Source organism: Tamandua tetradactyla, chromosome 19 (genome assembly GCF_023851605.1).
Source record: "Tamandua tetradactyla isolate mTamTet1 chromosome 19, mTamTet1.pri, whole genome shotgun sequence".
NCBI classification, from domain to species: domain Eukaryota; kingdom Metazoa; phylum Chordata; class Mammalia; order Pilosa; family Myrmecophagidae; genus Tamandua; species Tamandua tetradactyla.
The window spans coordinates 47,137,359-47,425,716 of record NC_135345.1 but is presented as its reverse complement, the minus strand read 5'-3'; the positions used below and the strand labels follow the sequence as shown (position 1 = coordinate 47,425,716).

At 35.6% G+C, this 288,358-nt stretch overlaps 2 protein-coding genes, 2 long non-coding RNA genes, 1 other non-coding gene and 1 pseudogene across 12 annotated transcripts; 3 read left to right on the top strand and 3 right to left on the bottom strand.

Moving 5' to 3' along the window:
* Positions 1 to 73,530: 73,530 nt before the first annotated feature.
* Positions 73,531 to 202,656, bottom strand: LOC143663197 (uncharacterized). 4 transcript variants are annotated; one of them, XR_013165860.1, is made up of 6 exons: positions 202,510 to 202,656; positions 195,254 to 195,348; positions 164,703 to 164,802; positions 144,224 to 144,319; positions 83,185 to 83,239; positions 73,531 to 73,935 (listed from the first exon to the last, which is right to left on the bottom strand). It is a non-coding gene; the product is annotated as an uncharacterized LOC143663197 (long non-coding RNA). The 4 variants fall into 4 exon arrangements; XR_013165858.1 differs by lacking the exons at positions 195,254 to 195,348; positions 202,510 to 202,656 and adding an exon at positions 184,778 to 184,838; XR_013165859.1 differs by lacking the exons at positions 195,254 to 195,348; positions 202,510 to 202,656 and adding an exon at positions 184,778 to 184,838 and having other exon boundaries at positions 144,224 to 144,316.
* On the top strand, positions 86,033 to 90,233 carry LOC143663733 (zinc finger protein 33B-like; annotated as a pseudogene).
* On the top strand, positions 94,564 to 94,669 carry LOC143663797 (U6 spliceosomal RNA). The gene has a single exon (XR_013166179.1). It is a non-coding gene; the product is annotated as a U6 spliceosomal RNA (small nuclear RNA).
* Positions 202,447 to 230,935, top strand: GNPDA2 (glucosamine-6-phosphate deaminase 2). Of its 3 annotated transcripts, XM_077136772.1 has the most exons (8): positions 202,489 to 202,593; positions 205,672 to 205,830; positions 209,594 to 209,695; positions 210,821 to 211,003; positions 216,348 to 216,532; positions 218,479 to 218,653; positions 223,119 to 225,052; positions 227,799 to 230,935. In XM_077136772.1, exons 2-7 carry the CDS (start codon positions 205,707 to 205,709, stop codon positions 223,136 to 223,138), a joined length of 789 nt encoding a protein of 262 aa, XP_076992887.1. In that variant the 5' UTR covers positions 202,489 to 202,593; positions 205,672 to 205,706; the 3' UTR covers positions 223,139 to 225,052; positions 227,799 to 230,935. The 3 variants fall into 3 exon arrangements, with proteins under 3 accessions (XP_076992888.1, XP_076992887.1, XP_076992886.1); XM_077136773.1 differs by lacking the exon at positions 223,119 to 225,052 and having other exon boundaries at positions 202,447 to 202,593; XM_077136771.1 differs by lacking the exons at positions 202,489 to 202,593; positions 223,119 to 225,052 and adding an exon at positions 202,705 to 202,947.
* Positions 226,403 to 252,612, bottom strand: GUF1 (GTP binding elongation factor GUF1). Of its 3 annotated transcripts, none has more exons than XM_077136770.1 (17): positions 252,473 to 252,612; positions 250,095 to 250,206; positions 249,813 to 249,961; positions 249,504 to 249,584; positions 248,328 to 248,405; positions 247,061 to 247,144; positions 244,874 to 244,938; positions 244,129 to 244,332; positions 242,624 to 242,763; positions 241,340 to 241,463; positions 240,855 to 240,987; positions 239,960 to 240,103; positions 238,437 to 238,570; positions 235,456 to 235,557; positions 233,515 to 233,634; positions 231,873 to 231,909; positions 226,403 to 231,078 (listed from the first exon to the last, which is right to left on the bottom strand). In XM_077136770.1, the coding sequence occupies exons 2-17, from the start codon at positions 250,192 to 250,194 to the stop codon at positions 230,941 to 230,943; spliced, it is 1,833 nt and encodes a 610-aa protein (XP_076992885.1). In that variant the 5' UTR covers positions 250,195 to 250,206; positions 252,473 to 252,612; the 3' UTR covers positions 226,403 to 230,940. The 3 variants fall into 3 exon arrangements, 2 of the variants coding, with proteins under 2 accessions (XP_076992885.1, XP_076992884.1); XM_077136769.1 differs by lacking the exon at positions 252,473 to 252,612 and adding an exon at positions 251,814 to 252,173; XR_013165857.1 differs by lacking the exons at positions 226,403 to 231,078; positions 231,873 to 231,909; positions 233,515 to 233,634; positions 252,473 to 252,612 and adding exons at positions 235,743 to 235,831; positions 251,814 to 252,173 and having other exon boundaries at positions 235,476 to 235,557.
* A 1,911-nt stretch (positions 252,613 to 254,523) lies between these two features.
* Positions 254,524 to 260,918, bottom strand: LOC143663589 (uncharacterized). Its single transcript, XR_013166057.1, has 4 exons — positions 260,736 to 260,918; positions 258,387 to 258,459; positions 257,419 to 257,580; positions 254,524 to 254,602 (listed from the first exon to the last, which is right to left on the bottom strand). It is a non-coding gene; the product is annotated as an uncharacterized LOC143663589 (long non-coding RNA).
* Between the last annotated feature and the right edge of the window lie 27,440 nt (positions 260,919 to 288,358).

Below are 288,358 nucleotides of genomic sequence, written 5' to 3'. Positions count from 1 at the left end.
CAATGCATTTTAAACTTCCATTAAGAAATGCCACAATTTTTTGCCGGGGGGAGGCGGGGCCCAAACCAAATCAATGGGGTCGCAATCATAATCCTCTCAACATACTCACAAACAACTGGATACATAATACGATTAATTTCATGCTGCACACTATCTGCTACTGCTTGAGTTTCACATATTAAAAATGTTTTGCAAACTAGTGAAGTAAAAAAAATTAAAAATCTTTTAAGATGAATTTCCATTTCTGTTAGAAGTATGCTTCCATTTACTAGAGATTGCTATTATTTCTTACATGCAATTGAAGATCCTAGAAAGTCCTTATGTATTGTCTGTATACCAGGTTAGAATTCCCTTAGAAGCAGAAACAATCCACGTTGCCAATTTCATCTGGAAGAACTGAGGTTTTCTATCCATCAGGGAAAAAGAGGAAATCCTTTCTTTTTTTAAAGGAAAATTGAAGCCAGCTAGTCCTACCATGTCTCATTTCCCTGTGACATTGAATCAGCACCTAAATATGAGTCTCTCTAGGCTTGTGTCTGGTTCCATCAAAGTTTCTGTGCTATATTGCTCGGTGCTTTCCTACCTTTGATACAATCTCCCATTGCTCCCTTCTCTCCCCTTCAAAAACTTTTCTTCTGTTTTCTTTAATTCTTGGCCCACAATAACAAACAAATTTGTATTTTTAACCTATTGACAAATATTCTTTCTACCTCCTTGTCTAACTCATATTGAAGATCTCCTTGATACCACCTCTTCACACTCAGCACCATTCCCATCTGCTAAGTAACTCCCTCCTTCTCCAACAAAAGGAGGTTGGGAAAATTATTTCCCAGAATCATTTGGGAAGGTTATGATTTAGAGTCCACCAATGAGAGTCACTTGTATGAGATTTGGAAGGTAGAAGTATAGCCGTGGGTTGGCCTTCAACTGACTGGATATGCAATCTAGCCATTGGAAATGTGTTTCATCTGAGGAAACTCCTATTTGAGTCTTCAGGCAGCTGAGATCATTATCAGTGGTTGCCTGGATTTTTTCTGAAGTGATTTCATGAATGAACAGAGCCACTCCCCTGTTTTTTGTAAAAATCTAATTCTCAGTATTAAATCTCTTCCTTGGAATACCTAGAGTAGCTTCCATTTTCCTGATAGAATGCTGGCAGATAAAACACCATTTCCCCAATAAAACTTGATCAGGTACTGGTTTCTCATTCTCTCAAATTCTCCTTTCCTTTGGCTCCAGAAGAGGCTAAATTCAAGATAATCATTTGCTTTATGTTGCTACTTTGAGACCACTGCTCCACTGTCCACCATTCTTTCTACATTTACATAACTTCCTGTCATTCCTTTTTACTCAACAAAGACATTGGCTCCTGGTTTACTGCTTACCACTTGGCTCCTGGCATACTGCTTACTGTTTATGGTTAACACCATCTGCAGTAAACAGAATGACCAGGTCAAAAAGCTATTATTTTAGTTTGCTAAAGTCACTGAAATGCCATATACCATAAATAGCTTAGCTTTTAACAATGGGATTTATTAGCTTACACGCTTTCTTTCTGAAGTCGTGAAAATGTCTAAATCAAGGCATCATCAACAGGATACCTGAATTCTGAAGAAAGGCTGCTGGCCATCCTCAGCTTCTCTGTCACATGGCAAGACACATGACAGGTCTGCTGGTGTCTTCCTTTTCTCCTCAGCCTCACTGCTTTCAGCTACTGGCTTCTCTGTTTGTGGCTTTCTTTATCCATTTCTGTGTCCTTGACTTGCTCAGCTTCTTTGCCTTTCTCTCTGTTTCTCATCCTCTTATTAAGGATCCAGTAAGAGGATTAAGACCCACCTGGGGCATGCCTCAACTGAATAACTTAATCAAAAGTTTCCAACCACGATAGGTACACACCCACAGGAGTGGATTGCATTAAGAACATGATATTTTCTCAGGTCCATATAACCTCCAAACCATCACAACTATCTCACTTTTAAGGCTTCCATTTTCTGGTCTTCCAGAATTCCAATTACTTCATCCACATTCCATTCCTACTAGTCACTCCAAGTCATCATAGTGGATTTTATTGCCAAACAACACTTCTGCCTCTGAAACCCTAAATAAAAATATCTCACTCTGAATAAAACATCCTATTCTTCTAGATTATGCTTGTAGGACTAGCTTATTTCCATCAAAACTTGGCTTTAAAGTTACCTAAGAACTCATGATTCCTACTTAAGAACTCATGATTCCTACTGCTTCTCCCAAATGATGAACAGAGATAATGAAAAATCATAGTCATGCAGATTTAAGCTACTAAAATTTCAAGCTTCAGCATTAACAGAGACTACATTTTCCTCACCACTGAGGGCTGCTGCCAGTGGTCGATGGGGTGGTCTTGAAATCTTCTCCCATGATGATTTCCTAAGCCCTGGCTTCTGAATTCCACAGCTGCTCCAGCATTATCTCTAGGTGCATCCTAAGAAATAATTACATAGAAATCTGATGATTCCCAAGGTTATAGTTAAATTCCATATAAGTTTTCTGAAATATTTTCAGTCAATTCCCACAGATAAGTAGCTTAAGGATTGTTTTGAATATCTTCCAACATAAATTTCCTTTCCTCATAATATGAAAGTGAGGCTAAACTGGCTCTAAAATCCCTTATATTTCTAACCTCCTCTGTTTATTTTAATCAATTATCATTTATCGTGCACCAAGATTATGATGTGTTTATAAGTATTTTATGGTAATTATCTTAAGTCAGTGACAGTTTTTATTGTACAGTCAACAGCAGAAAAATGTGAACCAATGATATATGTCAGACTTGTTATTAGATAAAAGGAAAATGCTTACTCTCCTCTTCATTAGACTCAAAGAGTGTAATTTCTTCTATTGCATGAATTTTAAAGTTATAGGGTAAATATGATGCATCCGTTATCTAGATTCTCCTCAAAAACAACTTATCAAATATGCAAGTTTCTTCTATATAAAATCTCAAGATATCTCTTCCTGGCCCATGAGTTTATCATTTTCTAGAATCACTACAAATTATTTCCATATAACAAAAAAACTCCATCCTCCTATCTCTGTATCTTTCATTTCTTTCTCATAAAATCCCACTACTATTTTCCTTTGCAACTTACAACAGAGAGAAATGGAAATCCTTAGCTATTCTATTCATTATTCCGGGGATTTTGCTGCCGCTGTTGTTGAGGTTTTTTGCTTGTTTGTTTGTTTCCTTTATCAGTATCTTTTTAGGCTATGAGATCTTTTTAACTCTGCATTTGTTGCTTTTTATTCTTTTCCTGACATTTTTTGTAGTAGTCTTGACAGGTGAAAGCAATTGCTAGCTGGTAGTCATCAATTAATATGAAACTCACACCTAATCAATTTAAATAAAACAAGACACGAACCATCGATTGAGAAAATGACTGAAGAAGAGAGGCCACCTTTGCTAAGATCTTTATTTGGTTCCCAACAGAGAGTAGTACTACCTCTCCCACTTAGTCCCATTTCCCCAGAGGGGGCATTTAGAAATGTATGGATTCATAGTTAGTTGCCAGTATAACTGGGCCAGGGAGTTATTAATATTATTTAGTCTTTGGAGAACAAGGATGCTAAATATCCTAAAATAATAAAGACAGTCCTGCAAAATTTCTTAATTATTCCACTCAAAATGTCAATGTGAGAGATGATGTCATACATACCTAGCAGTGGCTAGAGCAATTGGGGAATGTGAGTGGAAGAATAATTGCAAAATTGAATATCTTTACTATTTATCTGTGATTAGATCTTTCTGGCATAATTTTATTATTTGTTTGAAGCGTGCTGAAGATTTACTTCAAACTCCTTTGGGCTATATTAAAATGTATTTATAAAGATTTACTTAGAAAGAATTCTAAGAATTCTTCCACTTAATGGGAAAATCATAAAACTGTTGCTGTTTCTTGAATGGTAGGACTTTTCACCATTAGTTGACTGTGAAATCTATATAAGATTAGCCACAATTATGTTTCAGTGGTACCACTTAATATATATGAACTACTAAGAAACTCTGCCATTAACGATTGTCAAACCAAACTCTAAATGCTGACAAATCAATTAGTTTTTCATGGGCCTTTCATTATTTAAAGGGAGTCAGGCACCTATGGGTGGCAAAGATACCTGAAAGAAGACATCTGATCTGACCAAATGAATGCACATGTCAAAGAGTGTTTGAACCTGGAACAGATGCCTGGAGACTGCAGTAATGAAAAGACAGCAGTTTCCATGACAACCACATCAATGATATTTGCATAAGCATCCACATTTAAAAGATAATGTTAATTCTGCTTAGGACAAGTTCATCAGTGCCATTAACCATATTTTTGTCTCTCTTTATCTAATTGTTTCGTGGCTTGCAGTACTCATGGGAGTGTTGCTAATCAATTATTTTGCATTAAGATGAAGATAAATTAGAATTTGAGAAGGATTAAAATGAGACAAATAGGTTTACAAACCTGTCACTTAGATCCCCCAAATACAGCCATTCAGGATCAAACTTCAGAATTGAGTATAGAGAGAGATATGTCACCCTAGGGTGCTGTCTCTGACCCTTGGCCAGCCAAGGGAGAGTAAATCGTGAAGACTCTTTACAGTTTTCTCCAGGTATTATTAATTTTGATAACATATAACACAGCAACCTCCTTAACAGTTAAGACTAAAATTTGCATTTAATTTAAAGTATAAATCGGGATGAGGTTTCTCTATTCACTTCGGGGGCAAACTGTTACATGTAGAAAAGGATATAAACATTAGTATCAATCCTTTCATCTGATATTCGACATGTGTTTCCTCCGCATCCTTGTCAGAAGGTGGCATTGGAACAAGGGGCAAAAAATCAGCCTCCAAGCTCTATTAATTTATATCTCACCTAACACGCTTCAGCTGTCCTGATTATTTCTTCAATATGTACTTTGATTCCACAGTTTAGAATAAATGGATCTGGTCCACCTGGTTTTATAACCTGTCTAAGCTATTTCTTTCAGCAATTTGTAAAAATGAAGATGTCAAATTTCTCTAAGCTCTTGTGTGACTTTTCACAAAGTTAACCATATGATTTGTTGAGCTCCTTACTAGAGGGGGAAAAAAAGACAAGGGCAAAGTGGCATAATACACCATCAGCAATCTCTGTGTGTTCAAGCAAGCTTCTCAGTAAGTGATCATTTATTTTTTGTTCACATGCTATGCTAACTGGAATTATACTGGAGTATTATATCAAAAAAATAGAGGCACTTGTCCTCATAAAGCTTACAGACTGAAAAGAAGATCTTACTCAGAACTCTTAACTATTGCAATGGTAATCACTATAGAAATAAAAATACATCATTTATCTTTCTTACTGCTATTGAAAGATTTAGCACAAAAATGCCTATAAAACTCTCCAAAAGGCAAATACATTGCTTTTATGGGTCAGGAGTCTATAATAGTATGGCTAAAGCACAAGCCTAGAGAAGAAAATCCAGAATCCTCTGGGTTTAAAGAATCTCAGCAATTTCTGTCAGGAAGCCCTCATGAGGCTGCTTCTCAGACCACTGACAATGCCATTTTCTCTTTTTGGTTCCTCTAAAGATCATACTTGTTTCTAAAAGTTGTATTCCTACTTGGGTTATGAAATACAAGATGATAAAAAAATTGTAAAATAATAAACATCAAAAAATTCATGCAGAGAACTGTTACCAATTTTTTACAGTCGTGATTCCAAGTAAACTGCTTCCGATGGTCACCATCTTGGCCATGATGATGACAGAAAACCTTGCCTGATTTCTGTACTCTACTTTTCTTCTTGGATTAGCTGAAGGAGAGTGATTGCCACTCCCCCTCTCCTATCCCCATCTTTCTGACCTTGTCCTGAATTTAACACAAAAACTGATGACATAATCAAAGCAAAGTACTAGGAATTCCCCTTTGCCTTGATTGAGCAATGTGCTTTGCAAGGATTTCAAGATAGAACTTCACACATTCCTCTGTGCCTGTAACCTATATAACTATGTGGGTTTATTACATTTCACAAATTTATGATCAAATTCAAACAGGTTCAGTGTATTACAATAAGATGTAGCCTACTGGAAATAATATCATTACTGTCACACAAAATATGCTTGCTCCATAATATTTTGCATGTTTCATAAATTACCAGATATTGAACATCCAGGGACTGATATTCAGGTCGTAAATCCACCATTTCAACTTGAGAACTGAATAATAATCACATCCCTAGATTTTATATATGAGCCAAGGAAACTTAAGTAAAAGACTGTTAAGAGAGGAGTACTTTCTTTAACCTGTTAGAACCCCCCAATTTCTACAAGACTAAAATGAGGTCTCAAGGACGGAACTGATTGATAAAGTTCTAACTTTATCCTTTATCTCATTTCCACCTCAGAAAAGAGAAAAGCAAACTCATAGTATAAAGAGTTACTGGAGTTTGGTCGTTCAATGTCTTCGAGGCTCAGTGATCATATTTGAGGATTAACAATTTTAAAAATAATAAATGAGAGTCATTACATCTCTCTGCATTAGTTACTGAATATCTCTCTACTTCCATTTTCATCTGGAAAATACTTACTTATGTCTCAAAGGAGGTATGAAAACCACTGTTGGTAAAGCACCTAGGTTTCCAAGGATAAGGGAGAGGGTGTAAGGGCAATGTATCATCATCATCATTATCATTACCTTGAGAAACTGTTCATTAATGACTGCATTTCAGTAAAGGCCCATGAAAGGTTTAATTGATATGAGACAGAAACTGGTCAACCTTAACCATATTCACTGCCAAGTTTAGTTCTGGAGAAAAAAAACTCCTCTCTAATTAGATCATCTCAAATGCCATCACAGAAAGGAATACAATGGTTTAAACTTTTTTAACAATTTGGCATTCATTCACTTAACAAACATTTATTGAGTGACATGTATGTGCAAGACATTTCTAGGGTCTGAGCATATATATTAAAGAAAAAAATATTCGTAGAGAGAGAGAGTGTGTGTGTGTGAGTGTGTATGAGCAGGCACGTGTACGTTTTTCAATCTTTAAACCAGTTTTCAAGATCCTCCCTGATTAAACTCTATATTCCAAATTTATTTTTATCTTTTCCCTAGGTGTTTTTCTCATTTTCCACAAGTACTCTGTTATTCTCCGACATTTTGTTCTCCTTACCTGAGCTATTGTTTCTTTACTTGTGATCCAAAATTTTTAAGCTCCTTATCAAGTACTCTATCTTTAAAGCCTCCTTATGTAATGCATCACCAACCATTTGTCTTGCTTTCTTTTCTGGGAAGTATGCCCTAAATATATATTTTTCTAATCAATGAATTGTAGCCTGGATATAAAACTGCTTTATGTTTGCATGCTATTTCCCCCTGAAAATACAGGTTTTTTACTAATTGTCCATAGCACCTAGCCCAGTACTGTACACATAGTATACTCATAAATAATATTTGAATTAAATGAAACATGTAAAGTATGTTACTAATATTTCTCTTATTTACTATGTTATGAACTAAGGCTCATATAATATGATGAATGCTTAGAAATTATTCCCAAATATGTGCAACCCTTTTATTACTTAGCCAACCAAGACCAAGGTTTGAAAGAGTGTCAGATTTATTATAATGTATTACACTTGCTGGCTCTGCTTCTCTACTTCTCATCTGCTTTTGCAGGATTTCCAGTTTCTAGCAAAAGATTCTCTGCCAAAACCTTCATAGTCATCCTAGGAAGTGCTTCTTCAATATTCATGGCATGCCATTTAGCAATAATAGGACGACTAAGAATTATTTCTTCTTTTACTATGTCCCTCTTTAGTACTGTCAGTTGCTGAGGCCACAGTTGTCTCCAAAGTTTCAGGAAGATACCTCATCTCTTCTGAAGTTGAGATTTTTTCCCCCAAGTACTGTTAGTGTTATTTCTGCTGGTAGCACTGTAGCAGTAATACTTTGGAGCACTGGTGATAACAAATGAGTGCTCAACTCTATCCAATGTAAGTTTGTGTGTTAAATTAAAAAAAGGAAACACTGCATGTTTTCTTTCTTACTGTTGTTGTTGCCCCAAAGACATACTGATTTGAGTACCTAAATCTTAAGAATTCTTTCTCAAAAGATTGCCATCACTTTTTCTTTCTCATGGTTGATATCTCCAATCTTTCTTGTACCTTCTCCACTACTCTACTTTAGCCCCAAATTACATAAATGAGGCTCTCATGTCTGAACAAGGAATATGTCTGTGAAATAAACACCGTAAGGTGAACACACTCAACACTGACCTCTAAAAATAGGTTAAGTCAAATGTATCTCTCTAATTCTTATAAGATAAAATTGTCTTCTCAAGAGTTTTCTATCCAAATAGTTTTCTTCCATTATCCTCATTGTATCCTCTGACAGGCACATATCTTAGGCTTAGTCTGAATGAGACACAGACCTTCATTCAATGACTTTTCTGTCTACTATACTTCTTGGTAGGGTAGATGGATTGAAAAGTATAGACCAAATTGTATCTCTGCTTGGGTAATTATACCACACTCATTTTCAAATATTTGAAAGTTAGAGAAAAGAAAGTCAACTTTGTGTAACATTCAACAAATGGAAACTATAAAAAGACTGATTTAAACTATGCTATAATGCTATAATTAGTATTATGAAAGTTAAAAATAATGGTAGGTTTTGGGTGAACATAGATTACATTAAAGAAAGGAATTTTTAATTGCTACTACTGTCAATTAAACTATTTCATCTCCAAATTCCACCTATAAAATTTCTGAAAACATCATTTTCAAGGAACAGCAGAAAAGTGAGAATCTGATATCACCAAATACCCTCTGTCTATACAATACACAGTTTTAAAAACTGAGTTCAAACACACACATTAGTCTTGGAATCTAAATATACAACTCTATTCCCTCTATCCCTTTCACATTCCCATATTTCTCGAATCCAAATCTTGAGATCTTACTGCACTCTTAGCAGTTGCCTAGAAGAAAGAAGTAAAGGTAAAGGATAAAGAAGAGCAAGATTACTGGGTTCAATCTCAGCAGTGCCAACTTCTTGGACAAGTCGCTTCACTTCTCTGTGCCTCACTTTTCTCATCTGTGGAATGGGAATAATAAGTACGTCCACCCCAAGGCATAGCTGTGAGTAACGAATCAGTTAACTCGTATAGAGATGCTTCATACAATGCATAATAGATACTAACCAATAAATATACATTATCACAATGATGATAATTATCATGCTCGCCATTGTCAATTCTTACCATTGCATACTAGTCACAGTCTCATTGGCATGCTTAGAGGAAGGGAGAGAAAAAGAGAGACTTATTCTGAGTTTCCTAACCTGCCCAGCCACGTCTAGTAGAAGTGGACAATCAGAAGATGGATTTAGCCACATCGGCACAGGGTCCTACCAATGTGGCACAGTCAATCGTTTAAAGAAAATAATAAAAGCTATAAAGTGGATGAACGTCTGAACGTGAAGAAGGCCCAAGGAACATCCCTCCTCTACAGAGCAGTGCTGTCAAACAATGATATGTTATCTCACAAATATAGAATCAGAAATGGGTGGCCAACTTAGGAATGCTGAAGGAGAGCTGCTGCTGAATGAGCCTGAATTTAATGACCTGAGTGGGACAAATGGGAAATGCAAGGGGGCACATAATCAGTGAAGAGCCAGGACTAAATATTAAAGAAGGGAGGACAGTGACAGAACTGTGCTTAGAAACTAAAGACTCACCCTGAGTGTGAGGTATTCCTTTATAGGTGAGTAAGGGGCCTTGGGTACATTTTGGGAGGATGTACCTCTTGTCTCCTCTGAGTGTTTATAGATGTATCTATACATGTTTATGTCTCTGTTTTATAAGGGATGAGAATGTAGAGAGAGTATTCTGATATATCTAATAATCAATTCGTAGCACAAACACTGACCAAAAACATGCTGGTCAAGATACAATTTTTTTATCAATGAAATTTCAGACCTTCAAAAGGCCCCAATATTTCATGATTATTGTTACAGTTCATTACTAAGCAGATAGGACAATATTCCAAGCATTAAGTTGATCATATCTGAAATTGATTTTAGCCCAGGAAAAAAAGATTCGTTTTCATTAATCAAGAAGCACAAGTTCAGTTATGCCTCTTTTATAGAAATGCCTCTCTGAGACAGGAACAGCTGCCTGGCAGATTGCTGTAGAATTAAACCGCTCCATTCGTGTCACCTCTGGAATGATAAACAATGATGTCAAAAGAGGGAAACTGAAGTGTGCTAGTCCTACCCTGCTAATGAGTGTTCCCAGTGAAACAAAGCCAGATGAATCATCCTAGCTCTTTTAGAAGAACTCTCAAGGGAACTGTGGCTCAGGAAGGGTGCCAGCAGGCTCCTGATGGAACGCCCACCCATCTTTTGTGTCCTTTCCAGAAGGCAAAACAAGGTGTGAATGTAATAACAGAACCTATCACCCAAAGAGCAGGCTGCTCTGAAATGGGGTACACGTCATAAAGATGGGCTTTTATTTTCTTCCTCTTGGGCTAGTATTATTTTCTCATTTTAATTCCTTCCTGAAAAAGTGTTAGCTTATGTGCTGTGAGTGTGCGCGTCTGTGTGTATTCCCAGGGCAATCAGAACCTATTCACTTTAGTGAGTCATATTTTGAAAAGAAACAGTTTTTCCATTTTCTTTTTAACAGGAGGGTGCCTGTTTCCTCTGGTTTCCGACCTTGTGTCAAGTGAAATTTGACTTTTTACTACTCTCAGGTAGAAGTACTGGTTGTTGGATAGTGGTGATACAGCAGTAGTCCATAATTAAAATAAAGTATTTTTCTTAATACTGATACATTTTTAAAATACAATGTCTAAAAATGTTGGAAATGAGGCATAAGAAGAAGTATTCAGTACTGTTTACCCCAGGATATAAAAGTTAATCTCTTTTTTTCTTTAAAGCCACTATAGTATCATCAAGATTTTTCTATCAAATGAAGAATAGAAACAAACTGTTTACATTATAAGATTAATTTTCCCTGGTGAATAATGTCAAAAATATTCCATTATTAACCTCTAGGGTGAAAAGATCCTGGCATCCTCTTTTTGATCTAGTGAAGCTGTCCTCTCCTCCTCAAAGATTTATATGACATTTAAAAAAAATTAATTAAAGCATGTTTCTTTAAACCACTTTTTGAAAAATCTGAAAATAATTTCTCTAGGGAAAGAGACAATTTGGGAGAAAGGTTGCCTCTGTGTTTAAAAAAAAAAATAGGCTAAGTTGTGTCCCCCCCCACACACACACACACACTCAATTCTGCCACTTCTTCTTTCAACATTCACATACATTTTTCCCTCAATTCCTTTACTTGGACCATGATCTTTTCCCTCTTAGCTAATAATTGGTGCTATGTGATATATTACATTGGCTAATATGAATAACTGAGTTAGTCAGCTAGATGCTATTTATTTGAAGACTTTAACTCCCATAAATTCTGTATGGTTTATAAATATTTTAAAGATCATAATTTCAGGCTAAAAGTATCATATTTAGAAGTTATATGCATTTGATCATTCTCCCTTCATAACTTTTAGGCAGTTGCTGTGGCAATGTAATTATATATATTGCATATAGACACTAAAAGATTTTTCCTAGTATTTTTTAAATAGGTAAAGGAAGGTTAATGGTGATAAACCTCCTCACAGTTATGTTTTACTAATCCACCCAAGTTGTAGATATGGTTTTAGATACTTAGTTATAATGCCAGTCATGTGTAGCATGGTTCAGGGTACGTGATAAGGGCTAGTGGTAAACATCAGATGATTGAGAGCTACCAAAGTTCAAGTGCAGATTTACATAAATCAATTAACAAATTTGGACTGGGCAGTTCCTACATGGCTTCAAAAAAGACACTGTCTTTGCCCATAAGCAATGCTTAGTCTAAGCAGGGAGATCTATGCAAATACAGAAAAAAAAAAAAAAAAAAAGAAAGATCATACACAATTCCACTGTGTTATATGTTAGAGAAAAAAAGAAATTATTTATAATGTCAGTTTGGATTTTTATCATCAATAGCCTAATTTAATTACATGCATCACTCTAAATAATTACCAAATATTTTTTAACTACTCATGGGTTTATGTGATATTCCAGTTAAGCCATGAAATGTACCATTATTAAATGGTAGCAGCAGTTATTGAAAAATATATTTCTATCTGCTTCTCTTTCTCTTTCTTCTTCCTCAAGGGAACATAACATTGACTCTGATTAAGGAGTGTTCTTAGATTCAATTTCATGAAAAATTACTACTTATTGGTTGGTGGTGACAGTGTTCACAACTTCTCCAAAGTCAGGTAGAAAAATGCAAGATGAAATTAGCTGAAAGTGCAACAAATGAAATTTTGAATGGCTAAAGTCAGAGCTGATGTCCACAAAAATTGTTGACTGTTCCAACAGGTTACGAAACTAGCTGGGAGGAGTGTTGATAGAAGTAACACTTGGTGATTATGATAATCCAGATCTATTCTACTACATTACCTATTGTACTAACTTTGGAAATTTTGTCACCTCCAAGATTTATTCAATATGTTTTTCAATCACGTGACTCCTTTGTCTAGAATAAATTTAAGTTTAAAAGGATTTCAGACTTCCAGCAGACCACAATGGTGGCATAAGATGTTCCAGTGTTCCATCCTCCCACAAAATACTTGAATAATTAGTAAAAGCTTGCAGAGTCATCTTACTGAACACACCAAATGACAATTAAGAGATTGCAGTACCTGAAAAGGTGCCAAGTAAAGATAACACAACTTAGAAAACAGTGGGAGAAGCTCATGGCACTCTCTATGGCCCTTCCCACTCCCCCCACCTCCACCCCAGAGGTGTGGGTCCTACTCTTGCTTAATGGGTCCATGGCCCAATTTCAGAAGAAGCAGAGTGACCTCTAGGCATACTAGGGTGTCTGTGTGTCGGAGCCAATCTGTGAAGTTGCAGCCTGAAAATTTTGTCTTGCCCTCCAAAAACTTGCACTGCAGACAGAAGCTGTTTGCAGAAAACCAAAACAGTATAAGAACCAATAAAATCTAAGTGGCCTGGGTCAAAGGATTACAGGCTTTAAGAAATACAGTAGAGGACCTATGGTGGGGTGGGGGTTCTATTTCATAGGGAAATACACAAACCAGGCACAGGACTCAGGAAGAAATGGAAGATCTCAATTGACCAATAGCAAGTAAACCAATAACAAGATTGAACTGGTAATCAAAAACCTCCTAATAAGGAAAGCTCAGGACCAGATGGCTTCATTGCTGAATTTTACTAAACTTTCAAGAATTAAAACCATCCTGCTCAAACACCTCTGTATCAGGGTTCTCCAGGGAAACAGAACCAACCAGAGATACGTATGATGTAAATATTGTGAGATTTATTATAGTAATTGGCTCATGCAATGGTGGGGATGGGCAAATCCAAATTAACTGTGTAGGCTGCAAGCTGGGAATGCTGATGAAGGTTTTCATAAGTTTTCCTGGAGAAGCTGGCTGGCTAAAGTAGAGATGGGAATTCTTCCTTCTGGATGCTGAAATCATCACTTTTCCTTTTAAGGCCTTCAACTGAATAGATGAGACTTCTCTCATTGTTGAAGGAAAACTCCTTAGTTGACTTTGGATGTAATCATAAATGAACTTACTGATGATTTAATTCAATAAATTTCCTCATATTAACAATCATGCCAGTGCTTCTTGACCAAACAACTGGACAAATAACCTGGCCTTGTTGATACATGAACATAATCATCACAACTTCAAAAAAATTGAAGAGGAGGCAATGCTTCCAGGCCAGAATGCCCTGAAGTCAAAGTCACAGGAAGATACTACAAAAAGAGAAAATTCAGACCTATATTGCCTTTTAATTTAGATGCAAAAAATTCTCAACAAAATAATAGCTAACTGCCTCTCACAGCACACCAAAAAAATTATACACCATGATCAAGTAGGATTTATCTCAGGTATGCAAGGGTGGTTCAATATAAGAAAGTCAATTAATGTAATACACCAAAGAAACAAGAATACAGGTTACCAGTACCAGGGTGGGAGTAGACAAAGGGGAATCGTGTTTAATTGGTACAGGATTTCTGTTCAAAGTGATGGAAAAGATTTGAAAGTGGATGGTGGTGACAGTAGCACAACACTGTGGATGTAATTAGTACCACTGAACTGTATTTTTGAAGGCAGTCAAAAAAGGGAAAGTGTAGCTTGTATTTATGCTTCCAGAATAAACATTTTTAAATACCGTAGAATGGTACAACATAAACAGTGAATGTGAATGTAAACTATGGCCTAAACTTATTAGCACAATTATAATCATACTGTTTCATCAGCTGTAAGAAATGTACCACACTCAGGCAATGTGTTAATAATTGGGAAATCTGTGCATTGCAGGGGGTGTGGATACGGGATGTTTGTGCTTCTGCATGCCTTTTCTGTAAACCTACACCTTCTGTGATTAAAAAATACAGGAAAAAAAACCCCACATAAGCAGCAAAGAATTTGGTAAATGATTACCTTGGATGAAAACTAGTAACATTAGCCATAAATAGAAAGTAGTAAAAATAAACAAATACAGTGAAAGTATAGCAATTTAATACATTCTGGTTAGGTATTCATGTCAAATCAAAATTCTGGCTGAATGAAAGGTGCACTTTCAATTTGTTTCATAACTGATGAGTAAAACTGATAGAGAGATGTTGAAGAAGATACATTAGCATCAGAGTGAAACTCTCCCTGATTCAGGCAGAAAGATTCAAAGAAGTGCAAAAAAATCAGGTTCCTTAATATTGATTCCATGTTACTTAGGGTTCCATTCCTGTACCACCTTAAACCTGTAACATTCTACCAGTGGTGCAAGACCAACATTTTGGGATGCCTAATAACCCGATATTTGCCCTAATTTATTTGTGATAATGACAAAAGTAGGTAACTTACTTGATGACCTCTGTGTAGCTTCTAGCTCTTTGCATTAAACATCAAAATGAGGAAAGACCATTGAGTAGAGTATCCTAGTTATGGATTCATCTCTGCTACTTACTAATTTGATGGCTCTACCTAAGGTACTTGCCATCTCAGGGCACCAGTTACTTCCCCTGCAGAATGGTGGAAGTACAAGTTGCTAATCATGCCTACCTAACATGATTTCTATGAAAAGAAAATAAGTAAATATCTGTGTAAAATTCCAAAATTAAAAACAATTAGGCAAAAGCAAAACCATAAAAGACCTCTTGATTTTCTCCCCAACTCATTCTGTTACTGTGTTTCACAGTTTGTTTTTGGTACAGCGCTCATCACGACGTCCATTTGTTTGCTTATTTATTTACTTATATTTGCTTGTCTCCTATAAAATACATAGATTTCAGTAGGGAAGGGATATTGTCTGATTCAGCAGGGCAAATAGTAGGTGATTAATAAATAATTATAAAATTGAAGAATAGCATTTCATTCTGGATTTTTTTCCTTTTAATATTTATTAATATTGTTAACAATTCAAATTCATTATATTATTGAAACAAATCAAAAGAAATACACTTAAAGTATTATTTGATTGTAAAGACCACCCCCAGGTCGGAGGGTTCACTAAAAGGACTCTCAAGACTCAGCATATAGTCCCACTCATGGCTATAATTTATTACAGCAAAAGAATGCAAAGCAAAATCAACTAAAGGAAAGGTGCATGGGGCAGTCTCTGGTGGAACCAGGTGCAAGCTTTCAAGACTCCTCTCTGCTAGAGTCACACTTAATCCCGCAACAAGTTGTGTTAACATATGAGAAATATTGTTAACCTGGAAGCTCATTAGGGACCTCATGCTCCTGAATTTTTATTGGGTCATTTAAGTTGCCTCTGCCTGGTGAAAAATGTACCCAAATCTCATATTCCAAGAGTGAAAGCAGGCATGCGGCATAAACCTTATTGTTTGCACTAATTATTTAGGCCCAGCAAGCCACTCTTACCAGCTAGTAGTGATGGGAAATTCATTTTTCCATACACCAGTCAAAGCCCAACCTTGTAAGCAGGTCTTTTGAAGGAAAAATTATCAGGACTCCTACGTTAACTCTTTTCTACACAATGATAGTCCATACTACAGTAAATTTCAAACTTACATATTTAGGACTGCCACATTTTTTTAGCAATATGTCTTTCATGGATTAAATTTTTATAAAGTCTAACCAACTAAAAGTTGATATAAATTATAAAGTATTTCTAACGAGATAATTCTTCCATTTAATTTATGTAAGTTAAGGACTCTCACTGATAATTGCATTAGCAGCTTTTGTATTGACTTTATACCATAAAATTTAACAAGTGTTTATATTGGCCCTACTTCTTAATTATGAACCATTCAGTAATGAATGGGCAGCCCGCAGAAGCTCTCCTGAAACTCTCTTTGCTGCTTCTAAGCACTTGCCATTAAGCATGATGAGGTCATTTCTTCTTCAGAAAGATGATACTACAGATTCCCTGCGATATTAAGAATTCTTCAACAGAGGAAAGCCATTGTACCATTTCTCAGGGAAATTTAGGAAACAAAACTGCCCTAGTAATTACCTTAAAAAAATCATAAAATAATTTACCTTCTAAGTGACAAATACTTTCCAAAGTCTAGTCTGCAACAAATAGACAGGAGGTTCTCAGATACCCGAAATTCCTCCTTTTGATTTAAGATTAAGGTTTAGTCAAATATTTATCTGTCTCAAACAAAGCAGGCCAATTTTAACCTATTTATTGGAGGTACATATTAAACCCAGTAATACCAAGGGTTTATATCTAAAAATCTGTTCTATTCTCCAGAGAATGTAAGACTTTTTCAATAGAAATTTTCATAAATGTATCCAGATATCTGAATTATAGATCTTTATCTGAAGGAAAATTCAGATTACATGCCATTTTCCTTTCTTTTTTGTGGGGGAAGGGGGATGCTATTGACTTAGATGAGAAAATTGGTGCAAAATGTTAAATTTATGCAATATTTTACAACAGAATGGTGCAAGGATTTAAACTGCTATTTGCGTCAAATAGATGATCTCATTTTGGCTTCATCTAAAGAACCCATGTGCCATCACTTTTTAACTAAATGTGTCACAGGAGAAATCCCTCAGCATTGCTAAGGCAGAGGAGAAAAGTAAAAGAAAAAGAGCAGCTGGAAGAAATGGAGCAGAAAGTGAAGCAGGATCTTTGGAAAATTCAGTTCACAAAAAGGTTTCATGGTATGTAATTTATTCACGACTCCTGCTGGACTGAGTTAGCAGCAGCTGTCTACCCTTTTGGTTACGGTAGACATCTCCCCTAAAATGTCTCTGCTCATGCTCCCAGCAAGGAGGCGTTATTGCTCAACTACAGAGTTATTCCTTCAAAACAGTATTCTTTGCATCAAGAGGCCATGAAACAGACAGATGTGTCTGAGATAAGAAGAGCTCAGGGACTGCTTTTATACAGCTGAAATTCACTGGGCCCTCATCTGGCCTATGTCCAGTTATTTCATGATTGTTTATTTAGAATATATGTGAGAGGGAAAGTCAGAGCAATTATTTGATTATGTAAGGACAGAAAAAAATCTCCACTATATACAATATGAGAGGCTGAGCTTCCACTTACATATCGTGAGTTTCATATATTGTCTTCAAGGTTTAAAATAGTATATACTTAATGCTATTGAGTGACTTTGGGAACATTATGCTTTTATTTACTATAGAAATAGTTGATCTGCAAAATATTTGATAAGTGTTTCCAGGGATGTAATTTTTAATTTCTTGCAGCAACCCCATGAAGAAGCATTTTTATTCATAATTTTTACCTGAGAACATAAAATAGGAGGTACATGCTTTGTTGGTGGGTAGTGAGAGTGAATTGAAGTCTAGGTTCTTTCTTTTACATTACAGTTGTCATTCCTCTCTGACTTTTGCAAAATAGAGATTGGAGAAGTGGATGGACCAAGTAACTGAAAAGTCAGTCACTATCTTACCTGAGGTTATGTCAATTTTATCCCCACTACAGAGAAGCTAAGAGCCAGCAGCCTCACTCCTAGAAGATCAATGGGAAACCTAGCCCTAAGGTGGTAGGACGCTGTGGGAACACGAAGTGCACAGTTAAAGTGAACAAATATCACTGAGCTCACAGGATGCCTAGAGAGACCATACCTTAAAACACTCAATGAGCAATTTGAGTAAAAATAGTAGGTCAGCCAAAATGGAGATTATCCTTAGAATTAGTAATTGAACGTAATTAGCAGGGATAAATCACTCAGAACTAAAACAAATGCACATCACTATTACAAGGTACTAATAATAGGGTGATATCTAGGAAAAAAATACAATTAATGCAATCTAAGGACTACAGTTAACAGTGACATTGCCATGTTCTTTCATCCATTGTAACAAAGATACTATACCAAATAATAGGAGGGTGTAAGGGTTATGTGATTTATTTGTTTGTTTTAGGAGAAATGAGAATGTTCTTATGTTCATTGTAGTGGTGAATGCATAACTATGTGATTATGCCAAGAGCCATTGATTGTAGACTTTGGATGGATTGTATGGTGTTTGAATAAGAGCAATGTTTTTTTTTAAGAAAAATAAAATAAATCATTCAGGGCAGAGAAAATTTAAGTGTGTATGGGGCATTTAAGAGGACTAAGACCAAGAAATATTAAAGAGAGGCAAATGAACTATCTACCACATCGTGCAAGATGAGCTGATAGTTAGGGACATATCTATCAGTCATTGTAGTGACATCTATTTCATTGAAGATCCAAAAATTAAAAAAAAAAATTAAAAAGAAAAGCAGACCCACAGGGACAAGTCAAGAATAGATCTGCAGAGATCCATTAGATCAGAATTAGATTAGAAAGAAGGTCCTGAGAGTTTCACCAAATTAAAAAAATATTTGTTTAGAAGCTCTGTTTTACACTGTTTATTTGTTCGGTATTTAACCCGATTCATAAATTTTCTCTCTCTGGACTTGTTACGATTGTGACAGTGACTATATCACGTTTGCAACTTTAGGGGCTTCTCTTATTTTGGTGTCAAGAGATGCCCAATTAATGAAATTGTTCGAGTTGATACCTCTATATTAAAGGAAGCTAACTGCTGTGGCAAATTAAATCCAGAATACATACAACTCAATCTAAAAGTTTAATTAACAATCAGGAACGCATTAGTGATCTGAAGAGGTGCTTCTCATCAAGAATCAGTTCCTGTCTCCTCGGTGATCAGGAATCCAGCCTCCTTCCATTCGGAGGTCACCACCCTCTAGAGTCTGACAGTGTAGAATTTTACCTGAATCCTCTGATCCTAAAACTTCTCCTTAGCTTGACTAAAGTGTAGACAGGCTTCTCCTTATCTCTAGACCCCTCACTTCCTTCTATTTGGCATCTAAAAAATCCAGATAGAGCATGTTCCACGAGACCTCAACAATAAATTCAGAGGAAAACAACATGTAATAGGGATAACCCAATGCTTGTCTTTCCCCTCCAGTCCCTCTTCCATTAGCTCATCTCAGTCCTTAAAAACTCTCCTACTCTCTACCTCAGCAGAGTTGATACCCCTTTCTCTTCCCTGTTGTGTAAGCCTCCTGGTCTCTCTTCATCACAATAGCCTTCTGATCCCTCTCTCTCTTCTGTTGCGTATAACTGTACTGTGCAATTTTTCTTTGCTAGGTCCCGTCATCATTTGCGTTTAGCCAGTGAAGGAGACAGAGAGTGCAGAGAAGACACATTAGTTCCTGAAAAAGCCTGAGTAGGAAATGTACACATGTCTTCCACACATGTATCTTTAGCTAGAAGCCAGTCACATGGCCACACCTAACAGTAAGGGAGATTGGGAAATGACTAGCTGTGTCCCCACAGAGATTCTTGCAAATATGTACCAAGTTTTGTCCATCCCTTTTTTCAATTAAATATGTAAATGGCTAGTGAGCTCTAAATGTAGCAATAGCCGTAACCAAAATTAGGAACACCCAAATAGGATTGAAATGCATGTAGTAGGAACCCACCAATGCAAATGAGATAAGAAGCATATTAATGCCCAAAATCAGCTATAGTTTTGTGTTTTTTTTTCCTTTTTTCTTTAACATGCCCTTATTCCCTTACATGCTGTCTGTGGATAGAGACATTCATTGACAAACTGTAATGTTATGTGATGCCTCCCGCTAATTTGATATGAGGAATAAAGGCATCATGGTCTGGATGTTGGGGAAGAAATATATGTTTAGAAACAGCTAAAACTATCTGTGATGTTTTCAAGCACAATTAGGCTGACACTTAGGTTATAATTTGTCACGAAGAAAAAGAAGAAAATAAAGTTTATATGAGAACCTCTTGAGGACACACACCTCCAAATGTCAGACAAGACGATGGGCTGGAAGCAGAAAGGCTGCATTTGTAGGCTGGTTTCTCTTGTCTTTTATGATAATTCTGTGCTCACTGAGGTTGTTATGGTGTTTGGAGGGAGAAAATGAGAGGTGATTATTTAAAGTGGATAGGATTTTAATCAATGTAAAATCACTCCTTTGAAGTAAGCTTGAGACATTGCCTTGTTTATTCCCATGACAACAGCAGGCATCTGGAGGTCAATATTATTTTCTAAAATTCTGCAAGCCTGTTGATCTCATTCTTTTCAAGGGCTTCAAAACTCAAACATGCAGCAGTGCCAATAACACAGAAAATTTCCAAAATCCGGGGGAAAATCCATGAGATTTAAGCAGAGAAAGAAAAGGCAGGGTTTAGAAAATAGAGACCTGGTGCAGATGCCAGCTTCCCATTGCACATGAATAGTCCACTCGTGCACTGGTTTTTCAATCATTGGACCAATTGTCTCTGCCCTGTGCGTATGGGTGGTCTGGAAGGCCAGACCAACTAATAGCCACAACAAACAACCCAAGTACAGATTTTGAGTCCTCAATTTTCACACACAAAGAGGTATAAAAGAGATGGCGTCAGCAGCAATATCAAGTCTTTTATTCTTTTACTCATTTCCTCTTCTGACATCAAGAGAATTACCATTATCAATAATATTCAGGATATTAGAAATTTTAATCTCATTTTACTATTCCCCATTCCATGCTCAAAGTTACAGAAAATATTCTTTAAAAGTAAAATAAATTTTATGTCCATTGCAGGGCAGAAGGTAAGAGAACAGTGGGGGAAGAGGCAGGGAGAAATGGAGGATATTGTAGGATTCCTGGAACTGAGCAGAAACACCTTGACCTTTCTTCTTTCAGTCACTCGGGTTAAACTCAAGACTTAGATTCAACAATTTGAGGCTTTTTTCACAGATTTATTTTAATTTAATTTTTTTTTTTTTTTTTTTTGGTATGCTGGCTGGTGGGGGCCACATTTCATTCTTTTTCCATGTGACCATCCCATTATTGCGGCACCATTTTTTGAATTTTTTTTTCTTTTTTGGGTTGATTTGATTTTTATTAAAATTAAAATCGGTTTTTAGAGAATTTGGACTTTGCCTGAGTTCCCTGAAGAAGTATTATATCTAAGAGAAGACAAAGTTCTTCAAGTTAATGTTAAAGGAAAACTCAATATATTAATACATTGAATTTTCCCGTGCGTGTGTGTGTGTGTGTGTGTGTGTAGGAATGGAAGCAAAAGAAGCCTTAGTAAAGTGGCTCAGAGAAATTGTCATTTGTTTCTTGTTAAAAGTGGGTAAATACCTCATGTAGAACCAGATCCTAGGTCTTTCCATTCTAAAATCCTCAAGGGAATAAAAAAGGCAAAGAACCAATTAACAAAACTAAATTTGCCATAGAGCTGCATCGTGGGTTTTATTTTTTTTCTTATTTTATAAGACATTGAGATATTCTGTTTCTTACAAAATATTTATATCATTTTTCTTCAATTTTTACTTTACTTTTCTGGAAAATCTATTCACATGGAAAACATGTGAAAGACAGAGCTCAAGATTCTTGCATTACAGCATTGTAAAGTTTTTTCATAAAATGTGCACTTCAAACCAATTTGAACTTCCACATTCTTTAATAATCAGTCGAAGAAAGAATTTTAGCTTAATGTTTTAAATTTTCAATTTACTTACTTCATGTTTTGGGACATAACTGCATATAGAGCAGTTATGTAAGTTTGACAGTTATCATTGACTGCTGAATAATGAACAATATCTTCAGCTCTTTTGTTCATGTTACATTAAATAAATATTCCATTTTTTCTTTCTATACCATTTTCTCATAATATTAATTATGGATCAAAGCAATAAAAATATCACTTGCTTTTCAATTTATTGATGTGATCTAAAAGCCTTAGGCTATTTGAATTGAAAGTATGAATGAGTCAAATGCAAGTGAGGAGAATTTCAGTATTAAATAAAATCCAAATTCAAGATTGTAAAATATCATGCCTTATATATTTATCATAAGCAGATATTGAAAAGGAGATGGAGAGAATTACAAAATGTAAATGTATTCAAAAATAGATTATGAATTTCAAGACAATTTCTACTTGAAACAAAGTGCTTTGAATAAAATTTTGTCAGAGAATCAAGTCTGCCTCCCCACAGATATTTTTGTAATGTAGTAAAAGCAGTAGTGTTCCATATTCTTAAATTACCTGATCTTAGAATAAAGAATCTGTTGTTCCCTGCCCCATTTATTATAGTTATCTGTACATCTCAATATTGGCAATAGCAGAAAAGTTTCTCTAATATGGTATGGTAACAGTGTCTTAATAAAGAGCTTGTTTAGTAGTGACATTTTCCTTCTTGACTTTCAACTCACTGAAGCATGAACCTCCTTTTGACTGTATAATTGAGTTTTGTATGAAAAACTAAGTTTCTGAGTTGGCACTAGAGTACAAATTTAATTAAGGATACAACTCCTATAATGATCAGAATGTCTGTGCCATGGCCAAACAGTTCTCACTGCTTACATTTTTAAGAACTTTATTTTATAATCTATATACGGTTCATTTACTTCTTCATATTGGACAGCTATTTGCAATTTTAAAATCTATTAAAGCAATATGGTGAGTATATATAGTCCATGTAAAATTAATTATAACAAGTAACCAGAAATTTAAAAGGCCTATTTTAACAAATTGCTCATAATAAAAACTCAAGACAGGGAAATTTAGTTAAAATAACCTAACCTAGGGAAGCTGTATCTATCTAAAAATCAATTTTCCATGAAATGATTACTAGGAAGCCATAAAAATTTTATATAGAAAACTCCTTCTTCCTTTATTTATCTTTAGGATGGAAGAGAGAGACAGGTACAAATGTTGGCACATGAACAGAGATGTGAACATATATTTAATAAATGGGGAATATTCTAATACCCCAAAAAAGTCAAGTTCAGGTGAAAATAGGAAAAATTAAAATGTAATGCATGATTTTTGGTTTTTTAAAAAAGTGTCCAAAGAGGGATAGCGGAAAAATAAGCAAAAAAATTCTGAAGAGAGAAACTAGCCAGGAACAGGGTGAGAGAAGACAAGAAGATGGGGAGGTAGATTTTATTTTCAACCTCAGAGGCCTCTACGTTATTTTTACAATGACTGTAAGTTTCTACAATGACTGTAAGTTCCTTTTGCAAATTTAAAGAGCTATATTTTTATGAAATAGATGAGAGCAGACAGCTTCAGCAGTGATACACTCCAGAAAAGCAGTTGGTAAATGGACAATTGGCATTTAGGAACACATAAACATGGACACATATAGGAAGACATAATGCAACAAACGGAGTGTAAAATCCCCGGCCATACCAAGCCACCATCAACTGGATTCTCATTGTTAGGAAAATTGTCTTCATAGCAACTCTTATCAAAGGGGCCCAAATAAAAAGAGCTTTGATCTACTTACCTATGCAGAACTGTACCAAGCATAGAGATATCATAGAAATGAATTCAACAAACAACAACCTGAACTACCAGAATTTATTTGAAGTACCAAAATCTACTTCAAAAAATGTTGACCCTGTATAATTTTTTCCTCCCAATGGAATGCAAGCTTTGTGAAGGTAGAGATCTTTGTTTTGTTTACCGTTTTATCTCTAGCTCATAAAAGAATGCCTGATAGTAAGTAGATGCTCAATTAAAATTAATCAAACAAATGAAGTAATAAATAGGACGCATACCTGAAGTACACTTACCTGATCAGGACGAAATACTGCCCTCGAGGTGCCATGTCCTCTTGCTCTGATTCCAGGCCAACCAGAGAACCTTCCAATTAATGAGCTACTTTCCCAGGACAGGTATATTTGGTCACTGGAAGGTTTATCCTCTGTTACAGATTATTTCATTTCCACTTCATTTAATTACTCTATAATACAGCAAATGTCCTTCTGATCCTGTAGGGGGTGGGCCCTTCTGGGTGTCAATATTTGACCACTCATTGCACATCAACAAAGTCAAGATTTATAATCCAGTACCTTTTTAGGAAGGAAAAGCAATGATAAATGGAGAATTTAAAGAGTTAATATAACATGTCTCATATTTAACTATTCATTTTGATAATTATCTATTTCTTGTCTAGATTTGTAGAGGCAAAGCCAGAGCCCTAGACTACAGAAACAATCCCAAGTTACTGCTACCCTGTGAAGCTTCTTTGGGGTGCCAGCTGGCTTCACTGTGACATCTCTTCCTAAATTTCTTAACTTTGTCAAATTATATATTACTTATCTTATTCTACACATTTAAGTTGCTTTTGAAATGTTAGTTTGCTGCTGGTTGCTCTTGACAAAATAAATAAAATATGGGCATGTTGATTAACATTTGTGCATTTCTATTTCTGCATTTGTAAAATATGGCAAAAGAAGTGTTTGTGAAGCTCTAAAAAATAAGTAGGGGTACTTCAAAAATATCATAGGAATCTGTCATTTAATACTGTTGTTATAACACATTTATTGGAGCAAATTTTCATAAATTCTATTCTATTGCCACATTCATTCATCCATTTATTCAATAGAAGTTTACTGAGTACCTGCTACATTTCAATATCTTAGAAGTAAATTTACAAAGAAAATTAATATTCTATGTCCTTGTATGGTCCATTCTAGTTTGTACATATGAGAGAGAGGGAAGACAATGAACAAATAAAAATTTATATAATATATATCAGTTTTATATTGCTGCTGTAACAAATTACCACAAATTTAGTGGCATAATAAAACCACAAATGTATTATCTTACATTTCTGTAGGTTAGAAGTCCAACATGGATCTCACCAGATTAAGATCAAGGTGTTAGCAGAGGCACTTTCTTCTCTGGAGACTCTAGGGGAGAATCTGTTTCCTTGTCTTTTCCAGCTTTTAAAAGCCTCCACATTCCTTGACTCCTACTCTCCTTCCTCCATCTTCAAATCCAGTGACATTATGTCTCCTGACCATTCTTTCATGGTCAAATCTTCCTCTGGAAAGGTTATCCACTTTTAAGGACCTTTCTCCTTAATTTGGACACAACCCAATAAACCAGGATAATCTCCCTACTCAAAGACTTTAAATTAATCACATGTGCAAAGTTCCTTTTGACATATAAGGCAAAGTATTCACAGGTTCTGAGGATTAGGATGTGGACATCTTTGGGCATCCATATCAGCATGATCAAGGCTAAAAAGCAAGGTCAAAGCAGTCAGATGGCAATGAGGTACATATTCCATTTTCTTATCTCTTATTAGGAATACTTGAAAAGCCAGACTAGCACTCTATTTTCTGCTTATTGTTTTCAATTCAATAAGCAGAAAACACCATATAATATCTGTCAAATCATCTAAAGGGCAGATTGATTGTAACCAGAGATACAGCTTCACCACCCACCTTCAGTTAAAACCTGTGCCTTTTATTGCTTTGTGCTATTGTGTCCCTGTGGTGACCATGCCACCATGGAACTTGAACACATTTGCTTTTGTTCTCTTCAAGACATTTCCATCTTTGCAGCAAAAAGCAATCTCCTGCACACATGTGGAGCAATTTGCTGGGGGAAAGCCACCTTCCAGAAGTCCTACCACGATTGCTGACTGTCTCTTTGGATTTTCTATTAATCGCATCAACAAACCCCTTCCAAATCTGCACAAAGGGTGGACAAACCCCTTGAATAGGCATTGCTAAACATCACCATGTTTCTCTCTATTAGCTCTTTAATTGCTCTCTTAACGGGAATATCTTCATCTGTCCTTCAGTTTTCCTAATAATCCTTCACCCATTAGCAGAAGCACCCTACTCTACAACATCTCTTTATTATATTAAATCTTCTCTATTATATTAAGCATTTTGAATAGTAAGAGCCATGTTAGTATTTCACATATGACAGGCCACCAATAGGGAATTAGGAGGTATTACTAATATAATTACCCAGGTGGTTAAGTTTAATTCTTTACATACCTAATTTTTAATTAACAATTTTTAATTTAAAAACTAAAATATATTACATATTTTCTTTAAGCCAAAGATATTGAAAATAATTACCATTTCCTTGAATTTAGTATATCATTGCAGCCATTAATTGCCACATTATAGAGCAGTAAGTGGCTGAATCTTTTCCATACTGTTGGCATATCAGCTGACATATTCCCTATTCACCTGACTCTGATTATCTCCCACTTCTAATCTATTATCATCTAAACAATCATGTAAAAGACGTGATTCAAATTGTTTGAAAACTCCATGACCAAAAAATATATATTGGCCTTAAGATATCATATCAATACAATGTGTGAACTTGAGTCTACACAGCTCTCTACTGTGAATAGTGGAGTCTTACTATTTCATACTACCTCAATTGTTTAAATTGTAGCTCCTATGTATCTCCTCTTGCAACATTTACTTGAACTGGTTATTTTCTTATTCCTTTTAGAACTATACAATAAATAAACTCCCTTATATTGCTCCTTTCCTAAAGAACCAGAGGCATACAAAAATATACACTGCCCAGAAGAAAATGAAGCTCTTTATACTTAGAAAAGGTATTATGGGTCACAGGGTTGGAGAGATTAAGGGATTTGGGGAAGAACTGAAGAGAACAGACTTAAGGATGGTAAGGATAGCCCAGTATGGAAAAGCTAAAATGAATTTAAATGGTCCTAAATTACAAATGTTTGGAATAATTTCCCTAATCTGTTCCATAATTTCAGAATAAATTTCTGTTTGTTTAACAAAAATTTCAGACAAAGAAAATGGCAAATGACATTTGAAATTTCCTTCCAGCACTTGCAATATTTATTACTTTATATGCCAAACTGACAACATGATTTATCAAGCACTGAGTGAGCCTTAAGCTGTGGAAGTTGTTACAGCCCTCCAACACTTGGTACTCTCTTGCACCCCTGCCTAACCCATATAGCTTTTTACAAGCATCCTCCCTAGCTCCTTTAGCTTAACAATCAGCACAATTTGTACTCATCCTTTGATGTTTGCATAAGCTTCATTTTCTCTAAGAAGCCCCACTAATCTATCATCCTGCTCCTGTTAAACTAATGTGGTTTCTTAGTAAACTTGTCTGCCTTCCATTCTAGATTGTAAACTCTTGGAAGTTAGGCTCAATGCTGTCTACTCACTGTGTAGACACCAACTGGCACATATTAAATTATATCTATATAATAAATTAAATGTTTGGTAAATTATATATGTAGTAAACTTATATATAAATTTTGCTTATCATCATACACATATACGTGATAAATGTTTATTTTCCTACGCAAAATAGGATTTGCCCATAAGATGTATTATGGACCTTTTAGCAAGGAACAAGGAAACCCATTGAAAACTGTCGTGCCTGTTGTAAAGAGGAAACCATTTTGACAATATGTTTCTAAGATTTTTATTTCTATCATGATCTTTTCCTGTGTCAAGAAAAACGTGTGCAAGACTTTGAAATAGGTTTTAAAAATCTATGTTGGCATACATCTTCACCTTTGTTTATTTTTATGAAACTACATTATTAAATTACCCTTTTAAAATAAAAAATTAAACAGCGTTTTATCATAAAAATGTATGTCTAGCCTCCTATTATTTGTAAAAGAAGGTGATTATATCACTATTATGAGGCACATATTGAGAGAGAATGACGGGAGGATGCTTGTTCTGTCAGCTTCATATATTTTTTTTGTATCAGCATCATGTGACACTTATTGTCCTTGAGCTATTTAGAACTCTGTAAGTTGTAGAAAATTGATCTTAATGAAAATTATTCTTATCTGTGGAAATTCAAATATATTTTGTTCAGTGGACTGAAATGTATTCTTTCCCTACATATACGGAACAGTTTTGCATCAATTAGCAAATTCACCCAACATTCCTGATCACCTACACGTGTGTTCTTTAAATGTTCCTTTGAACTTATGAATTTCCTCTTTAATTAGTGAATTTGACATATATTTAGTTTACATTTGTATGAGAATAATTGTTTTTATTTTAAAAATTATTCTTTCATACCTGTAAAAAAATATGTTTTTAACGATTTGAGAAAATCTGTATTCCATTTCAACTAAATGATGGGCCAAAAATATAAATATGTTAAACACCTTTTTCTAAGTGTCACATGATGCTGATACAAAAAAAATATATGAAGCTGACAGAACAAGCATCCTCCCGTCATTCTCTCTCAATATGTGCCTAATAATAGTGATATAATCACCTTCTTTTACAAATAATAGGAGGCTAGACATACATTTTTATGATAAAACGCTGTTTAATTTTTTATTTTAAAAGGGTAATTTAATAATGTAGTTTCATAAAAATAAACAAAGGTGAAGATGTATGCCAACATAAATTTACAACTTTCTTCTGTTTAATTAATATTATTGCATGATTTAATTTGAAATGTGTTTTGCTCATCATCATAAGATGCTTAATTTATGCAAAATTTCATTCAAAAGACTGCCTCCAGAGAAGCAACCATTTATTCTGGGCCATGTATACACACTCTGAATAAAGTATTTAGTTGACAGAGAATTTTATTGCAAGCATCATCCACAAGTAAATTGGGCTCACAATGATCCAGATCTAAATAAATTGGTTAGATTAAATTAATAGGAAAAGAAAATTGGTTTACTTCCCACCATTGATTGATCTCCAATTGCTAAATTGATCTTAAATTTTCCAATTAAATCTACAAATTGATTTCCCTTACATTGCTTGAATACACTTTCCTCCTGATTTCAACTGCTAACATCCTTATTTAGATCCTCTTGCTTCCTAGCTCAGATCACAGAGATAAACTCCTATTCATTCTCCTTAGCTACCTTCTCATCATTCTTTGCAATACGACCAGAGTGCTGACTTTGATTAACTTCACATTCTCTTATAATACCTGAATTGATTGCCTTTAGATTGCATAAATCTGGCAATATTAATACCTTATTTAAAATGTTCGAGTGACTTCCCCTGTTTCTTTCCTCAAGTTCCCTCGCTCCTTATGCTCTGTTTACATGGTTATACTTGCAACTTCCCAAAGCCTTCTTCAGTTCTGTACAACTCTGCCTGTAATCTTCTGAAACACCGCATATCCCTTCCTGTTCCGGGTTACTCCCACTCATCTTCAAATTTTAGTTCAAGTCACTTCTTTGTGAAGCCTTCGATGACCACCTTATATAGATTCATGCCTGTATGCCTCTAAGGCACTCCGTCCATCCATATGTGATCCCTCAGTATCACATAAACCTGTTGAGGAAACTGGGTCTGCTTTATTTGTCATATTCTCATCTATTTACCTGGATATTATTGGAAAATAACTAAAAAAATCTTTATGGATGCAACTTTTAAAAATGTGAAGCTTGTGAACTTCCTATATTTCATGCAGTCAAATTGAAGTCTCCAGCTGTGGATAATGCCACACAAAGCATCAGTAGAACACTGAATAACTCATTTCAGGTTGTACTTATTATTTTTTTTTAATGAATACAATAGCAAAACTAGAAAACAGGAGAAATTGATGGTTTTGTTTGAAGAAAAAAATTACTGAAGTTACTAAAATTGCATTATATCCCAGGAAGAATTTAATCTCACCAAATTTACTTAGAATTTACCATCAGATATTCAGGATAAAAAAAGATCATTAGGGTACCTGCCAATACGTTTCCTTCAATATATTAGGTTGAACCACATGGAATTGCCATTTTGTAAGTCAAAAATTATTGCAGGTTGGAAATTTCATAGGGTTCAAGCTGCAGTAAACAGAACTGAAAATATCAAAGGCAGACGTCTCAAATCTTTGCATAGAATAAGAAGTATACTAAGAGTAAAGAGGAGAAAAAACAATCTTAATTTGGAGTGGGAGTTTGGAAAAGCCACAAATAGTCAGTAGGACTTAGGCTAGATCATGCAGCATCAGTATAATTTCAACACACAAAAATGGTGACGAAAGCCATTTCTATTAGGGAGTACATTAAGAATTTGTTTTAATGGAAATTAGCAACTCTTGCCAAGGCTTTTGTAAAGGAAACACATGGAAATGTACTCAAATTAGCTGGATAAAGGAGTATTTATTGTATACTATATACCAAATACAAAGACAAGACAGCACATCTAATCCATAGGAACTGGAATTGGAAATCAGAATAAAGGCTTTCTTCAATCAATATCTCAAATATTAATTCTTACAATATAACCAGGCTTTCTGGATTCAAATCCTAGCTTAATACTTCATATCTGTGTGGCCTCAGGTAAGTCACTTACCCTCTTTCTACTTCAACGTCTCATCTTAAAAATAAGGTTATTTTGTAAAGTTTAAATGATGCCAATATATGCAAAGTGACTGGATGGTGGGTGGCAGGTACATAATACATGCTACATAATGGTTTACTAATAATTACTAATTATTTTGGAGGCTACTCCATTTTGCATTTTTTTCTCCATTAACTAAATTCTACCAATTCATCATGCTTGTAACTCAACATGGAAACCTCTTGGTTCTTCTCTACAGCACAGAACTGGATTCTCTCTGGCAAGATAATGTATTGTTTGGCATTGGGTTATATGTATGTGTCAGGTCCCATTGGCCATGGATAGGAAATAAATGATAACCTAAGATATGAATAACAGTAAGAACAGTGAATGGGCCAGAAAATGAATATTGCTTAATAAAACCATGCATATTTTAATCTAATAAAAATGCTGAGAATGAATGTGGCTTAATGACTTAGCCAGTATAGTTTACAAAGTCTATAGAAAGGTATAGGCATCCATGCACTTCCCAAACAAAGTAACCAACAGAAAAACAAACAAACAAAAGTTCAACAAATGGTGCTACAATAATGGAATACTCACATGGAAAAAGAATGAAACGTGGCCCCCACCATACAGCACACACACACACACACACAATGGCATAGGCAGATGAAAATCTGAAAACTATGATTATCTTTCTAGGGAGTTTAGTTAGACTTCATTGCATAGGTAATAGGGAGCACCAAATATTTTAAGCAAGGCAGTGTGTTTTAAGAAGGTAACTTTGAAACACTATGGGGATAGAAATAAATAGTTCTGAAAGAGAAGGATATGGAAGTCAGGAAGACAAAATATGAATCTAGGGTGTACTTTAACCAACACAGTCCAAGTAGAGAAATTAGCAATCATGGAGAAAACACAGTTCAGTCACTTTATTTCTGTGTGAACCACAGATTGCCTATTACCAAGTCTCAAAAACTTCCTCATTTCTAAAAGGGATAAGAAAATACTTTATATACATATATGCACTATGAAGACATTGAAACCTAGATCTATTATGATGGCATGTTTAGATTTTCAGGAAAAAAAAACACAAAACAAGCAAGCAACAATAAAGCATGTGATTAAGCTTAGAAGTCTGAGAAGCCATGGTTGACAAAAAGAATTCTATCTGATTCAGTTGCAATGATTTCCAAATAAAATAGTTTATGAATCTTCACAGAGTTCAGCCTTTGGTAAACCCAAAATATGCCCTGTTATATATAGGATTTCTTCTGCTTCTGGGAACCCTAAACACTTCAAGTATGAATGGCTTTAAAATCACTTTAAGACCTTCCTGACCAAAAGGTCAGGAAGAGAGAAATGAGACAAAAGTTTCAGTGGCTGAGAGATTTCAAACAGAGTCAAGAAGTTTATCCTGGAGGCTATTTCTAATGCATTGTATATATATTCCTTTTCAGTTCATGGTGTTTTGGAGTGACTGGGGTACCTGAAATTGTTGAGCTGTGTCCCAGTAGCTTTGATTCTTGAAGTTGACTGTATAGGGATATAACTTCTACAATGTGACTGCGTGATTGTAAAACCTTGTGTCTGATGCTCCTTTTATCCAGGGTATGAACAGATAAGTAAAAAAAATATGAACAAAAATAAATAAATAATAGGGGGGATAAAAAGTAAAATAAATTGGGTAGATGGAAATACTAGTGCTCAGTGAGAGGGAGGGGAAAAGGGTATGGGGCATACGAGTTTTTTTCTTTTTTCTTTTTATTTCTTTTTCTGGAGTATGCAAATGTTCTAACAAATGATCATGGTGATGAATACACAACTATGTGATGATATTCAAGCATGATTGTATACCATATACAGAATGAATGTGTGTGAAGGTTTGTCAATAAATATTTTTTAAACCACTTTAAGTACCTTAAATAAATAAACATTTGATGTTCAATACTGTGCCACCTCATTAGTTTTATTATTGACTTTTTCTGCCATTACCTCATTCTTTCCATTCTTCTACATTTTCCTGAAGAGAGTATCTATGAGTACTTTCTGTTTCATAATTTCTTTACCTGCTGTCAACTTCATCTTATTAATATGTGGCTAATATGAACATCTTAAAAAAATTTCTAGTAGTATTTTTTTCTAAAAAATTGAGGAAGTTTTAACATGTGTTGGCTTAAATATTTTATAAAATATTTGATGTTAGCAGGTAGGTCATCCTCTACTGTTATTTAAATCACAGCTGCAGCTACAGAAGTCTAGCTCATTTGAGAATACTGGAAATAATTTGTTCTTTTAGAGTAAAGCCTTTCCTGAATGGTGCATTCGTACTCTCACTGCAGGGACTGTTGACTGCTAACGGAGCAGAGCTGCTGGCTTCTCTGGAGATCATTCACGGAGTCACCTCTGCCTGGAAATTATGCCTACCATCACTCTTGAGGCGACGTATAGGCAATGACTGACTGATACAAGTTACAAAAAGATGGCCTTTCTTGCCACAAGGGGAAATGACTTGGTGGGTACAGTTAGTTTATGCCTCAGAAACTTCTGTGGGTCAAGCCAAGGCTACACTTTGCCTGGGTCTACACACTCTCACTTTGTCTTTCCGATTTCCTTTTCTTGCTTTCCTTCCTGCCTTACAAGCTTTTCTTGAAGAGCATACTCCCAATAAACCTTACGCACTAAATCTCTCCCAAAGGCTCTGCTTCAAAGGAATGTCCCAAGATTCCTTTATGTATTGGTTAGGGTTCGCTACAGAAACAGAATCAATAGGAGATATCTGCAAACATAAAATTTTAAAAAGTGTATCATATAACTGTGGGAATGTGGACTCCAGGGTCTGTAGGGCAGGCCACAAGCTGGAAGCTCCAATGAAGGTCCTCAATGAGCTCTCAGGAGACGCTGGCTGGCCGAAGCTGGAAGAGCGACTGTCTCTTCTGAATCTTCCTTAAAAACCTTCCAGTGAGTAGATTAAGAGTCTCTCATGGCAGAAGACGCCCCCCTTAGCTGATTACAAATGCAATCAGCTGTGTATGTGCTAATGTGATCATGAAAGTCCATGAAATGTCCTCACAGCAGCAGGCAGACCAGTGCTTGCCTGACCAGACAACCGGGCACCACCACCTGACCAAGTTGACAAATGAACCAGACTCTGCACTTACCAGATTTATGGTACCTGTTGGATATTTCCTTATATGTAAGGATGATTTTGGTCACATTAAGGGCACTTGGGATTATATATTTCAAATTGGACCATTCTTGAAAGTCCCAAGAGGTTTTATTGAAATTCAATTCCGTAATTATTTATGGAACAACAACTGTTTGAAGTACACAGTTCTTAAAAATAAAACCTGAATAAATAATTACTACTATTATTATTCTGTTACTGGAAATAAATCTTGCCATTTTTCTGGATGGTGAGAAATTTCAAAAATTATTTCAGTGTTAACCTTATGCAGAAAGATCACACTTCAGATGAACTGAAAAGATTAGTAATAAGTTTATTTTTGTCACACGTTTATAGCATTAATCTGAGTTCAGAATGAATTTAAACCACTTACTACAGTGCTTTCATGCATCTCAGGGTCACAAGAATGGTGTAGTCTGGCTTAAATGTCACTCTTTTTATGAGTGCATTTAATTGATACAAAAATCCCATGACAATGATTCCACTCATATTACCATGTTATATATCAGGAATTTTTTTTTAAAAGAGGTATTTAGTAACTTGCAGAAGCTAACAGACCTAGAACCCAGCTGTCTCACTCCTGTGTCTACATCCTTAACAATTTCTATATACAATGCTTCAATCAGTACAAAAGAAAGTTTGGTTATGATACAAAATATATTCAAGAAATATTACTAAAGATAGCATTTCTAGAAATGTAAAAGTACAAGATAAAAAAGGGTGGCCTAAGAGCTATATTTGTGTGAAAAACTTGAAAAATGTGGCTTTGAGTCAATAGAGTAATACCTTGGTCATGGTTCTGCATTTTATCAGATGCAAAAATAAATTAATATAGGCTTTAATTATTTGTATTGAATCTTGATTAAAAGTAAGTTTAAACCAGTGACCACAAGCTTCAATTCTTTATAAAAAAACTTTACTACACCTTAAGAAGCTATTGGCACAAGTAATTTCGGAAATAAAAAGCACATTTTTAATCATTAGCATTTATTTAATTTGGTAAGCTATAAACTCATATCAATTACCACAATATTTATGTTAAATCTATTGTTTTCCTTCCACATCTATTAACACAAAGTTGAATTTTTCTATAATTCTACCAATTAAAAAGGGCAAAATCTATCTTGCACTCTAAACACTGGCACTTATATTCCTGAGACAGATACATTTTTAAAGAAACTGCATTTGTTAGAATGCTTCTTGTAGAAAATTGTGTTTGTTCTACTCAATTAGTAAATAGTCCTTGTCATAGCAAGTTGATTTTATTCACTGACTTTGTGACTATTAACCCATTGACTTTATCTTACTGATATTCTTAGTATTAATCTTATCAATTATAGGAGAACTGGTCAGATCTCCTTAAAATAAGGGAAATGCCTTGAGGTTTTCCTCTTTGTAAAAAAAAAAAAAAGATTCATTTGACAAGCTTAATAAATAAGCGGCTCTAATAGATTAACTTAAGAACCCAATGCAGAATCTTGATTTTTCCACCTCAGACAGATACTGACAACTGAGAGGGTATCCTGAAATAAGTGACCTGAATAAAGAGAGTGGCTGCAAATGATGTCCTCGGCTAAGTAGCTGAACTAAGAGGAATTATTTAGCCTAACGAAGTAAATAAAAAAAAAAAAAAAAAAAAAAAAAAAACCTCAGGATGAACACTCATTACAGTTACATGGTACTTACTGCTCTTAATGAAATCTATTTTTCATCCTTATTACAGATGCTATGCTTTTCTTGATGCAAAGATTAACATAGCCATTTTTACCATGGGTATTAACTCATTATGTATATAAACTCATTAATTCTTAAAAGAACCCTACCAGGTAATTACATTATTATATTATTATTATTATTATCCTTTTACAAAAATGGAAACTAAGATATACAACTGAGTGGGGGAATTAAATTTGAACTAAGGCAGATTGGCTCAAAGTCTAACTTTTATAATATATTGTCTCTCATAATAGAACTCTTTAAATAGTTGAAGATCTGTCATTCCAAAGGAGAAATGGATCTTAATAAGCAGATGATTTATGCCAGCTCATCACAGCTTCTGAACTAGACAGGACCCGAAGAAAGAACAGTGACCTACTGGGGCCAGCCTGCTTCTGGCTGTGCTAGCAGGATCAGTACTTTAGGGCAAGGTTTCTCAACCTTCGCACTATTGACATTTGAAACTGAATAATTCTTTCTGTGGGGTGCTTCTGTGCATGGCAAGATATTGAACAACGTCCCTGATCTCTAGCCATTAGTGGCCGGTAGCAACTCCTCAGTCATGATAGCCAAAAATGCCAGCAGATATTGCTTTCTCCTGGCGGGCAAAATCACATCTAGACAAGAACCGCTGCTTTCAGAACAAAGATCAGGAATTTTTGGCTCAATACAAGGGAAAAGTTGGTCTTCCTGGCATGGCAAATGCTTGCCCTAAAACTACTGGTGTGGCTGACCCCACCCCAAAGCTTCCTGTTAGCATGAACTATCAATGTAGTCCAGGGAACCCACCATGTATTAAAAAGACACTTCTATAACTCCAGGATTTCCAAGTGTTTAGAATTTAACTCCCAGAAGTTGAGACAAAAGCCAACTCATCTTTGGGTAGACTTCTTTCTTTACTACCTACTCTCTGTCTCCAACAAGAATAGCAAATGCATGACTCAGGTGCCACATCTTCCTGCTGAGGCAATGGCAGGCATCATTAGCTGATGACAACACTTTCTGACCTAGCTCAGATGCAGCCTCAGAATCTCTAGAGAGAACCTATCACTAATCAGAGTTGAAATATAAGATAAAATTTATTGCTCATCTCTATTACAGATGCTATGCTTCTCTTGATACAGTTTAAGACCAACCAGATAGAAGTTGCTGTTGTTGTTTTACCTATGTAGCCATACTGGCAAGTTAAGGACATTATGGGATTTAATCTTATTATAGAAGTTTTGAGTCTTGTTTTTACATGTATTTAAACCTATAAAGACATTTGGATCTGGTTTCCATTCAGCAAATTTTAATAACATTTCCAGCCTGAAGACATCCACAAACCTGATAATAATTCTTCCTGTTTTTGTATCCAATAAATTAATTAAAATGTTCAATTTAGCAGAAACTTATTGCTTGAGAAACCTTATAATTTTATAGCATTCTGCCTTTGGTTACCATTGATTCAATATTCAATCAATAAACATCTGTTGAGTTGTAATTTTTTTAAAAAGTTGCTCAAGTGATTATAACTATCCAAGTGTAGTCTCTAGCCTATTAGTCGATAGCGTGAATCCTTGTCAAAAGCTTTGCTTAAGTTGAGATATGCTGTATCTACTACATTTCCTTCTCAAAACAGTGGGGTTAATCTAATCTCGACTTTTTTATTTTAACCATTTCTATTGTACAATGCTGTGACATTAAGCACACTGACAAAGTTTTGTAGCTTTCACCACTACATAGCTCCAAAACAGTTTCATCATCCCAACCAGAAACACAGAGCCATTAAGTAATGACGACTCATTCTTCTCTTCTCTCAGATCCTAAGTAACTACTATTCTGCTTGTTGTCTCTATTCATTTGTTTTTTCTAAGTATTTCATATAAAAGATCATACAATATTTGTCCTACTTTACTTGCCTTATTTCATTTAACATGGCGTTTTCAAAGTTCATCTATGCTGCAGCATGTAGCAGCATTTATTTTTACAGCTGAATAATATTCCAATATATGTATATACTACATTTTATCTGTTCATCTGTTGATGGATAATTGGGTTGCTCCATCTTTTGTCAATTTTTAATAATGCCTCTATGGACATGGATATATATATATATATACCTGTTTGAGTCCCTTTTGGATATACCTAGAAATGGGGTTGACAGGTTATATGGTAGTTCTATGTGAACATTCTGGGGAACTGGCAGACTGTACAAGGGCTCCTATTTCTCTGCATCCTAGCCAACTCTTCATATTCACTTACCTTGTTTTTTTTTTTCTTTTTTTTAAATAGCCAATTTAGTGGGCAAGTAGTGGTATCACATTATAGTTTAGATTTGCATTTCTCTCATGGCTAATATTTGTATTCAATGAATGTTTTTTCAATGAATCAAGTTTATTATTGCTTTGTCTTCTCGGAACTCTCAAAATTGTCAGATTATGCAAAGGTGTTTAATAATCGAAAGGGGAATCATAATGTAAACACATGTTCAAAAAGACTCTGCCAATTCCCTGAAATCTAGATAAGATCTCCTTTGAACTCCATTCTAAACTCGGTAGAAGACAAAAACCGTTCCCTACTTTCTTTGAATTTCTGCGGGTCGACTTTATCAGTGCTTTCTTTGGTTTCTAGCTTTATGCTTCAACAGAATGTGCTAAGATTATTGGTACCCTGCCATCCTAATTAGGCTAACATAAACTTGAAAGTGATGATTAGGTGAGCCTCCTGTTGATATGACCCACGACATCTCTAATACCAGGAAAATTTCTTGGAACACATCACCCTACATTGTGCAAGTGAAACTCTAGGTAAGTGAACTGGGAATCCTAAATAAAAATCAAGATCCAGGCCAAAACCTGCTGCTTATCAGAATTTCTGCCTCCCTCATTACTAAAATTCTCTCTCGAGTTTGTTTTACAAACAGCCACAGAACTGTAGCCGCTGATGGAGCATGCGCAGATACAGACACATTGCGGTCTTGCCATTTAGTACCCGGAGATCCTAGGAACAACAATCACTTTCCTCACAAACCAATACTGTGGGGACCAGGAGTCCTCAGAAGCAAGTGAAATGGGATGGGTCCCTCAAAAAGAAGATAAGATGCTGCCTGCAGGCATATTTCTGCCATATATGGATAGTCCTTAAACAACCAAGCAGAATATTCCAATCTGAATCCGTATCACTGCCCCACCTCTCTTTGTTTCCATCCTATAGAATTCCCTTAGTTCTTGGATCTAGGAGGCAGACCTGAGCTTGCCTCCTGTCTCCTCGCTGGTAGACAATCAAACTCACTCTTTTCTCAAAATCTTGGTGTCATAGTGAACCCATTACTGAGTATCACAACCAGGGCTGCAAAATCTTTTAGAATTATCTCCTTACTCTCATCTCCCTGTCCCTTTGTTTTCCTCTTTCCTCTCTTTTTGTAGAAACAGAAATCAGTTCTTTCTGTTTCGTCTCTCAGATGAACTGTCTCTATTTGTTTTGGCTCTTGACATCAAGATATCTATTATCATCTATCAAGGATTTTTTACAAAATAGAAGACAGGTTAATATAAATGACTAAAGAATACCAGATGTCAGAATAAAATGCAATACAAGCCCAACAAAATATGGCAAGTGACACCATGGCTCAGTGTTGGGAGGAGAACAGGAACTGATTCCAACTGTGGCAAACTGAAAAGGACATGTCCAGTCAAAGAGAGACAGCTGTTAGATAGCAACAAAAATAGTTTGACATGTGGGCACACAGATCAGGAGATTTTAGAGAATCTGGGAAGCAGATGTTTATGTAAAACCACCTACTTGTAAAATATTGGCTTATGTTAATATATATCACGCTGGTCAAAATAAATACCTGAGGGCTGCATACGGCTGAGGGAATCTAGTGGATAACTACTCATCTAATCCAAAACATGTTTTCCCAAGTTAATTCTGGTGCCAGCTGTTAAGCAAATAAAATTTTCGCCAACACCCACATTATCTACATTTTAAATGCCAGAAAAACCAATTCCTAGTAATTTGTGCATTTCAAAGCTAACGCAAGAAGCAGCCAATATGAAAAAGGCCATAGAACTCCAAAATTTACTTCATCCAATTCAGCTTATTTTATTTGAACATAACATTAAGGTTTTCCACAAAAGGATAGATCAGTATTACCGCTGCTATCACAAGGCTGCATTAATGCTGAGGTGAAGAAATAAGGCAAACCGAGAACTTCTTGACTTTTTTGTTGTTATTTTTCTCTTTATTTATAGTTATTGCTGTATGCTTATTATAATGTTATCTGTATCCTTGCCAAAACTCCTGCGTAGAGCTCAGCTGCAGTATCATGATTTAATAACCTCATATACAAATATCTCCTTCACTATCACACAAAAATAGAAACTTTCAAATATTCAAAGAAGATTAAAATATGCTACCTTTGAAAGATACTTTTTCCATCCTTCTGTTATTCTGTGCTGTTACACATTTCCCTCAAGCACCCATGCGGTATTTAGCCATCACACTCCTTATATCAAGAAAGGAATTAGCACTTACTTTGAGGTAGTTCTCTAAATGGTAGTTTAACCTTCCTAGAAGAAAGCACTGCATGACTTTGATAAATGGACATATTATGTAACTGGAATGAGCATTCTTTAAAATTTCTGCGCAATTTATAATAGTCTCCCGCACAGATCAAGCTGAAACCAACCCCGAAAGACTCTAGATCTTTCTAATTTTTTTTTTTTATAAATCACACTGAAGATGAACTTGCGAAAGGAGCATTACTTTTTACCTGAGAATGAAAATGAAAGAAACTTCACAAATATATCTCAGTCTGCAGGAAAAAAAAAATGAACTTCCTGTCTTACAATTCCATTGAGATTTAGTATTTTTATCCTTTCTTCTACCTCAAAATAGCTTTTGCTTTTTTAAGAAGCCTGATTATTGTTGTAGCTAATAATAATTACAACCATCATAATCACAATAGTCTTAGGCAGTAAATGAAAGATAAAATTAACTACTGAACTTCTGGAAAGGGACCGCATTATTTCTAGCGAAGAATAAAGAAAGGTTTGCTATTAATAACAATGTTTAATGCTGCTATGAACAGTTTTATACCTACCTGCACAGTGCCAAGAGGGAAAGGCAAATCAAAGGGAAATCCAGCGATAAGGCAAAATTTCATTAAAGTAGCTTTTATGTTTGTTAACATTTTGCCTGGTTTTCACAGAAATTTCTGCATTTGTAATATGCTAAATTTACAACAGAAAAATAGTTTATTTTTCTCTTAGCTGAACAATGTGGAGATTAATGTAAAGGAGAAACTGGGTGGGTTACTCAGATCTGCTCAGCACTAGACCTTTAGGAATCTAATTTTCCCAGGCCCTTAGCCACTCTCCCATTGCAGGTTAAGTATCCTAGCAGAACCCTGAGGATTCAAACCACCTAATGTTTGGTTCATTACAATGGTACCTGAAAAGAGAATGCAGCCTAATCATTGTCGTGCTACAAAAGAGAGTCCTAGTGGTTTTGGAGGTTAATGTGCCAGAACAAAACCCTCAGCTATTTAGGCAGGAGTTATTAAATCCATAGTGCAATGGTCTGTCTGTGCTAGCCTGCATCCATCTGCTAAGAATCTGCATCCAATTCCATACAGGGGGTCCTGTGTCTCCCTTAGCAACAATTAGAGGGAATTGGTCAATATTTCAAACTAGTTGGGAAATTAGTTGGGAAAATCTGATGAAAAAAGAGCTTTTTCCCTCATCCAAGGATGTTCATGCGATTAAGACCCTTTCTCCCTACCAAGTTTTCAGACATTGACAAATTTCTTGGAGTTTAATCTATGACTTGATGCCAACTGTTTCACACGCCATGTGTCACTAACCTGCCTAAGTAGCCACCTGTCTGCCTGGCTGTCCCTGGATTTTCTTAGCGAGGAAAATTAACCTGTCTGCACTTCACAACAAGAGGCAGTTGTTGGCTCTGATCCCCAAGCCAACTCATCTCACTACCAGTAACAGCCTGAGCACTAGCATTCAAGGAAAGTCTGACATTGTTCTAAGATGGCGCTAAGGAGACCTAACCATTTAGAGTCTTGGCTCTCTGATCAGCCTTGGGTTGCTGACTAAGCAACAACCCAAACAACTGAGTCAGTGCTAAGCCCTTAATTGATTTTTAAATGTATACACCTTGTTCATAATCTTGTTATAAAGCAACAAGGCTTTTCTTTTAAGAAAGTATGACTATTTTAAGAAATGTTGACTTCTATTTTGAACAAAAGACAGTTTGTCCATTAGGGTTGGTGTTCTGTACCTTTTTTTTATTAATAATATCTATAAATGTTCCCACAAAATTAAATAAAAAAAGCTTGGATGCATTCCATAAATACAATTAACAAATTGCAGAAGATTTTGGAAACATGCATACACAGAATTCCTAAAGCTATCAGTATCAGGTTGGAAAGGTCTTGTCCTATGCTGCCACCAGGTGGGCAATTTAAATAAGGTAGTATACAAAAATTTAGTCACATCTCACCTCCTTCAAAATTGATAATCCTACATTCCAGTGTGCCCAAATTAGTCCAGGTTGACATCTGTTGTCACAGCATAATCAATAATAGGAATCCCTTTTACTCTCAAAAGATTCTTGATATAGATGACAATTCTTAACTTGAATAATTAGAAGCTTAGCCCCCCCAAATCACAACATTGAACCATTGTCTACTTTTCTCATCTTATCTGCCTTGCTCATTATACTCAGTCCTTCTGATCTTTATATTTCTCACTGATGCAAAGTCTTTGTTCCTTGCAGTTTACTCTACTTGGGACACTTTTCTCTCTTTCCCCAGCTTGAAACAAGGCTGCTTCTGCTGATTATTCAGGTGTCAGCTCAAATATGTACATCCCTCTCTGTACTCCAACTCTGTGTTATAATCTACCTTCAATTCAGCAAGACTAAACTCAAGTACACAGCCTTTATACTGACGGTTCCAAAGGTAAAAGAGGTGTCTTCTTTAATACTCATTCCTGCTTTAATAACATTCTTTCTCCTTCTTCCTTAATAACACCAGAGATTACAATCATGTGTTATCAGGCAACATCTCACCGTTTGCCATCATCTGCCACCCTGGTAGACTTGTCAAATTTCTTAAAATTAGAGATACTAGACAGCTGTCAAAATCATGAATGTCCTCAATTTCAATTGGTCAATTCAATGGTCAATCCTCAGTCCTCTTTTTTATTTATCCTTAGCATTTGACACAGTTAATTAACCCTTCCTTCTAAATATACATTATTTTCTAGAGTTCTAGTACTCTACAGGTTTTCTTTCTACCTAGTTAGTTACTCTGCTAAATTTCCTTTCTTCGCTGTCCTCTTCTCTTCAGCCCCTTACTGCTGCAGTGTTCAGGGCTTGCCCTTGACACCCTTTTTTTCTATTAACATTTACTCCATTGGTGAGCTTATGTGAGCTTACAACTTTAAATAATATCTATATGCCAATGAGTCCCAAAATTTGTATATATATATATATATAATAATTACAAACTTCGCACTATCTTCATTTTTCTGTCTAATAGACATCTCAAACTTGATGAATCTTAATCAAAAACCCCTATCTTCCTCCTCCTAAAACCTGTGAACCCAATGCAACTTCTGTTCCAATTGAGCCAACTCCATTTTTCCAGTTGCTCATGACTTTCAGTTAAGGTCATCGTTAACTCTTTCCTTTCTCTCATACTCTACATCCAATCCCTCAGGAAATTCTGTGAGATTAAATTTCAAAATATATCTAGAATTGTAGCACTTCTCATTGTCTCCACTGCTATCACCTTGGTCTGAACCATTTCCTCTTGCCTGGATTACTGAAATGCCCTCAAACTTGTCTCCATAGTCCCATCATTGTTCTGATGCTTATCTTCAAGACAGCAGCTGGAATAATCCTTATAAAACATAATTTAGGTCGTGCCTTTTGACCAACACCATTCAATAATTACTATTTCTCCTAGAGAAAAGTCATAGTTCTTAAAGTGGTTTATAAGACACATAGTCTTTCCTTCATACCCTCCTTCACTTCACTCCAGTCATTTTGACCTCCTTACTGTTCCTTGAATATGTTTCAACCTTCTCCACTTACCTTCCAAGTGATCTCTCCCTCACATGGAACTCATAGAGCACATTAAAATGGTGGATTTGAGAAAATTCTTGAAAAGACATGAGGGAGTTGGCCATGTAGACATGTAGACATGACCAACTCCCTCATGTCTTTTCAAGAATTTTCTCAAATCCACCATTTTAATATGCTCTCTTTGACTTCCTATTAAAAATTGCAGCCACCCCCAGCATCTTCTACTTAGCATTAATCTGCCTACGTTTTCTGTATTTCCATAGCACTTTTTAAAATCATTCCTGTTATTTGTTTCTTCATCTTGCTAGAATATATAAACCCCACAAAGGCAAATTTTCATCTAGTTTGCCACCAATATATTCCAAGTATCTAGTAGGCACGCAATAACTACTTTTGAGTGGATTAATATAAAAATACTTAAGCTAATATATAATTACCCAACCTAATAGAACCATTAATTTCATCACAATACATAGATTTCTTAAAAATCTTTCAACTTTTGAATATATAGTCAAACCTACCAATCAGATATTTTTTTAAAATTTGGTGATATGGAGATCAAATAATGAGGTCCTTGGCTGTGTTTTTGGAGTTTTTTTCTTTGAATGTCTTTAATATAAATATTTTTCATCTTAACACAGCTCCCCAAAACTCAGCTCATACTCAGTTGACATCATTGATTTTTCTTTTACTTATTGTATGCATATATTTGTTGTTAAATGCTAATTTACAGTACCAACACAGTGGGCAGAGAAGACTCTTTTCAAAAGCACTGTTTTGTATTCCCCTTCAGCAGCAGAATACTCTCTTAAAAAAGCAAATAGGGGTCAGTGTCCATCTTGTATATGACCAACCCTATAAATAGATAAAGAAGAAAAAGCCTCACCGACATTTCTTAGTTGTGGCTTCTGAGACTGTGAACTCCTTGAGCATAGTCTATATCTTATTTGTTTTGGTGTACTTTACAGTTCTTAGAACAGTGGCTGTCGTGTAACAGACTTGCATGAGGGCAATGCTATTTTATTCATCACCATATCCCCGCACCTATTAACTAGCCTTGCATACGGGAGGTGAAGGACTTTTTGAATGCAAGAAAGAATATTTTTTAGATGAAAAAATCCACAAGTTAGTGTGCTCTGAAGGACACTACAAATCCCTTTTACTCTGCCCTAAAGCTCTTCTCCCATTGGCCTCCCTCAGTTCCTAGAAATACCTTGACGCTTTATTTCCAGAAGAGTTCAGTGAGACTGTTACATGTTACCTGGGAGGAATATCTTATAAGTCATTGTTTCTTATTAACACAAAATTAGGATTAGTTTATCCAATTAGTTCACTGTGAGAATTAACAGTAGCTAAAAGCTCTCTGATAAAATAGGACACAGGGATGACTTGCTTGATGAAGAAACTGTGAAGACGGGAGTTGGAGGTGAAGTTACCGGTGGACAAAGTTGAGGGTGGGGCATTAAGGAACTTAAGAAATTCCCTCTATAAAATATTTTAAAAGAAAAAGGGCCCCCTTTATCCTCCCTAAAAACTGATATTCAGTACCCTTTGTAGAAAAAAGCATTTATCAGTTTTGTTCAGATCTGCTTTTGCTCCTTGACACTTCCGGAATCAATTTGTCTAAATTCAACTGGCATTTTTGTTTTTAATTTTTCTTTGGGATAATTTCTTCTTAAGGGTCAGAGGGCCAAAGCGGACAATTCTTCCAGCCCTGGTATTTAATACATAAAGGTATTCAAAACTCTTTTAAATATAGTGAAATAAACCATTCAAATGTATGGTTCAGTTGTTTTAGTATGTGCCCTATAATCACTTTTCTTTAATAATGCATCTTGTGTTGTTAAGAGACTTCATTGGAACAGTGTGTGTAAAGTATTTAGCACTAGATAGGCACATAGTGAGTTCTCAATAAATAGTAGTTATTCAAAGTAATATTTCTTATTTTCTATTTAATACCCTGTTCTATTGAATGTTCCATCATGCTTCTGAATGAATCTCCACGATTCTGGATGACTGCTCATGACTACACAGCTAGAATTTCGAGATGGTCACTAATGAAATGCTTTAGTATGCAGCGTACTTGATAAAACTTTGGTGATGTTAACTGGATGGGAAGGGAAAAGAAGGGATAAAAGGGAGATGGAAATTGTTTTTTTTTTTTCCTTTGTGAGATTTTTTTTTTTTCTGTATGGTTTTTGGCTTCTCTTTACTTTTTGTTTTATCACAGGACCCAGAGGAAATTAAACTCTGTTACAATAGTGATAAGGATATGAGACTCAAATAGCAAAAGTAAAGTACAGCTTGGCCCAGTAGTTTTTCTCTGTGATTCTTTTAAGAACATACTGAAGTTCAGGTTTTAGGGAGGAGCAAGAGGGACCTTTTTCCTTTGAAATATTTTATAGTGGAAGTTTACGTTCCTTAATGTCTCACAGCTTCGTTAACCCTAATGAAATATATTTTTGAAATATGCTAAGCAAAAGCATGTAATTTAATCACTTTCTGTTATTTCTGTCATCCTGAAGCAAAATAAATACTTGTACATGGAAGACTAGACTTAAGATCCAATAGAAAATTACAAAGAATCTTACTCAGGATAATTTCTTTTTTTTTATCTTTGCCAAAAGGAATTTTGGTTACATTGAATATTATCTCCTACTGTATACTGAAAAAAATCTCAAAGAGATTTATAAATGAGAATTATTTTTCATTACACTTTGATTACATCTATTTGACAAACTCTCTTGTTGATCATTTAGTTATGAAGAATTTTATTTGCTTATTTTTTAATCAAAACTTTTTACAATCAAAAGATGCAAAATTATTTGAAGCTTCAGGCTTTCTCTCCCTTTAGACTTACTATAACCAAACACTGTGCAGAGACCAACATGCAATCTCCTTTAGATAAGTTTTAGTCCCTCAAAAGTAAGAAATTGTAGTAAGATAGATAATTCAGGAAACTGAAATTACAATGAATTTAAGTGCTGATTGTTGCATAATTCTGGATTCATCATTGCATAAAATGTCTGATAAAAGCTAATGAAAATTAATGAGGTTAGCCCCTGAAGAGAGCCAAATGCTTAGCAAGTCTTTTATTTCAGGCCACCCACCATGAATTTTGGAGTGAAATTATTAGCAGAACAAAGAAGGAAATACATATTGAAGCATGGCAACTCTTTCAAATAAAGAGATTTGGTTTAATTTTTAGTTTATATGTGTCTCTTTTGTTCATATATTGAGTAAGAGGCAACTCTGCTCCTTGATTTAAGGAATTAAGAAGGAGGAGGAATTGAGAGAGCAGAGTAGAAGGTAGAGGATAGGAGTCAATGCTAATTAACACTCCTCTTCTGAATCCTCTTCCTCTCCTTTATGCCAGAATCACTGGCAAGCACACTGGCATTCCTTTAACTTTTCTCCATGGCTTGCTTGGCAGGCCAACTTCAACTTAGGGAAGCACTGTCAATTTTCAAGATAATTTTTTTTTTTAACTGTGGATGTTTTAGAGAGAGGTTTAAATGAGATGTGTGAAGAACACATTTTCTTAAAATTCTGTATTTGCGAATATGGTAAAAACATAGAAGAGGGATTTCTTTTACAGGTGTTTATTTAGCATCCAGTTGGATTTGGAGTGAGGGGACGAGAAGAGACAGAAAGCCAAATTAGCAAGTTCTTTTTTAAAAAATAGCAGCATTATTTTATTTTTTTTTAAGAAAACAAATAGTACGCTTAGAAGCACCAAAAATAGATGTTTTGTTAGCTTAATCATAGGCATATTTATATAAAGTATCCATATAATTATTGTAAAGTCTGTGTTTGCACAGTAAGTTTCATAAACCAATAAAAAATTAAGGCAAGAAGGAAAAAAATCTACAAATTCAGATAGCAAAGTTCTTAAACTCTAAGTATTAAACACCAATTTAGATAATATTTGATCAGCTGTCAAAACTGTGAATGTTCTCAAAATATCAAGTAAAAACTTCTTACAAATATCTACATTGTTATAGTAATGACCCATATTACTAGATACAAATATTTTTGCAATTAACATGGAAATCTTAACCACCTAAAATGGATATCTTAGCTTATCCATAGGCATATTTAAAATACATATCTAAGTAATCATCGTAAAGCCTGTTTGTACAATATGTTTCATAAACCAATTTAAAATTAAAGCAAGAAAGGGTAAAAAACCTATAGGTACAGATATCAAAGCAAATTAGCAAGTTCTTAAAAGAAGAAGGCAATTTATAAGAACAGATTTCCCTGCAAAAATGCCATTAAAGTGGAGGGAAAAGTGACCTGCACCCAAGAGTTTAGGTGGAGGTCGGTCTGAAGGTCCAGCTTCCTGGTATCCGTGAGCTGTGGTCGTTGCTGGACTATTGCCCAGAAGAAAAGGTGTTTGGTTTTCACAAGCCAGAGATGTCCCTGAGCATAGAGGGCTTCTGTATTTGCAGGGTTACGTCCTCCAATTCTCAATTCATTGATTTTATAATTGCTATGAAAGGACTTCCAAAGTTTTGGGGGTTGCATGAGACTTGTTCAGGAAATCTCTGCAATACTTGTGTTCTGTTTAAGAAAGGATGGAAGAAGCGGCCAGCAGGATTCAAAGAAAAAAAACAAAACCTGGAATCACATGGTAGATGCAAGGGCAGGACACAGTCCAAAGACTACACTGAAATCAAAGAAAGGGAAAACTCTGTGGAAACGGGAGAAAAAGCAACCAGATTAGTAAACTGCAGAAAGTATTTAAATGTCACAATTTTGGTGCTCACAGTTCCACCTCCCCAGCCCCATCTCCTTGTTGAGGTGACCAGTGGGTTGATGGCTCAGATACCGAGATGGCTTTCTGGTTCTAACAGAAAGCCAGTCTTTTCCTTTTCAGACCTTACATACTGGAAAAGACAGAAAATACACTGTGGGATTATGTATAAATGTTGTTCGTGGGAGGGCCTCACTGATACACACTTACTCAAGCCTTGTTGCAGCAAGAAAAATACAGCTGCTGAGAAGCCAGAGAGCAGGGGCAGAGGCTCTATTCATCTCCACCCAGGTGTGGGGACTGAGGTTTGTGTAGAAGGGAAAAAAAAGTAATAATAATTTTGGAAAGATAACAAAGCAACTAAGTGACTCTTCTATTTTTAACTCGGATAGTTACCCTTCTGCCAAAATAAAATTTCTAGAATGATTTTGAATGGGTTATTTTCTCCCCAGTTCCACAAACTCTGAAGCCTTGTCTAGCTTATTAAAATAAAAAGTGTACAAAATATCTAAGATGCTGAGTATGTCTTAGGAAAGCTGAATGCTGCTGTAAAGTGCTCTTTAAATATTTTTATAAAGCCCCTTCATGTGAATGAAAATAGGGGAATTTCAGGGACCAGAGATAGGATTGCCTGACCATACGTAGTTTTAGATTTTTCTGTATTGAGAAGCAGTTATTGGAGCATTTTTTAAGATGGCTGGCTATACTTGTTTTCTTTCACAAAAGCAAATTTGTCATAATTCAATAATATGGGCTTGCTCCTAGGGGTATTTGTTAATAATTTTGAAATATTAAGGTCTTGCCAAGGTTCTGATGGTTCAAACCTGTACAACTGAAATATTTGTATTTCAGATAATAATCTTTCTGGTGCAAATATCCTGAAAGAGGGAGTAGTTACTAAATATACAGAGAGGTAACTGTATATGCTTACATCCTGTGTCACCTCCTTCCATATTAATATTTGATCAAGATTTTAATTTGTATGAAACTTCTAAAGCAAAATCAAAGATACTCTTCGGAAAATGGCAAGACTTCAGGATAAAGAATCCCATAAGACTGGTACCAAAGCATCACCACATGGTAAGGAGCACACACTATTAAAAATGTCTGAAAAATAAAGTGTGCAGGTCTTCAAGGTGGCACAAAATGAAAGTTTAAAGCCCCTTGGGGCACGTTTCTTAGCAGGCTTGCCTAGTGTGTACACAATTGACTTTTGTTTGCATTATGTGCTTGGTGGCTTCATTGAAGACCTTCACAAGCCAGTTTTAGCTGTGGATTATTTCAGTTGACTCCCGTGAACATATAATCTGTGTAGAATGGGTATCTGACTTGCTTTAACCTATTAGGTGTTTTTTTTTTTCCCCTTTCCACTGTATTTAAAATGAAATTCTACTAAAAGAAAAGAAGTGTGTGAAAATGCTGAGAGGGTTGGTTTCCGGTTTGGCTTGTTTTAGGCAGACTTTCTGAACATTGACATATTAGGTGATAAATCCTGAACGTGGAGCTCTTCAATTCTAAAATTTCTATGAAAAGACCTCACTTGAATCCAAATCAAAGTACTCTCATTATTTCATTTCTAAAATTTCAGGAAAAAAAAATAGCAGCAGTTCAGACTTTTCATGAGGGGAGGGGCATTTTTCCTACCTTAAATAACACGACCCACTGCTTATTTTTAAAACAGGATTTTAATAAATGAATAGTATAAATAACAACAAAGACTGACCCACTTTTTGTAGGAACTATGTGGTTTTATAGTTCTTAATCTAAACCTAAGATTCTCTATTTCTTCCTTTTGGAAAAACCTACATGCTGCATGCCACCAAATGCACAGACTACACAGTCAGTTGGTTCAGCTCTCCCACAGCCTCTGAGGTTTATCACAAGAGTTCCAGCCATTACCATCTTCCTCCTGAATTATATTTGAAATTTTTTTTGAGGGTGTTCATTTTGACTGCAGTATTGGTAGCAGCATATATTATAATATGGATTACCTCTACTTCTATACTTATTTATTAGTTAGACCTCAGCAACAGTCTTCTTTTCCCCCTCGACCTTTCTTTGCCTGTAGGATGTACTATAAGTAGTCATGAAGCTTGAATTAATATATTAGAAATCTATTTATCTGTTTTGTACTTTCTGTACTGTTGGTTATTTAAAATCAAAACTTTTATAGGGTATTGAATAATTTAGTCTGATTATAAAATTAAAAAAAACAGAGGGAAAGGAGAAAACAAGAAAGACTTCTAAAGTAAAATCAACAAATGACTATTGGGGAATCTTTAATTTTTGCAATAACAGACAAGAAAGAGCACAGAATGACACCAAGAACAGGAATCAATGGTATCATCAACTAGGAGAGCGAATACCTGAGGAGGAGAAGGTTGGATGGGGTAAAGTTCCCTTCTCTTTGGGACAGACTGTATTAATGTATAGTCTGGAACCAAGATGTGGCTTTCAATAGGGAGTTAGAAACAGTGGCCTGGTGGAACTGGGGCTGTGGTCAAATCATCAGGATGTGGTGTTAGTAGTGTGGACTCCATAGGAGATAGCTCCACTCAAGCTTCAGCTCAAGAGGCTAAATTTCCAGAAGACTGGCTCTCTGAAAGTAAATGCGTGCCAACCATAAAGGCAATGACTTTCTCTAATACAACTCTACTCTCTTAGGTTGCCAGGGTGGCTAGCACAGAACCACACGCTGGTTTGCTCAACCAACAAAAATGTATTGACTCGCACTTTTAGAGATTAGAAATCTAAAATCAAAATTTCTGTGAAGTCATGCTTTCTCTAAAGTCTGTACCATTCTAGTGATGGCAATCCTCCATCGTATGGCGCTTTCTGACTCTCTTACTCTCAGTGGCGCCCCCTAGTTTATGGATTCTACTTCCATGTCCAGTTTCCTTTGTTTATGTGGATTTCAGGCACACTGGATTAAGGCCCACCCTCATTCGGTTTTATCACACCTTACCTAGTAATAACATCTTCAAAGGTCCTATGTAGAAATGGGGTCCCAGCCCAGGGCAGAGGTTTGTACTTGAAATTTTTTTGTGTGTGGGGCGGGGGAGGAAGCACAATTCGATCTGAAACAATCACCAAAGAACAAAAAACATCCTTCAAAAGGAGTATCATTATTTAATATGAAATTCCAGCTATACTTCAATCATATCTTACTATAAAATGATTCTGTTTTAGAATATCAGATTAGTTAACTTGGATATTAATTGCAAAAAAAGACTTAGTATCTTTGCATTGTTTAGTTCCATCCATCAGTACTGTGATAATGTAAAATAAGCCATTTCCTTTTAACAGTCTTCTTTAGAAGGACATTAGACTTGCAATTTCTAATTTTTAATATAATTAATATTACCTTTTCCTTTAGTAATTTCTTTTATTGCTTTTATGTTTAACAAGATTTTCAACAGTTTTAGAGCTATTACCCTATGACTTCTTTATATTTTATTTTATTTCATTTTCTATTACTACTTCTTCAATCCATCAGAAGTAGATTTTTGTAAATGGTATCAAAAAATAGGTTTAACATCCCTCCCAAGTCTTTTTTCCCATAACCTCCTACGCAAATAATTTATCATCATTTATCAATTAGTACTTCCTTTTCCAAGTTTTAGATAGTAATAAATTCAACAAATAATTATTTTCCACAACTGCAGCAGACAAAAGGTTAAAAACTTCCACCCATACAGAATTATAAGTAGTATATATATGTTATATATCAAGAACAACAGAGATAAATAAATGGAAAAATGACAAGAACAGGTAAGTCACAAAAGAATTCATACAAGCTAAAATAAATATAAGCAAAAATTCAGTCTTGCTTTAAATATAAGAAATTCAAATTTTAGCAAAAACGTGTATTTTGGGGACCATCAAAGGGGAAGATATTTCTAAAATAGGTGACTATCTACTCCTGTTGAATATTTGAAAAATCAAAATTCCATTATTAATAGGAATAGAAGTTAGAACATTAATTCTGGAGACCAATTTGGCAATACGATCAAGGATATTTGCTATTTTTCATATAGCAATTAAAATTCTAGGACTTAACTCAGGAAAAATCAGATATATACACAAATATTTATATATGTAAAGGTTTACTGAAGTATCTATAGTAGTAAAAACTGAAACAACTGAAATACTCATCAACAGGTAAATATTTAAATAAACTTTGTGGCTAAATAAACTTTGTTGAACATTATGCAGATGTTAAAAGTCAGAATTCTAAGAAATACTCATTAATAGCAGAAACACTACTCATGTAATATACCAAAAAGCTGAATACAACTGTGCATATTCCAAGTCACTCCCATTTTGTTTAAATACACTCTCAACTTCAGTACAAACTATGAACAGGTTGATTTTAGAGATATACTCCAAAATGTCAGCAATAACTATCTCTGGATGTCAGTATCGTGCTGATTTTTATTTAACATGTTATATGTTCTGTATTTTATTGGTGTCCTACAGTATCTCATTATTTTCATACTTAAAAAAGCTAATTTTAATTTTAATTTGAAATCATCCAAAACCAAAATGGCTGTGCAACTCAGAGGTCCAAGAAATACATCTGGAATTTCTGACTTAGTCTATAAAATCAGACCTCATATCAATTTTTATTTGTAAAAGGGTCAATTAATGCTTAGGTATAATAGGTATAACAGCTATTGAATATAGATTGGAGGTGCTAATTAGTGTTTTGCTGTTAGATTTAAAAACTGAATAAATATACATATACACATAAACGTTCTGAAAGACAAGGATTTAGGATATTATCACTTTATACCTGACACTGAAAATAGGAGTTCAAGAAATCCTAGTTAGTACAAATTAGCCAACTTCAATGCTTTCTTTTCTGAAAAAAGAAGTATTTCAAAACAAATAACTTTATTATGTTATTCATACATCTTATTTTATAAGAGTTGAAAATTACCATAAAAATAATTACAGAAAAGCTAAAGAACATTTTAGCTAATAATTTTTTGCTCCAGGAGCTTTTATATGCTCTCTCTTCTACACACAGTGCTGTTCTCCAATGTGCCCACAAATACAATTCCCTTCTTTTGCATAATCTGATCCCCTCTTCTGGGCTGGGTTTTTTTTTGGATAATTTGCTCCCATTAGCCTTCTCTTACCCCCTAGGCTTCTTGCCACAGGTTGCCATAACAGGCCACATTGCTTCACAGTTTTTATCTGATATTATATAATTATTTGTCTAATTTTATTTATTACTGTTCTCCCTATTGTCTATGAATTCCATAAAGCTAAGTATACTATGTTAGTTTTATTTACAACTACACCTCCAGTTCCTGGAATATAATATATATTCATTATTTGTTGAATGGATTAACAGATGAAGGAATCCATAACGGTAGTTAATGGTTCCCTCACATTTACATCTGTACGCTCTCTTCTGTCTCTCATACAGCCCTATGAGTTGTCAGTAAAATACTAGTAATTCCATTTAATACATGAGTAAAGAATTACAGAGGTTACATTCTTATACAAACCAATATGGTTAGGCTATATGAGGAAAAATGCTTATATAGTAATTTGGTGTTAGTTTCAGTATGGTTTAATAACTAAACTGTGCAGTCTCATCATTCATTCATTCAACAAGAAGTGTTCACTTCTATAAAAGATTTTTTTTTCCTATAATAAGTGTTGCTAAACATCATTACAATTTTTGCACTTTACACTTTGAATACAATCTAGAGTTTACGTCTCCTCTGCATTGGCACTGCAGTGAATAATGAAGACTTCATAACTTTTTCTCTGATGCCCTTTATTTAGAGAGGGGATTTCCTTTTTATTTCTATTCTAAAGCCTGAATCTCTGGGCCACTGGGCCTCCTTATCACTATCACAGCACAGTGGTTGAAGCTGTGGATGCATCCCCAGTGCTAAATAGAACTTGATTTGATTGTTCAAGTTCAGGCCTTGGCTAGAAATGACAGGCCCTAAAGCTCACCTCTAGCTTTTATCCTAAGTGAAAGCTGATAACCGTGTATAATAACAAAGTGCAGTGAGAGCCTGAATATGCTCAAAGACTCTTCCCCATAATCCCAAATCTCAGAAACTGACAATAAGAAAAGGTTTCTTTAACAAATTGTCAGTTCTGTCCACTTAGGAATGTTTTTTCACTTGCTTTTAAGAGGATGGACATTCTCTTGGTCTCCTCGTACTTTATCTGCCATTTTTCTTGGCAATGGACTGTAAAAAAGAAATAACTTGCTCAGTACTTTTACCATTGATCCAATTTGTACTGATAATCAGATTCAAAAACCAATTAACAGGCCAACTGGGGGGAAAAGAGGGAGTTCTGCCCTAAAGAAAGAGTCTTAAAACAGTCCCTGGCCTGGCTCTAACCTTCCTTCAAGTGAGGACAACAAGGTCTTAATTTTACAGGGTTATGTTTTGTTTTACAGGTATGTCTATTTCCATAATGAAATATACAACAATCTAGAAATATAAATAGGGTAGAATCTTGTTTAGAAAACATCAAAAAGCAAAAGAATAATATGGCCCCAAATGTAAAAAGAAACTATGCAAAATAGTTCAAAGATTTTAAGTACAAAGATTCTGAATAAGAGGGAATATTGTAGTAGCAAAAAATATGAATAAATGAACAAAGAAGGTTTTCCTATTCTTTATATTAGTAAAGGGACACTTCCCAACCTTTCTTTCCATTCTCTGTGAAAAATGTGATGTACAAGATGAATGTATATTGATTTCAGCAATGATGAAAGAGCAAAGAAAAATTACTTAATTAAAGGATATATTGAATTAAAGAGAAAAATAAAAAGTTTAAATATATCAATATGATTTTTGCTTATGAAATACATGGGATTATTTTCTATAGGATTTTTATTATGATTATCTTACTTTGGAAAAAGAAGAGTTAGCCAAAAACTGTTTCTCATCCATCAAACTGGCAAAAATGTGAAGTTTTATTTCAAATTTTAGTGAGCTTGAGAAATATGGGTATTGCCTATAGGGATGCTATTTGAAATGACCAATTTATGGGGATATGTTTGACAATGTCTAATGAAATTGAAACTTTGTCCTATAACTGACCCTTTCTACTTCTCCATATCCATGCTTGAGAAACTCTGGTAATTGAACATAAGAAACCATATCCAAAGATGCTTATCGTGGCTCTATTTGTAATAGCAAATAGTTGGAAATAATTTAAATGACCATTAATAAGGGGAATGGACTCAATATTACAGAATACTGTAGAGTAGATAAAAAGAACGAGGTATATCCTTATGTTTTAGCATAAATAAATCTTTAAGATGTATTGTTGAAGGGACGCCAATTGCAGTACAAGTATATTTCTATATGAAGAAACAAAATAATGTGATGTATTTTCTAAAGATATATATACAATACAATATAAGAAAAAAGATACCAGAACAATGTAAATAGTATATAAGTAGGGGTTCTCCAGAAAAACAGAACCAACAGGATTTACACACATACACTGTTCTAGTTTGCTAGCTGCCGGAATGCAATATGCCAGAAACGGAATGGCTTTTAAAAAGGGGAATTTAGTAAGTTTCTAATTTACAGCTCTAAGGCCAAGAAAATGTCCGAATTAAAACAAGTCTATAGAAATGTCCCATCAAAGGCATCCAGGGAAAGATACCTTGGTTCAAGGAGGCCAATGAAGTTCAGGGTTTCTCTTTCAAGTGAGAAGGCACATGGCGAATACAGTCAGGGCTCCTCCCTCAGCTGGAAGGGCACATGGTGAGCACGGCATCATCTGCTAGCTTTCTCTCCTGGCTTCCTGTTTCATGAAGCTCCCTGGGAGGCATTTTCCTCCTTCATCTCCAAAGGCCATTGGCTGGTAGACTCTCTGCTTCTTGTGGCTATGACGTTCTGCTCTCTCAGAACCTCCCTCATTCTCCAAAATGTTTCCTTTTTTATAGGACTCCAGAAACTTATCAAGACTCACCCAAATGGGTGGAGACATGTCGTCACCTAATCCAGTTTAACAACCACCCTTGATTAAATCACATCTCCAGGGAGATGATCTGATTACAGTTTCAAACATACAGTATTTGAATAGGGATTATTCTGCCTTTACAAAGTGGGATTTTGATTAAAACATGGCTTTTCTAGGGTCCATACATCCTTTCAAACCAGCACACACACACATATAAAAAGGTTGTAAAGAATTGGCTTATGCACTTGTGGAGGCTGTCAAAATCCATAAGACAAGCCACTGAGGTGAGAAATGTTGATACAAATTGATGATGCTGTCTCAAATAAAAACCTATAAGGGAAGCTATTCATAGGCTTTCAGAAGAGTTGATGTTGCAGTCTTGAGGCAGAATTGCTTATTATTCTGGAAATTTCAGTTCTTTGCTCATAAGACCTTTAACTGATTAGATGAGGCCACATTATTGAGGGTAATCTTAACATCAAATGATTGCAGATGATAATCACATCTACAAAATAAATTCATAGCAACATCCAAGCTAGTATTTCACCAAATAAATGGATACCATAATCCAACCAAGTTGATGCTTAACATCAACCATCATACATAGGAAGTTATTTCTATAGTTACTTCTGGATAAGGATAAAGGAGACTAGTTTGCAGTGGTGATAAAAGGGGCTTAGAATTATTTGTCATGTTGTAATTATTAACTAGGACAATGCAACTCATGTGTTACTTATATAATTAGAATTAATATAACAGAGTTATTCTGTATAATTTGGTTTTGAATGTATTACCTTGAGTAAATGCCTCAGAGAAAATTTTGTGTGATTCATATTTTTTTTAAATTTGTTTCCTGGAGCAATGTAAAGCAGTTGATCTGATGATAGCTTAAGCTCTGCTTCTCTGTAGATTGTGGAATATGATAGGTCTTTTTTGTTTGTTTGTTTTTCTGGAGAGGCAATTCTGGGAAATTGGACCCGTGAATATCAGCTCTATTTTTTCTGAGCAGGAACTTCAAGCAGCACAAATATATAATCTTTTTAGCTGGACCTGACAGAGATGCCACATTCTATCGACCTTCCAAAGCACAAATTGCCACTATAACCTATTAACATTGATAACTAGGAAATATTATTTTCTCTTATTTTCCATAGGAATTATAAGAGAAAAAAACATTTGCCTCAATCCAAAAATATTATATAATTCAGTGTTAATCATAATACTAACATTTATAAAGTGTTTTTACATGCCAGGCCCTGTTCAAAGTACATTACATTTACTCCACATAGCCATCCTATGAAATATGTATGATTACATACATATATATATATATATATATATATATATATATATATATATACACACACACACACACATATATAATTACAAGGTATACAAATAACATTGTTGGAGATATAATTGTATATTTGATTTATAACTAAAAATGATAGTGCTTTCTCTTTATCACTTAAATACTAAAACATTAATTTTACAGAAGAATATATATGAAAAGACATAGAAATCATGGTATACAAAATGACATGGATTCTTCATTTTTTATTTTCTATATATATACTGTATATATTAATTTTTTACATTTTCTTTTTGTTATAGAAAATAATACATTGAATTCAGGTTATTACTAGGATTAGGCTTAAAAACTCTTACTGGGACTTAGCAATTGGTCACAATCTCTTTAAGCATCGCACAAAAGAGGCCAATATCATCTGTGGGAAATTAACACTTCTGCATGCCCTTAAAGAAGCTCATTTATATACTTTGAATGGAAAGGGCTTGTAAAACTTCTGCACTGTTGATGTATTTGTTTATTATTATTTAGTAAGCATATTATTTATATACCAAGTTCTGTGTGGGTGCTGGAGATTTAATGAGCAGGATAGACATGGTATCTCTCCTATGGAACTATGGAATAGCAGGAAAACCAATATGTACTGCAACTGTATAGAAGCCAAGAGCCAAGATAACAGAAGTCAAAGTGCTTGAGATCACAAAGCAAAGACCCTGAACACAGTCTGGTGTGTGTGTGTGTGTGTGTGTGTGTGTGACTGATCTCATTCTAAAGAATAAATAGTTAGGTGAGAAAACAAGAGGGAATGTGACCAAGATAGAGATGCTACTTTAAGCAAAATGCCAGTTGATCCTCTGGAGAGAAGCCACTTTGCCCTCACATACGTGTAGCTCTTATCTTACAAAAGCTGAAGGAGCAGATGAGGAAAGTAATGTGGGTTGGCTCAGAAACGAAAACAAAAAAAGGAAAACCCAGGAATCACTATGATAAACGCCCTAAGAATCCCATATATCCAGTATATTAGAACCATTTGATAACTACATTTAACTTTTTCTTAGAATTCTAAATAAAGTAGTTATTCTCCTTGATTAAGGTGATTCTATTGAGATGTTGGGATATATGGACATTGTAGATTGAGTTATATACCTCCAAAATAAAGCATGTTCTTAATCTTGAGTCACATTCCTGTGGGTATGAAGCCATTTATAAATAGAATCCTTTGAAGATGTATTATCAATTAAGATATGGACTCATTTGTGAAAAGGATTTCCTAAAATCCTATTTAGGTGTGGTCCAGCTGAATCAGTGTGACCATAATCTATATTACTGGGTGATTTATGAAGAAGAAAACACAAGGAGAGGGCAGAAATCTAGAAAACCCAAAGAGCAGACACAAGGGGAGATAGGTCACCATGTGACTGGAGATAGAGATATAAGCCAAGGAACCGCAAGAATTGTGGCAAGCCAGTACTGGAATATGAAAGGTTTTGGGGGAAAAGTATGATCTTGTTGACACCTTGATTTGGGACTTTTGGCCTCTAAACCCATGAGCCAATACATTCTTAAGCCAACCCAGTATGTGGTATTTTTTCATAGCAGGTTGGCAAATTGAGACAATGGGTAAAAAGTATAGAGAACACCCTACCATAGATTTTGACACTGTGAGAGAAAGATGGCAGAGAAGGTATGTCTCATGATTTGTTTGGTCTCAAATATGTATACTAGTAAGATCTAACAGAATTAAATTAGTGTTTGCTGCCTCATATCCTGAACTTCTTAGCATTTTAGATTCTTGGGCTTCATACAACTATCACTTTTTAAATTCTTATTAAAATTTGATGCATGAAAGAGCCAAAAAGAGTTGAGTTAGGGAGATGCCTATGAATTCATTGGGAATAAATAAAAATATATCCAATATAATAATAACCAAATCCCAATTAGCTATAGTGGCTAGGGCAAAACAACTACCATGCAATGTCTAAATACTCTAATTTTCTGTTCCTGGTCATACATATAAATTAGGAAAAGGATGTTTCTCAATGGCATGCATGTTAATAAGTGGAGCAGATTAGGTCATAAAACGAGAAACCTGCTTGCATTTTCTAATATTTCCATTTCAGTTTTCAGAGCAAATGCAGGCACTTTTAACCTACCTCCTATATCTAGTCCTTTATTCATTTTAAATACAGATAAAGCTGAAATTTTAAATTAACATATAAATGACTTTGTGTTGATTTAGAAAAGTTAAGCTGACCTTCAGGTCCTTTAACCATCAGTGAAGACTAATGAAATAAAGAGCATTATAAAGTGTGGGGAAAGTGCCACTAAATTTTCATTGATTCGTTCAACAAGTATTCATAGGACAGAGTTCTGGGGAATATAAAATTCCCTGAACTCAATGTTCCTGTCATGTACTTAAGGATATAAAATTCTAAATAGCAAGTCAAGATAATAGACACTCAAAGTAATTATTTCAGAGATACAGCATTTAACTTTGTAGCTTTTATTGAATCAACCACATGAAAATACGAATGGGTTATATGAAAACTAAAGTATTAGGTGAATATGCTGGGTTCTTCACCCCTGTTAATTAGGGGGCAGAGGTAAGATGATTCCGGCTACAAGCCAGTTATCAACCACCAGAGATATGATGACGAAAGAAGCCTTTGAGATGACTTCATCTTTAGTCACCGTACACCCTCAAGTTCACGAGAAAATCCAAGAAAATCATCTTAGCTAAACTCATCAATCTCCAGAACACTTAGAGATAATAAACGGTTGTTTTTGTTTTATATCATTAAGCTTGATAGGTATGTAATGAAGCAAAAGACAACTGAAATAGTTACTTACCTGGTGTTCTACTTTATTAAAACTGATGAAATGCAATATGCCAGAAACGGACTGGTGTTTATAATGGGGATTTATTAATTTATAGCTTACAGTTCTGAGGCTATGAAAATGTCCACAGCTCCTCTGTCACATGCCAGGCACATGGTGATGCCTACTGGTCTCTCCCTTCTCTCTTGTTTGCATTGCTTCCAACTTCTGGCTTCAGTGGCTTCCTCTCTGTTTTCTGTTTGTCCTCCCTCAGCTTTTCTGGCTTTTTGACCTGAGCTTCTCTGGATGTGTTTTCTGTGTCTTCTCTCTGTTTTCTATTCTCTTATAAAGAACTCCAGTAAGTGGATAAAGACCCACTCTGAATTAAGAGCCTACTCACCAAAAGATCCTATTCACAATGGGTCCATACCCACAGGAATGGATTAGCTTTAAGAACAGGATCTTTTCTGGAATACATACAGTTTCAAACCATCACAGATGGTAATAGAATAGGGAATATTTGAAGGAAGATAATAGCAATTATTGGATGCTTACTATGTGCTGGATATTGATTAAATTCTTTATGTATAGTGAAACTCATATAATTCTTGCAATGGCTCAAAATAGGAAGTTACTATCATTGCCTACTTTTACAGATGAGAAAACAGAAGCAAACGGATACTAAATAGCTTGCCTCAATGCACAGAGTTTAGATTGGTAGAGTCAAGATTCGGATTCAGTATGACTCCAGAACTCGTGCTTTGTCTACAACATTACATTTATTCTAATGACTCAGGACAAACAAAAAAAGTTTGTTCCATGTGTAGATGAGCAAGGCCACAGATGCATTGATCAGGTAAGTGTACTTCTTAAAAGAAAGGAAGAGAAGCTTTACTGCACAGCTATTTAAATGTTATACTAAGCATAATTATTCTCATGTGATAACAAAAATGTATTTTGAAACATGGGGAGAGTATAAGAAGAAACAAAAGACTTTTCTATGCTACTGAGCCTTGAAAATCCTTAAAAGGAACTCTTTAGAGTCCAAGGATAATTTAATGTAAAAGAAATAAAAAGCATATTTGATTTACAGAGGCTTAGTTGATTTTAAAAATGTCATAGAATTCACAATCCCAAGGAATCTGGGATTTACTCCACAATAGGCATTCAGAGCAAGGCAAGCACACCAAAGGGGGAAAAAACATCCCCTGATGTTTTTTAAGTGAACTTGGTCCTTCACTCGTCAATATTTGCCCTATAAGGTCCCTTCTTGGCTTACCTATGTGAGGTCTCTGAATATTGTGCCATTCATCTCTTCGTCTTAGCTTTTGTGTTCCTTAAACCTATCAAATGCTTAAACTATATAGATTCTACATATCAAGTAAGGGTAAGATGAAGGCAAAATAGTCTAGGCTGAAAGGAACTGCAAATTATGACCAATTGGTACTGTCTAATAGATCAAGCCCTGCAGCATAACAAAAATAGGCCTGGACAAGTGATGGATGTTGTGCTCCTATGAGAAAGAGATATTAACTAGAGGAGCATGGACCAGAGACCTCTGCCGTGTAAGAGGGTAGTCCAAAATTGCATAATTAGTCCTACTGAAATCTCCCTAATGACACGGGCAAGACGATAGCTGAGCAAAGAAAGACAACATAGTCTTGAAAGTACGCATCCTTATGTTCGAGTATCGGAAGAAAAATCCAGGAAATAAATGTGAATAAAAGAATAGCTATCCTGATCTCCATGAACTGGCCTGGTAAGAACGGCTGGATCTGCATATTACTAGTTGACCACCAGGCACTCAGAGTTAGACACTGGTGTTCTTCTATGGTCCATAAACAATTTAACAGAACATCAACATCAGATAAAGCTTCTGATGTATCATGATAAAAAAAAAAGACCAAATCATATTTGTGCCTGAATATAAGACAAAAAACACGAGCATTGTCCAAACTTCCAAAATGACCCATATCCCCCTCTCCTGGATAATATTAGTGACTGCTGATTATTTACCAATTGCAGCTTTAGCATGACTCTAGTCTTCCCTCTTCCTAGATAAAATATATCAGATACTGAATAATAGAATGACCCATGCTTTCTCATAGCACACAGTCTAGAGAAAAGCCAAACTTCCTTAAACTCTCCCACAAATCGCCAGTAGGAGCCTGCCAAGTTCTGTAATAAGTCCTTTCCAACATTCCGACAGGATGTTGCTGAGACACCCCACAGTTTCCTATTCTGTGTAGTATTCTTCTTTACAATGAGCAATAAGCCCTACGTCTACAACTGTACATGGGGTTTTTGTAATCTTTGGCTGGAGTGTGTGGACAAATAAAAGCAAGTGAGAAAAAAGCCTACATGTTATATGAATCAAGATAATTATAGGTCTCTGGTAGGTCAAAAGAAACAATCATGACAGGTATCTAACCATATCAGTTGTCTACTGAATGGATTACTTCAACAACACAGTATACATAGAATCCTTCAAAATATATTTAAAATGATATTTCAGCATAAAACTTGCTACTTCTTTCATTGCAAAATGACAAAAAGTTCACTCACAAGAAAATAGAAAATACTATAAAAGGGAACAAATGAGTTAGTTATCATCTTGAAATAAAGGTTGACAGACTGACTGGTATTTTCAGGACAAATAGGTGAACTCTTACTATGCTCATTTGAAAGTCATATTTTCCTTAAATAATGAAATCCAGTTTAGGAACTTTGATTTTGCTGGCATCCACCTAAATAATTTCTTCTCCACTATCATTTGCCATTCTTGATTAGAACTAGATCTTGAATGTATAACTACGTCCAAATCACCTACTCAAAATGCATACTTGGTTCTAACCTGGATACTGTCCTACCAAGAGGGAAAAAGAGTTCTCAATTTCCAATATAATGTTAGAAATGTCTCTGATATTTTCTTGGTTGTCATATATTACAATAAATTTTTAAAATATCAGAGAAACAGGTGCATACACCCATGTTTTTGTGTGCATGACAAAACTAGACCTTGCCTTCTCTGCAACAATTACTGGCCTGAGGACCCAGTCACCACCGAGGCTCACAATGAGGGGCTGAGGGCATACGGCCAGTATGCAGATTTTACAAATGAACTCCTAATGAAAGAAGCAACTGCAAATCAGGACAATTTTGGTGAATATGGTTTGAAAATACAAGACAAAAGAAGAGTATTGGTGATATTCTTGTGGATTGGCCAGGGTCATAAGGACAAAATGGAAAAGCACCAGGAAAACCAAGAGAGACATTTGAAGGAAGTGACATTCACCCAAAGGAAAGCTTCTGCTCATGAGAGAATCTGGGCAAAAGATAAGCTGGTGGGAAACAGTGGTGAGAATTCCAGTCAGCTTTCATCCCAGATAATATTTCTTAAAGAAAACCAAAGAGTCCTGTTGGACTTAAGTACCCAATGTACTTAACCAAAGCACAAGCCCTCCTCAAGACATCCTTCTAAAGAGAAACTCTTGGATGTGACCAATGTGAAAAGTCCTTTGCTGCACTTCCTATCTCAAATCTTCTTATTGTTACATATATTAAGAGTTTGTTCCTTTTTGTTATTGAGTAGTAATCCATGGTAAATATGCACCATGGATTATTTGGACATTCATCTGTGGAAGCACTCCGATCGATTTAAGGTTTTGGCTACTGAAAATAAAGCTTCTTTGAACAACCATGTAACAATAACAGAAATACAAATAAATCCTTTAGTGAAGATGTTTTGTCATTATAGGAGAGGCAGAGGACCAGGGTTCATATGTAAATGTGTTTATCTAACCTTACGTGCTAATTTCATACTGGGCACTCTTCAAAATGCTTTTTAAATCATATAAACTTAATAAAAATCTTATATAACGTGTGTGGTTATATCCCTATTTTACAGGTGAGGAAGCTGAGACAAAGAGGTTGCATGCCTTGCTCAGGTCACCTAATTTGTAGGTGGCATTTGAACCCAGGCAGTCCTACTCCAGAAACCATCATCTTAGTTACAATTCAACACAGAATCAGAAGTGGCAGAAGTAATTCATTTTTAGTTATTTACAACTATTTCCCAGCTTTTATGGATTTGGTCATGAGACTATCATTTGGCCTCACTACAGCTAAATGTCATTAAATATAAAATGGATTGGATATATTTGACTATGTATACGCTCTCTTTTCAGAGCTCATATTTGAATTTTTAGCATGACTAAGGGGATAAAAGCCTAAATGGGATATTTCTGACTGCTGTAGTTGGAGAGTCTCAATAATTTCAGGCACTTGAATCTATATTTGAATACAAAGCAGCAGAGCACCAAACATTCTATATTTCATACTCATTTTAAAACAATTTAGTTTAGAATGCTTTTATCTATGACAGAAATACATTTCTTCAGAGAAACGGTTTAGTCCTTACTTTAAGGTAACAGTTCACAAATATTTTTGTCAACATCCTTGAAATAGCATCTCCAAAATTTTAGGAGCTATTAAATTTACAGCAAAAAAATAAAAGAATCATACTAAAATATTTTTTCCATTCTACCCAAAATTTGAGTTTAAAAGCCAATAAATATTGACAAGTATATTTTTCATACTTTATCATATACACATATTATCCCTTTGTGGACAGTAAGAAGACTCTAATTTAGTCTTTTTAAAGTCTTATTACATCTCAAAAACTGATAGAATTTTAGGACTTTTTAAAATTTCAAGGTTATTTCAATTGTATTATTAAAATAAAATATATACTGTGCAAATGATGCATGAACTGAAATTTCTGTACAACATAATGGTAGACATATTTATCTGTGTCAAAGAAAATGAACACTATAATCCTGGGGCAAAATACTATATTTTAACATTTAATGGACAAGCAAGATATTATTCTGAAAAAAGCACCATTTAATTATTTCACAGTCTATAATGGTACTTTGTATCATCAGTTTAGCGTTAAATCATTTTTCAGATAGAAGAAATAAATTATCATTAAAAATTAAAAGTTAAACTTGTAAATACATGTTTCCATAGGGAAGTTCATGTGAGATAATTAAAAAACTTTTCAAGCAAAATTCACCTCTTTATTCTAATCCCATGGAATCTGATAAGCAATTGATCAGGAGAAGAAAGATACATATAAAATTGTACAGAGAGAAATTGACTTGATTTTTCTTACAGTCAACAATGTAACAAACACAGTTGATTTTGAATATTATAAAGTCATTGCTAAAACACACATATCAGAGAAATGCTACACTATACAATTGCAAAACATTGTTTTTCCCAAAGAAGTTTCTTTTTTATTAAATGTTTTATTCAATTAAGTTCACTTAATCATTTTTGTATAAAATGAGGTGCTGTGGCATTATTTCCCCTGAGGGACTAAGCAGCTCTCTGGCTTTGGATTATAAGATAAACTGAAAGCAATCAAATATTATTCCAGCTCTATATGAGGTTTTTTTAATAATATTGCATTTTGCATAGATAGCATTGTCTATTTATTAAAATATATTGTATTAGGGAAATTGTAGGTTTACAGAAAAATCATGCAGAAAATCCAGAGTTCCCTTACATCACCCTCTCGCACACACAGTTTTCCCAATCATTAACAGTTTGCATTAGTGTGGTCCCTTTGTTAAATTGATAAAGCAATATTATTAAATTTACCCTACTTCATAGCTCGCATTAGGGTTCACTGCTTGTGTTGCACAGCTCTTTATTTTGTGTGTGTGAATTTTTATCCTAGTAACATATATAAAAAACCTAAAACTCCATTCCCTTTAAACTACATTCACATGTATAGTTCAGTGAAGTTGATTACATTGAAAATATTTTGCTACAGTCACCACTATCCATTACCAAACTTCCATCACTTCAAACCCTGAACCAATTAAGCATTAACTCCCCCTTATCTACCAACACCCAAACCCCCGATAAACTGTATTCTAGTTTCTGACTCTATGACATTGCTTGCTGTACCTATTTCACAGAAGTGAGATCATACATTCTTAGTCCTATTGTGTCTAGTTTATTTCACTCAACATGATGTCATCAAGGTTCATCTATGTGTTGCATATAACAGAACTTCATTTCTTTTTATGACTCAATAATATTCCTCTTATGTCTACCATTCATTTCTTGATGAACACTCGAGTTGTTTCCATATTTTGGCAATTGTGAATAATGCCACTATAAACGTTGTTGGCAAATATTTCTTCAAGTCCCCGTTTTCAATTCTTTTGAGTATACGCCTAGGCAAACATCTGCTCAAGTACCTGCTTTTAATTCTTTTGGATATATACATAGAAGTGAGATGTTCAGGTCACATGATAATTCTATACTGGACTTTCTGATGAACTGACAAACTGTTTTCCATAGTGGTTGCACCATGTTACAGTCTCACCAACAGCGAACAAGTGCTCCTACATATGTACATCTGTTTCAGTTTGTAATACTACTGGAATGCAATGTGCCAGGAATGGATTGGCTTTTACTAATAAGGGGATTCATTAGGTTACAGATTTACAGCTCTAAGGCCCTGAAAATGTCCAAATAAGGCATCCAGAAAAAGATACCTAGACTTTGAAGAAAAGCCAATGGCATCTGGAACACCTCTGTAAGCTGAGAAGGCATGTGGTTGATGTCTACTGGTCCTTGTTCTTGATTTATTGTTTTCGGCTTCTGATTCCAGTGGCTTATTCTCTAAGCATTTATGGGTCCTCACTTAGCTTCTCTGGGGCAAACTCTAGGTTTCATCTCTTAGCTTTGCATCTCCAAACATCTGTGTCTCTTGGTTTCATTTCTCTGCCCTATGTGTTAGCTCTGAGCTCTCTCTATATCTTTTGCCTTTTATTCTCTTTATCGAGACTGCAATAAAAGGATTAAGACCCACCTTCAATGGGCGGGTCAGATATTCATGGAAGCAACCCAATCAAAGGCTCCAAACAACAATATGTCTGTCCCATAAGATTGGAGTAGAGGAACGTGGCTTTTCTGGGATACATAAAAGTTTCAGACCAACAAAACATCCTATCCAGCATTTACTATTTTCTGTTAGTTTTTTTTTTTTTATTGTAACAGTCATTTTTTTTTTTTTTGTAACCATTCTGATGGGTATGATATGGTATTTCACTGTGGTTTTGTTATGCATTTCCCTGATGGCTAATGTCTTTGAACATTTTTTCATGTTCTTATTGGCCATTACTGTATTTTCTTTGGAGAATATGAATTAAAGACTTTTTTTCCAATTTTTAACTGGGTAGTGTTTTTTTTTAATTGGATCATGTTGCTAAGTTGTAAAATTTCTTTGTAACTCTGGGGGAACTTACAATATATATGGTTTTAAATATTTTCTGTCATTCTGTAGGCTGTCTTTTTATTTTTTTGATAAAGTTCCTCAAAACACAAAAGTTTTTCATTTGATGCAGTCCCATGTATCTATGTTTTCTTTGTTGCTTGTGGTTTTGGTGTAAAGTCTAAGACATCACTGTTTAACACAGGGTCTTAAGATATTTCTGTATGTTTTCTCCTAGGTTTTCAGTTTTAATTCCTATATTTAGGTCTTTTATTTTATTTGTTTTTGAGTTACTTTTTATGTGAGGATATGGTCTACCCTCAGTCTTTCGCATACAGCTATTCAGTTCTCCAGCAGTATTTGTGGAAGAAACTATTCTTTCCCCTCTGAGTGGTCTTGGTACCTTTTTTAAAGAGCATATGGCCAAAGGCCTGGGGGTTTACATCTGAACAGTTAACTCAATTCCATTGGTCTATGTGTTAGTTGGCACGCTGCCAGAATGTGATTCACCGGAACTGGAATGGCTTTTAAAAAGCAAAATTTAATAAGTTACAACTTTACAGTTCCAAGGAAGTGAGTTTCCAAATTAAGGTATCGTCAAGAGGTTACTTTCACTCAAGAAAGGCCAATGGGTCCTTTGCTCCTGGCCACCTTTGCTTTCAGGGTCTAAAACACCTCTGTCAGCTGAGAAGTTACATGGCTGGCATCTGCTGGTCTCTTGCTCCTGGGTTCCGTTTCTTTTCCTATGAGGGTTGCTCACTTTGCTTCTCTAAGGCTGACTTTCATCTTTTGGCTTCCCTTGGCTCTTTCCAGGTTCTGGCTTGCTTAGCATCTCATGGCAATGTTTCCTGGGCTCCAAGTATCTCCAAACATCTATGTCACTATTGAAGCATCTATATCTGTGTCAGCTTTGCTCTGAAATGTCTGTCACCTCTGAGGCTTCTGTCATTTCTGTCTCTATCTAAAATGTTTCCTATTTTAAAGTATTCCAGTAAACTAATCAAGACCCACCTGGAATGGGTGGAAGCACATCTCCATCTAATCAAAGGTCACAACAACAACTGTTGTGTGTACCACTCTCTATGAAGATAATCTAAGCAAAAGTTTCAACCTTTTAGGATTAGAAGAAAAGTCTGCTTCCCACAAGATTGGGTCAAGATTAAAACATGGCTTTTCTGGGGTACATAATACCTTCAAATCCACACAGTCTTTATTTCTGTACCTGAGCCAGTCCCATACTGCTTTAATTACTGCAGCTTTGTAAAAAAAAATTTTAAAGCATGAAGTGTGAATCCTCCAATTTTGTTCATTTCTTTCAAGATGGTTTTGGCTACATTGACCCCCCTAATTTTCCATTAAAGCTGATGATTTGCTTCTTTATTACTGAAAAAAATAGATGATTGGAATTTTGATTGGCGTTGTGGTGAATTTGTAAATCTCTTTGGGTAGAATTAACCTCTCAATAATATTTATTTTCTAATCCATGAACACAGACTTTCCTTTCATTTATTTAGGTCTACTTTAACTTCTTTTAGCAATGGATAGTAGTTTTCCATGTAAAAGTATTTTACATCCTTGATTAAATTTATCCTCAGATAAATTTACTACTTTGCACAAATGAATTTTTTCATAATATCTTCAGATTTTTCTTTACTAGTGTGTGGAGAGGCTACTGATTTTTGCATCTTGATCTTGTTCCCACCACTTTGCTAAATCCATTTATTAGCTCTAGGGGCTTTGTGGTAGACTTTTAGGATTCTCTTTGCTTAGGACAGTGCCAACATCCCTGCCAATAGGGAAAATTTTACTTCTTCCTTTCCTATTTAGATGACTTTTATTTCTTTTTCTTGCCTATTTTCTCTTGCTAGAATTTCCTGGACAATGTTGAAAAGCAATGGACAAGCATCCTTACCCTTATTCCTGATCTTAGAGGGAAAGCTTTCAGTCTTTCATAATTAAGTATGATGTTAGATGTAAGTTTCCATATATGTCCTTTATCATATTGAGGAAGTTTTCTTCTATTCCTAGTATTTTAAGTGTACTTAACAAGTAATTATGCTGGATTTTGTCCAATGCCTTTGGTCAATCAAGATGATCACATATTTGTTTTTTACTTCATCCTATTAATGTGGTGAATTACATTAATTGATGTTCTTGTGAGAACCGCCCTTGCGTATCTGGGATAAATCCCACTGATCATGTTGTAGAATTCTTTTAATGTTCTGTCGGATTCAGTTTACTAGTGTTTTTATGAAAATTTTGCATGTATTTTCTTAATGGATATTGGTCTTTAGTTTTCTTTTCTTGTAGTATCATTATATGGCTTTAGTATTAGGGTGATAGTGGCCTCAATGAGTTGGAAAGTGTCCCTTTTTTTATTTTGTCAAAGAGTTTGAGCATGATTGACATTAATTCTTTTTGGAATGTTTGGTGAAATTCACCAGTGATACCATTAAGGGCAGAACTTATCTTTATAGGATGTTTTGAATACTGATTCAATCTCTTTACTTGTTGTTTGTTGATATCTTTTATTTCTTCTTAAGTCAAAGTAGGTAGTTTGTGTGTTTCTAGGTTGTCAAATTTGTTGGCATACATTGTTCATAGTATACTTTAATGCTTTTTATTGCCATTGGGTTAGTGTAATGTCCACCGTTTCATTTCTTATTTTAGTCATTTTCATCCTCTCTCTCCTCTTTCATTGTCAGTCTGAGTATTTGTAAAATTTATTGATCTTTTCAAAGAATCAATTTTGGTTAAATTTAATTAATTTTAATTAATTTTCTCTATTTTTTAAAATTCTCTATTTGATTTATATCTGTTCTAATCTTTATTTCTTTTTCTTCTCACTCTAGGTTGTTTACTCATCCTTCTCTAGTTCTTCCCATATTGATGTTAGGTCTCTGATTTGAAATCTTTCTGACTTTTTAAATATAAGCATTTAGAGCTATAAATTTCACTCTCAGAACTGCCTTTGCTGTATCCCATTAATTTCAATATGTTACATTTTCATTTTCATTCCCTCAAGATATTTCCTAAATTCCATTACAATTTCCTCTTTAACCAATTGATTGTTTTACAGTACATTGTTTAATTTCCACATACTTGTGAATTTTCCTGTTCTCCCTCTGTTATTGATTCCTAGTTTCATTCCTTTGTGGTCAGAGAGGATACATTGTGTGATTTCAATGTTTCTGAATTTTTTGAGATTGATTTTGACGTAGATATGGTCTATCCTTGAGAATGAGTCATGTGCACTTGAAAAGAATGTATATGTTGTTGTTATTGGGTAAAGTATTCTATATATGTCATTAGGTCTAGTTGATTTAGACTATCACTCAGATCTTGTGTTTATTTATTGATCTTCGGTCTAGTTGTTCTAGAAGGTGATGTTTTAAAGTCTCCTGCTATTGATGCAGAACCATCAATTTCTTCCTTTAAATTTGTCAGTATTTGCTTCACATATTTTGGGGCTCTGCTGTTAGTTGCATACATATTATATTTGTTACATGTTCATGTTGAATTGACCACTTTATCAGTAGATAATGACTCTCTTTGTCCTTTGTTACAGTTTCTGGCCTAAAGTCTATTTTATGTGATATTAGATAGCTGCTCCAGCTCTTTTTTGGTTACTACTTGCATGCTATATTTTTCCCATTTTTTCACTTTCAACCTACATATGTCTTTGAATTTAAGGTACATCTCTTGTATACAACATATAGCTAGGTCATGTATTTTTATCTGCTCTGCCAATGTCTGCTTTTGATGGGAGAGATTAATCCATTTACATTTAAAGTAACTACTAATAGTGCAGGACTTTCTTCTGCCATTGTGCATTTGGTTTTTGTAAGTTTTTTTTTTTAACTTTTTGTCCCTCAATTCTTCCATTAAAGCCTACTTTCATATTAATATGGATTTTTTATAGTCCTTTCTCATTCGAGTCCTTTCTCACTTCCTTCTGTATAAATTTTTCAGATATTTTCTTTGTTTTTACAATGGAACTTAAATTTAAAATCTTAAATATATAACAATATAAGACATCAACTTAACTTTTGTAGCATACCTCACTCTCTTCCTATATCCCTCCATCTCCCACCTTTTTGTTGTACATGCTACAAATCATATATTTGTACAGTGCATGTCCAAAACCATATATTTATCTTTGCATTTAATGCATTTGGATTTTTGAACCTGTAGGAAGTAAAAACTGGAGTCACATATCAAATATATATATAATAATACTGGTATTAATAATTAATTTACTAGAGGTTTTTATTTCTTTATGCCACTTTGATCCACTGTCTAGTATCCTTTCCTTTCCATTACAAGGACTCCCTACTGCTTGTAGGGCAGGTCTATTGGTCAGTAACGTCCTCAGATTCTGTTTATCTGGGAATGTCTTAATCTTTCCCTCATTTTTGAAAGACTCTTTCATTGGATATAAAATTCTTGATTGGAAAATCTTTGATTTCAGTACTTTAAATATCTCATTCTACTGCCTTCTTGCCTGCAGGCTTCTGGTGGGAAATCAGCACTTAATCTTATTGAGGCTTCCTTATACTAAACACATTACTTTTGTCTTGTTGCTTTCCAAACTCCTCCTTATCCTTGCCATTCCACAGTCTGACAACTTGTGTTTAAACATGGATCTCTTCAAGTTTATCTTGTTTGAGGTTTGTTGGTGTTCTTGAATGTATATATTAATATTTTCTGTTAAATTTAGACATATTCTCCCAATTTTCTCAATTCCTTCTGCCCCTTTCTATCTTCTCTATCTGGGACTCCCATAATACATATATTTGTATCTTCATGGTGACCCACAAATCCCTTGGGCTGTTCACTTCTTTTTCATTCTTTTTTCTTACTGCTCCTCAGCCTGTATCGTTTCAGTTTTCTTGTTTTCATAGTCACTTACTATTTTTTTTTTCTGTCAGCCCTAATTTGCTGTTTAAAACATCTAGGGAATTTTTCCTTTCAATGAGTGTAGTCTTCAACTCTAGTAGTAGTGTTTGACTCCTTTTTAAAATTTTATTTCTTTATTTAGGTCCTCATATTGTCCATTCATCACTTTCCTAATATACTTTAGTTCTTTCACTGTGTTTTCCTTTATCTCTTTGGTCTTGAAAATCTTCGTCTGGTATGGCCAATGTTTGGTTCTTCTTTGATGGTTTTCCTTTGGCGACCATGATTTCCGATTCCTTTGCTTTATAATCTTTTGTTGCATTTTAATATTTTAACTCTTGGATTTAGTCCTGACGTATCTGTTCTTAGGTTTGTGTCCAGGCAGCAACATGACAGACAGTTCCTTGAGTGGCAGAAGCTAATAAAATCAAACAAGCCAATGCAAAAAAAACAACAACAAAAACTTATGCAGTCTGTAAATTGGCTGATGCTCTGCTTCAATTACTCTCCATCTTTTCTAGGATTATGTTTTATCCTGGGCTTGGGCACACACCTGGCTTTAGGAATTCCCCCATTTATAGGAATTCGAATGCTTCCTACCTTCTGAGTGCTCTAATATGTCTTTACGATGGTAATCCTTTGCTCCAGGCCCTTTCTCTTAAGTGTTCCTTACAGTGCTGTATCTGTCTTCAAGCTGCTTCTGATTACAAGGCAAATTCTGAGAGGGTGAGTCAGAGACAAGGGTGAACTAGGAAATAGTTCAGTCTTTCAGACCACTACCATTACAAAACATGTGGAGCAATTTATTATGTGGTGAGTTGTGGGAACACGGACTCAGGTAAAATAGAGATTTTCAGCAAATGACAACTTTATTACTTACACAGCACAAAGAGTCAGAAAAGAAGAGCAAAAAGTCTCATCACGGCCAGTCACCTAGGGTGGTCAACTGCTTGAGTCAGAGTCAATGGATGACATTCCACAAGCCCTATTTCTGTCAGAAATGAGGTACACCTGGGCTGAATGAGTTTTGAATTTTTAGACACCCCAGGGAGAGAGAACCCTACCACTGAACAAAAAGCACATATCAAACAGAGTTTATGCAGAGTTTCTGCCCTGGCAAGCAGTTAAGGCTTCTTGTTCCCAGTTTTTGGCTCAAGGTATGTTTAGGCCATTCCATATTTCAGCATCTTGCTTTTCCTCAGTTGAGATCTAACATCTTCCCTGGGCTACTTGCAGTTTCTTCAAAATGGAAACATACAAAAGACCTGCACACAAACAAGCAAGAAAGGAAAAGTGGGAGAGGGTAGGCAAGAGTTAAGAAACATCCATTGAGCATTTCCTTGACTTCCCTGACAGCTCACCCATTGGCCTATTGACTAGGTATAGCCTTCTACCTTGCATTCATTTCAAAATCAAAACTCACCTCCCATCTCAGATTTAAAGGTGGAGATGGTTTAGGCCTACAGGACTATGGTTCTCAACTATGTTGACAATAAAAGTTTGTGAATACAGCTGTTACAGCACAATCAAAGTGCTTTCATGATTCCTATACCTACCATTGTCCAAACAAGGTGATCAAGCCTGTCTGGAGCATTGAATGTATCCATGCCCATCAACACCCAACCCCCAGGAGCCAGACGAATAGGTCCCACAAGGATCTGTTGGTATATTTTGCAGTTAGTAAGCTTGCTGTTGGATTTCAGTCACCTCTTGTTCTACCTCCCATGAGGTATTAACCTACACATATTTCTCAGGTTCTCCTGAGAAATAGAACCAATAGGAGATATCTGTAATATGAGATTTATAAAAGTGTCTCATGCTACCATAGGGAGGAAAGAGTCCAAAATCTATAGGGCAGGCAGTAAGGCTGGCAACTCTGATGAAGGGTCTAGATGAACTCCACAGGAGAGGGTTATGGCTGGAGAAGGAGTGAAAATTCTCTTCTCCCTTAAAATCTCCAACTGATTGAGTCTAAACCCAACTGGATTCTCTCGTTTGTGGAAGACACACCCTTAGTTGATCACAGATGTAATCAGTCACAGATGCAATCAACTGACTGATGATTTAATAAATCAGCCTTCTAGTTTATCAACCAGCCATGAAATATCCTTGTAATAATGGTTAGGGCAGTGCGTGCCAGACCAGAAAACTGGGCACCATCACATAGCAAAGTTGACACCTGAACCCAACCATCTCAGTCCACTCCTTGTCAACTTGCAGCTATACACATCACCTTAAACCATATTAATCTCTAAGTGGAATACAATAACAAACATATATTTCACCTAACAATATTCAACTGTCCTATGTACAACCAGAAGTGTACTACATCTCTCCAGAATAGGGTGCAAGATCTTAGGTGATCTTCACTCTTAAACTTGCTAAACTATAACTTACAAATCTGATATATTATCATTTAAATACTTAAATTCTGTACCTTAAATATTATAACACTAACAATACAACTTATGTTATATGATAAGAAGAAAACAAGATATTTGCTTTATGTACTAAAACAAACATACTCATAACAAGACAAGGAGGAAATAGGCATACCATCACACAACATATAGCAGGAGGTGTTATCAATAGTAATATGCCTCCTTGTTGGGCTATGTGGAAACCAAAGGCAAGGCAATTTTCAAGCACTACTTTGACTACAAAGTCTAAGTACTTTTGCTGAGCCTGAAGGATTTGTTCTATGAACTCAGCAATATCAGCCAAGGTGGCTGTGGTAGATTAAAGACATACAGTTACCCCAGTTTGTACATAGGGGTTACTCTACTATCTTCGTGAACAGGGTGAGAGGTCCACTATGGAACACAGGCTGGGTCTTCACTCTGTTGGGGAGGGAGTAGGGGTGGAGCCAGTAAGGTGCCTCAGGCTCCTTCTACTATTTTCAAAGCTGTATTGTCTTGTTTTGGCACTCACTCAATTAGTGCAAACCTTTACATTTTTCTGGAGATTTGAGGATAAAGTTACCATGAGTTTGTTCAAAGATTCTGTGAGAGAATGGAATTCTGGAGCATCTTATGCTGCCATCATGTTGATCAGCAGCCCAATACCATTATACTTAAATGAAACTAAAACATTTCTTTAAATGACAGGGCTTGATAAATTCCTACCTTAAGCTAGGCATACTCACAAACTCACTGGCAATAAGTTTTCTATGGAGCAGTGGATTGGAAAGGGTAGCATATTTATCTTGAGTGCAAAGAATTAAAATGTATGTTAATGATGAATGCATTTATTTCCATTGACCACATTTGACCATTAGATTTTCTATCAGTTATAACAAATAACAATGATACAATACAATTGTATTGTTTGTCTAAGATATTTGTGCTCCAAATCTTTTAAATTATATGCAGTGTTTGAGAACTAGGAAACAACTTTTCAATATTCTTAGTCATCTTAACTATAGAAATCAAAATCATAATGCGTTAAACAATAGTCCCCTAGACGAATGAGAGATGGAAGACAAAACTTCATTTTAATTCTCACAATGATGGAAGCCTGAATAAGAAAATACTCCTGACTATTAAATCATTAAAACAATGTGCATAGAACTCTTCCAACAAGAAAATAACACATTACTATGCTATGCAGAATAACAGTATTTTCCCTAAAATCCCTATTTTACTACATATATGTGTAAATCTATATTATAAAAGTAATACATCATTTCTATATGTGATCTTTGTAAGGAATTACAAATTAGTGAGGATTCCTCAAAACATTTTGCTGATTTCTCATCTGATGTTCTAATGAGACCAGCAGGGCTGGAATCCTGTAAGAATACACATTCATTTCATAATGAAATGAACAGGGGTCTTTTTACATATTAAGGATATCAAAGTTTGGTTGGCATGTTGAAAATATCTTGCCACATTGTACTTCACAACATAATTCTGTTTTTGGCATTTTTGATATAAATTCATTAAATGTAAGTAGTCAAAACCTCTAGTAATTTCCTTTTATCTTCCTGCCTTTGCCCTAATTATAAAATAATATTTTTGCTCACTTTAACATTCAGTTATCTAAAATCTCTAGGTACATGAAAAGATCTCACCATCATATGAGACTTTTATTAAGTTTGAAAGAAGTCTTTGTACCTAAAATTGAATATTTATGATTATCTCTAGTATAATTAATATGAAGTCATTAGTTTTAAAAGACTTCTCCTGGACAGTTACACTGAGCAAAAATTTATATGCATATAGACAAAAAAAGTTCATGTGTTCTTTGACAATAACTCATATCTTCATATATTTAAATAACTCATATCTTTAATATATTACGTTTCCTTGATCTTTTCACATGTATGATGTTAGGTGTTTTAGTTTCCTGGCTACTAAAACAAATACCATACAATGAGTCAGTGTAAATATTGGGAATTTATTGACTCTAGGTTTCAGAATCCAGAAGGCTTTCTTTCTCCCTTAGCTGGTATCTTCTGGCTGGCCAGCAATATTTGGAATTCATCGGATTTTGTGTCACATGGAAATACACATGACAGCATCTTCTCCTTTCTCTTTAGGTTCTATTGACTTCCACCTTCGGGCTGATCTCTGTGCCTTTTCTCTGTGTCCAATCTCCTTTGCTTATAAGGACTTCAGCCATGTTGGATTGAGGCCCACCCTCATTTGGTTTGGGCACATTAACTAATAACACCTACAACGGTCCTCTTTAAAAATAGGTTCACATACACAGGACCTGAATTTGGGACCTGAATACTATTTTTTAGGGGGACATAATTCGATACCTAACAGTAAGTAATTATATTTCATTAAATATTTCTATTTACATATTTAATGTATGTTATTTTTCAAATACTTCAAATATCTGGCAAAGCAGACTTACAAATGTACAAGTAAAAATCTTTCTAAGCTCTTAAGCAGCTTTTGCAAATCCAAAGAAATCACACATATTTTCATATTTTCTAGAAATATTTCTGTGAGTCTACTTGTTTAAATATAGACTAATTTTATTATTTTTGATATGACAAATTTATAACTGCATGTAGTTGAATCTATCATTTTTCCATCATGATTTCATCTATTGATTTTAAGCTGAAATAAAAATCATCTATCATCCAGAGATATAAAAGTATTTAATAACTTTTAATGTATTTCTTCTGTTCTATTTCTTTAAACTTTGAGTGCTGGGAGTGTTAGAATCTAATTTATTGCCCATCTTAAGCAATCAAACAGTACAGGAGGACCTATATATATACATTTTGAGTTTCCTCCTGCCTTGGTGGCAATTCAAATTTATACATCTAGTTTATACTTCTATGATATGTGTTTTCCATAAGCTGTTCAACTCTTTTGTCTAACAAGGAAAATTTTCAGTTAACAGCATTGTTTTCCTCTTTTAGATTAACTCTCTTATTTTTCTCATAGGAACCAATGGAATAGAGAAAAATGATTCACGTAATGCAGTTTTTCATATAAGAAAAAACTTTCAGAAAAATACAATATATCAAACCTATTAAGCCCAAATTATTTTTATATCCTCTCCTCTATTACAATTTACAATATGTTACTGAAAACAAAATGTTTACTTTCTTTTTAAAGTATTAGGTGGGGATAAAAGTCAGTATTTCTCAACAGCCAGTTAGCCATAGACTTGGAAATCAAAATGGATGCCATTTGTACTATTGAAGTAGAGTCCTGGATCACACTTCCATGCCAGGTACTAATTCCTTAGTTATTATGGGGAAGGGGGTAGTGTAGAGGGCTCAAAGAGAGTGCAGTACTCAAAGGGAGCACCCAGGGTCTCAGTGTACAGGGACAGTGTTCAGGTATTTGGAAGCTTGGGGATCTTAGTATTTCCTAAACTGTATGAAAGTATTTCAACAGTCAGCAGCCAGTGCATCTTTACCAGTGAATTTTTGCTGAATATCAGTCTGATGCTTTGGACATGGAGTTGATTAATAAATACATGATAACTTTTTCAATAAATTCCCTTCCAAATTTTCAGTTGGGATTTATGGCCCCTTTCAATTTTAAGACCTATGCCTCAATATTTCAGACTAATTACTGGGAAGTGTGGATGGATTATGTGATGAAGACCAAAGGCCAGAAAGAACTGCTTAGGACTTCCATAGAAGTTTTACCAGTCAGTCAAAAGCAAATTCTGGTCTCCTCCCACCTCACCAAATACAAAGAGCCAAGAATATGAAGGAGGGAGCTAAATAAAGAATATAAATAAGAGTTTGGTAGACCTGAAGTTCCTGAATAGTGTTCTGTCCCAGATTTACTACAGACCCCAGAAATAATATGCAAGCCAGAGCAAGAGTGAAAGGGAGAAAACTCAAAAAGGGTGGAGTAACCTAGGATCACAGTCTTGTTTTGCCAAATACCATTTGTCAGATAAATCATTTCTACTTTTGAGTAGAACAGCAAGTAAGAGTTGAGAAAAAAGAGACTGATCCTTTTGAGAAATAAAGTAAAAGATCCCTGTACTCTGGAGGGGATTAGAAAACATCAATATGAGTAATATTTTGCATTCTTAGGTAAAATAATAGAGCTGGTGTAAAATGACATGGCATTCTCAACTCTGTATCAAGTACCTTGAGCTCATTACATTTGAATTATTACTAGTTCTCACTTATTTACCAAAAAATTTAGAGTAGCCACTGTTTCAGTGTGGGATAGTAAAAAAATTCGTATTGATGTTACCTATATGCTCAATATGGTATAATTCACACTATTTGACATTCAATCAAAAATCACCGAGAATGCAAAGAAGTAAGAAAATACTTAAGATTTAATCAATCAAAACCGACACAGAAGATTAAGATTTAATCAATCAAAACCGACACAGAAGATTAAGATTTAATCAATCAAAACCGACACAGAAATAACACAAATGATAGAACTAGTTACAATTACACTAAAACACTTACTAAAATTGCATTCTTTATGCTCAAGAAGCTAGAGGGAAGATTGCATATGTTCAGTAAAGGCCCAGAAGATATTTCAGAAACACCCAATTCAAACATCTGGAGATGAAAACAATAATGTTTGAGATTAAAAACACTGTGGACATGATTAATGACAAATTCAGATATTACAGAATATTACATGGCAATAAAAACTAATTTTTTTCCAAATTTGAAGCTAAATAAAAAACCACAGTTGTAAGAAATTCAACAAACCCAAGCATAAGGCATAAAGTAAACTATACTAAGGCACAGCATAATCAAAATGATTAAACCCAGTGATAAAGAGAAAATCCTAAAAGAGGACAGAGGAGGAACAATGCATTACATTGTAGAGGAACAAAATAAGAATAACAACATACTTCTTGTTAGAATCCTAGCAGTTGGAAAACAGGGAGGCAACATCTTTAAAGTAATGAAAGAAAATCCTATCATTTTAGAATTCTATAACCAGCAAAAATATTTTGTAAAAATGAAGGTGAAATAAAACCTTTTTCAGATCATAAAAGCTAAGAGTTTCACATTTGCACTACAGGAAATATTAAAGGAACTCCTGGATGAAAATAAAACCAAAAGAAAATTTGGATCTAAATAGTCCTGCATCTATTAAAGAAATTAAATTTGCAGTGAAAAACCTTCCCAAAAAGAAAATTCAAGGTCTACATGACCATTTACCAAACAATTAAGGAAGAAATAATGCCAACCCTATAGAGACGCTTCAGAAATTAGAAGATGTAATCTCATCCAATTAATTCTATGATACTAGCATTACTCTAATATCAAAACCAGGAAATGACACTGCAAGGAAAAAAAACTACAGCCCAATAGTTCTCATGAACATCAATGCAAAATTTCATGATAAATTTTATCAAATTAAACCAAAAACACATAAAAATATTAAATATCATGATGAAGTGGGGTTTATTCTAAGAATGCAATAACCGAAATTAATCAGTTATGTGAAATTGAATATTTGAAAATCAGTCAATGTAATTCATTGTATTAACAGAGGAAAAAAGAAAAACTCATATAATCACCGCAGTGGTTTCATTTCACCAAAAGTAACATCTGTTACTTATTTTAAACAGATGAAACAAAACCATTAGCAAATTAGCCATATAAAAAAAGATTCTCTACCTGAAAAAGGGTGTCAGTTAGAAACTGTTGTGTACCCCAGAAAAGCCAAGATCTTTAATCTTCATTCAATATCGTTGGGTGGGATCTTTTTTAATGTTTTCGTGGAGCTGTGAAGTAGTGGGCAGTAGCTTTTGATTAGATGGGTTCCAGGAGATGTGTCTCCACCCATTCAAGGTGGGGTTGCTTACTGGAACGCTTTAAGAGGGAAACAGCTCAAAACCAACAGAGCCCACACAGCCAGAGATCTTTGGAAATGCAAAAGGAAAATACCCCCAGGGAAGTCTTTTGAAATGAGAGAAAGCTCGCAGATGTCACCATGTGCCTTTCTGGCTGACAGAGGTGTTCTGGACCCATCAGCATCTCTTGAATTAAGGTATCTTTCCCTGGATCCTTAGTTTGGACCTTTCGAGGCCTTAGAATTGTAAGCTGGCAACTTAATGAATTGCACTTTTTAAAAGTCATTCCATTTCTGATATGTTGCGTTCTGGCAGCTTTTATGAATTAAAACAAAGGGCATCTCAGAAAAATCTATCCTGACATCACACCTGATGGTAAATGATGGAATGCCTTATGCTTAGGATCAGGATTCCACCCTCATCATTCTATCTCACATTGTACTGGAGGTTCTACCCAAGGAAATAATGCAGAAATCTGATGAAATTTAGATGAAAGCTACTAGAAGTAATAAGGGAGTTTAGCAAGGTTGTCAGATTCAAACTCAACGTATGAAAATAAATTGTATTTCTATAAACCAGCTATGAATATTTGGAAATTAAGAAAACAATGCCACTTACAATAATATGAAATACGTAGGGGTAAGTCTGAGAAAAGATGCTCAAGTCTATACACTAAGTACTGGTAAATAAATACTGACAAAATCCAAGAGGATCCAATAAATAGAAAAAGATATGTTCATGTAGTAATAGACTTCATTTTGTTGACTTTTTTCATTTATAAATTTATCTACAGATTCAGTTTAATCTATATAGAAATCATCATCAGGCTATTTTTTGTAGAAATAGAAATTTCTAAAATTTCTATGACAGGTGACAGGATAGACAAATTTCAGTATATCCATGCACTGAAATACTACACAGCAATAAAAACATGAACAAACTATTGATACATGCAAAAGCATGGATGAATCTCAAAATACTTATTCTGAATGAAAGAAGTTAGATGAAAGAGAATACACTATAGAAATGCATAAAAATCTAGGAAAATGCACACTAAAATAGAGTGAAATATCATTGTTGTCTGCTTGGGTGAGGGAGGTGGGCAGGGATTAGCACGTGGGAGCAATTACAAAAATCATAGGCAGACTTTTGGGGTAGTAGATATGTTCATATCTTGATTGTGGTGGTCATTTCATAGATGTATTTGCATATCAAAACATCTAATTTGTATACTTCAGAATCTTCATTTTACTATGTTTTAATTATACTGTAATAAAGCTGTACGAAAGTAAGAAAGGAATAGTGTGCAATAAATATATGTTATGAATGAATCATAGCCCCAGCAAAGACATAGTCAAGTCCTGCCCCGGGTCCTGTGGCTGTGCATTCATTTGTAATTGGGATCATCAAAGATTCCATTAAGATGAAGCAAAACTGAATTAGATTGCCTTGTGGATGAGGCTGAGAGATTGATTTATGGACTGCCAGCAAGCCAGTACCACAATGCCACAAACCTTGGACAAAGAATGGCCTACCAGTACCTTGATTTTGGGATTTCTATCCTTTGAAAATGGGAGGCAGTAAATTCCTGTTGTTTAAGCATGGTGTTATAGAAGCTTTGGCAAACTAAGACATCATATAGCAAGATAATTCATAATATGAAATCTGACTTTTCAAAAATTAGGGACATTTGCTTGAAAATACTTTTTAAATGGAATATAAATATAAATATCCAAATCCAAAAATAACCTCCATGATAAGGGTCATATCAAAGAAGGGTCATCTCATAGTCATCTTACAGATTTATTACCTAATGCCATGCCTGGCGCACAGTATTTGTTCAATAAATGTTGGTAAACTGAATAAGTTCACCATTTCATTTATAGCTGAGGAGATACTTTAGAAAGAAGCACACTTTAGATTGACTAGCTTGTGATAGTTTAAATACTTCAGAGTCCTTAGAAGAAATAAGTAACATCTCTCCTCTCTTTGTTTGTTTTTCTTGACTTTTTTTAATTGCATAGTATAACATATAGACAAAACAAAAAAATTTTAAAAAGCAATAGTTTTCAAGGCACACTTCAACAAGTGGTTACAGGACAAATCCCTCTGTTTTTGATTTAAAGAACTTTGTGTTTAAGGAATACAAAATGTATTAAATATGCAAATTATTTTCCCATTTTGCAGGAAAATGTGTAAGAATTAACTTATTGGAGTCAAGTTCTGTTAAACATTGTAATTAAATTACATACCTTCTTTTATTCTTGTGTGTGTAGAAGATAAAACTGTCAATCTTTTTCTTTCTCCCTGAAATAAAGTACATGAAAGAGGCCTAAAGTCAAAGGCCCAAGCCTTCTCATTATAACATCTATCGGTTCTGTCTCTATTCACTGGTTTAAGCTCAAATTATACCATTTCTACTGAAATAGAGTTATTTAAAGTTTTGAGCATATGTCTTGTACATTGTCTCAATTTGCCAAATAAATTAGATTAAAGACAATATAAAATGTGTGAGGCTAGAATTTTTCAAATTGCTAGAGCTGACTTTAAGACACAAGTCTTCACAGAACATTTTTATTTAGAAAGCATCAACAGCCTTGGATGTCTGTGGATCCAAAGCATTGCCTTTATTAACTTTTCAAAAGAAATGTTTTGTATACAAACAGATACTACATTTGAAGCAATTCTAATTTCTTCAGATAAAATGGGAGTTTAAACTTTCAGGAAAAACGTGTGTCTTTCTTCAATTAGGTTAATATTCTTAAGGGACGAGGTAGTGAAATATTATAACATTTTTGTAAGTGTATTTTCGTTACAAAGTAGAATTTGCTTTCCTGCCCAAGTTAAACTTACTGAGCTGTTTCCTTGTCATACCTTTAAACTGAAGCTGTGTGTCTTTGATGAACATATTGCTTACAGGTTTAAAAAGAACCATCAACTTGTTCTTTTACATATGATGAGAACAAAATGTTTCAAATCCCTTAAATCACTTCAAAAATTGGTAGAACAAATGGTACGTCAGAGCCTAGTCACAGCCTGCCACTTGTTTGAGATTTTAACCAGTCCTTACAGCTTTTTGAGAGAAAACAAGGGCTTCCAGCTGCTTTTCCTACAGCTAGAGTGTTTGCTGGGACTGAGAGAGAACAAAACCAATAGTTTCTATACCAGGTAGTAGGAAACTGTTGTAAAAGCCCCATAACTCCATATTTTTAGGGACCTGGTTTTCCATAAGTTTTTTGGGTTGTTTGTATTTTCCCTCTAGACAAGGTAGCAATGTAGTAAAAATCAAAGCAGATTAGAAGTCCGGGGTTTCCCAATGTAAGAGCTACATTTAGTCACATTTCATTGCCACTTGATTGTTCCAGGCGTATTTGGCTGTCCTTAAAACCTTTTTCCATGTTTGTAAAAAATAAAATATGTAAAGAGCCTATTTCTAAGTAAAAGAAGAGACAAGTTAGCAAGCAAACTATTTATTTTCCCTAGTCAGCATCTTAACAGTTTTTTTTTTTACCTGCAGTGTGTGACCGTCACAGCAAGCAGAGTGAAATTTGGAAATTCCAAATCAGTTCCCCCTCAGCATGGCCTGAGAGGTTCCCTACAATTTGAGCTCTACCTCCCTTTCTGCCTTTGGTTTCTTGCATCTCCCCATTCTATGCCCTTTCTTTCCCTTCCCCAAATATACCATGATCTTTCCCTCCTCAGGACTTTCTTGACAATTATAACTAAACTTGCATCTCCCTGGCTGCTCTCTTATTATCCATTGTTCTGCTCCTTATATCACTGGTCACTGTTAATATTTAGGTATTTTTTTTTTTCTTTCTTCTTTCTTCCTTTTTTGGCATGGGCAGGCACCGGGAGTTGAACCCTGGTCTCCAGCATGGCAGGCGAGAATTCTGTCGCTGAACCACCATTGCACTACCCTAATATTTAGGTATTTCTAATTTACATTTTTACTGTATATCCCTCCCAATAGACTATAATAAGCACCATCAAGGCAGAAGGGACATTTATTTGTCTTTATTCTGAAGAGTCAGTTCATGTACCAGTGACTGGCCAGAGTCGGTACTTAATAAACATTTGTTAAATGACTGAATTGATTATTTTTTTCCCTTTTTTTAAGCAGAAAATATAATGCTTCTTTTTTTTTTACTTTGTAAGCTGTATGGCGGTGTCATATTTCATTATTTTTTCCATGTGAATATCCCATTATTGCAGCACCATCCATTGAATTTTTGTTTGCTGTTTCTGCTTATTTGTTTGTTTGTTTTGGGGAAGCACATGGTCTGGGAATCGAACCCAGGTCTCCACATGGTAGGCAAGAATTCTACCACTGAACTACCCTTGCACCCCCCACGGGATACTTTCTCTAACTTACTACAATGTACTTCAAACAGAAAAATTTCACTATCAATGTTTAGCTTGTGCATCCAGCAATTTGTCAATCATTTAATTTATTTCAGAATTTGATGTGAAAGCATGAATTGCTGGCTTTAACACAGTGGATAGTTAACTCAGAACTTTTATTTAACCATTCACTGGGAACCAGAATTTCAACAAATTTAGAATAGTAGTGTTCAATAATAATAATGTATGAAAAGAGGCTGCCAGACAGTAGATGCTCAAGAAATTCTTTTTCTTTCACATGCTCTCTCTTCACCTGCAGATTAAGAATATCCATGGGTATTTAGATATTTTTCAGAACCCTAACCTCCCCTAATGTAAAACAGTGTTATTCATTCTTGGTGAGGAGAGCCCTGTTTTTGACTCAATATTTATTGAATTCCCCTCAGTGGCTTCAGGCTATCTCTGTGATTTGAAGATCTGAATTTGCTGACTTTAAAGCAGTGGATCACTAGTTTGTGGCCCTTTGTACTTGTGGTGTTGAACTGGTATTTCTCAAATTATCCACAGTGGAAGTCAATGTATATCAGGCTTTCAAACTAAGTTTAAAAACTTGCAATAATTTCTCTCGTTTGAATACTTACATGGATTGAATGGTGTATATATTCAAATCCTAATTCCTGGTCCTCTGAATGTGGCCTTATTTGGAAACACGTCTCTGAAGATGTTACTAGCCAAGATAAGGCCAAAATAGATAGGATGGGTCCTAATCTGACAGAACTGGTATATTTATAAGAGGAGATTGGACACAAACAGACAAAAAAGACATCCATGTGACAGAGGCAGAGGCTGCCACATATTTCTGATAAACCACTTCAAGAATTCTACAGACTTCAGAGGAAGCATGCCCTGTTGATGCCATGGTTTCAGACATCTGGCCTCTGGAACTGTGAGACAGTAAATTTGTGTTGTTTTAAGCCACTCAGTTTGTGGTACTTCTGCTATGGTTAACTTGAGTTAACCCTAGAAAATTTAGACAATTTAGAGTTTGTCCTAGAAAATTAGATAAGCAGTATTCTCATCTCCATTTCAAATTGAAAAAAAAATCACATAAAGTTTCCTTTTGTACAAGATTTGTGGGTTTGAACAGATGACATCTAAGTTCTTTCTGGATTCAGGAGTCTAAAAAGAAATTAGTGGACAATGAAACAGCACTGATCAGATGAAAAATAAAGGCCTCTCCATGATAGTTCGAGATAAATGTAGATCTTTCACTAATTACTACACCAGAGTACCCTAGAGATAGCCAAGTCCAGAAAACCTCATTTACAAATCAATGGAAAAATGAAGAAAAATTGTTCAGACTCCTGCTGGGAGGACACATGAATATAAAATAATGAAAAAATGATATATACATTTAGATATGGATATTTATACAGTTATAGCTACAAAAATAAATGTTTTGAGTGTTATTTCCTTTAAAGAAAAATAATCTTTAAAATATAGCCATTTTTGCTAATGATGCTATTACTGCTTAAAAGCTTTTTTGAAAACTTTCCATTGGAATTGCTTTCAGAATCAAGTTAAGAACAAAGGAAAGAAACCAGAGACATTACTTATATTTTTTACTGCAAATGTTATTGTTTAAAGTGGCCATCTAACTTATTTACCCTATGGCTTTTGGATTATTCCTGGAGTAAAATTTATCCTAAATAAAAGATTTGCTATGTGTAGTGTTATTTATTCATCCAACCAACCATCTTTCATTTAATAAATTTGTGGGAAATCTATGAAAAATATTATGCTCCAGGACTGGAAACAATTTCAAAATAGAAATTTCTTTTTGGTAATGTATACAAACTACCATAGCTTTGTACCAATTTGGAGTCACGGTATCTATACTGTTTGTTGAAACTGGGTCTCCTTGCCTCCTTTTACCTTATTCATTCTTCACATTCAATGTGTTATGATCAAATACAACCTGTATAAGAACCATCTCACCATGCCATTTCCAGTACCTTAGGCCAATCCATCATCCTGTGTTGCTTATACATTGCAGGGCCTCCTATCTATTCTCCCTATTTCCATTCTTGATTCACCCCAAAATATCTATTTTCTATATAGGGGCTAGGTTTGTTGCCACCCTCATCAATCTCTAGCCTCTACTTTTGCTATACTTTATATGACAAATCACTATCAGAAATTATATTAAATATTTGTCTGTTTGATTTTTATTTCCCTATCCAACTGAATGCTAGTGTCACAAAGGAAAGGGATGTGTTGTGCTCCCCACTCTTATCTCCATTGCAGAAATAAGCGCCTGACACACAATAGGAAGTTATCTCAGTTTGCTAGGGTTGCTGTAACAATGTACCACAAACTGGGATGCTTAAAACAACAGAATCATACTCTTCCACAATGCTTTGGGCCAGAAGTCAGAATTCTAAGTGTTGGAAGGGCCAGCTTTGCCTCTTCCTATCTTCTGGCAGTTGCCTGCAATCATTGGGGTTCATTGGTTTGCTGCAATGTAACTGCTATCTCTGCCTCCGTGTTCACATGGCCTTCTTGCTCTCCAGAGACCTACTGCTCGTGTGGTATTCTCCACTCATGTGTCTCTTCTCCCCTTCTGATAAAGACATCAGTTTAAGGGCCCATACTACTCCACAATGACCTCATTTGGATTTAACTAATTCCATTTACAATGACCCTGTTTCCGTACAGCATCACATTCACAGGTACCAGCACTTAGGACTTCAACATATCTTTTGGGGGAGATTCAATTTAACCCATCACTGAAGCCAATAAATGTTTTTTTTAATGAATGATTTTGTAGAAATATCTAAAAGAAGTGAGCCAGGACTTGACTGTTTCCATGTGACTATGTTAATTCATGTATGTGAACCCATGCCCTCTGTCACACTGAGAAATATCTGTCACAGGTCTTTAATGGTAATACAGTAGCCTGTGATTTCAGCTTCTGAAAGTAGTGGAAGTGTGAGAATATTTTGCATGGGTATTTCTGAATTGGGATCCCCCAACTGATCCTGAATTAAACATCTATTAGTGGCAATTACCATTAATTTAATTTTTTCTCAGTAATTATAATTTAAAAAAAAAACAAAATTATATAGTGAGCTCAAATTTGCTTTTTCAGACCAAGACAAAATGGTTTTTTAAGAACACAGATTTTAGGTCCTTGGTCCCCAGACAACTTTCTCAAAAGAAGAGCCAAAAAGAGATTTCATCAGTAGCAAATCTCAAAGCCATAGCTCAGGCATCAGTGTCATTCAAAGATGTTGGACTTTGAATGTGAACTTTGAGGGCCCTGTTCAGAAGGCGCTCTACAGGGAGGCGACGTTGGAAAACTACTGCCACCTCATCTCTGCGGGTTTTCATATGACTAAGCCTGCTATGATCCACAAATTGGAACAAGGAGAAGAGTTATGGAAAACAGAGACAATTTTTCCAAGTCAGAGCTACATGGCACCAATGTACGAGAATTTTGGCTGCCCACATTCTCTTCCACATTTGATGCTATCAATATTCCAAAAGGACAAGCTAGGGAAACTGAAGACATTTTAGTGAAATTCAAAGAACACCCCGACAAGCACTCTAGGTCAATTGCATTCATCAACCACAAAAAAACCAATGAAGGAGAGAAGTAATGTTTATGGGAAAAATACTCACTGCAGGCAAAAATTGTATTATTTCAAAAAGAACACTATGTGAAGACAAATCCTATGGAAAGGTTTTGAAAAAATATTTCAGACTTAGTCATTAGAAATGTAAGCCCTGTAAGAGAGAAGTTGGGTGAGAGTGATGGATGGGAGAAATCACTACTCAACACCAAACATGAGAAAAGTCATCCTGCGATGAAACTCTGTAAACAGATAGGGGTCTCAGTAGTAAACAGGCACTCAATCAACATCAGAAGGTTCAAAGTCCAGAGCAATCATTTCAGCATAATGAATATGAAAAATCCTTTCCTATAAAAAGAATTTGTTACTTAGGCGCATTGAAGCTCACAGAAGAGAAAGACCCTTAGAATACAATAAAGATGGCATAGCCTTCATCCAAAAGACAAATCTCCATGTCCATCCACAAACTTATGGAAAAGAAGTCCTATGCATAAAGCAAATATGGAAATTCTTCTACAAGAAGTCCATTTTTATTATGTGTCAGTAATCTTAAACAAAAAAGAAACCTTTTCTGTGCCCTCACTGTGGAAATGGCTTTAAAATTAAGTCACACCTCATTGAACATCCGCAAATGACATATGTTTACAATCAGTGTGATAAGGCCTTCCATCAAAAGTCAGCCCCCACGCTTCATGAGAAAACACATAGAGAGGGGAAAGCCTATATTTGTACTGATTGTGGGAAATCCTTCCACCAGAAGGCGAACCTCCCTAGACATTACAAAATACATACAGGGGAGAAAGTCTAGGAATATACTCAATGTCGGAGTGCCTTTAGAAAGAAATCATACCTCACTGATCATCAGACAACTCACAGAGGAGAGAAACCACATCATTGTAACAAATATGGGAAGACATTAATTCAGAAGACAACTCTCACTGCACATCAGAGAACACACAGACAGGAGAGAAACCTTATATTTGTAATGAATGTGGAAAATCATTCTGCCAAAAGACAACCCTCCCTCTACATCAGAGAATTTGCACAGGGGAAAAACCCTATATTTGTAATAAATGCAGGAAATCTTTCCACCAGAAGGCAACCCTCGCCATTCATCAGAGAATACACACAGGAGTGAAATCCAATGGATGTGCTCCATGTAGGTAAACCTTTAGTAGGAAATCAAACTCATTCACCATCAGAAAACTCACACAGCAGAGAAACCATATGAATGTAAAGAATATGGGAAGTTCTTCAGCTGTAAGTCACATCCCACTGTCCATCAGAAAACTCACAAAGGAGAAACCACGATAATTCAGTAAATGACCATGACATTTTTGTAAAACCTTTTTGTCATGTACATGACAAATTGTACACGTATCGTGTACAATCCTGTACATGATATGGTTTGCAAGTGTAACAATATTCATGAGTTCACAATACTATATCACATATTTACCTACTGTTTTCTGGTTTATAATACATCTTTAAACATGCAAAAATTGACAAAAGTTATTGAAAACACAAGCCCCAATTTTTATTAGATTCAGGAGAAAAACTTCCTTTGCCAAATTACTATAAAAGTTTAAAATGATATGTTTTCAACTTTATTCCATATCTGGCAAAATAATAATTAACTGTTGGGCAACAACAGATTCATGGACCACACTGAGCAGCAATGCTTGAAAAGAAAGGAAGTCTGAGCTGCATTTCTCATTGGAGTGTGGCATAAAAATTACTTGTTACTCCTCAAAGTTAACCACAGTTCTGACTTAAAACATTATAAAATAGTCATTTGCATATTATAAAGCATTATATAAATTGGACTTTGTATCTTATATTCTTTCACAAATGTCTTATCGCCATCAAAAAAAAAAAAGAAAGAACACAGATTTGATGACTATTTAATCTGAAGGATAAGCACTATAACTGGTTTGTATTCTTTCAAAATGTCAAGGTTATTAAAGATAAAAAAGAAAGAGAAAAGACTGAACAACCATCCTGTGGTAAAAGAGACTAAGGAGACATGACAACTAAATGTAATATATGATCTTGGAGAAGATGTCATTGGAGCAGTTGGTGAAACTTAATTAAGGCCTACAGATTAAATATTAATACTAAGGTACTAATTAATCCTGATTTTGATAATTACACTGCTTATGAAAAAGAATGTCCTTGTTTTTAGAAAATATAATTGGAGTATTTAGCAATAAAGGGATAGCATATATGAAATAGATATATATAAATAGTTACATATATAAATAGTTACTCTCAAATAGTTCATAAAAGAAAATGGAAGAGAGAGAGACTGACAGAGGAACAAAAGCAGTTAATTTAAAATTTGAGAAACCTGGGTTAAAGATAAGGAATACTTTGTACAATTTTGGCAACTTTTCTTTAATTCTGAAATTATTTCGAATATTAGGATTTTGAAAGAGGTAATTCTATAAGTCTCCCAAGTTAAGAATAAGCTGCTTGATTTTTCACAGCTGGTATATTAAGTTGCGACAGATAGGCAAGGCATGTGCTAGCTGTGATGGTGAATTCAGAAGAGTTCATGTTTTGGGAGTATACTTCATATTTTCTAAGTTGTTATTTTAGATTACATATTTTCCAAACCCTCTTATGTTTATGTCAATAAAAGGTGGGTCATTGATGTCATAAGTTATTTAAAGTGTTACTTATTTCCCAAGAAAATTGTTAAAACATTGAAAAGATCATTGAAATATAAAAATTATTATATTTTTTATTCCAATGGTTCTCAACTGGAGCCCATTTGCCCACCAGTAACATTCAAAAATATTTAGAGACATATTTTTTGTCACAAGCCTTCGGGTGGGTAAGGGTGCTACTGGCATCTAGTAAAAAAGAGACAGGGGTATTGCTAAACATCCTAAAATGCATAGGATGGCCCCCACTCAAAGCAGTTATCTGACTCAAAATGTCAGTAGTGTCCATGTTGAAAAGCCTTGCTTTTCCAAACCTATCAAGGATTACTGATTGATTTCTTCCAAATCTGCCGTAACATGTAAATACAAATCAAAATCTCATTTGTTGTCTCACTAGGTTTTTATAGTGTTGGAAATGCCTAGTAAATACTGACAACAACATGTTGTTATTATTGTGTATTTTTGTCAGTGCTATACATTTTGCTTAGCCTTTATCTGTACATTACAGCCACTCATTGGATCATTTACATGACCAGTTTGGATTCTTAAATTAGTCTTATATTAAGTTTTTAAGTATAATTCATCTTTTTTCTTCATGACTCAAAGCTGTAGCATGGCAGTGACCATGATGCTCATTATGCCTGATAGAAAAAAAGAGTCACAAACAAAAGATTGGAAAATCAAGATCCTAAATGAGAATTCTATTTCCCCATTCTTTCTTTCCTCCCGTTATTCTAACCCACCTTATGCCCTTGCACATCCATCTCTGCTTCTCAAAATCTCATCTATGTTCAATCCAATCTTAAATACCATCTCTTCCAAAAAGCATCTAGGATGATTCAAAACTGAATTAATCTCTCCATTATCAATGCACCAAAAGGACAAATATAAAGAATGCTGTTATGACACATGGCACAGAATAATCATTTTGGTTATTTCTCTTTTCCCCACTATAGTAACATTACAAAGGAAAAGGATCATGCTATTCATTTTTCTTTTCTGCAGAGCACCTAATGCAATGTTTCAGAAATTGTACATTTTGCAAAATCTGGCAAATAATGTCATGTAAAGCAATTATAATAACAAATATCCCCTATGTACAGTACTAAACATCTTACACATATTGACTCATCTATTCCTGGCAAATTTTTGCAGTGTAAACTTATTATCCTCCTTCAGGTTGAAAGAACTGTGGCCCAGAAAAGGTAAATTTGGCCAGTGTCATTCAGTTCTAGGGGTCAAACACTTAACCACTAAGATATGACATTTTGTATACATATTTGACAAATATTTATTAAATGATAAAATTCAGAATAATCAGAATTAAGATTTTTATATTAGATAAAATTGATAAATGTTAAATACCAGGGTAAGAGTCAGATATAAGTAATATAAAAATCATCAAAAGTCCAAGCACCTGGTTTTTTATATTTTACAGAATTGGAATGAATTTTGATTAAATTAATTTACCCTCAGTTAAAACCTCCGTAACTTTTAGCACATCTGATGAGCTGATCTGATTTAGTCTGACGGTGAGAGGAAATAGCTACATCTGGGCATGCTGAGTAACAGCAAAGAGAAAGGTCATTCTCTACTAGAGAATAGAAAGAAACATAAAAGGAAATTCAATGCAAGCATGTGTTTATGTGAAAGGTTAAAATAAATCTAGCAACTCCACTGCTTTCAGGAATCAGAGAGTTCTTGGGTGTGCTTACACATAATTACCAGTTATCATGCAAACCATGACATTCAGCAACCCTGGGACGTTTGCTAATATTTAAAGGTTGAGCAATACCTTTGGACTTGGGTAAATAGGAATGTTCCTTGCAAGCCAAAATTTCTGGGGATTGTTTTGTTTTCAGTTTTAATGCACACTCTCAAAATCATAAAGCAAATCACAACCAAAAATAAGAGATTTTTCTCTTATCTTTAGCCAAATGTGCCCATCCTAGGTATAATTGCTACCTGCTTTGTCTGACCCTTTGTTTGAGAGTCATGATATGACATTTACACTTCCTGCATAGTATCCTAAAGGGAGAAGGTACTAAATCAAAAGTTAATTTATATAATTTAGTTAGGTAATTTGAAAGATTAATGAAATAGATCTTTCACACTCTCCCAATAGAGAGAGGCAACTAAAGGAATCATTTCACATTATTTTTACCAAATACAAATTGCAGTTTTGTGAGAGAAAGTAGCAATATAAATCATTCGTTTTTTTCTAACAAAAATTTGCAACTCTGGGACCAAACTTATGTGCCTGCACTATTTTCTGTGAAGTAGAAAGATAGCAGAAGCCACACCTCCTTAACCTTGAATATTTCTAACTTAAAAATTAATTGCTGGGTGGTGTGACAGTGGCTCAGTGGCAAAATTCTCGCCTGCCGTGTGGAGACCCGGTTTCGATTCCCATTGCCTGCCCATGCAAAAAATAAAATAAAATAAAATAAATTGCCAACAACAAGATGATGGCTGTGTTGAGTAACAGTACAGACTATAGGCCCATACTTAAGATAAAAAATTAAATTCTAGTCTTTAAACTGCCACTTCTTTCTCTGAAACATTGACCAGGTCATTTAACCTGGCAAGATCTGTTCATACATAAAATGAACTGGATGGTTCATGGCAAATTTCCAGAACTTTTAAACCAAAATTCAAGTAATATCTAGAAGGCAGAGAATATACCTTTACTTCTTTTCTCTGTTATTGTAGGTGCATAAATATGTAACCAAGAATTTCCTTATTCCCTAGAAAAAACTACGTTTTACAGTGTTTTCTGTTTGTTTTTTTTTTGAGCACTCAATTACTTTGCAATCTTTTAATCCTCTTAACACTCTGAGATCTTGAGAGAGCTGCTTAACCCCTTTTATGCCTTAACTTACTTCTCTGTAAAATGGAGATGATAACTGCAGCTCCTCATAGGGTCCTTGTGGGGACTCAATGTGTTAGTGGATGAATATAAAGCTTTAAAATAGTGTTTAGCGTGCTCGCTTTGGCAGCACATATACTAAAATTGGAACCATACAGAGAAGATTAGATGGCCCCTGCGCAAGGATGACACACAAATTTGTAAAGTGTTCCATATTTTTTAAAAAAAGAAAAAAAAATTGTGTTTAGCATATGATAAGTGCTTAACCAATGTTAGCTCTCATGCATATTAGCCCCATTTTAAAAATGAGAAAACTGAGGCTGAGGGAAATTATTAAACATGCCCATGGTCACATAATTTGAAAATAATAGAAGAATTTGAGCATTTATTTTGACTCCATTGCCCACATCTAAGTCACCCTTTGAGCATCTTCGGCCAGATACAAGGAAAATTCGTTCATGTTTATGTATTTATGACCGAGCACAGAGAGAATATATATAAGGTACACATTATTCAAATATAAGATATGTTTAAAGAAAAAAAAGACTCCTAAACTTGTTACATAAAAGAAAAGCTGAGAAATCATATTGCTATAGTGAATGTTGTAGTAACAGGATTTCCCTTGTTGCCAGTTGAGAAACATGTAGAAGTGTGAAAGGGAAGAATGCCATAAATCAAAGCTGAATAATCAATCCAAATCAAGAAAAAAAAATGCCAATGAGCCCAAAACGCATTTGTCTGCAAAGCTTTAATAAATGTGATTCCATAAATACTACTCAATATAAAGTATAAATTAGGCTGTTGTCTCTCAAAAATTAGTTTAAGTGCAAGCTGGAAGAATTTGTGCTTAGGCTGATATAAAATTCAGTAAACATAGAAACTCTGAAGGGAGAGAAAATAATAATAAAAGTTTCAAAAGGTTATATGAATACTGTAATTATCAGTGCAGAATGAAAGCATTTTATCTTTCTATGTCCAAACAGGAAAATGAATACCAAAAAAATATTCTCATGGGAAAAATAAGCTCCAGAAATGTTTTGAAAAATGACAACAATTCTAATATATAAATGCTTAGACATTCAAGTTAAACTATAAATGAAATAACACTCATTTTGGCATATATGTTTAATGTACTTCTTTTAAAACATATTTCACATTTCAAATTAAACATGTCTTGCAAATAGAAACTGTGTTTTAGTCAATGTTAGAGAAAACAAAGTTTATGTAGAAAGAATTAAGGAATAATATATCATTAAGAGTTTAAATAGTACTCAGTAGTTAAAGGAAAATAGATTGAAGTTAGTTGTCCTGGGATATAAATTCCTGCTCTATTTTTTACTTAGATATATGACTTTAGGCAATCTGCTTGCTACTCTTCATAAAAAAATCAGAATGATGATAAAATTCACCTTACAGAGGTGTGAGAATTAAATGCCATAATGCATAGAAAGTACTTAGAACAGCATCTGGCATACAGTTATATGTTCAAAAATAGCTGTTCATAGTAATAATATTAATATCTAAATTAAAGATGGTAACTGTACAAATGAGCTCAGAAGAATTTAAGAGCAAGAAAAGTATAAATTTGCTGCTCTGGAGCATGGTAGGAGTCACCTAATATCTACCTCTTTGGAAACAGAACTGATAGCAGAGCTACCATGTTGGGGCAATAACCTGGCTGTGCACACGCCCTTCAGTCCCATTCCTTAGAATGGGGTTTCTCTTCTCTGCAATATCTGAAGCTCATTTTTAAATATGAAGTTCTATAATTACCTAGATGACACCAAATGGAATATACCTTGAAGACAGTTGTGTACAGAAATTTACTGCAATGATTTTTATCAATTAAGTTGAATTGCACAAAGTGTTGAATATATCTAGAGAAATAATTGTCATAAATATAAAAGGCTAGGGGGGATCTGGAATCACAGATAGCTCTATGGGGTGCAGCAAAGCACATTGAGCTCAACTGGTTTTCAAATGACTATTAAAGAATAGTCTGAGAGATACATGCAGCTTGATAATACAAAAGGATATGTTATTTTTCGCCTCCTGTCACCCTGTCTTTGTCTACAATCTTTTGTACATAGTAGGCATTCAATGAATGTATGTTAAATGAACAGCTCAGTTATAAAATCAGTATTAAGCTGTTAAGAATATAGAATTTAAAAACAATGTAAGAATTTCAGTCAAAAAAAATTTAAAGATCATTTTAACCCAGTTCACAGTTTAACAGATTAGACTCAGAAGGGTAAAGGGACTTGATCAGGTCACTCAGCTAATTATTGGCAGAGCCACAGCCAGAATCCAAGCCTCAATTCTGAATTCAACTGGGGGACATATGAAATTAGAACTAAAATGGAAATTGTAAATATATGCATTGAATTATAACATGTAAATTTGTCAGTAAGCGCACATCAACTAAATATTGTTGATAATGAAACTAATCCCATACAGAGACATGAAAAGGTTTTAAAGAACAGAGATCTTAGTTTTAGTCCTGATCCTCAGGTTCCTAAGAAGTAAAATAAAGGTTTTGAACTAAGTAATCCAATCTGATTCCAATATTAACTTATGAAGTACACCGTCTATCTTCTGCACTGAGCTAGATGCTGGGTAGACTAAGATAAATGAGATGCAGCTCATGCCATGAGAGGCAGATGTATGATAAGGAGTGAATATGTAGCGTTCTAAGCCAATCTTCATGTATTCAACTCCTGGTTCTAACATTTACTAGTTATGTGACCTTGAGCAGTTGCTTAATCTCTCTAGTCCTCAGTTCCTCCTCTGTAAACTTGAAATGATAGTAATAACATGCCTGATAGAGTTAAGGACTGTATATAAGTTTATAAACTGCCAGAATACAATATACCAGAAAAGGAATGGCTTTTAAAAAGGGAATTTAAAAAGTTGCAAGTTTGCAAGCCTATAAAAATGTCCAAACTAAAGGCATCCAGGGAAAAAGACCTTAATTCAAGGAGGGCCAATAGGTCTGGAATGCCTGCCATTAGTAGTAATGGGGCTGGCATGTGCCAGACCTTTGCTCCTGGGCTCTGTTGCTTTCAGTGTTTGTTCCTGTGGGAGTACCTCACTTTGCTTCTCTGGGGCTGGCTTTCATCTCTTGGGTTCCCTTAGCTCTCTCCAGATTTTGGCTTGCTCTCTCCAGATTTTGGCTTATCTCATGGCCACGTGAGAGTCCAAGCTGGACTCCAAGCATCTCCAAATACCTGTGTCTCTGTTCTCTGAAGCAACTGTCCTCCAAGCATCTATATCTGCTCTCTTGGTTAGCTCTGAGGCTTCTGTCATTTCTGGCTCTCTGCAAAATGTTTTCCCTTTAAAAGATTCCAGTAAACTAATCAGCACCACCTGGAATGAGTAGAATAGCATCACCATCTAATAGAAAGTTCACACCCACAAATTTGACGTGCCACATCTCCATGGAGTTAATCTAATCAAAGTTTTCTGCCCTAAATATTGAATTGGGACTAAAAGAAACAATTGCCCCCACGAGATTGAATCAGGGTTGAAACATGGTTTTTTGGGGGTACATGATACTTTCCCATGGCACAAAGACTGACTAAGTTATTAAGTATATAGTATGTGAATAATGTCTGCAACTGTTCTATAAATATTAGCCATGGATATAAGAAGCTCATAATCTAGTAAGTAAAATACAAATATATATATATATATATTCATATTTATATATTATGTGTCTATATACACTATGAAAATTTACTGTTGGATTTAGAAATGAGATATAGTCTAAAGGTCATTTTCAATCTTCTGAGAAATCCATTCTCATGGAAAGGACAGGTAAATTTCAAAGGTTGAAGAGTGTAAGGTGAGAAAATATAGGCAATGGATATGAGCTACACTTTTTAAATTAATTTATCCATTGACTCACTCATTCATTTGACAAATACAGGGACCTGCAACACACAGTGTGCACAGTACTATTATGCCAGATGTACACCTCAGGTGTCCAACCTCGGAAATAGACAGCTATATGATCTTGTCCTCCTAGGTCTTAGCCTATAAAAAATGACCCTTAGTAGAGGGGGAAACAAGGTGGATGACCTGAGACATATTGTATTAATAAAAGTAAAAAAGATAAGACTTAATCTTAAAAGGAGTTCCATCTGTAAATCACCATGAGCAAAATGGGGTGCTAGAGTGCAGTTAACGTAAAGAGCTGGAGATACTACCTCAGAAAAGTGAAGATGCTTACTGATGTGAGATATGAGTTTTCACAAAACATAGTGGAAGGAAAGAAAAGAAAGGAAGGGGATGCCAGGGAAGGGACTGACTTTAGTTTGGTAGTGTGGGATATAGGGAGTCGGGGGATGGGAGGAGAGAAAGGAGGGAGGACAGGAGTGGATAAAAAGGAAAACAATAAGGGTTTAACTGGACTTGCAGTGTCAGAACAAGTTAGGTGGGTGAAAAACTTTTTTAGCTAATCTATTCCAGTTGTTTGATTCTATGATTCTCTCAAAAGAAGAAATGCAATTGCACATCTCAGAACATTCAGCCTTTCTCTCAATGTGAGTAATTAATAAGCAATACTCTATACTTAAGTGTGACCTTAGTGACCCATTCAGATTTATTTGTTTCTGGTTTCCATAATTAAACACAGTTGCTTAACCTCAGTTGTCAAACCAAGAACCCCTGGAGATAACTAATTAGCATAACTGCTAGAAATTGTTGGGAGTTATGACAAGTCTATGCTTCTAATTTACAAGACTTATTTCATCATTTGAGCCCAAGCAAGCAAATTTATTTCCAAGAATAAATTTAGTAAGAAGACAATCTAAGTTTTAAAAAATCTCTCTTAAAAGCCATATGAAAACACAATGATAGTAAAGCTCTCTTCTTTGTAGTTTTGATACTGCATAGCTTACAGGATCTCCAAGCTGGAAAAGCTGCTCCATATTTGTCACATACCCAAGAGTCAAGTTGGTCTCATTATAACTGAGCATAATAATTTTATACTTGCCGTAACTAAGGCAATAATAGGGACCTAAGCACATCAGTCTCATGTCACAGGGCCAATACTATAAATGATACTCAATACTTACAAAGGGAACTTCTACAGGGACTGATCAATAATTCCAAGGTATGATAAGGGCTATAAATACTATCAATGAACAAATCTAAGATTTTGTTCTCCAAAGTGAAGAGAGTGGAAAGGAGAAACACACATACAATAAAGGTACAAGCACAGGTGCGTAACCAGCCAACCCATTAGATTACACAGATGAGAAAATCGGGGAAACTTTTTCATAGAAACATAAAAAATATAGCACTTTTTTTCTCAGATGATGAGCTATGAATACTTTTAGTTCCAGCTAGGACATAATAACAGTAAGTTCCATGGCAGAACATGCTTCCATTGCAACTACTAAAAATATATATAATTTGTAATGTATACATACACACCCACACATTTGTCAAGACAGACTGAAGAGTTGTGGGAAAAATTAGGGACAATGAATTGGATGTCAGAGAAAGGATAGCTTTTCTGAGGGAGCAATCCATGGACATTTTCTTCTGTGGTAGAGTTGTCAGATACAGTACAGGCAATACTAATCTATGGGAAAAACTGCCAATTTTGGGTACAAGCTGTGGATTGAGCTTGGCCCATACAGAAATACTGTACTGGGAGAAAGCAAAAGCAGAAAGGCTTTTGACACTCATCCAGGGATACTTTAACAATTAGGAAGTGCCCCAAATCCTAAACATGCAATTAGATTTTCCCATGGTACAATTCTAGGTTTCATGAGAGGCTGGGGAACACATATAAGACAGAACTTTCTCAGAGTGTTGTAGTATTTAGGAAACTCATAGCTCTGCTTCTATACCAGACTAAGTGTGGAAATACATCAGGTTGGAGACTATAGAGAAAATTTCAAAACCTCTGCAGTGTAGATTGAATCTCCTAATCTTTCAAGACAGAGGATATCATGACCCACCAGACTCTCAAGAAAATTGTTAAATAAGACATAACAGAGAAAAGAAAGAATCAGAGGTAGACAGAATCTCAACAAACCTGTAATCCAACACTGACCCAACTCAGTCCCTAACTGGAATGAGGAAAAGACAAGCTTTTCAGGAAAAAGACAACATCATTTGGAGGTACAACAGAAATTCCCTTTAAATACAAAACCCATCACATAATGAAAAATTAATAGACATGCCAAGAGGAGAAAATATAACTGATAATTAAAAGAAAAGTGAACAGTAGAAACAGACTTAGAGATTGTGGTAAATGTGCACCAAGATGATCTCCAATGATGCCTGATTCCTGGTATTATGTATATATATAATATATATATATATATATGTATACCCTCTGGTAGTCTCCTCCCACATTGACTAGGGATGATGTTGTAATCAACAGAATATTGCAGGAATAACAGTGTGTGACGTATAAAGCTGGATCATGAAAGATTTTGCAACTTCTTCCTTACTGCCTCTTGACTCATTAGCCCTGGGCTAAGCCAGCTGCCATGTCATGAGGATGCCCAAGAAGCCCCAATGGGAGGTCCAGGTCAGGCTTCATGCCGATATCTAGCAAAGGACTGAATATTCCTACCATCAGGTACATAAATGAACCATCTTTGAAGTGGAGCTTTCTATTCCAATCAAATTTTTGGATCATTGTAGGCTCAGACTATATCTTGATGGCAACTTCACAAAGGAACCCAACCTAGAACCATAAAGCTTTGCCTAGGACAGTGGCTTTCAATGGGACCAGGTAGGGGTGGGGCATTTTGACTCCAGGGAGACACTGACCATGTCTGAAGACAATTTGTCACAACTGGAAGGGTATTGTCATCTACTAGGTAGAGGACAGGGATGATGGTCAACATCCTGCAATACACAGCACCCCCTCCCCAAACAAAGAACTATCTGACCAAAATGTCACATCAAGTTTGAGAAACTTTGCCCTAGGAAAATCTACATTTATCCATTTAGAGCTATAGTTTACTCATAACGCTTTTAGTTTAGTTTAGTTTTGTTTTTTTTTTTCAGATAGTATCTTTGTAACATTTAACAGGTTTTGTTAGCAGAAATCCAACGTAGGTATATTTCTAGGTTTCTTACTTGCCAGGAAGAAGAGCAACTTAAGTTCTAAAAATCCCCACTCCAAGACTTCAAAATGGCTTTGTTTCTACATGGAATTTCACATGCATATTTAAATTGAGGTACTGAATTCTGTTTTATACTGATTTGTTGTTTTCCTAAGTTAAAATATGGCAAAACCTGTAGAGTAAATATGATTCATTCTGGGCACATTATAATTGAAAAAAATATTGAGAATATTTTATTGAAATATTATCAGTGCTTCCTACTCATGCTGAAGAGAATTGTTTCTATGTTATAAGCTAATTTATTCTTAAAAGATACTTCTAATGACTACTTCATTGCTTTAGTTTGCAAAAGCTGCTAGAATGCAATATATCAAAAATTTAAAAAGAAAAATTTTAAGTGCAAGTTTACAGCTCTATGACCATGAAAAATGGCCAAATTAAGGCATCCAGAGAAAGATACCTGAACTCCAAAGAAAAAGGCTGATTAAGTTTGGGGTTTCTCTCTCAAGTGGGAGGGCACATGGCGATGTCTGCTAGCTTTCTCTCCTCATTTCATAAGGCTTCTCCGGGCATGCTTTCCTTCTGCTCCAAAGGTCTCTGGCTGTGTGAGCTCTGTTGGCTCTAAACCTTTTCCAAAATTGTTCCCTCAAAGGACTCCAGTAAGCAACCTCACCTTGAAAGGGTGGAGACACATCTCCATGGAAACCATCTAATCAAAAGTTACCACCTACAATTGAATGGATCGCATCTCCATGCAAACAGTAAATAAGATCCCATCCAGCAATATTGAATGAGGATTAAAAGACATGACTTTTCTAGGGTACTTAGTAGCTTCAAACTGACACATTCACCTTATGTGTTTATTGATGAAATAAATATATTATCATTTTACTCTATAATTCACTCAAACCCTACAAACAGACACTAAAGGAAGAAAAGTGGATATGTCCTTTTTACTGCTGTCATTTAAAATGAGTTCATTTAAAACTACTTATTTGAGACATTAAGAAGTTTATGTTTCATAATTGCAAGCAATGTTAATTTGATACAGTTCTAATTGTACTGCATGATAATTTCACTAGGCATAACTACACAAATGACATTTGATTTGGCCTTTGTATATACAAAATATTAGAAAGATTTTTTTTTCCTGGCAGCCAATTTTATATTCATTAAGAGAGAAAAGCCTGATGGAAGTGTTGTGAACCTCTGATATGCAGTTTTAGTAAAGACACTTGGATTAAAAAATTGAAATGAAGCAAAATAAAATTTGTCATGCCTTCTAAAATGAGATATATCAATCCCTTGCTTTAATACTTTAGAGTTCCTAAGGAACAGGGGTGATAATGTGAGTAGAAATCTGGACTAAGAGATGTACATAAATAAGAAAGTTATGTAGATGCATGGAAGTTGAATCCTTTCCTCTAGTAAATTTAGCAAGCGCTGCAAGTAGTTGTAGAATCACATATTCGTAAGGGCTGTGGAAATAGTCATCTTATTTTTTCATCTTGCTAGTGGTGAAAATGAATCCTATAAAGATTACTTGACTTAAGTTCTGAAGTTGAAGCAGACCCAGGAATATAATTTATGTTTCTTTATAGTCAGTTCATCAGTAGCTTCACTTTGGGATAACATAGAAAGCTTAGTTTGGAGACAACTTTGGACAGAATTCTGACAAGTTTGGGGAGGGGACTTTTTATAACATTCAAGGTCATATGGAGATGGCAAAGGAAAAAAACAGTTGGTTCCTCGATGGCCCCAACAACTCTCCTCAGGTGACCCAGGACTAAGCTGCATCTGCTGGGAAGTTTAGTGCGACAAGGCCTCCAGTTGAAACCAACGCAGATATACAAAGAAATATCAGTTAACAGGAAGTTTTCAAGTCAACAAGATTAAAACCCAGATTAGTGAGTTAAGAGTATTTCAGTTGGGATGATCCCTGCCCTTCACTTTCAATCTCTATCAATATGAGATGTATCAAGGAATCCAGGTCTCTCTTCTAAAGCAAAACCTGTGGAGCACAGGCCCAACTTTTCCAAGGGAGCCACGTGCTCTACCAGCCTGCACCTGTAAATTTCCTTAGGACAAAATCATGTGCCAAGGGTAGCCTTTGCCTCTAGTTCAACAGAGACACAAAGAAAGGTAAAGCACAGTCAAATAATGGCATAATATCATATTATAAGATAAAAAGTATAGAATATACATGCAATTGCCTATCTAGTCACTTGTCTATCAAATGTAGCTCTAAGGCACTCCCAGGAGTAATATCTCTGTTTCAGTCCTACATCAAGGATTTAATATAGTTTGTCAATTTGGTATAATAACCACTCATAACTGGACTCACTATAGTTTAAGAGAAAAACTATAGGAACCTAAGTTGAGAATGTGGCATGTGAAAAACAAAAGAAGTAAACATAGCTCCCTGTCACAGCAAAACATTTTCAGGAAACATTTAAATATAGGTTCTTATTAAAATGCAGAATAATCGATATAATTCTTCCTGCCAATGCACTGTGGTTTAGAGACACAAGAGGATTTCAGGTGACAACAACAGGCAATTTTGGTAAGTGCACACTGGAGTAGAATTGAATTTCTATGACTCAGAATTAACTAACAGGAACAAATAACTTGAATAAAAATACAGATGAGAAAGTATGTTTATTAAAGATAATCTGAAATGATCCATGATCACTTTACTAACATTAGCATAATAAATAACTAGTCTGTCCGGGTGAACAGCATGGTTCATAAATAATTTGGGATCATCGAAAGAGATAGATGATTAACAAGTACAATGAGGTTGGTGGATCAATTAATACAAAGACCAATTACACTGATATATTTATACTTCACTTCATTCTAAATTAATTTTTTTGGTTATATTACAAGTCTAGGTGAGTTTTTAAAGTATGTTACTGGCATTGTTAAAGGTTTTAAATACATTTTTTAAACAAGAGCTTTATTGAGTTATAGCTTACATACATAAAAGTCACCCTTTAAACTGTGCAATTCAGTGTTTTTAGGAATATGCACAAAGTCGTGCAAACATCACTACTATTTATTTTAGAACATTTTAATCACCCCAACAGAAAACCCATACCCTTAGCAGTGACTCCCTCTGCACCTCGCCCAGCATTCCAGACCAGACAAACCATCTAATTGCTATCGCTATGAACTTGACTATTTAAGACATTTCATATAAATGGAATCACACACTCTGTGGTCTTTTATGACTAGTTTCTTTTACTTGGTATAATGTTTTCAAGGTTCATCCATGTTGAACCAGGTTCCAGAAATTTATTTCTTTTCATTGACATATAATATTGCATTGTATGGATGTGCCATATCTTATTTGTTCATTCATCTGTAGATGAAAATTTGGGTTGTTATAAGTTTTTTGGATAATGTGAAAATATCTCCTGTGAACATTTAAGTGAAAGTTTTTGTGTGTTTTCAACTCTCTTGGACATATACCTAGTTGAGGAATTGCTGAATTTTTTCTTCGTCAAACACTTGAATAACAGCTAAACTATTTTCCACAGTACTTGCACCATTTTACAACCCCACCAGCAATGAAAGAGGGTTTGAATTTCTCCACACATTTGCCAACTGTTGTTTTTGTCAGTCTTCTAACCATTCCAGAGGGTCTGAAGGGGAAGGCAACTGCATCATACCCCCCACAAAGGCATGCTCAAGTCTTAACCCCCACTCTTATGAGTGTGAATGTTGGTAGAAAATAAACATTAAAGGCAACTGTAATGAGACTCAGAGAAAATGGAGAGAACTATGGAGATACTTTCTGTCATCTTAAAGAATACACGTATTGTCATGAACCAAATATTGGCAGAAATATGGATGTAAATGGTACCCCGGGTGGGAACTTAGAAGGAAATGATTAAAGTGTTATTAGAGACTAGAGAACAGGCAATCCTTGTTATAAAGTAGCAGAAAACTTTGATAAATTCTGTCTGGATGTTGGCTTGAAAGTGGAACTTGTAAGTGATGAAATTGGCTATTTAGCTGAGGAGATTTCCAAACAAAGTCTGGAAGATGCAGCCTGGTTTATCCTTGCTGCTTGTTGTAAAATATGAGGAAAAAAAGAGAGATAAACTGAGTAATTACTGAAATGATTTAAGGTTTGGGGAAAATTGGGATGTAGAGATGGATTTTGTATGTGGGAAGAAAATGTATTTTGGGGTTCCAGAGAGCTGACTGTGAGAGATTGCATCATGTTTCCCACTAAGATATATTCAAGCCCCAAGTCCCAGCCCAGTGGCTCTGGACCCATTTGTAAATTGGACCTTCAAAGACCCTATTTGGATGATTCCAAAGCGAATCAGGGTGAACCTTAATCCATGGCAATGTCTTTATAAGGAGAGGACATTTTCACACAGTCAAGAGAAATCATAGAAAGAAAGAGAGAGAGAGCTCCCTGTGACAGGGTAAGAGATTCTTATAAAGCCAAGAAACCCCAAGGATTGTTAGAAAGCCAACACCAAAAAACTACAATCTCTGTAGTGCTTTGGAGCCGTATATACCCCCAGAAAAACATGTTCTTAGGTATAATCCATTCCTGCAGGTGTGAACCCATTGTAAATAAGATTTTTTGATGAGGCTACTAGAGTGAAGGTGTGGACTACCTCAATCAGGACGAGTCTTAATTCTATTACTGTAGTTCTCTATAAGCAGAGTGAAATTCAGACAAAGAAAGGGAAAGTGAGAGGGAGCAGGCAGAAACTGAAATCAAAGGAACCAGGAGGAGGAGAGGTTAGAAGAGGCTGCCATGCACCTTGCATTTGAGAAGCTATGGTTCAAGCATTGCTGGCAGCCAGTCCCGGAATGTCACAGTTTTCAGGGAGAAAGCATCCCCTTGATGAGGCCTTGGTTCAGACTTTTTCCTAACCTCAACAATGTGATCCATTAAATTCCCATTGTTTAACTCAAATCGTTTCATTGTATTTGCTTGAGCAGCCTAGGAAATTAAAACAGCCTCCAAGAGAAAGTATGGCCTGTCAATACTTTGACATTAGATTTCTAGACTCCAAATAGTAATCCAATAAATTCCTTTTGTTTAAGCCAATCAGTATCTGGCATTTATCATAGCAGGTGGAACAAGCTGAGACAAAGGGTATCTCATTGTCAAAGACATTAATCTGTATTTACCTAATAACTAATGATATTGAACATCTTTTCATGTGCTTATTGTCTAATTTAGGGAACTGTCCACTGAGATTTATTACCTATATTTTAATTGGGTTACTCGTCATTTTATTATTGAATTGTCTTTTTATACAGTCTAGATAAAAGAACCTTATCAGATGTTTGATTTGCAAATATTTTCTCCCATACTTTGGGCTTTCATTTAATTTTTTTTTTTTTTTTTTTTTTTTTTTTTAAAGGAAAGACAGAGAGAAGGAAGGAAGGATAGAAGGAAGGAAGGAAGGAAGAAAGGGAAACATCTTTAAACATTTTCTGGTTTTTTTTTATTGTATTCTGTTTCTCCGTTTTTGTTACATGGGCTGGGGCCGGGAATCGAACCGAGGTCCTCCGGCATAGCAGGCAAGCACTTTGCCCGCTGAGCCACCGCGGCCCGCCCTCATTTAATTTTTTGAATGGTGTCCTTTGAAACACAAATGTTCTTATTTTTGATGAAGTTCATTTAACCAAGTTTTACTTATGTCACTTGTGCTTTTAGTGTCATGTCTAAAAAACCATCATCTAAACCAAGTTTACCTTTCTGTTTTTTATCTTAGAGTTTTATAGCTTTAGCTCTTACATTTAGGTCTTTGATACATTTGAAACTATCTTTATATATGGCATACAGATAGGGCTCTAAATTCTTTTTGCATATGAATATCAAGTTGTCCAAGCACTGTTCGTTAAAAGACTCTTTGTTCTGATTTAATCATCTTGGCAACCTTGTCAAAAATAAGTTTTCCATATTTTGTTAATGGAAGGTAGTGATGATACCATTGCAAATGTAACTAACATCACCAGATAATATACTTGAAAGTGGTTGAAATGAGTAGTTTATAAAGGTTGTATATTTGTTACCAGAATAAAACTTTTAAGAAACTATAGAACTGTACAATACACACGACGAACTCTAATGTAAACTATGGCCTATAGTTAATAGTATAAGTATAATGACATTATTTCAGCAATTGTAACAAAGTTATCCCACTAATTCAAAGTGTTAATAATAGGCAAAACTGTGTGTATGAAGGAAGGTAAATGAGAACTCTATATTGTAGGGATTCGTATAGGAATTGAATTGAATTTTTAGATCAATTTGAGGAGTATTGCAATCTTAATATTAATTCTTTCAATCCATGAGTATAGAAGTTATTTTCTTAGTTTTTGCCTCATAGATGATAACTAACATCTTAAATTATAAAACTCTATCTCAGATTAATACCAATTGGATTTCAGTTTTGCTCCTATATAGCTCCTTTCCCTGTTCCCTCCTTTGTGCTGTTATTGTCATATATAAAAACATCTCTACACATTGTGTGAAGATGAACACAGATTTCCAATTATTGGTTTATTCAGTTGTCTTTTTAAATCAGATAGGAGAAAAAAGTGTTAAAAGAAACTTTACATGTTTTAAGTTATGCATGTATGTAGTTTCCTTTACTGGTGAATTCTATTTCTTCATGAGGATTTGTGTTACTGTCTACTGTCCTTCATTTCAACTTGAACGACTCCCTTAACTAATTATTGTAATCCAGGTATTCCGGCAGTTTATTTTCAGTTTTTCCTTATCTTGAAATATTTTTTATTGGCTTTTATTTTTGAAGACTAGTTGTTGGGTACAGAGTTATTGGTTAAGAGTCTTCCTTTAGCACTTAGAATATGGCATTACACGGCCATCTGTCTCCCTGGTTTCTGATGCGAAGTAGGCGCTCATCAACTCATAATCTTATTGAGGATCCATGTCAGTTTTCTCTTGTTCTCTTCAAGATTCTCTCTCTTCATCTTTCAATAGGTTATGATATGTCTAGAAGTGCACCTCTTTCAGCTTATCTTAGTTAATTGAGCTTTTGGATATGTAGATTAAGGCTTCATTAAATTTAGGACATTTTCAGCTATAATTTCTTCAAAAACATTTTTTATAAATTTTTCACTTCCTCCTATCCTTCTGAGACCCCCATTATATATATGCATATATATGTTGGTATGCAGATGTATGAGAATTTCTCTTCATTTTTCTTCACTTTTTATTCTTTTCTCCTCATACTGGAGAATCTCAGTTGACCTGTCTTCAAATTCACTGATTTTTTTCCTTCTACTTGCTCAAATCTGATTTTTATTCCTCTGGAGAAATTTTCACTTCCATTACTGTATTTTCCAGCTCCAGAGTTTCTATTTACTTCTTGTTAAAAGTGTCTGTCTTTATTTACATACTCTATTTGTTGATACTCTACTCTCTCACTTTTCCTTAAAGTTTTTAGACATGGTTCCTTTGTGGGTCTTTAAGCATATTTAAAATAGCTGATTTAAAACCTTCTAGTAATTCCAACATCTGGACCTTCTCAGGCATAGCTTACATTGACTGCTTTTTCCCTGTATATGGGTTGTATTTTCCTGTTTCTTTGTCTCTTGCAATTTTTTTGAAAACTGGACATTTTGGTAACATAATGTGGTAACTTTGGAAATCAGATTCTTCCTCAGGGTTTTTTGTTATTGCTATTTGTTATTAGTTTGTGTGTGTGTGTGTGTGTGTGTGTGTGTGTGTAGCTTTACATTTGCTTAGTGGCTTTTTTGGAAAAGATTCTATTCATTGTCATGTGTGATCACTATAACATCTGTTTGATTTACTTAATGACAAGCTAACAATATACAGAGAGGTCTTCTGTTAAAGTCTTAAATCAATAATCTCTTAATTCTTGCTCCGAAACTCTGTGTCTGTGTTAGAGCATGCCTTCAAACCCTTGGCAGTTTACAACTCTACCTTAACTGTCATCTCCTGTTTGTACAGAGCCTCAGTGTCAGCCACAGATGAGAGATTAGGGTTAACTCAAATCTTTTCTGTGCATGTGCTAGCCATATATAGTGTAATCTTCTAGATCTCAAGGAATATGTCAAAGCCTTATATGGACACTTAATTCCTTAGATTTCTCTCAAGAGTTTTTGGCCAACCTATTTTTATTCCAAACTCATATCACAGCTCCAGCAAGAGCAATATTAAACAATGTCACTGGACATTTTCAATAAATCCCCTAAGAATAGAGTTTCCTCACTGAGAAAACTCTGTGCCCAGTCAAACAAAAGCAAATCTTCTGAATTGGAGCTTTCCCAGGGTCAGACCAATCACATAATGACAAGTATCTGGGACTGGAGCTTCTAGAGAAGCTCCAAAACTTTTCTGTCACCTCCAGTGACTGCTAGACTTCTGGTTTCCATAGCCACTATAGTTGTAATACTGCTCGTTTTCAAGGCTATCTTGGAGCTGGAGAGAAGGAGATGAGACTATAGCAGGTTAAAGTGTTCCAAAGCTCACTGTTCTTATAGAGATTTGGTCATATTTCTTCAATAAATGTTACTAAGATTTCTGTAAGCCATTGCTTAATTTCCAGAAAGGATTATGAAAAAGTTGACTTTAGCAATTTTTGTCATCTTTCGCATTGATTTTATGGAGGTAGAGATTTTTGATGGTCCTTATTCTACCATTTTAGAAGAGCTTCTGTAATCACACTTGAAGACACTGCTTTGGAACCATTTTCTAGAGATATATTTTTCATGGGTGAATTAAAAGTCTAAGCAATTGTTGTATATACTTCAATGCAGTTGAAAATAAAAGAATACAAGAACATGAAGGCGAGTAATTTCTGCTCTTTCTTTCCATTTTTCACCTTCTTTACCCCTCAACTCTGGGAAAAAAAATTCTCTCGTACTGAAACTTATGAGGTACTTAGCTTTCACTCTAGTCATTGGTAACAAGTTCACTCTTCCTTATTCTTTTTTATTCTGTTTCCTTTAGGCCTAGTGGGTTTGGTTTATTGTGCAATTTGAACAGTAAATTCTATGAATTAGTTTTGGTCTTGGATGAAATAGACATCTTGGGATTGGGTCTAAGTAAAAACAGAACTTTGCGTGGTCCAGCTAAGGATGGGGGTTTGGGTCAGTGCTCCAGTTAATAATCAAGTGTCACTTTGCTTTCTGTTGCCTCTGTAAGGATATCTTCTTTTTCAAATAGCTTAACCCATAATGACTGAGCTCTCTCAATTCCTTCAGATGCAGGGTCTTGATACGTATATTCCCTAAAGGGAAGTTGTATCTAGTAGTTAAGGGCAGAGGTCTCAAAGACCTGGTTAAAAATTCCAACTCTATCATTGATTATATGTTAAGCTATTTAACCTCAGTTAATTCTAGTGACCTTCAATTGTTGTTAGGTGTACCTAGAAAAAAAATTTCCTGTGGTATAATAAGTTTAGGAAACCATCTATGATGATTAATTTCATGGGTCAGTTTGGCCGGGTTATGGTGTATAGTTGTTTGGTCAAGCAAGCATTAGCTTGATTATTACTGTAAGGGTATTTCATAGATGGATTTGCAGCTATAATGAGATGGTTACATATACTGCGGATTGCATCTACAATTGACAAAGGAGATTGTCTTTAGCAATGTGGAGAGTCTCTACATTTAATCAGAAAGACTGGATTTTGGTGGTCTTAAAATCCAGAACTGAGGATTTGCCTTGACAGTGTATCATGAATCCATGTGCATCACAGGTAGATGAGGGAAGAAATAGGAGAAAAAACAGAAGTCAAATGATAAATACACACAGAGAAGCTAAGAGAGAAACCCACAGAAGCCCAGAAAGAAAGCCATAGATGGAGCAGCTGGAACTCAGGAGAGAAGGATCAGCAGATGCCACCATGTGCCTTGCCATGTGACAGAGGAGTCCTGGATTTCTAGCAGTCTTTCTTCAGGAAGATGGTATCATCTCACTGATGCCTTGATTTGGACATTTTCACAGCCTCAGAACTGTAAACTTATAAGTTAAAAACTCTGCATTGTGAAAGTTAGCCCATTTCATCATCTTTAGCAAATTAAAATAGCTAACATTGAAGAAATAATAGCTAAAAAAAGCAAAGAAAAATGAAAGAAGCTAGTTGATTAAATGAAAGAAACAAGTTGATTTTTAACTTGACCTTGCTGTAGAGAATTTTACAACTACATGAATGTAGCCAATGGAAGAACTTTTATGACCATAAGTAAAGAGTAGGAAATAACTTAGTTATGAAAAATGCAATTGTTACCAAAGTAGGCAGCCAGCGCTCTGGTGTGAATATATATGCTGGTTTGATGCTGTTATGTACCCCAGAAAAGACCATGTTCTTCCATCTCTGTAGAGACAGACCTATTGTAGGTGGGACTTTTTATTTGTAAATTGTAGATGCCAACCCATTTCTAGTATATTGCATTCCAGTAGCTTTAGCAAACCAACACAGTATATAACAGGACATTTTTCTCCTATGGGTTAAAAACTGTTAACTTTGGAATATGGAAATGATAAGAAAGTAAAACAGCAAAACAGGCTTATTGCTAATACAGAGAAAGTTTTAGTAGTATGGATAGAAAATCAAACCAGTCACAACATTCCCATAAGCCTAATCCATAGCAAGGCCCTATCTCTCTTCAATTCTACAAGGCTAATAAGATACATGAGGAGCTACAGAAGAAAAACTTGAAGATAGCAGTGGTTGGTTCATGAAGTTTAAGGAAAGAAGCCATCTCCAAAACCTAAAAGGCAAGGTGAAACAGCAAGTGCTGATATAGAAGCTGCAGCAAGTTATCCAGAATATCTTGCTAAGATAATTGATGTAAGTCACTACACTAAACAACAGATTTTCAATGTAGAAAAACAGCTTTAACTTAAAAGAAGCTGCCATCTAGGGCCTTCATTTTAGAGAAGAGGAGTCAACTCATGGCTTCAAAGCTTCAAAGGACAGGCTGACTCTCTTGTCAGGGGCAGTGTAGCTGGTGACTTTAAAATGAAGCCGATACTCATTCACCATTTCAAAAATCCTAGAGTACCTTAAGAATTATGTTAAGTCTGCTCTGTTTGTGCTCTATAAATAGAACGACAAAGCCTGGATGATAGCACTCCTGTTTACAACATGCTTTAATATGCACCAGGAATAGACACTGGTGCTCTAAAAGGTACTGGGAATTGAACCCGGTTTCTGGCATGCCAGGAGAGAACCGTTTACTTAATATTTTAAGCCCACTGTTGAAACCTGCTACTTAGAAAAAAAAATTCCTTTCAAAAACATAACTGCTCACTGGCAACGTACCTCTTCTCCACTCAAGAGGTCTGGTGGAGATGAATGCTGTTTTCATGACTGCTAACACAACATCCATTCTACAGCCCATGAATCAAGATGTAATTTCAACTTCTAAGTTTTAGGATTTATGAAATGCATTTTGTAAGGCCACAGCTGCAGTAGCGAGTGATTCCTCTGATGGATTTGATCAAAGCAAAATGAAAACCTTCTGGAAAGTATTCACCATTCTACATGCCATTAAGAACATCCATGACTTACGAGAAGAGGTCAAAATATCAACACTAACAGGAGTTTAGAAGTTGATTCCAACCCTCACGGTGACTTTGAGGGGCTTAAGACTTCAGTGAAGGAAGTAACTGAAGATGTGGTGGAACTAGCAAGAAAACTGGAATTAGAAGTGGAGCCTGAAGATGCGACTGATTTTTTGCTGCAATCTCATAATAAAATCGAACAGTTGTTTCTTATGGATGAACATAGAAAATGGTTCCTTGAGATAGACTCTACTCCAGTGAAGATGTTGTGGAAACAGAGGACTTCGAGTAATACATAAACATTTGATGAAACAGGGTTTGAGAGGAGTGACTCCAACTTTAAAAGAAATTCAACTATGGGTAAAATCTTATCAAACACCACTGCATGCTACAGAGCAAATCTTTCATAAAAGGAAGACTCAATTTATGCAGCAAACTTCATTACTGTCTTATTTTAAGAAATTTCCAGTCACTCAACCTTCATCAGTCACCAGCTTGATCAGTGAGCAGCCACAAACATCAAGGCGAAACCTTTACCAGAAAAAAGATTGTAACTCACTGAAGGCTGAGATGATTGTTAACATTTTTTAGCAACAAAGTATTTTTTAATTGAGTTATGTACATCTTTTTTAGACTTGATGCTATAGCACATATAATAGACTACAATATAGTAGAAACATAACTTTTACATGCGTTAGGAAAACAAAAAATTGATGTGATTCATTTTCATTGCAGATGTCTGAAACTGAACTCACAATACCTCCAAGATATGCTTAAACAGAAACATTCTGTAGTTTTCCTGTTATATAAAGTTTAATGTTCCTATTGACAAGTGAATCTTGACATGAGAAATTAATTAATGAATTGGGAAAATGCTGGCATTTGGGTATCTTTTTTTTTTCAAAATTACAACAACTGGACCTTTTGCTTAATTGAGTATAGAAAGAATGTTTGGTCAAAATTTGGACAGGGCAGGCCATGGTGGTTCAGCAGGCAGACTTCTCGCCTGCTATGCTGCAGACCAGGGTTCGATGCCCAGTGCCTGCCCATATAAAAAAAAAAAAAAATTTGTCCAATTTTTGTCTGGTCTGTGTATTTTAAAACTCAGGTGGTTTTGTAATGTTCCTTTTAGTTGGTCTTATTCATAAAAACCAAAATTCTACCTCTATAAATGAAGAATCGGCCTGTTTTATTTAAATCTAGGGTGGTTAATATTACTTTACGTTTTGTGTACAATGTCATGCATGAAATTGCTCAAGTAATTCTGCTACAATAGTATCAGCTAAAATAACAAGCATGAAGACCTCAAGTATACTTGGATATTTAGAGATAATTCTTAAAATATATTGCTTGAGATCTTACTATGTACGAGATATAATATGGTTAACCAGTATTTTTGTCCGGGTTATTTTTGAGAAGAAATTCTGAAAGGAGAGAATTGCAGTAATATAAACCTTTCCCCAAACCCAACTGTATCAATTTTAGAAATCAGTGTTGGATTCTACTTTGTGATCATTATAATTATATTTTAGTTTATCTGAGATGACACCCTCTCTTTCTATAAGTATCTCTAAAGACACACCTGAGAAGCAATGATCTCACAGATGGTCCTGGCATTGCAATATTGATCAGAAAGCTTGGGCAAGAGCAGCACCTTTTAACACCTGCTGGTCTATGAGACCTTAAATTCTTATGGCTGTCCAGCTCAACCCCAGAGCACCTCTTCTACTTCCCAATTCTCTCCCCTTACAATACTGCTTCTACAAAAATAGTGATTCCTATGTGTAACTGGTACTCTTTAAGCATTTTAGCCAACTGACTAATCCAATGAACAAAAATAGTTGGCATTCAATATCAATAGTTATATGGTATTGGTTTAAGGCAGCTACCCATGAGGAAGCGCTTAATAGAATTTTTATTAAACCCAGCCTACAAACAAAATCATGCACAAAGAACAAGGCTGAAGTCCACTTACTAAAGCTATGAGTATGGCAATTTAATATTAAAACCTAAATATTAAGCTTTGGTCTGCTATTTATGGTTAGGAGAATCCAAGAGTATGGGACATCACTTATCCTTTAGGTGAGACTGAGTAATAAAAAAGGGTAAAGTGGTAATAACAGGTAGGAAAAGGAGATCCATAGTTCCAGGATAAACAGTCAGAGTCTGACAAAAGCTCATAACCCTAGCTGATGTGTGAATTCTTAAAATAAATGGGTAAGTCAGAAAAGATTGAGGAAAAAAAGAGAGTGAATGACTCTGAATGACATCAAATTTAACTTACTCAAAAAGATCATTAAAAAACCTACAAAAGCTACTATGTTTGAGGAAACTAGAAAAAAAATATTCCCTTTCAAATTAGAATAGGTAGCACGCCCCGCAGCGGTGCCTCCGCCCTGCCCTCCGCTCCCCTCTTTTGTCCGCCGGCCCACCGCGCGGCGCCCCTGCCCCGCAGCAGCCGACCCGCCCCACCCTCCACTACCCTCTTTTGTCCGCCGGCCCGCCGCGCGGCGCCCCCGCCCCGCAGCAGCCGACCCGCCCCGCCCTCCGCTCCCCTCTTTTGTCTGCCGGCCCGCCGCGCGGCGCCCCCGCCCCGCAGCAGCCGACCCGCCCTGCCCTCCGCTCCCCTCTTTTGTCCGCCGGCCCACCGCCACCAGCCTCGACAGCCTTGCCACCCTCACCTTTCCTCCTCCAGAACAGCTACTGGGGGAGTGGAGACAATACAGAGCAGCCCCCGGAGCCACAAGGGAGATCAAAGGGACGGCGTACCCCATCCTGGAACGGCTGACTGTCTGGGAGAACCAGCTCCGGTGAGATCACCGAGGGGCACGGGCTTTCCTGGGTGGGATGGCAAGTGGCCGGAGTCCCTCCCTTCCACCTTCCCAGGCCAGCTGGCAGAATTGGACAGGCGGTCACCTTAGGCTGCGGCAGCTGGAGCCCCCACCACACGAGGCCCCCTGGACCAACTGAGAGAGTTGGGTCGGAAATCCCCAGACTGCGGAGAACAGTGACCGGGGGGTCCCTTCCAAACACATGACTCCCCCATCCGGCTGGGAACAGTGCACTCTCCCGGGCTGCGACAGCTGGCGCCCTCCCGCCACGCTTGGCACCCCGGGCCGACTAGGTAATTCAGCCGGACGCTCTCCCGTGCTGCGGCAGCCGGCGACCCTCCCAGCGTTCGGAATCCCAGGCCGGCTGGCACTCTTCCAAGACGCTTCGGCTGCCGAACCTCCCCTACAGCAAGAATTTTCCAGAGTTAAAGGACCCACAGCAACTTTCACTGGTGGAACCCGTAGACAAACGTGTGCCACGAGCGCCACCTACTGTGCAGGATAAGAAAAACAGAACCCAGAGATTTCACAGAAAAATCTTTCAACCTGTGGGGACCAACACTCAGGGAAATCTGACTAAATGCCCAGACGCCAGCAGAAGATAACGGATCACGCTCAGAAAATTGAAAATATGGCCCAGTCAAAGGAACAAACCAATAGTTCAAATGAGATACAGGAGCTGAAACAACTAATGCTGAATATATGAACAGAAATGGAAAACCTCTTCAAAAACGAAATCGATAAATTGAGGGAGGACATGAAGAAGATATGGGCTGATCAAAAAGAAGAAATAGAAAAACTGAAAAAACAAATCATAGAGCTTATGTAAGTGAAGGATAAAGTAGAAAAGATGGAAAAAACAATGGATACCTACAATGACAGATTTAAAGAGACAGAAGATAGAATTAGTGATTTGGAGGATGGAACATCTGAATTCCAAAAAGAAACAGAAACTATCCGGAAAAGAATGGAAAAATTTGAACAGGGTATCAGGGAACTCAAGGACAATATGAACCACGCAAATATACGTGTTGTGGGTGTCCCAGAAGGAGAAGAGAAGGGAAAAGGAGGAGAAAAACTAATGGAAGAAATTATCACTGAAAATTTCCCAACTCTTGTGAAAGACCTAAAATTACAGATCCAAGAAGTGCAGCGCACCCCAAAGAGATTAGACACAAATAGGCGTTCCCCAAGACACTTACTAGCTAGAATGTCAGAGGTCAAAGAGAAAGAGAGGATCTTGAAAGCAGCGAGAGAGAAGCAATCCATCACATGCAAGGGAAACCCAAAAAGACTATGTGTAGATTTCTCAGCAGAAACCATGGAAGCTAGAAGACAGTGGGATGATATATTTAAGTTACTAAAAGAGAAAACTGCCAACCAAGACTCCTATATCCAGCAAAATTGTCATTCAAAAATGAGGGAGAAATTAAAATATTCTCAGACAAAAAGTCACTGAGAGAATTTGTGACCAAGAGACCAGCTCTGCAAGAAATACTAAAGGGAGCACTAGAGTCAGATACAAAAAGACAGAAGAGAGAGGCATGGAGAAGAGTGCAGAAAGAAGGAAAGTCAGATATGATATATATAATACAAAAGGCAAAATGGTAGAGGAAAATATTATCCAAACAGTAATAACTCTAAATGTTAATGGACTGAATTCCCCAATCAAAAGACATAGACTGGCAGAATGGATTAGAAAACAGGATCCTTCTATACGCTGTCTACAGGAAACACATCTTAGACCCAAAGATAAACATAGGTTGAAAGTGAAAGGTTAGGAAAAGATAATTCATGCAAATAACAACCAGAAAAGAACAGGAGTGGCGATACTAATATCCAACAAATTAGACTTCAAATGTAAAACAGTTAAAAGAGACAAAGAAGGACACTATATACTAAGCAAGAAGACATAACAATCATAAATATTTATGCACCGAACCAGAATGCCCCAAAATACGTGAGGAATACACTGCAAACACTGAAAAGGGAAATAGACACATATACCATAATAGTTGGAGACTTCAATTTACCACTCTCATCAATGGACAGAACATCTAGACAGAGGATCAATAAAGAAATAGAGAATCTGAATATTACTATAAATGAGCTTGACTTAACAGACATTTATAGGACATTACATCCCACAACAGCAGGATACACCTTTTTTTCAAGTTCTCATGGATCATTCTCAAAGATAGACCATATGCTGGGTCACAAAGCAAGTCTTAACAAATTTAAAAGGTTGAAATCATACACAACACTTTCTCGGATCATAAAGGAATGAAGCTGGAAATCAATAATAGGCGGAGTGCCAGAAAATTCATAAATACATGGAGGCTCAACAACACACTCTTAAACAACAAGTGGGTCAAAGGAGAAATTAGTAAATTCCTAGAGGCAAATGAAAATGAAGACACAACATATCAAAACTTATGGGACGCAGCAAAGGCAGTGCTAAGAGGAAAATTTATTGCCCTAAATGCCTTTATCAGAAAAGAAGAAAAGGCAAAAATGCAGGAATTAACTGTCCACTTGGAAGAACTGGAGAAAGAACAGCAAACTAATCCCAAAGCAAGCAAAAGGAAAGAAATAACAAAGATTAGAGCAGAAATAAATGAAATTGAAAACATGAAAACAATAGAGAAAATCAATAAGACCAGAAGTGGGTTCTATGAGAAAATCAATAAGATTGATGGGCCCTTAGCAAGGTTGACAAAAAGAAGAAGAGAGAGGATGCAAATAAATAAGATCAGAAATGGAAGAGGAGACATAACTACTGACCTCACAGAAATAAAGGAGGTAATAACAGGATACTATGAACAACTTTATGCTAATAAATACAACAATTTAGATGAAATGGACAGGTTCCTGGAAAGACATGAACAACCAACTTTAACTCAAGAAGAAATAGATGACCTCAACAAACCAATCACAAGTAAAGAGATTGAATTAGTCATTCAAAAGCTCCCTAAAAAGAAAAGTCCAGGACCAGACGGCTTCACATGTGAATTCTATCAAACATTCCAGAAAGAATTAGTACCAACTCTCCTCAAACTCTTCAACATAATCGAAGTGGAGGGAAAGCTACCTAATTCATTCTATGAAGCCAACATCACCCTCATACCAAAACCAGGCAAAGATATTACAAAAAAAGAAAACTACAGACCAATCTCTCTAATGAATACAGATGCAAAAATCCTCAATAAAATTCTAGCAAATCGTATCCAACAACACACTAAAAGAATTATACATCATGACCAAGTAGGATTCATCCCAGGTATGCAAGGATGGTTCAACATAAGAAAATCAATTAATGTAATACACCATATCAACAAATCAAAGCAGAAAAATCACATGATCATCTCAATTGATGCAGAGAAGGCATTTGACAAGATTCAACATCCTTTCCTGTTGAAAACACTTCAAAAGATAGGAATACAAGGGAACTTCCTTAAAATGATAGAGGGAATATATGAAAAACCCACAGCTAATATCATCTTCAATGGGGAAAAATTGAAAACATTCCCCCTAAGATCAGGAACAAGACAAGGATGTCCACTATCACCACTATTATTCAACATTGTGTTGGAAGTTCTAGCCAGAGCAATTAGACAAGAAAAAGAAATACAAGGCATCAAAATTGGAAAGGAAGAAGTAAAACTATCACTGTTTGCAGACGATATGATACTATATGTAGAAAACCCAGAAAAATCCACAACAAAATTACTAGAGCTAATAAATGAGTACAGCAAAATAGCAGGCTACAAGATCAACATTCAAAAATCTGTAGCTTTTCCATACACTAGTAAAGAACAAGCTGAGGCAGAAATCAAGAAACGAATCCCATTTATAATCACAACTAAAAGAATAAAATACCTAGGAATAAATTTAACTAAAGAGACAAAAAACCTATATAAAGAAAACTACAAAAAACTGCTAAAAGAAATCACAGAAGACCTAAATAGATGGAAGGGCATACCGTGTTCATGGATTGGAAGACTAAATATAATTAAGATGTCAATCCTACCTAAACTCATCTACAGATTCAATGCAATACCAATCAAAATCCCAACAACTTATTTTTCAGAAATAGAAAAACCAATAAGCAAATTTATCTGGAAGGGCAGGTTGCCCCGAATTGCTAAAAACATCTTGAGGAAAAAAAACGAAGCTGGAGGTTTAGCAATGCCGGACTTTAAGGCATATTATGAAGCCACAGTGGTCAAAACAGCATGGTATTGGCATAAAGATAGATATATCGACCAATGGAATCGAATAGAGTGCTCAGATATAGACCCTCTCGTCTATGGACATTTGATCTTTGATAAGGCAGTCAAGCCAACTCACCTGGGACAGAAGAGTCTCTTCAATAAATGGTGCCTAGAGAACTGGATATCCATAAGTAATAGAATGAAAGAAGACCCATATCTCACACCTTATACAAAAATTAACTCAAAAGGGATCAAAGATCTAAACATTAGGTCTAAAACCATAAAACAGAGGAAAATGTAGGGAGATATCTTACGAATCTTACAACTGGAGGCGGTTTTATGGACCTTAAACCTAAAGCAAGAGCACTGAAGAAAGAAATAAATAAATGGGAGCTCCTCAAAATTAAACACTTTTGTGCATCAAAGAACTTCATCAAGAAAGTAGAAAGACAGCCTACACAATGAGAGACAATATTTGGAAATGACATATCAGATAAAGGTCTAGTATCCAGAATTTATAAAGAGATTGTTCAACTCAACAACAAAAAGACAGCCAACCCAATTACAAAATGGGAAAAAGACTTGAACAGACACCTACCAGAAGAGGAAATACGGATGGCCAAGAGGCACATGAAGAGATGCTCAATGTCCCTGGCCATTAGAGAAATGCAAATCAAAACCACAATGAGATATCATCTCACACCCACCAGAATGGCCATTATCAACAAAACAGAAAATGACAAGTGCTGGAGAGGATGCGGAGAAAGAGGCACACTTATCCACTGTTGGTGGGAATGTCAAAGGGTGCAACCACTGTGGAAGGCAGTTTGGCGGTTCCTCAAAAAGCTGAATATAGAATTGCCATATGACCCAGCAATACCATTGCTAGGTATCTACTCAAAGGACTTAAGGGCAAAGACACAAACGGACATTTGCACACCAATGTTTATAGCAGCGTTATTTACAATTGCAAAGAGATGGAAACAGCCAAAATCTCCATCAACAGAAGAATGGCTAAACAACTGTGGTATATACATACGATGGAATATTATGCAGCTTTAAGACAAGATAAACTTATGAACCATGTAATAACATGGATGGACCTAGAGAATATTATGCTGAGTGAGTCCAGCCAAAAACTAAAGGACAAATACTGTATGGTCCCACTGATGTGAACGGACATTCGAGAATAAACTTGAAATATGTCATTGGTAACAGAGTCCAGCAGGAGTTAGAAACAGGGTAAGACAATGGGTAATTGAAGCTGAAGGGATACAGACTGTGCAACAGGACTAGATACAAAAACTCAAAAATGGACAGCACAATAATACCTAATTGTAAAGTAATCATGTTAAAACACTGAATGAAGCTGCATCTGAGCTATAGGGTTTTTTTTTTGTTTTTGTTTGCTTGTTTGTTTGTTTGTTTGTTGTTGTTGTTTTTTTACTATTATTACTACTTTTATTTCTTTTCTCTATATTAACATTTTATATCTTTTTCTGTTGTGTTGCTAGTTCCTCTAAACCGATGCAAATGTACTAAGAAACGATGATCACGCATCTATGTGATGATGTTAAGAATTACTGAGTGCATATGTAGAACGGTATGATTTCTAAATGTTGTGTTAATTTCTTTTCTTTTTCTTTTTTTCCTTTCCGTTAATAAAAAAGTTAAAGAAATAAAAAAAATTTAAAAAAAAATTAGAATAGGTAAACCATGAGCAGCTTCATGGAAATCACTCTAACGTGTCTTTGAACAAAAGTGTTAATGTTCACAGTGTTTGCGGATGTTTCATAAGGAGCAGCTGTGCACTTTTATTGTTTAGAAACTAAGATGATTAGGGGTGGTCTGGCCATCATATGAATAACACAATGTGAGTTTATTTAATTTTTCTTAGTGAACACAGGACAGTCATAAACTTAAATTATTTCATTGCTTAAGAGGAAAGTAAAGGCTTAAGGGGATAGAAATCCTGAGAACTGCATTTCCTAGAAAACTTTTCAATGTGGCTCCCATTTAGATTTCACCCATGAGAGACACTTGTTGGCAAAACAGAGTCCTTACCCTTCCTCTAGCTGGGCTTCAGTATTTAAGAAGTTTTGCCACAGCCTTGTGTTCTTTCATGAATCATCTGCCTTGATGCTGAATGTGGCTGTGACGGTTTTCTGAATTTTCTGAGCTAGATAAATGTAACAACTTCCTGATTCTCTGAAAACTACCAGAAATCTTGAGAGATAGTGGCAGCATTCCCCAATCTTTATTCCTCAGCCTTTCCAACAGATTTTTAAGCAGCTACTTTCCCGTATTAAAGCCTTTCTTTCTCGAAATACTTAGAGTGATTTCTGTTTTCTTTTCAAATCATGAGAGCTTAGGTTAACTTCTCATGATCACACAGCTAGAAGATCTACTCTTAATTCTACAGAACAATGTAAATACTATGCTAAATACTAAATCACCATACTACAACTGAAACGAGAAAAGGGGGGCCAAAACATGCAGGGTGATTAATTCTCACCCTCTCTCAAAACGTGGATTGACAAAGACTGAAAATGGTAAAAATCAGTAAATTCTCAACTAAAATTAGAAAACAATGACAGTTTTATAAAAAAAGAGTATGGAACATAATAACTGGCCAAAAGGATTTTGTTCTATGAGAGCCTTGCTGTAAGGAATCATTTGCTCCATCAAAACTGAAATCACTTTTCTCTATGGTTGTTCATTTCAGTTATCTATTTCCCAGGCTCTTTAGAAAGCACAAATGGGTAGTTGAGAGGTATGTATGTGATAAAGAGTGGGAAGGGCTACTTCATGGGCTATTTCTTAAGTTCTCTTTTGTAATTACCTAGATAAACTTCAGGTTCAGGAGAAAATGGTAGAGCAACTATAGAAATTCCTTTGTTTCTGTTTTTGTTTCTTTCAGTCAAGATTCAGTGATAAATATGCAGTACCTCTGTCTGGAAGAAAATATTTTATTATTAATATTTAATCCTAATAATTAATATTGCATTATTATGTACGTATAATATGTCCTATTTTACTAATTAATAAATTATCCTAATGATTATTATATTTAATAAAATTGAAATAACTGAGTAAGTCTGAACTTCATGCCTCTGGTCAGGACTTAAAAGTAGTCGTACCAATGAGAAATGAGCCTCTATTTATGACCCAATGACCTTAGAGAAGAAGAGCCATTTTATTTCTGATAGACAAATATTTTAAAAGGTGAAGGAAGGGAAAATTTTTTTGAGTGAACAAACCCCCAGCAGAGAATAAGTTACTATGATGAACATTTGGACGATGCCTTGTGGCCCAACTTCAATCCTCCTGAGTTCCCCCCACTAACGAGAATGAACTACAGCACCCCAGGATCCTGTGCAACCAAGTCCCATCGCATTCATTGCCAGCTGCAAACACCCTAAGGAAGATTGATACAGTAAGAATCTTCTCCCTTGGAGCCAAGAGTAAGAGATCCAGGGAATGTATAACTAGTACACTTAGACTTCCATTTTTGTTTAAATAAATAGGCCTCTTTACCTTTCTGGTATGTGACAGTAAGAATGCTTAATTCAGAAGTAATAAGCAGGTAGATTAGAGAGAACCAAAATAAACTGTTGGAATTAAACCATCCCAGAAGTATTGCCACAAGAGTTTGCATGTACATTTCTCCATGTGGAGTTCTCTCTCCTAGAGGTAGATTTTTTATCCAGATTTTTTTAAAAAGGTACATGAAAATAAACAAAATCCCCAATAATTCCCAATAACTATCATTTCATTGACCAGAAGGACATAATATACAACTCTTTCTGGCAAGGTGCTGAGAAAGTTGGTTACTGGGGCAAGCAAGAGCAGCTACCACTGTTGGCTATTTTCCTTATCTCACCAAAGCCCTCTTCAGGCTGAACTATTGTGGCATAGTCAGAGAGGAGTTGGGACTTGACATTTTTCTTGCAGAGATAGTTTTTGGATACTCCTTGTCGTGTGTTGATTTTGCAGTAGCAGACCCTGAAAAAGAGTGTGGCTCATGGGAGAATGATTGGAGCCTGGCAGCTGTGGAAGGTGTCGGGGTGAAGGATTGGGCAGAGAGAGCAGCTGGACGGCAGTGCAGTCCTGACAAAGCCTCGGATAACTTTGGGAAATTCTGGAGCATATATGCCCTTCAGAGTTGTTCTGTGATAAGCTGACACAGCCAGCGTCCTATAGCCCCACCACAATCAGTTATTTGATGGAGGCTGCCTCAGGAGGGCTAACCCTTGGGTGAGGCAGCCCTCTACAGCTTAAGCAAACACTAAAGGAGCTGACAGCTAGAGGCTGTCTGCTGACAACCAGAATAAATCCTGCCTTGAAGGGAGATCTGGGCAGCATATTTACAGTTCATCACAATCCCTTCCATGTATTCAGCACAGTTATTCATCAGTAGTCTTTAGCTGGAAAGACTTCTAGTTATTTTTACCTTAAACTTCAGAATCATCTTAATTTGTATGAAAATGATAGAACCTAATCTCAGAGTCTGTGAGCTATTTCAATTTTCAGTGTTATTCTGCTTTTAATTTAGATACATAAATCAAGTAAATCCCAAACGACTGAGGCTTTTAAGCATACCCATGATATTTGGAAAAAAAAGAAGTTTAGTTTTACTGTGTAGCATGTCTCAACCAACTTTTAGACTCATAAGGTTTCATTGAAGCTACTCTTGACTTTGAAACTCAGATTTGATGTATCAGGCCTGCCAAGTACAAGACACATCTCTATTTTTAAAAATGACTCTGTTTTGAATGATGTATAAAGCATGGTTTACTGAATAATGTTATCAGCCTCGGTCATTGTTGATGCTAACTCGGCATGATGCTGTGTACTGAGGGTTAGGTGGATTTAGCTTATTCACTTCAAAATGCTGGCAGAATATGAAAAGCCTGACTCACTTGGTTCTCAGTAATTGTGCCACCAAGAGAGGAATGCAAGGTCACCCACTGAAAAAAGCCGGAAGATTTGCATAGACTCCCTTTAATGGTCTTTCCACTTCATAACTGCTCAAATAGTTTCAACATAAAATGGATTTGTGTATAAGTTTAACAAGATGGCTTGATCTCCTCTCTTATTAAGCTCTTCCCCTCAATACAGTTTAATTATTGAAAGTCTTACAAAGACTATTACTATATGCACAATTTCTCATGTATTGCAACATATTGCACACTCTGACTGGAGTAGAGCCAAACAGAGTGGCTGGGCAGTGATGTACTCACTGCGAGTTGTGAGAGCAATAAAAATTTTAGTAGAATACAAAATCTTCTGACATGAAATAATAATGTTTATTAAAATACAGATATATGATTTCACATTATAAGACAGACTAAGCGGAATTTGGAGTTAGTCAAACTTGAAGCAATTTTGTTGATTCTGATGACTACAACAGAGCACAGTGAAACGATATTTGCGGCCGAACACCTAAGTGTCTAAAGGGTTCAGGAAAAACGTATTGATTTTTTGTACTAAAGAGAGCTCCCAAGAAGGTATAGCCTTCATACATTTACCAACTTGCCCTCTTCAAAAACAGAGAGAGGGAGAAAGAGAGATTGAGAGAGAGAGAGAAAGAGAGAGAGAGAGAGAGAGAGAGAGAGAGAGAGAGAGAGAGAGAGAAAATGCTTTATATTGAGTAGTCAATGTACAATGCACCATGGAAGAGCTAACTTGTTTTGAATGGACTATTTTCAGTAAATCACTAGCCTCCTAGAGAATAGAAATTCCACACAGAAGTATTTCAGATATGTCTAGAATGAAATGCATATTGTCTATTTTGACCTAACTGGACTGGACTCTGAGAAAGGAATAGTTCTGGCCTTCTAGAATGAGGTCCAGTTACACAGTACTAAAACCTTCATTACAATGAGTAAGTTATCTTCTGGGACGGGGTCATGGGTCTTCATCATAGGAATCCTAACAGTCATTTTCTTGATGTACATATATATATAAGACAACATGGCAATGTTTATAGCTTACTATTGATTCAGTCCATATTTGTAACCTTGAACAAGGTTACATGAAGAAAAATGAACATTGTACCTGGCATGGAAACAGGAGTCATAGAAACATCTCTGTCTCCATTAATTTACAGGTATCTAAGCAATGCCTCTGTATCTATGTAAATATGATTTAACCTTATTATAGTTTAAGGCAAGCTCAGAATTCTGCAATAACAAAATAGATAAACTATCACAATCAGTTAAATTTATATTTTACTATCCAATAATAAGTGTGATGGTTAAGTTCTGGTGTCAACTTGGCTAGCTGATGATGCCATGATGCCCAGTTGTCTTTTCAGGCAAGCACAGGCCTGACCATTGCTGCAAGGACATTTCATGGCTGGCTGAAAAACCAGAAGGCTGGTGTATTAAATCATCAGTCAGTTGATTGCATCTGTGGCTGATTACATCAGTGGTCAACTAAGGTGTGTTTCCCAACTAATGTTATAATCCAATCAGTTGAAGGCTTTTTAAGAAAGAAGACAGACTTTTTCATTGCTTCATCAGCTAGCAAGCCTCTCCTGTGGAGCTCATCCAGACCTTTCATGAGAGCTGCCAGCCTCACAGTCCTGCAGATTTTACGCTGTTCCATTCCCATGGTCACATGAGGCACCTTTATAAACCTCATATATACAGATATCTCCTGTTGGTTCTGTTTCTCTCAAGAACCCTCACTAATAAAATAAGGAAATGTTTAAGGGAAATCACACAAAGTATGTTGCTTCACTTTAAACATGATTGGAAAAGAAGAAAAGATAACCATAATAAAAAAGGGAAAATAGAAAAGGCTACATTATAAGATAGATATGTAGTTAAATCTTCTGTCATGGACAATTGAGACATTTCCTTCTATTCTTTAATAATTGTGGGACTCAAGATCATTCTGGGAAGCACTGAAGAGAAAAAGTTAAGAGAGAGAAAGATAATGGAAGATATATGCATATTAAATGAAATATGAAACAATGACTTTGGAGAATCACTTTTCTTGTGAACTCTATAGGACTTGTTTCAGGCTCCGTAGAGGTCATCTTGGTTTGTGTTTAAATACCATCTTCAGAAACAGTCATGATATGGAGATGAATAAAACATTGCAAAGGAAATACAGTCTTTACAAAGAAGAAATAAAAGATAAAATTTAATTAATGCATTTTTCTTATTTATCCTTCTCACAAACCCCTTTTGTTTGATTTGTTTTCCAATATTCCTATATACATAGAAATAGTGAGTTATATTGCTTTATACTACTCTTCCAATCAGTGTCTTCTGTGTAGTATTTACTACTTTGATATTATTTTATCCCTGAGCACATGATGAAGCAAATAAAATATGTCAGCACAATATTTTAAAGCTAGCACTAAAAAGATTATAAATGGAATACATCTCTTGTGGCAAGAAGGAAAAATTCTCATAATACTGTTCATATATGTGCTGCTAATATTCTGCCTTGTGTGGCTGAAAATCTTCATAAAAGAAGTTAAAATGGCTGTTCATAGTATTTTTGTAGTAAATTGTCTTCGTTGTTTAATATTTGCTCCTATGCTAAATTGAAGTCAGGTTTGACAAGTTGATGCATTTTCCAAAGTTACTGAAACATAATTAGATCCACTAGGCTGTACGTCTTCCAAAGACAGATATTCTGTCTAATCTAAACTTTATAAGGCTTTGAGTTACTCTCAAGAAGGAGAAGTAAATATTGGTCAATCATAATGATGGCGACATTAGTATCATTATTCAAAAATAGCACAACACCTTTAAATTTAGCTATTTTCTTAGGCGAATATATTTAATATATCCTGCATCGTTTGATGTGATGTTTCCTACTTTCTATTTTTTAATATCTTTACATTAAATTCAAAGAAATTAATGCCATTTACCTGCTAGTCAATCTAAGCTAACTGGAGCATAAACATGCGCAACTATAAGTATCACTAGAGATTTAGGAAATCTCCTTCTGTTGAAAAGAAATAAACAACATGAACACGTACATTAACATATCCTCAATCAAAAAGGATAATTTAGAGAACAAAATCAAACTTTCAGAAAGCTTTCAGTGTATTTACCTGAAAACTAGCTTGTTGGCAGAGTGATGAGGACTCTGCTTGGGCTCCTAACCAGTAGACAAACGCGGACATTCACCCCCACCACCCTGTCCAGAACGGCGTCCGTATAAGCAATTGCCTGTTGGGAGCTCTACTACCTGGACAATTGGTGTTCAGGGTGGGGGGGCGGCGGGGAGGCAGTGGTGAATCACCCTTTCACCATCTTCAGTGAGATGGGTTATGGGGAACATGTCTCCAAGACAATGTTTATATACATGAAATCCACATTTGTTGAGGAAGTTTGTACTCGCTTTACCACCTGCTTATGGGAAGTCACTCTGTTGAATACGACAAAAAGTGCAAACTCTCCGTTTCCATTTATGTAACCTCCTCAGCTGTAACTGAATGCCATCCTCCCCGTAACTCCACCCCCCCCCCGTAACTCCATCCACAGAAGTCATGTCACCCTGGATCATTGAGTGCCAACACATACTAACCTAACACCCTTGGTAGATAGATCATGCATACCCTAATTGCCTCAAATATTAAAATGCTTTGAATGTAGATCTGATATAATTGGAGACGATACTGTCATGGTTAGGGACATGTGTCAACTTGGCCAAGTTGTGGTAGCTGTTTATCTGATTGGGCAAGTACTGGCCTGTCTGTTGCAATGAGGACATTTCATAGGATTAGGTCGTGATCATGTCAGCTGCATCCACAGCTGATTCCATTTGTAATCAGCCAAAGGGGAGTGTCTTCTACAATTAGTGATGCTAAATCTAATCACGGGAAGCCTTTTAAGGAGGACTCAGAGGAGACAGGCCCATTCCTGCTTCGCTGGTGAGCCTCTCCTGCGGAGTTCATCCAGACCCTCCATCGGAGTCGTTGACTTCACAGCCTGCCCTGTGGATTTGGACTCTGCCTTCCTGCAGTCACGTGAGACACTTTTATAAATTTTATATTTGCAAGTGTTCCCTGTTGATTCTGTTTCTCTAAGAGAACCCTAGCTAATACAGATACGTTATCCTCATATTCAGCTCCTTCTTGGCCACATACGTTCTAGCTATCTCTGCTGAGATGCTCATAATGAGAAGCAGCTTTCTGGGGCAGAGAGTGCAGAGCCAGCCAACCAGATGTTGTAATGGGACCCTCATCATGGTAAATGTATTGATTAGTAGATGAAATGTGACTCTTGTCATGCTGTGGACCGTCACATTGTGAGTCCTGAAGATGTCAGTGCTGTTTTTTCTACAATCAAGGAAAAAAGTATAGCATACAGTTTGTAGATTGGTTCTTCATCGGCTTCCAAGTTAATATTAAAAATTAGCCTCCTACTTTAGCTGCTGGTGGAGACCCGGTGAAGGTATGCCATTGCTGAGGGCTAGTCCCACCTAGATCTTTGGTTTGCCCCAATATATTTCAAGAATGCCTAGGAATGTGGGTAGTGGGTTGAAAGAGGGAGATTGGTGGTGACTCTTAATAATATGGCTGCTTGAGAGAATGATGATGAGTTTAGTGTTTATAGATTCTGTTGAAAGAGAGAAGGCAAGGAAGAAGGAGAGGAATATTAGTTAACCTTCATCTCAGTCCTGCAGCATAACACACCCATAGAATTTCAGCTTCCACACTAGCTGATGATATAGAGAACAGTGTAGGTGTTCTTCACACTCACTATAATCATGTCTGAGTTTTCCATGTTTGCCTGTAAAAGTTTTATAGCATGTCTCTGAAATGAAATCTTTTAATAAAAAATATAGTTACAATTTCGGTACCATTCAAGTAGATATTGCAATTGTAAAATCAGAGGGGCTGTGACATTAAAAAAAAAAAAAAGAAAACTATATGTTTCAGAATTTAAAATATCATAATTGAAATTTTTTAATTCAGTACAAAGATGGACTAATAGTATGAACATAGATGAAGACAAATATTATTCTCTAAGAGCTGAGGAAATCTCTCAGGGTGAGTTAGATTCGGTAAGTTAAGGGCAGAGATTTTTCTGTTTCCTACTGTGTTCACAGAGCCTAGTATTATTTAAGGGGGGCTCAATAAATAATTGCTGAATATAGTAATGAATTAATGAATGATTATTAAGTAAAAATACAAAAAGATGGAAATTATCAAAATGAGACAGGGAGAATCAATACAGAAGGGCTATCATTTGACTAAGAAGAATTCTAGAAAGAAGACATATGGAGAAAGTGGAGGAAAACTACTTTAAAAAAAGTAAATCTTAAACTGCAGGAAAGTATACTCTTCAGAATTAAATACTCTGCTATGTGCCAAAAAGAGGAAGAAAAATTAATCCACATAGATACGTATCCTTTGACTCTCAGAACCCCAAAATGAAAAGAATATGTTTAAAAGATTCAGAAAATAAGTATAGATTGGCTACAAGGGAAAAAATAACCAGACTGGCATCAGTTTCCTTAGTTAAACTGAAGGCTGGGAGACAATGGGTCAATACCTTTGGAATTTCTGAGAGAAAGATAAATCAAATCGGGAATTCTATGCCCACAAAATGTCAATCAAATATGAGGTAAAATCACAAATGTTCTCAGGTCTTCAAAGATTCATAATGTTAACCCCCTTATAGTAACCCTAAAAAAATAAAATTACAACTCCTTACCTCACACCATATACAAAATTTATCCAAAACTGATCAATGTCCTAAGTATGAGATAAAACTACAAAACCTTTAGGAGGAGGCATATGGGTAAATCATCAAGACCTGGAATCTAGCAGTGGATTCTTAGTTGTATAAAAAGCACAAGCTACAAAAGACAAAATAAATAAATCTGACTTCATCAAAGTTTAAAACTTTTGTGGGTCAAGGTCATTATCAAGAAAGTAAAAAAACCTAAAAAGTGGGAAAAATATGCTCAAATCACATATTGATGAGGGTTTAGTGCTCATGCCCACAATATATAAGAACTGCTACAACTCAAGAAAAAGACAAACTAATTTTAAAAATGGAAAAAAGGATGAGAATAGACATCTATCCAGGAAAAACATACAAATGGTCAATAAGCACATGAAAAGATGCACAACGTAATTAGCTTTTAGGGAAATGTAATTTAAAATATAATGAGATACCACTTCATACCCACAAGGATGTTTATAATTTTGTTTTAAAAAGGAAAATATTAAGTGTTGACAAGGATTTGGAGAAATTCGAACCCTCATATAATGTTGGTGGCAATATAAAAAACTTCAGCCACTGTGGGAAACAGCTTGCTGGTTCCTCAAAAATTAAACATTGAATTACTGTATGACCCAGGAATTCTCTTCCTAGGTATTTACCCAAAGATTTGAAAAAAGGTACTCAAACAAATTTTGTTTACACATATGTACATAGCAGTGCTGTTCACAATAGCCAAGATATGGAAACAACCCAAATGTCCATCAAGGGATGAATGGATAAACAAATTATTATATATATACATATTAGCCATAAAAAGGAACAAAGTACTCATATGTGCTACAACTTGGATAAACCTCAAAAACATACTAAATGAAAAAAGCCAAACACAAAACGCCACATATTATGTGATGTCATGTATGTGAAATATCTACAGTGGGTAAATCTACAGCGACAGAAAACAGATTCTTGGTTACCAGTTGCTGGGAGTAGGCAGACAGGAGTTACTGCATAATGGTATGGGGTTTCCTTTTGCAGTATGAAAATTCTGTGGAACTACACAGAGATGGGAGTTAGTGCATTGTGAATATACTAAATACTACTGAATTGTTCCCTTTAAAGTTGTTAAATTTGTTATGTGAATTTCACCTCAACAAAAGTAAACAAAATTAAATTACTTGAGTTTGTGTTCTTTAAAAGTAATAAAAGGAAATCAGTTAATGAGAAACACTGAGATTCAATGGAATTCTGCAATGAAATCTCTGTGCAATCACTGGAAATGAAAGCAGGAAGTCAGAGGGCTCGATAAAGATTTTTCTCAAGGAGAATATTGGTTTCTATTCAACAATCTGTACAATTAAAATCTTGAAAGGTCTAATAATGTGATTAAACCTAAGGGTTTTTTCTGCCAATAATAACAAAGAAGCAGAATTAGTAATTCTTCATGGAACAAAAAGCTGCATAAGAAACCCAGAGACCACGTATTGGGCACACTAAAATATAATATAATTCTGAGCATTAAAAACTTGGAATGTTCTGTTTTATGTGACACACTTTTAATTACATAGGCAGAGTTTCAATAGATCCATCACAGGATTTTGAAACAATATTTATTTTTTGAATACTATTTTTGCATAATATTCATCACTTTTACATAATGTTATTTTATGAGGCTGATTAGTTTTAATTTTTTTAACTAATCTTTGATGAAGACAACTAGTTAACAAACAGAACATAAAACTTGACATAATCAAACATAAAACTTGACAAAATCAAACAATAGTACGTCTGACAGAATTTAGGAAATGGCAAGGAAAATTGAAGAAAAATAAAAGTGCATTGCTTACATTTACATAGCTATAAAAACATATAAATGTATATATATATAATCATCTCATGCAATATGAGGTCCATAGGTACTCCTAAAGTAGATAAATCAAGAAATACTTGTTAAAGAAATTTATTTAAAGTCTAGTATTTATATACAATAGTAAAAAAATAATACAAATAATAAAAATTGAAGACTACAAAAGAGAAAAGTTGAGCGTCAGTGTGTTGTACTAAACTCATCTTTCATAATAGAAACTCAATAGGTACTGTCTGCATTTGACAAGTCAAGAAATTGAAATAAAAAGATACAATTTAGGGTACCAGGGAAAACCACTCAAAAAATGAAAGCAGAAAATTTTACAAGTGGTTACAACTGCAAATTGTGACTGGAAGTGAAGACAGAGGTATGAAGAAACCTTCATTCTGTTTAATTTTATTTCCTTTTAAGCTATCTAAAGAATTTTTTCTTTATTTACATTCCTCTTACTACTTGTCTTTGCCAGAAGACGTGACTTCTCTTCAAGCTGTTGTCACACCCACATCACTAACCACTTCTTCTTTGTTGACCAAATTAACTGTACTAGCAATTTCTCTTGATTATCATTGTAATTATAATTATTATTATGCCCTATAGCTTATACCATTCTGCCAAATTTTTTATGCACATTCTCTCAATATGGCATTAGCCCCATTCTATAATTTTAAAAATTTCCTCAAATATGGCAATTTTTCAGAAAGTATGTTTGTCTAAAACGACGAAAGTCACAGAGGATCGGATATAGTTCCTACTCTAAGGAAGTTGGTCAATAGTGAAGTTAGAATGGCCGACATTACTCACACACATGAATATACAATTACAAATATAGATAAATGATCCAAAGGGAAAGCAACTGGGATCACACAACCTAAATAAACTAGCCTCTTTTTGGTGGAATAGGGAGAAGTCAAAAAGGCAAGGGAAAGGAGAATTCAAAATGGCAATGGAAAGGAGAAGTGCTTTAAAGAGAAAAATAGCATGAACAACAGTCCTGAGGAGATGGAACATTGCTTAGTCAATGAACTAAGGCTACTGTGGTTGGAGCAAACAGCTCACGGGGAGTAGTATTAGCAGTTGAGGTTAGAGAAGTAGGCAGGGACAGGCTATGCAGGATCCGGAGGCCATATTAAAGGCTGTGATCTTATAAGTAAGGACAATAAGAAGCCTTTAAAAGGCAGGCAGGAATGGATGGTCTGATGGTGGTTCAATGGCAGAATTTTCACTTATCAGGCCGGAGACCCTGGCTCGTATTCCCAGCGCCTACCCGTGCCAAAGAAAACAAAGACAGGTGTGATGTGATCAAAATTGCACTCTAAGTGAAAATGCTAGCTATCATGTAGAGAAATCATTATTTGGAGAGCTAGAATTTCGGTGCAAATATTCAATCTCCAAGACCAGTGCTTTTTCCACCACAACTACATTTTGAGAGATAATTTTCTATTGGGAAAGCAACTTATTCAAATAAACTTCTTTTAGCACAACTTCCAACAAAATTTGAAGAGTTAAACACCATTATCTTAAGTGTTGCCCAGAATAGGACCTTGCTAATAGAAGAAAATGAATAAATGTTTGGTGAATAAATTAATAGCTTGCTGTTATATAACTTTTAAATCACCATGCCAAAGGCAACATCTATATATCTCTCTGACCTATATTTCCCTTCCCAAGTAATATCCACTATATCTCTCAGCTTTTCTTATCCCCCAAAAAGAAAAATAGATATTTTGACTCTACAACTCTGGACAGATTTCTATACAGAGGGAAGGAGCTAGGAGAAGGAGAGGGAGGAGAAAGGGAAACGAACTCTCAATCACGTAATCTGAGAAGGGCCTACATGATTGAAAAGGATTATTTGAACTCTGTATTGGAGTGATAGGATGAAATAAAACAAAAATTATAGTTGTAAAGAAACAGTAACAGATGAGCATGGAATGAAATAATTAAGATGACAATGAGGACATGTAAAATGACCAAGAAATACAAAAATAGGTACAAGTCCCATATAAATACTCAACCATGTAAATATATACACACATATATGCATGGTCACAAGCATTCATACAAGCATGCGCATACATAAACACTCCCAGCAGTCAGAACAGAATTATTTTGCATGTCAAAAGGCAAAGCACCTGACTGGGTACAAAAGAAAGCTGAGACTCCCTACAAAGATTCTTATGTGTACCTGTTGTGTGCGAGAATGTTCCAGGTGAATATCAACACCTACAGCAAAACTCAGAATGCAAATGAGTGGCGAAAGGCAGTTTTGTTATTTTGGTTGGAATAGACTGAAATCCAATCTTCAGATGAAATTTGTTTCAGTAGCTTTTGTCTTATTTGCCCCTGATTTATCACGTTATATATGATTCATTTACATAGAATATCAGACGTAACTACCAATTAAACATTTCAGCAAAAGACTCCAATACATTAATTTGCTGAAATAATGTTTAGGAAGTACCTTGCATGAAGATTCTTTTATTTGCTCCTTAACTGATAGTGTCTTAAACACCCACACATATTTTTAGTTAACAATGTGCCAGAAACTATTATTCTTGCTTTTACCTTCCCACACATAATTGTATCCCTTCTTCGCCTAAGCTTGTTTTTCAGGTTTTAAAAAGATTGGAACGTAATGTCTATTTCTATTAGCTTTGAAGACTGAACTAATAAGATATACTTCCAATTGAGAAAGTATGTTTTAGAAGTTGAAAATCATGGTTTAAAATAATAAGATCAAGAAGACTGGTTTGTTTGAAATGGATTCACATTAAAGGAATTTTTTACAACAGAAATTTCTTGTACCTGTGAGAGTGTAGAATTCTTTTGGCATGTGACATAGTCATAAATTTGCCATAGACTGATTTTTTTCAAGATATTTAATAAAATGCTAATAGCATATAATGCTATTTAAGATTTTGAGATGTTTTCACTTTCACATATATAAAACTAAATCATGCCATAAAAATGTTAATGTTGATTAATAAAACCTCTATGAACAGGACTCCCATTGATAGTAAGCTCATATTTATAAGGGATATCATCTTTTAGTACTGAGTCTGCGGTGATAGAAGGTGGCAATGAAAGACCCAGCAGTTCTTTTCCAGTGCAGATCTCCAAAGTGCCTCTAATGGACCGCCTGTTTCCCTGAGCTTAATGATCTAATTGCCTCAGAGAAAGAAAGAATAAAAAAGGTTTCCAATTTTCTTCTTCTCCACATAACACACATTATGTCTTTTATCCTTTGGGGGAAACATATTGAAAGTAAATATATAAATTAGGACTTCATGGTTGTGAAGAAAATAAATCAATACAGATATATCGAAAGGGAGGAAACGTTCCAGAAGAAGTGATCACCCAGGCTGTGAAAAGAGCAAGAAAGTGACAGAAATACACAGACACCCATTAGATGGCACCCATTAGATGATTAAGCAGAGATGGTGTTTTGATTCTGTAGCTCTCCACATGGGAATTAAATTCCAGGGAGTCCCACCTAATTGTCCTCGGTTGGATCACCTTCCTAATTTTCTTTTTTAATTAGGGTTTACAGAACAATCATGCATAAAATTCATTTCTCTGATGGCTAATGAAGTTGAGCACTTTCCTACTTTTGTAAACCTAAGGGGAGGTGGCTGCAGGGAGTAAGTTACTGCGGAATGCAGAACTCAAATGCTGCCCAGAAGAATCTTGTTTGCCAACTCCAATGAATTGGTAGTGGCTTCCTGCAACACTGTGCAGAGAAGTATTCTCAACTGGGCTGAGATTAGTCAAGTAAGTTATGTAGAATAGAATACAACCAGCATATGAACTTTTTGAGTCTGATTTTCAGATATAATTTACTTCAAAAGAATCAGGTTCTTTTAAATAAATCATTTTCTTGCCTATTTTTATTGTCTATATTTTGGGGAGCCACATACCAACTAAGGAAAGAGAATTGAAGAAAAAGACAGATGAGGCCAAGAGGTGAATGCAGATTAAATACAGGCAAGTAGAGGTTGCCTGGTAATGGCAATAATGATGATAAGCCACTTTGTTTTCTATTTTCAACCTCGTCCTGATTTAGCCTCCAGGCAATATATCCTCTGAATTTAGATTTTGGGGACCAAATATAGTACCTTACTAGGATTAATGTGTCATACTCTGATTTTCACTGAGCCCAGTCAATCCACCATTTCCTGATTGTGTAATATTAGACAAGTTAATCTTTCTCTGACCTTAATTTCCTCATATTAAAAGCATGATTGATAATAATGCCTACCTCATAAGATTGTTATTAGAGTTTAATGAAATAGTATTCACAAAAATACTTCAAATTCAGGAAATGCAAGATGATGATGATGATAATTATTTTCATCCAACTCCTTTCTTCCCTTGCAGATTATTTCCAAAATAAAAACAGAAGTTAATCAGTCCAGGAGAAAATTTGTGCAGTTGTTTTTGAAGAAAGTATTAGCTGTTTTAGTGTACAAAAGATTATCAGTTCTCATACTAGCACGTAACCACAAAGAAGGAAAAAATAGCACAAATTGAAAATTAAAATATTTGCGTGCATTTGGCATCACTGATATCTCTTCACATCATCAGCTCCAGAACTTTGTTCAACATGATCATTTTGGTTGGAGATATTTATAAAAAAATATATATATATCTCTGATTCTAAACAAGTGATACCATCAATAATTGCATAATAAAAATTGAGTTTTAAAAAATTGTATGTATGTATATTAATATTTGGGCATTTACACATGTAAATATATTCACTGAATTAAATTCACAACTAAATATGTAAATTAACTTATAAAATAGATAACCAGAGCATCATAATCTCCTTAGCTATTACACATATAAATAAGTAGCTAAGTTATTATTTATAAATAGGTAGTTAAGTTAATAATATACAAAGCAAAGTAGCTTATAAGAATTAGTAACAGACAATACTACCACATAATTAAACATTTTCTTGATGAAATAATTATATGTATAAATTTGGGAGCTCTGATATAATGTGCGCAAAACATCTCATGTGCATTTTAGGGTTTTCAGCCTTTCCCTCGCCGTCTGTCAGTCAGTGTCTCTTACTGTTTTTTATGATCTCAGAAGTTTCCTTAACCTGCCTATGATTCTACTCCTAATTTGCTTTGAGTTGAGAAAAGAATTGGACAAATTTACAGGAATTGTGCTAAAAGTGTGAATCTAATGGCTCCTTATATGGGCCAAAGACATTTTCCTAGGGAAAATATGCATAGCTTGGGTTTTGTGACAGATATCCCTAAACCTCTGGATGATTATTTTACGTTCAGAGTAATAGTCTCACATCCTAGTCAGCAGGAAGAGGCTGGAGTGGTTAAGTTCTCAGGAGGGTAAGGGGGACCTGGAAACCAAAGATCACATAACTTAGTCCCTGAAATCCTTAAATTCCAGGGGGCAATGAAAGTGCATTTCCACCTAAGAGTCTCAATAGTTGAATGGGAAATATAAGTGATAATCCAAGGTCAGAGCCACCACAATGAGAATATAGTGGCTCCAGTTGAAGGCTCCAAACAGCATGCATCACACATAGGTCAAAGGCCAGTGGTATCATTCTCTTCTCTGCTGAGTTGTGTTTACCAGCAACAGCAAGTTCAATTATAAAAGTTGGTGGTATGCATTTGGTAACTGAAAAGAAAAGTATACATCACAATTGACGTATTTGGAACAAGCTGTCCTCTGCAACCTATTCTTTGTACTTCACTGCTTATTATTAGGAATTTACAAAGGGTCATTCCTATGGAATCTAGATATAATTTGATTTGTTTCTATAAAAATAACTAATGTTCCTTGTTTCCTGAAATTCTTCAGTTGACATTTGATGATTCACAGAACCAAAGCCCAGCAAGAGAACAAGAGACTGCTGAATTTATTCCACAGACTTTGATCAGAGAAAATCTGAAGATGCCTATTTTCAAATAAGATAACATATGCCAGAATACACAACGTTCTTGCTAAAAATTAGTCCCTTCCATAGTTACCTTAAAGCCTCCTCTTTTTAATGTGACACTCAGAAAGAGATTGCCTTGAAAATTCTAGAGTATCAGAAACTATATATTTTTTTAAAAATCCCTAAGTTCTTGTTCATTTCTTTGTCTTGTGGTTGGTAGCACTTGTTCTAACAGCTAGGGTATAATACATCATATACTTTAACACAACTAAGCTCACTTTTCCTTTCACCAGAATATAAAGTGTCACCCCTTTAAAATTTCCTCATGGGGATTATTCTTTTATTCTCTTCTGTGTTCTTCTACAAAGGCTTTTTAAAATTTTCACATTGTATATGAGTGCCCCCCCAAAAAAAACAGAGGGATACAGAAACTGACTTAAAAGACCTTCCAAAGGCCGAAGCAGGAACAATTTGAACAGCAAATTAAATAAAGTAGTATCAGATTATTGCCTTAAGTATAAAATAAGTATTTATGGGTTCAGACTGATATAAATAAATGACTGAATAAATAACTAGAAAAAAGAGACAAATATCCCACACACAGAAGAACCCAAATAATTTACTGCACCCTCAAGGGGTAGAACATAACTCCCTACTCCTTAACTGTGGGCTGCTTATAGCTATAGGGACCTCCTTCCAAACAGTAGAATGTGGAAAGGGAGAAAAAGTAATTACAATGGAGAACCCTGACAAATACTACCTCAGTTGGGTGAACAAGTTAATATCAACAGCGATAAAGTCATATTGATAATATGTACCCTTGATATGATGTGATGAGAATGGCAATTTACCTATTTGATCTTTCTACCAAAATCTGAAAACCCCACTCTAATTGCGAGAAAATCATCAGACAAGCCCCAGTTGAGAAACACTACAAAATACCTGATCAGTACACTTCTAACCTGTCAAGGTTATAGAAAACAGAGAAAGCCTGAGAAATTGTCAGAGCCAAGACAAGCCTAAAGAGATAGGAAGACTAAATGTTATGAGGCATCCTACATGGACTCCTGGAACAGAAAAGGAGAATATAAGGTAAAAACAAAGGAAATCTGGATAAAATAATATATATGAATGTATACATACAGATATATTCATTAACTAGGACAAATGTATGTTACTAACTGTCCTAATCAAGTTCATGTGTCAACTTGGCCAGGTGGTGGCGCTCGATTGTCTGGTCAGGCGAGCACTGCTATGAGGACATTTCATGGTCTTAAATCATGACCACGTTGGCAGCATCCACAGCTGATTTAAGGGAAGTGTCTTCTGCAATGAGTGATGCTTAATCTAATTACCAGAAGACTTTTTTTTTTCTCAGAAGACACAATCACTCATCTTCCTTCAGCCAGCCAGCCTCCCCTGAAAGTGAAAGTTTGTTGAAGGCCTTCACTGAAGCTGCCAGTTCGTGGCCTGCCCTACAGACCCTGGACTCTACATCCCCACGGTTACGTGAGACCCTTTTATAGATTTTATATTTACAGATATCGCCTGCTGATTCTGTTTCTCTAGAGAACCCTAGCTAATATACTAACTAATGTCGGATGTTAGTAATAGGAGAAACTGGGTGTAGGGAATATGGGAACTTTATACTTTCTGTTCTTTTTTGTCAATAAAAAGCTATTCTAAGCTATAAAGTTTATTGCTATATATCAAGAGAGGTAGAGACAAGTGATGATAGGTAGGTAGGTAGGTAGGTAGATAGATAGATAGATAGATAGATAGATAGATAGATAGATAGATAGATAGATAGATTGATAGATTGATAGATAGATTGATAGAGCTGATAGATAGCATTCCTAGGAAGCTCACACAGCTAAAAACCTAGTTAAACCTCACAAGAACCTTAAGTGGTAGGTTCTGTGATTGTGCATTTTTACAGATAAGATAGACATTGAGAATTTAAATATTCTGACCAAAGTCCTGAAGCAAATGAGCAGCCGAGCTGAAATCAAAACACAGGCGGCCCATAGCTGAAATAAAAACTCAGATGGCCCAACTCCAGAACCTCCCCTCTAAACCACTATCCTATGCTTATAAAAGAGAAAAGTTAAACCACATTATTGTTTAGAGGTGGGGTAGGAAGATGGACAATTGTCCTTCCTTCAATACATTACTTATTACTCATCTTTATAACATTTTTTTAAATATTTTTATTGATAAATCTTAACATACAAACATTCTTAACATACAAACATTCCATACATGGTGTACAATCAATGGCTCACAATATCATCACATAGTTGTGTATTTATTACCGTGATCATTTTTTTCGAACATTTGCATCACTCCAGAAAAAGAAAGAAAAAACTCATACATAGCATACCACTTACCCCTCCCTCTCATTGACCACTAGTATTTCCATCTACCTAATTTATTTTAGCCTTTGTTCTCCCTTTTATTTGTTTATTTTTTATCCATTCTTTTTTACCTATCTCTCCATATCCTAGATAAAAGGAGCATCAGACACAAGGTTTTCACAATCACACAGCCACTTTGTAAAAGCTATATCATTATACAATCATCTTCAAGAAACAAGGCTATTGCAACATAGCTTTACAGTTTCAAGTATTTCCCTTTAGCCACTCTAATATACCGTAAACAAAAAAGGGATATCAATATAATGCATAAGAATAACCTCCAGGATAACCTCTCAACTCTGTTTGAAATCTCAAAAGTTGTGAATAGTCCAGCCATATTCTCTTGTGAAATTTACTCTTTATTCCTTTCTTTCTTTTTTCTTTTTCTGGAGTGATGCAAATCACCAAAAATGTTCATGGTGATAAATATAGAGCTATGTGCTGGTATTGTGAGTCACTGATTGCATACTAAGGAAGAATTGTATGTGTGTGAAGATTTATCAATAAAAATAATTTTTAAAAACCTGTACATTGTTAAAAATGCAGCAGACATGGTTGGAAAAGTCTGTGTTTTCACTTAAATGAATTAGATGGCCCAGAGTTCTAATACATAGCCAACATATTAAATATTCTTTAAAGTACTTTATTACGAAGTCTTTCAATCTCAGATCTCAGCCTGTTCAAATCATGTACAATTTGATAAAGTAAAAGATATATAGAACAAATAAATATAAACCAAAACAAAGAGGAAAATATGCATTCATGCCAAGTTGAATGAAGGTCTTTAAACTAACAAGAAAAAGTTGTGTGTTCACATTGTTAGGAAAGCAAGAATAAGAGGAGGGGGAAAAGAAAAAGACAGTAGTCTGGCAGACACAATTTTATATCCAAAGTGGAAGAGAAAAAGAATAACTTCAATGCAGCATTGAGACCATTCCTAGAGAGGGTCAACATGAATTCATTATGTTTATTAGATTAACTTTATTTCTTTTTGACAGAGCAACTTCTTCGATCGATCAAGGAAACATTAAGAATGATATTTATTGAAAACATTGAGAAAAATATTTGACAGAGTTTTGCACTTTGTAATAACACATTGAGCGTCCGTTTTGTTTAGTGCACTCTAAATAAATATATTTTAAATAGAAAAATGCAAATGACTATTTCTTTATTTAAACATTTTATTTCATATATTTAAAAAGTTCCTAAGAATAGTTTACATAAAAATGTTATTATTTTCTCCTTCCTAAGAGACTACAACACAGTATATCCGACTTGCAAAGCATTTAATCAAAATGAAAGTGAAATACAGTTCTATACTAAAAAAAAAGTTATTACCAGAGGTGACTGGACTTCTTTAATTACAAATCACGTGTGGTTTCCAATAAAGTTTTCTTGCAGAAGGCAGGACTATAATAATCATTCTCATATGCTACACTGTCCCCATTGTGCTATTAGACAGGATGGTAATTAACATTATCACAACTATAACTGTCACGCATGAAAGCAATGCTGGGTGTGTTTCTGACCCAGCTGCAGTCAGCGTGGGGTACAAGGATTGTAACTATTGCCAAGAAATCGATCTACTTCATCAAAACTGAGTCAAATCTGAGCAGTAGTTCAGTAGTCTTATGAGAATGAACAAATAACAACTAATTGCTATCTAGAAAATTAATACAGAAGGCTCTATCCCACACTTTGTCTATGGATTATGTGCAGGTGTTCTAAATGCTGCCAAGAAATAAGCATGAGACATTTCAGGAAACAGAAAAGAGGAGAACAGCATCTTTCAGAACACATATACACACAAAGGATGAAATTATTCACCAAAACTAGTTGAAATCAGGACCATCCCTTCATCTGCAAGAATTATTTAATTATATAAGGCTTGACATATCTAAAAATTAAGAATGAATGTTATGGAATACCAAGATGATGGGCAGCAGTGCATAATGGATATGGGAGAGTCTGATTCCAGCATTCTCCAGCAGATCTGAAAATGTAAATTAAGAGGGCTGGCCAAGAAATTGACTGACTTGAATTATGACCTCTAGGCAGTAGTCTGTAGAGTGTGCAGGGCCCTAGACAAACAATTTTTGCATGATCTCTTTCCATATAAACAGTCTGATTAAAAATAATATTACAAATATCTATGGCTGTGAAAGATAAAGTAATTTACTGGTGATGAATTAAAATAATGGGTAAGGAAGAAATACTAATGTATTTGAATATTGTCCAACCAGTCCTCTATTGGTTTCCTATTACTTCTGTAACAAATTACCACAATTGGCTTAAAACAATGCAAATGTATTCTCTTCCTTTCTGTAAGCTAGAAGTCCATAGTGAATTTTCTGGGACTAAAATGAAGGTGTCAGCAGGACTTATTCCTTCTGCAAGCACCAGGAAATAACCTGTTCCTTGCCTGTTCAAGTTTAGGGGCTGCCAGCATTCCTTGGCTCCTGGCCACATCACTCTAATCTCTGCCTCCAGCATATTGTCTTCTCCTTTTGACTCTTAACTCTCCTGCTTCCCTCTTATAAGGACCTCTGGATTACATTGTGCCCTCCTGGATAAACCTCAAGATCCTTACCATTATCATATCTGCAAAGTCCCTTTACCATGAAGAAAACATATTCACAGGTTTCAGGCAGTAGGATGTGGGCATCTTTAGGGGAAGGGGCATTATTCAGCCAATCACAGTGCCCAAGAACCTTCTTCAAAGTGTCTAAGAATTATCTTTTTATTTTATTTACTATTGAATGCATCATTTGCAGTTAATTTCTTGACTCTCACTAGGGTAAAAAAAAAAAAAAAAAGAGTAGCAAGCTGTTATTCCTCACAATCCTATGACCTGTTTTTACACCAGTAACAATGACTAATTAATTTAATTATATCTTTACTCATGTTACTATATCATCCAGCAAGCCTCCTAAGAGTACTGTTTTCCAATGACTTTTTAAGGCAAAGTTGCTGTGCTTCTTTAACCATAAATGCAAATATCCCCCAGTATATGCAGTAAAACATACAATAATTAGAATGTTGGTCATGTTAAATTTACCATGCAGGAATTTTATAAACATAGAATAACAATCTTTTGACTGTGTCTTCTTTTGGACTTTTGGGTAATGATCATTGCATTCCTAGACTATGAGCTTTATCAATGTTGAGCAAATCTTTGCAACTCACATGCAGCAGGGAAGATAGTCAAGGGGCTGAAGAAGGAACTAGAAGAATGATCTCATTGGTGCAAGGGCCGTATATCCCTCATTCAGTATTGAACTGCTGAAAACAAGGAGAGGATGATGTTATCACATCAATCAGAGGCAAGAGGAGACCTCATTTCTAAGGGCCATTAGTATTGCTGTACATTAGTCTTAAAAGCTATTGGAGGAGGTGGGTAGATGATTGTTTTAGTCTCTTTTGGCTACTCAAGCAAATACCATGCAATGGGTTGGCATAAATAGTAGGGATTTAATGACTCATGGTTTTACAGCTAGAGAAAAGTTCAAATCAAGGGGTTATCAAGGTGATGCTTTCTTTCTAAGATTATATGCTGGGGCTGGCTGCCAGTTATCCTGGGTTTTGGGTCCTTTGTATATGGCAGTGCACATGGAAGCATCTCCTGACCTCTCTCTTTTCTTCCAGACAAAAATGTAAACAGAGGAGTTACTAATGTAAACAGAGGAGTTCCTAGAGTTCCTAGAAGCAAGAAGCTGATCTTCACCTTCTTGCTTCCCCTGGCTTTCCCTCTTTCTTAATTTCATTCTGCTTATAAAGAAACCCAGTAATAGGATTAGTATGCATCCTGATTAAATCGGGCCACATCTTAACCGAAGTAAACTCACCAAAAGGTCCTACTTACAAGGGGTTCATACCACAGGAATGGATTAAGTTTAAAAACATGTTTTCTCTGTGGGTCATAGCATCAAATCACTATAATGGCAGAGTAAAAAGCTCCAGAAATTAGTCCCTCTACCAGAACAACTATTAAACAAGCAGGAACTATCTGAATCAACTATATCAAAATTCTGGAGTCCAAAAGAACACTATATGGTATCCAGGTAAGACCAGGAGGAAGAGTCTTGTAAATTGTGGCAAATATCAGTAAATTGCTCTGTCTGCACCACAATTGCCATTGTCCATCCCCCATTCCTGTGGCAGGTATTATTGGAACGCAGCCAGTGGCATAGGTTGCTAGTGACTGAAAGGGACATAAAAATCCAGTTCCCCAAGATCCAGTGGAAGGGTGGAAGGTAGGGGTCGGGGTGGAGCATGGTCCAGTTTCAGATCACTGCTTTGAAGTAGCTACGTCAAAATACTGGGACTCTGGGCAGTGCGACGGTGCCTCAGTGGCAGAATTCTCACCTGCCATGACAGAGCCACAGACTCGATTCCTGTAGCCTACCCATGTCAGAAAAAAATAATAAAATACTGGGGCCCTGACTCTAAGAGTGGTCACTGTTCCAATCTACCCTGGACAAAGGCAGCAGACGAGATTTGAGAATGGTTTCCTTCCTCAGATTTGTGGAGGACAGTTGAAGGACTGTAGAGGACAACCAAAGCACTGAATTCGCTTGGCAGATGTTGAATAAAGAAAGCACAGTTTTAGGGAGACACAGGAGAAACTCCTGGTGCTCTTCCTGGACTTTCCCTCATCCTCTCCACAGAGCAGTTTGGAGCCAGCTAGCACTCCATTAGTGGGTCCCTGGCCTTATTCTGATGGAAAAAATGATGGGAAAAGCCTCTTTGGTGTGCCCACTCCCCCTGAGTTTTCTCTCCAAAGAAAAACAGCTTGAGACTAAGAAAGCAGTGTAAGAAATAACTGGGGCAGGCAATCTGGAGTAAAGGCTTATTTGCTATTAGTCCTGTAGTGCAAAACCCAAGAGATGGTGAAAGGTCTGTTTCTTGGGGAACAGAAGGGCATTCAAACTAACGTAAACAGAGAAGTTCCTAGAGCATCTAGCAAGCGCAAGCCCAGGATGAGACACAGCCCAGAAAGACAAGGAGGACCCTGTAGTTTACATTCATATTGGGATGACTTTCCTGATAGGAGGCCTGAACTCTGATGCAGAGCATCAGACATTGCAAAAACAATTTGAAAAGACAGTGAAAGCTTTTTCGCTTAGAATTGCTTGGTTTTCTTAGCTCCTGACACTAAAGAAAATCTCTGTCACATCACCAGCTGGATGTAAACTCAAGAAGCAGGCATATCAGGGAACAAATCCCAGTGTCAACATTTCAAAATATTAAAACGCATAGTGCATAACAAAATATTAGAAGACAACAAAGAAACAGGTAACTGTAAGATCCATTGTAAGAGGATAAGAATCCAGAAAGCATCACTAAAGAAGACCAGACTGTGGACATAACAGAAAAAGATTATTTTTTTTAGAAAGATCTTTAACATGCCCAAAGAGATGAAGAAAAGCACAGAGAAAGAAGTAAAGGATATCAAGAAAGGAATGAATGAAAAATATGAGAATCTCGATAAAGAGATAGAAATTTTATATAAAGAAAACAAGCAGAACTACTGGACTTAAGGACCACCAAAATTGAAATGAAAAATTCCCAGGAGGGTTTCAACAACAGATTGGAGCTGCCAGAAGAAAGAATCAGTGAACTCAGGACAAGTGAAATGAGTAAGCCTGAGGAGCAGAAAGAAAAAAGATTTTTTTTTCATCATTTCCTGTTTCTTTGTTTGTTTTGTTCTGTTTTGTTGCACACTGTACATTTTAATAATTTAAGATGTTAACTCTTGGATTTATTCCCTTAGATGTCTGTTTCTTGGTTTTATAACCAGCAGTTGATAAGACAGAGATTTTCTTGAGCTTCAGCTCTCATGTCAGAAAGGTCTGCCCAAGGTAACTGCAGCATGCAGAGTTTTCCTAATCTTTCTGGGCCTTTGTCTTGTACTTAGAGTTATTTTAGTTATTTTAGTTATTTATTTTAGAGTTGCCTTGTTTACAGGAGTTTGGTTGTCCCCACTGTTTCCCAGGAGAGAGCCCTCCCTCTCCCAGGTGTTTGAAGCCAACAGGCTTTTGTCCCAGACTGTCTTTCTTTATAATTTTTTACTAATATTTTGTTGTCTCAGGCTGCTTTTGCCTAGAGGGAAAATTCTGGGAGGAGGGCACAATGAAGAGGACAATCCCAAGTCAGTCTTTCTCAGTCAAAACAGGGTCAGCGTCCCGTCCCATGAAGGGGATGCAGACCAGTTCCAAGTGCCTTGGGAAAAAGATCTGGGACAATAACAAGAATTCCTCCAATAACTCTCCAAAGCTGAGCTTTCTAGGCTAGTTCAGCAAATACAGCACTTCAGCTTCTCGTCTCCTGTACCCCTGAGGAAGCACAGAATCTTTAAGTCTCCACCGCCATTCCCTGTTGGGTGTGGGTTGAACAATGGCTGCCACAACTTTTGTCTGGGGCAGTGTGATAGTTAGGTTCTGGTGTCAGCTTGGCCAAATCATTACGCCCAGTTGTCCTGTCAGGCAAGGACAATGGTCTTGCTGACCATTGCAGCAAGAATATTGCCTGCTGGTTAATTAAATCACCATTCAGTTGATTGTATCTATGGCTGATTACATCTGTGATCAACTAAGGTGTGTCCCCCACGGTGAGATAATCCAATCTGTTGAAGGCTTTTAAGGAGGAAAAGAGACTCTTTCTCTGCTTCTTCAGCCAATGAGCCTTTCCTGGTGAGTTCATCCAGACCCTTCATCCGACCTGCCAGCTTCACAGCTTGTCCTATGGATCTTGGACTCTTCTATTCCCATGGTTGAATGAGACACCCTTATAAATCCCATATTTACAGATCTCTTCTCTTGGTTCTATTTCTCCAGAGAATGCTTACTAACACAGGCAGGTTAAAACAATTGCTGCCCTCAGAACCAGATCCCTAGTGATCTGAATTTGCTAATCAAAAGCCATGATCAGCAAGCAGCTGTGCCCATTCCTGTTCTTGAGGAAGAGGATTTGTCATGTTCCTTTCTGTCACCAGTGAGCTAGCCAGGGACTGGACCCCATGACAGCCTGCTGCAAGAATGGGGAATGAGCACTGGAAGCCACTGTGCAGAAAAAGCAATTTATTGTTCTTTACTGTCATTTATTTGCATCTTCCTCCTGTTCTTCCCTGGATGCTGTGCAGTATACTTCCAGCCTTCAGAGCTTCAAAAAACTGTTTTGAACAGTTACTGCCTAATTAATACTTGTTTTGGTGGAAAGATAGGAGTTCTCTACTTTGCTGTCTTCCCACAATCTCTCATCGTTATTAAAAGCATTAATGCATTTAACAATAAACAACCCATTGAGGAATCTTTATAGCTACTATTTTGTCCATAAGTTTCAAATTCCTGAAACATTTCCTTCCATTTGCACACCATCCCAATGAGCTAACAGTTACAGCTTAAATAATTGGACTTCTACCTATAAACAGTAATGGTGACCTCATTGCCAGCCAAGACATGAGTGACCAAGCTCCAAAATCTTACTACTTAGTTTTGTGCAACATCCCAGCTTAAAATTCAGATATAAGAATAAATTGGTCCCTAATATTAAGAGCACACTAATGGATGAAGGAAGTATAGGCTGTCAGAAACCAGGAAGTGGCAGCTATCAAAGGGGAAAGAAGATGTGCTCAAAGTCAGGCAGTTTTAGTTTATTAAAGCTGTCAGAATGCAATATACCAGAAATGAAATAACTTTCATAAAGGGGAACTAATTAAGTTGCCATGAAAATATCCAAACTAATGCATCCAGGGAAGATAGCTTGATTCAAGAAAGACTGATGGATCTAGAACACCTCTGAGCTGGAAAGGCACATGGCAACGTCGTCTAGCTTTCTCTCCTGGCTTCTTGTTTCATAAGGAATCCCCTGAGGTGTTCTTCGTCTGCACCTCCAAAGATCTCTGGCTGTGTGTGTCTCTGGGCTCTAATGCTTTTTTTCCAAAATGGTTCTCTCTTAAAGGGCTCCAGTAAGCAAGCCCACCTTGAATGGTGGAGACACATCTCCATGGAAACCATCTAATCAAAAGTTACCACTCACGACTGGATGGGTCACATCTCCATTGAAACAATCAAAAGGATTCCATCCAGCAATATTTTTTTTGTATGCTGTATGGTGGGGGTCACATTTCATTCTTTTTCCATGTGAATATCCCTTATTGCAGCACCATTGCTTGAATTTCTGTTTGTATGGTTTTTCATTTGTTTGTTTGCTTGCTTGTTTGTTTGTTTGGGAAGTGCATGGGCCAGGAATAGAACTCAGATCTCCAGCATGGCAGGTGAGAATTCTATCCCTCAACTACCTTTGCACTCCCCATATAGCAATATTGAATGAGGGTTAAAGGACACGGCTTTTGGGGAGTACACAATAGCTTCAAACTATTTAGGCAATTTTTCAAAAGGATGGGAGACTTGTCCTTCACAATTGTCAGAAACAATAAAAAACAACATTCTACCATGTCCCCAAAAGCAGTGTGCTCCATAGAAATACCAGCTTCAAAGTAAACCCTGGGTTCCTTTCCTACTGTTTGCTGCTTATGAACTTCTCATATAAAAACATTTAAGCCAAAACTGTAGAATAGTCTCAGGAATTTTTCTTTTATTCTAAATAGTAAGGATATACAAGGATATCTCATCTCAACCCTTCTAATTGACATTGTACTGAACATTATACTGAGAGAAATTAGGCAAGAAAGAGAAATAAAAGATATGCAGATTGGAAAGGAAGGAATAAAACATTTCTTTCATAGGTGACATGATCCTATATATGGGGAATCCACAGCATTATTCCTAATAGCCAAAAAGTGGAAACAATCAACTGATGAATGAATAAATCAAATGTGGTGTATTCATACTATGGGTCATTATTATGCCATGAAAATTAATGAAGTACTGAAAGATGCTACAACATGGATGAACTCTGAAAACATTACATTAAGTGAAATAAGCCATTTACAAAAGACCATTTATTGTATGATCCCATTTATACAAAATTTGTATATAACAGGAAAATCCATGGAGACACAAAGTAGATTAGTGTTTTCCAGGGGCTTTGGAAAGGTAGGGATGGGGAATAGCTAATAGCAGGGATGGGTGATAGAAACGATTTAAAATTAGATAGTGGTGATTACTGCACAACTCTATGAATATATGGAAAACAAAATGCATGAAACGTAGTATACTAAATGTACAGTTTAAAAGGATAGATATTATGGTATACAAATTACATCTCAATAAAGCTATTGTAAAAATTAAAGAAATAAGTTTATATTGCAGAAGTCTGTCAAGTGACAAAGGCTTTCTGTGCTTTCTGGAAATGCAGAAACAGCATCCAGGGTTTAGACTTCTAGAATATTGTGGGTGCATCATTTCAAATAAGAACAATAATAGTAATAATAGCTCCCAGATAATGAGACTAGACTTGCACCAGGGGAATCATGAAGATTAAGTGTAGAAGAGCATATTTCACTTCACAAATGTATGAAATGGTTTTTACTATTGTGCCAATTTTTTTTTTTCGCCTGGGCAGGCACCAGGGATCGAACCCGGGTCTCTGACATGGCAGGTGAGAATTCTGCCACAGAACCACCATTGCAATGCCCTATTGTGCCAATTTTATAAATGAGTAAAGTGAATATTCAAAAAGTTAGGTAATTTTCTCTATGTTCCACACCTATGGAGGAACTTTATTGCAGCCCAGGTTTCTCTGTCTCCCAAAAAAGTCCCTGATTGTAAGTAGTAATCTGCTCTTAAAATCATCAAATAGTATCTGCAACTTATCAGGAGTATGTGTGAAGCAAAAGTGGTGAGGATTTGACAAAATGAATTGTCTAATAATTAGCTCTAATTATTGCAGACATCTGCCCACCTGCAACCTAATATAACCACGAGAGTGAAATGACCACTTCCGAGTTCATCCTAGCTTGTATTCTCTAGCTTGGTATTTAAACTATCAACTCACTATATGTACAAGTTGACACAATTATAGCCAAAATCAGTAAACTATATAGTAGTTTTACAATTATTAATAACCATGTTAACTGAATTATTTGATATATTATTGTTTTGTCATTTTAATGACTAAATGCAATTTCATCTATACTCAAAGTACTCTATTTGAACAATATCTATAAACACAGGCCGAAAATTCAAAAGTCAAGATTGTATTAAATTTACATATTTTTTTGTTTTGTTTAACTTTTTAAATTGGGGAGTCAACTGAATTTAGAAGATTTCAATTTAATACTATTGACCCAGTAGTGTCCTAGTAACCTAACTTAAAAAAAAGACAAAAGACTGATATGTTTCTGCAGTAGGTTGAATTATGTACCCCCAAACACACATTAATCGTAATCCACATTCCTGTATAAGTATGAACCCGTTGTCAATAGGACTTCTTGAAGATGCTGTTTTTAGCTGAGGTGTGGCCCAATTGAATGAGGTGGGTCTTATTGTGGATTACTGGAGAATTTATAAAGATCGGAAAGTTACTGAAGCCAAAAAGGAAAGGACATCACCATTTGATGAGAGGCAAAGATAACGACCAAGGAACCCTAAGGACTGGAAACAGCCAGCACCAGAATGCTATAGTTTTGGGTGAGAAATCAAAACTTTCAAGAAATCAATATCTTGATTTTGGACTTCTTCTAATTTCCTTTGTTTAAGCCAACACATTGTGTGGAATTTGTGTTAGCAGCTCAGGCAAACAAGGACAAATGCATTTGCTAATTTCCATAGAGTGATTGCTACCTCTGCCCAATTTAAAACTATCAACTTGATATCACTGAACATAGAGTGTGGAAGAAATATACCTAATCAGCTCTTGTAAAGCTGACTCCTGTCCACAAAAGACCTGGTCTATGAAAATCCAATGGTTTAGTATCACCACTTTGAATACAACATAATAAATATAACATAATAAATAAAACATAATAAATAGCTCCTTCCTTTTAAAATTTTGACCATATCATTTTTCCACACCACATAACCACATCTATTTTGTACTTTGTTTCATAGCAATGAAGCATAGCCATTAGCATAGTCAAAGCTTTAAACAACTTGTTCCTGAGATAGAACAACAATCTTAGATGTTTTATCTTATCTCTTCATAAGCTCTTCATCAGAAACAAAATCTTCTGTTCTTCAAGGGGTTCTGGTATGAAAATAAATAGGTAAGCCACAAGTTAAAGAAAATATTCATAAAATTTGTATATGTTAGAAAAGACAAATCCAAGATATATAAAGAACTTACACAAAGTCATAATGAAAAGATGAACAACCCATGTTAATAATCAGCTAAAATTAATTTTGGCCAATCAGATACTTCACCAAAGATGATATATATGAATGACCAGTGAGCACATGAAAACCTGCTCAGTATCATTGGGCCTCAGGGTATGAAGTGGGTATGAAGTGGCAACCACAATGAGATGCCACTTCATACCCACTGCAATGGCTAAAGGTCATAAGACTGACAATACCAATGTTGACAAGCATGCAACGCAACTGGACCTCTCATACATTTCTGGTGAGAGTTTTTTAAACATATACTTGCCCTGTACAGTCCAGAAATTTCACTCTTGTATATTTATCCAAAAGAAGTAAATATATCCACAAAAATACTGTACAAAAACAATAACAGGAGCTTTGTTCATAATAGCCAAAATCTGAAGCACAAAAATATTCATCACCTGAGAATGGATAAACAACTCTGGTATATCTACACAGTAAAGTACTACTCGGTAGTAAAAAGAAACAAACTATTGACATACACAATATCACCTATAAATATAAAAATGTTATATTGAATGAAAGAAATAGATGAAAAATAATGTAAACTGCATAGTTTATTTATATGAAGTTCAAGAACAGACAAACAATTTAGTGCAATAAATATAAGAACAAAGATTACTGGAAGAATGGATATTCCCTGGAAGGGTATGCTATGTAACTTTCTGGGTTAATGAATACATGCTATATTTTGTTCAGGGTGTGTGATACCTGTCCATAGACATTTGTTAAAATTTATTCAATTGTGCATTTTTCCTTATGTAAAATCTCAGTTCACCAGATAATCATTTTTTGGTAAGACAACGTTTAGTTGTTTCTTGACATTTATTTCTCCTCTTGCCCAGAATCTGATTTCTGGCTGATAATGTATGATACATTTCATATGTAAATGAGTGGACTTGCATGGTAAGCAAGTAATGTCCCTTCATTATTTTTTTTACACATATTCTCTACTTCTGTCTCAAAAGCTCTCACACTAATATCCTAAACTAGGTTTCAGGTAGCTGCAGCGGCTGTTTCATCCCAAATTGTAGGAGCCGGAGCAAAGATGGAGCAATAATTGAGGCCATGAAAATAAGAGATGACAGTAAACTCCTCTTAAGGGTAATCTCATGCATTTGCATATTAAATGTCTGAGTAGAAAAAAAGAAATGCCAGAGCAGTGCAGCAGCAGGGGATGGGGTCAGGTCAAATAAGAGGAAAAGCAAATCATGAAAAAAATTGGTAGAAAACATTTAGAAAATGCATTCTCACTTGAAATACATAACAACAACTCCCTGTAACTATTTCTGAGATTCCATGTAAGTATTAGAAAAAGATAGTATACTTTGAAAAGCCTCTTTTTCAAAAAATTTCTGCCATATTAAAATTAGGAACACTCAGTAAATTCTTTAGTTCTCCTAGTATTCATTTCCTCTTTTTTATCAAATAAATTTGCATATATCCTGCCTCAAAGATGCCCTAAAATTTTATAGCATAATATATGATTTGTTCTGTGTAATATAGTATATCTATATATGGTTCACTCACTGTTCTTGTGATAAAATAGATTACATTTCTGCTAAGATTTAATCTCTGCTGAGATAATTGGAAAATATATTCTACAATTCATTTATTCTTGTAATCAGTGCAGCGAAGATCTTTGTTTCTTTCTGCTTTGTTTTATTTTGTTGCTTTTTTTGTAAAAATACTGATGATCTTTTTGGAAATTCACACAGACAACTGAAAGATGTAACACAATCCCATACCAAAAATAAAGCTTCTCCTAGTTGGGGTTTGTTTGGATGGTTGAATGACAAAAATAAATAAATGTAATGCATTGAGTTTATTTTTCAAAAAGGTAACCACATTTCATACTATGGTTATGAAAAGGCTGCATCTTACTATAGCAAGGTCATAATCAGTCATCATTTTCTTTAGTTTTTTATGACAGGTCTTAAAACTCATAAATTCTAATCAAGTAGTTTTGGGGAGTGCTTGATTTACTTCTAGTTAGTTATGAACAACCCCTCTTTAATAATCTAAATGTTTCCTGAGTTTTTAAAAAATATGGCATTGAAACAGTAAGACTGAAATTTAAAACAGCATAAAAATTTAAAAATCAACAAGATGTGGAAAATATTTGCAGTAGAGATGACAAATCAAGATCAATAAGATCATTTAAATTAATTGTAAGTAATATAAATACAAGCATTTTAAAAATCTTTCTGACTCATTTTTCTTTTTTCTAATCTTTTACATGTGACTTACTCAATTTTAATTTGACAACAATTCTTTTTGGTAACTTCCATTACCATGTCTTACCAAAGTTTTCAAGTTGACGTTCAAAGAAACAATAGCTCCATTTATTTTACTACTCATATTTCATTACTTTACAGAAAAATTTATTTTAATTTGAGTTACTCTATGCCAAAAATGTAAAGCATATGACTTTGGCCTAGTGGTCAGATCAGGTGGTTGAGGAAGGTGATATTAGAAGAGAAATTATTACAGTCATGTAACACAGTGGTAAAAGTTGATAGAAAAAAAAACGAGACTAACCATATTCCAGTAGGTAAGTAAACACCAAAAGCTACAAAATTTAATGAGTGATTAATTCTGAAATGTATGGATTATTAAACACAACACTAAGATTCACAATTAGGAACCGATAGAGATATGCTTTGCTAACAATATTTATCATTAAGTTACAAACAGTTGAAAGGTCTTTTCCAAGTTCGGTGAATGGAATATAAGGTATAACTCTGGAAACTACCACTTCTTAGGACATGGTATTTTGGATATATATATATATACATGTCATTTCCAGTAATCTCACTAGCAGGAATTCAAAATGCCATGTTACCTCCATTTATGGTGCCCTCTTCATTTCCCAGAGGCTACAGAACCTTAAATCTATATATACTGTAAAATCATGTAAGGAGAATAGAAGTTAATAGAAGGACTTGAATGGATTCCCTATAAAGAAAGCTGATGAGCTCTGTTCCATTGCTTTAAAGATCCAGAAAACAACACTTGTCTGTTCCTGTTTGTAAAGATTGGAGACTCCAACTTACACTAACCCACATCATATACAAAATGTGGTATGTATTTTGTGGTTGAACTTCTCAACCCAGGTACTTAAATGAGATATAGGATTGCATTAATGGCTATAATTTGTTTACAATGATGAGAAATTTACCAGAATTCAAGTTATATTTAATATATTTTGCATGGCTTTCTTTGTAAATATCGTTGAAAGACAATTTTCCAAGGGTCTCTCATATTTCTGCATGTCTTGTGAGCGTAGGCATTGATGGCTTATTTTTGGACTATCATTAGAAGGACATTTGGAAGATGGAGATATTACCTCACTCTGAGATAGTGGAAAATTTGCTTGCTGTCTAATATCATCAAGACAATGTCTCTCTCCAGAGCAAAGGTTGGGCGGGTCTGTGTGTAGACCCCTTATAAAATATTGGGGTTTCCTAAACCTGAGGTTCTTCAACTGTGATGCGAACACACTGCATGCACAACTCTACCCAGATGCACCTCTGCTTTGCCCCTGTGGGACTTGGAGGGTAAAGGATCAGACACAAACATGAAACCCATGCTGCTCGCGGTGCAGAGAGTAATGACGTCTTTTTGTGTACCCAACAGGCTCATGTCTTCTGCCAGGATCCATGAAACTGTGGCAGGTTAACTGTTTAGTTTGCAATTTGGTAAAATCTCAGATCCTTCACAGTTTCTTAACAAACCTCTGAGTTGAGAAATTGTTATTTTGGCAATTATAAATATAAAGCTATATGACTTCTCCTGCCTCTAGATCATATTTTGTGTTGATATTACGCATTATTATTACCAGGTGTACAATGTAAATATATTGACTCAGAAGTTTCTTCATTATAGTATCGTAGATTCTCTGGAATGTGACCTTCAAAGACTGTGATTCCTTTCCTTCTAAAATATGAGTAGGTGGAGTTAAAATAAAAATCCGAATGATACAGTTTTTCTGCTAATTTTTTCCAGCAAGAAACTTGGGCTTCAAGAGAATCTGGTTCACTTTCATAGTTTTTTCAGAGGATTTTTATAGCTCTGAAAATCATAGAAAAAAAATTGCAAAAACAAGTTTAGCTTGGCCAACCCTAACTGTGCAGAATGCAGAAAAACTTTCACCTAGCTGATCACTGGAAAATCTTCCTTCTGATTCCAATTCAGTTCCCTCACAAGCTGTGTATGGTTTGCTTTAAAATATACATTGTCTCTGTCAAGGCACATATCCTCTGCTAAGACATAGAAGACCTCTTTGATGACCTTTTAAACTTATTTCCCATATGCCTTAGGGGAATTATCTGAACTTGAGGATATGAACATCAGGGTTGGGAATGAATCTGTGGGTCTCTAAAGGGACATTCACAAATTCTTAAATGCTTCACCTTGAGTCATAAACTTCTCAGCTATATCCTAACTATAACATTCTAATTTATCTGCCTAATTTCATAATCGCTTTTAAAAATCCATTTTACAGACAGCACCAGAATAATTTTAAACATAAGTGGTACTCTGAAATATTCTATAACCAAAATTACTATGCTCTAACTCTTGAGTGGTTCTTAATCAATAAGCTCATCCAATATGTTAAATCTAATCAGTTGCTTTGGCTTACATTTGGAACACATTCAAGATAATAATGTTGTTCAATGTTAAACATTCTGTAAGTGTTTCACCGAGCTTTTATTTATGGTGAGGTAACAATTTGTTTATATCTGCTTTCAAAACTTTCCAAGCTATAATTACTGTGCCTTTGCTCTCTGGTTTAAAATTTGTGAGTCTTGATTTATCTGGATACTGGGTGAAACCCCAAATTTTATTTTTATATGTAATGTTGTTCATTCCCACAGGTACCCTCAGCCCACTTCCAAACAGAGGTGGAGGGTCTGTATTAAGATATGAATCTTTATCAACCTCCTCAATCTGAAATATTCTTTTAGCCACCAAATTACAAACATGAGTTTTTCACTTAATCAAAAACTCAGAACAGCTATACCTTCAGTACTTGGCAAAGAGCATTACCACAGCCTCACTGTTAATTCTACACCTACTAAAACTAGGTTGAAATAAGCTACTTATGGATGACTGTCTCAAGAATGGGTGGCCATTCATCCTCTATATTAAAATTTGTCCCTGGATTAAGTTTGGCCATCACAGAACTCTGAACTAAAAACTTCCTACTTATTCACAAAATTTCCATAAGAGAAATGCAATCATGCATCGGACCATCATTTTACATTTTTATAATTAAAAGGAACAATAAACTGTCTTTCAATAATAATGATAGCTAACTATTATCATGGGTTGAGTACGTCCCAGGTATTATTCTAAAAACTATATACATTTACAATTCTCTTAATACTCAAAAAAGCACTTTGAGTCAGACACTGTTCTCCATAATTGAACAATGAGGAAGTGGAATTAAACCTTGAGGATTAATTTGCTCAAGGTTACTCATTTTATACATAGTAGTATGAAAATTTGAACTCAATTTTCACAGTACATTCTCTTAATCATGATAAAAACTACTATATAGTTATTTTCAGAATATATTCAAGGATATCTTTCACTACTTTATATGGTGCTATCACCATGTGTACCCATCGAAAAAATGAGTAATTTTTAAATGGAAATGTAAAATGTGATGTAAACGCCTTTGTACCTCCCCCTGCAGTCATCATTAAGTGTATTGTTTTCTCCAGTATTTTGGAGCAAGTAAATTTTCTATAAGTCTAAGAACTGACTGTTTTTCACATGTAGGTCAATACTATAGAATGCAGAGACAAAACACTCAAAACCAGGAACTCGGAACAGAGAAGGCCCTGAGAATAGGAACCACCAGGGAATTCATACATATTTGGAAGACAGCTTTAGATGCCCACAAGTCAGAACTGAGAGATTTAGGCCAATTTACAGGTGGGGAACAATTATATGGAAGCAGCCATGTTAATGGATGGGGAGATGATTTCTAGAAAAGAGATTTTAAACCAATAACCCATAGGTGGTTACTATAGGATATAACACAACTAGGAAATATAATTATTGTTGACATAAATCCATCCTGTTTCCTTTGTCTCCAAGCACTTGAGGCAGTCCCTTTCCTCACTCAACATTCATCATGACAAATTCAGTTGGGGTTATTGAAATGCTATATAATACATAGAGCTGCTAGTAAAATTTGGAAGGATCTATTGTTCTTATACTATGTTGATGACAAAATCAATAAGTTCTTTAAGAAATATGGCAATTTTTATTAAAAACTAGGCATATGTGTTCCCTTTAAGTCTACCTAAAGAAATTATGCCAAAGAAAAAAAGTGAACATATCAGTACTATTTATGACTATAAAAGATTGATAAAACCTAATCGTCAAACACTACAGAAACAGGCAGCATAGCAATAACGAAATCATTAAGAAATCTAAATGGAACCTGGAATAACTCTCATAAACAAATGCTAAAGGAGAAACATTCTAAATTCAAAACTGTAATCATAAAATGATTACAACTACTTAAAAATTACATGGGTGCACATGAACAAGACTAAAGGAACAAGGAAAAAACAAAACAAAACTTAGCAATTGCTAAAGAGATGGTTTTTTTGAGTAAATATGTCTTTTTCAAAATTGCTGCTATTATAACTTACTTTGCATATTAAATACATATAAATATGAAAATACGGTGAGAGGAGTTACAAATGAAGCACGGCATAACATTTACTCAGTCTTGAGCCAACCATGACAGCTTTGGTAGAAAAATCTTCCATGGAAACTTGGGTCCCTACCACTGATTCCCTCCACCACACACTCACACACATGCAGCGGTGCCTCAAGGCATAATTTTAACAATAATTTTAAATCACATTGAAGGAACAGAAACTTTCCTACTAATTGCTTACTCATTCCACCTTTTGTTCCTAGCTCCTTAGAGGAATAATTCCTTAGCCATGATATTAGCTGTCTATATATAGAATCTCAGCCATCCCTTGCCTACAGGGAGACTGAAGTCATATACATTATTTAAGCCACAGACCACTAAGCAACTGGTTCTGAAATCCAATGAAGAGCTGTGGGAAATCATGTTTGTCCACAGTCCCTGTCAAATACCAAGTCTGAGTACCTGGACCCTCCTTCTAGCCTTTACTCCCAGTCCTTCCTCTTCTGTTTGTTTTTGTTAAACTGTCAACAGTTTGTCTCCCATTAAATGCAATTTTTCTGATTTACCAAAGCACTATTTTAAAAACTGCATGGCAATCTTTGCCAATTTATTTACTGTAATTGGCATAATTGACTGATGACAGTGATTGAATACTTTGAAATCTTAACATTTAGAACATTAAAATTGCTGTTTTGTGGCCTTTAAAAGTTAGCCTCCTTTCAATATATATAAATATAAAACAATGTTACCCCCTACTCTCTACTTTAATATTCTCCTTGAATATGAATCATTCCCTCCACAAAAGCTAAACTAAAATGAACCAGGCCTACATTTGTAATACTGAGAAATTTGAAAATAGATTATATTTGACTCAATCTCTTTTTCCCATCTTTTCATTTTATCTTTTATTTTATTTTTTGCTGTTTGTCTTTTGACAGATAAAGGAGAAAGGGAGGGAGGGAGAAAGGATGGGAGAGAGGAGAAAGTATTCAAGGACTAAGCAGAGAAAGAGAACCAAAATAACTTTAGCTATTGTATTCTTTGTAGACAAAGTCCCCTCCTACTTCCACTAAAGGTGATTAGTTTCAGATTAGAAGCAACTTGCTTCCTTTGCTTCCGCTGACACTTTAACCAGGAGGAGAAAAAGAAAAACAAAAAACACACTATTCTGAATGTTCTTGGTCAACATTACAAAGTTAAGTTAAATGAGCGTAACAATGAACCCAGCACCATTCTGTATTTAGCATATTAAACAAAGGGAAGGAAAACATAGATAATGATTTTATAGTTCGGCATGCCTTTCTTTCTGTTTGCCAGTGGTTTTTCCAATTGTTCTCAAGATATTTTTCAATGCTAAAAAAATACCAAAGCACCATTTCATTTTATTTTATTTTATTTTTTGCTTTTCCAAGGACAATCCAGCCTATAATATAACATTGGTAACATTCCAATGAATTTAGTTGGAATGTAGTTGTTGGTATCGGTTGATTGAGTTTTGTGATGCTAGTTTATAAATGTGTCCATGATACAGTCAGCTTTTCATTCTTTGGAGAGTGGGAGCCTACAGTAGCTGGGCAAGCAGCAGTTACTCTACTGACTCTGTCCCTGACTTCTCTCCATGGGAAGACTGAGTCTTGCTCCCCTCCTACAGAGCCACTGCTCTGTAGGGCCCTGTCTTTGGAAATCTAATGGAAGCAGCTGTTGGGAGAAGGAGCAGGGCACATCCTCAGATAACAAACCCTGGAGCCAAGCCCCCTGAGTGCTGGTCAACACCCCACCCCAGAACCGCACGGTTGGTACACACTGGGAAATTAGCTGGGAAAATAACCACAATGTGCAATAAAGCAAATTTCCAATAAATGAATGGATAATCCAATATGTGTCACCAAAGAAACAATTATATTTATCTGGGTAATAAACTTATTTTGGAAACACTTTACATTTTAAACTACTCCTTTCTCTCTCTCTCCCTCTCTTTCTCTCTCTCTGTCTCTAGTTAATACTTACTTTGACAATCATTATCGAGCATTTATTACCAGTAATATTCTGGAGTGAATCAAGAACATATAGGTATTGTCTATCTGCATTCTTTGAACAAAACAGAGTCCTGGTAATACTGAGCTGAGGTTGGGTAATCAGAAATTAAAATTTCATGTTGGTTGACATGTAAAAAATATGCATTACCTATAAGTCTAAATTATTTGCATTTATGGGGTTTGTTTCTTTGTATTATTCGTATGCATATGATTCTTAGATCCTGAGAATACCAAAAACTTAATAGCCAAAGATGCCATGGTCAACAGAATGCAAATATTACTACCTATTTTAGTCTGTTCAATATGTTACAATACCAAGACAAACAGAAACAATATAGTTAATATAACTTCAATGATTTTAAATGTTCATTGTGTGATAAAACAAGGTTTAAGTGCCATCTATGTATCCTCTATGAATTAGAAATTATTATGCCCATGGTAAGAATAAAAAAATTGAAATTCAAAGACACAGGAAATTTGCCCAAGGTCACATTATGTGACAGAACAAAAGTTCAAACCCAGACTGGTCTTACAGGTTCACTATTTTAAACACCATGCACATTTTGACATATTTTGGTAAAGCTTAAATACACAATGCTTACCATAAGAGAAAATATCAAGAAATGACTTTCAAGTTTCACTCTAACTCCTAACAGTAATTGACAGTGTCCCAGTGTTCCCACACATTTTCAGAACTGCTGGAGTGGGGTTATATTGCTGTTATTTATCAAGTTAGCATGTCATTATCTTTTACTTCTGGGAAATTACATACCAACCTAGCATATTGTTTATCCATATTTGGTTAAGACATTCAAGTTTAACTCTTTCCACATTTGCATATAAATCTCAATAGAACCGAAACTAGAACCTTTATTCAATTTTAGGAATTTTGGAAAGTTGAGCAAAAATCTATCCAAAAGATTTGTCTGCATATAATAAAATCTTCCATCTTACTCAGAGTAAATGCTTAAATCCCCTAGAATCCATGCCTTACCTGATCTGGACTACAGATACCTGTCAGATGTTCCCACCACCACTGCCCCTCACTTGTCCTACTCTAGATTCACTGGACACATTGCTGTTGCTCCAGATCACCAAGCAAATGCCCATGTCAGGACCTTTGCACTTGCTCTTCCTTCTGCTTGGAATCCTCTCTTTCCTGGTCTCCACGTGGCGCATTCCTTAAATTACCCTTAGGTGCTGATCCATGTCACTTTCCTGACAACCCTCTATAAATTAGCATCACATACCCTCTCATCTTTACCATTCACTCTGCCTTTACCTTGGTTTGTTCATCCTAATAACAGATTTTATCATGTGATATATTACATTTTTTCTGATTTTTTTTTTACCTGTATCTTCCCATTTTGTTCACTGATGCATTCTCACTCCTTGGTAAGTGACTGGCCCTTAATAAATATTTATTGCTTGGAGGAAGGAATGAAGGAAGAGAAAAAAGGAGGGGGATAAAAATCATGTCTTTGATATGCAGAGTAAGAGAAATAAAAATAGCCTTCAATACAAGTACTTAATGCTGCTAACATAGATCTTACCAAAGCAATAAACATTTTGAATCCAGAAGTATTAAACATTTTGAACCCAGCCTGTTGTCATTTCTTTACGTTTATAAAGAACTACTTAATATTTTCTAGCAAAACTGAGTTTCAAAGATGATTTAGATGAGAGGGAAAGGTCATCAATGGAAGGCAAAATCAAGCAGAGTGGAGAAAGTAAAGCGATGGAAAAACAACAGGAATGGCACAGCAGGGTGCCAGTGCCCAGCATTCTCACTAATGCAGCTTCCACCCAATTTCAGCGTGGCAGTGGCTGAAGGATTTTTTCACTGCCCTCTTGAGACTTTAACTGTGAATTCCTAATGGAAGGGCCTTTCTAGAAATAAATAGTAGTTGTAGATTTCTTGTTTAAATATCCATAATAAATACAATTTACCAGGGACAATTTTAGGTATAAATAAAGCTTTTTGACGATATAAAATTTTCCCCCCACTGTTTCTATCACAATGATGCTAAGCTTAAGGTGAGGAAAAATTGTTAAGGAGGGGTCATCAATGTGACAGAAGTTCATAACCATCTTTTAAAATCTGTGAAGCCTAGGTCACTGGTCTGTGTGTGTTACCACAGTGTAAAAGATCTCTAGTTTCTCGTCAATATGAAGAAACAGTTTTTCACAAGAAAGAGTGCAAGCACCATCTCCTGGCTGACCACATTCAAATGATCTAACTTCTCATTTTTACCACTTTGGGGCTCCTTATATTGCTCATAGATTCAGCTTTCCATTTGGTGTCATTTATTTTAAGGTTCAAATATGTTCCAGCCTTTTACTGATTTTGACTGCTCTTTAGAGCCTTAAGATAGATTTGTCTTAATTTTATATGTTATCTAGAGTTTATAAATGCCATCTATGAAAGGGTTAGACTGATCAAAGTTACTCCACCATTACTAAAACTGGAACTATCTAGAGAATTATCAGAAGAGTACATGGCTAAGGACATGATAAGAAAAGACATCATGGAATTAGAATCGAAAATGGGTTTCTTAGAATGACATGTCATTAGAACCTATTCCATGGAGGATAGTTGCAAACAAAAATAACAGTAAAGGATTTAATACGAGTTGCTATTGGGGACATAACAGAAAACAGTTAAGGTGGGCGGGGTGTGTGCATAACTTCCACTGCACTTCATATCACCTTCTTAGGGTTTCTGTCTTCTGACTGTACCCCATTTGAACTCAGGCTGAGACAAAATCTACTTCTCTGTACTCCTATGGTTCCCTGTACTTCTCTCTTTCAATGCTCTTAGCACAGCTAATAGAATTGATGGACTGTGGGTTTCCTCTACTCCCGCTCGCTCGATCACAACTATGAGCACACTTACATGAGATCATTAGTGCCTTGAGGACATAGAGTACGTATTTTATCTCTGTCTTCCCAGTGATCAACATGTGCTAGACACATTTAAATACTAAATAATTTTATTTTTTTTTTTGTATGCTGTATGGTGTGGTCACTTTTCATTATTTTTCCATATGAGTATCCCATTATTGCAGCACCATTTGTTGAATTTTTGTTTGCTTGTTTGTTTGTTTTGCTTGTTTGTTTTTTGGAAAGTGCATGGACTGGGAATTGAACCCAAGTCTCCCACATGGCAGCTGAGAATTCTACCACTGAATTCTACCCTTGCACTCCTACTAAATCATGTTTTGCAGATGGACAAATGAATGGATGGATAGAGAGTTGCCATATTGACAGTTTACTAATCCAGCACCTCAAACACAAGTCTGTGAAATGAACTTTTGTATTAAAAAAAAAAAAAAAACCTGGGTCTTAGGAAAGAAAAGGGAATATGTAATTTGTAGTCTAAAAATCTGGGTTCAAGTCCCAGTTCACTTACAAACTGGGCAAATCACTTCCTGAACTCTAAAAGGATTTGGTAATACCACCTTCCACAATTCAAAGTGTTGTTATAAAGAGCAAATAAAATAAAATGTGTGCTGGTCTTTGTAGAACTCAATACAAATACTAGTTATTGTTTATTATTGACAGATCTGAGGCACAAGATCAAGAGACAGACACCTGGCTTGAAGTTTGCCCTAGAGATAGAATGCACAGAGTTTCAAAATGGAGGCTGACAGATTCACCTGAGAATGAGAAACAGTCTCCTTGGACAAGGAGGAGAATCCCGCAGCTCCTCAGCTGGAACTCTTTACTCTTTTGGATCAATCAGCACCAACTGAATAGCTGAAAAATAAGAACAGGAATTGGTACAATAATAATTAAAGCCAAACTGAGCAAAACATTATAAATACCTTCGAGGACGTTGGTTCTCCCTTGTGCCCTATGTCACCCCAAAATAACAACTTCTAGTAAAGGGCACTTCATTTTGCTGCCATAAACTGTTTGGTGCAACAAAAAAAATTGTTCTTGCTCTTGTTGTTTTGCTATTTGGCTATATAATGGAGATGACAGAGTAAAAATAGTTTTTTTCTCTTTCATTTGAAACCTTTAAAATATGACAGAAAGGTACTCTTATAGATATAGGATTAGAAGGGTGACTGAAAGCATGGAAGCTTCCACTTTAATTATACAAAGGGAAAAGGTGGAGAGTAAGGACTGTTATCAGCCTCCACTCATGCATGAGAGTGTGAGAGCCAGTGGGAATCCAACTCTCTTCCATCCTCAGACCTGCTGCCTCCATTTCACTGCACCAGGTCGCCTTCCTCGTTCTCTGGGACCTTAAGAAGCACCCAGCCCACAGGCTAGCTCAAACGGCTAAAGTATTTTAACTCTCCTAAAGCACACATGTGTTTATATTGAATATAATCACTATTTAGCTGTCTCTGAATAAAATCGCTAGAAAAAAAAATCATTGGCTCTGTGGAATAACTTAATTTACCAAGGATGGCATTTTAGTCTTTAGGAACTGCTGACTAAATTTAGATTTTTCCACAGCATGTTTCTTTAAACTGTAAACTGCACACTCCAACTTACCGAGTTACAACACCAAATCACTGATTTTTTGAAAAGATGGCTAAAGAGTGACCCCCAGTGGCAAAACTTGTATCGTTAATTTGTAAAGAAAATAAAATTAGATGCTGGTCAGAAAAATGTTTTGACTAATATCAGTCAATAAATTAATATGTCTCCAATAAATATGCATTTACGAACGTAAAAAAGAAAGAAATATGATGTCCCTCTATTGTATTTCTGTAAAATATCTCTAAAATGAGGTGAAAAATTAGTGCCTAATGTTGAGCTATTAAATACTATTGTTTAATTAAACTGACACTTTATTTCATTTTCAATGTATTCTAAAAATGAAATTGAAAAATTGGTTAAAAATTCATAACTACAAAAGTAAATTAGAGTTTTTAAGAAAAAGCTGACTTTAGGGTGGTGCCACGGAGCCTCAGTGGCAGAATTCTCGCCTTCTGTGCCGGAGATGCAGGTTTCATGTTGGTGATACTTCAACCAAATCCGGATCACACTCCATATATCTCGGCTTACAGATTGACTCATATATATTAGAGAGTGAGAGACCAGTAGGCAATGATTATTTCTTTGCTAAACAAATATTAACATTCCAGGGTTTATATGCTAAGGCTGTGAAGAATCTCCAAATTTTTAAATATTACTATCTTAAGTAAAGTAAAACGTTAAAATGTCTCAGAAAAAAAAGTTAAAGTGCCTCATTACACATTTATTGATTTTATAATAACAGCTCTAGATGTTTGTTCTTATGAAGCTATAAAAATAAATTCTCCCTGGGGCACTCACTAAAATAATTTTATGATTCTTATTTTTATATTTCCACATAAAACAAATAGTGGACTTGCTTATGATATAGAGCCAAGCCACCACTAAATTTGACAGCCTGGTCTTAATCTAGCCAAATTTCTGTTTTCTAAGAAGTTTTTTTGTAAAGATTTATTTACTTTCTCCTTATTTCCATCACCAGCAATAACAACTCACTTCCTTTTCAGGTTCATTTTCACTAGAGTAAAAAGAGTTCTATCACCTATTACATATGTGATGAATCAAAAGCACCAAATCCTCTAAAGCTGTGTGTATGCATGTGTGCACATGATTTACAAAAAATCAAGGATCTTTTGTATTCTGTGACAGGTATCTTTGAATCATCACTAGGATTTAAAATATACATTAAAACACACATTTACAACTAGATTTTTTTTATGCAAATTGCAATAACATACTTTGAAAGGACAACTATAGGTAATATAATTGTAAACTAGGGACTGATTTAGAGAAACGCATAAAGCAAGCTAGGGCATCAATAGTAGCCGAATATTTAAAATTTTTGCTGTGATGTCTGTAAGCATAGGAAAATGATTTCTACCTTCGAGAGCCGTCTGTTTGTTTAGTTCATAAGTAGGGACTCTGTAACACTACAAGTTATGCTGTTGCCTGTGGAAAGGGATGGGTTATTTGCATTTGACAGAATTTCATTTGGAAAACAGGCTATTAGCTGCCAGGGGGGTTTAGTTTCCAGACTTCTGTTTCCAATAAATGGTTTATTTATTGAGCAGATCACCATTAGGGTCACTTAGTGCCCCTGGGATGTTAATACAACAAAAGGATGAATAAAATAACAGTTGATTTAACTCTAAGAATATATTCTGAATAAATTACACCATTTTTGATCTTCTAATTTCTCCTGCAGGACCAACACCCAATAAACAAGTCATAGGATAAAGGAACTGGCAAATAAAAACAGAATACACAAATGTATATTCTTCCATTTAATCTGAGCTTATAACTACTACATACTATTGAAATATGTGTGTTAAATGCTTGCTTGCTGACATTATATTAGCTATAATTTTTTATTCAGGATCATTTCTATGCTTAGCAATAAATAAAATTCACATAAATAATCTAGAGGCCATGAATATTCCTTTACATGACCAATGAAAAGTTAATTATAATGCTTATATAGTTTTCTTTTAATTAAATTTACAAAGTGGCAGTGACCCAAGTATTAGTGATGGCAACAGCAGCTTACATTTATGGAGTACAATGTGCTAATGATTGTTCTGATGACTTTATATGGATATTTTTGCTAATATTCGTAACCTCATGAAGTAGAAGTCCTTATTACCAGGGTCACATAGGTGTTAAATTATAAAGGTTATGAGTCCAAGACCACATACATGGTAAATGATACAGATGACAAGTAGAAGGTCACGAAAGTATTGCATGGTAGAGGTTATGAGTCCAAGGTCAAATACCTATTAAGTGACGGACATTCTGTGTCCAAGGTCACATGGATGGTGAGTGACAGGTTATTTGTTCAGAGTTAGAGCTGACATGACCGCTAACCAGAACTCTATTTCCCAGTGGCCCTTGTAGACAAGTGTGGCTTAGTGACGAGTCCTTACCAATGGAATGATAGCAGAAATAAGACATCACATCTAGGCCTGACCTGTAAGCCCTTGCACTGAGTTCCTGTATTCACGATTCCTTTCACAAACAGGAATAAAAAAAGTACCCAATCCCATCTTCACCCAAGCAGATGAGGAAAATGTCCTAGGGAATTACCCAGATACAAAGTAGAAGGAAAGTGGGTCACTAAAGGATTTCCTGAAGTACAGCTGCATGCCAACCTAGAATGTTCACTGCAGCTATACTATGAGAAAAAAATAAATGTGTATCTTAGTGAAGCCACAATATTGTTAGTACTTTTTGTTACAGCAGCCATATCTTGCTTTAATTAATACAATGAACTTGCTGATGACTTCAATGCTGAAATTCGAAAGTTCTACTCAGAGAAACAGCATGATGGTAATGTTATGTTCATAAATATAAAAAGAAACAGAACAATTAATAGTTTGATAAAACTAGAATCCCCAGCAATAGACTTCTTTCCTTGAGATGATTTATAAAGCACATCATTTCTGATATTTATCTTGGATTCTAATCAGTTTATCTTCCTTTATGTCATGGCACCATTAAATGTAACCTTAATGTCTCCTGTCATATTTCCTTAGACCTTTAATCCATACCATAATATTAGGTGAAAACAAAAATGAAGAGATCATGCTATGGATAGGAATGCCAATTCAATTTTCTAGCATTTGAATCACTTTATGGTCAGAATCCATGACTAAAGTCAAAGAGATTTTCTTTGTAATATCAACCACCTGAATTTTAATGAATATAAAAGAGGGCAAAACACTGTGAAAATAAATCATTCCACTCTTCATCAGGATAGCAGCTTCCACAAGTATAATTATATATGGGATAATTTATATTAAGAAAAAAACATTGATATTTTCTTATGGAAAATAGTTCTATAGGAAAGATTCCAATTTTTGCAAGATGTTGGCAAGTCTCCTAGCATTTTGCACATAACGGAATAGTAACAGTTCTACCATTAAACCCACAGTGTTTCCGAAGTGTCTATTAAATGTCCCCATGGATCTGGTGGTCACAAAAATGTACAAGATACAATTCTTACTTTCTGAGAATTTTCAGTGAAGTTGTGGAAACAGAACTAACACATCTAATTCTAAATATAACTGTGAGAGGAATTCAAAGAAGGGAGACTTCAATAATGTTGACATGACTTAGGGAAATTTTCCAGAAGAGGAACGTCTTAATCTTGAATTTTGATTGGCAGTAAAGAGACTTTTTTCCAGAATGGGGAGGAACAGCAATGAACAAAGTTAATAAAATAGGAACATAATATAATAGCAGAGCATTTCCAGGCCAGGAAGAAGAAGGAAATGGAGAAGTAGACCTGATAGAAAGGAAATTAAGGTTAGAAAGACGAGGCTACATTTTTCCAAACTTTGAAATACAGGCTCAGAATTTACATTTGACAATACACGCAATAAGGAAAAAATACCTTTCCAGAGATTCACATGTTAAATGTTTTAGAAAGATCATTATGGCAGTTTTAATGATAAATGGATTAGAGTGGTGAGAAAATGAGACAAGCAGACATTAGTTTCATGGAAATATGAAATGCACACATTGATAAACCCTTCTGTGAATTCTCCAGTCTGGTGTTTTTTTGGGTTTTGGTGCATGGTTGGGGAATCGAACCCAGGTCACCCACATGAAAGACAAGCATTCTACCACTGAACCACCTGTGAACCCTAAATCTGGTGACTTTTAAACCTACTTGTTTTAGTTTCCTAGGCTGTTAAAGCAGTACAATGAAATGGGTTCAGTTAGTTCAGTAGTGGGAATTTATTCACTCATAATTTAAGGCTGGGGAAAAAAGTCCAGATCAAGGCATCATGAAGGCAATGCTTTCTTCCCAAAGACTGTAGGGCCCATGGTCCTTGGTTCTTAGCTTCTTATGTGGTCTCTCCTGGTCTCTCCTTTCTCTTATGCATTATGATGATGTTCAGCTTCTTGCTTCCTGTGGCTTTCTCTATTTCTTTCTGAATTTCCTTCTGCTTATCAGGAACTCTGGTGATGGGATTAAGACCCATCCTGATTGGGCTGGACTACATCTTAACTGAAGGAGTCTCATAAAATATCCTATTTACAACTTGTTCACACCCACAGGAATAGATTAGATTTAATAACATGTTTTTCTGGGTACATACAGTTTCAAACCACCACACTGTGGTGTGGAGCTTTGCATGTCTTCAGGAAACAAGTTTCCCTACAGCTCCACATTTCTCCACTTTATAAACTGACATATGATATTTGGTTTGCAAAGGGTGGTCTACAGATGTGCTTTATTTATTTAACTGTTGGAAATTACAACCCTGGGTCAACTAACTTAGGAAACATCAACTTCACGTAGTATTTCTCATCCCAGCACTCCTGAGACTGTGCATTGTAGCATACAGGATCATACGCCTTCATTCTTTCTTTTTAGTATTAAGAACTTACATTTTTAAGAAAGGAAAAATGAACGGAAAATATGTAACAAGCATGAAATCAGCACATTGCATATATGAGCTGAAAAATCCTGTTATTGTGAAAGATCCCAGATTTTTAATTGTTCTTATGTTTATTCATGGCTGAAGTTGTGTGATAGATCTATTCTGACCAAACTAGGCAACTTCTACATGGATTTCAACTTCTTCCTGGAGTTTTGTTTACATGGTCATCTTCCTAGTCTCGCAAGATTCACATTAACTACACATGCCCCACTCCCACCCCCATGCCTATATGCAGTCCCACCACAATGGCCTTCCTACCTTCAGTTATTTGCAGTCATTACAAGAGCACCTGTGGCCTTAGTGGTTTCATTTCCTAGCTGCTGAAACAAATAACATGCAGTGGGCTGACTTAACAGGAATTTACTAGCTTGTGGTTTCAGAGGCTACAAGACTTGCTTTTAGTGTTGGTATCTTCTGGCTGGCCAGTAATCTTTGGGGTTCTGAAAGATACATGGCACATGGCAGTGGTTTCTTCTTTATCTTTCATGTTCTGTTGATATCCAGATTCTGGCCTCCCTTCGGCTTCTCCTTTCCATGTGCAATCTCTTGTTTTTAAGGACTTCAGCCATATTGGATAAGGCCACTGTTATTCAGTTTGGACACACCTTAACTGCAAAAGTTGTGTTTACAAATGAGTTTGCACATACAAGACAAGAAGTTGGGATAGAACATATCTATTGTGGGGGACATGCTATAATCCTGTATTAGCTAGGGTTCTCTAGAGAAACAGAATCAGCAGTAGATATCTGTAAATATAAGATTTATAAAAGTGTCTCACGCAACTGTGGGCAGGCTGTGCGCTGGCAGTTCCAATGAAGGTCCTCAATGAATTCTCAGGAGAGGCTAGATGGCTGAAGCAGAAAAAAGTGATTATCTCTTCTGAATCCTCCTTAAAAGATTTCTGGTGATTAGATTAAGCATCACTCATTGCAAAAGACACTCCTTAGTTTGGTTACTATAAAGATTGTAATCAGTTGTGGATGCAGCCAACATGGTCATGATTTAAGTCCATGAAATGTCCTCAGAGCAACAGACAGGCCAGCACTTGCCAGAAAAGACAACAGAGAACCACCATCTGGCCAAGCTGACACATAAACCGGGCCATCACAATCCTCAATACATAACATTTGGAAAAGAAGAGCTCAGAACTTGGTTCATTTCTTCTCAATTACTTCTTCTGTATCTTTATAATAACCCAAATTCATAACTGACATTTATAAAACTCTCTGTGTCAAGCATTGATCTAGATGCTGGTGAAACAAGAACAAATAAGACCATAGCTCCTTCTGGAAAGAAACTGACATTCTGGGGTGCCTAAACCATCATGCACCATGAAAGAAGTATGGGCAAGATACTTTGGGGCACAAAGCAGGGCATGACTGATTACACCAGTGGAGTACAAAAAAAAACTTCAACAAAGACGTACTGTTTGAGGAAAGTTTGAAAAAGTAGTGATATTGGCAGAAAGGAGGACAGGAATCGGACACTGAATACTAGAAGCAGAATGAACAAAAACACAGAGGTTTTAAACACCATAATATACACAAGAAGGGCCAAGGACTCTCGCAGAGGTAGGCCTTGGGTTGAGAAGGGGTTGCGGTGAGAGAAGACTTTAGAGAAAGAGGAAAGAGCCACTCTATGGAGGATCTAACATTTCATACTAAGGAGTAATAATTGCAGTACATACATTTGAGTACTTACTATGTACCAAGTACTATTCTAGACTCCTTACTTGCATGAACTCATTTGAGTCCCACAAAAAAATATAAATAGGTAGTATTTTTATTCCCTTTTAGGCATGAGAGAAACTGAGGCATAGAGTAGTTGAATAAATTGATCAAGGTTATATGGCTCAAAAATGAAGGAGCCAGGAAGTCTGACATAAAAATTGGGCTCTTAGCCATCATACTGACTCCATGCAGTAGTGAGTGTTTTATTCTATTATAAACAGTGAGCCACTGAATAGCTTTAATTAGAATAATCTGATTATTCTGGTACTAGTGATGAGACAGGATTGAAAAGAAGTGAGACGGGAGGCAGAGGGGGAGGAAAAACAAGATGCAGAGAAATGATACTCAGGAACTAATTAAATGTAGAGGCTACATCAATTACATTTTGCAGCATAACTACCCCCAATATTTAGTGGATTAAAAATAGCAGTCATTTATTTAAATCATAAGTTTGTAGGAATGGCCAGAATGGTTTAGGGAAAACCTAAACCTCACGTGCCTGGGTAAACTGGTTGGTCAACTATAAGACATCTTTGTTGATTGGGATAAATCAGTTGATTCAGCTCTGCTCCACATCTTTCTTCCCCCATCAAGCTGTCTCATGCCTGTTCTTGTGGCCGGACAATAGAGTTCTAAGAGAGAATAGCAGTAGTGCGTAAGGTCACTTGGAGTCTCATCCTAGAACCGGCACCATCAAGTCTCCTTCAGGCTATTAATCAAAATAGCCACAAGTAATTTCTCCGAAGAAGATAAACAAATGACCAATATGAGAATGAAAAGATACTTAAACATCGTTGGCCATCAGGGAAATGCAAATCAAACCCATAATGAGGTACCACTTCATACTCCAGACTTAACTTTCTTTCTGAAATTTTGGTTATATGATCATATTCTAAGTCTTTCAAGATCCACATAGATCTATAATCTTATGTAACTATGACCCCCACCCTACCATGCTTATATTCAGTCCCTCCCCCAAGCACCTCCTCACCCTCTGAGCCTGCAGTTATTCAAAATCACTCCAAAATGGCACATGGCCTTATCATTTGGGAAAGATGAAACCATATAGGATGCCTGTAATAAAAAAGATAGTTAATAAAGAACAGTAATCAAGGATATTAAGAAATCTGAACCTTTATATATAGCTGGTAGAAATGTAAAGTAGTACAATCCAAGTGGAAAACAAATTGGCAGTTCCTCCAACAGTTAAACATAGATACTCCACTCCTAGGGAAATAAAAGCATATATCTACACAAAAATCAGCACATGTAGGTTCACAGCAGCATTACTTACATTAACCAAAAACCAACACAAATGTCTATCAAATGATGAATGGATACATAAAATATGGTATGCTCATACAATGGAATATTATTTGGCCATAAAAAATAGTGAAGTACTGAGACATGCTAAAAAATGGATGAACCTTAAAAATATTATACTAAGTGAAAAAAGCCAGACAAAATATAACGTATTTATATTATATTTCCAGAATGAGCAAAAGAGACAGAAACTAAAACAGTGGTTGCCTAGAGTTGGGGATGGAGGTAAGGAACTATGGAGAGCCACTGCTAATGGAGACAGGGTTTCTTTGGAGAGGGTGATGAAAATGTTCTAAAATTGAATGTGATGATGGTTGCACAGCTCTGCAAATAAACTAAAAGTCATTGTACACTTTAAATGGGTGGATTTTATGGTATGTGAATTGTGTTTCAATGAAGTTATGTTAAAAGAGATATTTATTAAGGATAAAAATAAAAGGGGCTGGGATGACCTCGGAATTATAGATTTGCAAATATAGCTACTATACTTGATATTAGGAAAGATATAAGATTACTGTGCAAATAATTGGAGCAAAATAATTATATGTCACAAGACCACTCAGTTTCAAGTGGAGGAGAAATAGATTCATCTTTTAATGGGAGGAGCTGCAAAATCACAATGCAAAGGATGTGGAGGTGGGCTGAGTAGATGAAAGCTACCATTTCTTCAGATTTAATTAAGGAGATGGGGAAAAAGAACACGTGAATAATGATGTGTTCTTTTTCCTCAGAAATGACAGTGCCATTAGCAAAGATAGAACCAGAAGCCTCCTATACTGATTTCCTCAGAAAATATGTTTTCATGCATGTTTCTGGGAGTCTGAAAGGCAAATCTACATTAAAAAACAAAGCAGAGTGGTGCGATAGAGGCTCAGTGGAAGAATTCTCACCTGCCATGCTGGAGACCTGGGTCGATTCCCAGTGCCTGCCCATGCAAAAAACCAAAAAAACAAAACAAACAAATAAACAAACAAACAAAAACAAACCCAGCAATAACTGCAAGAACTATGGTAGAATATTCAATGTAAGGCTAAATTTTTAAAACATATATTTTTGAAAGCTATATACCGTGTGATGCAATAGTGGAATCAACTTAGATTTCTTAACAAACACTGGCAGAATGTGTGGAAATAAGCCATGATTTCTTTTGATGTCTGAAGCTATATAAAGTCCACTCTCACATCTGTCAAATCAGCCCGCTTGTGGGAATTCACCAAAATGAAACCATTGTCAAAGATAAAAATAAGCTTTATGTTCACTGAGTTCTGCTAGGTTTAAAATCAAATTAAAGGGCCTCAGAGGAATTGGAAAGCTCTATGTGCATTACCGATAAGAAAAGAGCAGAGCTGGTTTGTAAGAGAGAAAGTACCTTTCTTTGGGGGACAGAGGAGGTACAAGTGGGATATGACCACGGACATGCATTGTCATGAACTGGGACATACTATTGCATGACAGAAATGAAGCAGAAGTTGTTGCTATAGTTTGTCAATATTCATTCCTTGATTAGGTTAAAGGAGATTATCAGGCTATCAGTTGGTTTTATGTCTAGTTCTATTTTTTGACTCAAATCTACTTCTAAGTTCTTGACTTCTGTGCTCAAAAACTTACATGAAGTTTCACATGGGCAAATAAAGTAAACTTAGTTTTTCACCCTGGTATTCAAGGTATTCAAGAATTTTACCTGCTTTCCCCAATTCATTCCTTAATCACATTTCTCAATCCTTTCTTAAATTTAGCCAGAGTTAAAATCCAAGTGATCTATATACCATCCTACAAACTTACCCTGAACTTCCTTGCTTCTTCACTTTCTTTCATCTCTTTACCATGTCTGCACTGCTTCCCATCATCTCAACTCTTCAAAAATCTTGTATTCCAAGTCATTATTCCAATGCCAACAAATTCCAGCAGATTATGACTTCTCTGAACTTGCACTTTGTACATCACATTTGTCACTTATGCCTTGTTTGCCTTCTACTACAATTTTTATTTGTTTAATCACTATTTCCTTCATTATTCCTGAGAGCATGTGGATCACTGTTTTTCAATGAGAAATTGAAAGAGTGAGAAATGGAGAATGAGCTTAGAGTACTCTGCCATTTGGTTCATACTATCCTGCAGATCAAATGGTATTAGAAGTGTCAATAGCAAACACAGATGATGTCTGAAGCATTTCACAAGCCCCTGTAAAAGAATCACTCCAGAAATCTAGTATAGCTTTTGATTTATTTAGCTAGGGAGGGGCAGTTTTAGTGGGTTCCACTTGGCCTTTCCTACCATAGTAGCCCTCACTCCACAAGTCAGGGAACCAATGTGAGGATTCTGTTAGTTGCTGGGTATGTCTATTCCAATTATGCACTGCAGAACTGGAGAAATAACTAAAGAATGGGTCTAGGAATACACTGGACCCACTGTTAGTTATACGTGATCTAAAATCTATTGATTACCTGACCTCCATAAGCTCCTGCTATGCCCGGTGGGCCTAGTAGCATTTTGGGTCTCCTGGATTAGTGTCATTTCTGAACCAGTATCTAATAATCCCTGAAATGTCTAATCATTTCCTTTTCATCAATGCACAGCTACTCCGGTAAAAGACTCTAGGTTTCTATGGGGAAAGCTGGGAGGACAATTAACAGTAAGAACTTGTAGTGTAGCAGGTTTCCTCGAGGAGACTCAGCCATCTCTTCATTCAAGCAACTCTAGGTATGCAAACTGTCTCAAGTCTGGGAACTGATTAAGTATTCTCAGTATACACCAAAAGAATTGAGAGCAGGGACTCAAACAGGTACTTGTATGCCAATGTCCATGATGGAATTATTCACAATTATCAAAAGAGGAAGCAATTCAAGACCCATCAACTCATGAACTGATAAACAAAATGTGGCGTATTTATACAATAGAATAATACTCAACCACAAAAAGGAATGAAATACTGATACATGTGAAAACATGGATGAACCCTGAAGATACCATGGTGAGTGATATAAACCAGGAATAACAGGACTAATACTGTATGTCTCATTGATTTAAAATAATTAGAATATGCAAATTCATAAGGACAAAAACTAAAATACAAGTTATCATGTCCAGGGTGGACGTAAGGAAAGGAGCGTTAATTCTTAATTGGTACAGACTTTCTGTCTGGGATGATAGAAAAGTTTTGGTAATGGATGTTGGAATGTAATCAATGTGAATGTAATCAATTTCACTATATTTGCATCTGATTAAAGGGGACAGTTTAGATTGTATATACGTTACTAGAATAAAAGTTTTAAAAAAAAGACATGTGTTAGGTCAACCCAAATAGTGAAGCCCAAAGTAAGCCATAGACTATAGTCAATGGTCTAATTATAATATTTTTTCCATTAACTGTAACAACGGTACCACCATAATGCCAAATATTAATGGTAGGGAAAACTGTGTGTGTGTGTTGGGGGGGTGGGATATGGGAACTTTTAATTTACTTCATGATTTTTCTGTAAACCTACAACTTCTCTCATTAAAATTACATTTAAAAAGGACATTATTAGAAATAGGAAAAATTGGAATATTGACTGTAGGCTTTCTATCAACGTTAAATTTCTCACATTTGATAACTGTAGTTACAGTGGTTACATAAGTGAATATCCTTGTTCGTAGGAAATGTACAGGGAAGCATTATGCATTCAGGAAACCTGATGTATAAAACCTATTCTCAAATGTTTAGAAAATAAATAGGGACAGGTGGCTAGTTAGACAGAAAGATAGAGTGATAGTTGAAAAATCAAGTGATACAGGAAATGTGGCAAAATGTTAAAATTCGTGGATGTGGGTATATGGGAGTGTGCTGGAGTTCTCTGAGTGTGTTTATTATTTTTGCAACTCTTCTGTAAAATAAAATACAAGAAAAAGAGAAAAATCTCAAAGCCTAACATCTAGCAGAACTAGTTCCCTTGAGGCCTGCCCATTCTTAGTTTTATATTCTTATATGTCTGCAAGATTGTCTGTTATATCTACAGTAAACCTCAAGCCAATTTGAGTGGGTTTCTTTTGTTTACAACCAAATAATCCCTGATGAAACCCTAGAGAAACAGCATATGTGATGAGTTGAGAAATGAAATCAATTGTTCTCAATAAAAAAATCTAAATTAAAAAAAAAAGAGTATTACGAATAAAATAGCCTTTTACCTGTCAGACAGTAATAATAAAGGGATATCAATCATGCAAAATCTCATGCTCGATCACTTGGCATATATTGTTACAACTGCATAATCATTTGCCTTTAAAAAATGGCAAGTCAGCAGAAAAATAAGCACATAAAGAAGATGATTTCCAATGATAAGTTCCACCTGGATATAAGCACACCTAAAACGCATCAGCAGAACTTCCTAGATGATTAGAACTTCTTAAAGTAAGCAGTGAACTGAGACGTGAACAAGTGTTTAGCTGTTTTGCATATTCATTCCCACATACCTGGTCTAAACATACAAATATTACTATACCATCTCAAGAATCAAGGTTTTTGCCTACTGTGGTAGTAGAATAATGACACCATGCCTCCCAGTCCCCCAGCTGTACATTGTCCTCATCCCTGGAAACTGTGACTACTTTATATTGCATGACAAAGGGGAGTTAGTGTTGCAGATGGAATTAAAGTTGCTAATCAGATGACCTTAAAATAAGGAAATTTTCCTGAATTATCTATGTGGGTTCAATATATTCACAAGGATTCCTTAAATGAGGAAGAAGAAATCAGGAAAGTTGGAGTCAAAGAGATGGCTTCATGAGAAAGGCTCAACCAGCTACCGCTGGCTTTGAAGACGGAAGGGTGCCATAAGCTAAGGAATTCAGCCGTGTCTCAAAGCTGGAAAAGGCAAGAATTGAGATTCTCCCCTAGAGCCTCCAGAAAGGCAAATAGCCTTGTGCACGCCTTGATTTTAGTTGAGTGGAATTCATTTCAGACTTCTAACCTCCATATCTGTAAGATAATAAATTTGTATTGTTTCAAACCCTACTTTTCTGTGAATTTATTAGGGCAGGAACAGGAAAGTAATACGCCCACAAAATTAATCTAATCTTCCCCAAAGGCACAGAAACTACTCCCTCCTTATCAAATACTTTCCTTGTAACAATCACCTTTAATTTTTTTCTGTGAGTATTTTTTAAATTACCTTAAGCCTTATGATAACAAAATTTACATACTTGTACTGATGGTCTATCTCTTCCACCTAAAAATCCTGAGCTGGCCATGAGTTGGCCAAAACATCATGACCGACTACACATAATTCAGTGGGCCTACAATTTTATGTGGTTTTGAATAGCAGTTTAAAGACAACCCGGAATTACAACTTGGCCTGACTTAAGATAGTAAAGAATTTAAAAGCAAAATTTGACTTGCTACTGTATCTTGTCATGCTGACTTTTAAAAGCATGCAAATTTATAAATGATCTATAATATGTGAGAAGTGTTCCGCATTCTTTATTTGGTATTATAAACCACACCAAAATGCCTTTTATTAATTAAAAGGTAACATTTCAGATACCAGGAATTTTAATTAGATTAACACAGTTAAAACCAAAAAAGATAAAGCAGACATAGCTACCTTATCTTCAGTACCTGCCTTTAAACAGGTTGATGAACACCATTTGAAACCAAATGAGTCTTGTTCTGATCTATGAGTCAGTGAAGGGATTTCCCTAGCATTTAAATATATCCATAAAATCAGCTATGTAAACCAAAATATAAAACCAAGCTCCTGTGGTCATGAGTTGGATTCACTATCTTTATGAAAAGTTGTATATTACTAATTCAACCTAGCTTCAAGTCCAACTATGTCTTTAGAAGGGGGAAATAGTGATAGCACTTGCCTGATCAGAATTACTAGCAGAATTCAAAAAGCTTGATCATACTCATTTAACTATAAGCTAATCTTATTTATCCTACCAGCCATTCATGATCTGAATTCTTGTGTTTGAGATCGATTTAAATATGGTACACATAAAAAAAGTCACAAGACATCTTTGTGACTTTTATAATAAGTAATGCAGTGATCAACTGGTACTCACTGGTAATTTTTATTGCGATCAGCTATTAAGTCTGCCCTTTCTGCCTTCTTCTTAATGCCAGCAAAGATCATTTTTGTTCCATGGTTGTACTTCTTGGGATTCTCCAAATGTCCCATTACTCTCTCCTCTTCCCAAGTGATACCTTCGTTCTTTTGGCATCTATGTAAGAGAATCCAGAGGACTGACCTGTCTTCTGCCCAAACAGACCGTGCAGATTTGGCCCTGTCTTGTGTTTGCCTCTCTTTGCCATGGTGTGGCGACAGGCCCACCTCTGAACAAAAATCTTCTTTCCCTTCTTAACATTACCCATTTTGAATTCCCTCTCACATCATGCATGATTTGAAGGTCCCTTCTCAGAAGCCAAACATCTAACTCTCCAAGTGAAAGGACACTGTGATCTATAATTACTCCAAAACTTTCTTTGTTTGGAGACGAGCATTATGATCTGATAAGATAGTGATGTTTTCTATAAATTGCTATGTCAAAACAACTACTAGGAAAGATATTAGCAAAGACAATGAATATTTATCATGATTATAGCTATTTTTATTAATGTCATTTCAGACACCAATTTACAAGCAATTTTTTTAAATCCTCAATTAGCACATAACGATTTTATACAATTTTTTTTAGAAAACAAACAGTGATGTATTGTCAGTTGATCTCTCCTTTAAAAGACTGTTTCAGAAAACCAAGTATCGTTTAATCTTCCTATAATAGGTATGTAAATAAAGCATAAAAGAATGAAGAGAATAAATGCGATATGTCATTCTTATATAATTTTACCAAGATATTAAGAATATATTGAAAAGACCAAGAAGGCAAACACAATTGGAAATTGGAAAACTCAAATATATGTTACTGGATATGTAGATTGCTTCTGTTTCTAAAGTGTTTTTTTTTATCTCAGTACCTTTTTGGAAAGATGAGCATTTTTTATCTAAACAACAAAATCATCGCCTGACAAGACCTGCCAATGTATTCACTATAGCTTAGAGTGCAACTCCTTGTAGACCTCCCTTTTCTCCTTATGTAAAAGAAAGCTGATTTTACCCAGCCTAGTTCCTACTGTGGCTGATTATGAGGCTCAAATAAGAAAATGGGTTCAAAGCACTTTGTAGCCTGCCAAATCACTTTTTGTTCCACTCCTACTATGTGCCAAACACCAAACCAGACACACAAACAAGAATGTCTAATGAATTTTAAATTTCTGTCAACACAAAACTGACAGCTAATATACCCTATGAGACAAAATGTCATCAGAGCCCATGGCCAATGCAAATTGGAAAAGAGTGGTGTTTTAGTTTGCTAAAGCTTCCAGAATGCAACACACCAGAGATGGATTGACTTTTAATAAGGGGATTTATTTAGTTAAAAATGTATAGTTCTTTAGAGGAAAGGTTACATCTGACTTACATCTGACTTTCGTTGTCACATGGGAAGGCACACTGTGACTTCTGCTGGCCTTCTCTCCTGGCTTCTGGGTTCCAAAGGCTTTCCCTAGGGCAATTTCTTTGTGCATCTTCAAACACCTGAGCTGAGCTGCTTAGTCTGTGCTGGGATGAGGTATGCTAAGCTGCCGAGTTCTCTTCTGACCTCTCTCTTATAAGCCTCCAACTATTAAATAAAACCTTACTCATTGTGTAAGGCACTCCCCTTAGCCAACCACAGATGCAATCAGTCAAAGACGAATTTCACATACTGATGATTTAAGTCCACAGAAACAGAACAATGGGGCATCATCACCTGGCCAAGGTGACACCTGAACCTAACTACCACAGGTAGGATGTACCCTAGTATCCAAGGAATAAGAATGTTCACCTATGCGTCAAGTACTATACATACTAAGTATTTTATGCACACTGCATCATTTAAGCCTCATAATAATATGATGAAGTGTATTTCCCTTTGACTAATTGCATGCCAGATATTTTTCTAGATGTTGAGGGCGACCACAGTGAATAAAACAGATAAAACAAAAACACCTGCCATCAACAAACATATTCTGGTTGGGGAGACAGAAAATAAATAGGGTAAAAAGTTAAAAAATTGTGGTATGATAGATAGTAATAAATGCCCAGGAAAATAAGTGAAGAATAGAAATAAAAGAGGATGAATAAGATGGTCATGGAAGTCGTCAGATTGAACATGTTAAGTTTGATGTGCTATATCAGACACCCAAATGAACTTGTCAATTGGGCAATGAATATGTGGGAGTAGGCATTTGAAAAATGGCCTGAAGGTCATGACAGATTTGGCCAAACATCTAACAGAAAAGCATTTACGGGACAGTAAACAGCAAGTGCAACAGTCCTGATATGGAGGCTGATATGGCTGGAGCTAAGTGAGAGAAGGGTTGACCAGCAGAAGATGAGGTCAGGATGGCAGTGGGGGAGGGAAGCAGATCACGGTGGGGTTTTCTAGATTATGTCACATTTTTCTTTGCTTCTGAGAAACAAATGGAGTTTTGATCCGAGAATGACTTATTTAAACAGGATCACTTTGGTTGTTGTGCTGAGAACAATCTGAAAGAAGTTAAGAGAGGAAGCAGAGAAACTGCTTCAATAATCCAGGCAATAAATAATGGCAGATTGCATGAATGTATTAACAATAAAGGAGTGACAAGTTGTCAGATTCCCAATATATTTGGAAGCAGAGCCAACAGGATTTGCAGATGGACTGGATATGAGGTGTAGCAGAGTGAAAAAGAATAAAAAATAACAGCAAGAGCAGCCAAAAAAGGATAAGCTGTCATTAATATCTGGGAGGAAGAGGTTTGGTGGGAAATATGCTTAGATCTGGACGTGGTAAATTTAATCTTCTTATTAGATATCCAAGTATACGTGTCAAATGGGAAGGTGAATATATCAGGTCAGAATTTGAGAGAAAAGTATGAGATGGAGAAATAAAATTGTAAGCCACTAACATATGAACTCAATTACAGATCTATTTGATTCCCAAACCCAGCTCCTAACTGTCAGAAGAAATTCTCATTTCCATTTCTACATGTATTGGACTTTTTCCAAGGATGTTTGTATAGCAAATCTCCTTGGAAACTAGAGAGAGTGGGACCCTCCAGGCCAGAGGTAAGGTTTGTTCTCTGATCAGAATAATAAAGACAATGTCTTCCTTGGTGTACAAAGATAGCACATGCTGGCTTGCAGCCCCTTTTAAGACTGATTTCCTATGCTCGGTGTTCCTATCACACAAAACTATTATGGTAGGTTAAATTTTGTAACGCAACAAGCACATGTTCTTCATCTTAATCCGCATTCCTGTGGGTGTGAACCCATTGGAAATAGGACCTTTTGAAGATGTTATTCTTAGGTAAAACATGGAGAACTGAACCATGGTAGGCCTTAATCTAGATTATTGGAGGCCTCATAAAGACAACCTGGAAATCAGAGAAGCAGAAAGGAGAGGATTTAGCCATGTGATGACTGAGGCAGAGATACAAGCCAAGGAACCCCAGGTTTGCTGGCAGCCAGCACGAGAATCCCACAGACTCCAGAAGAAAACAAGACTTGATGAGATCTTGATTGTGGACTTCTAGCAAAACTATGGGGCAATAAATTCCTATTGTTTAAGCCAGCCCATTGTGTGCTACTTTTTCATGGCAGACTGGGAAACTAGGACGACTTATACATATAACTGTTCACCTGAGCTGACTTTGCAACAACCCCTTGAGACTTGGGGTGAGGGGCAAGGAGATCCAAAACGCAAATATGAAACTCTTGCCTGCTGTGTCATGAGTAATAAATTGTGTAAATCCATTTAGTTTCATAGTATTCTTACTGGAATGGAAGTGAGCCAACCTAGCAGTTGAAACAGTAGCTGCTGCTTAGGGCTGCTTCACCACAAAACATTAACTACTACTCTTTTATGGGGCCTAGAAAGATGAAACTTAATATTGAGGGACTAGACAATGGTTGGAAGGGTACAGAGAGAGAGAGAATGGAGAGAACATTCCAGGAAAAAAAACCCCAGCATATATGTAAAGACCTGGATAAGATGGACAGCACCGCGTTGAATGGAAATCACAGCTGACATTCCTAAAGGTTCTCATCCATAGACCTTCAAAAATCCCATACTATATCACAGAAGTCTATTTGAGGCTAAGATCAAACCTTTTCTCTCCATATTATTTTTGCTTAGATTAAAACCTTCTAAGAATAAATTGAGGTCAAATGCTGGGCATGTGAATCAACTTGGGTAATAAGGTCACAAATCTCAGTCTCAAGAATAATGAAAAGCATACCTCATTAAAACTACAGTAAGTGCACATCTGATAGTTAAAATCACAAATGTCAATCTGTATGGCCAGCACTTACATGAGGGTGAGGCTAAAGGAGAAAGACAGGAGGAAATTCAGAAAGGGCTTTTTTGCCCTACTTTGAAGGAAGATGAATTTTGTCCTGGAGATTAAGAGAAACCATTGAAATATCTGTAACAAGAGCAGAGATAGGCTCCGATTTGAAGTTTGAAAATAAAATCTCTCTGATACCAGAGGAAAAAATTTGTACAGGAGTAAAAGGAACAAGAGTGGAAACAGATAAGCCAGTCAGTAAGATAAGCCACACAGGTAATGATAAAGGCCTGAACAAAAGTATTATTAGCAAAGGAGATTGAAGGGAGGCAGATTTAAGAGATACTTAGAAGCTAAAATCAATTGGCCTTAAACCTGTATCTTTACAACTTTAAGTTAGAATAATTTCAATCGTTAAGTTACAGAACAATTTTGATTCATTATCTCTTATAAGAAATATGGATAGTGCTCCTGCCAAAACCATTAGATGGGCTGGCTTAAACAATGAGAATTTACCAGCTTACAGTGGAGGCCAGGAAAATGTGCAATTCAAGGAGTCATCAAGGCAATGCTTTCCTCCTGAAGACCAGCTGCTGGCAATCCTTGGCTACTCTGTCACATGGCAAGGCACATGGCAGCATCTGCTGATCCCTCCCTTTACTTGTGTGTTCCACTGATTTCACCTCCCTGTTGTTGTGACTTTCTCTCTCTGAATTTCGTCTTATAAAGGGCTCTAGGAATAGGATTAAGACCCATCCTGGTTGAGGTGGGCCATACCTTAATTGAAGTAACCTCATCAAAAGGTCCAGCTTACAGTGGTCTACACCCACAGGAATGGATTAAATTTAATAATGTTTTTCTGGGTGTGCTGGTTTGAAACTGCTACATACCCCAAAAGCCATGTTCTTTAATCCTGATTCAATGTTGTAGGGTGGGATCTTTTTGATTAAGTTGTTTCCATGGAAATGTGACCCATCCAGTTGTAAGTGGAACCTTTTGAATAGGTTGTTCCCATGGAGATGTGGCAACATCTATTCAAGGTGGATCTTAATCTGCTTACTGGAGTCCTTTAAGAGGGAACCATTTTGGACAAAGCTCAGAGCCAACACAGACAGAGATGTAGAAAGAAAATATCCCCAAGGAAGCTATTTCAAACTAGAAGTCAAAGGACCTGCAGAAACCAGCCATGTGCCTTCCCAGTTGACAGAGGTGTTCTGGAAGCCAGTGGCCTTTTTTTTTTTTTTTTTTTTTTTTTTTTTTTATTAACGGAAAGAAAAAAAAGAAATTAACACAACATTTAGAAATCATACCATTCTACATATGCACTCAGTAATTCTTAACATCATCACATAGATGCATGATCATTGTTTCTTAGTACATTTGCATCAGTTTAGAGGAACTAGCAACACAACAGAAAAAGATATAAAATGTCAATATAAAGAAAAGAAATAAAGTAGTAGTAATAGTAAAAAACAACAACAACAAACAAACCAACAAGCAAACAAAAACAAAAAAAAACCCTATAGCTCAGATGCAGCTTCATTCAGTATTTTAACATGATTACTTTACAATTAGGTATTATTGTGCTGTCCATTTTTGAGTTTTTGTATCTAGTCCTGTTGCACAATCTGTATCCCTTCAGCTTCAATTACCCATTGTCTTACCCTGTTTCTAACTCCTGCTGAACTCTGTTACCAATGACATATTTCAAGTTTATTCTCGAATGTCCGTTCACAACAGTGGGACCATACAGTATTTGTCCTTTAGTTTTTGGCTGGATTCACTCAGCATAATATTCTCTAGGTCCATCCATGTTATTACATGGTTCACAAGTTTATCTTGTCTTAAAGCTGCATAATATTCCATCGTATGTATATACCACAGTTTGTTTAGCCACTCTTCTGTTGATGGAGATTTTGGCTGTTTCCATCTCTTTGCAATTGTAAATAACGCTGCTATAAACATTGGTGTGCAAATGTCCGTTTGTGTCTTTGCCCTTAAGTCCTTTGAGTAGATACCTAGCAATGGTATTGCTGGGTCGTATGGCAATTCTATATTCAGCTTTTTGAGGAACCGCCAAACTGCCTTCCACAGTGGTTGCACCCTTTGACATTCCCACCAACAGTGAATAAGTGTGCCTCTTTCTCCGCATCCTCTCCAGCACTTGTCATTTTCTGTTTTGTTGATAATGGCCATTCTGGTGGGTGTGAGATGATATCTCATTGTGGTTTTGATTTGCATTTCTCTAATGGCCAGGGACATTGAGCATCTCTTCATGTGTCTCTTGGCCATCCGTATTTCTTCTTCTGGTAGGTGTCTGTTTAAGTCTTTTTCCCATTTTGTAATTGGGTTGGCTGTCTTTTTGTTGTTGAGTTGAATAATCTCTTTATAAATTCTGGATACTAGACCCTTATCTGATATGTCATTTCCAAATATTGTCTCCCATTGTGTAGGCTGTCTTTCTACTTTCTTGATGAAGTTCTCTGATGCACAAAAGTGTTTAATTTTGAGAAGCTCCCATTTATTTATTTCCTTCTTCAGTGTTCTTGCTTTAGGTTTAAGGTCCATAAAACCACCTCCAGTTGTAAGATCCATAAGATATCTCCCAACATTTTCCTCTAACTGTTTTATGGTCTTAGACCTAATGTTTAGATCTTTGATCCATTTTGAGTTAACTTTTGTATAGGGTGTGAGAGATGGGTCTTCTTTCATTCTTTTGCATATGGATATCCAGTTCTCTAGGCACCATTTATTGAAGAGACTGTTCTGTCCCAGGTGAGTTGGCTTGACTGCCTTATCAAAGATCAAATGTCCATAGATGAGAGGGTCTATATCTGAGCACTCTATTCGATTCCATTGGTCGATATATCTATCTTTATGCCAATACCATGCTGTTTTGACCACTGTGGCTTCATAATATGCCTTAAAGTCAGGCAGCGCGAGACCTCCAGCTTCGTTTTTTTTCCTCAAGATGTTTTTAGCAATTCGGGGTACCCTGCCCTTCCAGATAAATTTGCTTATTGGTTTTTCTATTTCTGAAAAATATGTTGTTGGGATTTTGATTGGTATTGCATTGAATCTGTAAATCAATTTAGGTAGGATTGACATCTTAACTATATTTAGTCTTCCAATCCATGAACACGGTACGCCCTTCCATCTATTTAGGTCTTCTGTGATTTCTTTTAACAGTTTTTTGTAGTTTTCTTTATATAGGTTTTTTGTCTCTTTGGTTAAATTTATTCCTAGGTATTTTATTCTTTTAGTTGCAATTGTAAATGGGATTCGTTTCTTGATTTCTACCTCAGCTTGTTCATTACTAGTGTATAGAAAAGCTACAGATTTTTGAATGTTGATCTTGTAGCCTGCTACTTTGCTGTACTCATTTATTAGCTCTAGTAATTTTGTTGTGGATTTTTCTGGGTTTTCTACGTATAGTATCATATCGTCTGCAAACAGTGATAGTTTTACTTCTTCCTTTCCAATTTTGATGCCTTGTATTTCTTTTTCTTGCCTAATTGCTCTGGCTAGAACTTCCAACACAATGTTGAATAATAGTGGTGATAGTGGACATCCTTGTCTTGTTCCTGATCTTAGGGGGAAAGTTTTCAATTTTTCCCCATTGAGGATGATATTAGCTGTGGGTTTTTCATATATTCCCTCTATCATTTTAAGGAAGTTCCCTTGTATTCCTATCTTTTGAAGTGTTTTCAGCAGGAAAGGATGTTGAATCTTGTCAAATGCCTTCTCTGCATCAATTGAGATGATCATGTGATTTTTCTGTTTTGATTTGTTGATATGGTGTATTACATTAATTGATTTTCTTATGTTGAACCATCCTTGCATACCTGGGATGAATCCTACTTGGTCATGATGTATAATTGTTTTAATGTGTTGCTGGATACGATTTGCTAGAATTTTATTGAGGATTTTTGCATCTGTATTCATTAGAGAGATTGGTCTGTAGTTTTCTTTTTTTGTAATATCTTTGCCTGGTTTTGGTATGAGGGTGATGTTGGCTTCATAGAATGAATTAGGTAGTTTTCCCTCCACTTCGATTATGTTGAAGAGTTTGAGGAGAGTAGGTACTAATTCTTTCTGGAATGTTTGATAGAATTCACATGTGAAGCCGTCTGGTCCTGGACTTTTCTTTTTAGGGAGGTTTTGAATAACTAATTCAATCTCTTTACTTGTGATTGGTTTGTTGAGGTCGTCTATTTCTTCTTGAGTCAAAGTTGGTTGTTCATGTCTTTCCAGGAACCTGTCCATTTCTTCTAAATTGTTGTATTTATTAGCGTAAAGTTGTTCATAGTATCCTGTTATTACCTCCTTTATTTCTGTGAGGTCAGTAGTTATGTCTCCTCTTTCATTTCTAATCTTATTTATTTGCGTCCTCTCTCTTCTTCTTTTTGTCAATCTTGCTAAGGGCCCATCAATCTTGTTGATTTTCTCATAGAACCAACTTCTGGTCTTATTGATTTTCTCTATTGTTTTCATGTTTTCAATTTCATTTATTTCTGCTCTAATCTTTGTTATTTCTTTCCTTTTGTTTGCTTTGGGATTAGTTTGCTGTTCTTTCTCCAGTTCTTCCAAGTGGACAGTTAATTCCTGCATTTTTGCCTTTTCTTCTTTTCTGATAAAGGCATTTAGGGCAATAAATTTCCCTCTTAGCACTGCCTTTGCTGCGTCCCATAAGTTTTGATATGTTGTGTCTTCATTATCATTTGCCTCTAGGTATTTACTAATTTCTCTTGCAATTTCTTCTTTGACCCACTTGTTGTTTAAGAGTGTGTTGTTGAGCCTCCATGTATTTATGAATTTTCTGGCACTCCGCCTATTATTGATTTCCAACTTCATTCCTTTGTGATCCGAGAAAGTGTTGTGTATGATTTCAATCTTTTTAAATTTGTTAAGACTTGCTTTGTGACCCAGCATATGGTCTATCTTTGAGAATGATCCATGAGCACTTGAAAAAAAGGTGTATCCTGCTGTTGTGGGATGTAATGTCCTATAAATGTCTGTTAAGTCAAGTTCATTTATAGTAATATTCAGGTTCTCTATTTCTTTATTGATCCTCTGTGTAGATGTTCTGTCCATTGATGAGAGTGGTGAATTGAAGTCTCCAACTATTATGGTATATGTGTCTATTTCCCTTTTCAGTGTTTGTAGTGTATTCCTCACGTATTTTGGGGCATTCTGGTTCGGTGCGTAAATATTTATGATTGTTATGTCTTCTTGTTTAATTGTTCCTTTTATTAGTATATAGTGTCCTTCTTTGTCTCTTTTTACTGTTTTACATTTGAAGTCTAATTTGTTGGATATTAGTATAGCCACTCCTGCTCTTTTCTGGTTGTTGTTTGCATGAAATATCTTTTCCCAACCTTTCACTTTCAACCTATATTTATCTTTGGGTCTAAGATGTGTTTCCTGTAGACAGCATATAGAAGGATCCTGTTTTTTAATCCATTCTGCCAGTCTATGTCTTTTAATTGGGGAATTCAGTCCATTGACATTTAGAGTTATTACTGTTTGGATAATATTTTCCTCTATCATTTTGCCTTTTGTATTGTATATATCATATCTGTCTTTCCTTCTTTCTACACTTTTCTCCATGTCTCTCTCTTCTGTCTTTTTGTATCTGACTCTAGTGCTTCCTTTAGTATTTCTTGCAAAGCTGGTCTCTTGGTCACAAATTCTCTTAGTGACTTTTTGTCTGAGAATGTTTTAAATTCTCCCTCATTTTTGAAGGACAATTTTGCTGGATATAGGAGTCTTGGCTGGCAGTTTTTCTCTTTTAGTAACTTAAATATATCATCCCACTGTCTTCTAGCTTCCATGGTTTCTGCTGAGAAATCTACACATAGTCTTATTGGGTTTCCCTTGTATGTGACGGATTGTTTTTCTCTCGCTGCCTTCAAGATCCTCTCTTTCTCTTTGACCTCTGACATTCTAACTAGTAAGTGTCTTGGGGAACGCCTATTTGTGTCTAATCTCTTTGGGGTGCGCTGCACTTCTTGGATCTGTAATTTTAGGTCTTTCATAAGAGTTGGGAAATTTTCAGTGATAATTTCTTCCATTAGTTTTTCTCCTCCTTTTCCCTTCTCTTCTCCTTCTGGGATACCCACTACACGTATATTTGTACGGTTCACATTGTCCTTGAGTTCCCTGATACCTTGTTCAAATTTTTCCATTCTTTTCCGGATAGTTTCTGTTTCTTTTTGGAGTTCAGATGTTCCATCCTCCAAATCACTAATTCTATCTTCTGTTTCTTTAAATCTGTCATTGTAGGTATCCATTGTTTTTTCCATCTTTTCTACTTTATCTTTCACTTCCATAAGTTCTGTGATTTGTTTTTTCAGTTTTTCTATTTCTTCTTTATGTTCAGCCCATGTCTTCTTCATGTCCTCCCTCAATTTATCGATTTCGTTTTTGAAGAGGTTTTCCATTTCTGTTCGTATATTCAGCATTAGTTGTTTCAGCTCCTGTATCTCATTTGAACTATTGGTTTCTTCGTTTGACTGGGCCATATGTTCAATTTTCTGAGCGTGATCCGTTATCTTCTGCTGGCGCCTGGGCATTTAGTCAGATTTCCCCGGGTATTCGACCCCACAGGTTGAAAGATTTTTCTGCGCAGTCTCTGGGTTCTGTTCTTCCTATCCTGCCCAGTAGGTGGCACACGTGGCACACGCCTGTCTGTGGGTTCCACCAGCGAAAGTTGCTGTGGGTCCCTCAACTCTGGAAAACTCTCGCCGTAGGGGAGGTTCGGCAACCGAAGCGTCTTGGAAGAATGCCAGCCGGCCCGGGGTTCCAAACGCGGGGAGGGTCGCCGGCTGTCGCAGCACAGGAGAGCGTCCGGCCAAATTAGCTAGTCGGCCCGGGGCACCAAGCGTGGCGGGAGGGCGCCAGCTGTCGCAGCCCGGGAGAGTGCACTGCTCCCAGCCGACGGGGGAGTCACGTGTTTGGAAGGGATCCCCCGGTCACTGTTCTCCGCAGTCTGGGGATTTCCGACCCAACTATCTCAGTTGTTCCGGGGGGCCTCGTGTGGTGGGGGCACCAGCCGCCGCGGCCTAAGGGGACCGCCTGTCCAATTCTACCAGCTGGCCTGGGAAGGTGGAAGGGAGGGACTCCGGTCGCTTGCTGTCCCACCCAGGAAAGCCCGTGCCCCTTGGTGATCTCACCGGAGCTGGTTCTCCCAGATAGTCAGCCGTTCCAGGATGGGGTACGCTGTCCCTTTGATTTCCCTCGTGGCTCCGGGAGCTGCTCTGTATTATCTCCACTCCCCCAGTAGTTGTTCTGGAGGAGGAAAGGTGAGGGCGGCAAGGCTGTCGAGGCTGGTGGCGGAGGAGCACGGTGAAGGCGGGGGAAGAGGGCACCGTGTTGGTTGGAGAGCAGCCGGAGCAGGAGGGGGAGGAGGGGGGTAGGGAGGTCGGGCGGCTCGGCTGCTGCGGGGCGCGTGCGCCGCGCGGCGGTCCGGCGGAGAGAGAGAGGGGGTAGGGAGGTCGGGCGGCTCGGCTGCTGCGGGGCGCGTGCGCCGCGCGGCGGTCCGGCGGAGAGAGAGAGGGGGTAGGGAGGTCGGGCGGCTCGGCTGCTGCGGGGCGCGTGCGCCGCGCGGCGGTCCGGCGGAGGCGGGGCGCCAGTGGCCTTTTTTTTTAAGAGTCAAGTACCTTTTTCTGGATGTCCTAGTTTGGACTTTTGAACTGCCTACCTGCAGTTTAATAAATCCCCTTTATAAAAGCCAACCCATTTCTGGTATATTGCATTCTGGTAGCTTCAGCAACTAAAGCACTGGAGTACATACAGATTCAAACCACCACAATAGGAAAAGTTGCTTCAGTGTCTCAGGGATGTCAGAACTCTATGTTAACTTCCCCATGATGTTGTTGTATCTCTTTCATGGTCTCATAGTAGCTTTGAGCATCATATCCTTAAACAGCAATGTTCATAACAGGAAAGAGAGGGAGCAGCCTTCTCTGCACAGGTGTCTCTTTGTATTTGTTATTGTTGTTGTTTTTACTTTATCAGAGAGAAAGATCTTTCCCAGGAGCCTTTAAGCAGACTCCCCCTCAGGTTCCAAGAACGAGGATTGGGTCAATGCCCATACCTTAAAAGTGAGAAAAGTTGAAAAAGCAAGATCTGACCCATTTAATCTCTAGAATGGGAGGTAGACTCCAATAGTAAGGAAGAGAAGGCTGGTACTGGCTATTGGAGAGGCACCCAGTAGTGTCTGCCAAGGTAGTTATTAAATGTGCAAGGTGAGAATAAAGGAGAAGTCAAAATAATTTCTTAAATATCTGGCTTGGGCTATTGGCCCAATTGCATTGGCATTCATTCAACTGAACAATGCAAGAGGAACCAGTTTAGAATAAGGAGTGATGAGTTATTTATCTTGGAAAACTCAGAGCTTAGTTTGATAAGAAGTCTAGAGCTCAAAATTGAGAGTTTATAAGTTTGAAACAATGTAACTGAAGCCAAAGAGTAAACATGTTTGTTTAGAGACAGGATGTAAAGTGATAACAGAAGACAGTCTAAGAAGGAATCCGGTTTGTGGGAAAGGGAAGCCCATTTGTGAGACTGAAAAGGAAGGTCCATGGAGGTGAAAGCAGTAGAGAGCAATGTTTTAATACGAGAGAATGATCAATGGCATTAAATGCTTCCAAGAGATCAAATAAGAAGAGTGTCCATCAGTTTTAGCACAAATATGACTGGTTAACCATTGCCAAGAAAGAAAATATCTAGGAACATAGTTATAGAGAAAAGATTTTTTGGTTATTAAAAAAATCAGAACTCCTGTGGCAGTGACCTGAGAAAGGATTCCAGTCGGTGTGGAAGAGTTCTTATTAAAGAAAAAATTCTAAACTTTTTCATCACTCTATTTTGCGTTTTCATTTTGAGTTCTCTGATAAATCTTTGAACATTTTAAATTAAAGTAGATGCTAAGATTTATACCATAAGACCTTTCAGATTAATGAATTTTCTATTGTCTTTACTATAAAAGCTATTCTATAGGAGGTCAGCCAGAGTGGCCTGTTTCCCATAAAGAGCAATTGGAAAAAACAAAATCCACAGTTTATAAGAAATGCAGTACTGGCAGTATAGCCTGTGCTAGTTCAGGTTCAGTCACGCCATCTTGTGTTTGAATATAGCACAGCAGCTCTCATTTAAAATCGAAATACATTCAACAAGACTCATCACCCACTGTGTGTCAGGACCTCACACTAAGTGCTCAGCATATGGCTGTGGAAAAGCTCTCAGGTCCCCACTATCATGGAGATTATAAAGGGCTTCAATTATTATGGACTTTTAAATCCATTTCAAAGTCTTTCTGTATGAAGATTAAACATTTTATTATATGGTACAAATTGTTTTATCGGTTAAAAAATGAAATATTGTCAACAATTTGTTCAGCCTCAACCTTAAATCACTGGTTCTATTTGTTCCTAAACTTTTCTCCTTAACTTCCAGTGACAAAAATTTAAAATACACTGATTTAATTCTATAGCTATTATTGACAAAGACTAATTTTTTCGTACTATACATTGTAATGTTTAATTCCAAAGTGCTTAACTAATCTTAATTTTAGCTGTCAGTGAGAAGCCTCTGAGGCTATAATTTCATAGTTTACATTCTCAGGAAACTTTCTTTATTAAAATACAGTCAAAAGATAGTGCTTTATTCTAAGCTACTAAAATTGAAATTCCCTAAATCTCATTATATCTTCTTATCATCTGCATTTTTATATTTCTTATCTAAAGAATCTGAAAATCTCAGTGCTGCTATAAATTCCTCAAATTTCACTGCCTGGCTTTTGTAGCTTTCAAAAACAAAATCAAAAGTTCTCGTTTAAATAACGGAACAGTGACTCAATTGTTATGGCCGCATATATGTGATGTGTTAAGTGGTCCAGAATGAACCTTCCTATAATGAATGCAAATATTAGGCACCCTGCCTTGCACGCCTTGCATATGGAGACCTAAGTCATGAGCCAAGGACCTTTATCTGACCAACATTCACTCCTGCATATACAAAAGGTGAGGTAACACCTTTGCTCAGGAGTCATGAAATGCATCTCAGCAAATACATCCAAAATCTCTGAGTGCTTTCTCATCATGCTAGAAGGTGGAAGACAGCACATGATCACACTCTTTCCCCTATGCATCACAGCATATATGTACCAACTAGCAATGGTTACAATAATATTGTGGATTAAACCACCCTAAGATCTGGTCACATTGGAAAGGGGTGGATGAAACAAGTAGAGATAGAGAATAGAGTCCACTTTTGCAATCAATATGTTCACAAGGTAACTAGTAACGGTAGCTGTAAAATTTTCTCCAGCTTGTAATCCGACCTTACTTTTGCTTTTATTATACACTCTAAGGAAAACTAAAACATACATACAGTTTCTTGTGCCCCCTTCTCATGAGCTCACTCACACCAAGCACACCCTACATGTTCTTATTTCTCGCTAACTTCACAAGGGTCCTCCAAAATTTACACTTACTTCTAGTCTGAATGCTTAAAAACTTTGTCATGTAATGGGACACACGGAAGATATCACATGTGTACAGCACAGTGAGATAAACCAGAGCTTTGAGGACGTCTATGTCAGGTACGTATGTCAATGGTTATGTCAGGCTAGTTTATTAATTTCATCATACTACATAATTAAGACAAAAAATGAAATCTGAAGTATTAGGAAGGGTAGTATAGTCTAAATTCGTATGAAATTTCCAAATAAAATATTTTACATTTTTTTCCTGAGGAATTTGAACTTGATTCCATCAATATAACATTAGTTTCAATCAGGTTTTATGCTTAACATGGTTATAAGCAATTCCTGAAAATGTCTTTTTAATAAAGATCACTCTGGAATTTTTAGTCACCTTCTGCAAAAATGCGAATAGGTTGTAACAATAGCAGAAAGAATGTATTGCTTTTTCACCAACTGCAGCAACTCACTTTATAGTGTTGAAAAGAATTTAGATAAGAATTCATTAAATTATATTTCAAGGATCCTACAATTTTCTAAAACTAGCTGACACGCATAAGAGGGATCAAATTTACCTTTCTGGATGGAACTAAAATACTGTTTATATATATATATATATATATATATATATATATATATATATATATATATATATATATATATGCAAAATACACACACACACACACACACACACATATACATCTATATATGAAACAACAGCTTCCAAAATATTGGACATCAGGCAATGACTGACAGTGATCCCTCAGAGAGAGTTCCCTATTCCCCAAATGAAATAGGATGAAGCCGGGAGTCCAGAAAACAAGGTGGCTAGAGTTAGGAAGGCAGAGTACCCCAGAGAAGAGAGTTGCAGAAGGGATACCTCTGAAGATCTGCAGCAGTTTCCTGGAGTATTCAACTGAGTACTGATCAGCACCAGCATGTGGGGGAACTTCTGGACGCTGGGGGCAAAATCACCTGAGAAGAATAGAGGGAAGAGAACTCAAAACTCACATAAGATCAGACATAGTGCCCCTTTCTGAAGCTAGAATAGAAAATAGAATTCATTAAATGGTTCTTAGAGTACTAAGAAAGTTCCTGGCCCAGTAATTGGGGAAAATTAATCCTAGGAAAAAATGTGCTCTGTACCTAACTTAAAAAGCTTAAAAGCAAGACCCAAAAAGATTCAACTGTTTCTAAGTAACTTATCCATGTCCCTGGACAAATTTCATATATATTTTTAGGGAAAAGAATGTTCAGCAACTAGCAAGAAAAAGAATCACAATGTCTGACATAAATGCAATTTTCTAATTATTTTTATTACTTACTACACATGCAAAAAAGCAATCTATGAATCATGAGGAGGAAAATCAGTGAGAAGGGAACCAAAAATAAAACAAGTAAAAGAGTTAGCATACAAAAACATTTAGCACATTGCAAAAACACTATTTAACTGCATTCCATATGTTTAGGAAGCAAGAGGAAAGAATGAATATGTTAAGTAGAGACATGAAAATATAAAAATCTCAAATCAAATTTGAGAGATGAAAATTACAATGTCTGGACTGAATTAACAGTAGATTATACAAAGGAGAATAAAAATTAGTGACCTGAAGAAATAGCAATAAAAACTATGCAAAATGAAACACAAAAAAGAAAAAAAAAGCAGAGAAAACTAAATGGAAGTGTGGGACGATTTCAAGAAAACAAATATACATGTACTTTGAGTTCGCCAAGGAGAAAATGTCAGTTGGGGAGAGTTAGAAAAAAGATATTTGAAGAATTAATACCCAAATTTGATGCAAACTATAAACCAAGAGACCCAAGAAGCTCAGAAAAGTCCAAACACAAGACATGAAGAAAAGTATACCAAAGCATATCATATTTACTTAAAACCAGTGACAAAGACAAAATCTGAAACAAACAGAAAATGCCCATTGCATAAAGAGAAACAAAGGTATAAAGGTATAAAGGACTTATACATGGTAAACCATACAGCATAGCTGAAAAATTTTTTTAAAAGAGCTAAAGAAATGGAAAGCCATCCTGCATTCATGGATTTGAATATTAAATATTTTTTAAGATGTCAATACCACCCAAAGTGATTTACAGATTCAATTCCATCCCAATCAAATTTCCAACACCTGGAAATGGAAAAGTCAATTATTAAATTCATACAAAAGGCAAGGGTCCCACATAGCCAAAAACACCTTGAAAAAGAACAGAGGACTCACACTTCCTGATTTTAAAACTTGCTACAAAAATAGTATTCAAAACAGTGTGGCAGTGGTGTCAGGGCAGATGTAAGACCTATGGAATAGAATTGAGAGTTCAGAAATAAACTCTCACATCTATGAAAAAATGGTCTGATTATAGTGCCAAATACCCTTAATGGGGCAGGGAAAGCCTTTCACCAAATGGTCCTAGGGAAACTAGGAATCTATATGCAAAGGAATGAAAGTGGATGCCTGCCTCACACCATATACAAGAAGTAATTCAGGATGGAACAAGGACCTAAACATAAGAACTAAAACTATAAAACTCCAAGAAGAAGATATAGGGGAATATTTTCTGGACTTGGTATTAGGCAGTGAATTTTTAGGCTTGATGCACTTCATGGTCATGATACACAACACTGTAATTAACTAAATTGCATACCTGAAAGTTGTTAATATGGGAAATTTTATATTGCATATATGGTACCAGAATAAAAATTTAAAAAATACCTATAGAACTGTACAACACAAAGAGTGAACCCTAATGTAAACTATGGGCTGTAATTAATAATTTAATTATAATAATACTGGTTCATTAATTGTAACAAATATATCACACTAATGCAAAATGTTAGTAATAGGGAAGACCATGTGTGGAAGGGTGTATTTGGCAACTCTCTGTATGATTTTTTCTGTAAGCTTACAACTGCTCTGATAAAAACAAAAGTAAATTAAGGAGAGAGCCCTGGTGAAACATAACACTGAGGCAGCAGAGGTGTGGGGAGCAGAGCTGACCTGGAGTAAGACCGAGTCCCTGCAGTGCTTTGGGCACGCTCCTCTCACCCCTTGCTGGTGAAGGGCAGCAGGATTGAGCTGGAGGGGAGCAGCAGCCAGGGCTTTGTGGGGTTCATGCAGCAGACCTCAGCCTGAAGCTAGCGTGGCATGCGGGCAACAGCACCCTGTTCCCCAACTCCACTTCTCTTTGCTCCTTCCCAGAGATGTAGTGTACGCTGTGTTCCTGTAGGCACTGGTGTCCTCTCTTCTTTCGTGTGAATCTAATTCAGCTGGATTACTGGCCCTCTTTACCCTCAGACATTACAAAATGGTAGGTTATCGATAAGCATCCTGTTGACATGCATCATAAGATCAGTTACTGCTGGAATCTTGACAAGTCCACTGATTGCCGAAGTTTACCTAGCAGCAGGAAAGGAAATGATTTAAAGCCCTCAGCTTGGGCACTGGACATTTTGTGTAGCACTGGTTTCCTTTACACAGATTTTAGCTGTATAGCGTACACCTTTTGCCTGCAATGTTGAGAAGATTGAATAAGTGAACCTAAGATATTGAATCCTCAAAAAGAATACATACTGGAATGAAGTTTTAGCTAGTTCTTCAGATGGAAACAGCGTGGGTGAAAAGGTATGTGAGGGATGACATCTCAACTCTTTCTTCAGTTTGACGCTCCAGATATTGAAGATCTTTTTGGACTCCTTTTGTCCTCAATCCAAACAAAACAACTCTCTTGACTTTCCTTTTTGTAGGTATTTCACTTAAGTAGCTTTACAGGTACACCTGACCTGAGCTAGGCCAGCAAAGTTCCTGAGTGGGTGTTTCTTACTCTCCGTTTTATCATAATCTGTGAGAAAATGCAATGTTGCATATCTCAGAGAAACTATGAAGAATATTGGTTCATTTTTTAGTATGGCATACTGTACTAAAATCCTAGCTGATTTATTTTTGATTAAAATATGGTAAACTCTTCTTTTGCTACATTTTCCTAACAGTGAGGGCCAACTGGATTTTGGTTAAGTGTAGCTTTAAGAACAAATGTGATGAAGTATTATAATGAAAAAAAATGCTTAAGTGTACTGACTTTTCCCATCAATCTAATTCTATGGATCTTATTTAGTTTAATTGGAAATATTCTATTTAACAGTCTTGAGTTGAAAACTTTAAGCTAGATTGATAAGGTTGCCCTTTGGACATTTGAAGCACAGATAAGAAGAGAATTTAAACATTCTCTTACAGTTTTTCTTAGTGACTTTAATTTATTAATGACACTTTGGAAGTTGTAGAAATGCAGCTTAAACTAGGGTTAATGATTCGTGATTTCTTAGTCTTAATGTGGTTACCTACTGGTGGCTCATCTCGCTTTTTCAGTATTGGTTGTCAACTCCCCTACAGTACCTAAAGTTATATGCCCCGTTTTGTCCTTTACATTTTCCTTCAAGAGAATTTATATCTTTCAAAATAATTAAATATTATAATTATATTATAATTAAATATTTTAAAACATGATTTTAGTTATCTTAATTTTTCTTCTATTGTTTAGCCTTCTTTTTCATTAAAAGTCCTAAAAATGGTGACCTTCCAAAGGGAAAGAATTGCAAAAGTTACATACCTAACTTGGCTTTTTATCACCTTAATTGTCTTGTATGGAATACAATTAATGTTGTTGTTATTATTGTGACTATGTTTTCAGAGTGGTTTTGGTAATTAAATCCGACATTTTAAAGGAAAGGTTTCATTGCTGGAGGACAGGTGCACATGAACCCATCTATCCCATTCCATGTGAGGCAGTATACACTCCAGTTTCTGATCAAAAATAGCAAGGAGGATCAATTTACCAGGGTAAGTCATAGAGAAAAATTACACAAGGATCACAACAAATTAACTAGCCATTTTCTTTTGACCATTAAAATGGCCATTGGATCATTTATCAAAATGATAGTGATGTATATATACTCAGGCTACATAGAAAGTAAGTAGAGTTGGATTGCTGGCCAACATTCTGACAAATTCCCCCCCAAAAATTACTCTCCAGTGCTCAAATCTTTCTTCCAAGCAAATGTTTAAAGATGAAGGCTCCATTTTTTCAGTTAAGGAGCTGTCATTTGGAACAGGACCCCTGTAGTTGAAGAAATTTGAGGAAGTTGTATCCTTTATGATGGGAGATGATTAGGGCATCTCTACTAAAGAATGCCTCCTGTTAAAGCTGCTGCCTAAAAGATGCCTTTGAGCATAACTTCATAAACTATTTAAACACTTAGGTCAGTAGTTGGTGGACCGTTCCTTCAAAATACTATTGATCTGTGATTAAAACTTTTGGTTACTTTCCTTTCAGAGCCAAGACACAGAAATCAAGGCATTTGAGAGGTATCTTTGTTTCCATCTTCTTTCCGTCTTATATATTTTGATTATGTGCTTTGTTTAAAGCCTTCCAATATAAAATGTTTCTTTAAATTGTTGAATGTTTCATCCATCACATATATGAAACATTCTCCTGTGAATAAATGTATATGGTGCTTACATAAACTGTAGCTTTAAACACATTTTCAAGGAGAAATTATTTGAATGATAAAGAATGGTAATTTCTCATAATTGTTATTTTAATTTCCATGCTTAAATATGCAATTATTTGGGGATAATTGTGCAGAGGAAAGAATAATGGCATTTGTGTTGAAAATTTTGTTATATCATGTATACTATTTTGAGAATTTTCACCAACTGACTTTCTTAGAGACATATACAGGGGGAGGAAAGTAGCCCCTGACCATAAAAGCTGGTTTCGTGATTCTTTAATATGAGGATTTCAGGGTGAAAACATTTCATGAAAACTTAAGTCCATACAAAAAAGCATAATAATTATTCTGAAAGAAAGATGTTTCTCTGTCTTTCTCCAACCTTCCTTTCCTGTCTGCTTATTTTTTGGTTAACAGAAATATTTAAACTAATGACAAAAAGTTCATGAATTCTTGTCTTTCAAGTTTTTAAATTATGTATTGGCTTTTGATTTCAATGTCCTTTCTGTCTGCTCTGGTTTTAATTAAGTTATAATACTATAATGCATAACAATCTTTTCTAAGGAACAACTTCCTGGAGTGTGATGTCCTGGTACCAGCAGTTATCCACATGCAAAAAATTTTGTGGACGTGAATTTCTTACACGTTCACTCTGTAAGGTTGGTTGTGCTAAAAATCAATTTAACTTTTTGTATCAGATTATTTCACTAACTGCTCAGACAAAATGATCACATCTTTGTACAACAGAAAAGTATTTGCATTTTATTTTTCTATTAACATTTCTAATCTGGTGTAAATGTTCTTTAATAAAGAATTACTTTCAGAAAAGTAAATTAAAAAATAAAAAACTCTTCTACTAAACCTTCAACCAAAATGGTGGTTCAGGAGGTCTGTTAAGCTTTTAAGCTTAACATTTCTTGGGGCTTTATTTGGAGGACAAGACATGGGTCTTTCCCATGTTCAGGTCATCCCTAAACATGAAGGAAATGTCTCCATATGTCTTATGACTAAGACTGCTTTGCCTTATGAGGATTTACTGAGTGATGGTGGAGGGGAGAGGGGAGAGCCTGATCTACATCTTTATCAACACAAGACTCTTAGTTCATTGAATATTGTATATCTGTTCTCCTCATATTGGTATCTAGAGCATAATATAGGCTCCGAGTAAATGTTTGTTGAATGAGCAAATGAATGACTCAGCTTACATGTCTCTAACCTTGCGAAGGCAATTTTTTTTCTGTCTAGTATTAAAGAGTTTGGTTTTGACTGCAGTATCTCTTTCCTTTAATCTTGGCACAGTGAGAGTGTCAGACGGATTTTAAGAGGTGGTAAACACCAACTTAAAAGTGAAGACAGAACATGATGTTGTGCAATCAAGACAGAATTAACCATGATTAGCACTTACAGCAAGGCCAGAACTTGTTTTTCTAGTGTCAGAAACACATAACAAAGTAGTAACACTATTGAGAAGGGATAGATTTCACAAATGTCCCTCTATGCTTCAATAATATTTTCCGGAAAGCTCTTTTTATTACTTGCAGGTCTTTTTGGCCACAGAAGGTGCACAATAAACGTTTACTAGATAAATGGTAGTATTGGGAAGGTATTAAAAACTGCTTTTATAAACTAACTCAAGGCTATAGTGCTAAGACACCCCGCCCTCTGACATATACTATGAAAAACTTTACTGTTTGAAGTCCTATCAGTGATAAGGGAACATCCCTTCTGTCTACAGTTCCCAAGCACGGGAGGTCATTTAACCCAGAGAAGCAACCTGGATATACAACCCAGGTGCAGAACTTCAGATACGGGGTTGGGGAATAAAACATTTCATATTTATCCTTATTTTATCCTTTCTAAGGAAACAGGACCTGGAGCCTTTCTACACATGTTGGCAATCATACTGTATTGTTTCTAACAGAATCTTACTATTCCTAATGGGATATAGCCTAAGCTTCATAACTCTTCTCCTTTTGAGTGATTACTACTTTCTTAACAATTACCTCCTCAGCCTGGCTTTCTTCTCCTACCTCCTAAAACAAAGAGCTCTGATACCCAGTTCAGAACCGATTGTCCCTCCTTCTACTCCTTTCTTGGAATTTTTAAGCATAGCCTATACTTCATAAAAAGCCCCTCCAGGTACTCTCTTATTGAAACGTTCAAAAGTTCCCCACGGTACACGGTTTGCCTTTCTGCACACATTAATAATCTACCTATGTTTGATGAGCTTTGTGGATGCAAAGCGCCTTGGGCCATTGCTGCACGCAAAGCTTACTTTCAATACCTTGGTATAGAGATAGATGAGATCGCATTGCCATTATACGCAACAATTTAATTATTTGTCTGTGATCCCTGCAATCGTACATGCTAAATTTCATAAATTAAAAAAAAAAAAAATCTACTGCAATTCAACCTCTGAGAGATGAACAGTAGTAGTAAGGAAGTAAGTTCCAGAAACTGGAGACTCCGGGTTTCCGAAGACGCGGAACTAAGCCAACGCCTCACGTTTCATCCCCAACTACTGAGAGGCAGCGCGCACGCGCAGCGCCGCGGGCCTCGCTACGGCCCCTTCCTGCGCCTGGGTTTCCATCCGGGTCTCTGGGCTTCGCGCTCCCCCGCACCTGCCCGGGTCGCTCCAGGTTTGCCGGGTGTTGGTAGTGACCGCTGCTCCAGCGTCGGAAGTGCGGGTGGGACTGTCCCCGCGGGTGAGTCTAAGCGGAGGCCAGGAGATGGAGAGGAGGGACGGAGACCCTCTTAGCAGTTGTCCCTTAGGGCGAGCTTTGTGAGGAAACAGGGACGGAGTTTCGCGACTGAATAGGGTCCCGGCCGCCTCGAGGCGGGGGCGGGAGGTGTCAACGGCGTTTCCCGTCTCCCCCAACCTAGCTGGTCGACCTCTCCGGAATCGCGCCCGCAAGGAAAGGAGGCTTCCCTCTCTCCTCCTCGCTAGCGGCTTTCTCCTGACACCTCTCCCCACACTTGTTAAAAATTCCCAACAGTCATCTTCATTTGCATTTGTTACAGTTTTCGGAGTGATTGGGCCCAGTCGTCAGGCTGGCGAGGTGGGTCTGGGACAGCAGTTTTCTCTGCTGCTTCTCAACCCTCATCGCTTGAGGGCGGATCATCCCTGCCCTGCGCGCCCCTTCTTGGTCGGGGTTTCAAAGATCGTTTTAGGGTGGGTGCGAGGTGTAGGCAAAAAAGCTCAGAAGGGGGATTCTGGAGGTCTAGATTCTAGTGGTCCTGCCACTAACTAGCTGTGTAACCTAAGTAGTGTAGAAGTTCTGTCCAGCTCTGAAGTTCGGAGACTTATGTTTAGCAGCCTTTTCCCCAAGTGATGCTCACCCAGAATGAATCAGCACCAGAAGGAAGATGTGGAAAGGTGGTAGTGCTCTGTCATTTTTTAAATACTCTCTGGTCATGATGCCAGACAAATTCACTATGACAAAGCAGTTTGGATCTCTGAGGATTGATAAAAATTGGAAGAGGCAGAAAAGGCAGAATTTGTCTGAATAAATGTGGTGAAAATATTGTCTTTTTCTCTGGGTGAGGTGATTCGTTTGGGACTTATGGATTTGAACTCTGGGCCCTGTTAAGAGTTTGCAAAAACAAAAGCAAAAACTTATTTGTACTTTGGTCTGCGAGTTGCTTTAATCTCCTTGCAATGAAGTCACCATATATGGATTTTTTTTCCCCCAAATAACCTGATTGTAAGAATCACCTGTGGTACTTTTTAAAGCACAGTTTCCTTGAACCCCATTTCCAACTGTTGAAACACTATGTCTGAGGAGAGGGGCCTGGGAATCTGTTTTTAACAAGCAACCTGAGGTGGTTCTTAGTGATAGACATTTGTGGAAACTTACATTGGCTCATGGGTCTTTGAGTCAGATTTAGTTTTAAATCCATCTCCCTACAACACGTTATAACTTGTGCAGTGATAGTTTCAGAGTTTTCTCGTCTGAAAAATGCTCGTTTCTACCTCAGAGACTATTAAATGATTCTAGGCAGGGTTCTTAATCGTTTTTGTGACTCTAGAATTTAGCATAGCATTTTGCAGAGAGAAGATCCCTTAAGTGTGTTGAATTGAGTTAAATGAAGCATGAAAAATGCCTAGGACACAGAAACTCTTGGAAAGCTCTGATAGCTTTCCTCCTTCTGTTGAGTTTTTTTTTTTTTTAATTAGTTATCAGTTTGCTGAATATTTTTATTGTAAGTAAATAGCTCTTTTGATGGTTGTAACAACCAGGAAATGTTTCTGGTACTTTGGTGTAACTTCAAAATTGTTTTGGATTGAATTTATGATTTGTTATACAAATTATTATCTGTAAATGCTATCTTTTTTATGTGTCAGAATTCTAGATCATGGTACTCAAAATTCTTTGGCTAATGCTAGAATTCTAAATTATTATAAGTACATCATTTAGGTTCCATATATGTTGTTTTACAACAGGACTGCATTTGTAGTAAGACCTACTATTTCCATTATTTTATAAATGATTTAACTGATTACTCTGTAAAGTGTATGGGTAAAGAACTCAGGAATGCTGAAGCCATGTTGTAAAAGAATTGGTGTTGGTGACTTAAGGGCTAAGAATTAAAAGTCTGAGAATTGGCTATAAAGCATGACATAAATGTTACAAATCTTGAAAATATAAAATCGTAACTTAATAGAAATCATGTGATGCAATGAAGTGTAAGAATGCTAATTTCCACATCTTTCAGAGTAGTAGATCAAATCTTCACTGTCTAAAATGGAATCAGATAGTTAAAAAATGACTCAAATCTCTTAATATTTGTATAATAACTTTTCTTAACCTTAGATGTATCATTTAGGAACGAATTCTTTTTTTTTGTTTTCCAGAGTCAGCAGTTTCTTTTTAGTTAACTGTTTTCTTCTGTTTTGTTCAAGTAAAATTTAATGTTATCCTTTTTGTTAAAGATAGCATGTCTAGTATGATCCCATTGTTATAAAATTATTTCTCTATATGCTATTTATATGTATGTATAGAGATTTCTGGAATGAATATAAATAATAATAATGAGAATTATTTCCGAGTGATGAAATTGAGCTGATTTTTTCCTTCTTTGTATCTTTCTATATTGATTGAAGTTTTGCAATGAGCATGTATCATTTTTACAAAAACATTGTTTACCAAAAGGAAAATTTGGTTGTGACCTTATTTATTAGGAAAGTTCTGGGTTTTAGTAAGTAACCCAAATGTTGTTGAGTAATCATTACTGTCATAAACTTGCAATCAGGAAATGAATATTGCTTTATTTATCCTTAGGCTTGTTTTATGTTGGTTTTAATAAGAGGGTATATTATCCATGTAGAGACAGTGTATTGTAGTGTCTTTATAGTCAGTTTTCCTTGATTTAAATTTTGTCTCTGCCACTTACTATCCATATCACCTCTCTCAAGCTGTATAGTCTGTTTCCTCATCAAAAACTGGACATTATATTTACTTCACAAGATTGTTGTAAGGGTTAAATGGCCTAGCCCACAGCTCAAAAAAACCCAAAACAAGGCAGTAATACTATTTTAAAAGCACAGGTATGGCGGGCCATGGTGGCTCAGCAGGCAGAGTTCTCGCCTGCCATGTTGGAGACCTGGGTTCGATTTCCCCGTGCCTGCCCATGCAAAAAAAAAAAAAAAAAGTATGGCTGAATATACATATATATTACATATATAGAAAATATATATATGTCCTTTTTAAAGTCATCAGTATGTTATACTTTTGTTTGAGTTTGTAAATTACTTAAAGTGCTCCATAATGGAATTTTTTCAGGTTTGAACTTCGTGTCCTGGAAGCTGTACATCATAATGAGGCTTGTAATTCTTGATAACTATGACTTGGCTAGTGAATGGGCAGCCAAATACATCTGCAATCGCATCGTTCAGTTCAGACCTGGTCAGGACAGATATTTTACTCTGGGTTTACCAACAGGTAATAAATCACTTTTTCTGTAACATCAAATTGTAGGAGTATAGGTTTTTCTCTTAATGAAATATTTTCCTGTTTATTTTTACATACCACTGATTAACCATATTAGCATATGATATTTAAAAAATCAGAAATAGGTATTCAGTGTCTAATTTAGTTATGATTTTCATGTGTTAAAATTCTGTTTCACCTGCCACATCAGAAATGCAATAGGAAATATCCTAATTTTAAGTGATGATAGTACCTTTCTTAGTGGCCATTTGTTTGTTTTTTTAGGGGCATTGTTTTTTCTAGCCATGTAATTTCCTAGTAGATTAACCTTCTCATTAATCATCAAGAGGCACCTACAATATGTTTTATTGCCTCCTTATTTCACCTCATTTACCTCATATTCTCATACCTTCTAGAATTCGAAGGTATGAGAATACCTTCAATTCGAAAATTTGAAGGCTGGTATGTCTTCATAGAATAAACATAAACATTAGTTATGCATTTACTGGATTTAATTGTAAAAAAAATAGTGTGTAATGTCATTGATCTTATGCTTTATTTGATATTGTTAGTAACTGCAAGGCATTTATTTTACATCTCTGGACCTTGGTTTCCTTACCTATAAGAAAGATAGGAATAGTAATAGCTTACAATGCTGCTGTGAGGCTTAAATATGACAGTATCTGTATAAGTCTTTTGTATTCTATAAATACCATATAAATTTAAGGTTCCCATGAAAGTGTTTTATTTGAATATTTTATCCTCTTTCTCCTCCCATACATGTCAATATGTCAACACATGAAAGCTACAAATCATAATTTCTTTCATCATGGGTCATTTCCGTGAATGGTGCACTTTAGCTCACTACAGTGTTATTTGGGTTTTTGTTTTTTTTGACCCAGGGCAATAGATCATGATGACAGGGGCAAAGGGAAATTTAAAAAAAATTTTACACATCTCTACTGTACCCGCTGAACGCTCCCATTCTGCTGTGTGAACCCTAAGTGATTAAAAATGATTTCTGTATCTGTTTGCATGCTGTAAACCTGGCTTGTACTTAAGATAGCTGCTCTAATCACTCTGTCTTAATTATAATGTGGAAATCCAAATTACAGATGTCAGCAGTGATAAACATATTTTTATGTATTTAGAGCTAGAGCTTATGCTATCCTTTGGCTAGTATAACTGCCTAGTAATAGACCTGTTAAAGAAATATCTCTGGAAGACCTTTGTTAACATTTTCTTCTACTCTTCTTCATTGACCATACATTGTTAAATAACCCCCCCCCCCGCACACACATGTGAATCCTGAGCATACGTCTGTAATCACAAATAACAGTCTGTGTTGTAATTACTGCCACCACCACCACCCCACCCCACCCCATCACCAAACACAATTTCTTGTTGAAGATAAATTGATTGAATTTTTCTTAAGAAGCCTGACAGTTAAAGGCCTCCGTTCTGTGGGTCTAGCCTGCCTTTCTTCCCCCCTTCCCCCACACTGATTCACACCAAGCAAATGGGCTGCTTACAGTTCGCAGAATAGGCCTGAATTTGTTGAATTCTTTATATTGACTCCTGTTGATCACATGTTTTTATAGTAGAAACTATGTGAGCTCTGGAATCAGGCAGATCTAGATTAGAATCCTTGATTTCACTGCCCATGGGCAGTGAGCCAGTTCTTCGATCTTCAAAATGCAATAATGCCATTTCCCCAATGTTTATAAAGTTTACATGAACTCATATAAAAACACCCTGACTCCATGGTAGAATGCTTGCCTTCCACGTGGGAGACCCAGGTTCGATTTCTGGACCATGCACCTAAAAAAAAAAAAAAACAAAAAAACCCACACACTAACATGGCACCTGGCACGTGATAAACATGCAGATGTCGTGTTTGAACCTCAGGCATCTTTTTCCTATTCTCAATTACATCTTGCCCCATCTTTGTTCAAATTTCACCCCTTCTTCAAGACCCTATTATAATGCCATTTTCTTTTATCCTTCCTTCAAAAAGCAAGTATAGTTTTTCTACTTTGACATACCATAGTACTCCAGACTTCTTTTGGGTTATTTATAATGTTTTTCCTTGTGTCATGGTTATTTTGTACTTGCCTTATCCCTGTATTGGGAATTCTTTTAGGACAGAAACAGTCTTAATAATCTTTGTTTCATATGAATCATAGTAATTGCTTACTAAATATTGGTTTTATTAGTAAATGAGTATTGCAAAGCAGACATTAAAATGAAATTTCTTTAACCAGTTCACCAGTACCATATCGTTCATTTTTTTCCTTTACCTGATTAAAAAGTAAAAAATGAAAGCATTGTTTGTTACTACGATTGTGGCAGCTTCTCACTTTTTAAATTCATGCATCCTTATATTAAAGAGGGAATTCTGAAACTGGTAAAGACGTAAAATTGATTTATGTATCTAGAAAGGACAAGGGGAGAACTTAATTGTGTTATAACCAGGCTTCTTGTGAATGGGCTATTGTTCTTGGAGAAGCAATTGTACAATTTAACCACATAAGTTTTGAATTATTAATTACTTTAAGAATGTCTATTATTCTTCTATTCTCTGAACCTATCTATGTGGTAATTGCTATTTATAGACACTTTTATAACTCAGTTCAAATGAGCATCCCTCTTTTTGTTATTGAATTTCCTTTGTTTTTCTTGTTGTTTTGCCAGAGACAAGTTTTATCAGATTTCTGCATGCTATTTAAGTAGAAATTTGGGGGCAGGATGTTTTGTGTTCTTCTGTTTTGTTTTGAAATAATATATACAATAGGAATCAAAACCTGAAATGTATAGCACTAATAAAATAACCTACATATGCCAAGCAGGATTGGGAAGCTAGGTAGCTTGCTATTAAGTAAAATCAGTTCTCCTCCCAGTGTGGAGAAGAAATGAAAAATTATAGCAAGTTTGGACTACTTCAAAAGGGAAACTCATTTCTGAATGACTAAATTCATTTTTCTTTATTGTGTCATGTTACTTAGCACCAAGTCTCTTAAAAACTCAATTTCATAAATCATGTAAAGGAGTCATGTTATAAAACAATGAAACCAAGAATCCAAATGAAGTGTCCAAGCCAAGATCTTATTTCCTAGAAGTCCTTTCTGTCTTTAAACAAATCATACTTCTCTTTCTCACTTTACATTATACGTTTTAGCTGATACATGCTGAAGGTAACACAAAACGAGAAACAGTAGCTCTAATTAAAAAGCTGTAAAGGCTAAAGTTTTTCATTCCATCTTTGCCAGTTTCAGAATCTATTTTGAAAGTAGAGGGAGATTTAAATTTAGCTCTGGTTTCCCTTTTGCTTTCATGCAATAGTTAGCACTTGACCTATTTATGTATCCATTTATGTTAGAAATCCTTCTCTAAATAATAAATATTTTTCTCAAAAGATTGAAAGTTTTTCTTTTAATTCAGTTGCACTCTTTAGAAGTTTCAAATTTTGGAATTTGCAATAATAAATTGTATCTCGGGAATAATTTTCCAAACTAATTTCTCTTGACAGATTCCAAGTGACATGGAAAATTCTAGTTTACTAAAATTTCAAGGTACCTTGTAATGAGACAAATTTATTCAGCATATATTTGTTAATTATGTATTTAAAGTTAATAACTGCCTAATCATAAATACAGATATTAATGTATATGGTATATAAATATAGAGCATAGTCAGATGAGAATAAAGTTAATATAAACATTTTAAAAACAGATTTTCAAATTATGTTAGAAAATGGAATCTTTATCTGTTTTAGGGAGTACACCTTTAGGATGCTATAAAAAACTAATCGAGTATCACAAGAATGGTGACCTTTCTTTTAAATATGTGAAGACCTTTAACATGGATGAATATGTAGGTAAGCTATATTATTTGCATGTGGTAAATATGTTATTTGAATATAGTTTGTATTTCAAATAAAATATGAGTATATATTTAGAATATTGATATATTGTTTCAGTTTATTATATTTTGAATTATTAATATGAATCTGTATCTAGAATATAATGTAGTGTTTGTGATGAGGTTAGAAGTAGATGTAAAAATCTGTTTTGTGATGACAGCAATTGTGTAGTGAAAGGAATTAGGAATCATAAGATCTGCATTCATCTTTTGTTCTGTTTCTTATAAATAATGTAACCTTGAGCCAATTCATTCACATTTCTCAATTTCTCTCTCTTTTTTTTTTTTTTCTCTTAAGGCAGTGTTAAAACCAATGTCCTGGGGATGATTTAAGTAGTGTGTATGTAAAAGTCATTGGTAAAATAAAGACTTTAAAATGTAACATTATTATTTTTATTTATAGCCATGTAGCTTTTATCATTATTGAGTGTTAACTTGCTTCACTGGGAGAATCTGTAATGCTTAGAAACTCTCTGTTAAAATTTAAATGTAAGAATGCATTTTCAGTTTGTATGCTGGGAGGGTTATTGGCAAGTAAAAATAAACTAATGCACATCAAGTGACAAATGCTTATAGCAATGTTAGCATAATAGCCAAAGAACTGTTTGTGATTTAGTACTATTTACATGCATATAGAAGAGTAGAGGAAGAGTATGGGCCCACATTTCAGTTGAACGGTTACCCAGTTTATGTTGGTCTTGACACATAAATCATTGTGTATTAGTTTTTGAGAAACAGACTGTAGTGGCTTAAGTACACTTGCACTTAGACACCCCAGCTTTGAATTCCAGCCCCTCTCTGTGACTTTTGGAAAGTTACTTAACTGCTCTGTGCTTCAATTATTCATTAATAAAATGAGAATTATAATAGTATCTCCATAACTGTTGTACAAGTAAACCACATGTAAAGTGATTAGAATAGTCAGATGTATAAGAAATATATAGTCCCCATAAAATTTCTTTTGAACTGAATAAGTATAGAAGGTTATATATTTTAAAGCATTTGTGGTGTAAACAGAAAAAGAAACTTTAGATTTATTACTAGAAGTAGTTACATCTTTATTTATTAATTTCATGTTTAGGACTTCCCAGAAATCATCCTGAAAGCTACCATTCTTATATGTGGAATAACTTTTTTAAGCATGTTGATATAGATCCTAATAATGCCCATATCCTTGATGGGAATGCTGCAGATTTACAAGCGGAGTGTGATGCATTTGAAAAGAAAATAAAAGAAGCTGGAGGAATAGATCTTTTTGTTGGAGGTATGTAAAATATTTTATTACTACTATTTGTTAATGTTTGAATTAGGTGTTTTAATTTAAAAAAAAAAAATTTCCCATTGTATAATTGTAAAGAATACTTATGTCCATCTATAATAACCAACTACTGATTTCCATCTTATTTTATTTGCATCAAAAATAATCTTCAGATTGTAACAGTTGGAATTGTTTAAATTATGTCTTAAGAGGAAGGCCCCAATCTTTCCTAAATTGATTAATTAACTCTTTTGGATTGATAATTTATCACCTCTTTCAAAAAGAGTAATTTTTCCTTTCCTCAAGGAAGTCTTAACCTTTTAATATTTCTTTAAAACTCCTACCCAGGCTTCTTACCAAATTACAGGGTGAAGAGATGGACTTTAGCATTTCTGTTCTGATGACTTAAATAGTGTCATCTAACTGAGAAATAAATTAAGAACAATATAAGACTTACTATTTATCATTGGCCTTTGGTTAGCATGAATTCCAAAATCAATGTGTGTTTATCCAAATTTCACTCATAAATTTTACATATATATGTATATAATGATTGATCATGTATATTTTAGATTAATTCGGTATGTAACCTATCATTGAAAATGGGAGGAAGAGTTTCTTCCTTTATAATGACAACATAGTTTTTTATCATTAGTATGTAGCAGCTGAAACAGCAGCTAGTTACCATCAGAATAGCAGAACATCAGCTAAGCGAAAACCAGAATTGTTTTTGGTTGATTCTAAACTAAAAATACTATAACTCTGAGTTATCTCGATATCTTTTATGTTAATTTATTAGAAGACTGTTCAACATTATATGAATTAGATCTTCAATATGGCTGTATTGAGGTTAATTTATGATTAAGGTAGCCAAGTAGAAATAGGTGTTTGGGGGGAAAAATAGGGTTTTACAGTCAGACATAATTTTTCATCATGTTTTGATGACTTAATTATCTGTATGACCTTGATAAAGTTATTGAAGTTCAGCATAATTAACTCATCTGTAAAACAGGGTTAATATTTACCATTCCAGAGTTGTGAGAATTAACTAAGCTATAACATATATAAAATGCCTTGTACAATGCTTGGTATGTATTTTCCACTCCGTAAGTGTTAACCTCAGCCTCCTCTTTCTCTCAGAACTATATATGCTGAAATAATTTTCCTTTGCTTATGGAATTTCCTTCTGGGGTTTTGACTGAATTACCTCTCAGGGCATTCCAGTGAGATTGAAATCTTTTTGAGGAAGTTTTTATTCCTGCCTGGTAGAACCAATACCATTTATTTTCCTGTGTCATTGGAATAGATCACAAAGTTAGACTCTTTTCCTTTCAAGATAAAAAATTATCTAATGTTTTAAATGAAGCTTGGTAATAATTCTTCAATATTCCTAGAGACCATTTGCATACCAGTATTGCCCAGATAGCTCAGCTTTTTCCTACTTGAGATACCTTATTATTGGACTTGTAATCATAAAAGAATCTTGTTTGATTCTTTCGTTTGTTATCATTGGATATTCAAGATGAGGCTTGGTATCTGGGTCTTACCACTTACCTTCTTTTGTTCTAGGGTTGGTTAATAAAAACTGTAAGAACCGAGCCAAAAATGGGATCAAAATATCTGCTCTATTAAAGGTAAAGTTGGATTAGAAAATGAGGGTTGGGCTTAAGGCCAGAATGAGGTTTCCTACTCCATCCCTCTAAACCGGAAACAGTAGAGTGAAAAGAAAGAGCTTAAAAATGTTAATCCACTGTTGCTCACTCCTGGGAAATGGAGCAAGAGTTCTCTTCCATCTGTAGAAAAGAATGAGGAAATAATGTACTCTCAAAATCCTCTTTCCTGGGAGGGCCACGATGGCTCAGCAGGCAAGAATACTTGCCTGCCATGCCAGAGGACCCGGGTTCGATTCCCAGTGCTTGCCCATGTAAAAAAAAAAAGAATCCTCTTTCCTCATCTGATGCCAGAAGTAATGGGGGCATGGTAAGGAGTATCATTTAATCCATCACCCACCACCAGCAATAAAATATAAAACATAGAATTTATGGGTAGGATCTAAAGACATTACTAACTTTAAAATTATCTGTATATAGTTTCTTCTTTTTTGCATGGGCAAGCACTGGGAATCAAACCCGGGTCTCTGACATGGCAGACGAGAATTCTGCCACTGAGCAACCATTGCACTGCCCTATATTTGATTTTTAAAAACTAGAACTATCAGTAAACAGTCTGAAAAACTTTAACATTCTGATTTTGGTTACATGATTGCACTTTTTGGTTTGCAAATAGCAGAAACTGACTAACAAAGAAACAAGAGTGAATATTATTGTGATGAATCTGCAGTAACTCACAGAATTGAAGGTGTGTAGTTGAAACAACTAAATTTTTGGAAGGACAAGAACCGAGAAACCTCAGAACTCAGAAGTAGGAGTGCTACCTTCTTCGTGTAGTGCTATCATCAAATGCCTCTATTGTAGTTACCTTCTTTCTTTCTATATATATCTGGTCAAGTTTCAGATTCTCCTCAGAGAGATTCTAAGTGGTTCAGCTTTGGACAAGCACTTATCCCTAGATCAGTCACTCTGTCCAAGAGAGATATAGAATATTATGATTGTTCTAGTCCCTGTGGTGAGGGAATCAGAGAGAAGAAGATGGAAAGTGAGAGAAACTATATAAACAGACCAAAGAATAGAAACCATCCATTCATTCATTTAACCATTTATTTATCAGGGACCTCCTTATATATCATGTCCTAGTCTATATGATAGAATACAGCACTGAAGAAGACGGAGTTTTTACTCCTATGAGTTTACATACTACCCCCTCAGACCTCTGGGAACACAGGAGGGATGTATAAGCTAGACTTCGAAGTTTTAGACATGGTTCATGAGAACACTTATATCTTAGTTTAGACTTAAAGGCTGCATAAGAATTAGCCATGGTTTTTAGATTTTATGATTATTTCTCAGAAATTTTTGTAAAGCTTTGTAAACATTGTGAACATTAAAAAATAATTTTATGTTAGGCACCTCAATTTTTGATAGTTTCTCATGACAAATAAGGAAATATGTTGACTTTTTCCATCATGAACCTTAACTCATAATTTCACTTGAACTGTATACTTCTGTATGACCCAAATCACCAGTGAAACCACTAGTGGTGATCTTAGCACAGTTTCTGAAACTTTTACTTTCCTAGTTCCATGCTTTCTTCGTTATACATATATTGAGAAATACAAATATAAGTATTTTGATTATGTGTATTTAAGAGGAGAGACAGAACATTTACAAATCTAGAGAGAAATGCACACCTGTAATTTAAAACTTTGGAGGGTGTGTGCAAGGGTAGTTCATTGGTAGAATTCTTGCCTGCCATGCAGGAGACTTAGGTTCAATTCCTGGCCCATATATTGCCAAAACAAAGAAGCAAGCAAAGAAAGAAAGAAAAAACAAGCAAAAATTCAACAAGTGGTGCTGTAATAATGGGATACTCCCATGGAAAGGAATGAAATGTGACCCCCACCATAAAGCATAAAAAAAAAAAACCTTGTATTTATAGGCAAATATGTGCTTAATAGTAGAAACAGAACATCCATGTATATTAGCCACACATAGGTCTAGCTTTATGTCGCCACAGTAAAAATCCCCAGATTGTTTTGCTTTGGTAGTCTGTATCTGCTTCATAGGTTTTTCTGTTTTTTCTTTCAAAACCGGTTTACTGTTTGTCATATTTTATTTTGTTGTGGCCTGGGGAAAATTTTTAGAATTACATGTTGAGAGTCAATAAGAAAATTCAAATATTTTATCATTAAGGAAAATATGCAGAATATAAATGTAATAGACATTTTAAAGACTGAGAGAACTTGGAAGTTTGTTATTTTTATTGATTTTGCCAGAAATCTGACTGGTGAGTAGGGTACATGGATATAAGACTTGATTTTATGTCATAGGAAAATTCTTGACTTTATGAAAAGCTGTACCTCCATTTCCTTTAAATAGGGAATGCCATGATCCTAACTGTATTTTAGAGGCAATTCTAAAATATTAAAGCAAACTATAAAGTATTGTTTTTCAAACTGCAAGTTGTCACCCATTATTAGGTAAAGAAATTAATATCCATCCGTTTCCTTTTTGTTTTGTTAATGAAATGGAATGTAATAGAAAATAACTTGCCTTGCTTCTAATAAGGGTAAATATCATTTCATGCAACCCTTCTTTTAATTGAGTCTGTATGTGTGTATATGCACTAGATTTCAGTGTTAAATGAATTTCTTACAAGAGATTACAGTCAGAAGTTTGAGAAAAACTGCCGTAGATATTATTATCTTGTCCAATCTACATATTTTTATGAATGTAGAAACTATAGTACAGAAGTCTACTATTTAATTATCCCATCTGCATTAGAGTCAAACAGATTAAAATGTATCAAGACCACTGAGTTAAGAATCAGAAGACTTAAATGTGAGTCCTGTATCAGTTTCCTAAGCTGTCATAACAAAGTAACACGAACTAGATTGCTTAAAACAATAGAAATTTATTGTTTCACAGCTGAGGAAGTTGGAAGTTCTAAATTGTTTAGCAGGGCCATGTTCCCTTTGAAACCTGTAGGAGAGAATCCTTCTTTACCTCTTCTAGCTTCTGTTGTGGTCACTAGCAATCCTTGTTGTTCCTTGGCTTGTCAATGTATCACTACAATGTCTGCCTCCTTCACATGGCTGCCTTCTGTCTGTCTCTTCTCCTGTTCTTATAAAGACACCAGTGATTGGATTAGGGCCTGCTGTAGTCCAATTTGGCCTCATTTTAACCAGTCACAACTTCATAGACTCTATTCCAAAATGTCACTTTCACAGGACTAGAAATCAGGACTTGAACATATCTTTTTGGGGAACACTATTTAATTCATAAATCCTTTCTTGGTATTTACTAACTCATGACCTGAAACAAGTCACTTCTTATCCTTGTGTCATCAGAGTTTCCTTTGATGAGGGGGATAGATATACCTAACCTTACCATCTCACAAGACTGTTACATAGATCTGTTGTTGAAATGATGTATATGAAAGTGTTTTTTAAACTGTCCAGTGTTATTCTAATATAAAGTGATACTTATTTTTACTGCTGCTGTTAGAATATGCTAGCTCAATTGCTAAGCATATAGAAAATATTGAAACACTTGTTGAATCAATTATAAAGAACAAATATTTTAATGTAATATTAGGAATCCAGCTATAAAATAAAATAAGGTAAGTGTGTTATTTCTTTGCTGTTAAAACTATGTTGAACTTTGAGAAACCTTATTTATGTCAGAAACCTTATTTTATATATGTATGTTTGTATGTGTATTTCTTTTTAAAGGAATTGGTCCAGATGGTCATATTGCTTTCAACGAGCCAGGATCCAGTTTAGTGTCAAGGACAAGATTAAAGACACTAGCAATGGACACCATTTTGGCAAATGCTAAATATTTTGATGGAGATTTATCGAAAGTACCAACTATGGCTCTAACAGTTGGTGTTGGGACAGTGATGGATGCTAGAGAAGTAAGAATTAAATGTGCTATAAAGTTTATATGTTTTGAATGGATTAAGTGATATTTTGTTTGGGTCCTATTCACAATATAATTTTTTTCTAGCTTTCAGTAAATAGCTTCTTTCAGTCTCATTGAATTCTTTAGGATTCAAGTAAATTAAGTCTTTTGCAGATATAAACTAAGATTCAGGCACTGCTGCCTTTGGGTATTGCTTTACTTACCTAGTCCTGCTTCACAGCTTGGACTGAGGTTCTGAAATCACACTGATGAGATGGTCTGTTTTAAAATAAAATAGTCTTTATCAAAGGACTGCTTGGAGGGGGTGCAAGAGTAGTTCAGTGGTAGAATTCTCACTTGCCATGCAGGAGACCCAGGTTCGATTCCCGGTCCATGCACTGCCTCCCACCGGAAAAAAAAAAAAATATGCTCAGCAGGACTCCTTGAACAAAGATACCATGCTACTTACACTGGTTTTGGATCCCTTGGAATAATTAAGTGTTTAAGTGCTTCTTGACTGTAGAAGGAGAGTCCAGTTGGTTGCCAGTAGAAAAGAGCTTTGGGTACTAGGCCCTGCCTTATTTTTAAATTTTAAACATTTGCCATTTGTCATTTTTTAAAACAGATTGTCATTTCCTTCCCTGAAAGAACAGTCAATGCATGAATTTAAGTGTTAAACTATATGGAAACCTGGGATTCCTTTCCTTTTTGTCAGCAGAATTGGACAGATTGAGAGGAGAGAGTGCGTGATGAATTAGTAACTGATCTTGACATAAATATGTCCAGATTATATTGATTTAAATATTGATTTTTTATTTTGGTCAATTTTTCTGACAAAATCACATGATGCTGGTCTTCATCTCACACTTTTCATACCCCACATGAGTATAAAGAAAATCATCATGGCAAAATTATGGTAGGATTTCATTAAATTGTTACATGAAACATATAGTTCTGAAACATATAGTTAAAGAATATGCAATAAAAAACTTTTTGTTATTAGAGATATTTTACTTACTACTATTTTTACTTAACAGTTGTGATGATAAAAAATCATAAATAAGGTTTATTACTTGTACACACAGGTTGGGTAGTAAAATAGGGTCAATATACTGGTAAATAAATAAAAATTTCATTTTGACACATATACATCTGTATTTGCACATATTCTTTGAATTATAGCATAGGTAGTTGGGAATGAAGAGCCTGGGCTTTCTGGAATATATAAGCATGTTCTTAGTCGTATATTCTTCCATGACAGCTCATATATTTGAGTAGATCCCTAATTCTTCTTTAAATACAGTTTTTATTCCAAGATGCTTCAGATAGCACATTTATTCAAACAATCTTCATGTTTTTTTTTTTTTCTAGGATTATTCTTTATATGTTTGCTTTAGAGTTTTTTACTTTTCTAAAACAATATCTGTTGTTTATTGGGGCTAAAGTAATCTGATGGATCATTCCATATGATGCAAATTTCTTATCTGTTGACTTCTAATACAACTTTTGCAAAATAGCCCTTTTGTATATTATTTTTCTTCATTCTCCTAGATCTCTTCTGCATGTCAGTATTTATAGTATTACTAAGAGTAAGCATTATGGCATATTCATATTACCCCATAACATGATAGTTTGCTTTGTTAAACCAGGGAAAGGCATATGCCTTATGCTTGCCTTTTAACTTAAAAAGTAGAAATAGCCTGAACTGTGAAGAAATGTGGACATATTTATTTTTATTTTACTCTTTGAAGATTACTGATGCTAAAGTTCTTAATTTAGAAAATAATAGACGGCAGACCATGGTGGCTTAGTGGCACTGTTTTCGCCTGCCATGCCAGAGACCTGGGTTCGATTCTCATTGCCTGCCCATGCAAAAAATAATAATAATAATAGAAAAGGGTGTCTTAGTCGTTCGGAACATATTTTTATTATTAACAAGTGATGTTCCTGGTTTTTCAGGTAATGATCCTCATAACAGGCGCACACAAAGCATTTGCCCTGTACAAAGCAATAGAAGAAGGAGTTAATCATATGTGGACTGTTTCAGCTTTTCAGCAGCATCCCCAAACTATTTTTGTATGTGATGAAGATGCTACATTAGAATTAAGAGTTAAAACTGTGAAATACTTTAAAGGTGAGCATTGAATTTCAAAAACAGACTGTGAGAATGTTCCATTGTAGATGGTAATTAAACTTAATATGACCGTGGAGTTACATCCAGTACTGTGATCTTTTGAAAACTGACATAGTACTGACACAGTAACCAGTTCTTTCAAGGAATAGAATCTTCTCCCCTCAGAAAATAGTACTCTCAGAGTAGTTTCCTATTTTTTTCACTCTTCAATCTAGTAAACATGATTTTTCCTGAAATCTATAATTTAGTAAAATGTATTGTTTTCATATTGAATATACAAGATTAAATAACTCAGAAGAAAATGTTCATATGTCCTTTCTGGTCTTCTTTTCATTGGTTACTTATTTCATCCCCATCCTCTAAGATATCTTCAGACCTAATCAGTGGATAAGATGGGTTTCCCATAATCTCATTTTAACCCTCACAATTTCAGACAAATCTATTCTCATATATTAAGGTTATAATGGTTAAATATTAAAACAGAATGGAATAAACTCTGCAAGTAAGTATGAGCCTGTCTCCTGTTCAAATTAAAGATAAAGTAAATTATGTAAGTTATTTTTAAAGCAGTATGGTTTGCTCAGGCATCTGCACTTAGACTGTCCTTTTGCCTCTTCCTTTAGGTTTCTTACTGTACCAGGTTGTGTATTGAAAACCACATATGAGGTTTTAAGAAATTTTCAAGGGAAATTTTGACTAAACTCTATTTAAAATATATTCTGTACTTGAGTCAAGTCCACTAATACATATGTCCACATGAATAAGCTATATAAATAGGCTCTCTTTATAAAGGACCTGTGTTTATAAAGATATATAAAAACATTTATGTACCCTATTAGCCATATATATAGGTCAGTGATTCACAAGGCATGTAGTAAGCAAACTACTGGTGTTACAAGAATGAATATGTATTTTTATTCTTTTTATTCTTAGTAACCAGGTGTTTATATTACTGTGTATTGGAAAATATATATACTGAAGAAGTTAAACCTATATTTCATGGATATCATTGCTTAAGTAAGACAAGGTTAAAAAAGCTACTACATTTGTTGCTTCTAAAACATTTTTTTCACCTTTTTCATATCTGAAATTGAGTTATATCTTAAAATTGATGTCTTGCCATAGCTTTATCTAGTAGCATTTTTTCATAGTAGTACATACAATAATGGTGTCTTAGGGTCTGTAGTATCTCATATTCATGAAATATAGTACATTAAACTTAAAAATTGTAAGTCAAAGAAAACCATTAACTCATAGCTCATGTAAAAATGTGAATATAGCAAAAAATTTTGAGGTAGAATATTGTCAATGTCTTAATTTCCCCCTCATTTTTTTAAAATACAGTCTTGCTAAATATAAAGTTCTTCTCTGGCAATTGTTATCTTTCAGAACTTTAAATATTCTATCTAACTGCCCTCTTTCCTCCATGGTTTCTAATGAGAAAATAGTTACATATTCAGATTGGTACTCCCTTCTACACAATGTGTTGCTCTTTTCTTGGAGATTTCAGAACTTTTCCTTGTCCTTAAAATTTGAGTTTGACTACTGTGTCTCTGGGCATGGTTCTTTTCAAGTTTATCTTGTTTAGAGTTCCTTGGGCTTCTCAAATATGCATATTCATATATATTGTCAAATTGTGGGAAGTATTCTGCCATTATTTATTTGAATATTCCTTCTACCCCTTTTGTGTCCTTCAAGGACTCCTATGATGCATATATTTGTACAGTCAGTGGTGTCCCATGAGTCTCTGAGGCTCTGCTCACTTATTTTTTGCTGTCTTTTGTTTCTGTTTCTCATTCTGATTAATTTCAGTGGCCTTCTCTTGAAGTTCATGAATTCTTTCTCCTGGGAGCTCTAGTTTGCTGTTGAACCCCTTAGGATTTTTCATTTCACTTATTGTGGTCTTTAGCTCTAATAGTTCTATTTAGTGCCTTTTTAAAATTTCTGTCTCTTTATTACGAGTCTCATACTGCTTCTCCATTGTTTTCTTCATATCCTTTAGTGCTTTCTTTGTGTTTTCCTGTTTCCTTGAGCATATTGAAGGTCATTTTTTTTGATAGTCTTTGCCCAGTTTGTCAAAAGTCTGGTATTCTTCATTGATGGTTTCTTAATTTTTATCTTGTTCCTTTGGATGGCAAGCATTTCCTGTTCCTTTGTCTTATAACATTTTGTTGCACACTGTACATTTTAATATTTTAAAGTTGTTGCACACTGGGACTTAGTCTCTGAGCTTTCTGTTGTTTGTACCTAGCCATTATATGATAGAACTTTCCTTGTGTGCCAGGAGCTTATAAAAGCTAGTGCAAAAATTGCTTTTTACCATCTTTCCAAATTGGCTCTGCATTAGGTGGTGGTGGTCTTCAGAATTTAGCCCTCCTGTCAAGAACATTCATCCTGAGGCACATTTGTAGTGCAGAATTTTCTCTTTCTGAGCCTGTGTCCTGTTCTCGACTTTCTCATAGTCTCGGGTATTCCCCCATTTATAGGAATTCAAATGCCACATCCACTCCCTGTAAAATAGATTTTTTCCCTCTCCTGGATGCCTTATTATATGACTTAGAGCAGGTAATTCTCTGCCATATGAAGCTCTGTGTTCTTCATGCCTCTTCACTGCTTTAGGCGTCAGCAAACTGCTTCTGCCTTTGGGCAGGTTCTGGGAGGGCAAGCCAGAGAAGAATTTTCAATTCAGTCTTTCAAGCAGCCACCTGATATATTTGCACAGAATTGTAGTCAATTATAGAACACAAAAGCCTCTTCTACACTGCCTGAGAAGGGGTATGGAAGAAACAATAAAGGCATCATGAGCTTCTCCTACCATTTTATAAGCTATGTGTTCTTGTTTTCATACTCACCTGGTTACTGTAACCCTTTAACTGTTTTCTAAAGTTCCAAGGAATATGTTTCTGCCTTCTTTTGCTAGTTATTCAAAGATTCGGGGGGGTTGGCACCTAGAGAATCTTACATTGCCATCTTAGTCTACTGGAAGCCAGCAGTAATATTTTTAACACAAAATTTTGATTATGACACATATGTAATTTTATTTTTTTGCTTACGTGTTGCAAGCATTTTCCCATTTTACTAAATCTTCTTTTAACACATTTTAATAGTTATGTAATCAAGTAAATTATAGTTTAAACATATCTCTATTGTTAAAACACATTATTTCTAGTCATTTGTAAGTTTTTATCAGTTAATTTATTGCATTCTTGCCAAGACTATGTTTTTCTATGTGGCCCTTCCAATTTCATGACAAATATTAGTTTCTCTGAAAAATAATACAAGGAATCCTCATTACCCATAAATTTTAACACCTCTTTTAGGAGATTAACATGGCCATTTTTCAGTACCAGTGTCCCCAGATTAAAAAAAGAAAAATTCCCCTCGAATAGACTGAATTTTGTTGGAGTTCGATTTTTATCAGAACATTTTTACATTTTAGTGAAGTAAATATTTGATATTTAATAATAGCCAATATTTATATGGTCACATGTTATTTAAAATGCATTATACTTACTGAGTCATTTAGCTAAGTCACTTAGCTAAATCTACTCTGCTCATACATGGGCAGAGTTGGTAATTGAAACTAGGCTTATCGGGGTCTAGGCCTTTGACCATTTTGTTATACTACTTCCTAGAAGAGGAATAAACTGAGTATAATATATCTAAATCAAAACCATATTTCCATGTATTTGAATATTTTTCCATACAATAATCATTGCTTCTCAAAAGGTGTAGAAATATGTTGAAGATAATTTAAAGCAAAGAAGCTAAGTAGATGTTTATGTGTATTTAATTCTCAGTCCTATCTATACAGATTCTAAGCTCTTCTGAAACATTTTAAAGTGTAGACTATTCTTATTGTCGTGTTATCTTTTTGAGACACTGTATTTTCCACTTTGGGATTGTATGTTTTTTTCTGAAGCGGTTTCATCTTTTCTCCTTCAATATGGAGAAAAATGGAATTGAGGTATCATTCTGGGCCATATCTAGGCTTTATTATACAGTATGGATATTTTAATATTGCAGAGTAATTGGCTATTCATAAATTTGTTTTAAATGTAATTGTATCTATTTCCCAAATGCTCTTGAGTTTTATTACATGACTTAAAAACGTACTTGAGGGTATGATCCTTCAGTTGCCATCTGTAATTCAGCTTTCATTCATATCACTACCCATTTTTCTTCCATCACTAAAAAGTACCAACAGGAATCTTAAAAGGATTCTAATTACTTAATTCAAGTAATAATTTAGGTTAAATAGATCCAAAACAAAAATCAGTAGTAACTGGAAGTTTATTTTAGTATTTACCATTTGGAAGATGTAAGTAAATCATAGGAAAAGAAGTTTAATATTTGGGAATTTATTTGTTTTGTTTTTGCTTTTTAAATAAAACTTCTGTGTAAATTACTGAGACAGCATCATCATGATTAATGCTTTTTTTTTTTTCTATTTCATCCTTTTTAGGCCCCACTCCAATACCTTGAAAGAGGTTGAATGAATTCAGATTGAGCCAAAACAATAAGTTATTTGTAAAGACAATGACATTTAGAATCTATATTTAACTTTTCTTCTGGCAACATGTCAGAAAGTGTGGTGCATTTTTATCAATATTCATTAAAAGAATGTACTTATTTCTTTTTATGACTTTAGTAGCAGTTAACAGTTTTCATCAAATTCTTGTGTATTAAGTCATCAATTTCTACTTTATCATAGCATATTCTTGGTTTATTATCTGCAGAGCAATTAATAGACTATTCAAAATAATTTGTAGTTTGGAACAAGTTTTATGTATAAAAGTTATATTCAATTTTTATGAAAAAAAAACTTTGTAAAGGGAGTTCATTTTTTAATGTTATCCAGAAGTTTTAAGTTGTGTGTTTGAAAGCTTTCTAATGTATTCTATGATCACAATTGTTAGTAAATGGGAGATGTATCAGGTAGAAAAATGATTCTTCTAACAGGTAATCCTCTAGATGATACTACATCTTCTATATAACATATGGCTGAAATTACTATTTTATTTGTCCTCTCTCCTGGGTATCTTTTTGTTTCGATTTTCCTGCCTTTTATATAGTGGCTGTTGAAAGTGGATTAAACTTTCTAAGTTAAATCCGGTTTTAAATGGGATTGGTTCTGTTTGGAGAAATCATCTGGGAAATTTTTTTGTTAGCAGATACTCCCTTTGCATTACAAAAATTGCGCCTTAATGTATATGCTTAGTAAATGTGTATTTTCCAGTTAGTATCATCAGCCAATAAGCCTGGGTTAAAGTGCCTTCACGTACAGTGTTTCATACTCTGTGGGTTAAAAGTTTAAGAAATATCTGTGTCTGAAAGTAGTTGATACATTCTTGGTAAAAATTTACCTAATTCACATCAAGTGATTTGAGAAGATAAAATGTAAAATGTTATGTTAAAATGAAAACTCCATGAAGGGACTTTAGTTTTGTTTGCTGCATTATTTCACATTTAGAAGTGTGCTTGGCACATTGATAAACTGTGATGGTTGGCAGGCAGATGGGTAAATACCTATCAAACCATTTTAAGTAAGTCAAACTTTGAAGTCTAAAGAATATTAAATGAAAAATTTATATTTGTAGATTAGTTGTAGAAAAATTTAATTGAACTAATGAGATTTAGAGCCCCAGAAGTAACATTTAGATTAAAATGAAAGGGTATAAGGAACAGCACAGCAGTTGTAAGGAGATCAGCATAGAGGCAGAAAAGGTTCCTGCTAATAGAAGACACTAACTGTTCTGGTAAAATGGAGCTTGATTTTTCCTTTAAAACAAAGGGGAATTTATAGATTAAGAGAAAAAAAGGTAAAACAGGACTAGTATATCAGGGGCTATTGACCTTTTTTGGATCATAGACCACTGAGAATCTGATGAAAAGAATTTGCCTTCAGAAAGGCATGTGCATAAACTTGCATATTAATTTGAGGTATCCAGAGGTTCCTTAAACCTTCTTTAACTCTAGTGTATCTTTGGATTCTGTGTTAAAAGTCGATGTTGTATTTTATTTCTACCAGGTAGAGAGCTTCCAAGTGTCATCTGTCTTGGAAATAAGAGATTGCTTAGTAGTGATTGCTTTACTTTTTCTGTTGCATTCTAAGTTTAACTTGCTGATTTAAAAAATGTTGTTTAACTTTTTAAGTGATAGTACTTAGGATTTTTTTACCCTTGAAAATTGCATATTAGAATGTAGGGCAGAAGACTTGCCAGTGTAGTTTAAAATTAGCCTCCATGAAAAAAATGAAGAATGCTTACTGACAGAATGCTTGTGGATTAATTCTTCTCTGGCTTCCCTTAGAACCTTTGCACTGAACATCCAAGAGCTGTCTGCTGTGAGGGTTTGAAATTAACTACAGCAGCCTCTATAGTACCAACATAGTCTGAGGTGGGGAGCTTTATTAGTCCTGTGAAAAATATTTTTGCATGTTAACATTTTTTGAGCAAAAAACAAATGCCAATAAGCCAATATGTATCAAATTCTAGAATCAGGGATGGCTCTCCACAAAGTCTAGTAAGTGAAATATTCATTGGTTTGTCTATTATCTGTGTATTTATTGGGGAAATATAGCTGTATAAGAAGTATCATTATGCAAACATTCAAGTATTGGAGATTACATTATCTAAGACATATATAAACCAAACACCAATGAAAGACTGAAAAGACTATTAATACAATTTTTAAGTTGCTTTTGTTTTGAATTGTAGAATCAGATTTTTGAGCTGAGATTCTTCTAGTTTATAAGTAAATGCCAAAGGCCAAGTAACTTAATGGCTGCTGTAATGTCTAAGGTGGCACTAAAACTCAAGTGCCTTTATGCTCATTTTATGCTTTGTATACAATAGTTTTTTTGTTTGTTTTTCCCCCAGGTCAGCTGTTTTGCTATTTTCAAACTTTTTTCCATTACAAACTGCAATCCTTTGACCCTCTTTTCCTGCATGGGAGGCTTATTTAACCTTGCTATTCCTCCAGTCCTACCAACAAGCTTCTAGTTATCTTAGTCCTCATACATCCCTTCCTTTAAGATCTGGCCAGTCATGTAATGCCTTTGATTGCTTTGTCGTTCAGCCACACAATGTTTCTTGCCTGTGTCTCTAGCCTCTCTTCTACTTCCTCCTTTCTGTCAGCATATGGACTGGATTTCAATCCCACCTTCATCTCCAGCTATCACCATCTCACTAAATCTTCAGACTTAATATTTACTGAATTCCCACTATGTGACATGTTCCTCTATAACCCAGGACATACAGCAATGAATAATAAAGTGTGGACCTTAATTTCTAATTGGAGACATGACAGAAAAAAAAAAATTTCAAATTCACCCTAAAAAAATTTAAATAGTAATTTATCTTAAATGACATTTGGGCTGAGACCTAATAGACAAAAAGGAGCTAATCATGCGTTATTCAGGGTGAAGTATATTCTAGGCAAAATGAAACGGCAAGTATAAACACCTTACACTGGAACCACACTTAGTCTTTCTAACAAAATTAAACCAGTGACAGAGGAGATGAGTGAGAAGACATGAGATCATAGTAGTAGAGAAAGACAGTAGAATGAAATTCAAATTATTTTCTAAATGACCAGAATTAGAGTGTTTTAAATAGGGAAATGGTGTAATCTAATTTGTTTTAAAAAGATCATTTAACTGCTGTGTAAAAATTGCATTATGGGGTGGGGAAAAAAGAATGAAAGCAGGATTTTTTAGTTAGGAGAGTAGTCAGATTAGATGACTAGGGTGATACCAGTGGAGATGATCTATGGCCATTTTAAGATACATATTGAAAGTAGTGCCCAAAGGTACAGCCAGTTGGTCTTGGTGTTAAATAAAATGAGGAGACATGACCCCCCAAAAAATGAACAGTGCCTTTAGGTTTCTAGGTTCAGCAGTTTAATGAATCAAATGGTGACAACCATGTACAAGATTTAAAAAAACTGAAAGGGGAAAAATTACTCTTTATCTTGTTTTTGGGGTGTCATTCAGACACTGAGGTAGGGTGTCATATAACTAGCATTTTCTTTTAGTTCATAAGTTCCCCAATCCATCCCACCCTCCCCCACTTTTTAAAGACTATTCTGTATTTCCTTCACTACAATCCTCAGCACTGTGCATGTTCCTTGCTTTGCTTATTCCCTCAAAGCAGGTCTTCCTCAGGGTTTGGATTTTAGAATTCTTTAGCAGCCTTCCTGACAGGGAACATCTTACAAGAACTCTATCTCCCCAATCCCAAATTCTCATTTCCTGGGGGTGGGGGGGGGACCTGCATTATGACTCCCTATCCCCAGCTTCCATGTTCTTAATAATTTGGAAAATTTAACTGATTTCTCTTAGCAAAATACAAAATCTTACATTCAAAATAAAAAAAATCTTTAGTTCAATAATTGCATCAAAGATAATTTCTTTTAGAACTTTTCCCCCAAAGAAAGTACCTACCCATTAAAACATGAGAACCAAAAGAATAGTTATTTCCCAAGGAAGAGTTAGTCAATAGGTAAGAATAATTTACAAGTATACCAATTATAAAATGAAATTAAAATCTATTAGGAAATTAATAACAGTAGCTATCTTCTGTACTGTTTAGTAAACCTCTTTCAATGTGGAACGGTTAAGCTAGTAATCAACACCTTTCATAAATACAGATGTCAAAATAGTGAAAAAGAATTTGCCAGATGAATGGATAGGGTAATATATCAGAGAACTAAAGTTATTGTAGTTTAACAGCAGTTTTGAGCCCCTCACTGGTATCTGGTGAGAGAAATGACATAGAGGATCAAAAATAATAGACTTCTAATATAATTACAATGTATTAATAACCATGCCAGTATGCAAATGTTACCTTGTGATACTAGAAAAGCTCTTTGAAGAACTGCACCTCCTTTTGGTTATTCCCAAAGTTCCTGTATACATCCTAGATGTACACTGTTGCATCGCTAATTGTAAATTGTTATTTGCTAGACAGTTAAAACTGAAGATACTGAAATTTTTCTATTTGCATTTTTCTAGTAAACCTGTTGTGTATCAGATGGGAACCAATATAATTACTGTATTATAAAATAGTTAATTTTCTAAAGTAAATGATATGCAGTTCAAAATTAACTAAAATACAACTAGAACTGTACTTTTTTCTTTAAGGTTTAATGCATGTGCACAATAAACTTGTGGATCCACTACACAGTATGAAGGAAGGAAGTTGAAGGACTCTGGAGCAAAACTCTACAGGAATGAACAGTACTTTCTATAAGCAGTAGATGAATTTTCAGCTATGCAATATAAAACATGGGAAATTTTGAAAACTATTATTTTTAAAGTCCAATATATTGCTAAACATTCCATATTTAGAATGTCTATTTTATCCTAGGGTTTAATTATAGTTAGCACTCACAATTGTCAGCTGTTTATAATAAAATAAAACCACACAGCCAGCATATAAAACAGCAGAAAAAATGAAGTGTCTGCCTGTTTAAGAAAAATTTCTTTAAAAGCCTGCACATTAATTACCATTCATTGTATGATTCCAGTGGCATAATAAACAGATTTTTACTTTTTAATCATGTGATAACACAGGTGAACTATGATTGCAAACCTTCAGTTTTGGAATACTATTTATATTTTCTGTGCATACCCAAGCTTTTTTGCACATGGTTGCCTTAGTCAATCTTCCTGTAGTAGGATCTGGGCATCAAAATTCTTGCTCTATATCATTGGTAAAGGAAATTGGAGGGTATGACAGTGCCTAAAAATACATTTTACGTCCTTTTGAAAATTATGTATAAGTGCGTATTTTTTACAGCACCTTCTATAGTCCTCTTTTTAAAAATGCGCTGTTATTTTGAACTTAAGTTCATGCCCTTAATATGAGTTTGTTGCCATTTATGAACTTTATACTTAGCAACACACTTCAGGAAATTCTTTTGGGGAAAAAAATGATTATGCTTCATAAATAGTTAGCTTTTATTCCTTCTAGTAAAAATGTCTAAGAATAATGTTTATGATATACAAAAGGAATTATTGTAACTATTTTAGATTGCTATAGCAACTTGCATCATTAAATTGTTTTCTACCTTTAATTCAAATAAAGCCTACAATAAACAAATACTGTTATCTACACTTTATTCCCTGAAGTGAAATGGAAGAATACACACAATTAAGATTGCTGTGAGCCTGCAATTACTATTTGTTTGCTGCCATCATGCAGTAAGGAGATGTAAGCTAAAAGACAATTGTCACCCCTCTAGTTTCTCCATCTTGCTCCATGGGAAGTAAAAACTTTCCTTTTCTCTATTTTGTGTCTTATAAACCATTCTGGTAGAATAATCATTACTTAAATATCTACTATGTGAGTGAAATGTGTTTATAGTTAAGCTCCTTAACATATTTAAATAGCAAATTAAAAATGAAATAAAACTGGATAAAATATTGCTTTATTTTAATTCCAGATGATGAAATTGTACTATAGTTTTAGGTAGGTATTATTGTTTTTAAATAACTAGTCAATCAGTAGTATATTCCAATCATGTTTGTACTAATAAAGAATTGGTTACTGCACACTGCCCTAACTTGTTCTGGGCAACTAATCACCCTATATGTTGGGTAACTGCCAGTACTGCCTTTCTCTTTTTATTGTAAATTAAATTAGGAAATGCCTATAGAGCTCAGCACAGTGGCAGGAGCATTAAACTTAATAAGTGGTGGCTATTCTAATTGGTTATTTTTTAGGTATCATTTTAATGTTTGCTAAAATCTTAGCAATAAAAGATCCTCAGGGGATACACCTTAAAAACTCATGTCAAACCACCACCATCATCTGCTTAAGAGTGGCCAAGGGAAAGAACTTAAGTTCACACTACAAAATCTGGAAAATATCTTTTTTGTCCTATTATTAGTACAAGTAAAATTATTTCCTAAAGAGCCACAGGTTTAAGGAGGGTATAATTTGCCCAAATTGCAAAAATACTAAGAAAAAAAGCACAAATATTAAATAGCAGACGCTTACATAGGACGTACTATATACCGTGTATAAACCTGTCACTTTGACGGATGGAAGAGGGTGCAAGGGTGGTTTGACGGTAGAATGCTCACCAGCGATTCCAGCCTATGCATCATTCTCCCCGTCCCACCCCTACCACACACAGACACACGCACAAGGATGGAGGACAACATTTGTGTTTTAAGTATATTAAATTCCTTTTCTAACTTGAAATCAACTGCCATTTTTCAAAATACTACTGTCATGGAATTTCATATTTTATCTGCATTCTTTCCCTAGAAGGATATATGGAATGTATCTGGGCTAATAAACTTATACAACTAGGACTGAATCAGATTACTTGTATACACAATTTTAGTCCCATTGTCTTAATGTATAATTAAAATTATCTTACAATGTATAAACCTTAGCATTAAAATTCATCATCTAGTCTAATCCCCAAGGACGCTGACCTCATTCAGTTCACTCAAGGTAGAGAACCTCAGTCTCAATTATGAAATCTAGACAATAGTTAATCTGTCATTAATAGGTGCTGATAATACCAAACATCACTTTGTACAATTGCATTTTGAAGATCAGAAGTTAGTAAAACAGCCTCTGCCTTCATTTTAACTTAGATATATTCCTAAACTATCACATTTCAAAACAAGTTCTCACAAAATTTTATCAAAATTTTGTCAAGATGTCTAGGTAGTGTACTTTTGAATTACTTTGTTCACTGATTCATACATATCACCAAACATGATCCATCTAATAAGACATTTGAAATGTAAAGTAGTTTTGAACTACTTTAACTTGGGCTTAAACTAGATGTAATTAAAGCCTGGGGCCTTGTAAAAAAATATGCATACAATAAGACAGTTATTATTCACTGAGTACTTACTATGTGTCATGTAGTCTTCTGAATATTTTAAATGTATATCTCATTTAGTCCCCACAACATCTTTATGGAGTTAAGATTGTAAGTTTTACTAAAGAGAAAACAATGGGTAATTTTGTCAAAGTCCCACTACTACTGAGTGATGGAACAAAAATTTGAAATCATGTAATATGGCTTCAGAAAACAATCTCTTAGCCATCACACTACTCCCCTTCAAAGAAAAGGCAGTCAAATTGTTTCAACCTGAAAACTCTGAAAGTAACAAGCAAATTTATATTGAAGGGGGAGAACATTTTTCTCACTCTCATTCTGTTAACATGTTATATTACTAATACAAATGAAAGGATGTACAGTTTTTTTGATGTACAGTTTTTCATTTATGAAAATTCCATGTATTTTCCTGCCAACTATTTATCAGATTGTTTTTTTAGAACTTTTATAAAAGCATCTTTTGGAACTTCAATGTTGCCAACTTTCCTCAGTTTTTTCTTTCCTTCTGCTTGTCTCTTCAGGAGTTTCATTTTTCGGGTAATATCACCACCATACTGAAAAAATATTTTTTAAAAAATTTGAATTCCAAATCACTCCACAGAATTATAATCATGAAATACAATTTATATAGAGACATCAATGCAATCATAACATCCTTATCAAATTATCCATAAAGTAGGTTTCTGTAATATCTCTCAAATCCCCTTCCTTGTCTGATCCTAATTTTACTAACTTCTCAAAGAATGAAAGACTTTATTTTTCTGGGATGGGGATGAAGAACCCTAAGGAAATTCGGTACATTATCAACCTTCTTACTGATTCAGGGCCTGGAATTTTGAATTATAGCTATAGTCTGTTAAAGAAAATCTTAAGTCACTTAGGTATAACTGTGTCAGCTACTATGCTAAGTATTTAACTCTCATAAAGGACTTTTTTTTTTACATACTAAATTTGGCAAAGCAATGTGAGAGATATGGCTTTCAATTACCACACTCTTCCTACAATAAGATATATCCACTGTCTTCAAAATCTTTATTATAAATACGTGTTATCCCGATTGTAAATAACTTATAAAATTTTTCCTTAGTAGTACTGTGTATAAGGACATTTTTATAAACAAGGTAACAAAAATTAAGAATGGTGAAAATGATAATACTATGATCAAGCTAAAATTTACCTATTTATAAAGGATATTTAGAGATGAAATAAAGGGTACTGTTAAACAACAGAAACTAATATATTTACACACCCCTTTTATTTTCTCTGTTTTTTGTCTTTGATTCCCCTTTTCTTTTTAAACCCATAATTAATATATTATAAAGTGAACTAAAAACAGCTAGATACGTACACATTTTGCCAAAACATTTTTCCTATAGGCTTTCACACTGTAAAAGAGAAAATTTCATATCAGTATATAACTTTATTACATTGTTTAAAACTACTTTATTTCTAAAAACAATTTTTTTCTGAAGATTTTTAAGGATAGTGCCATGCCTATATAAAATTGCTATAGCCAAATAGATAGCTCAAATGCTCTTGCATTTATTTTCATGTTCTGGGCATAAATCTAGCACAGGAATTCAACATGAATTATCATCAACATAAATTATGAACAAAAAAAGGTCAAGGCTTATAACAGACCTGGCTTGACTACCCAAATTTGAATATGATGTGACTTGTTTACAAGAAGTATATAAAGCTACTTCTAACCTAAGAACACTACCAGTACTACTTCCAAAGAAAATTAATAAAAATGATTCTTATTTCTGATTCCACTGAATATGGGTCCAAAGTGACTAGGAATATAAAGAACAATATATTAATAGATTCAAACTTTTATAAAACGCAATTCCAGGTGAACTAATTTAATGTATCCATCTAAGCAGAAATACTTACAAAATAATTTATTTCTTTAATAATCTTATTTCTAGGAAATTTCTACTCTAATTTTGAAAACTGCACCAATCTCATCTATTGTATAGGAAGACACATTTATTTCCCTCTGAAGAGTTCTCTAGCCCAACAGAATAATAGATGATTATTTGCTGACAGAATTGTACTTTCCAGGATGTTTTGTTAACCAGTTCTACTCTGTGCTTAATCTTTTGGGTATCCAGGAAAATACAAAGGAACTATCTGAAGCAAAATGATGTTAAGAAATTAAATTCACTGTAAACTTAAGCATAAATTTACCCGAAGGCTGTTTGAAAATGAGTTATATTCCATTACTATTGATAGTATAATTTGTTGTAAGCTAGAATTGAACAGGATTTCCCAACTGTTCGTAACTGAGGAGTTACTTCTGAGTTCCCAGAAGTCACTATATAATTAAGGAAAGGAAATGAGAAGTGCTGTAAAATATTTCCTGCAGCACTTGCTGTTACTCATAGAACAGCTTCTTTGGTATTCTGATTTACAGATCACATTTCATGGAAAATACTAGTTTTCTAAAAATACTAGCTTATCTTCCACGTCTACCATATATTCTATGTAGAGTCCTCAATGGAATGTAAAATCTAACATACTAGCATTCCTTTGTCACTTCTCTGGTTTACAATCTCCTAGCTTTAGGGACGTGATATTAAATGCTTCAGGTAAAAAAATCATAATTTAGTCTGTCTTTTGGAATTATATCTCTAAATCCTTTCAGTTTCAGTTCCTATTATCTTATAATCTAACTGAAGAAATAAAACCATAAAAAATTTATAAAAATTCCTTACCCAGGAAATGCAATTCAGATAAGTGAAAATGAAAGAAATTCCTCAAATCTGTAAATATTATAATTAATAATATCACCAATGGTGTTCTATAAGTAATTCAAAGAAATAGTCTTTATAGAATTAGTGGAAGTAAAGAGTCATGTAGCTCGACCATAGTGTTTTTTCTAGTACGAATAAAAGCTTAGGTTAATGTTAGTATTTGAAATTTTCTTTAGTTTTCAAGGTATAGAATTCTTAAACTAATCCAGAAACAAATGAATTTCAACTCACGTTTCTCTTGCAATTATTTTACTTCCAATAGCAGCTTGGATTGCTATTTCAAAGAGCTGCCTAGGAAGAGAATCCTTTAGACGTTCACATATGGCTTTACCAACGGAGTGTGCTTTGTCTCTGAGACAGAAAAAATATAACTCTTTACATATCCTAAACAAGAACATTTAAAGTAGTTTCCTAGTCCATATGTACAATTAATGTAAAGTGATTTCTTTTTTTTTTCAAGGAACTGAAATATCTTTTATTAATATAATTAAAAATACATGATAAAACATTTTATTTATAAAACAAAATTCTTTAGAGGCAAAGACAAAAGTAAAATGTAAAATAGGAAATAAAGAACAAGCTCTCTGAGGGAAGACCACAATACCAAAAAAAAGAGAGAAAATATGAAGTACTAATGTAAAAAATGTAATATCTAACTAATAAGACTCCCAGAAAAAAAAAAAAAGAGTAAAGAAAATGGGAAGGAAATCATTTTTGAAATAGAAGAAAATTTCTGGTGATAATAAGGAATATGATTTTTTAGAACACCAAGATAAAATGAAAAACCTCAAAGTTTCCAGTGGGAGGTGGCTGAGGGAACTCATGGGGAGGCAAGTTACCCACAAAGGAATAAGAACTAAGTATTCAACTTTTCAATAACCAAGTTCAGATGGAAAGCTATTTTCAGCTTGGAATCTTATACTCAGCAAAAGTAGATTAATGGCAAAATAAATGTTTTTTTTTTTTTAACTTTTTTTATTGTATAGTATAACATACATACAGAGCAAAGAAATAAAAATGCAATAGTTTTCAAAGCACTCTTCAACAAGTGGTTACAGGACATATCCCAGAGTTTGTCATGGGCTACCATACCATCCTCTCAGGTTTTTCCTTCTAGCTGCTTCAGAATATAGGAGGCTAGAGGGCTTAAATGCTTTTTTATCATCACAATTGACTTTTTGTAAAGTGATTTCTTAAGGAAGTGAAATGGAAGTCTTTTATCATAAACATCTCTTCTCTGGATCATGTATGACTTTTCTGGCTCCAAAATTAATATATGATCCAATACAGAAATTTTAGAAAAGAAACACATCAGAGAATAAATCAGTTAATACATACATTCTGGATGCCCACCATCTCATTCAGAGAAAACCTGTTAACATTGTAGAATGTTTATCTTAAACAGACATTATTCTAGTAATTTTTTGACCACTGTATTTTAATTTTATGTTTGATTACAGTGTATATATTCTTTAATATAAGCAATTTATTTTAACTAATCCCCTATTTCTTTAACATGTAAGGTATTTCATTTTTCACTATTATAAAATGTTATATGAATACAAAATACATTTTCTCCTCAAATCTTAAACTATCATTATAAAGTTTTGTTTTTATTTTGGCAGGCACTGGGAATCAAACCTGCATCTATGGCATGGCAGGCAAGAACTCTGCCTGCTGAGCCACCATGGCCCGCCCTATAAAGTTTTATTTTACACTTATCTTATACGATAAAGAAAACATCTTTACATGACACTTTTCTTTTTGGCTAACGTAATTCTATCACCCTTTAATATTTTAACAAAGAAAAGCATTGAAAAATAATGGAAGGAAAAATCAACAGAGGGGAGTTTATCTTGATTACCTTTAAAAATGGTTTAAAGGTAATTAAAAATATATATTATATATGTACATATATAATATTATTTAAATATATATAAAAATATAGGTGCTCAAATAAAAATGAACCATCATGATGATGAACATGCAACTATGTGATGATATTGTGAATTACTGATTATATATGTAGAACAGAATGATCATATGTCAAGAATGTTTTTGTTCGTTTGTTGCTAAATTTTTTTTAATTAATAAAAAAATGAACAACCAATAATTAAAGACAAACATCAAAACAGATTACTTTCACATATGATTAGTTTCTATTTTGCTTACTTGTGTACAATAGTTACTAGCTCCTCTACAATATTGCCATTCAGGAAAATATCCATTCTTACAAGTTCTGCAGTCTGGTAGCCTGCATCTTCATAATCAAAACTAGTGAGGGGAAAAAAAGTGGCAGATAAACATTATACTTCCCAGTTGACTTTTTCTTTTCAAAAGAGCTTTTTCTACCCCTCCTATACCCTCCAAGAATGACCTAATATTCAATCAAAATAATAAATATAATTTCAGGTCAATTTAGATTCTATGACTCTAAATATCCAGAGCAAAAAACAAACCTTGTCTTTTTATGTTTATGAAGTGAGGGGCAAAATAATGACTTGTATTAAGAGTAAGGAGGGAAAGGGAAAATCAAGGGGCTCGTGCCCTAGAGAAAAAGAGAAAAAAAATTGGTAAGCCAGACTAAGAAAATGAATTGGGAAAAAAAGGCGAACAGAATACAAATATCACCTTCCCAATAGTCCCAGCAGCTGGGTAGCTGCAGATAATACTATACATTACAGAGTCATTCTCAGATTTATAAGTTGGGTTTCTATTTAATTTTCTTTTATCTAGGACAAATTTAGGACAACCATACATTTAAATAAATGCTATGGCCTTGTTAAAACAGTCATTAGTAGTAAATAAGACTTTTAGATTTCATGTTTTTTTTCAGTTTCAACCTTCAGAGGCTTTTATGACGATTAAATGAGTTAATACATGTAAAGCACTTAGAAGCAGCACCTGGTACAAACTTGAGTTTTTAAAGCAGGGCCTATCCTACACATATAAGCATATGTGTTATCTATTACTACTACTGATATAATCAAAGCTTGCAATACTAAAACAGGCATATTTAAATGTTTAACATATAGAAGCAAGGTCTAAAAGACAATGTTTCAATTTTGCTTACACTTTTACTCAATGATGGATAGGAACATATACATTCTGTTTTCTTAATTTTAAAACCACCTGTTATGTGAGTTGCAAATGTGTTTGATTTTTCCTTTCAGGAGGAAGGTCATGGTTATGACAATACTCTACAACCAGGTTATTGTCTAATGTGTTGCAAAGTCCCTTCCACAACGAACATAATTTATTAAGCATTTACGATATGAACCATACTGAGTAATGTGCAGAATACAAAGAGAGAGAAGATATCAGTTCTGAACTTTCCAGTTGTTTACGACTTTAAAATGATATTTACTCCAAAACTGTACAATTTAACTCATTTTCCCAAAATAAACCATTATGGAAATGGCATCTGTGTTTCCAAGCTAGCTAGTGGAAACTGAACCTCTATTCAAACACAAGTATTCTACTTCTAGTGTATTCTTAGAAACATTCTAAACTCCAAAAGACTACCTGGGAATTGAAGGCAAAGGGCTTTGTTTGATTAAAGATCAAAAGCAGACCTATGTAGTTCCTGTACTACAAAGGAATTGCTCTTCTGGCCTAGTTGAAGTAGATTCTTGCCATTTGGTGTGAAAGAAATTGTTCCTGACCTCTATCCAGGGGAGGTCTATGGCCTTGACCAGAAGACCATGAACTATGATGAATTAAGTCATGAGCTGACTATATATAAAAAACGTCCAACATAACAAGAATTACTTTAGTTTCAGAAGACAGAATTGCTTTATTTTTATGCAGTTCAAAATAAATTATGTATTTAAGTTTACAAACTAAACTATCTATTCTTTAAGATCACTTAAATCAGTAGTTGGTACCTAAATGCAAACTATGATTATCAGACTTCTGTTAAAAATACTTATAGATCCTGAGCCAAGTAATCTTTCTTTTAACTATAGTAATTGTTTAACAATTTGCTGCCTCAATTTATTTTACTTTTAATCTCACTGCTACTTATTTTTTAAAGGCCCTGAATGAAAGAAGCCCCAGAAAAAGAGGGGGAAAATAAGCAACAAAGTACAAAAATAAATTCTCAGTTCAAACTAACATGATTTCTTAGTATTAAGAACTATAGTTTATGCTCACTTTCTTCACTGAAAAGTTCAGAAAGCTAAGCTTCCACAACACTGGAGCATGTTCTTTAAACACATTTTTCTTTTGAATGTTTATTTTAAATATGCAAGTGTATTTTTATATATATGAATGTTCATTTTCCCCTCTATTTTTCTATTATGTTTCATATTTCTTTTTCACTCTATTATATACTATAGGGTCATACAAGATTTTTGGATGCTTAGGACACCTAGAAATATTTGCCCCAACAAACAATACTCCTCAAATGCTATGCACTGAGTTCTTTGTTATTTAATAGAACGCTTCCTTTATTTTTATCAGCCTGTTCCTCCATGTGTTCTACAGAGTAAGACAATGATTTCCATGTCATAGACAACTTATTTCTGTGAAGACCAAGTGATCTCAAAATCTACACAGCATTTTTCACAAACTGAACATGTACCTCTATTTTCAAATGTATCGAGCTGCTCCAGGGATTATTTAACATAATGTATTTATGTTAAAAAAATGCATTTTTAAAATAAATAAAAAACATATTTTTTAAAACAAATAAAAAATGTATTTTTAAAGTAAATTTTAAAATTTACTTTCAAAATGTAAAATCTAGCTGCTCCAGGGATTATTTAACATAATGTATTTATGTTTAAAAAAATATATTTTTAAAATTTAAAAAAATGTATTTTTAAAGGACCATTGAGGTCACAAGTAGCTTTTTGAAATTATATATAATTCTTAATCCAAAGATAAGAAGTATACAACTATTATCATGAAGAGGGTACTTCATGATGTTTTCATTAAAAAAAAAAAGTATAATAGTTTGATAAAAAACCCAAGGGACTCTTTCTTTTTCCCATAAGCATATAACAAGTATTCTGTGATACCTATTAGAGTATGATTCTCAACTGTCTTCAAAGTGGCTGAAATTGTTCAGTATGTGAAATACTAGTATATTCTTGCTGTCAATATTTCAAAAAATTCCTCAGCATCTGAGTTTCCCATTAATTTTTTACCTAGCATATCCAGAAGACAGGGATTTCAAAGAGTCATAAAAATCCACTACAATTTCACTCAAAGGGAAGAGATATTTAAGCATAACTCTATTTTGATCAATAAACGTCATACTTTTCTGAACTGCTCTTCGAGCCTAAAAAGAGGAAAAAAGATGGATTTAATGATAACCTACTCAAATAATTTTCTGAATACAGGCAATGTATTCAGAAAATGTCAATTAGTGAATTACACATTTCCTTAAAAATCCTAATAGTAAAGAGTGGGCAAAATGACAGAATAATTTCTTTGATGGTCCAGTAAAAACTTGTGACCTATATTTATAAAACAAAACAACCTTGTATTTAATTATATCATGCTGACTACCCAACCTTTTTTTTGGATATTGTATGGCATTTCATTATTTTCCATGGGAGTATCCTGTTACTACAGCACCATTTCATTGAATTTTTGTTTTACTTTTTTGCTTGTTTTTAATGGGAAGTGCATATACTGGGAATTGAACCTGGGTCTCCTACATGGCAGGCAAGAATTCTACCACTGAAATACCCTTGCACCCCCCTCACTTTGGTTTTATATAACAATTCTATCTTTGTTTTGGGGGGTGGGTGCATGGTCTGGGAATCGAACACAGGTCTCCCACATGGAAGGCGAGCATTCTACCAATGAACCACCTGTGCACCCTTACTTATCTTTTTTTAATTGCATCATTTCATTGAACAATAAATCAAGGTAACTATAGATGAAGTCTTGTTTTACAAATAAGGGAATTTAGGTACAGAGGAGTAGACACCAAAGTTAGCAGTCCAGTTTGTAACAAAAGAATTAGAACTCAAGTCCCCTAGTGCCCACTGGAAAGTTATTTTCAATATGTTAAAAAGATTGTTCAAATAAGCTCTTTTTGAGGAATGTGACTATATCCAATTTGTGGATGAAGCCATTTATTACAATATGACAAAAAATGAAGCATAATGAAGAATACCTTCTAATTTGGGCTCCCTGAAGTGTTATAACTACTTTTCAAACTATATTCAAGTACTCAAGGCTTGAAAAAATACGTACTTTTAGCTACTCAATATGAAAACAAATTTTTCTTTTGGCCTAAAGATCAGTTCAGAACATTACCAAAGATGATCAATAATTTTTAAAGTCTCCCTCTCCCATTCTCTGTGTGTGTGCATAGATAGACACACACATAATATAAAAAATTCTCATTGAGCTCATAATAAGCTCAATAGGCTTATTAAACAAAGAAAATGTTGTTTTGTTTTATAGATATACACACATATAATATGTTTTATAGATATACACATATAATATGTTTTATAGATATACACACATATAATATGTTTTATAGATATACACACATATAATATGTTTTATAGATATACACACATATAATATACTGAGCTCATAATAAGCTCAGTATGCTTATTAATGAAGAAAACTATTTCAAAACTGGGCTGGAAACCACTGTTTCAAAGACTAAAACCTACACTTATATTGAACTAAATCATATTTATACCTCACAAAGCATCATTATTTTTCCAATGTAGTCATCTGGTGTGATAATGGTGCCCAAAACAAGTGGTTCCAAATATTCTGTTACTTTTGATTTATCAGGAAATTGTGCAGGACTGATGATTGTAATTTCTTTTTCTCTATACTCCTAAAAATTAGAAAAATCACCAACAGTTAAAAAGAAATAATAATTACACATTTCTTAAAAGTTCACTTTCCAGTGTATGAGGGAAATTATTTTTTGTTGACTTTGTTAGAATTAACAAAAATACAAAAGAATTCCTAAAAGTCAGAAAATTATCTTAACATGTTTTAGATATAAATAATATATACTTGTTACTGACATTTACTTAACACATTTCACATACTATTAAAAAAGTGTGACATAAAAATACATTTAAATCTCCCCCTTATAAAGCATTATAATTAATTTACTTAGTTGGAAAATATTTACAGATGCCAAAATGGATATTTCTTTACAATAGATTGCCACTTAAGATGGAATTCATTATCTCTATCACTTTCAAATCTAAAATTTCCCACTGCATGTAGGAATGCTTCAATTTTTAGAAGATAAATTACCTATGACCAAAATCATATTCTCCATCTTTGTACTAGATTTACAAGTGTTTTTCATCACTAATTCCACTTTTTACTCCCAGTAAAAATTTATATAGTATTTATAATGTAGACATTATACCAAGTTAAGAATAATACTGCAGAAATTAATTTCCAGACAGCTTCGTAATTCAATTTCTATTACTAATTAAGAAGTAAATATCTACTTAGCTTATTAGCTACTGATGTACTAAAATGTTTCTCTTGCATTCTGTATACACACATACAGATTTAGTTTTCCCATTTATGCTGGTTTACAATAGTACTAAATATTATAGTACCTTTATCAATTTTGGTGATGAAAGAACAGCTTTAAAAGGAACAGTGGGTGTTGTCAAAATAACAGAAGCATTATATTCTTGTTCTAGTCGCTGGTTGAAAACTTCCATATGCAAGAGTCCAAGAAATCCCAACCTGGCAGGGGGGAAAGCCAAACTCTAAAATGTTTATGTCCCATGGCTCTATTTTCTTTGATGAACATATTGTTATTTTGGAAGGGAGGGATGGAATCAAAGGAGTCATTCAGGCAATTCATATCATAATTAAATGCTGGCCTAATATTATTAAATAAGATTCAAGTCTTCCATTAGTCTTCTATTTGGAATCGCTATCAAACACCTATAGAATGTCAATTCACACTGTGATATAGGCAAGTATAAATTTTTTGTTCATGTTACACTTATATGAATTTATACTCAAGAGTAATACACCATTTAAACTTTATTTTCTTATAAAAATGGAACGTTACAATGTGAATGAACCTTACCTCCAGCCAGCACCCAGGGCAAGGCTACTATCCCGAAGAACTGTTACACTGGGGTCATTTAAAGTCAGTTTTTCCACAGCACTCTTCAGGTTATTATATTCAGATTGGTCTATAGGGTACATACCTGGGGACACAATGAATTCTATTTACCACATATAAATTGCCAATAGACTTAATTTAATATGCAATGTTTCCAAATTCAGTATTAATCATTTAGCTTTTAAATTACATTATTTCAGTGACCAAAATATTGGTTTGCTAAGAAACTATGGATATTAAGTTACAATAGCTTCAAAATACCTTGCATATGATGAGCTTTAGGGAATTTATAACTGGATTCACAATCCAAATAATGATTCCATGCATTTGCAAATATATAGAGAAAAAAAAACAGCCATAGGAATTAGGCCTATTAGGAAAATGTACTTCATTTCCTAACTTTAGTATTTCAAAAAAACCCAAAAGTTTACAACATTTCACAACCAGTATCTAAAATACAGAAATAGAAAATAGTTTTGTAGAGCTGATTATCTATTAAAATCAAGATAAATCTTGCTTTTTTCAATTCAATGACAGGAACTTTGGGTATTGTAATGACTTGACTTGTCTTTCACTGACACTTCTGAAGTTCACCCCTCTCAAGTCTTCCAAAATCCAAATCACAAACTTTGCCCAAATATGGGGGTAAAACAAAGTTTCTAATTCCCAATGAGAAATACTATATGAAGTAAAGTACGAGATGGAATACCAGGACAGAGTAACCTGATGACCCTTCAATAAGGTCTTTTGCATATGTCTATAATAAGTAGTAGTGATGCTCAAGTTATATATATATGAGGTGACATTACTCTCTATCACATCTACACTTATATAATATACCACTGAAGGCCACTTCAGAGGAAAGCAGTCAGTAAATGTCTACTGATAGTCATTAAAACTCCCTTATTAGAATAATGTTTCATATATAATAATGGATTCTACAGAGAAACAAGAAAATTCATACTCTGATGTTGTTCTATATTTCAAAGAGCTTATTTCTTAAGAGCTTACTTATTACGAGTTCTTACGAGAATTTAGGAAATGGTCTCCTATATAGTTTCATCATTACATATAAAATTATACTGATATATAAATAACATAAAAAATTAGTAAAAACAATAGCCTAGCATTAGCAGTTTACTTAAGATAATCAGAACATTTATCTTCTAATAATTTGTTTCATTACACAGACTTTTATTTTCAAAACATACTGGCCCTCCTTCTTTGAATTTTTGAGCTCCTCACCTGCAAATACCATTGGTTTCGCTGATTTAAACCCAGGCAAGGGTTCCACTGGTTGTTTATGTAAATATAATGTATCTCCTATTTGCGCTTCAGTGACATCTTTCATCCCAGCAATCAGATAGCCCACCTGTCCTGCATATCTAAATAAAATTATTATATGGAAATAATATTTACTCTTTCAAGCACATGCTCACAATCAGTTCTACCTTCCCAGGAAACTATCATACACTTTCCAAACAAAATTTCAAGTTGAAAATAAATGCTACCATCAATTTTCAAAATTTTAAGGATTGTCAGCAAAAGAATACATCAACCCTTACAATCCATTAACTACAGACCTATGTGCTACAAGCCTAAGGACTTCATGACTCTACCCAACTTGGCAAATAAAACAACTTCTAAATATAATGTAAACATAGTGAAAATGGTATAAGTGCAGATGCACAAAGCACTTTGTAATAGCAATTTTATTAATCAGCATTACAATTAAAAAAAAAAACAACACAGAAAAAAAGAAATTTTTAACCAAGAAAAAAAATGTGGAGTCTCAATAAACCTGACATCTAGTTAGTTCATGGTTCTTCTTATAAGAAAAAAGCAAATTCTAAGATTTCAGGTTTTTAGCTTTTTTTTTTAGAAAAGTAAATTCCTGAACATATCTTGGCTTGGAATAAATTCAACCAATTTCCTATATCTTTGAATTCTATATCTTAAACCACAAAAAAATTTACATTTAAAAGAAGTTCAATATATGATATGTATGCCACAATACTGCCAGACCTTAGAAATATTTAGGTGAAGTTAAATAAAATAGATTTTCTAAATTTCAAATAAAAATGTAATCAGTAAGACTGCTAGTTTTAGACATTCAATACTAAACACTCAAATGCCTCTATAATCATATACGTTAATATTTACAGATGAGGAAACAAAGACCTCAGAAAACTCCAAAGCACATCTATCTAAGTTACTACCTGAGGTACAGAGTAAGCACTCAGTACTTGTATAAATCCAGAAGTCAGTTTTTCTGTTGTACCCTACCTTGCTAACCATCCTTCCATGAATTCTAATCCAGGTTTTAACATGAATTCCAAACAAAAAAAAATTAACAAGTATCTATCTTAACTGCTTTTATGTTGAAAAATCTGGTTATCAAGAAATTAAATGCCAAACATGATGTCAAATATGGACATGGCTGGGGAACACTCTTTCACACCCCATCAAATACAGAAATACAACACGTCTGTACTGAGTCATAAGATTAATTATGACTGATTTTAGCAACAAAACATAAATTATATTTTATATTCATAGAATTTCTATGATCCTTCACACATGAGATTCCTTCTGATAGAGCATTCACTGTACAGTTGCATCAAATGATCAGGTTTCTGTTGTTGCTGTTAACCAAACAGGGCTCTTTCTATGCATACCAAGTTGAAAAAGAGGAAGAGACAGAGAGAAACACATTCAAATTAATCTAATGATTAAAACAGATTACTTACAATTTCTGAGTTGGCTGCTCATTAGGATTCAGAACTCCTACTTCGTTGACATCATATGTCTTTTGAGTATATGCAGATACAATTTTATCTCCTTTGGAAACTACTCCATCAAGTAAAGCAACATTTGCTATCACACCCCTATACTGGTCAAAGGTGGAGTCAAATACCAAGGCTTTCAGGGGATTTTGGCGATGCACTTTAGGACTATTAAAAATAAGTAAATGACAAATTCACATACACTAAAGTCCTAATAAAATGCTTATTTTCAGCTCAAATATTATACTTAATTTATGTTAGTACTTGAGTAAGGTTGATATCAAACAACTAAAATAAAACCTTCCTATAAATATTACAAATTTAACATTTGTTACATCTGCAACATTATGTTACAAAGTCTATTTTTATTAGATTTAAACTCCGGTTTTAAATAAATGAGTGTTTTAAAATTATTTATGAAACTGATATGAAATAAGTATGTTTGTTTGAAATTAAGGCAAAGAACACTAATTACCAATATACTGAAATCTCTTTCTTATAATGATAGTTATAGGGAGATCCCCATCTCTGATTTTTCTTTTATTTTATCATATTTACATTTTTATAATTCTAAAAATAAATAAAAAATGTATCTCACTGACCACAAGAGTATATCTGACATATCCACTAGCTAAAATAACAGATAAAATTCATGGTCTTTGGACTATTAAATATTAAGTAAATAGCATTAAAATAGTGAAATACTTACGGGGGTATTCTTTCAATGACTGCTTGAAGAACACTTTCAACATTTGTTCCAAGTTTGGCAGAAATCTAAAAATATACACATGAAAAATAAGCATTTGAAGTTAAGAAGATACTTTTCTTTCCTGATAATTATGATTTGTAATCTGAAGGAAGAAAGAATTCTAACAATTAGCAATTTGTTTGAAGAAAATATATCTAAAGGAAACACACACACACACACACACAAACCAAACAGTATATTGACAAATACCCTTCCAATGCAGTTAGGTAGTTCTATGGGTCCAGTATGAAATTACAAGCACATCATGATTATGGTACTGAAAGAGCAATGGAGTTCAAAAAAATCTGATAACAGTCCTGACTCTACATGGAACTTATGACCGACAAATATGTATCTCTCTTCCAGCTTAAACATACTCATCGGCAAAACGAAATGTTTATTCATATTTTGCCCAAATGTTAAGATTGTTTTGGGAAAAAACAATAAAATATGAAAGGCATACTAATTACTATTTTACTGTTCCTATATCAAAAAAGCAGGCCAGTAGATTCAACCACATGTACATGGACTGAACTCTGTCACCACCAGTAATTGGACCGTCTCTGAAATCTTAATTTCAGAAATCCATGACCTACAAACTACCTCTGACCCTTCCAACTCACGCTAAACCAGGGTTTTTTAACTTCAGTACTACTGACATTTTGGGCTGAACAATTCTACGTAGGGGGGATGGCCTGTGCATTTTAGGATGCCAAACAGCAAATCTGGCCCCTACCCACAGATGCGCCAGAAGCACCCCAACCCCAATTGTGACAACCAAATGTCTCCAGACAGTCCAAACATCCCTTGAGGAGCAAAATTATTCCACATTGAGACCTACCACTCCAGACTTTAGTATCTTTTCCCCAACAGTCCTTTAAGATAACTTCTAATCCACTGATCATAAGTCTGTTATTCATTAACCCCTCTCTCTCTTCCATCCTTTCCCAACTGAGACTCCAAGGTCCACTGTTTATACTTACCCAGTTCAACCACCTTGGATTTTCTCCCTATTAAAAACAGCTGGCAAAACCTCAACTTTAAGAGAATCCAACTATATACCTTTTCTATGCATATGTACAGAACAGCTAAATCTTAGTGGAGAAAAATCAAATGGCCACTCTGGTTGGTTCCTCTTGAATTCATGACCATAAATCTCCAAGTACAGGTAACACTTCCTAGCTGTCCCAGGAAACTTCCCCTAGTAAATTCATTTTACAACTCAAAAAGAAGATTATTTCACACCACCTTCTTTTCTACCCATACATTTTCCACTCAGGGCAATTAACTTTCATCTCCTATTTCAGTAAGGAAACAGAAAACATCAAAAACTCTTTTCCAAATATACAGATCTTACCCACAACCCTGCCTTATTCCATTACAATCTGAGACTATTCCCATTTTTGTCTGAAAAGTCAATCCTTCCATACCACGTTTCTCTTCTGGATCCTAACCTCTCTAAATTGTCTCCAGTTCTTATAGTATTCTTATATCCTAAAAACAGACAATAATGTAGCCTGACTTTTAGGACTTTTCTACCTATACTTTTTCTTTAGGAAATTGTATCCATTTTCACAGCTTTAAATACCATATATGTGTCAATGACTCCTAAATATCTACCTCTGACTTGCCCATCTCCATGAATGGCGGATCTGTATATTTAGACAATAACTCTAAGATGTTCAGCAGACACTTCAAACTCACTATATTCAAAACAGAGTGCCTTATTTCTTCTCCCCATATCTGTTTCTCCCCCGTCCTAGTTACATTAATAAATGACAGGACTATTCAGCCAGTTGCTCAAATCCCAAGTCTTTCTTGCTTCTTTTTTTTAATTCTTAACACATCATCAGCAAATCTATACCTACTACAAAATATATATCAAACTTGCTCTTTAGTTCTGACATACTGGTTAACTAGACCTGTGACCTTCATAAAAGTAATAAAGCCTTTGAGCCTTAGTTCCTTCCACTGTAACACAAGAATAACTTCTATTTGAAATTATTGAAATATTAGTAAAAAGAATTTGATAAAACTATAAAAACACTATATAATGCCAGGCTATTAAATGCTATGAAATTTCACTTGGGCCCAATTACCTGAGATTTTAAAAAGTATAAATGACAATCTTCAAAACAGGTACTTTACCTTAATACATTCATCACTTGGAATATCAAACACCTCTTCAATTTGTTTTTCAACTCTTTCAGGATCAGCATTCTTCAGATCTATCTTTAAAAAAAATTATGTCTTAATACAATAAAAACAAAAAGTATTCGGTATAAAAAGTATTCGGTATTAACAGTATTTGGAAATCAATAAAATCTTACCTCTTTGAACTTAACCCCTCTGTGATTTTTCTCAAAAGTATTAAAATAATCTAGATGTAATTAATATAATTTTAACAAGTATGACCACAAAAAAACAGAGATCAGACAGCAGAGCAGCCAAAACTTTAGGCAGTTAATTATTCAAGGCATTAGAAAAGTTCAATAATTTATCAGTTAGCACCATGTGAACTGATTTAATAGACATATGTCAGATTATAACACTGATTCTGACAACAACCTTTCTTACCAATGAGTAACCTTGCTTCTCTTAAACTTAACTCCAATAACAAGAAATATCAGTAATGCAATGCAGATTTTAAAATTAAGATTCTTAATTAATGTTAAAATATAAAAGTAGAGGTTAGGGCGGGCCACGGTGGCTCAGCAGGCAGAGTTCTCCTGCCATGCTGGAGATCTGGGTTCGATTCCCAGGGCCTGCCCATGCTAAAAAAAAAGTGAGGTTAACAGCTCTCAATTTAGCATCTGACTGTTATGTTTTATGCACTGTACTATTTCCTTCTAGATCATAAACTCCTTTTCTTTTCCTAAGTATAACTTAACAGACATATTTTATCTGTCCTGTATCAATTTCCTAAAGAAATGACACTCCATCACTCTCTCTGATTCTGGGGGATGATCTCTTCAATTACATGCAAGAATAAAGGAGTCTAGTTGCAATTCTATCACACACAGTTAAAAAGAATAAATCCCACCAATATACTTAAAAAATAGCTGAGTGGGCGGGCCGCGGTGGCTCAGCGGGCAAGAGTGCTTGCCTGCCATGCCGGAGGACCCCGGTTCGATTCCCGGCCCCAGCCCATGTAAAAAACAAATAAACAAACAAAATATAATAAAACAAGAAAATGTTTAAAGATGTTTCCCTTTCTTCCTCCCTTCCTTCCTTCCATCCTTCCTTCCTTCTCTGTCTTTCCTTCCTTTCCTCCCTCTCTCTTTAAAAAAAAAAAAAAAAAAAAAAAAAAATAGCTGAGATCCCTCAGAAAAAAAAAATTGTACAGTTGACATCGAAATGTTAAATATTCTTTTAGAAAATGAAATAATAAACAGCATCATTGTCTCGTAATTACCTTGTTTATAACTGGAATTACGGATAGTTGTGCTTCAAAGGCAAGAAAGAAGTTTGCTACAGTTTGGGCTTGAATACCCTGAAAATATCAAGACAATATATTAACATGGTCATCTACCATCTCTCATAAAACTTATTCCTACATCTTAATCAAAATTGAAGTTTTATAGCACTTTAATAATAAAATTCAATTAAATGCCATGTATTAGCCCTTCCGACTTTTCTCTCCAGCTTATCTCTTGGGGGTCAAAATGAAGACAGCTAATGGTAAAGCAATAACCACAGCAAACAGTGTGAGCCATAGACACTCCAAGCTTGAGACAGGGAGCCTCAAACAGAGACACTGAGCAGACTATACTTTCATGCATCTGGATCATTCCCTGTGATAATTCCTTTCAGTTGAGAAGCATTTATTGGAGGACTGTGTCTGTGCCAGGCACTGTGTCAGTCACTGGACACGAAGATAAAACACAGACCCTCAAGGACACAGTCAGGCAATGCAGTTTTACAAAGCCCAGTACTTATTTTATATAAAGTAAAGAAAGGTTAACATTCCGTGGCAGGATCAGACAAGGATTAACACAGAAAACAAAAAAAAACCTTTGGATTCTGAATGAAAAGTGTGTGAGAAACTAAGATATAATAAAAATTTAAATATTGTATCATAACTCACTTTTATAGTTTATGGCCATTTGCTGAATATGGCTTTATGGTTTATGCTTATATCCCAAAAGTACTTGGTAATGCTATTGACATGTATTTTTAAACATAATACCTCCCAAATTACCTTATAATAATCCCAAATGATTTGAAAACTAAAGATTTACTTCAAAGTTCTATTCAAATTAATATAGAAACCTCAGATTAAGAACTCCTAAAATTGTTTTTTGGTGGGATGCATTTATGAATATGACATAATATTTCAACAAAAAAATACATCAATTTCTTGAACAATTTGTGAAAATTCTGTGAGAATTCTCATTTTAAAAGATAGTCAATTTCATAGAATTGATATGAAATATAACTTCAAATAAATAGCCCCAAAACATGTTGTTAAGTAATAAATAAATTTATTTTTTGCAAACACAAAAGTTTCATTTCCAAAACACACAATAAGTAAAACCTCTTAAAACAATCAAATCACCATGTCACACCATATAAAATGAAAAGTACCTACCTCATTTGCATCAACTACAAGTAAAACACCCTGGCAAGCAGAGAGTGACCTGGATACTTCATAATTAAAATCAACATGGCCCTAAGAACCAAAAAATATTGGTAGTTATAAATGCTAGCTATGATTTTTTTCAGGCAGGGGTAGCAAGACAAATTTACTCATTCCACTAGATAAAAAGTTGTTAAATATAGGTTTCTTTTTTTTCAGTGTGTCGTGAAACAATTTACAATAACATAAAACAAAAAGCAAACATAAGTGTATACTATTCAGTTAAATTAACTATCCATATAATACTGATGTTAAACTTACAGGAGTATCAATGAGATTAAAAAGGTACTGCTTTCCTTCATAATTATAAAAGAGAGATGCTGTCTGTGCTTTAACGGTGATTCCTCTTTCTCGTTCCACTTGCAATGTATCAAGAACTTGCTTATTATTTTTTGTTTTATCAATTGTCCCTATAAACAGAAATACATATTACTATTTCCATGTGCTTAAAAGAAAAGACCTATAGAAAATAAAATTAAATAAAAAAAAATAGTAAAATAAATTACAAGTTGCCAGCAAGTCTATAATATAAAACAAAAATACCTGTTAGTTCTAGGAGCCTGTCAGCTAAAGTACTTTTGCCATGATCCACGTGTGCAATGATACTGAAGTTTCTAATATTTTCAACAGGAAATCTAGACATGTCTAGTTTTTCCTAAAAAGGAAGAGAAATTTATGAGTAAAATTGTGCACAATGTGAAACAAGTATACTGGTTAAAAATATATTTTGTCTCCTTTGAAGAATTTCATTTCTAGCATTTATATTGTTTATATTGATCATGTGCAATAAAAAGATATATGATTAAAACCCTTTTACAAGGAAGCTATTACAATAAAAGTCACCAAATCAGTTTCATAGTCACAGCTATACACAAGTTCCTTAATATTTCCACCACCGTATCAACCCTTAGGAACTGAATTTACTTTCATGAAGAATACAAGATACCTAGAACTCCCCAACAACTTGAAAGTGCCTTGTTCAGAAAAACCTCTTGAATCAAAGGAGATACAGAAAACCTTAAATAATGAATGAAATTCTCTGCCTCTATAACATTTCATCATCATAGTCAGATCTATTTTAAAATCTATCCTAACAGAGTCTGCAAAGGTTTACTTTAGATACATTTTATTTGGATACTCTGGTGAGAAAAAAAAATCACATCAGCAAAGGCTTTTTTCCCTATCACTTACAATTTTTAAGTATTTTTAAATGAGAATTCTTGTTGTTTTTTATTACTCACATTTTAAAAAGCGCTTTACTAAGATTCATCACCAAATTTTGAAAAATTGGTATTTATGGAATATTTGCACTCTAAACATTTTACGTATTTCTATCTAGTCTGTATCTCATAGATGACAAAAAAAGTGAAATTACAATGAAATATAAAATTCTTAGGAACTTTAACTTTTCTTTTTATAAGCACCCCAATAAAAGGCGGACAATAAAAGGGCATCTATTACGAGGAAAAAAAAATTCTCCAAAAAAAAAAAAAAAAATCCGGATTTTAGGCCCTGTGCATCTATTTTTGCCATTCAATGAAACGTGTGTAACAGGAAGGCACTATTTTTAAGAGGAACTTACATTTTCCAGTTACTCATATCTATACTCAATTACTTCACTTGTCTGCCTAAACTATATTTCTTCAGTTATCAGAGATCAAGTGTCTATACAGGTACTTACTCTCTGCCTTCTCCAACCACAAGAACAAAGAAAGAAAGTAGGCAATTTTCTTTGAGTAAATAAAATCTAATACACACCCTGGATTTTTAATATGCAAGGTACTGGACTAAAAGTTCCATGCCTTACATCATAAAATTCTCACAGTCAATCGACGTTTTATTAGCATGCCCTTCAACGAATGAATAGACAGAAACAGAGAGGTCAAGTAACTGGTCCAGGTCACACATCTAGTAAGTTGCAGGAAAACGGACTACTGTCCGCCTCAGCAGGCTTTTAGAATTAAATAAATACATATACGCAAAACGCTTAGACTGTCCCCCTTCTCCTGCTTCGCATAAACAATGAGTTACTGACATTGCAAATGAGGAAACCTAAGAAGTTCTGACTTGCCCAAGGTCACAAGAGTGAGTAGTGAAGATATTCATAGACACGGGCTCAGCTCGCGCTTTGTGCTCTGCCTCGCTTTACAGAATCTCAAGCTGCGTTCACAGCTGGTCCCAGGAAGCCGTGCACATTTCCAAACTCCAAAGGGGCACCCAAAGTTTTAAAAAGTAGCTGACTAAAGACTAAGGGTCAGTCACCTTTTGGTCCGCAGAGCTATAGAGCCTGGTCCAAAGCCTGGACTCTGCAGCAGCCTTGCGGCGCAGTAGGGGACCACGTCTAGGCAGCCCCCGGCGCGTGGCCCCGGTGGCCCGCGGTCCGAGAGCTTGTCCGCGCCGCCAGCCCCGGCCCGCAAAAGCCCACATAACCCCGGGCGGCGGGGATGTCAGGAGGGAACCGGGAGATGCGACAGTCTCATTACACTGCCTGCTTTTCTCGGAGGCGCCCGGCTAGGGCCCCACGGCTCCAGCTTACGGAGGGTCTCCGAAGTGGAGCAGGTGATGTGTGGAAAGCAGCACTATCCTATCCAGAGACCCGGTGGGACGCCGGGAACGTGGCGCCTCTCGTCGCCGTACGCACGTCACCGCCCCCACGCAAGCGTGACGTCAGCGCTCCTCTCGGTAGGTTTTGAGGAAGCTGCTGCTTTTATTCTCATCTGTGTGCAGTGCCGTTTGCATTGAACTCTCTAGTCCCTTCTGTGTACAGCCCTATGGAGTAGATACCGAATTCTTTCAGATGACCTCGGGAAATTCTGAGTGACTTACCCAAGAGCACACAGGGAGGAAGTGGTGTAAGCAGAGTTTTGAGTCCAGAAGGTCTTGATTCTTAATTCTGCGGTGTTTATCGCTTAAATACATACCTTTAAGGGAGGGGTGAATGAAGATAGGAGACGTGGATGAGGATCCCAGGTTTAAGTCATTGACCGGATAAGTAGTTGAACGTTGGCTCTTAGCCTTCGAGCCAAAGGCAAAATAATATTAGAACTATTTTCCAAGTCTGGAAGTCAAAATGTATTCCACATGTTGTCATCTGAAAGGAAATAGGCGGTAAAATTGCTTTCAATAACAAAGAAAGTTCTAGCCACGTGAAGGTGGAAGAAGCTTACATACCTGAACGCCCTAATGTCCCCATAATCTTCAGGTTACCACTTAAAAAAAAAAAATATTTACCCTGGAGAATGCAGACATGGCCAAAGTTAAGGACAAGGGATAAAGGAGATTTGGGTACCACGTCCAACGCTTTTTCTTTATGTCTTTAAGGATTTGATTAGAGATTTCTTTGTTAGTTGTAGTACAGAATGTTACTCACTGATTTTACTCCCCCCAAAGTTTGTAAGAATTTTTTTAGTGGCCTCGAGGGTACTCAGTATAGACTGAAAGAGTAATGCTAATTTCAGATGTTTTAAGTCCATCAGGATTCTTTTTTAAAAGCAAAAGCACAAAATTATCTCTGAAATCGTGCTTGCAGACTTAGATTTAGCCCATTTTACAGCCTCTCTCAAAACAACTGGATATCAGTTTCTGCTTATTTTTTTCCCATTCAAATTCTTGAATTCTCACTCAAATTATTTTTTTTTCCTGTTTATTCGGTGTATATCTGGTTTATACCATCCCTTTTAATTCCCGAATAGAATTCCAATATGTGCATGTACAGTTTTTACATGTTTCCCCATGGGAGGCCATTAGATTACTTTCCCATGTTCCAAAAATGTGTTTAATTAGGTTATGCTCTGTCATCTCTCCTTCTTCTCTTTGTCTTTTGCTGTCATTTAGTAGGGCTTTAGGAGAGAGAGAGAAGATAGATGAATGTGATCACTCAGCCATAATTAACAGACATTTCTTAAGTGGAGTTTCAAACAGAACAGGAAATTCTAATCAATTGCTACCCTGACGGAGCTTTCAAAGGGCACAGGTTTTGGCCAAGCTTACTCAAGATAGCCTGGGAGAGAGGATTGGTCATCTGGGTAAGGAAAGAGACAAATGGGACTCTTGACCAACAAACTGTTTGTTCTGCTCACCCCTCTTACTGCTCTCTACTAACTCTCATTTCCACTCAGTGCCTTTAGTCTCCTGAAAGTTTCTGTCAATTTTATTCTTGGTCTTTCACAGACTCCTACACTGTCTTTCTATCTGGCTTTTCTGGAATATGCAGAGTTCTGTACAAAGAGGGAAATGGCAGTTATGTTCAGTTTACCGTTTTCAGTGAAACAGAATCCTTAATATTGTTTCTAAAACCCTTAGAAAGTTTCTTATTTAGGGGAAGGGAGATTCTTCCCCTAAATGATTGAAAATTCATTGACTGTGTCAGTCCTTTTTTTGATTATTGTAAATTAAGACAGTATTTGATACACCACTAATTGTGACTGTCACTTTTGTTAGAGAATGAACTCAACAGCTATCTTAAAAGGCAATGGGGCGGGCCACGGTGATTCATCAGGCAGATTTCCTACCTGCCATGCTGGAGACCCAGGTTCGATTCCCGGTGCCTGCCCATGCAAAAAAGTAAAAAGAAGGCAATGAAGAGCGAAGAGCGGGCCACGGTGACCCAGCAGGCAGAATTCTCGCCTGCCATGCTGGAGATTCGGGTTTGATTCCTAGTGCCTGACCATGTTTAAAAAAAAAAAAAAAGAAGGCAACGAACACAATAGTTCTTAATAATTAAATAGCTCATTGTTGCCAATACCTCAAAAATTTGTGTAGTATCCTCATTGATTTTCAGTATATTCTTCTACCACTATTATTTGCTTAGTTTTTTCTTTTAATCAATTTGCATTTTATACTTAGATAAACTTGTTTTAAAAGAAAACTTTGCATCATTACCATTAATGGAAAAAACACTGTGGCCTGGCCTAAACAGAAAGTAACAGTAAAAATAAATGTAATGAATAAAATAAGTGATTCAGTTCTAGCTTGGTATTACCTGCTAAAGGCTCTGAATTTACAAGTGGTTAGCAAGCATTCAAGAAGAATGTAAAATCATAGCACCAAACCTACACGTGAAAAAAAAGAATTCATTAGAAAACGATAAACTCAGCATCATTTTGTCATGTAATGTACAAATGTGGAAAGTAAAGAGAAGTTAAGCAAATTGAATTTACATAATGGGTAAATGGAAAAATCTATATTTGAATCCAGATTTTCTTAGAAACCAAAGCTCCTCTCTCCACAATATCTTTGACAAGAAAAAATTTGTTTATTGTTCGACCCTGGAAGAAAGGAGAGTGGAAAGAGTTGAAGAAAACAATGAAGAAGAGGTGTCTTTCCCTCTGGGTCTTGAAGGATAAATAGCTTTTTCTGAAGGAAATAGTATCCTGTTCAGACAGGGATCATTGACAGCATAATTGCACGTACCGTTCTCAGCACTACTCTAGGCACTTTGTACATATTCTCAACTCATTTAATTTTTTCAGAGCCCTCCAAGCCAGGTGCTTTTATTGTTCCTTCTGTATTGAAATCTGAGGTCAGTGTGGCCCAGGCTATTTAAGTAACTGTCCAGAGTCACAAGATGGCCCAGGACTATGAGGCAATCTGACCTCGGAGCCCTTAACATTCTATAATATTCTGCTCTGCTGAGCAAGGGTACAAATGAATACAAATATATGATATATTGGGTTAATGGCCAGACCCTGGTCAGGATTCAGGAGAGGAACTTTATTGGAGGAGAGGAATTCATGAAGAGCTCAGATAATTAAAACTCATATAAATCAAGACTCATTTCTCCCTAAGAATATATATAATAGAGAAATTACATCCTCATGTAGTACATAAATCCACAGCTCTTGTATTGTATTTATATTTTAAGAAATATTTTAAGAAATAAAATATAGTATAAAAAAATTTTATCATCCCTAAATTTTCTCAAAATTATTGTGGAGCATTTTTAACATAGTGACCAATAATAAATATTTAAAATAACATCACAGTAGTCATCTATAGTACACATACAATTTTATAACATGTTCACGCAATGTTAACAAAGGGTTTTCAACTTTGGTGTTAGGAAGCTAAAGTGGTGCCACCAGGTGTCTACAGTGTAAAATACAGCATAGAACTTTATTCTATAGGACAGTTTTGAGATTCTGTGTTAGCTTTTTTCTTTAATCTTTGCATTATTTCAATTTTTGACATAAAATGAGGCTTTACGGATATTTTTATATTGCAGAATTAATAGTGCTTGGGAGAAAGGGGGAGAAAATTCGCAAAAGTTAAATATGAAATAGCAGTTTCAACCAGTTTGTAAAGTACCTTGAAAAGCATCTTGCTAGTTAGCATTTCACCATTGTCCACTGTAGAAGCCCTTATAAATGAGGAAATAACACATCAGATTTTTGCTTTAGGAAATTTACTTAGATAATGATATATAAAATGGATTGAAGAGGAACGCAAATGAGATGAGGATTGAGAGAGAGGAGAGTCTTCTATTTGAATAACCTAAATGAGGCAGAGTAAGGGTCTGCATGAGTCCCTGCCAAGGAATGGGGATAAAGGGGGGATTGGAAGGTATTTTAGACAGAATTTATTGGATTAACTTGGTATAATGAGAGAGGGAGGAGTCAAGGACAGCTCCAAATTTTGTAGATTTCATAGATTGAGGAATGGTATTCATTGTTGTTTACTAGAATTTGAAACTTAAATATTCAATATCCAACGGGTGTTTATAAGTGAAACTTGGAGAAAAGTTCACAGCTAGAGATTTGGAAGACATCTATGAAAAGATAATAACAAAATCTGTGGTGTTCAATGAGTTTGAAGCCAGAGGACAACAAATAAAATAGTTCAGAAAAGAAGATAAAAGAATTCACATCTTTTGAGAAAAAGATCTCAAGGGTGGAAAACAGTATGGATAGATGTGTGTTATGTGTTGAATTGTGTCCCTTCAAAAAGTTATATTGAAGATCCAACCTCCAATATCTCAGAATGTAACATTTTTCGGAAATAGAGTTGTTGCAGAAGCAATAAATTAAGATGAGGCCATACTGGCCTCATCATTAAGATGAGCCCTTATATGATGGGTGTCCTTATAAGAAGAGAAGAGATAGAGACAAAGGTACAGAGAGAACTCCATGTGAAAATGGAGGCAGAAATTGGAGTAATTTGTCTACAAGCCAAGCAATACCTGGGGCTATCAGAAACTAGAAAAAGAAAGGAAACATCACCCCTAGAGATCTTCCAAGGGAGCATGGCCCTGTCCACAACTTGATTTCAGACTTCTAGTGTCCAGAACTGTCAGAGAATAAATATCTATTGTTTTAAGCCACCCTGTTTGTGGTACCTTGTTATAATATCCCTAAGAAACTAATACCATGTATATTTATATTTGTCAGAAATTGCCCCTAAGCATCTAACAGCTGGTCCCCAGCCACTCAGGCTCCAAATCTTGATCCTGATGAGGAATTTGGGTGGGTTTCCTCTCCCTGAGACTCAAAAATGAGTCAAACTTGGAAGCTTCATCATAATATATGAAAATGGCTAAATTCCAAAGACTCTAAACAATCACTTTTAAAGTGTATTCATGTTCAGACAAGAGTATTACAAACTCAGTCAGAATAAGTACTTATGTGGTAGATTGTTTTTCAGAAAACAGCCACCACAATATATTTTGTCCAACGTGATCTTCCAAAACCTGGCCACTACCCTCATTGTATTACCTAGTTTCTATTGCTGATTAGTTGATTATCACAAATGCAGCCACTTAAAATCATACAAATCATTCACAGTTCTGTAGGTAAGAATTCAACATGGTTCCACTGGGCTCTCTGCTTAGGGATTCATAAAAATATAGGAGCTAGCTGGGCTGAGCTCTTACCTGGAGCCTCAAGAGAGAATCTACTTCCAAGCTCATTCATGTTGCTGGTAGAATTCAATTCTATATGATTGTAGGACTGAGAGTCCCATTTCCTTGCTGGTTGCCAATATTGGGCAGCTCTCAGTTCTTAAAGGTCACTCTTATTCCTTGGCACATGGCCTCCTGCAGGTTAAATTAGCATGATGCATTGAATCCACTTTATGCTTCAAATTTCTGACTTCTGCTAACAGGCAGAGAAAATGCTCTGCTTTTAAAGGTCTCATGATTAGATTATGCCTACTCAGATATCCTCCCTAGCTTAAAATCAACTGTCTAGTTATTTGTACATTCTTTTGCCATGTAAATTATCTGGAGGAACAACATAATCACTGGAGTAACAACAAGAGCCAAATGTCATTGGGTTCATTTAGAGTTCTGCCTACCATAGTCACCCAGAGGACTCTCCTTCTCATTCCATTGAAATTGTGTAGAACTTTTTGATTCATTTGACAAATGTAAAGAGGCAGAAGTGCCTTTCAAGGCTAAATTTACAAATGGCAGTAGATTTCTAACTGGTGTGCTCTCTTAGACACTTGATTTTTGAAGGACCCCAACCACCACATTGTAAGAAAGCTCAGACCACATGGGGACTATCTGTTTGTGTTGCAGAAGACCCCTCTAGCTAAAGTGACACCTAATATCAAGAACCAGACTTGTGGAATAAAACAATCCTTCAAATGATTCCAATCATCAGCCTCTGAGCTACCACAGATTTTGCCAAGTGGAGTTAAAATGAACTCTCCCCATCAGCTCTGCCCAAATGGTAGATTTATGTGAAAAATAAAGATGTCATTGCTTTAATTTATTATGTTTGGAGGTGGCTTGCTATGCAGCAATGGGTGTCTAGAGCAACTTAGGTAAATACATTTATTTTAGCTTGAGAATTCTTTATTCCCTCATTCATTATTAATCATTCAACAAGTGCTTACCAGATGTTTACTATGTGCCAGGCATTGTATTGAGCCATATGGATGCAAAAATGAAATATACATGGTTGCAGTCCTGAAAGAATTCACAATCAAGGGAAGAATACCATTACATACAAGATAACTTATGTTACAATGTTGCTTTTGCTATGATAGAAATATAGATAGGGTATATAGATAGAGAACAGAGAAAAAGCATCTCTATAGTTGGGATAAGGATATCAGGATATTATTACATGGCAGGTATAATCATAGTTATTTATACATACTCATAAAAGACTGAATATATGCTGGGTGCTCTTCTAAGCACTTGATAAATACTACAATTAATCCTCAAAACAACCCTATAAAAAGGTAGTATTATCACTGTTTTACAGATGGGGAAACTGAGGCTTAGCCAGGCTAAAACTTCGCCTGAATTAACACAAATAGTATATGTAAACAGGCATTTGAACACTAGTTTGACAGATTTCAAAACTATCCTGTGGGCCACAAAATGTTGCCCATATGATGGTTTGGAGCTACATACACCAGAAAAACATGTTCTTAATCTATTCTTATGGGTGAGAACCCATTATAAACAGGACCTTTTGATGAAACTACTTCAGTTAAAGTGTGACCTACCTCAATCAAAAGGGTCTTAACCCTTTTACTGGAATCCTTTATAAGATGAGTGAAATTCAGATAGAGAGAAAGCCACAGATGGAGCAACTAGAAGTTTAAATCACTGTAATCTGGAAGAGAAGGGAGAGGCCAGGAGGGACTACCATGTGCATTGCCCTGTTACAGAAAAGGGAAGGACCAAGGATCACCAGCAGCCAGTCCCAAAAGATTGCAGTCTTTGGGATGAAAGCATTGCTTTGACAATGCTTTTATTTGGTCTCTTCCTAGCGTCAAAACAATGAACCAATAAATTCCATTGTTTAAGTCCACCCCTTGCATGGTATTTGCTTGAGCAGCCACAGAAACTAAAACACCTCCTAACTTGGGTGTTAAAGGTTGAAAGTTTGAGTAAGTTCGATTCTCGGTGCCTGCCCATGCAGAAAAAAAAAAAAAATGTTGAGTCAGATTTAAGCAAAATGAGAATGGGAAGTAGGGGGTGACATTTCAGACAGAAGGTCCTACTTGAGCAAAGGCACAAGTTACATGGGAAACTGCCAACTCTACTAGGTTGCAAAATTTAGAGTTTCATGGAAGATGAAACTGGAAAAGAAAGTAGGAGCTGGCCCATGGAAAGAGAGCTTGGACTTCATGTTACAAGTAATTGTAGATCACTGCAAGGTTAGAAGGGTTTTAGACAGGAGAGTAACATGGCAATTTTGTTTCATGTAGTTCATTTTAACAACTGCTTGGGGCAGGATTTCAGGATCCAAAGCAGAAGTCAGGGAATAAGTTCACGAGAAAAATGATGGTATCCTACATAAAGGCAGTGATAGTGTGTTGAAGAAGAAAATTTGATAAATGTTGAGTTCTAGAAGGTAAAATCACTTGTCTTAAAAAAAAATCCTTACTTTTACTATTTGGGGTATACAGAACCCTGTTTAATGGCCCAGATTAAATTTTTGACCTGCAGAAATGATGTGTTGTTCATGCACCAAATTATATCACACCCTAGACTTAGCTGCTTTGTGTATAAGTGTCATAATTTCCATAATCCCATTGCAATGCTTAAACAATGTCTGTGCTCCCTTGGATTGTGATATGTTTGGGAGTGCATTTGTTCACTAATAAAATTCAGAAAGCTATGTCAGTGAGTATTTGTCTTTCATTAAATACAAATACAAAGATGACTTGATTAAGAGTTTCAATTGATTTTGCTATAAAAATACACACATAACTTAATATTGATATTACGTGTGGCTTTTCCCCCATGAGATCTTGGGAGGGATAAGATTAGAACTGTTTCAGCTAAAAAAAAAGTCCTAAGCCAATATATATCAGAATAGTTAAACCGGAGGCAGTAATAAAAGAACCTGTGGATGTTAAAATGTCCAATATGATGCAGCCACTATGGGAATCAGTTTGGCAGTTCCTCAGAAAGTTGAAAATAGAACTACCATATGACCTAGCAGTCCCACTTCTTGTTATATAATCCAATTGAAAGCAAGGATTCAAACAGATATTTAAACACTAACATTCCGCCAATTGTCAAAAGGTGGAAGCAACCCAAATGTCCATCAATAGATGAATAGTTAAACAAAATGTGGTATATACATGTGTTAGTTTGCAAGGTGCTATAATGCAATATACCAGAACTGGAACAGCTTTCTGAGAAGGAGAATTTAATGAGTTACAGGTTTATAGTTCTAAGTAAGTGAAAGTGCCCAAATTAAAGCACCAACAAGAGGTTACCTTCACTCAAGAAAGGCCGATGGATTAGGAACACCTCTGTCAGCTGAGTTGTCATGTGGCTGGCATCTGCTGATCCCTTGCTCCTGGGCTCCATTGCTTTCAGCCTCTGTTTCTGCAGAGGTTTCTCACCTTACTTCTCCAGGGCTGGCTTTCATTTCTTGGCCTCCCTTGTGTTCTAGTTTGCTAGCTGCTGGAATGCAGAATATCAGAAACAGAATGGCATTTAAAAAGGGGAATTCAAAAAATTGCTAGTTTACAGTTCTAAGGCCGTGAAAATGTCCAGTTAAAACAAGTCTATAGAAGTGTCCAGTCAGAGGCATCCAGGGAAAGATACCTTGGTTCAAGAAGGCCAATGAAGTTCAGGGTTTCTCTCTCACGTGGAAGGGCACATGGCAAACACAGTCATGGCTTCTCTCTCAGCTGGAAGGGCACATGGCGAACATGGCATCATCTGCTAGCTTTCTCTCCTAGCTTCTGGTTTCATGAAGCTCCCTGGGAGGCATTTTCCTTCTTCATCTACAAAGTTTGCTGGCTGGTGGACTCTCTGCTTCATGGTGCTATAGCATTCTCTGCTGTCTCTGAATTTCCGATTCTCCAAAATGTTTCCTATGTTATAGGACTCCAAAACCCAATCCAGACCCACCCAAATGGGTGGAGTCATTTCATCACCTAATCCAGTTTAACAACCACTCTTGACTAAATCACGTCATCCAGGGAGATGATCTGATCACAGTTTCAAACGTACAGTATTGAATAGAGATTATTCTACCTTTATGAAATGGGATTTTGATTAAAACATGGCTTTTCTAGGGGGCATACTTCTTTTCAAACCAACACACCTTGGCTCTCTCCAAGTTATGGCTTCCTTAACATCTCATGGCAACGTTTGCTGGGCTCCAAGCATCTCTAAATATCCATGTCTCTGTTTGTGTGTCCACATCTGTGTCAGCTCTGCTATGAAGTTTCTGTTGGCTCTGAAACTTCTGTCATTTCTCTCATTTTTCCAAAATGTTTTAAAGGATTCCAGTAAGCTAATCAAGACCCATCTGGAATTAGTGGAGACACTTCTCCATCTAATCAAAAATTCACACCTAAAATTGGATGTGCTACATCTCCATGGAGCTAATCTAATCTATTTTGCAATCTACAGTGCTGAATAGGGATTAAAAGAAACGATTTCTCCCACAAGATTGGATCAGGAATAAAACATGACTTTTCTAGGGTACATAATGCTTTCAATCGACACGACATTCAACGGAATATTATTCAGCCATAAAAAAGAATGCTATAACATGGATAAACCTTGAAAACATCATGTTGAGTAAAATAAACCAGGCACAAAAGACAAATATTGTATGATCTCACTTACATGAAGTACCTAGAAGAAGCAAACTTTATGGAGACAGGTGGTGGTTTATAGGTTACCAGATGCTCAAGGTTTGCGGGGAGGGGAATGGGGCTAAGAGAAGAAGTTATAACTTAAAGGGTGAGTAGTTTCTGTTCGTGGTGATGGAAAAGTAGGGATATGGGTGATGGTAGGACAATATTGTGAATACAATTAATTCTACTTTGGGAAGTTTTGAGTTGTATATTCATTACTATGATAAAAAGTTTAAAATAAAAAATATCCTAAATGTAAAACAAAAAAAGTTCTTAACAATTAAGAAGTTCTACTGGTTTATATCACTGCATAGTCTCAATAAGGTTTGGATTGATCAGGATCACAGGTAATTTCTTTGATAATCTGCCTTTCTTCATATTCTAGTTTATTCCCATGCTGATTTCCTTAAAAGTGACTGCCAGGATCAAGAGAGCATCAATTCTCACAACCAATGAATACAAGAATTTTTGAGATAAGCATCTGAAGCTACTCCTAATGCTGGAGAAAAGGTCATTTTGGTGTGAGCCTGGAGGCTCTTTCACAATGTCAGTAGGGTGCACTCCAAAGGAAAAACTGGGAGTTGATGGGGAATGAGAAAGAGCAGGAAGCGGATGCAGGGATAGCAATAAATGTCCATTATAAGGATTAAAGGATTCATAAACGATCCAGGAGAGTGGATTTCTAAATGTACAAATGCCAAGGAAATAGATCTTTCTTCCTTATGGAAATTATTTCCCTGTGATTTCATTTATTTTGCAAAAAATCTCTTTAGCATCTACTTCTTACCTGCTTTATTTTTTTGCCTTCCTAACTTTTAAAAATTGTTTTTATGTGAATAATTTCTCATATAGCACTAATGAACTTTTCTTCCACATCCTCTGACTTTAATCACTAATTTTAGTTTCCGTTAGTATTCATTTATTTGAAAGGGAGTTCTCTTAAGGAGCATCCTTTCCTTTTGTTCTTATTTCTCTTTGGCAGTTTTGGGAACTTATTTCTTTCTTTCTTGCTCCCAGGGGAGGGAATTGTCAAATCTTGAGTAAAGAATAGGAGAAATAAACACTTTTAAAGTTGCACTAGGATCATGAAAAGAAGTAAACTCAAAAATAAAAAATAGAAAATAAAGCCTTGAAGTCTTACTCAAAAAATCCCTGCAGATTGCAGTAGATTAAAGTTTGCAATAAAATGTGTTAGCAGAAATTGTTGGCATCGTCAGGCAATGTACATCAAGTTACTTTGCATCACAGGTAATAGTTTCTCAAAGTTCAGAGAAGCCATGTGAATTGCCCGAGATGACACAAGGAGAAAAAGGCAGCTCACATAATTACAGAAATACGATGCTAGCCTATAAATTTGCAGGAAAAGTTGATTATGGAAATTTCTAAAACAAAACTCTGAAGCTGTCATAGTGTGAAACTTGATATTGTCCTGGAAAAAGATGAGCTGTAGGCCTTTTGTTGTTGTGTAAATTTTGTTGATGAATAGATCATCTCCCATTTTCTTTAATATAGTAAATGATCATTAGGTATCAGGTGAAGAACATTATAATGGCTATTGGTTTGATTTGCCAGGAGAGTTGCATGATATTGATGAAAATGAGTTCTTGTAAGTGATAATTAGTTTTAAAGAAAGGAAGAAGGAAAGAACTTAATATTAAGTCATACTTACACATGTCAGTTTTACTAACAAGGTCATGGTATAAGATATCTATTGCTGCAGAGCTCACATATTATCTCATAGTTTCTGTGTGTCAGGAATCTAGGCATGACCTAGCTGGATCTTCTACTTCACAACCCATTACAAACCTGTAATTAAAGTGTTGGCCAGAGATCTAGTTTCATGTGAGAATTCTACTGGAGAAGCATTCTCTTCCAAGCTCATTCAGTGATTGTTGGCAGCACAGTTCTGTGTTCTGTAGGGCTAATGACCTGATTTCCTAGCTGTCTATTTGCCAGAGGCTGTCCTCAGTTCCATGCCACATGCCTTTTCTACAATGCAGCTTGTTTTTTTCAAAGTGTGCAAGCCACAAAGGCAGTAGGGGATTACTTGCAATATAGAAGTCAAAATCTTTTCTCACCTAATCAGACTTAACATCCATGCCATATTTTATTGGTTTGAAGCAATTTACTGGTCCAGATTGTGCTCTAGGAGAGAGAATTACACAAGGACATGAATATCAGGAGACCCAGAACATTGAAAGCTATATCAGAAGCTGCCTTCCACAACTAGAAATCAAACTTTCCAATAAAGTCTGTCAGGATGGCAATTATTCTATGAGAACCCTAGCAAGATATCTACAGAATAAAATTCACAGCCTAAGAAGTTGCTTAGGAGTAAATTTTACTTTAGAAACACTGATGCAGTAGAAAGTAAAAGGAGATTTTAAGATCATTTTGCTGTATTTAAAAAGTACATAATATACTATACATAATATTATCAGAAGCTACCTACTGTATTTCCCCAACCAAAAAGGTGCTAGTTTGAAAGTGTTGTGTACCCCAGAAAAGTCATGTCTTTTAATCCTGATTCAATATTTTAGGGTGGAAACCTTTTGATTAGATTATCTCCATGGAGATGTGTCATGTCCACTTGTGGGTGTGGCCTTTTGTTAGAAGGAGTTGTGACTCTGCCATTCATAGTGTGTCTTGATTAGTTTACTGGAGTCTTTTAAAAGGGGAAAGATTTTGAAGAAACCTTAGATGTAGATGCTGGAGGACAGAAGCAACAGGGCCAACATGAGACCCAGACATTTGGAGATGCAGAAAGAAAATGCCCTCCGGGAATCTGTTTGATAGCCAAAGAACCCAGCAGATGCCAGCCATGTGCCTTCCAAGCTGATGGAGGTGTTCTGGACCTATTGGGCCTTTCTTGAGTCAAGCTTTAGCAAACTAATACAGTAATCATAGCTCATTGACTGAAATTTTAATTACATCTATTCTCAAACAGAAGTTTAATATTTGCAAGCAGTTTCCCTGTTTTGCCAATTCTGTGAGTTATCAGTTTTTCTGACCTCATGGTATATATACACACATACATACACACACACGCACACATACACACACATATATATTTTAATTAAAACAATCTCATAAAAGTTATATAAAAGCCATCACATGATTTAAGAATATATTTTTAAGTGGCCAGCGCTGAAAATCAATTCTACCAAATGGATTTGCAATGTATTTCTTACTAGTCAATTTGCTGTATGTCTGCTATGAACAAAATACTGCATATTCTATTAATCTATTAATCTAATAGAATTCTATTAATTCTATTAATTAGTTAATCAGAAGCACAAAGGAATAAACGTGTAGGTAAGTCTTATATTTTAATAAACTGCTTATTGGAAATGGCTTTGAAAACAGAAAAATTAATATTGAGCATTTTACTATGTTATATGATATTTTAGAATATGTTACTCCTATAGTCTAGGTTCTATAGAGAAACAGAATCAACAGGATTTTGTGTGTATATATATATATATATATATATATATATATATATATATATATACATAATCCTGTTGATTATATATATATAAAATCTAAATACTTTTTAATAGGAATTGTCTTACGCGACTGTAGGGATGGGCAGGTCCAAATTCCTTAGGGCTGCAGCAAGTTGGGAGCTCTAATGAAAGTTTTTGGTGAATTCCCCAGGCACAGCTGCCTGGCTGAAGTAGAAATAGGAATTCTCCTTCTGACTGCTAACTTTCTTCACGACCTTCAGCTGATAGGATGAGGTTTCCCTTATTGCTGAAGGCCGACTCCTTAGTTGATTGTAGATGTAAACAGCCATAGATGCAATCAACTTATGGATTATTTTAAATCCATGAAATATCCTCACAGTTACAATCAGGCCAGTGCTTGTTTGACCAAACAACTGAACTCCTTAACCTAGACAAATTGAAACATGCACTTAACCACCACAGTTACTGATAAAAATGATAAAAAGGCAGAGATTTTATTAATAATATTGCATTAATTAGGGTTCTCTAGAGAAACGGAATCAATAGGAAATTTCCATAAACATAAAATTTATAAAACCGTCTCACATAACTGTGGAAATGTAGAGTCCAAACTCCATAGATCAGGCTGTGAAGCTGAGGACTCTGATGAAGGGTCTGGATGAACTCCACAGGAGACACTCACTGGCTGTTCTAGTTTGCTAGCTGCCAGAATGCATTATACCAGAAACGGAATGGCTTTTAAATAGGGGAATTTAATCAGATGCTAGTTTACACTTCTAAGGCTGAGAAAATGTCCCAATTAAAACAAGTCTATAGAAATGTCCAATCTAAGGCATCCAGAGAAAGATACCTTGGTTCAAGAATGCCAATGAAGTTCAGGGTTTCTTTCTTAAGTGGAAGGCACATGGCAAACACAGTTAGAGTTTCTCTCTCAGCTGGAAGGGCACATAGCGAACATGGCATTATCTTCTCCTGGCTTCCTGTTTCATGAAGCTCCCTGGGAGGTGTTTTCCTTCTTCATCTCCAAAGGTCACTGGCTGGTGGACTCTGCTTCGTGGTGCTACAGCATTCTTTGCTTTCTCCAAATTGCCTCATTCTCCAAAATGTTTCCTCTCTTATAGGACCCCAGAAACTTATCAAGACCCACCCAAATGGGTGGAGACATGTCGCCACCTAATCCAGTTTAACAACCACTCTTGATTGGGTTACATCTCCAGGGAGATGATCTAATTACAGATTCAAACATGAATAGAGATTATTCTGCCTTTACAAAATAGGATTTTGATTAAAACATGGCTCTTCTAGGGTACATACATCATTTCAAACCACCACACCGGCTGAAGCAGGAAGAGAAGAGAGTCTGTCTCTTCTGAATCCTCCTTAAAAGGCTCCCATTGATTAGATTAAGCATCACTCATTACAGAAGACACTCCCCTTGGCTGATTACAAATTGAATCAGCTGTGGATGCAGGCAACGTGACCATGATTTAATTCTATGAAATGTCCTCATAGCAACAGACAGGCCAGCACTTGCCCAATGAGACAAACAGGTACACCATCTGGCCAAGTTGACACATGAACCTAACCATGACAAATACATATCAGTTACTCTTGATAAAATTTTAAAAATGAGATAAAATATTTTCAGTTGCCTTAATTTCAGTATCATTAATTCAATTACTAGTATTGAACACCCACTACATCCCAGGCACTGTACTAGATGCCATGAAGGAAATCAGCACTCAAGTGTCTTACCAGGATGGGATATAAGCTTGGGAATAATTACAGCAGGTGGGAAATGATGGCAACAATGAGATATGTAAACGAAAGATTGTAAAAGAAAGATATGTAAAATAAAGACATTGCCTATGATATATTTAGACTGAATGTTAAGTTCCACCACAACTGGTTCTATCCAACTGAAACTGTTAAGCCATGATCAATTTTGAACATTCACAAATGTAGCTGCTAAATGAATGAGGACTTTTGAGTGACCCTAGGATATCTGGCCATTGCTGGAAAATTGGGGCTTGTTTTTACCTAACCTTGTACAGACATATGGACTGTTGTCCATGCTCCAGAAAGCAAGCCACCACTTAATTAGCAAAATCATCATGAACTCCCACCACTTACCTAGCTCATAAAACTCCCTGAAGTTTTCCCCTCAGAAAACTACTTGGTGCATTTCTGCGCTAGTGAGTGCTCTTTTGCCTGGCAAGTCAATGAATTACACTCACTTTATTGATCAGTATCATAGTCCTGTTTTTTCCTTTGTTACTTGCCCCTCAAATTTTGGAAATCATTGCAAGAACGTTGATGTCTTAAAGCCTAAAATCTACCTATCTGAGATGAGATCAAGACCATACAAAACCCATTTAAAAGAAGAAAGAATAGTGTACAGGCCAGAAGAATATTTGGTATAAATTAATAAATGTTTTCAGTACAGTTGAAGAAAAACACATGTTCATTGGATGGAAGATGTTTTAGTTTGTTAATGCTACTGGAAATATAATATACCAGAAATGTGTTGGTTTTTCTTAAGGGAATTTATTAAGTTACAAGTTTACAGTTCTAAAATCATAAGAAAGTGTCCAGACTGAGGCATCTAGAAAAAGTTACCTTGACTCGAGAAACACCTTGATGGTTCTAGAACACCTCTGTCCACTGGGAAGGCGCATGGCTGGCATTTGCTGGTCCATTGGCTTTGAGTTCAAATAGCTTCTTCAGGAGCAATTTCCTTCTCCATCTCCAAATGTTTCTCTCTTTGTGGGCTCTGAAGCTTTTTTCAAAATGCTTCCCTCTTAAAAGACTCCAGGTAACCCCACCTTGAAGAAAGAAAGAAGAGGAGTGTTTGCCAGTGCCTCTACGGGATCCAAAACTGAGCCAAGAACTTGATCTGCTAGCCAGAGATGAAAGCCTAGGAAATTACAAAACCAAGTCCTTATGCTCTGATTCCACCCTCACTAATCTTAGTGCCAATTTCTTTCCATATAGATTTCTCTGCAACACTGTTGGCCATATGTACCTTTCCTCTTCTTTCTTTCTTCCTTGTTTGTTTCTAATTTAACTTCTGTGCTGATTTGAAACTGTTGTATGCCCCAGAAGAGCCATGTTCTTTAATCCTAATTCAATATTGTTCAGTGGGACCTTTTGATTAGGTGGTTTCTCTGGACATGTGTTTCCACCAATTCAAGGTGGGACTCATTTAAGTAGTATCAGAAAGTTTGACAATATTGTTGCTCAACTTAATGTGAAAAATAGAAAGGGTAACTTTTTAGGCAGAATAACAGAGAATGTCAATTAGGTTCTTGCAGCTACATATGAGAAAACGTCAGAAGAGAGAGATGAGTTAAAGAAGGAACTGTTGATTTTAAACAAAATTTAGAAGAAATTTATAAGAGCCAGAATTGGTTTGGTTTGGGAATACAACTGCTCGTCAACCTTAGCCCCACTCAGCAAAAGCTTATCAAAGAAAGAAATGGCTTCAGAGAAAAGAGAAACTTGAGGATGCCAACATTAAAGTATAGACCCAGGTGATGGTGTCAAGGGTGTGGCTGTAAAACCTTTTGTTAAGATTTTAGATTAAGAATATGCTTCCTAAGCATTTTAAGAGCATGCCTTATAGATCCTCTCAGTTAACCAATAAGGATTTAAGAATATTAGCATCACATAACAACCTCACAGGTGGCCCAAAGTAGAAGAGGACTGCTCTTAGAAGGAAATATTAGTTGTGATGTAGATTTATAAATTGACCCATGAGAATTACACAAAGGAGACAGCAGATTCACTGAGCAAATACATCACTTTTCCTTATTGGTACAATTTTTGGACAGTAAGAATTCTAATGAAAATTGCAAATATTACATATTTCACTTATTACGATATGTATTTGTACTCTCTTCTAAAAGCTTCACACGTATCTTAAGGTCATCTTCTTTAAAACAACAGGAAGTAGCATCATTTGCTAAGTCTATCTGTTTCTTACCACAGAGGAGACATCTTTAATTGAGAGGTGAGAATTATTGGGCTTTTTACCTGAAAAGGTTACTTAAATGATCCCACTTTTTCCATCCAGCAATAACACGTTTCTCACCATCCTTCCAGCCTGCACCCTAAGATCCTTTGAATCTACTAACAGTCTTCTTGAGACACTTCTAGCTTTTCTTGTACTGCCTGGTCCCAAAACCTATGCAGTTTTAAAAAAGTAATTCCATATAACAAATTGTGTTCTAGTTACTTAACAGTATATTATACTGTAAATATAATAGTAAAATTTATGGCTTAAAACAACTACTCATGAATCTGCAATTTGTCAGGACTTGGCTAGGATGACTCATCTCTGTTCTATGACGTCTGTAACTTCAATTGGAATTGCAAGATAAAATGGAGACTGGAAAGGCCCAGGCATTTCTTTCTCTCTTCTTGTAATCTTAGGGCCTCTCCAGGCAGTCTCTTCTGCATGACAAGAGTTCAAAAAGAGACTGGGGCAAAAGCTGAATGGCCCAGCCCCCCAAATCTGAGAATATCCCTTCCACTACATATTTTGGTCAGACAAGTCACTGTGAGGAGTCCATATTCAAGTAGAAGGGAATTAGGTCCCACTTCTTGATGAGGACTTTGCAGCTATTTTTATTCTGTCTCAATTTTCTAAGTACTCAGGTATATAGATGTACCATGATTTAAATGTCTAACATTAGACTGGTTAAATAAATCATTTCACCCCTCCAAATTTGGAGGGCAGAATGTGAGGCTGAGAAAGTTACTCTGGTTTGTTCTGCACTTCTTTCCAATTTGAGTTGACTAAATTGCTTTAACAAATAGTCCACAAAATATAAATATTGGCTGGAATATATTGAAAATGTATTTCTCATTTACCTTGGTTAATATTTCTGTTCCTTATCCTCTGTTACAATGTTTTCATTCATTCTTTTAATCTCCTTGTCCTTTTCATCTGAATTAGGAGATAATATCTTCTGAATTAGAAGATAAGTGAGTTCTCAATAGCACTGATTAAATTTTCTGCATATCAATTGTACTCTCTAACATCTGAAATGTCAATTTAAATTCTTATACTTTACTAAGTGGCTTTTTTACATTCCTTCCTAAACTAATCCAACTCCTTTTTTTATATATATATTTTTTTATTAACTAAAAAAATTAACAACAAACGAACTAAAACATTAACATGTGATCATTCTGTTCTACATATATAATCAGTAATTCACAATATCATCACTTAGTTGCATATTCATCATTTCTTAGAACATTTGCACCAATTCAGAAAAAGAAACAAAAAGACAACAGAAAAAGAAATAAAACGAAAACAGAAAAAAAAAAAGATTATACATAACATACCCCTTACCCCGTGCTTTCATTGATCACTAGCATTTCAAACTAAATTTATTTTAACATTTGTTCCCCCTATTATTTACTTTTATTCCATATGTTCAAGTCATCTGTTGACAAGGTAGATAAAAGGAGCATCAGATACAAGCTTTTCACAATCGCGCAGTCACATTGTGAAAGCTATATCATTATTCAATCATCATCAAGAAACATGGCTACTGGAACACAGCTCTACATTTTCAGGCAGTTCCCTCCAGCCTCTCCATTACATCTTGAATAACAAGGTGATATCGTCTTTTTTTTTTTTTTTTCTTAAATTTTTTTTTATTAATCAAAAAAAAGAAAAGAGATTAACACAACATTTAGAAATCATTCCATTCTACACATGCACTCAGTAATTCTTAGTATCATCACATAGATGTATGATCATCATTTCTTAGTACATTTGCATCGATTTAGGAAAAGAACTAGCAAAACAGCAGAAAAAGATATAGAATGTTAATATAGAGAAGAGAATTAAAATAATAATACTAATAAAAAATATATATAAAAAAGGAAAAAGAAAAAAAACAAAAACAAAAGATACAAACAAACAAACAAAAAACTATATTTCAGGTGCAGCTTCATTCAGTGTTCCAACATAGTTACATTACACTTAGGTATTATTGTGCTGTCCATTTTTGAGTTTTTGTATCTAGTCCTGTTGCACAGTCTGTATCCCTTCAGCTCCAATTACCCATTATCTTACCCTGTTTCTAACTCCTGCTGGTCTCTGTTACCAATGATATATTCCAAGCTGATTCTCGAATGTCGGTTCACATCAGTGGGACCATACAGTATTTGTCCTTTAGTTTTTGGCTAGACTCACTCAGCATAATGTTTCCTAGGTCCATCCATGTTATTACATGCTTCATAACTTTAGTCTGTCTTGAAGCTGCATAATATTCCATCGTAGGTATACGCCACAGTTTGTTTAGCCACTTGTCTGTTGATGGACATTTTGGCTGTTTCCATCTCTTTGCAATTGTAGATAATGCTGCTATAAACACTGGTGTGCAAATGTCCATCTGTGTCTTTGCCCTTAAGTCCTTTGAGTAGATACCTAGCAGTGGTATTGCTGGGTCATAATCCATTCTGTCGGTCTATGTCTTTTGATTGGGAAATTCAGTCCATTAACTTTTAGTGTTATTACTGTTTGGATAATATTTTCCTCTACCATTTTGGCTTTTGTATTATATATATCATATCTGATTTTCCTTCTTTCTACACTTTACTCCATACCTCTCTCTTCTGTCTTTTCGTATCTGACTCTAGTGCTCCCTTTAGTATTTCTTGCAGAGCTGGTCTCTTGGTCACAAATTCTCTCAGTGACTTTTTGTCTATAAATGTTTTAATTTCTCCTTCATTTTTGAAGGATAATTTTGCTGGATATAGAAGTCTTGGTTGGCAGTTTTTCTCTTTTAGTAATTTAAATATATCATCCCACTGTCTTCTAGCTTCCATGGTTTCTGCTGAGAAATCTACACATAGTCTTATTGGGTTTCCCTTGTATGTGATGAATTGTTTTTCTCTTGCTGCTTTCAAGATCCTCTCTTTCTCTTTGACCTCTGACATTCTAACTAGTAAGTGTCTTGGAGAACGCCTATTTGGGTCTATTCTCTTTGGGGTGCGCTGCACTTCTTGGATCTGCAAATTTAAGTCTTTCATAAGAGTTGGGAAATTTTCAGTGATAATTTCTTCCATTAGCTTTTCTCCTCCTTTTCCCTTCTCTTCTCCTTCTGGGACACCCACAACACGTATATTTGTGCGGTTCATATTGTCCTTGAGTTCCCTGATACCCTGTTCAAATTTTTCCATTCTTTTCCCTATAGTTTCTGTTTCTTTTTGGAATTCAGATGTTCCATCCTCCAGTTCACTAATTGTAGCTTCTGTCTCTTTAGATCTACCATTGTAGGTATCCATTGTTTTTTCCATTTTTTCTTCTTTGTCCTTCACTCCCATAAGTTCTGTGATTTGTTTTTTCAGATTTTCTATTTCTTCTTTTTGTTCAGCCCATGTCTTCTTCATGTCCTCCCTCAATTTATTGATTTGGTTTTTGAAGAGTTTTTCCATTTCTGTTCGTATATTCAGCATTAGTTGTCTCAGCTCCTGTATCTCATTTGAACTATTAGTTTGTTCCTTTGACTGGGCCATATCTTCAATTTTCTGAGCGTGATCCATTATTTTCTGCTGGTGTTTGGGCATTTGATCAGATTTCCCTGGGTGTGGGACCCGGCTGGTTGAAAGGTTTTTCTGTGAAATCTCTGGGCTCTGTTTTTCTTTTCCTGCCCAGTAGGTGGCGCTCGTGGCGCTCGTCTGTCTGCGGGGCCCACCAGTAAAAGATGCTGTGGCTCCTTTAACTTGCCAATCCGAATCTCGCAGTCGGCCCGGGAAACCGCGCGTGGATGGGGGGTCGCCGGCCGCCGCGGCTTGGGAGAGTGCCGGTCCTAATTGCCCAGCTGGCCCAAGACGCCAAGCGTGGCGGGAGGGCCCCGCTATCCAACGTTCCCAGTCAGACCGGGGAGCCACGTGCGTGGAGGGGACCCCAGTTGCCAGCCGCCCCGGCCGGGAAAACGCGCGCCCCTCGGGTATCTCATCGCAGCGGATTCTCCCTGCCCATTCAGCCGTTCCAGAATGGGGTACGCTGTCTTTTTGGTCTCTCTCGTGGCTCCGGGAGCTGTTTCGTATTGTTTCTGTTTCTTTAGTTGCTTTTCTGGAGGAGGAACTAAGACCCGCGCGTCTTACTAAGCCGCCATCTTCTCCGGAAGTCTCCAACTCCTTTTTAATGTCAACTCGATGTCTTTTTTTTTCTACTGTCTTGTTTTACTCTAATCTATTGGGTTTTTTTTGTTTTTCTTTGTTTTTTTTCTTTTTATTAATTAAAAAAAGAATTAACAAAACAATTAGAAATCATTCCATTCTACATGTACAATCAGTAATTCTTAATATCATCACATAGTTGCATATTCATCATTTCTTAGTACATTTGCATCGATTTAATCTATTGTTTTTTCATTTAATTTGTCCTCTGCTTTTAACTTGTTGCTTTTTAAATTTTAAGCCACATGTCCCTGTTGTAATGGCGAGTTACAATACGTACAATTCATAACTCCATGAATGGGCACACATAAATCACAGTACATTATGGTCCTATAAAAGTGAAGGGATGTAGTGAGCACCACTGTCACTTGAGTTGTGGACTCTCCACTCAGGACCCCTCCAATTTCTGCAGATGAACCCTGACAAACAGGGAGCATACAGTATCAATCTATATACTAAATACTGGAAAAGCTAAGTGTCATATAGTTTTTTATAATGACACTAAGTACTTGTATCATTTTTCTCTATATGAGAATGGATCATCTTGCACATCTTTCACCAAAAAACTAAGTGAAAGTTATTGGTACATGAAAAGCTCTATTCTTTCAATATACATTAGTGGACACATCTTCTCTCTGTAACTCCCTGTAGTAGCATATTAAGGACACTATAGTTCCCCATCTTCATTGAATCATTATTAGCATGAACCCCCTAACCCATCCCACCAAGCAGCAGGAGCCTCTCTCCACTATATTTCCTGTTGCTTGTCCTCTCTTTCCTGGGGAGTGGTTTTCTCTAAATATATACGAGAATATAGCAGGTGGCAAGATTATTCTTCTGGCACTTATAAAAGCAGAATCCTAACAGTAAAGGGATGGACACTCTTCTGTTTAATTAAAAAACTGAGACCCTCAAGGTCTCAAGAATCTTCCTACTTCCCTTTATATGAATGGACTGTTCTTGTTCATGATGCAAAGAATGTCATAGTCACAGTGCTCGTTTGAAAAATATTCTGTATCCCAGAAAAGTTATTTTATTTTATTTTTTTTATATGTAGTACTTGTGTGTGGTTTCTGTCACTTAAAATAAGTCTTTTTAAAGATTATGCTAATATTCTTATTAAATAAAAAAATTTATGGTAGGTTTAAAGAAAACACATTTAAAATGAAACGTTCTCATATGTTGTTTACACTTTGCATTAGTGAGGTACCTATATTACAATTGATGAAAAAAATATTAAAATATTACTGCTATCTATAGTCCATAGTTTATATTAGGTATGTTTTCTCCAAATATCAGCCTGTTATTAACATCCCATAACAGTGTCATACATTTGTTCATGAAAGAACATTCTTTTATTTGTACTATTAACCACAGCCCATCGTTCACAACTTGTTCGCTGTGTCATACTGGCACATTTTATCTTCTAACTTCCCTTGTAGTTACATACATGACCCAAAACTTTCCCTTTCAATCATATGCACAAACATAATTCAATATTGTTAATTACACTCACGATACTGAGGTATCATCACCACTATCCATTTCCAAATATTTACAATCAAGCTAAATAGAAATTCTGCATAAATGGGGCATCAGAAAAGTTATTTTTTAACCCTAATCCAATCTTGTGGAAGCAACTGTTTCCCTTAAACGTGATTCAAAGCTGTGAGCAGAAACTTTTGATTAGATTATCTCCATGGAAATGTGGCATGCCCAATTGTGGGTATGACCTTTTGATTAGGTGGAGATGTGACTTCACCCATTCCAGTGGGTCTTGATCAGTTCATTGAAATATTTTAAAAGAGGAAAAATTTGGGAGGGAGCCAGAAATGATGGAGCCAACAGAAAGAGAGTTGACAGGAGCTTCAAAGTAGAGCTAACACAGATGCTGACACTTAGAGAATAGAGAAAGTGATGTTTGGAGATGCTTGGAGTCCAGCAGAAGTTGCCATGAGCTGTTTAGCAAGCCAGAACCTGGAGAGAGCCCAGGGAAGCCAAAACATGAAAGCCAACCCTGGAGAATCAAAGTGAGGAATCCTCACAGGAACAGAGGCTGAAAACAACAGAGCCCAGGAGCAAGGGAGCAGCAGATGCCAGCCCTGTGACTTTCCAGCTGATAGAGTCGTTCCAGACCCATCAGCCTTCCTTGAATTAAGGTATCTTTCCCTGGATGCTTAGTTTGGACATTTACATCAGCTTAGAATTATAAACTCGTAACTTGTTAAATTCCCTTTTTAAAAGCCACTCCATTTCTGATATATTGAAATTCAGCAGCTTACAAACTAAAACAATCACAGATCATTTTTTCTTACTAAAGACTCATAGAAATTCCTCCCAGGTTCTGTCGGCATGTTGACTTGAAGAATTACTTTTTCAGATTGTGGAGTATTTATCATTTCTAAGCCCTCGCTAGCTATTTTGCTAGGAATCATGGGACAACTTTCCAGTCTAGTTCCATTTTAAAACAAAGACCCCCAATTTTTTTTAAAGAAAATGAAATTGTATTCAAATATTATTTGTATCCACCTTTCTCTTGCTCAAGTTTGAGAGTGAGAAGATAAATACTACAAGTCAGAGAGGCATCCTATAAAAGGCTCCTCTAAATAGCTAGTGAGGTGCCTGTGCCAAAAGAACCAGATAAAGAATTTGTATATTACCAACTGCACTTAAACACATACTGTTTCTGGTTGTTCTCTTCAAACTGTCCTACTTTCACCCATTAATATAATAAATTATTCAAATTAAGCTTGGAATACCTTGAAAAAATTTTAACAATGGTGCTGTCCCATAGGCCATGAAATAACAATGTTGTCATAAAAAGGTACACTTAAAATTATGACGGACCATTGGGGAGTTTTCTCTGTTTCACTGCAAAAGAAAACCTGGCTGATATAATCTTGCATAGTTACAGAGTGGTGCCTAAGGGATTTATTCAAATTATTAAGTGATATTTTCACAATAAATTATATTCCTAGCTTTTCTTATCATTAGAAATTTTACCTCTTTATTATAAAATATGAGAAGAGTCTTCAAGAAATGTTTTAATCTCTATCACAATCTCTCTAAAACAGAACATTTGCAAATAGCAACACCCCCCACTTTTTTGTACAATAAATTTTCATACAGATCTATGAAATACGAAAATAGAGTTAAAGATATTTATGGGTGTGGTGGCTGCACTATGGACAAAAATACAGATACCTGCTATTGGTCCAGGTTTGCTTCAACCTAAAAGCATAATCATAACAGGTAACATTTGCCAGCCACTGGTGTTAAGTGCCCTTCTTGCATTATCCCATTTAATCCTAATATTTTTTACACAAATTTACTTATTCACACATATATGAGTCGTCTATATATGTAAATAGAGATTCATAATTTAGGTACATTATAAAACAAATGAAAAAATAAAATGAAGTGGACGATGAAGAGCCGAAGGTCAGCGGTGGTGGCGGCCACGTTGAGAACAAGGTCCGGTGGCGGGTTTCTGCGCTGCGCAGAGGAGGAGCGAGACAGGGGGCAGTTGACAGCGGCGCGGCCCGCCAAGCGGCGACGTAGCCCATCAAGGGTGGAGGGCATGCGGCCCTGAGCCGCTCGGAGCCAGCACGGCCTAGCCGGATCAGCGAATTCCCAGGCGGGTCTGAGGGGTTGTCAGGTCTCCCCGCAACCCCAGCTGGGGCCCATGCGGCGGGCGCACCTGCTGTGAGAAGCCCTGCCTGGCTGGGCTCCGTGCCTTCCCTGCCCCAAGCTTCTTGGTTCCCTCCCCTGAGAGACCTGCGCCATGTGCAGCGCCCAGACACCCCCATGCTGAACGAGAGGGAGGCGCACGGAGCAGCCTATTCATTTATACGTGCTGTAATCTCTGTAACGTCATTTTTGTCCAGTGAACCGTTATTGTGAAATCCCAGCATTTTCTTGGTGCCTCCCAGAAAACACAAGAAGATGGATTGTTGGAAAGGAAGCAGCTTAACCCACAGCTGCAAACTTTATGGTTAAAAATACTGATATTTGTAAGAAATGCAAAAAATAAAATAAATGAAAACAATGAAAGCTATCTTCCTGTTAGCTGTATAGATGTTGATAATCCCTTACCATATCTTAATGCGCATAGCGTTTTGTATACTATGGTGAAGTTATGGCCACGTTGGTGAAGAGACCACAAGTCTTTACTATGGTGAAGTTATGGCATCACGTTGAGATGGTAACTCTCATGTTCGTTGAGAGTTTAACGAAGAAAATAATTGGACATTTTAAGTGTTCACACTATGACATCTTTAAAAGCCAAAAATTGTTCCAGGTTTTCAGCCTAGAAATAAGAAAGTCATTGAATGTCTTGAAGCAGCTAGAAGGAAAATCCTGAAATTGTGGAACTGTAACCCATACCAAACTCTGAAATCTGTTCTATAACTACTTGTTACAATGTACTTCGAATTTTTTTTGAATATATATATGTATATATATATTACATTTAACAATTAGAAAAAAATTTTAAAGAAAAAGCCACTGAAGCCTCTTATGGGGGTAAGTTATCACCCAGCTTTAGCTGGAGAAGCCCACATGGTGGCTGGAATACCATACCAATAAAGTCCTAAATAACTGACATTGCTAAATGCCCACTGGATTAATAGTGAGTAAAAAAATCAGGCAGTTGCACTTTCCAGTGTTATTGTGACTTGTTGAATTAAAGATTTAGCCGCACACTTGAAGAGGGTAGTATCTTGCTAACGGAATGTTACTTTTGCCTTACAAATGAGCAGATGTACACTGTGGGCTGGACTTAATGCATCAACACCAACTACTTTTATTATTTTTTTTCTGCATGGGCAGGCTCCAAGAATCGAAGCTGGGTCTCCAGCTCGTCAGGCTAGAATTCTGGCCACTGAGCCACTGTTGCACCTCCCAACAGCAACTACTTTTTGAAGGATATTTTCTTTTATGGGACTACTCTGGCAACACATGCAAGTAGTGATAAATTTTCAAAGGGTTGAAAACTTTTTTGAATCTCATGGTTTATCCTGGATCAACTTTGTTAATATTTGCACCAGTGGTGCCAGAGCAGTGGCAGAGAAGTTGAATGGCACCAAAGCATGGATCAAAGCAGTGGCACTGACCGGTAAGCAGGCATAGTTGCAGTCTACTTCTCTGCCACACACTCACAATTGAAAACACAAGCTCTAACTTCACTCACCAGTGTCCTGGATGAAGCACTAAACATTTTATTAATCCTCTTGTAATTTTTAAAAATTTTGTCTATCTAGCAAGTATCTCTTTAATATTCTGAGAAATGAATGCAAGATTATCTACTAAGCATTGCTGCTACGTACTGGAGTATGACAGTTGTCCTAAGGAAAAACATTTGTGTGATTGGGCTGAACCAGTTGCCTGGAACATCATTTTTTCATGAACGAATGACTGGCAGACAAATGATGCTTATTCAGACTTGAGTAGTTACTGACATTTTCTTGAAAGTGAACAAAGTGTGCCTGTCATTCTTGCCAGTGATAAAATTTACGTTTTTGAAAATTAGAATTCTGGAAAAGTTGTGTTTGTCACAAGGAGCTTGACACCTACTGAATATATAACTTTTCTGATGAGATTGGTGGTGAAGTTAATCAATGATTTAAAAAAATATTTTATATGTTGCTATATGGAAACTCTGGATAATTCAGTGAAAGAATATTTTCCTAATTACCTGTGGGTAAAAGAGCCATTCACAGTGCAAGATGACCAATGGATTTTAAGGTAAAAGTATATAAAAATTTCGTTGATAAGATTCCAGATTCCACAGTGCAACTAATCTTTATAAACTACCACTTGTTGAGTTTTGGTCTAGTATCAAAGAAGAAAATCCTCAGCATTTGTAAAGCTATTAAACTCCATTTTCCAAGTACAGGTCGGCATGAAGTGAGATTTTTCTTCATGTATTTCAACCAAAACAACGTATTAAAACACACTGAATGCAGAAGCAGATGTGAGGAGTTAGCTGCCTAACATTGTCAGACATTAAAAGGGGTGTGTAAGAACGTGAAAAAATGCAGTTCTTGTCATGAGATTTCTCTATGTTTTGTTTTTTTTGCATAAAATTAGGTTATTTGTCTAAACATGTAGTAAGATTATTATTATTTTGAATTAATGAATAAATATTTTTTTAATTAAAAAAAAATCCCACCGGCCTCACTGGGGGACGACAAATTGCTTTTTTACGTGAAGTCTTTGTGTTCATCTCAACTTCATGCCTCATTTTTGCTGAATCTAAAATTTGGGGTTGGCAGGTTTTTGTTGGTTGGTTGTCTTATTTTCTTTCCTTACTGAACTTTAAAGATTCAGTAAGGCCTCTTCTGATTTGCATGGTTTCTGATGATAAACCTGCAGTCATTCAAATTAGTGTTTCATAGTTTGTAAAATGTCTGGGATTTCTTTGGCTATTTTCACAATGTTGTCTTTATTTTTGGTTTTTAGCAGTTTAACTCTTATTGCTGTGTTCAAATTCATCCTGTTCAGGTACTGCTAAATTTCTTTAATCTGTAAATTTGTATCTGTCCCAAATTGGGCCATTTTCTGGCCATTATTTCTTCAAGTAATAAGCCATTCCCGTTCACTCCAAACTCATCTTCTAGGAAACTTCCCAAATCTTCTATCTTGAGAAATTCTGCCACAGATCCCTGAGGTGCTGATAATTGTTTAAAATACGTCTTTCCCTCTCCTATTGGAGAATTTCTACTGATTTAGTTTTAAGTTCACTGATTTACCTCCCCCCATCATCTCCATTATTCTATTTATCTTTCCAGTTAAATTTTTATTATGAATAATGATTTTTTCAGTACTAAAATTTACATTTGTTTCACTTTTATATTTTCATTTTCTTTGCTGAAATTGCTTTTCTTTTTATTCACTGTTTTTTCTTAATCTTGCTGAGCATACAGTATTGTCTGATATATTTTATTATTGAGAATATGTTTGAAAACTAAGTGAAAAGTGTTATCTCATTAAAAAAAAGTAAATTCTTAGTTACTAATAGAATTTTCTCCTTTTTTTTTTTTTATCAAATAGAATAATTTGGATTACCCTGATTTGAAGTCAATGAGTATAACTTGTTTGGGAAAGGTTAGGAGACAAGCATCTTTGACCTCTGACTGTTTCAATTACTAGGATGGAATGGCATCGGTTACCTAATAGGAACATGCAAAATATATTGAAGATCATTTTAAATGATAGAGACCGAGAGGGTGAAAAAGTAAATGTCAAAAGTACTCATTGAAGTTCTCCTTATAATGTAAATAGTGAATACAAGCTAAATGTCTAAATAGATTTATCCTTTCAAGATAATATTATACAAGTTTTTTAAAAAAGTAATAAGAATACAAATACCTATGAACAACTGTTATGACATACAAAAAAAAATCTAAAAAGTGGGATATAAAACTGCACCTACAACATGACTACAACTGTGAAAGTTATGTCAACAGATGGATGAGAACTGAAAGAAAACTGTAAGAATAAAAATTGTCTTTGATTTGTTGGGAATATAAATTGTGATTAAAATGGTGCCTTTCAGGGCTCTATAAACATAATGATGGTTGTGTAATAAAATATCTAGTTGCACTTAAAAAAATTAAGTGGGTGAAATAAATATGAAATATACCCCTTATGATGTAGGTATAATTTTTATTCTTGTTTTACAGATTTGAAAACCAAGGGTATATGAGAGTGGATAACTTGTGGATGAATTTATGTAATTCCTAGGGAAGACCTCCTATGATAATTTTATTGGACTACTAAATGTGTATTAATTTGATCTATGCTATTTTTGCTAGAAATCCTACTTAAACCTTAATTACTGCTCCTATTGACTTTCATAATTTGAGATACAAATTACATTTTTGCTAACATTTAGTTCTCACCAAACTAAGATTGCAATAAGGGTTCAGTAATAATTTTGCTAGATTTTCATTTTCTCTACTAAGACAAAGTGGAAGCTAATAAGAAGTAGCCAAACCAAAAGTCAAAGATAATTATGATAGTATTAAAGCAGCAAACACTGCAATTTTCTTTTCTTGTTGTAGAACATATTGAGCTCTTTAAAATTCATGCAGAGAAACAGATTTTTATGCCCATTTCTATGCAATATTCAAGAATATAGCTCCAGGCTTATAAAATAGAAGCAGCAGCATCTTTAAAGGGCAGATAATCAGGAAAAATCTTATATGGTACTAGCAAAAGTAGCTGGTAGAGATTAGTGACTAACATGCATGAAAAAACATAACAAAATAGAATGTATTGTATTATTTTATGTCTTAATAAAAGAGGTAATTTATAGGTAAAATGTAGTCAATGTATGTTAAAATGCAATTCAGATGGCCAAAATAAAGTAATTAATTGATAATCACAGTAACAATTCACTTTTCTGCCTATACAGATAGAAATCATGAGATATTTTTCTCTTGGTTGATTGGCAAGCTCTGTTCAGCTGAACAATATTTTTTATTGTAAATAGTTATCATTTAATATTTCCTAACAGGTATGTTCATGATGCCCGAACTTTGGATTGCCATAGAGAATATTTTGGGGAAAACAGCCAGAGTAATGAAAATGAAACCTTGGCTGAATGAAATAACTCATGATCCGTTCTCAGTTCTGTTACACATTAGCTGTGTGACTTTGCACAACTCACTTACCCTCCTTGAGCTTCTAATTATATAGTGAATTGCAGGGATGAATGTCATGATCTCATATGATATCTAGATTGTTAGATGTCAATGAGAAATTTGTTTTCTGAATATGTAAAATTGATAGTAGTGTGCATTCATACATCTGCTCTACTATTAATCCTTTAATTCAACAAATATGTAGGAATACTTGCCAGGTAGAGGCAAGTTTTTGTGGACACAACTATTGAGCACGTCACAGACTCTTCAACAAATCAAACATAGTGAAAGTAAAAAACTGAAGATGTAGATTCTTCTCCTTGAGTATCAGTGCTAATTGTGGTTATCAGTGAGGGATAGCTTTCTGGATTTGGACAAGTCAACTGTGCCATTGCAGGAATAATTTTTACTGTCTATTTTATGAAGACTCCCTTGCTTCCAACTAGTAGGCTACTTTATAGGTGGTATTTGAATAATTATGGTCAGTAGTCCAAGTAGGTGAGCATGGTGGCTTAAATCAGGGTGATAGCAGTGGAGATTGAGAAAAGTGGTTAGTGGAAAATATATTTTGAAGATAGAACTGATAGAATTTAATGAAGGATTAGATGGTTCCTTAACTGAGTGAGTTGGTGGTTTGTGATGCCATTTCCCGAAACGAGGAAGAGAGAATTGGGGTGGAAAGTATAGAGATAAAAAAATATATCAGTTTGGGAAATGTTAACTTTATGATGTTATTGAGATCAAATAGACAGTCTGGAGCTAAGAAGAAAGGACTGCACTGCTGTTCCAGCTCAGCACAATCCTGAGACCAAAGGGCACACTAAACAGAACATTATGCATGAGTTTAATTAGAGGCTTATAAACTGGAGGAAGATTTTCCAAATGGTGGCTGGTTGGAATGAGATAGTCTGTACTCTGTCCAAAGATAAGAGAGCAAAAGAGAGAGAGAAAGGCATGCCTAGAAAGCTTATAAAGTTTAACAGTCTCATGAGATTTAGTCACAATAGTTTCAGCACTCTTGAAAGATTAGGTTAATAGGGGAAGGGGTTTTACAGTCTTTGACCTTTAACATCTGTCCCTGTCATGTAGGCAGCTGCGTGACTTGCTCTCAAAATGGAGGAGGCAGCGGGGCTCTGGGTCCTTGCCATCCACCCCCACCCAATATACTACATTGGCCATAGGACAGACATTGCGTTCGTTAACAGTGTAAGAGACAACAGGACATAAGGAGTCAACCCACACCGAAATAATAACTCCACAAAGTGAGGCTACTGATAATGGATGAAACTTATGATTTCAGTCCTAAATGAGAAGATTCTCTTTCAGACTTTTCTGATGTGCTGAATTCTGCCGGGCCAGCAGGATACTCCACGTAGCCCAGTTCACAAGGGCCACAGTCCAAGGCAGGCCCACGACAACTGAGAGTGGCAGTGCAGTGCACACTCAGCGTTGAGATCTACTGTGTGTGTAGGTTACCATAGAAACCTATTGCAGAAAAGTATTTGCTATGACGCTAAGGGTAAAAAGAATACAAGCTTAATTTCCATTAGTAGGCAAATAACCACACCTTTCCCTCCTACAAATGCAGGGAGCTTTTTGGAGTCAAATCTACAGTTAGCCTGGGCATAATATAGTATCCGCACAGTCATACATACTGTGCCTTGGAGTGTGGGGGATCCTGGGTAAGTTACCTATACAACTTTTGGCATTTTGAGTGTAAACTGTTGTCTAATGTTTACATTTTGGGTGACCTGAATACCCCAGGGGCCTAGGATTCCCAACCAGCACTGCTGAATTGTCTAGGATCACAGCCAATTGACCTTATTTTCCCTAATTTCTAATGTTTGTGGCACAGGCAAGAGCAAGTTGTGTTCATTGCCTCATTGTGACTGAAGCTTCGGTAGTCATTTTACCCGAATTTGCAGCACCTGTATGGGTCCTATCATCACCAGCTCTACAGGAGTGGGAACAGCTACTCCATGTCCTGAACCAATGCTAATGAGGGCTGGATAAAACTGGAATGTCCACTGCTGCAGAGATTGCTTATCATCTTTTAACTGCTCTTTTAAAACTCATTCATCCTTTCAATTAACCCTGCTACTGTGGGGTTCGAAGGCAAATGAAATGTCCATAAGACCTCATGTTCAGTAGCCCAGGCTTGGGTTAGTTGTCTCATAGAGGGGGTTCCTACCTCATGTTCAGTAGCCCAGGCTTGGGTTAGTTGTCTCATAGAGGGGGTTCCTCTATCACTGCCCACCTGTGTGGGGACCCCAAAGAATGCACTAAGCTTTTTAAAGAACTGTAGCTCTTTGGTTAGCTTTCCCTAATGGGAAGGCCAGGAACAGTCCAGTGGCTATATCTATGCCTATAACGGTATACTTTGCAGGGCTGTAAAAGTATATTTTGTACCTTGGGATGAGGGAAGGGGCTGATTATAAGCCACCTACCTTCTGGTGACTGGAATTTGCTCACAGCCAGTGTGAAGCATCCTGTGTGTCACCACGGACAGGAAGGGTATGCATCTACAAGCTCTTTTGATTGTTATCTGGTGATGGCCAGCTGAAATTGCTGTGCCTGTCTCCACAGAGTTTGGTACTCTCAGTGTCCTGTGTTTTTATGCAACCATTCAGCAGCCTAGTACAATATTGACTTTATGCTACGAATTTTTGCTAAAGCGCCGGCTTTTTCAATACTGCCAGGTAAAGAATCTCTGCTACGGGCAGAAACTTGAAACATAGTTACCTTTTACTTGTGACAGGTAGTCCAGATGTCTTCCCACATTTCTTTTTCCCATGAGGGGCAGCCAACAGTCGATTGCTCTTGCTTCCATGTGGCCATCATTGCTCTTAACAGTCATTGTCCTTGCTTCCATGTGGCCATCCACACTGCCAGGCCCCATACACTGTACCATTGTCAGCACAAAATAGTTAATGCGTCTCCTGGTTCATAGACAATGACCATACATACAGACCTTAATTTAGCCCATTGGCTGCTTTGCACAGTCCCAGTTTCCCACCATATAGTGTCCGTACTAGGTTGCATGGCGTTTCGGTTTGCAAGCTGCTGGAATGTGATATATCAGAATTGGAAAGGCTTTTAAAAAGGAGAATTTAATAAGTCACAACTTTATAGTTCTAAACCTATGAACATATCCAAGCTAAGACATCCAGGGAAAGATACCTTAATTTAAGAAAAGCCAGTGCACCTGGAATACCTCTGTCAGCTGGAAAGGCACACAGCTGGCATCTGCTGGTCTCTTGCTCCTGGGCTCCGTTGCTTTCAGCCTCTGCTTCTGTGGGGGTTCCTCACTTTGTTTCTCCAGGACTGGCTTTCATTTCTTGGTTTCCTCAGCTCTCTCAGGTTCTGACTTTCTTAACAGGTCATGGCGATGCCTGCTCGGTTCCAAGTATCTCCAAACATCCATGTCTGTGTTCTCCAAGTATCGGCATCTGTGTCAGCTCTGCTCTTAAGTTTCTGTCAGCTCTCTCTTTGTTGGCTCTGAACTCGCTCCAGAATATTTCCTCTTTTAAAGGACTCCAGTAAACAAATTAAGGCCCACCTTGATTGGGTGGAATTATAGCTCCATTTAATAAAAAGGCCCACCCACAACTGGGCACGCCACACCTCTGCAGAGATAATCTAATTAAAAGTTCCCATGTACAATGTTGAATCAGGATTAAAAGCAATGGCTGCTCCCAGATTGGATGAAGATTAAAACATGGCTTTTCTGTGAAACATAATACTTTCAAACTGGCATATTCAACCCTCTGGACTCCCCCAAAGGCATTTTTTTTTCCACATACAGAATACATTCACTCCGTCATAATATCACAAAAGCCTTAAACCACTTCAGTACCAATTTGAGTACAATACAAAGTCAAAACCAGCACAGATTCTCATCAAAGTCAGCTGCAGGCATTGTCTGTTCTAAAGCAAGAGTTCTCCTCTCTCTCTGGACCTGTGAAACTGAGAACAAGTCATCTGTTGCTAATATACAAAGGAGGATAGTCACAGGATACATATTTCCATTCCCATAGGGAGAAATAAAAAGGTGAACAGGGGTCATTGGACCTAAACAGTTCCAAAAATTTGCAGGGCAAACGCCATTGGATTTCAAAGTCTCTCCAAAGACTGGTGTGGAGTTACAACCTTGGAAGACACTGGGGAGACCTCCTTTTTCTTGACTCCACCTTCTCCAAACTTTGGGGCCATACCCAGGCTCTCTGCCATTTCTGCGTCACAAGATCAACCCCTCCAGAGTTATGTGGTGGCAGTCAAGAGCTTCTCAATCCCCAAGGAATGTGCTCCACCCTCTCCAAGGCCTGGGGCACAACTTTTCTGGAAAATTGAGGTGGAAGGCCCACCCTCTGCTTTCAGAGAAAACTCATTCTCTCCAGGGCGTGGTCTGTTCCTCTGTCCTGGCCTAATGTTTGTTCGTTTCAGATCTTAGCATCCATGGTTCTGCCTCTGAAATTGTTTTTCCTTCAATTTGTCCCTTTTCTGTCTGTTTTAGTCAGAAAGTTTCCATTTATATAAGATCCCACAATATACTTGTTGGTTTTCTATGAAATATGCTGGGATCATGCCCATAGACAAAAGGACTTTCCACAAATCCTTTCTGTATAACTTGCTCTCCAATCCTGGCTTTTTCTGAAATTGCTGACTACTTTCATGTTTGCTTAAATCCTTACATAGGGGCCTATTTCCAGGGGTCTCACCTTCTGGAAGCCCATAATTTTCCAGAGCATCAATTCCTGTTTTCTTTGTACTCAAGAGTTCAATTCTCAACTAATGTCTTTCCTCTCATATTTTAGTATAAGCTGCAAGGAGCAGATGGACTGCATTTCCACATTTAGTTTGGATATTTCTCCTGCTAAATATCCAAGTCCATTACTCTCAAATTCTGACTTCCATCCACAAACAATGCCTTCCTTCCTGTTTGCAAAGACACATTCATCATTTCTGTCTTAAGTGTCAACAGAGGTATCTTTAGAGTCCACATTTCTACAAACTATCTTTTCAAGCATTCTAGGGCCTTCTCTATCAAGCCCTCACATCTATTCCAGAATCTTCCCCCTTATCCATTTAAAAAGCTGTTCCAACATGTTTGGTATTTGCAAACTATGAGCAGCACCCCACTTCTCTGGTACCAAAATCTATTTTAGTTTGCATGCTGCTGGAATGTGATATACCATAACTGAAATGCTTTTAGAAAGGGGAGTTAATATGTTATAACTTTACAGTTCTAAGCCTATAAAAATGTCAAAACTAAGACATCCAGAGTAATATACCTTACTTCAAAGAAGGTCAATAGGTCAGGGATACCTCTGTCAGCTAGGTAGTCACGTGACTGGCATCTGCTGGCCCTTGCTCCTGGGCTCTGTTGCTTTCAGCTTCTGTTCCTGTAGGGGTGCTTTGCTTCTCCAGGGCTGGTCTTCATCTCTTGGCTTTATTGGCTCTCTCCAGGTTCTGGCTTGCTTAACATCTCGTGGAGACATCTACTGGGCTCTAAACATCTCCAAACACTCATGTCTCTGTTATTCAAGTATTGGCATCCATGTCAGCTCTGTTCTGATCTGTTGGCTCTCTCTTTGTTGGCGCTGAACTCTCTCAAAAATGTTTCTTCTTTTAAAAGACTCCAGTAAATTAATCAAGACCCACCTGGAATGGTTGAGTCACATCTCCATCTAATAAAAAGGTCATATATACAATTTGGCATGATATCTCTTCATTGAGAAAATCTAATCAAAGTTTCAGCCCTACAATATTAAATCAGGATTAAAAGAAATGGCTGCTTCCATAAGATTGGGTCAGGATTAAAACATGGCTTTTCTGGGATACATATTAACTTCAAACTGGCATACACGGCTTCTGCCAACCAGGTGGCAGACTGCTTGTGTGCTGATCCATTAGTATACCA

Bases quoted from the DNA above. Each gene is read 5' to 3' on its own strand.
- GNPDA2 (XM_077136773.1), top strand. From the start codon at position 205,707: ATGAGGCTTGTAATTCTTGATAACTATGACTTGGCTAGTGAATGGGCA. The intron at 205,831-209,593 runs GTAATAAATCAC...TATCTGTTTTAG, and splicing joins TACTCTGGGTTTACCAACAG to GGAGTACACCTTTAGGATGC. The intron at 216,533-218,478 runs GTAAGAATTAAA...CTGGTTTTTCAG, and splicing joins CAGTGATGGATGCTAGAGAA to GTAATGATCCTCATAACAGG.
- GUF1 (XM_077136769.1), bottom strand. From the start codon at position 251,978: ATGTGGGCTTTTGCGGGCCGGGGCTGGCGGCGCGGACAAGCTCTCGGA. The intron at 240,988-241,339 runs GTAAGGTTCATT...CCCCCCTGCCAG, and splicing joins GCCCTGGGTGCTGGCTGGAG to GTTGGGATTTCTTGGACTCT. The intron at 231,910-233,514 runs GTGAGTTGAAAT...TCTCTTTTACAG, and splicing joins AAAATAATTGCAAGAGAAAC to TGTGAAAGCCTATAGGAAAA.